Source organism: Chamaea fasciata, unplaced genomic scaffold (genome assembly GCF_029207755.1).
Source record: "Chamaea fasciata isolate MVZ Bird 193981 ecotype frontalis unplaced genomic scaffold, bChaFas1.0.hap1 SCAF_8, whole genome shotgun sequence".
NCBI classification, from domain to species: domain Eukaryota; kingdom Metazoa; phylum Chordata; class Aves; order Passeriformes; family Sylviidae; genus Chamaea; species Chamaea fasciata.
In genome coordinates this window covers 11,608,491-11,876,291 of record NW_027094093.1, presented here as the reverse complement: position 1 = coordinate 11,876,291, position 267,801 = coordinate 11,608,491, and the positions used below count along the sequence as shown (strand labels likewise).

General features: G+C 42.0%; 1 protein-coding gene across 1 annotated transcript; it reads left to right on the top strand.

Annotated features, from left to right (window-relative positions):
* Positions 1–91,859: 91,859 nt before the first annotated feature.
* On the top strand, positions 91,860–222,460 carry SATB2 (SATB homeobox 2). Its single transcript, XM_066189651.1, is given in 12 exon segments — positions 91,860–92,416; positions 92,896–93,014; positions 93,016–93,115; positions 112,641–112,817; positions 148,175–148,301; positions 150,384–150,507; positions 155,230–155,332; positions 167,800–168,272; positions 180,396–180,608; positions 185,195–185,350; positions 197,019–197,216; positions 219,400–222,460. Coding segments are annotated over 11 exon segments (2,196 nt in total). The 5' UTR covers positions 91,860–92,416; positions 92,896–92,945; the 3' UTR covers positions 219,856–222,460.
* Positions 222,461–267,801: the final 45,341 nt, after the last annotated feature.

Below are 267,801 nucleotides of genomic sequence, written 5' to 3'. Positions count from 1 at the left end.
TGTGCAGCGTGTTTGAACATAATAGGCTGAAAATGCAGTGTGGTGGCTCTGCACACTGGGGCTTGCATGAGCTGTCTCTGTCCAGCTCCAGTGCCCAGAAGACACAGTGGGTATAAAGGACTGGAATCATTTAATAGAAAAATTAAGAGAAAAGGGCAGGAGTGGCCCCCAAAAAACATTGGTAGTTCTGCTGTTCATGGAACACATACTTCAATGACAAGTTTCTGTGCTTTGCAGTCTAAGTGTGTGAGAAATTTGGGACTTTAGAAAGCTCTGTGTTGCCTGGTGTAAGTCAATATAAATTAGGAAATCTGTCTGGGATTTAAAAGAATGCACCCAAGGAGTATAATAAAAGGGGATTTTTTTGCTTAAAGAATTGGACAAAACTCAGTCCCCTAATAATTTCTGCAGTCTGAGGTTTGGCAGCGAAATTTTGAAATTTTGGCTTGTGTGTGCTTGTATCCCAATTTCCTCTCTTCTTTTCTTTAGAATATTCTGGCTCTGTGGATGGGTATACTACAATGCGTATTCAGCATAAGACTAACTTCTGCCATTTCTTTTTTTAGCTTGCATTGCCACATGCACAAAAATAAGGTCAGAATTTGGCCACAGAGTTTCTTTGCACCATGGGTTTCTGGAATTTATACCACATCCCCTCTTGGTTTTCCTTCCAAAAGTGGTTTGAGATGCTGCTTGCATGATACATTACAAATAGTAGGAAAGTAGGTCTTCAACTTGAAATTACTTGTTTGTCAGAGAACAGTATTTTCTTAGGAAGAGCACTGCATAAGCTCAGGACTTTGAGCTAGCTTATTTGTTTATGGGATGCTGATCTAAAAAAAATTATTCAAGCAGAATATGTTTATATGAAATAAGGGACAGACTTAGCCATATGATATCCAGTGGATACAGATGCTTCAGCTTCCTGTTATAATCTCCCATATGTAATGACAAGGGAAAGTATGTAACTGGCAATGTTTGTTACTTTGCAGTATCAGGCAATTCTTTGCTCTTAATGCAAATAATCCTGTCACACTCAGTGCTTCATGTGGATGAGGAATATCCCTTTTATTTGCAGATAGACTTGGAAGATTTTAGCACACGTAATGCATATAAAGCTGTAAGTAAAGGTATCTCTAATTAAAATTATTATTAATCAGCACCTGCTTCTGTTCAGCTTTATCAAAAAACTTGTTTTTAAATGCAGGCAGAAAATTATGTATATGCTTGTGCAATATGGAGAATTGAAGTTTTTGCTATTTATTGCACAATAAAAATCTCAAATTTTTATCTTCCTCTAGAGCACAAAAGTAGTCAAGTAGAAGTGGTAAGTACATCTCCAGATGATGCCTATAACAATCTGTTTTAATTAATGAAGCTCCTTTCGATATGTTAAGAAGGTATCTATTTTTTTTATGTTCCAAAAGAATTTTTAACTCTTGTCCCAAAAGGAACTTCCGTGAATTAAAGATGAGGCTCATTTCTCACTTGTCTGATGTACAGGAAGCTATATTTAAATAGCTTCTTTCCTGCAAGGGTGATGAAACACTGGGCCAGGTTTCCATACTTGGAGATATTGAGATGTCCTGAGCCATCTGCCCAAGCTGAACCTGCTATCAGAAGGTGACTTGGTGTAGATGTCTCAGGATGCCCCTTCCAACTTTAGTCATTCTGTGATTCTCTATTTCATCTCAAGCAAGCACATGCGAAACCTAAGACTGAAAAGCATATTGCAGGCTGTGTTGACCTGAAGCTAAACCTACCTGTGGCACAAAACTTCTCTGTTCTTCTTACTTGTTCTAAGGCCTTTGGATGTAGGTGCAGAGTTATGTTTAGTTCTGTTAGGAGGTCCCTGTCCAGACTTCACTCAGCTGCATTTGGAATAAAAGCCCATCTTCAGAATGCCCGGTGACATTCAGTGTTTCTAGCTGGTATAGTATTGCCCTTTTGTGTTTTTCTGAGGAAAAAGGAACCAGCTAAAACCACAAATCAAACGAAGATTAAAAAATCCCATAACACTAAACCAAAAAACTCTCCTTAACTGATTATCAAGATTTATTTGGTGCCACCTTGGGAACTTGTTTTTGTTAAATCTGTCAGTGGAAGCAATGTGACTGATAGCAGTATGAATTGACAAATTTTGGAGGATGCTTCAGCAGAAGTGGCTGCCAAAAACCCCCACACAGTGAGGTGATAACAGGGTGGATATTTTCTGCCTGTTATAAATGATTACAGTTAATTTTTAAAATTAAAGATTTATTTAGCAAATTTGAAAAGCAATTTCGGGAAACGCTACGATAAATTAGGACAACATCGATCGAATGTTGGGTGGACAATTTGGGAGCAGCAAAGGGTGCTTCTTCGGAGTACTGCCCACAAATTCGGGGTCTCAGGGTAGGTGTTTTATACCATTTTTCTACCCTGAGGTGAAAACAAGACGGTAACAAAGAACCCGAAGAACATGATATCATGTACATAACATAATAATTGAAATGTCTGGTGTCCGCAAGGGATATCTGAAAGAGTTTCCTGAGAAATTGAAAAGACGTCTGAATGAAAAGTCTCCGAATCTTCTGTCAGAAGGTTTCTGCCGCCCTCCGCCCAGATTGGTATCGGATCTCCTGATGAACTGTGAAGATGTGGTCAGCCCCTGATTAATGGGCCGTTTCCCGGTTATCTCTCTGGCGGATGTCGAGGTAACACCTTTGGACTGGGAAAAGACTGCGGTATGCAAAGAGATGCCCTGGAACTGTTTCCAGGAATTCAGGGGTTTTTACATTCCGCTGCAAAGTTTTAATACGCACAATTTAAATCCACGAATTTAATACTATGTATTTATTACATGCTTACCTGGATTGTGGTTTTCCAAAGCCTCTAGTTTGGCTGTGTTCAGCCCTGTATGGCCTTAAAATTCAGAACAATAATGACCAGAATATTTCTGTGTTCATATTTGACGAAAAAGACTAAGCTGTGGAACTGGTTTTATACAGCATTAGCAATCACTACAGAAAAGTTCAATAGGAACAGGCGAGAGAACAATTTCATATAGTCCTACTATAGCCACTTGCAACAGACAGCTGAAATCCATGGATCCTCAGTGGAAGGATGCACCTTCAGATGCTGATTTAGAGCCAGAGATCGTTTTGGGAGACTGTCTAGTAAATGGATGCCTCAGTTTGGTGTGAAATGCTTCTTTAAGCTGCAGAGAGTTTTCATTGTGTCCCTTACTGAACTTAGGAAGCCTCAGTTCTGTGATGTATTTTTTTTTAAGTTATAAATTCTTAAACCTGAGTTAATAAATGAAGCCATAAATGCATCTAGATTCCTGGACCATTTAGTACCAATTTATTTAACCTGAAAAATGCTTGAGGAAAATAAGAAAGAAGGGTACTGAACTATATTTCTCCCTTTTAATAAATCAAGGATTCGCATCTACTTTAAAAATATATCCTCTCAGAAATTTAGTTTTTATTGAGAATGGCAGTGTTTGGATCCATTTTAAGAAATGTTATACATAAATAACTTTCTGGGAGGAGAATACATTATTTTCTTCTGTAATCACTGCTTTTAATTTTCTTAATGCACTTTTCACTGTTGCTTTGTCTGAATACATTTTATTTTTGCTTCTCTAGACAGGATTCTGCCACAAGCCTTTTTAAATCAGACATTAATAGCATAGTTCACAGTTGTTACTGCCAGTGCTCAAACACAAATACTGCATTTGTGTTTGGAGGAAAAAGCAAACATCAGATCTTAATTATGTGCATTTGTGCTTCTGTGCTTATCAAGCTGGCATAAGGAGTTTACATCACTATCAGTTAACTGTAGTCTGTAGCTATCAGGATCACCAGCTGGATGGTTTGCAGTGGTGAGGGGGGTTTGTCCTATTTTTTGCCTGTTTTTAAATGGCAGGATTGCCAGGGAAACTTGAAGTTTTGTGTTTACTTTATCCATAAGGAAATCAGTAGGACTTTAGTACTGAATGCCTAACTAAAATAATTTGATCTATTTGCAGACTGTTTTCAAACAGTTTTTGGGTTTCTCTGTGGGATTTATTAGGAGTGAGTAGGCCAAGCATTACAGCAGAGATCTGATTGATTGATTAGAGCAGATTGTGTCAATCTGCAGTATAACCTCTTATGTTTTTGTGAACAGAAAAAGGATGAATGGATCGTCTGCCCTTTGGAGCATGGATTAGGTTTGTCTGTCATAACAGGATTCTCCTCCTGGCATTTTTAGGCACATTTGTAGTGAAAAGCTATAAAACTTGAAAAATGTACATAGGTCATTCAGGCTTTGGATTGTTAGTTATTAAAAACCATTATTGTGATTCATCAGTCTCTGATGGGTCACTAGAATCATATAATCATTATCCCTTCTTCCATCTTGTAAGGTGTGGGAGGTGCTGAATGTCAGCATAAGTAAACTCTCATATAAAGACATTTATTCTTTGCAAAGCGATAGAAACACAAAACCTTTGTATGCTGAAAAAAAACCCAAAAAAAGTTACACAAAAGGTTCTGTTGTAGATCTTGGCCAGATGTCATTTGTAGAAAGAGAATAGAATTGGGCTTAGTAGGAGTTAAGTGCCGGGGGAGTGATCAGAGAACCTCCAACAAAGACCTCTGATCAAACCACTGCTCAGAACAAAAGAAATACCAGCTAAACCTAGGAAGGATTGCATGCCATGCAGGACCACAGGCCTTTATCAATAGAACTGTGGCAAATAAATCAGGAATGCTGTCAGCCAAGGTTCCAAGTATATGCAAATTGTACCACTGAACAAATTAAAAGTTTGGTGTATGCTTTTGGGTCTATATAACTCCACTCTGTTTGTCTCTCATTTTAAAATCTGGTCTTCTAATGTACTAGTTTTTCGTTTTGGATTGAGATTGTAAACAGTTGAAAATATTTTAAATCATTTTTAATATATTTAGCTAAGAATATGAATTTGATGTAGTTGGCAGTGAACAGCAGAATAATTAGAATTGGTTGATTTACCCCACTTTTCATGTAAATGGGAGTTAGCATTTGTTCTTTCAGTTAGAAGCTTGACTATAATCTGGAGACTCTTGTTAAAGTATTTGCTAAAGGGAATGTTACAAGCAAGATGTTTTCATTTTGTGTGCAGCTAGGAAAGTTTTGTTAAATGTGTTGTTGTCCCAAAGCCATAGGAATAGCTGCTTTTTTTTCTGCAGTGTGAAGTTGAGTCCAGCAGACTGAACTTTAACATCTTATTCTTGAGCAACAGTCATTGGTGACTTGGAGAGAGAAGTGCTCATTTCAAAGTTTTGGAGCTAGAATCTTGAGCATGGATTCAGTTTTGATCATTCTAAAACACAATGATACATCAATTTTGTTGCCCTTGCCCAAAGAAAAGTTACTCCAATCGTTACTTGCTGCTGAAAGGAATTTGTGTAGATTTCTCTTAGGTTCCATTTTTGAGTAGTGGAAAGTTTAGTCTTTCTGAAATCAGCTCGGTTTTTTTTTTGCTCTTTTATGCGAAGCACTCAAGAAGGCAGGGAGGCCCATCTTTGGAACATGAATTATTATTTAGGTGTTACTTTGTAACATGGACAATGAATCTGATGTGGGTGGATAGAAGGGGACTAATGAAGGACATCTTGTCTGTTTTCAGTAAAGATCTTTGTGTATGCAAAAGGCCTCCATTTTTAGCACATTTCGATAAAGGAACAGAAAAGATAGCAAAGTAAAAGAAATTAAGCCTGTACATATTGGATATTTGTGATTAAGAAGCCACCTGGAGACAAGGAACTTTGAGGAAGTAATATAAACTGAGCATAAATACTAATGGGGCAAGTGTATGCAGTATCAGCCCAGAAAGTCAGATGGATTCCCAACAGGAAAAGTTTGGAAAAGCTGGAAACTGCTCTTCATTTTTTTTATAAAGATACAAGAAAATGTAGAACTGGTGAGGATTTGTGTTCTGACAAATCTGTTTTTCTAATGATTATAGGTATTGGAGCCATCTCATAGGTATGAGGTGCAAAATGCCTATGGACACTCAGGAACTGGCTCCACAAAGAGGAGACAGCAAGTGCTATCCAAAGCAGCAGGACAGGTGGTGTGAAGGACCTGTGGAAGATCGCTTTTTGCCCACAATGTGAAAATCAAACAAATGTGTGGCATGGAAAGTTTTAAGATTGATGCACTGACTTTACATGAAGACTGAATATTTTTAATACTGTGTTCTTGAAAATACCTCCCATGTGTCTGTCCTCAGTCAGCAGAGGTGTACTTTAAAGAATTGGCCCCTGACCATGGAAAGAAGACTGCTTGGATGGCACTAGCTGGAAACACTCTGAAGGACTGTAAGGTTTGTGTGCCTTAATGAAAGGGAAAGCAACTTCCGTCTCACTTTATAAGATGCATATATGTATAATCATATATCTTAAACATATGGATTTTAAATCCTGGCATTTAAAGCTTTCCTGCATTGAATTGTGAAGGGTATGAACATAAATAGTCCTAAATTGCTGTGTTCGTGGAAGCACAAATGAACTGTGTGAATCTAGAATAATTTCATGTTAATTACTGTGTTTTATTCCAATGGTTTAATTAGAGAATGGTGTCACATTGCCACAGAATATCACAATTTACCTGCTCCATCTGACAGTCTTTTGGCTTTAGTAACAAATGAAAGTATAGTCCATTTTGGAACAGCTTTGAAGATGTGAGATGAAAATCTTATTTAAAGATGGATAAACTTAATATATCCTTTTGGAAATTCACACAATGAAGTTAACTGACCTTCTCAAGATAGATTAGCAAAGTGTGTCAGTAGTCAAGAGCATTTAAATTCCTGACTGTGTCCCTCTTTTTTAATCATTCTTTCCAGATCAGTCTACAGAATGGTGCTCTCACCAGTGACTGAGGCAGTCAACAGAACTGAATTGCTGGGTATGTATTTTTTCCTACAATGAGCTTTCTTCTTGTAAGTAACCTAACTCTTTAGAGTGTTTTTTTTTGTTTGTTTGTTTTTGTTTTTTTTTTTTTTCCTGAGAGGAAGAGGAATGGGGTAGATAAAAAGAGTGGCAAGTTAAATCTGGAAGAAAATTTTTGCATTTCTTATTGATACTCATACTTTGGAAGAAAATGGACATCACTGCAAGTTAACAAAATGGAAATGTATGTATATTAAAAGGATTTTGTTGTTCTTACCAGGAATAGAATGCCTTGACTAACTATAACTAGTTTCATGTCTTGGAATAGGAATCAGTGGCCAGGAAGAGTTCTTATAAGAGATTTGTAAGAAATTTAGTGTTTCTTCTGGGTGTGTAAAGCAGGAGATAATATCTTGCACCTTCTTCAAATAAGCTCCACTGATGATTTACTCTGTGGAATGTAAGGTTGTTAGTTTGCCTTAAATCCATGCCTTTTGGAGATGTTTTTGAACCTTTGTTAGTTATAGTTTATGCAGCAGTGCTGAATTCTCTGTTGCACAGCAAATTCAAGTTGCTGTCTAAAAATTAAGCTCTGAATTCTGGATGAGTATCTGTGAAAGTAGGCCCCGTATGACCTGCAGTTCTTTCCAAAGATCTTATTTGCCTAGAATTACATGCAAGAGTATAGTTTTGCTTTAAAACTCTACACTGTGTTGCTGTCATTTAGCTATTGCAGATGTTCTTGAATGTACTGCTGAAAAAAAGTTATAAATTATCCTGTGTTTAGTAGTCCTCTAAACCAGAAACAGATTACAGTTAGTCAGGTGAACTGGATGCTGTATTAGCAAGGATACAATGACCCAAATAACGTTTTCTATTGAAGTACTGTTAAAGATTACTCTGTTTTCATCCGTACATCAAACTTCAGACTCATTGAATTTGTAGGTACCAATTCCAGTAGTACAAAAACACAATTTGCAGCATGGCTGGGAATTCTGCTGATTTTTCCTTTGAGTACCTGTTCTGCTTTTTAGTACTCCTGCTATTGATTACTTTGGTTTCTTTTCGTTGTAAATGTGAACCTATTTTTGTGTACTTGTTATGTTTATTTTGATGTTAAGCACATCTCTTTGCAGCCACTTCTTAGCAAGTATTCAGAAGACAAATAAACACCTAATGGAGCTCATCCTTGTAACAGTCATGTAGCAAACCTCCCAACATCCCTTGGTATCTGGTAAAGTTAGTGCGCGCCACAGCACGGCACAGAATTCATTGATCCCAGTCATGCTGATTTCTGTGATACTGTACCTCATGTGGGGCACTCCAATTCTTTACCATGTCACAACAGTTGATCTTACCTGTTTCAGTATTGTTTCTGTGCCACAGGTACTAACTCCATTTTTTTTTTTTTTGCTTGTCTGGTTGTTTGAAATAAGAACGCCATAAATGCTTAAAGTAAAAGACATGTTTCCTAACCTGATTTTGGCTTGCAGTTTGCTTTTGTTTTGTCAGATCTGACACAAGTATTTTTCCTGAAGTCCATTCTGTTTAAATGTAGCCATTACTCATATTTTCCACTGTAAACTTGGATGGCCGCTGTGGAACAAGCCACAAAAATGTGAGTTTCATGACAAAATTGTGGCCCAAGAATTTTAAAGTTCAGGAGTCATCTTGAGTGCTAACTAGCATTAATTGAGGAGGCAGATTTCCAAATATTACTCTATTGTCTGGTAACTCAGGCACTTCTCATATAGCATGGTTTGTTTGCTCCAAAACTGATCTGTAAAAAGCATCTGAAAAATTGGAAAGCTAGGGTTGTAAAATTAATCTAAGTTATGGAATCTAAGTTTTACTTCAGAATTCAAAATTCATTGAGGCAAATATAATCTTCTCAGGACAAATAAACCTCTTAGTGAAATCATGCTTTTTAGAAAAGCATTGCTCTGAACAGTATTATGCAGCTTCATGTCCTTCATGGTTTTCATCTCCATGTGTTTAATAGTTAACAAGCTAACACAGATGAACAAAGGCTGATATGTGCTTTTTGACAACTTGGGATGAAGTGAGTGAAAAGCAGCATAATTCATATGAACAGCTTACAGGAAGACTCTGAGTATTGTCATGGTTGTTACCACTTGGCTGATCTCAAGAGTTATATCACCCTAACTTCAAGGGCTGGATGCATTTTGTGTCAGACATTCTTATTCTAGAAGTAACATGAAAGATAGTTGTGTTTTCAGAGGATATGAAATTAAAGTGTGAGGGAAGAGCAGAAGAGCTTTTTGTTTATTAAATTTGAAATACAACTCCTAAATTTCTAATAATACAATTTGTTAAAAGGCTGGTCCCTTCTGGTAATGATACATTTTCTGAATCTATCTCATGCATAAAAGTTATCTTGTTTGAAGGATATGATAATTTCAGTCATCTTTCAGTTTATACTTGGAGCATGGATTGGTTATTGGTTATTAATCTCTTCTAAAACTAACCTGGCCAGAAGCATAATTTGTTGCTATGATCTTCTGAGCACTTAAGCTTTTCTGCTTCTTTAGCAAAGGAAAGCAGAGCCTGGCTTTTACTCTCTTATTCCCTAGCTTAATCAAATATACAAAGAAAAGATAAGGGAGTGGTTACACTCACCCTAAGTGTGTGCTGTTAGCTGCCCCAGTACTTTTCCCAGTATCCTGGCCTGTGTGATTTTCTCTAAAGCTGCACTGTCAGAGTTCAAGTCACTAAAAATTGCTTCTATTTTTGCAGTTTCTACTGCAGGATGCCATTCCTTAGCAATACATAAATTAAAGCTGGTATAGTCCTGTGCTCCCAGTTCCATTATTTTGCCCTTTCCTGCTAGTGCTCCTGGCCTTTGTGTGATTAGGGCCTCATTCTGCTCAAGATTAGTCACTCTTTTGTTGGTTAGTTTTCTCCATCAGAATTGAGTATGTTTCCTGGGATGGAGAAATGTGTGGGGCAGTAGCAGTTGAGATTGAGCTGCTATGGGACCTCTCACTGAGAACACACTGATGTTATAACCATGGGAGGAGCTATTCTGTCTGTTGCAGCATGGCTCAAACTCTATAAGTTTTATAACAGCATCTTTCACTGAAAAGGACTCGATTAAATTTGTACTGAGCAGGTTGGAATTCCCAAATTTTGCTGAAAGAAGACTAAAAAGAATAATAATCAAGATACACAGATGGTGAAGCCGCAATTTGGAGAAAAGAATTTAGCTGTTCCCTCTCTTACCATGTTGTGAGCAATTTACTTTCTATAGCTTAGTATTCAGAACTGTTGATCAAAGAGCTGTGGGCATTTGTTCATGGTAGGTATTTTGCTGCGCATGGGCAATTGCATGCATTTGACAGCTCAGATTCTGAGCTGATATTTTTGATTGGGTGTTTAGGTCACTCAGTGTATTTCCTTTCTCAGACTGAATGACTTTCATTTACTTTGGTTAAAGTTTCCTCAATACATGTTTAGTTCTTAAATGATCTATAAATAATTCCTAATACTTATAAAATTCCCTGTAAATCACTTGCTGACAATTGAAATTACTGCTAAGTATCTATAAACAATGGCCATGACTGACAGTCTGAGACAAATTTGAGCTAATATTTGTGGGTGAAAAAGTAAAACAGATTTTCCCTTGTCTGCACTAGTGTGCTCTAGTGCTACGGTGCATTTTTATGCAAACAATTTGTTTTTCTGTCCTAAACCATTTTCTGCCCATAGAACATCTGTGGATTGTAATAATGTCATCTGAACCTTTCAACTTAGTACTGATTTAAAATATTACTCTTGTGGCATATGGTATAAATCTTGCTGTAATGCAGTCTGTTACATAAATGCCTTGTGCATCTTCACATCTGCCACTGGAGACCTGTCTGATAATACCAAGTTCAGACATGAAAGGTGAGGAATGTCCTCAGTTCCTCCTGACCTCAGCTGAGCTAACAGTACTAGTGCTTCTGTAGACCACTGCAGGATGAGCAGTGCCAAGCAAATCACCATTCTGTGTCTCACTGAAAGTCATCACTGTTTCACTGACTTCAGACTCTTCAAAGTAAATGAGATTTCAGTAAAGTGTGTAGCAATGTACTGACTTAAAAAAGGAAAATCTAAATTTATATACAGCTTGCAAATTGATAGCAGTGGGATAATTTCTAAAAAGGAAGAAGTACCAAAATGCGTACACCATATTCTGCAGAAGGTGTGACTACAAGCCTAAATTTTCACCTGTCTTGCAGAAAGCATTTTGCCCTGTTTAGTCAATGTTTAAAAACCAAATTAGACTAATGTTTCAATTTTACTCAAACAGATGGATACATTCTGACGTGTATGTCCGAGCAGGAGAGAATGAAAAGTCTCCATCTCATGCTGACCTTCCCAATGAGATCTGGTCATACAAGCAATTACTGTGCCTCTTTGTTGCCTGAGAACATGGTAAACTGCTGCAAACTTATTTTCTACCATATGTGGTTGAAAGCGAACACTCAGTTTTGTATGGTATTTGATTTTGCTTGAAATTTTACTGTATTTTGAAATTGTACTCTACCTCTAGCAGTATTTGCAGGGCCAGCATGGCTTAAAGCAGGAAACTTTGCGGTAGAAAAGATCATACTTTCTTCTCCTTCAGGAAAGGTTTTTTTGTTTCTCACTTGTATCTTATCAGCACAGGATCAGATGCACCCAGTTTTACAATTCTACCTATTACTCTGATTACTAAATTTGAGGTTTGTGGAGTAAGGAACAAAGAGATGAAAAGCACTGGGCACAGCCCTGTACTTTATGAAATGATAAGAATATTTCATGTGGATTAGACCAGGAGTTGGAGCAGTTTTGCAGAGGTTAAAGGAAATGTAATGGCAATGTCTGAATTAAACATGGCTCTATTTGCTGTTGTTGCAGCAAATTGTTTACCACATTGTACTGCAAACAATGCTTGAGCATTATGGAAGAAATCAAGGGTTTAAGGAACAAGAGGAATGCCAATCATGTTTGTATTCTATATGCTGGTTACTTTAAGTACCATGGCCTGTGATGGTAGTGCATCTAGTTTGAACTGCAAGAATTAAAAGTTTTTCTAAGAGGAAGAAATGGAAGAAGAATTTATGCCCAGATTAAACATCGTATTTTAATGCTGAATTGTAGTAAGAGGCTTGGTTATAATAAATCTTGTGTATAAGCACTCCTTTTATTGTTATTCTGTTTAAAGGTCCTTCAGGTTTTCTCTGCTGAATCTTTCTTTTCTTTTGTAGATATTTAAGTCTCATCCACACATTACACATTGTTATGCACAATAGCATTGTAGAGCTGTTTCCAAAGTTACAGTAGTGCAACTTGAATGATTTCTGCTTTACAGGTTTGTGCAGTGAGATCAGACCTGGGTCACTACTCAAAGTGTTGTTTCTCACTGTGCTGCCTGACTTATTCAGTACAGAATAAGATACAGCAAGTAGCTCTTTTGCATCTATTTGGAGGGAGGTGCATCAATTAGCGCTCTCTTTGCTCTTCCATTCTATCTTCAGGTAAGATCTGACAAAAGCATCTGAAACCCAATATAATTTACTTTTTGTAAAAGCTTTTTTGGGTTTGTTACCTTGATTAGTTGTACCTTACAGACCAGGGCTGGTAGCAGGGGTCTTGGAATTAGTCTTTTGGTACAGTACACTGTGGTTCTGGGAAGTGGAAGAATAGGTGGGGAGATAGCCCTCTAGAACAGAAACTTTGTATTTTAGAATTTTTTATTGAAATAATTCCCCCCCCCCCCCCCCCAAATGAATATTGGGACAGACTTTGAAATATTTTTGCCTATGTTAGACTTCATTTAACATCCTAAAAATTAGGGTTTGCTTCTTCTCATTTTGGTCATTCATTGTGTCATTTCTGGAGCTGAGTAGCACTGAACACTTAACTGGGTGTGTGGGAAGACGAGTAGCATGCAACTTCAATGACAATGCAGACTGCAGCATGAAACCCTTGCTTTCTTTATCAGTCATTTTATAGATTGGTTTGCAGAGCTATATGCAACTGTAATTACTTTCAGCTTCTCAGCACTTAGTAAATCTAGAAAATGTCATTGTTCTGGGGTGTCAGCATTTACGGAGCTGCACTTCATTTCATCAGAAGGCGGCAGCTAGCTCCTCACGTGTGCATCTCACGGGTTTAGCTATCCTGCCTCTCCCTGTTTCTTTCCTTGCCACCTGCTGGCAAAAGGTGGAAGCCTGCAGCATGTGGAAATCAGACTTCCTGCTTCTAGGGAAAGACTCTTTCCAGCTTATATTTGACAGAGTGGACCGAGTCCTACCTGTTTCCCAGCAAATCTACACTCTTTGTCTCAAAGTAAAATACTAAATTTAAAATCCACAAGGATTTCCAGAGGGATTCAAAGCTGTTAAGCCTTCAACCAGAATGGAAAAAAAAAATAAAAAGAAGGATTTTCCTAGCTCTTTTCTCAATATCAGCTTAAAATGGTTTTGTGTTCTGTGTTTGAGGGGTGAGTCTATTTGCTGAAATAAAATGTAAACTTTAGGGCTTTATGCAATTTGCATATATTAGAAGTAAATATGAAGTTTGCTTCTAAAAACTTCAATGTTGTGCTGTAAAGTGGTCCCATTAAATCTTTTCTGTTAATTTTTTTTAATGTTACCACATGTTGAAAAACATTGAAAGAGTTTCTGTGAATTGAAGCAGACAACAGGGCTGTGTGTAGGATACTGTATGCTGAGTTTGGAGGTGTTTTTTGTTAATGGCAACCACCATAATACTTTAATACTCATAAATAATTTTAAACTGATTTAAATGCAGCCTTCAGTTCACCTTCAGTTCTTTATAGTGTAGTAGTGAATCTGTTCCTTCACACAGTTGGAACAAATTCTGTAAGTGTAGAATAACTGTTCCAGCATCTCTTGTGACATTTAAAAACTTAATATTTGTAAAAAATTGTGCTTTTTTCTTTTTTTTTTCTTTAATTACATGATCCTATTTTCACATAATCTTAACTGCTATTCATACAGGGAAATAAGCTATATTATTTTGATAACCTATTTGCTATACTACATGGCTAACACAAACCTTATCGCTTCCCTAAGGATGCTGTTACTAAGGCAGTTATAGGATATACATTAGTGACTGCCAGTAGTAAATATATACTTCTCTGATGCAATGTAAAAATAAAGCATGCTGCAGCCTCTCAACATTTCCCATAAGCAAGGCTGCATTCTTTGAAATTTTTAATATAATGAAATATATGGTATAATATAAGTACAACTTTGGGGTTTATGTGTATGTATAAATACAAAGCATATGGGTATGCATACAAATATTCGAGCATGCCTCCTTCAGCGAAAACTATTACTTCATCATATGCTCAGAAATGCTGCCTTTAGTTAATGCTGTTTTGCTGTTGGTTCTGTTATGATGCTTAATTTTTAATGAAATTTAAATGTAGGTTTCTTTATTCTTGGACTATTTCACTTTGAATTCCTCAAGGAACTGTGCAAGGGCGACATTAGGTTTGCATTAGTGTTATTTTTCAGATCATGCACATTTTGCAGTCATTGAGGGTTCAAAGCCCATGACACTTTAAATAAGGTGGCCATTTAAATTGTAGACCTGAGAGCCTTTCAATTTTTAATGTTTGGTTTCTGACTAAGAAGATGCTGATATAATTTGAGTTATTGGGTGGAACACAGTGAACTGCTCATGATGAAGTAGGTTTCACTGAGGTAACCTTGGCAGTGGGGCTGATGGGATTCATGCCAGTTAATCAGTCTAAGTATATGAATTGGAATCCCCAGTTTTGTGCTGAAACCTGGACATTGGCTTTGTATAATTGTGTCCAAGGTCAGATAACTGGATAACAATTCTCAGAAAGATAGGTTTTCTAATTAGAAACAATTACTGCCAGATGGACATTCATTCTTCCAAAGCACATAGCCATGCTGTTAATCTGTTACATTTGTTTGAACAAGGCTTTTGTGGCTTCTCAAAGTACTAAACACATCTTCAGCTTGCAAAGTAATTTTGTAATTCCACAAACTGCTTAAGCTGACAAGGAGCAATGCTGCTGCTTGGAGGTAATTATACTCTCATTCCAACCATCTGATCATTCCAATAATTTCTCTCTCCCTTGCTCTATTTCTAACCAACTGTTTATGTGCATAGTTCTCTCTGAACTGACTTACTATCTTTGGAAAGAGTGAACTGGCTGATCCTGGTGTAAAAGGAGCTGGAGAAATTAGAGATTGTAGCATGAATGAGGAGTTGCTTTCATCATGTGAAACTAGTGATTTGGCCAATTTTTGAGTCATTTGTGTAATCAACAACCACCTGAGAAGATGGTATGATGACAAAAGAGTATTCATGCTGCTCTTAAGGAGACACATATTAGATAAACCACCCCAAAATGAGTTTTCAGTAAATGCACACAATAACTGACAGTTCAGTTTAGTGCTGCAAGTACTTCATTTTGATATAGGAGGTCAGAGCCCATTGAAGGCATGTGTTACACTCTGTCACCTTAATAATCTAATTACTCCTCACTAGCAAAATTAAATTTTTCTTGACCTCTGAAAAAGAAATAGCAGTTCTGGGTTTTAATTTGTATTTGCTGAGGGTGGCATGAAAACAAACATACATGGTCTACTACGAGCATTGTGCACTGTATTTTCATTGGCCATATTGTTCCAATATCCTTCTAAGTAATTAAAAGTGGTGTAACACCAATCAAATGACAAAACTGTCTAGTTCACTGGAGCCCACTGAATTGAATACCTGCTAGTTAAGAAAATAGCTCTGCTGTCCATTTTCACAGTGATTGGTTGGAGAATGTTGACTATTTTCATGCCAATATCAGCTCCTCATTGTGCTTTTTATGGGCGACAATGCAGTAAACCCCATCTTTAACTATGTCTGAAACACTCTTGCAAGTCACTCCAGTTGCAACCTAGAGTAAATTTGAAAAGTGAGATAAAACCTTGCTCATTGTTGAGCTGTATTCCACAGAATAAATAAAATGTTACATTGCACAGAGAAGAACAGTATGTAAAGGTTAAAATGACTTTGTAGAAAACTAAGAATTGCATTTATTTGAATTGCTGTGCATTATTTTACAAGAGGAAATTAGTGGGTTTGGAGACAAAACAGTTAAAATCCACCAAGTTTTTCACAGGAGACTGGAAAATGATGAAAATACTGTGTTTAGTTTCAAATGTGGATGAATGAGAAAGTATGTGGTAGTCTGAAAAGAAATAGCTGTCATAGATTGAGAAGGTAGAATCTTGTTTCCCGTTTCTCATATTGGGAGGAATCCACCTAGTGTTTAAGCGATGCCCTTAAAATGTGTAAGAGCAATTTTCTAATTAAATCTTGGACTTCTGTTACACGGTACTGAAAAACTTGAGTCTTGAAATTTACATCTGTTCTGTGGCCACAAGAATTACTGTTCCATTGTAATGGGCAGGGGTACAAAGAAGAAATCCCTAGTTTTCAGGACATTAACTGGATTTAAAATTTTACTGCAACCACCTTTTCCTGAAGTACTTTGAGTTCCAGCTACTACTAAACATAATTGCCTGTCCCTAATATGTTTGAATTATTCCTATGACAGTTATACCTATAAGTATCTCATTTTATGGCTATGTGCCATTTCATTCCAATTGATTTTTATCTCAACCCAGACAAAAACTGTATTTTTTGTATTTGAAAATTCATATTTTTCTTTATTTATATGATCTGATCTGACCCAATCCCATTCCTTCAGACTTATGTACATGTGTGTGAATATACATTTATATTTGTTACATATTTTTTGTGTGTATGTAGTGTATCTTTATTTTCTTACAAGTTATTAATGGCTTGTTTAGTTCAACAAAGTGAAAATGAAGAGAGAGTGTGATAGCTTTCTATATAGAGAAACTAGAAACTGAATAAATACCAAGGGAGAAAAGTTATTTCAACTAACAGAATGTTGGTAAAGAGCAAAGGGACAATACGGAGAAAAGTAAGTTCTGTCAGGCTCTTTGCAGAAGGCTCAAACTACTATTGGAGTGAGGCTTCAGTGTGGCATTGTTAGAATAGTGGGAGTAAGGAAACCCTGCTAATTTTAATTGAGGACTTGATGAATTCAAGTAGGATAAGATTAAATCAGCCATAGATTGAACCTGTAACTTAAAAGGTTCTCTCCCTAGTCCCATGTCCCTAAATTAATAGCTTCACGTGCTTCAATATGATGTGGATGTAATATTAAATTCACCTTACATATTATACTACTCTTAAATAAATTGATGTAACTTATTGAAATGACAATTTCTCTTTAAATTTTTATTGTTCAGCACATTTTTGCTAGATGAGAGAACTACTAGAACTACTCTGTAAAACTTCTGTGCAAGTTGCCATAGCAATTAAATCAGAGTTCTATGGTATTCCTTTCTCAAGTCTTAATTCTGTTTATGACTTAAAACAACAACCCAGTATTTCATATTTATTCTCATTTTTCTGGCTTGTTAGAGGATCGAGTCAGAAATTCTTGATTACTTGTGTTTCTTGCCCTAAATGTGCTAAACTATAGCAACGATTTAATTTGCACATAGTTTGGAACTTTTCTGTCTGCTTAGGTTGCTGGACAGCACAGAGCAGGGCCAATGATTTCCAAAGATCTCTAATGAGTTGGGGATCTGTTCCTGTACTTTTAACATTGTCCCTCAGTATGGCTCCATTTGTCAGTACTTCTAAGCTGTACTTCTAATTAAAAATAATAATTGACAGGCCTTTCCCCCCCACTTTACTATTGATTGTACCAAGTATGAACTTGGGAACAATTTACTAATAAGGCTCTGCTTAGATCTTTGCTTATTGTAGCTTTTCCCAGAGGCTAAAAATTAGCACAGATTAAAAGATAACTTATCTCCTGGAATGCTTTAAAATCATTTGAGAGACTGAGGAAGGGAGAAAGGAGAGTGATTATGTCTGTATTCAGTATTTCTGCTGCAGTGACCAAGGGGAATATTCCTTTAGTTCAACCTGTTTAGTTCAAGCCATCTCCTATCCCGAGTCATGCACCCTTGTTCATGGAGCCCTCTGTTATGTGGACAGTCACTGTGGTATGCATGGGACACAAGCTACAGCTGAGCATGGCCCAAAGAAAGGAGAGTTAATGGGAATTCAGACTTTTTGTTCTATGGAAAAATCCCCAAGAATTTCAGACAGCTGCAGGAAATTATGGTTTTTGGGAGGGGGAAAAAAAATAAATTATAAAGTTTTGCACAGAGGGAATTCTAAAAATCAATATTCTTGAAAGCCCTGAAAATGCAATTTGTTTTTTTCTTGTTACTGAAGTGGAGCAGACAGCTGTTCCCAACTCCTGTGAGACATCTTGTAAAATCTCCTCCATAAACAGATCCTCATAGCAAAACTGATTCTGAAGATCCCATTCTTGCCAGGTGAGCTGGCAGGAGAGTTGCCAGTGTTACGGCAGAGCTTTGTTGAACATAAAATATGTTTCAGGAAATTGTTTTTATGAATCATATTCTCCAATGAAAATCCATTCAAGGAGAAAATTTCTAGTTATAATTAATTCCCGGTTAAAATTAGAACTTTGCCTAAAGGCCATTCAAGAAACTTCTGTCTAAGTTGAGAACTGAAAGAAAACCTTTTTGGGGTCCTTTACGCATTGGCAAGACAAATTCCAAAATGGAAATGAGAAAATATCTGCTTCTCTTTGTATTCATAAGATGATTAGTGATGACTTTTGCTAGAAAATGTGTTTAATAGGAAACCCTTCCAATCTTGTATGGTAGGAAAACAATATTAGTTTCTTTCAGTAATTTACTTTGTATTCAGTTCTATTTAGCAGTTGGCTACGATGCTCCTGAAAACATGAATGTGTTGTTCAATTTCTCATCCCACAGGTTTTTGGCTTGGAAATTGTATCTTTACAGATAACAGAGTTCTAATCTTGTTTTCTAATAAGCTACTCTGTGTGAATCATAGCCTGGTGTCTTCTGAAAAACAAAAAGTGCTTCATTTGGAATTTTGATTTAGAAATTTTTTTCTCATTGAAGCGAGAGCCTGTCTGGGAAAGAGGCTTCCTTGTCATATCTCTGACATACACCTGTTTTTGGAATGGGTCAGATAGAAGTACCTCTGATTTCCTTAGTCGCTGATAATGGCCTGTGTATCCTGGCATGTCTGTGGACCCTTTCTGGCTGTGGAAAAATGGTTGCACTTTGGTCTTTTCCTGAGCCAGGCAGAAATGACTTTTTTCTTTTTTCTTTTTTTCTTTTTTTTTCTTTTTTTTTTCTTTTTTTTTTCTTTTTTTCTTTTTTTCTTTTTCTCTTTTTTTTCTTTTTTCTTTTTTCTTTTTTTTTTTTTTCCTCTGTTTTGTATCTCAGGAGCTTGACATAAGTGACTTTTGTGGTTTCTGGCTCTAATATTTCCAGGTATGGGCCCTTACTGATCAGTCATGTCAGTTGGGCAATGGAGTAGGAAAGATGTGTTATTCTTGGATGACGTCTTTAGGAGGAAGGATAACTTGTACAAACCTCAAATTCTAAGCAAGAGAGTATCACTTGTCTTCCGCCTCCCCTGCATGAGAAAACAGGCACGGTGTTTTACCTTTTGGAGGGCCTACTTGCAGGGCTTTCAGCTGCAGCTGGGAATCTTGGAACCTAAGCTAAAGAAGCAAAAGTCTGTTGGTGTGGTGTGGTTGACCTTTGTAAGGGTAAAAATAGAAACCATTCGTAAGGTCTGAAATGGAAACCCTGCACACTTGCCTATTTCTAAACTTGTTTGCTGTGGGGATTTTTGGAGTTAATATGCATTTTATCTTTGAAAGTTATCCGCAGTGCACACTCAGTATTTTTCTAGAGGCTTATGGTACAGATGTGTGGTGTAGTAAATATCAGTGATATAAAAATAAAAAATCAAGGAGCAATTTCAAGAGAACCATATGTACATTACTCTAGCAAGAATCACATGTATAGGATGGGTCCTGTTTTTATTGATGGCATTTAGGAGAGAAATGGGATCCAGCTGGAAGCATGCGAGTAGTCATCTCAACAAGTCATGTCTGACAATATTTGCTTTACAAATAAGGCACATGCTTCTTTTCTAGCATTAAGAGTGATGATCAGTTAAAAAAAAAGGGGGGGGGAGGGGTTGCAATTTAACTGCTGATTTTTTTTTAAGAATGAAAGCTGCTCTTTTCTGTCAGAATGAAGAAATTTCCCCATGGCAATGCCAGAGAGAAATTCTTTTCTGAAGCATGGGAAGTGGCAGTCACCAGCTCAAAACTGTGCTTCCATCATGTGGCCCCTGCTTTTGCCATGCATCTCAGAAAGTGCCTCTTGCTGATCTCTTTCAGAGAATGGCTGAGCAGCTTCCCCCATCTCAGCCTAAGTATAGCTGGTACTGCAGACCCGGCCCCTGGCAGGCCTTCAGCCAAGACATGAAACAGCAAAACTGGTCTGTAAAAGTGGAATACCCTGCTAGCAGAAATCAGAATATGTAGTTACAAGACATCTTATCAAAATAACATTGTCTTTGAATTAAATATCTCTACTGAGCACAGAAAAATTCTTTGCATAAGGTTGGTTTTGGGAGGGTCCTAGACAGCTGAAGAGCTCAGATACCTGAGCACTGTATATTGCTCATGTGTACATGATTATACATAGACTTACACATGTGCCTATATACACACATACATACAAAACCAGATATAAATCACCATGTGTATGTACTTAGGCATCATCCCAATCTGTTTTCCCAGACTTCTTCTGGGAAGGAGTGGGAACTAAGTAAGATTCTGATACTGATGGCTTGGAGGAGCCATCTGTTGGCTCCAATCCATTTTGTAAACACTTTTGTATTGTTGCTGTGCCAAATGTAAACCATGTGTTAAGAGAGTGACAATTGATGCATTTGCAGTAAGGGCATTCTTATGCATAAACTCTGCTTACAGTTTAATTTTGAAATGTAAGACAATGTCTCTGCAGTCATCCAGTTTAATTTTCATAATCCAAATGAGAAATCATGTACTCCTCTATTTACACAGACTGTCAAAGGGCAGCTGATGCTGTAGCACAAAGCTGATGGAGATGAGACGTTTTTTACTGGCTGAAGACCTGGTCTTCATTTTAATGTCATGCCAAATGCTTGGGTTGTTGCTCAGAAAATAATTCTTGTGCAGAGATGCAAGTTCCAAGAAATGTCTCATATAATAGTCTTATGTACTAACTTTTGAATTAGTAAAGGAACATTCAGAACTACTCATGAGCTTAAATTGTTTTATTTGTATTCAAGTGATATAGTTTATCTCTGCACTGTAGAGAGAACATCAATAGTCAGTGCATTGGAAGTGACAATGAACACTGAATCAATTCCAAATAACTCTTCAATTAATAGGACAGAGACAAAAGATAGTTTGGAAAATGAACAAAAAAACAAAAAAAATCCTATTGCTATAATATCCTTTCAGAGGTAAGAGCAAGTCCCGCTTTTCAGAACAAAGGAGTAGGCAAACAACAGAAAGTAGCTTCCTTGAGCTATACAAGCCCTCTTTCAGCTACCACCTCAGGAAACATGTTTTTTTCTCTTCAGCATCATGAAGCTAGTGGGTATTGAGACTACACTTGTCTCTAGGGCTCTTCCTTTTTCTCATTTTTCGTGCTTTTCTTGTCCTATGCCCTTGTTCAAAATTCAAATCTTGGATCAATTTTTCGGTTGCTTTTGCTCAATATAGTACCATACACTAAAGTTTGAAACCAATTTTCATTTTGTAAAGAAACATTACAGTTTCATAGCATGAGAGCAGTCTTAACTTCACCACTGTTGCACATCTCCCACAGTGGCAGTGTATTTTTGGAGGAATTTCTTGGTAATGGTGTGACAGTAGAATGGGAGATCTGGTGTTTTTGAGGGGTTTGCCTTGACTCACATTAGACTGCAATGCCCTTCTGTGTATGAAGGCACATCTTCACTTTGTTTTAAGGGAAAGCCTGCTGGGGTCTGCGATTTGAGATGTGATCCAAAGCCACGTAGCTTGAAGAAGTAACACTTGTCTGCAGAGGACTTTGGGTCATGCACTTAAGTATCTTGGAAGGATTAGAATCTTGGTGCAAATTCCTAATTTGGGATGTCTGGTTTTAGTGGATTCTTAAAATCTTCTTGGTCCTTCCTTTGTGGCACTGTAGCTAAGTTGTGCATTTCAGTACGCGTTTTGTATTTATAGCATTATTTTTCCAAATGGAAGCTTAACAGCAAGCAAGTGTTGCATCCTTCAATGCACAATACCATAATTATTATGCATTTTCAAGTTCTTTCTGTATTACTGCGCAGTCCAGTAATGTGAAGCTAGAAATAGTTGTTGCTGGCTGTATAATCAGTGGTGATATGCTACAGAGAGCAGTGCCTTCAACACCATGTGCCTCTGAAGTGCCTTATTGTTAGTCTGAAACAGTCATCTCCATTGAACAGCTATTTAAACAGTGATTAACAGCCACTACTTGAGATTTGTTGTTCAACTATATCCTGTTGGACTTGTGACTGGCACTCTATTTATATGGAAAAAGCAAAGCTATGATGGCAGATTCAGTGATTTTTCTCCCAGTGAAGCTTGTGCTCTTTTCAGTGAGCAGAATCAGGTGTTAATGATGTGAAATGTAGGAATGAGTAATTTGTGAGGCAAGCAACCTTGGAGTGCTAAAATACCATGGGCTCCTTATGCTGTCAAAATACTAGGGAGTTTTGTGGTGGTGTACTCTACGCGGCTGGTTCACATACTTGAAAGTCTTATTAGTATTCTTTATCTCCTCAGCAGAGTGAGGAGAGAACAAAAATGATACACATGATTATGTACTCATAGCTGGTATCAAGAAGGGACTGAAGCAGTATCAATGGCCTGATCTGACCCTAGTTTCAGAAAGAAATAATGTGCTTAGCTGTTCTACTACTTGGGCCTAAGAAATCTTGATTTGTTATTCTGTAGCAACAAAAGTGATCTCCCAGTGACCTGTTTTCAGAGAGTTTCAGTTCAGATTTTTGAAAGCCTATATTTGTAAAATGGATTGTATTATGATAGTTCTGAAATGCTGGGAACTGAAGATAGAAATGAATATTACCTTCTTTTTAAAGGCTGTTGGTTTCGAAACAAAAGATATTATTTCTTCATTCAAGTTGTTCAGAAAAAGGACATGCCTGATCATTTTCCATTACTGTATTTTGTCCCAGTTGGACTTTCAACATAAAGAATTACTGTTTTCTATGAATTCTGAAGAGCAAAAGGCATTGTGGGTCTTACCATCTATGTGAATAAGGGTAATTTTCAAAGTTGGCTGTGAGATGGGAACACTACAGGAAACCTATTCGTGTTGTCTGGTGCATGTAGCTCTTCCTGTCACACAGTCCAACAGGCACTGGCTGCTGGTGGTTTAACCTCAGCTGGCAGCTAAATGCTATGCAAGCACTGGCCACCCGCCACGGAGAGGTGAATCAGGAAAAATGTACAACTTGTGGGTTACATAAAGTTTAATGCCTGAAACAAAACAAAACTTAACTGTTCTAATGATAATAATAATTGCAATGAAAAGGAGAGAGAGAAGAAGAAAACCAAGACAGATTCTTACCACCTGCTACCTGCTAGCTGATGCCCAGGCCATCCCTGAGCAGTGATCAGACCCTCTTGGCCAACCCCCACAGTTTCTATACCAGGCATGGTGTTCTATGATATGGACTATCCCTCTGGCCAGTCAGCTGTCTCAGCCATGCTCTCTCCCAGCTTCTTATGCATCTCCTCAGGCAGAGCATGGGGAACTGGAGTGTCCTTGATTTGGGTAAGCACTACCTGGCAACAATGAAAACATCAGTGTGTTGTGTTATGTTATTGTCATACTTAGTTCAGTACACAGCCCTGTGCTTGCTAAGAAGAAAATTAACTCTCTTGCAACCAAAATCAGGATGCCTGTCCTAGTGGCTAGTCCTTCTAGGGACTGTTTACTTTTTAATTTGAGAACTACAAATTGTAGCCTGCTTCTTCTCTATTCTTTCATACTGCAAGTAGGAAAACTTCAGCAGGCCAGATCCTTGTACAGTATATGCTGTTGAAAACAAGCACTATACTTGTAAATGGATCTATTAACTTGTTGATCATAATCTGTGAATAGTACAGGATTTACCTGTTCTTCTACTTGTGTGTTATATAAGGGTTAACAGTGGTCAAGAGCTGTAGAACTTTTTCCTAAGGGCCAGTAAAGCTTTCAGCATCGAAGCATTGCTTGGATGAAAGTGGCATCAGAACTGTGAGAAAGAAGTCCCTAAATAAATGTCCTTATAAGTCACTTTCATATACGTATATTCACTTTTGAAGCATTTTAAACAGTGAAAATTTAGTGTCCATCTGGACACTAGGCTTTTGCCCACTGCTACCAGACCAACTGCAAAATTCACTGACTACAAGCTTTCCAGCTGCCCTGTGCAGTTGGTGTCAAGAAGGAGCACACTGCAAATTCTCCTTTGAGTGCTTGGACTGGTATGCTGGACTGGAAAACAGGTTAACAAGGAGTGAAACATTTAACAGGGAAAGTAAGGCTTTGCATATGGGCATTCACCTTTGTTTCTAGAAGTCTGCTGGCAGAGAGAAGCCAGCTGAGATCTAATCGCGTTTGTTAGCAGTGGCCTTAGTGATTCTTGTTTACTTGTTTTCTATCGTAATGCATATTATCTGCACTTTATGTGGCATGTTGTAATAATAACAGCTACAGAAATGCAGAGAATCTCTGCATACCTATGATTTTGTTGCCTACATCGGAATGCTTTTGTTTTTCAGGTTTTTTAGTCTTCCCTTACTTGTAGGCTGCTTATCTGAATTAACTGGTAGACATTCTCTCTTAGGGACAGTTTCTTGTCAACATCTTCAGACTGTTTTGGGCTCTATGGTTTTGGATCTACATGGCAGTCTTAAATTTTGAGGAAACCCCCCATTTCCTTAAGCAACTGGTCTGCTTTGTTTGTCACTCAGGTTTTGTTAATTTTGATTTGTTCTTCCAACTGCTCAGTATTTTGGAATGCATGTCCCAGTAGACCTGAAGATGCTGATGAGGAGCCTAGGGCAAATGCTCTGTAAATTGAAACCCAGAGCTCATAGCAAAGGTGATTGAAACTCTGACAACTGGGGAAAATACAAGGTCTAAATTGAAGATGGATCTAAGATTATTGCAAGTTTTTTTCATTAAGAAGGTGTTCTTTACCTTCAGGGAGAGTCCATGCTTTTTGTTCATTGATATTAAGTTGGCTAATATATTTAGATCTCTCCAAACACAAAGCTTATGCTTTGGACAGCCACTGTATATACTGTATATATCAGTTTTATAAAACAGTCTTCAGTTATTCAAGGAATAGAGCTTTCTAGTTAAGAGCTTAGCTGAACAATGGTAGATGCCTTAAATTGGAGGCATCTGATATTCAGCCATGTTCTCAAGTTATTTTAAGGTTCAGAGCAGATTTTTCAGCTGGCAAAAATCAGTGCCAGATTTTTCTATTCTGTTTGTTCTGTGCAGGTTAACATGAGCTGAGTAGCAAAACATTACTTTGTTCTGTTGGTGTGTGTGTGTGTTTGGGTGATTGTACTGCTCTGTTCATGTGGTTCAGCGACCCTAGCACTTCACTTGGGAGTTTTCAAGAGCAGGAGGAGCAAGGATCTTGATTATTTATTTTGTCTTCTTCCAGACCATAGTGCATGGTCTGATGGTCATTAGTCTTCTTTGCTACAAAAAAGAGCATCTCAGAACATCACTGTGGAGGCTCGCATAAATATATATACTTAACTGTGGAATTCATAACTTGCCTCTTCAGCACTAAACTTTTTTAAAAGTCTGGATTCTGGGGAATTGGTATGTTACTGGTGAGTGATTCACAATTTTTCTTAACGTCAGTCACATACTTCATGAAAAGAGGGGTTTAATGAAGGAAACTAGGATAGGTTAGTGTAAAGCTCTGGGTATTTCAGGTTTTGTGTTCATCTCTCAGTTGCAGTGCTCTGGCTTTTCATGCACTGGTTATGGGGACTATCCTGAATCCTAGACTTTAGAAAACACAGATTATTTCCTCATGTTCATGGCTTACCTCATTTCCACATTTTCTTTTTTTCCTTAGAAGGGTATTAATATCATGTAAATACTTTACTGTGCTGCAAAACTATTAATCAAATTATTTGTGGTCTTATCTGGGAAATTTGCCATAAAATGAATCTGGGTTTATTAATTTTAATTTAATAGGTAGAGTTGTATCCTGAGTGTTTATAATTGAATTAGATAAATATTTAATTTCACTCTGATAGCAGATGTCACTTAGAGAGCCCAGGTGTTCATGCAGAGTCAGTTGATAAGCAGAGGTCTAGCAAAAATCTGACTTTACCAATACACAGAGGAAGAGGAAACTATGGGAATAGTTGAGCTGTGTCAGTGTGAGTGCCCTTGGCTTTAAAGTTCAGGATGTGTTTGCCTGCTGTACTGAATGGGAGCCCCAGTTCTGCCATGCAGCTCAGGCTGAAGGATGTTGACCTCCTATTTGTGTAAGTTCAGTGAAAAGAACATATGAAGTATAGTCTGGGTAACACAAAAACAGGCACATCAAATTGAAACCAACAGGCACAAGCAGAAGTGATTTTTTGATACTCCAAGTAGTGCAATATGGAAGAATTAAGAAATAATTTCAGTCAAGGCAAATCTTTCATTAACTCTCTGTAATGTTTATTTATGTGAGCAGAAAAAAAGGAAGGTGGAAAAGTTTTCTTTATGCAAACTATATTAGACTGTTTCAGATGAAAACAAGTCTCCTACAATATATATTATATTTGCCTATTGTTGTAACACAAGTGACTAGAGGGAGAATGTTACTTTCTAATTGAGACATTATAAAGTTTTAGTTCTTCTATTATAGTCAAGTGAAAGCACCATATAGAAAATCAACAGAATTCTTTCAAAACTAAACTCAACCTGGAACCATTTATCCCAAGAGATAGGTGCTGGAACTAACTGCCTTTAAAAATTCAGGACTTCAGCTAGCTCCAGTTTTATGGCATTCATGCTTACCTGTTCAATGTATATGGAGAATGAAACGTACTTTGGGCTGGTCATTCAAGTTGTTTGTTAACTGAAGTTCAGTGGCAAAACCACTAAACCCTGGGATCTGTGCACTCCGAGATTTTATAAAACTTTCCCATATTTATGAGGGACTTGGCCAGCCCTCAGAACTGCACTTCCCCAGATGCATTCAGCTGGGCCCCATTTCTATTAAAATCCATTTTGTGAGAACAGGTGCTAAAATCATCTTGTTACTAGGTAAAGCTAGTTAGTTGGAGACACCCATCATGATGATGGGGTGAGTGTTGAAGTCCAGTCATGTGCATTATGGCCTCTAATACGTGCCCTAGAGGACTTTATTGCAGCTGTAAAAATAGGACTTTAAAAATGTGAAACTTATTTCTAAGAATTTACAATTAGTCAAAGATTGCTTTTGAAGAAAATACTGCAATATAAAATAGCTAATTGAGCAATATAAGCAGTAAACACCTCAGGGAAGCTCTTAAAGCACACTTTTAAAGCTGACTTTAGCAATCTGTTGGGCTTTTTTAAAGTATTCCTGCCTCTAGCAACACTTCTTTGAAAACTTGACAGGCAATGAGGGGACTGGAGACAGAACTTTTTTCCATGAAAGGAAGTGATAAATTCCCTCTGACTCCTACTGCCGGTCTGCTTTCATAAAAACAAGGAGGTAGGGAGAAGGACTGGCAGATACTGGTGGAGTGGGGAATAGCTTCGGGAGCCTCAGGAGGCATCCGTTTTATGACTTGGTAAAGTGACTTTTATATAGTTATTTTCACATGAGTGGGATGGCAAGGACAAAGGATATATTTTTACTGCTCATTTTTGGATCTAGGTCTTTATGGCAATAGGATCAGAGATGATGATGAGATTTATATATTGATTTGAGGAAGTCTTGCCTTCATTGCAGTCATTAATAAAACTGGCTTTTCATCTCTGTAGAGCCAAAGCTTCACCTTCAGAGTTTGTACTTTTTATCAGTTTGCTTAGTGTCTGCCTGCAGCAGGAGCAAAACGGAACAGTATTTATATAGTTCCCATGAACTAGTTTGGCTGGCAACATTCTCTGCAATCAGTAGGTTGAAGGTGTTACATTGTTTACATTGGGGAGTTTTTGCCTAACAGACCATTAATCCAAATCAATGAATTCTAAAGCTGCTCTAGGTTACCTGCTATTTTCCTCAGACTATCTGCTCGACAGAGTATATTGCAAAAATAAATCAAAGTTTTTAACATGTTCTTATTTTTAAAGTCAAAGTTGACTTCACAACTTCTAAAATATGTTTGCTAAAATTTTGCACTGTTTTCACGTTGTGTTTTCATTACTTTAAAGTTTCTTAATTTTATATATTATTCCTGAACTACAGAAGGCTTTTAAAGTACATTTGCAAAGCAGTTTTGAATAAATTTCAGTTTGTGAGTTCTGTTAGCTGTGAATGAACATTTTTGGATCAAATTTATTCCATTTTCATGTAATATATTAAAAAAATAGCACTTTTACATCAAGTAATTTTTATAATACTGAAACATGATGGGCAAAAATGTATTTTGAAAATGTTGACTGACATTGCTCTTTTCATGGAAAATCCTGCTCATTGTAGCGTGCCAAGTGGTTACATTGACCTGACTGCGTTTCAGGTGCTCAGTGTGGCTCTTCACAGGGACTTGCAGGATCATAACATTCCCTGGAGAAGCAATTCTTCCAATGGTGATTGTCACTCTTAAGGCTGAGATGTGCAAATCATAGAACACCCAGTTTGTTTGCATTCTTCCAGCTTTTGCTTAGTACAGGAAGGCAAAGAAGGTCTCTATGGAAATCATTATTCACACTTAACAGCTGCTATGGGTGTATTCAGAACACAAATAGAAGCTACTGAAGCCCCTGTGATGTGCTGGCTCTGATGTGGTGGTTAAATAATTCACTATCGGTTTAAAGACCTGATTGGACGAACTTGAAGAACTACAGGAAACCGGCTGAGAAATTCCTGGTGTAATTTTACCCACGTAGAGGATTAATTATAAATCCCAATCAAGGTCTCTTTAGAGAGGATTCAAGTTTCAAATGGGCCCAAAATGAGGCCAGAGATTTGGGCTGAGATTTCCAGAGCTACTTAAAGTATTCTTGAATTCAAATCCCATTGAGGTGAATAGAAACTGGGCATCAAACCCTGTAGGTGGCTTGCAAATCAGAGTCATGAATATTAACAGTGATCTTTTAGTCTTGTTGAGACTTATAATAGGAGGTATTATAAAGAAAATAAATGGACTCTGACCCAAGTCTGGCATTTTTGTAAAGACAGGCTATATGTGCAAAATTGCAGACACATCCACATACTCTGCCTAATGGGTGAACCTTTTTGACTTACGGTGATGTACTGTCTTTATTACAAAGTTACTGCTTGGGCAAGGAGCTTTAATATATTAATAATCAGTGCCTTAGGCCAGGTATCAGGTGGCTTTTATTATGGCAGTGTGTGTGGTCTCACATTTAACTCCATGGGTAAAGAAGCAGAGAAACCATTCTCACCTTCATTTATTTCTCATATCAGATAACTGAACAATTTCAGATCTCTGCTCAATTTCTTTTGGTAAGCAATTCCCTTCTGTGTTATTTCAACAAATTTCTGGCTGCAGATGGTTAACTATTTGAATTGCTGTTGTTAGCCTCAAAGAATTGTAATTATTCTGGTGGTGTTTTTTTTTTTGTTTTTTTTTTTTTTTTTTTTTTTTTTTTTTTTTTTTTTATTCCCCCAAAGCAACTTTGCACTGTTTGATTTTAGTGCCGGTTAGTATTGGAGAGGACTCCAAGAATTTCTATCACTTATTACTACATATGTCATGATGAATTTATGTCCTGAAGGAAGCAGATCATTCTTCATCCTGAAATAATATTTTCTTAGGAAAAACAGTGAACAAAATTCGAGGTAAAGTTTCATTTTTAAATTAATGCAGAACAGCAGAAAGTGCTGACATACTTGACTGCATTGCTTAAGAACCAATTTTGTGATGTGGTTCAAACAGGATATTAACACATTTAATATGATAACAGCTTAGCTCTAGTAAAATAAGAGCATTTTTAAGCAAGACAATTTCCTTTTTATCTTGACTAGTCTGGGCAGGCATTTGGTTGCATGAACTGTGCTTAGCTGTTTTACTGCCCTAAAAACACAACATTCTGGTGCTGGAAGTGCAGAGGTCTGCTGCTTCAAGTGCTTGCTGTGAAGAAACTGCTCCAAAGAGATCAGTAAGCATTTGGATTATTCTGAGGCCGAGCCCACCAGAATAAAAACATTTGTGTGATTTATGAATAGCTCCAATTTCTGTATAGCCTAAGGCATAAGAACCTTGATGATTTTGGCATATTATCAGTTTGTTTGCATATGAAACCCAAAGCAAACCTTGGAGAGTGTGAACACAGAAATAGGACCTCCATAGTACTTTTTTAGGGAAGAAGGACAGACATTAACAATTACTTCTAAAAATGCAATGGTCTGAAGGAATAGTGTCAATTTGGGGTCAGGAAAGAATCCTCTACAAATTTGAGTAAGACATTCTCAAATTATGATTCACATTCATACAAGTCTATTTCAGTTTAAATTCTTGGCTGAATGAGAAACTCAGATTCTGGATTTTTCAAAGGTTGACTGACACACAAATTCTAACAGCAAATTGGACTAAAATTAGTTTCTTAGCCTAGTCCTTTCTAATAAGCGCTGATTAAATTTGAGTTATGTGAGATTAAAAAGGAAAAGTTTTGGGATTTTTTTATTTGGGGATTGCTGTATAACTACTCACCGTCTTTCTGAGTGTCCTGAAGTTTCTGCGTAGTGCATGTCATCATCTACTATGTTCAGAAGAGGGCAGCATCAACCTAAACAAGTGGGAACACATTTAATTTAAGGATTTCAATACAAATGGGAGAGGCTCCAGAAGGTGACACAAATAGAGCTGATAAGTTTAAAACCAGAATTTTGTTTGTATTTCTGATATTATAACAAATCAAATCCTTATTTCACAGTTATTTGAGCATTATAGTGTCTCTGCAATAACATATTTGTTGTGTTCCAATGGTAACACATTTCTCAGAATATTGGTTACCACAATTTAGTTATTATGACACCTACAGCCTTCTATTTACAGGTATTTTGAAATAGAAAAGGAACAAAATGAAAAAAAGTATCAAAACTCCAAGCATTTTGTGACTGAAGTGCTACTGAAGTCACAGCTTATAAAAGCTAGGTATTGGTACAAGTGATGACACACTGGTCCCAAGGATCTCAGATAAGAGGGAAACTCAAGGACATCAGTTGCTGATGGATCTAGTTGCTTTGGATGTAGGATTGAGTCAGATGCAAGATTTAGACTAAAATGGACAAGTGCTTGTGTAATTATACAAGTGCTTTGGATGTAGGATTGAGTCAGATGCAAGATTTAGACTAAAATGGACAAGTGCTTGTGTAATTATATTATGGCCTAAGGCTTAAGGGAATTTGCTCGAAGTTTTGACTGTCCAAGGACTGCACTGAGTGCAGAATTGTTAGGTTAGCCATTCCTCACCTAGCTGCCCATGACCAAATTCTGTCCCAATGGAATGGGCTCATGTCAGATGTAGTAATTTTGGCACATGATTTTACTTGAACAACATGCTTACAAATTCATGCACAAGTTCCACTGATGTCAGTGTTGCTTCTGTGTATGCTGGAGTGTTTTGCTGAGAGGAGAACTGCAAAAGGAAGTCCAAGTCATCAGGTCATCAGTACAGGCAGGCTGTCAGCCTGCACAGTGGCAATGGATGATCCAGGCAAAACATGTGCAGGGGCTTTTCTTGTAAGAGTTAACAAGATTAATTCTTGTATTCTGAATCAGGGCACCAGGAGATAAAAGTGGTTATTGCAAACACTATTTTTTTCCCGCTGACAACATTTTAAAGTATCTGTGTGATTGCAGCTTTTTTCCCTGGATGTATTTAGAGTTCCTTGGCTAAGGAAGATGCATCATATTTCACTTGATTCCTTTCTTACAGGCTAAAAGATCTGGAACATGTAAGCTCTTCTATTTTGTGAATCTCAAGGTGGATTATTTAACCTTGTATTGTATCAAAATCCTGTTTCAGCATAAAGACTACACGTGCATACTCTTAATGAATAAGACCCTAAAGATTTGTAAAGAGCCTAAGTTTATATACTCCATTAAATATGATCTTCACAGGCTAATTAGTTAGAAATTTTACCCTTGCTTATAGTATACAACATTTTATGGTCAATAACAGTAAAATCTATGTAAACCATGCTCTCTATTAATAAACATTATATGCTTCTGGCTTTCAAATAAGGAAATTGATTACTTGTTTTTCTCTAGTGACTGGACTGCTGGCAGAGTAAAATCCAAGCAATTAACATTATGGATAGATTGCTTCATGTGAGACATGAAGGCATAACAGATAATTTTGCTTTCTATCAAAGTAAGGATACTAGTACTGAGAAGAAAACTTAGATCAGCAATATCAAAACTCAGAAGCTTCAGGGAGGGTCCAAAGTTTTTGGGGGTTGATATTGCATGGTATTTTTTCCCCTGTACGTTACAGGTTTGTATCCAACCAAGATTAGTACTAGCTAGAACTGGTTATTAGCTGCTCGTTTTTGGATAGCTTCTGTCCTGTTTTTAGCAGTAATGTGTATACCCCTAAAACCTCCCCTGTAAATGGCACTTTTGACCTTTTTAAAGGAGGCACTGAAATGGAGCGATCCGGGATATGCACCACCTCCCCATCCCTGCAGGGGCCTCTCTGGGTTAGCATTTGAAATACAGTGATAGAATGAATGATCTCTATGGTGCTGTAAGCTTAGGTGATAAACTGTTGTTCTGCCAACACACAGAGGCATAATCATCTATTCCAGCCCAGGAGCTCCCCAGACAATGTGTTCTTTGGGGATGCGTATAAACGAGCAGCTCATTTTGACTCTTCAGCTAATAGCATTTGCAGGATAAGCCAGGAGAAAATACCTGTGCCCTAACGTTTATACCCCTTACTTTCCCATAGAGGGACATTGCTGAAACACAACGGCCCCTCATCCTAGAGTGACGCCTTTGATATGTGTACTGTTGTATACAGAAGCCAACAAGCCCAGAATAGAGAAAAAATGTCTTGAAGGTCTGCTGTGATAGAGGTTTTCTCTGTGGCCACACTCAATAAACAGATGCTGAAAATATTTTAGTAATTTCATTAGAAAAATCAGGATAATGGGTCTTCTGGTTGTGAATAGAATTTAGATTGCCTTTGTACTTTAAAAATGTAATTGTTTAGCTTCAAAGGGAAACTTTGGACCGGATGAAGAACAATTGCTTTTTTTGCAAAGACCATGTCTTATTGGTCCTGTCTGAAGAAAGCAGAATTTTCAACAGCTTTTGTTTAAAATAGTAAGGTTAGCACACAGTGCAGCTCCCTCCTCCTTCCAAAGGTGTTCCCTGGGCACCAAATATAGTTCATAAATATAAGAAAAATATCTAACCCAATATCCAGCTAAAAACGAATAACTTCAATGCTTAGAAATTGAGCTTTTATTTATGGGAGACTTCCCTCTCTCCTGTGTTTTGTTCTTCACTTTTTTTTTTTTTTAATCAAGCACAACGTATTTTTAGAAGGATTGCAGTTCAGGAAGATCTTCCTAGGTTTTCTTTCCTCTAGCAGTTTCTTCAAAATACTATGCTGAATTTACTTCACAGGTTGCAACTATTATTGAGTTGAAATCTTGAAAGAATGAATTAACTTTTTACATGAGTGCTTTTTTATTTTTTTTTATTTTTTTTTATTTTTTTTTTATTTTTTTATTTTTTTTTACTAGTCTGTGTAGTGGCCAGACCAAGGCAGAGCTGATTCATGCAGAAATGAAGATTTCACTCCTGGGTGCTTAGAGCAGTGCCTAGTCGTGAAACCAGAATCTGATTCTTGTGTGATTTGTTCTCAAATTGGAGTGAGTCATTAACCACGCTGATTTGATGCTCATCAGTTTTAAAGGAAAACTGTTGATTCTGAAAACATGTTTCCATAAGTAAATCACTTTTTTATAGAGAAGTGAAGGGAGGTGTTCAGCTCATGGAGTTGAACTTCGATCTGCAGTGGAAGTTCTCAGTGTGCTAAAACATGAGGGTTGGGAGCTTGAGTGAATGCTTTTGTTGCTGAACATAAAAACATAAAAGTTTTGCTGAAAGCAAAATCCTATTGCTACTGGAATTACAGAGTTCCCTTGGTAGGTGGCCACCATCTTGTTTACAAGGAAATCTCAACCATTAGGGTTTGAGCAAACTGCTTATGGTTGGCTTTTAGCAGGAATGACACTAAGAACAAATGAGGCATATATTGGATTGAGGTAAGCAGTCTCTGTTACCACAACTGTATTACTAACTTATGTTTAATTGCTCAGCATTTATGAGGTTCATAGTTTATTGTCTTTCTTGCCACACAATAGGTTGGGCAAGTCAAAAAAGCTCCAAGTTTCAAAGGCTAGAGTTTTGGGTGCCTGCCAGCACTGATCTGTTTAGCAAACAGGCAGCAGGGTGCTTATTAGTAGGTTGTGGCTGGCAAGCCGTGAAGCCTGTGGAGCCAGATGCACTGATCAAATAGTGAATCTATAGATCAGTAAGCCCATTAGATGAAAAAGGGGAGCACCACTGAGTATAAATACATTTTTCATAGGCTTTAATTAGTTACCATAAATGACTTTTGTAACTTTCTGTTGACCCAGCAGTCTAAATATTAAACATTAGTTTAAGCAGTGTTTGTTCCAAATTGTTCTCTTAGAATTTCCCAATGGCTTATAATTATATACTACTTCATAGGAAAAGTGCCAAATTGCTCTTATTACTTCTATTTATTTCAGTGTAACAAATAGTGCCTACTTGTAACTCAAGGTGCTTATAGATTATTCATAAAAGCACAATAAAAATTGGCAGTGAATCAACTACTGTGTAAGATCAGGTGATTAGCTGGTCTGAATCTGTCTGGTTCTCTGGAAGCCAAGATAAGTCTAGGAACCCTGAAGTCACTGGGGTTATGAAAATTTTCTAAGGATCCTACAAAGACTCTGAAAATGACATCTTACCCTTTGAATTTTTCTGCTTCAGTTGGAACAAATGAAAAATCAGTTGCTGTAACTTCAGCTTGAGGTTTCCAAGAGCAGGCTTTACTTTCAAGTTAATTACTTGAACTTCCCTGATTGATTTTTTTTTTAAATGTGTTTCAGCCTGTGAATCACTTGCTAATTTCCTGGGATGCTACTGTTAAAAGCAGTTAAAATTCTTGGTGTGCCTCATCACGTAAGTCATGTGGCAGGTTTCTCTCTTCCTGACCATTTACCTGCTGTACCCTGGAATGACTTGAGCATTCTTAGTCCTCTTGCTTTCTAGCAATGTTCTTGTGAACACAGTTTAGCTCCTATAAATGTCTGCAAGGAGGAAGTGAAAGATGTTGTAATGCCCCTAAACCATCACTTTTGTCCTGCAAAATTCCGCAAATTCTTTTTGTAGAGAACTGAATTCTGGTTTCAGTTGCCTCCTCCAGGAAAGATCAAGAGGAAAAAATACCTGAAAGAGTATTTTGAAGATCAATCTGAGATTACTTACATAATAAATAGGAAAAAGAAATTAATTTCTACAGCTGAGAATCTTCTGTTGATAATTCTCAGAAGCATAAAACAAAACTGAAGTACTCTTCTCTCAGCCTCTTTCCACACTGTTGTCAGCATCTTCTCTTTGTTTCCTTTCCATTGAGTAACTCAGTGCTGCTCTAAATTTTGAGGAAAAAAAACCACAAAAGAAAACATAATGGCAGTATTTTTTCAGGGATTGTCTCAGGCTTTGCATGGTTGATGTGAATTAAGTTAGTTTGAAGGTACTAGTCACTGGCAAAAAAGTCTTCCTCATCTGTGCTTTCCATGTTGACAAAAGTGATGTGCTGCACCAGTTTCTAAAGGAATTGTTATAAATTATATTATTGGTAAGGTATTTAGTTTCAGATGTTTGCACGCTGCAAGAGAAGCATATCCATGTAATAGAAAAGGCAATCAGAACCCATGAATTGATTTTGCAACTTATCAGGTTGAATCTGTTTAAAAGTCTGCGGTGACCTTAGTGGCATGCAGCTTTATTTTGGGTCTTGCACTGGCAAGATGCTTAAGCACATAGCAAGTGTTATGTATTTCAGTAGTTTCATGATGATATGCTGAAGTAAATGATGTGTATAAAATTCAGTATGTCCTTATATTGCTTAGACTAGTGCAAACTGAGGCTTTGCACTAGTGGAAGTGAGAGCATGTTTAGCCCCAGCTCAGCAAAATTTGGAAGAAAAAGTCAGGTTGGCATTTTCGGAACGTGTGATTTATTTGGATGTTTCTTACCCTTCAGTTACAGGTATACTTTAAGTCATCATCTAAGGGCTACGTTAGCTCTTTTTAGGTGGGAAACTGGAGTCTATTGTTCTGAGACTAAATTAGGACTAGAGGCCAGATTAATAAATAATATGATTCACTTTCTGGAATTCTTAAATGTCATAGGTAAGCATACATCTGTGAGGTTTATTAGCCTCATTATTCCTGTGGAGAACTGACATCTAAGAGCACAGACAAGAACAAAGACTAACTGAAAAAGAGACCAATGCTAATGCAGAAATCTTATATACCATTGAATATAGGGCAATCTAAAACCCAGGAATCTACATTACAAGCATCTTTATTTTTCAAGCAGCAGCATTCCAGGGAAACACAATTACTCTGTGACTCTTACATTAGGTTGGTCCTTAAATTGAGGTATTTTGATACCCATTTTCTCCTTTTGAGGGCCAAAGTCTATAACCCAGCCAAAGCAAGCACTCCCTCATCCACGTGCTTGAACACTGACAACCCTGTTCCACAGTCCAGTTGACAAGAAAACTGCTTTTGAAGCCTGTGAAGTTTCAGATGTATTGAGTGGGAGAAGAGTAAGAGTCAATAGGCCTCACTGTGTTGATATCCTTTCTTACAATATTCCCAGCAAGAACTGGAGGGAACAACATTCTCTTTTGTTTGTATTAGAGAGTATCTGCAGATGGAGAGACTTTCTGCTTGTACCACTGGAGTAATAGGAAAACCTTACAAAATGGCTCTGCAGGAGCTAATGTTTTCCAGTTATTCTGGCCCACTGAAAAGTATCCTAAAGAAAAGGCAGAAGTGGTTTTTCTTTGCTAGAAGGTCTCTTCAAAATGTACAGGAGAACATCAGTCCCCCACCTCTTCATGCTCATCTCTATACCTCTGGCTGTGGCCAGCAGTTAGTCCAGTATGAGAACCTCATGTTCAGTAAGAAAGTGATGCAGAAATCAATCCATAGTCTCTCTCCCACCTCAGGCTTTGTTTGTAAGACCCCACACCAGAAAAGAAACAGAACTATTGTGAGTACTTGGATAGAAAAGTCTAACTCTTGGAAAATTTGCTGTAGCCTATATGCTAACTCAGACTGGCTCAGCCAGGTTAACTACCTTGATTTAAAATGCCAGGGAAAGAAGGCATCTTGGTTTTTATCTCAGGGTAGTGCTTGCTTTGAGCTGCTCAATTATCTGTAATTTAATTGATAACCTCAGCTGAAATCTTAGTTGTCTTATTTTTTTTGCTATTGTAGTCTCAGGTAGGAAGCTATTATAGGCTCAGGCAGGAAGTTCCAGCAACCCCAGATAACAACCTTTTTTATTCCCTGACCCCAAGCTTTTTCTTTTTTTTCTTTCTGGTTAGACAAATCACTTGAACTAAATTTGTGTAAGTGTTTGCAGCTCCCAGGGGTTTTTGCTAGGTTGGAGATGCTCAGGATTTCTGAACTTCAAATCTTTAATGATGCATGCGAAAACCAAGGAAAACATTGACACTCTAAGAATGCCACATGCTGCATGTCTATAGGGAAAGAAAGATGAAAACTCTTCTACTGAAGCAGTGGATTATAGCTAATGCCATGAAACTGGACCAGTGTTTTCATGAAAACAAGTATTCTTTCTTGAATTCATGCCATCTTGCTTTGCCTCAAATGCTCTGTTTGGCTGAAGTTCAGCAGGGGTATTAGGAACTGCTGCAACTGAATGCAGAGCAAACTCTCACAGCCAAAATTAAGAACAGCGCTGTCTTCTGCAGGGTTTTTAAAACCTAATTAAAGTAAATACTTTGGAATGATTAAAAGGCACACACCATTTTTAGATAAAAGTTTATTATAGTTAAAAAAGGAAGCTCTGTAATTTAAAATGGAAAGTTTATGAAGCTTCAGGATAAACCTCAGCTAGGAAAAATAACAGGTTTCAGATGTTCCAAATATCATACGTTAACCCCAAATGATCATTCTATAACACCAGTCTCCTTAGTCCATGCTAGTCGGAATTAGAACACCCACTCTGCTTAAAGGCACAATGCTCACTGCCATCAGCCATTAATCACCCTGTTCCTGCCCCATGTCAAGGCTCCAGGCATGAGGATTTAAAAAATGGGTGATTGTGAATCTATCCCAACTAGATCTGATTTCATCATAATCTAGGCCTGCTTTGAGCAGGAGGTTGGACTAGATACCTCCTGAAGTCCTTTCCAATCCAAATGATCCTAGGGTTCTAATAAAAAAATGGCTGCTAGACCAGTATCTAGTGAGCCCAAACAGCTAGGAAATTATGTGTTTTGCATGGTTGTTAGCATTCCAAGTAGTGCTTATGTATGACAGAGAAAAGGGGGAGAATATTCAAATGTTATTTACTTAAGAGTAGCTGTTACTTAATCTACAGAATCAGATTTATTTGGATAGTTGCTATAATTAAATTCCAAGTGACTACTGGAAACATTGAAAGTTAACAACTATGTAATAAACTTTCTAGGCAACAATTAAGTGTGTTGGGGAGACAAATCTACAGATCTTTTAAACGTACCATGAGGAAGGAGACGGAAAAAATAATACCAGAAAGTAGTATAGTTTAAACTATGAATTAAATTTTAAAAATCAGTCTTTGGTTTGTCCTTATGGGAGCACCTTTCTGATGGTATGCAACAAGAGACAGTGCAGGAGGGTGGTAATGGATGAACCTGCAACCACTGTTTGAAGCATTTGTTGTGCTGTGATTGAAATCTCTTAACACTGGTCACTACTTGCTGTAAACAAAATGGAGTAGTTAACAGCAAATTTCTCTTAGGTAGGCTACTCAAAGTATTTCCTGGCCCAGAATTTACTCCATTGGTTTAGACCACTAGTGCACTAGTCCACTTAAGGTTGCAGGAAAGTAAACACCCCATTTCTCTTCCTTCCCTTCCTCTTCACACTTCTTGAACAAAAACCACCTCTCTGCTTTTAGCATCCTACCTGCTGTTCTGTTAGGCCTGAATTGTTCTGATTCTACGACGACACTCAAAGCTCTAAGGAGATCTTCTTGTGACAGCCATTTGGTTTACCTTGCTTTGAGAAGATCTGGTAAGATATGTAATTTGTTCTTCTTCCCATATACTGCTGGGATAACACTTGGTTGCCTAACTCACTCAGAAATACTTGGTGTTTCTGAATGGTCTTATGATTGCCACAAGTGGGTTTTTTTCTCTACCTTTGAAGTGGAGAAAATTGCCTAGGCTAAGAGAAGCTTTTGCAAGAGTGGGATTTTATGAGTGATGTGCCAATTTTCAGCACTTTTTTGCACTCATTTTTATTGTCCTTCATCACTGGTCCTTCCACTGACTATGCCTAACTTAATCCTGTGACTGCTTGGAGTTGGGCATTGTACCAACTGTTGTGAGGGACATCCTCACAGTCGTGAGGGTTTGTATGAGTTGGCCCTCAAAATGTCATGTCCTTGTGGTTGCAATGTTATCATTCCATCTTTTGCTTCACACTCTGTGCTGGTTTTTTAAAGCAGTAATTCACAGCAACCCTTTGCAGCTACAGAATTTAATAATACATTGTCAGTAATCAATTACAGAAATACAAAATATTCAAACACACTATTTGTGTCACTATTAAAGTACAATAAGCTCTCTTGCTTAGAGGATAGTAATAGTAATAGTAATGGCCTCTTTTTAGTCCAGCCATTGCATTCCTACTGTGTTTCTTCTTTGCTGCAGTCCCTGGAAAATATGCTGCAAATCCATCATCTTGAAGAACAGGTATGCCCTGTGCCAATATGATCTTTATTTCAGGATCAGACCTTAGTCACCTGAAATTTCTCATTCAAACTTTTATTTAAATGACCCCATTTCTGTCCACAGTTTTAAACAATTAGTTAAGATCCTTAAGCCAACATATCCTGATCTATTGTAGCCACCTCCCAACTGAACTTTATGATGAGCTACAATGAGCATTTGTTAAACGTAGGTATCAAAACACTTTCTAGCATGAGGAACTTGTGTGATGAACCCTGGAGATGATATAATCACTTCACAACAGACTCTCTTAACCTGATGAAGTTTCTTATTGAAACAACATTACTGTTTCTTGGCTAAATCTGATAACTAGCTTAAGCTTTTTAAGTATAGGATAGTACAAATAGCTGCTATAAGGGCAATTCTGTGATTATCCAACAAGGCTACTCATCATTTGACACTGAAAATTATCCCTACTCAGAAAAAAAAAATCTTATAAAGCAAAGGAGTAAGCAGGCTATCAGATTTTTTTTTCATACTTTTATCGATGATTTATTTTACAAATAAAATTTTCTTCTATTTTCAAAATATTTAATCATGGGAAGATATGCTGTATCATTGCTAGTATACATAGTGAATGGAATAGTGAAGGCTAGTACTGTGTGAATGAATCTATACAAAATACTGAAAAAAGGATCATCTGCTTTAATATCAAATTAGTTGAGCTCCTTATCAGTCACAGAACCCTGCAAACTTGTCTCATGTACTCTTGTTTCACAACTGGCATATTTATTTATGTTTAAATGTTACACATAGTATAGGAAAAATTTTAATCCTCTGCTTTGCTAAAAAACATGCAATGTTGTGACCTCCTGTTCTCTCTCAGCATAAAGGTTATATTGGTATCACAATTTGGATGTGCCTGTCAGAAAAAATTACACTGAGGGAACTTTTATTATCCTGCTTTTAATTTGATCATTCTCAGTTAAAGTAGGAAATTTTGAAAATTGCCTGCTGGTCACTCAGCTACATTTTTAGAATGCAAAAAGTTAATAATTTCCAAAACTGCTTTGTAAGCTCCAGCTATGAGGCTGTGCATAAGCATGTTTATAGTAAGTGGAAGGTTAGATGAAATTTGGAAGTAGCTTTCCATTTTTCCCGTTCACAACAAAGCAGGAGGAATTAACATGGAAGCACTTTCCAGCTTATGAAATGTAATCAGTTTACTGTTCAGTACCTATCGCTACATATTTCTGTAGGCTGCTGACTTGAATTCTAAAATCAGTCTCTTCTTTTCTTTGTCCTAAAAAAAAGTCAAACTTCTCTGTCTCTTGAAAATCCACTTACAGACAAAAGGCCTCTGGATCTTTCCTTCAAGAGCAGCTGCTTTCTTAAGTACTCAAGGAAATAACTAAAAACTAGAGGGAAAAAAAAATCTAGCTAGCCTACTTTGACCTAACTAGACCCTTCCCACAACTGCTTGCTTAGCACACAGTTTAGCTGTATAGAGTCTAGTTTAATGAAAACATGAGGAATAGAGGTTCCTTACAAATTATTTTAGAAAGCCAGTATTGTTTGATGAAAAGCTGGTTATAACCATTAAAAGTGTCTCCCCTTGTTGTTAGTTTCCTGAAGTGTTTGTCCTGTTAATGGTAACTTCTGTGTTTATAGTTGTTGGGATTAGATTTTTGGCTACAGCATTTCTTTTCAAGCAGATCATCTATCAGCAGATGCTGCATGAGGATATCACCAGTCAGTTACAGTTCTCTTAGGGATCATTAAATATTGGTACTTTGACACTATAATGCATCTTTGGTGAAACAGCTTAACAAATAAGATACGAGCAAATAAATTGGATGTAAAAAGTATCCACATTCATGAAAACAGAACTTTTCTAGGTTTATTCTAATTTTCGCTGAAGATGGGCTGGATTGGCTTTTTGCAGTATGACAACCATAGCATTCTTTAGGAATTATCTTCCTGAGCAGTTTGGTATCATTTATGCTGAATTAACTAATGAAGTATAATTTTCTCTGCATGTAATTTTGTATAATCTGATAATAAGCATGGTTTAAAAAATTGGCACATACATCATGATTTCAGGGGTGCAAGTAGTTTTAACAGCACTTCATGACCTGCTGTGAATTCCTGTGTGTCTGAATGGGACTGAGGACCATTTCATTCACAGGATCTCAAAACACTCTACAGTGCAACTTATTTTTTTAAAGTAACTTGATATGAACTGGGAACAGAATGTTAATCAACAGGCTTCTGAGTGCTCAGCTTTATCCACCTGACTTCTATGCCTCTCATGGCCTTAAGCATAAGGAGGTTTATTGATTTCTTGCTAACAGCTTTGACACAGTTTGTGTTATCAGTAGTGCTCACTGTGTTTGGAGTGGACATCAAAGTATTGACCTGCAGCAGAATGAGTGGAAAAGGACAGCCATTTCCTCAACTCACAGATTCATAAAGAGAGCTTAGGTTAAGGTTAAGGCTTACAAAGTCTTTCTTCCTTTCTTGTTGGAATCCTGGGGTTTATTCTAGTGGCAGAAAAAGAGGTAGTATTTCTGTCTCAGGAAAAGATCCTATGCAAACTGCTTTGAGAAGCAGTGTTGGACTAGGTGATGAAGCTCACCACCCTGAGGTGCCTTCCAACCTCACCCATTCTGTCACTCCTTACCAGGGAGAAGGACTGATCAGTCAAGAAAAAGAGCTTTGAACAAGCAATGATCAGGCTTTTGAGAGATGCAGTCAAAGAGAAGACGTTACTGCCTGCAGCCCTTAGAACTACCAGATAATGCAACTGGAATAATTTCTTCATACAGGAATGCTATTATTCTTCCACTCATTAATTTACCAGTTTTCTGGTGCAAGGTTTCTTAAGATCTTTTAATTCAGTTTATACTAAAAAGTTCCAGAAGTTTGTTTGCGATGTTTCAATTAAACTTGAAGTGGCCTATATCAAGCTGGCTAGAGAAAAGTGAACCCCAAAGGAGCAGTAATCTTATGTTGCTTTGTTTCCTCTGTTGGAAGATAACCCTTGCAAAGGCTGAAATTCACAGCCACATGAACACTAGAAGTGAAAAGCAGAAAGTCTTGTCTGCCACTGCTGAGAAGGAGTATCAGCCATTATTATTTATGATGTCTTGTGTGTTAGAAGCAGTGTAGCAACAGTGAGATGGCCACTTCTGTGCTTTGCTGCCACAGAAAGTTCCATCTAAATACCCATAATTATGTAGACCAGTGTCATGGGAGGCTTGCCATTTTTGTACTAATTTTATGAACTAAATGTATGTCCTTTTATTATAAATCTGTGTTTTAATTTCTACAGTGTATTTATAAAAAAAAAAACCAAACCCAAACCTAAACAAGTACCATAAAATAGGTCAGAGGAGGAAAATGAAGCATTCCTAATCCCAAAAGGAAAATGATTATGGTTTAAGAATGACTAGGTCATAACCTAGTTATTTGTTTGGGGACTTTTTTAGGGACTTCAAAATTTGAGAGAATTCTACTTTGAAAATTTCATGTTCTTCCATAGCAGACTTCAGCATGAATGTGATTGTGGAAAATTTGAAAAAAAACCCACTAAAAAAACCCACATTTTTTTTTTCCACCACTTTTGTGGAGAGAGAGAATGAATATAAATATATTCAATATAAGACAGAAATGACGGGAGTACTCTAACTAATTTACAGAAACATAATGTCCTCTATTATGGGGAAGGGGAATTATGAACTTAATAGTGAGGAGGGCAATCCTAAGTGCTGATAAATCAACAATATTCACAAGTTTCCTTCTGTCTGTAGTCCTTTGATTCCTGTTATATTACGAAGCTAATTCCTTCATAATTATCTATTTTACCCCCAAACACTAACACTAGAGGCACACGATCTATTCCAAACTAACTTCCCTTCTTATTTCCAAATGGGATGACACAGCAGGAGACAGCTGGCAGCAGTGAAAAGGGTATCCAGCTTGGCATATAGAGTTGTGCTGGTGATTTTGATTTAAATAAGAGTTGGTTAGCTGACCTTTAGAAATAGCCACAAGGTTACATCTATGGAAGGTTATGGTTTCTGGCTTAAGTACTGGTTATTACTGTTAGCTTGTCAGTAACTGGTTTTTGTTGTGAACCTGAGAGGCTGTGAAGTTTTGAAAGTGCATGGCTACATCCTTGAAATTCCTTGAAGCAGGTTATTGTTTTCTTCTGTACCAGTTCAAAACCTAACACAACAGTGATCTCATACTTTGAGATCCTTGGTGACATGGCCGTACAAATGAATAGTTGACAACAGCTGGTTTGCTTGCATTTGAAATTAGTAGTTAGGCTTAGTGGCTGGGGAGTTAGTATGTGTGTTTGTATGAAAATACAGGGCAGGCAAGATGGACAGCTGTTCATACTGCATTTGCAAGTATTTTTCAAATGATATTGAAGGCATAAGAAGGCTGAGCAAAGCCATATATTCAAATTTCTGATGCAAGGATGCATGAACCTTGCCTCTATCTTTTGTAACAGCGTTTGGATTTTCCATCTGCTAATGCTCTTAACTCATTTGAAGGAGTAGTTCTTAACTGTGCTGTTGTTGAAAAATGTAGGGTTTTTTAAAGGAAAGGATATAGTTATGAGGCTGTGGTTAAAATCTTACTAAATACTAGCATAGAACTGTTTATCTGGGTGGAAAAAGAACTGAGACTACAGGCTGTTTGTTCTCACTGGAAACCCTCCAAAATCCAGGGTCAACATTTAATGGCCTTGAGCCTATGTGCTGTGGACTTAGGCTAATATGGAGGTCATGTTTTTTGGCAGAATGGTTTGGTACTCCTTCCTTGGTGCCGGGAACCTGTGTAGTTCCTCTCTAACTCAACTTAGCAGAAAGGAGAAAGTCGCTGTGGTTTTAAAATACTTTCCACAGTTAGAGTTTTCTTACTGTATAAAGCGAGTCATTGGTAGCAGTGGCTATCAGCCACCAGTGCAGCTACAAAAGATGTAGCTGCAGTCTTTGGCCAGAATGCACCCAGTTCAGCCTCATTCACTCCTGCTCTTTCGGTCAGTAAGGGGTTTATTCCAGGCTTGTGCTTATGCTTATCAGCCTTTGATATGTGGACCCCTGAGGGGGAGTCTTTAAATATATGGAAAAGACTGCACAGATACTTTTGCTCACAAGCAAAAAAAATGAAATGGGAAAAGAGAAACAAAGCGTGAACTTTTTCAAATTTTTATTGCCTTGTAACCAGGAACAGGGTAACTTTACAGAATAATGCTTGCTATTCCCACACCCCTGCCCCAAGGGTTATAGGACTCCTAAATTTTGAGAAACTGCATACTAGAGTTTGCTGGTATTTAAACAGCCCTTTCCATCTGTGGATACTATGCCAGAGAGATATTTTAAAACAGGTGTGTACGCATGCCAGAAGGCACAGAGATTGATATGACAAAGACCTTGCAGCTCAGTGGCAGAGAGAGGTTTCCTGATGCTAGCCACTAAAATGCCCCATTTTTCCAAAGAGGACGTGTTGATGCCCTGTCTTTTGATTGATCACTCAGTAGATCCTTAATGTCTCTGCAGACTGGGCAGGTGAAGAAAGTGCAGTTCTCTGCCTACCTCAAAAAACTAAAGCATTTCCTTACCTTCAGCATGCCCTTAACCCTGATGTGGAGGGGCCATTAAGGGCAATTCAATCTACATTGTGGATTTGATTTTTGGTTTCTCTGATGAGGCTGCCAAAGCAGGGAACAGTTAATGCCAATTACAGTTAATGCCAATTAGAGTAGTGGCTTTTGTGTGAAGAACATTAATCCAGTAAGAGCTGTCCCAGGACCACCAAGCTGTTTTACAGAAGCCAGCAAACAAGCCACCCAATGGAAACAGCTTTTAGTTTTGGAAGCACAGCATCTTGCCAGAGTCTTTGAAAAAGCTCTCTAAAGCAAGAAATTCCTTGGTAATGTCTCCACCTTGAATTTTTTTCCTCATAATGCACTTCTGTTTTTTTACAAGTAGTTTAACATGATCTTCTAAAATGTGATTAACTTGTGTATGTGCTTGAGGCTTTCAAAAACAAAACATATTTTAAAGTGAGTTTTCCTGTTAACATAAAGTTGCATGTAACCAAGAGACTGCCACAGCGTATTGTGTGTAAGCTTCTGTGCCAGGTATGTTCACATTTCACCAGGGTAGCACTGATTTCTTTTCACTCCTCAGTTTACATTTCCAAACATATCAATACACAAGTACTGGAGGATTAACTTTACATCTTGTAAAGAGGTTGGCATTGTTCATGATAATGTTACAGCCTTTGGTGTAATTACAGCAAGTCATGAGAAGATTCAACTGTTTCATTAGCTGACTGGAAACAATGAAGTGTTGCGTTTCATTAAAATCAGATGTAATACTTGTGTTCCAAGATCAGTTGGAAACTAATAGGAATAATCTATCCCAACTAAGGCTGTGCTGTGCTAATCACATTGGGGATCATACCTCAGTGATTCTGCATTAAAATGTGTCATATCACAAGCCCAGCTTCTGGATGTAATCTGGAGACAAGAAGAGTGAATGCAAGATGATGTGGGTGTTGCTTATGAAAGCATGTATATGGAGCTCTTTCCTGCCTGACAGATTACCTGAAGATGCACCAGTAGTTTGTGGGCTCCTTAGTTTGGAGGCTGCACAGAACTGATACAGGTTTAACCCTACGAGAGAGAGGGAATCCATTCATCAGCTCTTTATGTTTGGAAGTCTGGACCTCAGTAGCAGCTCCTGATGATAGAGGATGAGGGGTGCTGATTACTGTTACCCAAAAAAGACAGGGTCACTTGAACAGCAGCAGTGCTCAGCACTAAGCTTGTAGTTCTCCTTGCTGGACAGGAGTCATACCCTACACACTAGCACAAGGAAGAGGGATGCACAACTGAACAGGTATGATGGCCTCTTCTAGCTGGATTTCTCTTGTCAGTATCTACTAAACTGAGGCAAGACATATGGTTCGGGGTTGAGCCAAAAATTTAAACAGCTAGCTTTAAACTGGTCACTACAGAAGAGCGAGCAAGGTCCAGTTTCCCCATCCCCATAGTCCAAGCAATCTTTATTCTCTCTTATAGAAGGCTTGGCCTGTGAAAAGGCAAGATTTTAAAGTAAAGAAAGCAAAAAGTTGTGGTTTTGTTCCTTATATTTAAAAAAAAAGTCTTACCCAGCCTGAAGGCAAGGCTATAATTGTGAAATGAATAAAATAATTACATATAATCTAAAAGGAAAAAAAGAAAGAACCCTTTAAATGTTTTGCTTGGGGTTTTTTTGAATATTTATTTAGCTTTAGTAGCTAACACAGTGGAGAAAAGAAGCCCTTGTTAGAGAGTGGAGAACCATTCTCTCTTGAGCTAAATTGTGAAAGCTTTCATTTTACATGTTCTGAGGAAATTCAGAGAAGTAAGGAATCCTAGGAAATATGAATTAAACTGTAACATGTTTAAAACTAAAAGTCATTTTGATAGGAAAAGCAACAGCCGTAGCAACAGTGCAATGACATTTGAAACACAAAAAAATCAAGATGCTTATGACCAACTTTTAGCTGATCCTCTCAAAAGGTTTGTATGATTTAAGGGTTGGCCTTGATTATCTGTTTTCTATCAAGAAGTCTCAAATGCTGAAGCAATGGAGGACCAAATAGTCTATTGGTTTTTTCTAGAAATATATTGAGAACTCAGGAAAGTGTCTGAAATCAAGTGAAAACTTTCCGACAAAATGCAGAGGCTTGTATCAGATACAAAATAATTTGGGGTCTTTCTTCCCAAAATGCAGGAGCTGGAATCTTATCTTTTCATTAGCTCCTGCTAGGAAACAGCCTGCAGTGAAGTGCAATGAAACACCATAGAACAAGCTGTGTCTGAACTTCAGCCAGACATCCCCTTTTGGATCCCAAGGGAACTTTGATGTGCTGGTGTAAAACTGATTTTTTAGAAAGTTTGGCTGTGATAAAGGCATTCCCATACTGAAGGAGGCCTGGTTGGGTTAGGAGAGAGCTGAGAATATAAAAGCAATGAAATGTAACCTGTATTTTGATTCAAGAATGCTTACATGGAATGAGTGGAAGAAATTAAATTTCACAAAGTGTTACAGTCTTAGTTGCGTTTTGGTACCTTTCATCACACAAAATGATATTCAGCCCAGAACTAAAACATTAAATAGGGAGATATGAAATGAAAAAATAAGCAGCAGAAAACATGACTTTTGACTAAATGAATTGGCTGTAAAAACAGGGGAGAAAATGTGGTATAAAATTATCAAAGCTCTCTGCAATTTTTGCAGCACTTTCTCAGCCACAAATATGCTTTCCCACATAAGACAGTAACTTGTTTCTTTGTAGAGCTATCATTAAGTACAACAGAATGCCAAGTCAATGTCAAAGCTTTGAAAGCAAAGTATTAGTGTTTTCTTTTGTCCTTCCTTCCTTTGGAAAAAATGAGAGATTTGTTTCAATTATGCATTTTTAACAGATTCAGATTACAAAACAATATATTCTACACACATATTAAAATGAAGATGCCAAGGATTCCTTTCAGTAAGATCTTTCCAAAAGATCTGCTCTTTCCTTCAGAATGCGTATTATGAGACCTTTGGAATGGTGAGGAATATTTTCAGCATACAGATGGCAGTCTGCTTTCTAATTCCAATTTGCCTGACTGGCCTGGCTGAACTTTCTTACTGATCAGTAGTGACTGGATCACGCATGAAAGCATGCTGACTTGTAGTGCTGAAACAATGGTAGCTGACTGAGAACAAGGATTACAACTGTATATCTGAGGTGTGTTTCAGTCTGCAATTTTTGGAGCCTTGTTAGATTTCTTCTTCATAATTAGATTGTTGTGAGCAGCATGATCAATGAAATGTAATCATCATAACTTCATCTAGGTCTGAGGTTGCATTACCAGAAATGTGAGTTATGTCTACATGACACAATGCAGCGTTGTGTAGCTATAGCAAGTTAGCTCTGAGGACCAGAAATATGGCCTTGTGAGCCGCAAATATACCCCTGGTGCTGTGCAGCAGGGGAAGCTCAGGAATGCAGGCTGGTGGCAAGGTAACTCGAGGGAGGCATAGTGGGTACTCTGTGTAGCCATGACGTCCCTCCCTCCTACTGCTCTGTTGACCTGCATGATGATTTACTTTGTTGTTTGCAATCAGAGGCAATGGTAGATACACGTGTGCTCTTCCCACACTAAAGGTAAACCCTAATGCTGGGCATGCACTGAAAGGAGGTCTTCAAAAAAGTTGTATGATATAGTGCTCAAGAAGAGGATTCTCTAAATTCATGGATTCATGGCCTGTGTTCCTCATGGTTACTTTGTGTAGCCCTGGCCTCTAGGAATTGGCTTGGGTGTTCCATTACTGCTTAAGCTCACTGTAAAGTTCAGTAAAATATGATGATTTCAGTTTCTGCTGCTGTCTTATCTGTAGGAAACACATAAGGTAAGATCTTTTATTAATGTGCTGTTCTATTGGAACTGAAAAATCTAGCTGCTTTATTCACTGCTGCATGTACAGTTTCAGCCATTAGACAAGGAATTGCCCTGCTGGAGAGTAACCACTTTGGAACTGGGGTTTTTTTATGTGTCAGGTCTCATCTGGAATATTTTAGAAGAGGATTAATCACTTCCCAGTTTTGTTGAACCTGAAACAAGACTTTCTGACTAAAATTCACATAACTTAATTTTCCTGTGGCTGCCTATAAAAACCACCAAGAAATCATGCCATCCAGCAAGGATACTTTAATTTGGTTTTCAGGAGAAAGAGACTCAGTTTGGCACAGAGTCATGGTGTAGTGGAAATATACAACAATAATAGACCGGCAATTTTTTTCTATACCATATGCCCCTTATGCAGTAAGCTTATTTTCATTAGCATGGCCATTCTCCTTGTTCTGAGGGAAGGTGGAATCAGTTGGCAACAATAAGAATCTTGCTTTTTCAGTTCCATGTTTTTTGCAAACGAAGAAGAACAGCACCGATTCAGTGCTAGAGTGAAGTAAGTAATTTGAATATGAAAATGAGGTATAGAAAAGTGAAAATAATTATCTAAATTTGGGAGTAGAACCTGAGTAACATGACAAAATGCTCTGGGGAAAAGGATGCTTTTCCTCAGATTATTTGCCAGAGCCTGTCCTATTGCATGTTCACTGAGGAAAATGAGGGCCTGCCTAAATATACTATTAGTTGCTGTAGTCCATCTGCAGTGGAACTAATTTATGCTCCACCCCCGCTCCATGGAGATGCACCAGCACACACAATAGATCACAGACACCAAGAGGCACATTAGTAAGGTGACTCTCACCTTATGTTTTTGTGTAGTTACGATTTTGTTTCCTCGGGGGTGCAGTGCAGAGGCGCAGCCTCTTCTAAGGTATGTTCTCATGGGTGGCGCACAATTAGTGCAGGTCACTGAAACCCACTGTCCCATGTGCATTGCCCATGGAGTCACGGTGCAGGAGAGAGCAGCAAAGCTTCCCAATGTCTGAGGCTGGAGCCAAATATCAGACTCCGTACTCAAAAGGTGTTCTCTAGCACTGACTAATACAATGGCCTTTTCTTTGTTACACGAACTAATGTGTCAGGTGCAGTAATTAGTTCAACAAGGATGTGTCACTGCCTTGTGTTGGAAAAGAATTCACCTTCTTTCTAAAGAGGGATTTGAAATCTGCTCTTGTTAAGAGCCATCATAATTTCATCAGGTAAATAGGCTTATCTGTTTATTCCAGTGCACCTCTTGTCCACTACTCTTGGGATGCAAAGAGGAAAAACATATCAGAAGCATCAAAACAATCTCTCACTGCTGAAATACTCAGCCTGAGGCAGAAATTACTGCTGAAGTGTGCTGAGATACTCTTTATGAAATAAGGCACACTACAAATTGCTGGCAGCTCTTAGAAACCAAATTCTTCACAAATAAAGGATCAATAAGCTTCTAGGAGTAGAATTGGCCAACAGTTTCCTGCCAAAAGATTTTTAAACCTAGTAAGGTCTATTTTTTCTTAACAGGAATTTTCAGTTTCTGTTAAATGTCTATTTTTTTACCAAAGAGATGTGGATTTAAGGAAAAAAACATCCTTGTTTTTCTGTAAGTGCAACAAATGCCAAAACCTTTTCAGGGAAAAAAAAAATAAAAAAGGACAAATTGGATACTTTGGTTTCCGCTAAAAAATAGAAACTGAGAAAACTGATTCTTCAAGTAACATGAAAAATATTTTCCATATTTGAACTTTTCCTATTACTCTGTGTTGAGAGCAAGTCTTTATTTCATCATAAAAATCGTCAACAGTCAAATGTATGATAACCAAAGTGCCTTAAAAGCAAATGATAAATGGTTTTTATATCTTGATGATATGTGATCAACAAAACAGTATTTTAAAGATTAATTCTTTTCCAATAGTTTTCTGTAATGTACCTGCTTCCATAAAACCCCAATAACATGTCAGTAACTCAGTTTCCATCTCCTAAACTGCTGGGACATTTGTGGTTTAGTGTTAATAGCTTTATAGACATAGAATTCTGACTCAAGCAAAGTATCATGTTAAAGGATTTGTGCATTTAGTGTACTATCAAGTGCAAATACTGGCATTTAAACATAGCATTTTCCGGACTGCCATCCAAACCTGTGTTTAAGATGTCTGGATATAGTCATGTTGGGGTTTTCCTTCTATTCTGTCACAGGTTGGCTTCTATGACTGATTCTTCAGCTTGGTATGCCAGTATGAACATTGCTCTTTAATTTTGGAATATTTGAAATAATTTTCTTGTTTTAACCAAGTTGGATTTTAGATATCTGAAAGAGAAGGATTCACAGTGTGATCCATCTGGTGTGATTCTGAGCGTCACAACATTTATGCCTAATCAGAAGAAACTTAAAATCTTTCAGATTTGCCACCACAAAACTGAAACACTAAATTCACTTCATACACTTTCCATATAAAACTTTGCCTTGATCTACTATGCCTTGCTTTGGAAAGTCCACCTGGAATGAAAAGATAAAAGTGGAGCTCATTACCCAAGGCAGTAAGTAGTGTGACAGCCAAAGGGTGCATTCCAATCATAAACTGCTGTGGCTCAGGATAATCATGGCTGAAACAGGGACAGTTGAAGAGAGCACTTCATGAGAAGTGAGCCTGAAACACAGACATGTAAAGAATTATATGTATGTAAATGTTATTCCTTGTGTGTATCCCATTGGTAATGAGGGCCTTCCTAGTTGTCATGCCGGTGATCCCTTTCCAGAAGCCCAAAATGTGGAGAGGAGGACTGTCCTGTGGATGTATCTATGTTGATCACTGCATCAGTATCAACTCAAAATTCCTGCTCTTCATATATCTGGTATTTAGGTATATAGGCACCTTTAAACAATGCAAGCAGAACTTGATGCTAAAATAAGATGCATTTCTTGATCTTCTCTCTTTTGCAGAACAATACACTGTATTCTCAGTGGACATGGGTTCTCCATATATAGGGATAGTTCCATCAGACTCCCAGTCCATCAGACTACCCTTTGACTTTGCATAGATTATTTGAGGTACAGATATACATGTGAAAGTAGGGTAAATATTCTTTTTAATTGCATGAAAACTTGTACTTCTGCACAAAAATAAAAATACAAATTTCTGTGGGATGTACCATATGCTTGCTTGTTTCTGCCCAAGACTCTGGACAAGGTTGACTGTATTTAAGAATGCAACAGATGATATCTGGAAAAAAAAGTTACAGCATTTTCAATACCTAAGGATCTCGATATGAATGCAAATACACAGCACTTGGCTTGTTCTCTGCTCTCTTCCCAAAGTTTGTAAGACCAGCTCTTTTAATAAGTATTCTATTAGTGTTGTTGTAGACAGAAACCAGCATTTCAGAAGAGGATTATTTATCTCTTTATACAATATGTAATGAACATGATTCTCATATGTCTTGATGTAGAGCCTTAGTGTGTGGCTTCCTTACTATGTTACAACAAACCCCTTTGCATTTCTAATCCATTGTGAATATGAGCAGGAGCAGGTACTGTGTGACTGCCTAGACGATGATCACAGACACTGTAGGGAGGTAAGAAAGCTCTTCTGCCATGTTGTCAGCTGTAATAGCAGAAGCATGAGTTTGCTCATCAAACTCCTTCTGCAGCTGCTCCCTCAGGGATAAGCGTGGTCCCTTCCAAGTTTGCTAGTACTGACACAACTGCTTTGAAAATGGCAAATTAAAATACCTGCATGGAACAAAGACGGCTGCCGCCAGGGCTCATGGCCTGCATGTTGTGGTAGTCTTGGGACCCCAGAACATTCTTTACAGGGTGGTAGGATGGGCCAGTCCTCTCTAGGGCTGATGCAAGCAAGAGTTTCTAATGCTTGCCAGACAGCTAAAAGGCTACAGAGAAATCAAAAATGTCTGTGGCTTCCTGAAAAGTTTTCTTCATTGCCCCTAGCTGGTCTGACAGACCACCAATTGCTTCCTGGGAGGAATGGCAATGTTCTCCTAGCATCCAGCCTGCTTCTGGGTTTATAAAATTGTGCTAGAGCCATTAGATGAACAGGATGCATCTAGAAAGTGCCAGAACCATGATTTAAAAAAAAAAAAAAAATCCCCTTGGTTGCAGATACTTTTTCCTTCTGTAGGGCATGAGACACTTGTGATACCAATTCAGTGACACAAAAATTCTTTAACACCTAGAAAATATCTCTGTCAATTACTTGCTGGAACTGTGTTTAGTATCAAATTAGCTGTTCAAGACAGTTCACCACAGATGATTACATGCTATTTGCTGCCACTGCTACATTGCAAAAGCCTCACTGGTGGCAGAGTAACATGGATTCATGGCATTTGATACAAAGAATCTTTCAGAAGAAACAAATGCAAAGACTTTTAGCTTTAAATTATTTCATTCCTGTCATTTCTTAAACAGATATGTGAGATTAATTAATCCATCGTTCCTCATCAAATCATTTCTTGCTGTTCAGCTGTGGAATTTTAGGATATTAAGAAGCTTGTGAGACAGGAGTGTTGATTGACAAGCCAGCGGAAACTTTAGAAGTCTATGTCAAAACTAAGCTTGTTTGACATGCAGGACCAAAACATTTGCAGTTGTATAAAGATGAGGAGGCTTTGGCTTTTGTTTTCAGTTTGTTTTTAAGTAGTTCTGGGTAGCAGTTGATGTCCTGTTTTGCAAGGCACTAATACTAGAGGTCTCTTTGATGTGGGGGGGAGACTGCACTATTTCTCCGGCTGAAACACTAGAGGTTGTTGCTTCATGATGATAAACAAAAAGGAATGAAAACTGTAGCAATCAGTGTGCTGGGATGGGGGTCTCAGACATACACAGTTCACACACGAGCATGTGCTGCTTTGAACATTGCTTGTTATTGTATGTGCACTGACTCACACATTCCATGTCTGCATGGCTGACCCCTGGGGGGTGGAAGCTGGCACTAAATGAAGGACATGCCAGTTCCTTGATTAGATTGCCTAGGCTGTAGGTCTTTAGTAAGCAGCCATGAGGTGTTTTTCAGTAAGCTAAGCCATGAGGATTCCTTGTGATTGACGTGTTACCAGGAAGGCTAGCAACTAGTCTGGCAATAGCACAAAAACTCTGGTTTTAGAAATTTTGACCTGTTTTGTTTGATTTAAAAATGAGTGCTTTTTAAAATTGTAAACCGTTACGACATTTTCTATGATAGCAGCTACTCATGAGATGCTACTTGGAATCCTGAATCACAGGAAGGACATCAAACTGTTGGAGTGAGTACAGAGGTGGCCACCAAGATGATTAGAGGAATGGAGCATCACTCCTTTGAGAAAGGCTGAGGGTTTGGTTTGTTCAGCCTGGAGAAGAGAAGGCTTTGGCATGATATAATTGCAGCCTTTCAGTACCTGAAGGGAGTCTACAAGAGAGCTAGAGAGGGACTTTTTTACATGAGCATGTAGTGACAGGACAAGGGGAAATGGCTTCTAACTGAAAGACAGTAGGTTTATATTAGATAATAGGAGGCAATTTTTTACTGCCTGGTGGCGCAGGACTGGCACAGGTTGTCCAGAGAAGTTGTGGATGCCTCACAGGGCTGTCCCTGAAAGTGTTCAAGGCCAAATTGGATGAAGCTTTGGGCAACCTGGACTAGTTGAAAGTGTCCCTGCCCAAGGTGGGGGAGCTGGAACTAGGTGATCTTTAAGGTCCCTTCCAGCCCTGATTCTACTATGGCATGCGTTCCAACACTACCTGTAACAGCAATCAGACCTGACACTTATTCCATGTGACTCATGTATTCCAAGGGGAAGGTGTTCTGGCAAAAGGAAATGAGTAGAGGTGGGTGTTAGCCTGTCTGCTTTCATTGTTTCAAACAATGCTATCTTCACACATATGATTAGTGGGATTGTGCTGCTGTTTTTATCTTTTGCATCACCCTCTCTTCCCTTCCTCCCACCTCCAAAGGAGCCTTCTCTTGGTGAGAGACTTGTATGGGGAAATAGGAAAATCTATACCCGGCATTTGTTCCTCTTGGCAGCTATCAGCTGTCAATCCAAGGAAGCCACAGTCTCCTGCAGGGCTCTGCTTGATGGTGCTAGGAATAGAAAATACTGTCTACAGTCTTTCAAACGTCAGTCACAGATCCTTGAATTCTGGGATTCAGCTCTGTATTGTTCTGGGTAGGGGTAAATCTTACCACGGCTGGCATCAAACTGATTAAAACTCCACAAAACAACATGGCAAAGGGGTCCTCAGAAATGGTAATTCATACACCAGAAAATATATTAGCGCTTATATATTATATAAGCACGTAAGTTAGTTTGTTAAAGGATAAAAAGTCATGCTGGTTCAACTGCTTCTGATTGCTTAAACAGAAGAAAATCTTTGTAGTTAAGTTGCTGAGATAGGATTCAGAAGATCTGTGTCCATTTTGTTCCACTGCAGAATTCCTAGGTGAACTGAAAACATTCTTTAATCTCTGTTCCCGTATAAAAAGATACAGTGATAAGGCTCATTTTGTTTAAATTTTCATGTGTGAGGTTTGGCAGCAGGTATTTGCCTCATCCTATGGGGATACAAGGTACTCTTTCGGAGGGAACCTCATTTCAGCAGAGCATTACAGCTGTCCTTCTTTGTTACACAGCTAACAATGGTACCTGTGAAATACAGCTGTCCTATTATATAAGCTTTGTTTAAAAGGAAAAAGTGACTCCAAGGCTTTTCACGTTGGCAGGGGATTTACTACACAATACAGTAACCTGTATTTTTACAGAACTGGCCAGAGCTGGAGCCTGAGAACCTGGAACTGCCCAACAGGGAAAAGGGGAAAATAGACTTTTGGATTGAAACAAATCCCATCATCTTGTCTGTGGGAGAAGAAGGGAACTGCTGTGCACGCCAGAGCAGGTGGGTTACTGAATTTGGTGCACAAAGAGTGAAGATACTGCTGAAAAACACAAGCTTCCTTTGCTGTTTTAGGTGGTAAATGCAGATGTAATTTGAGAGTCAATGCGTGGCTTTTGATTGAACACAATGGGGCAGACGGTTCCACTTAGCTCTGAAATGAGATGCAATCATATCTGTGGATTGCATGGTGGCAAATCACAGTAATCTGCCTTAGGATGCATCATGCTGCCCACAGTGCAGAGTCTTGCAGCAGCAATCCCTCCTCACTGCCCTGGACTGTGTCTGCCCAAGGCATAGTGCTGTACTGAAGCAGTAACATACAACAAGGAGTGCTGTCTGCCCCAGCAAGGAGTGGTTTTACCAGAGTCAAATCTCACTAATCCAGGACTAGCATTGTTTTAATCAGTTGGTATGGCTGCATTTCTGAATAGTTATTATTATTGCAATTGTTGTTCTAAAAATAACCCAGCATTTCCTAAGTTAGCTGTTTGAACATTAGTGGGATACACTTCCAGAGTGAATTGCACTTCTCCTGTATTAGCTGCCACTTCTGATGTCTGGAGACACTATGAGAACAAATGGTTAATGAATCCTGTGTGATCAAGTAGGAATAGAATCAGAGAATATCCCTGCAATTATATTTTTAGTTCCTTTCTTTTCTCAGAGCATTTATTCTTATTTAAATCATTAAAATAGCAAATTGAAGTCCAGTAAGCAGAATGTAACTAACATGAAAGCCAAGAGACGGCTAATGAAGATCACAGCCCTAAAAATCTGCCCTTCTCACAACTTTCACTAACTCTTTTAAAATAGTACAATGGTATGTAAGTATTAGAGCACTGAAAGGAAGACAACAGACTGGTCACCTGTCTTTTTTAATTTCAAAACCTTGAATTCTTTAAATAAGGAAATTGAGTAGGTAGCAGGTAGAGAGTCAGTCACCTAAATCTAGAAGAAATCTGATCTTTTCTGATTCTTTTAACTCTGATATTTAAGATTATAGATCCTTAGAGGAAAGATATTGGTAGAAGTTGTCTTTTCTGCAGACTGAAGATTGGTTAGAGAATTTTCCTATTGGAAAAGAATTTAAAATTATTCTGCTTGGTGGAGTTTGTTGTAACATAAGGAATTTTTAGTCTCTGGATTTTTGACCAAGTGTTGCTCGGAAAAGTAGCTTTTGTGCAGAAGGATTCTCATTTCAAAAATATCCACATGTAGAAATAGTATGAATGCAAACCTAAATTTTCTTAGTAAAAAAAAGATGTAATTTTTTTTGAGTTTTTGAAGAAAACACTTTATTATGAAGTAGCTACATAAATTTTTGCATTTGGCTTGATAGTGGCTATTTAAGACAAATAAATAGACGGGTTAATGATGTGGAAAGCATTCCTGGGCAAAGAGTACAGAAGATTCGTTTGCCTATGAGTAGTAGCCCTCTCTGGGTCTGTGTGCCTAAATAAATGGCTAACATTTTTAGAAATAGACATTGTATTCACCGATAGTACTGATAATTAGCACTTAATTTCCTGCCCTCACCCACCCCATGTCTACTATTTAAGCAAAAGCAGACATTGCTGTCCAGCCTGGAGGTTTTGTATTTATAGTCTTTAGTCTTCATCCATGATCACATTTCCAAGTCACTCTGTTAGAGAGGAGTGTATTTAGCACAATAAGAAACCAAGGTCTCCTATGTATACATCCTTTTATGTTCTAAGCACAAGCCAAATAATTTAAAACTAGAGATTAGATACCTGGACATTTTATTACCGCATCTTCATTTGTATTAAATAAGATGCAAGTTAGCTATCAGCAAAATATTTAGAGGCTCTAGGATATTAAGATAAAATAGGAAGCAGTTGAAAATCTGCACTTAAGTGTGAGAGAAGGTGTGATGCATTGAAGAGTACATTCATATGTAGTTCTAGATCCATGGCAATTGCCTCAGCCTGTTTGGCTTCACAGTGAGAAAAAGTACTAAAGATCCCATTCCAGCCCAGTCAGAAAGCCTGTTGATCAATCATCTTTGATCAAAGGTCATTGATCAATATCTCCTGCCTGAGAGAGTTGGAGAAGAGAGAGAGCATGGGGCTATGGGTTTGAAAGGAAGTCTGCAGGACTGGCTTCTGACCCCAAGACCAAAATAAAGGTGAATCTTAGGATGCTGAATCTAAGCTTGTGGAGCTTGGTGATTAGTCCACATACCTGCAATGTCCAAGCAAAACCACCTCATTGCTGCCAAACTGACATGCCTGTGCTGCAGCGACAGGAACAGCCTCCCTGGGAGCCACAGATGGCATTTCATGGAGGCCACAGACTGTGTTTGGGCTGAGGCTTGCCTACTTCACAGTGTCGACATCAAAGCAGTAACCTGCAGGTCCTGTTTCTCCAGTGGGAGATGTAAGGGAAGATGTAAAGAATAAGAAGTGACTGAGAAAGTTATATCCTTGACTGGAATCCAGGATGTCAAATGAAGGTCTTTCAAAAAGAAAGTTTTCTGTGGGGTCTAAACAGAAGCACACTCCTCTGGAGTGGATTTTGAAGGCTCTTTCTGACGGTGAAGGAGCCTTTGGCCCTGGGATGCTCACTGACAATCAGACAACCACACTAATTCCCTGGTCAACTGTTTACTTATTTCTAAATTACTGACTGGGATGACTAACAGGCAGAAGCTTCATTACTGCGACTTTCTTTTTGTCCTTCCTTCCTTTCTTGGATGCTGACATGCACTTTTAGTGTGTGCTAGCAGTGCTGCTTTAAGCTGTTGAGATGATGTGAAGTACTTTCTGATCCTGAAAGTAAAAGCAAGGTGTGCCAAGCCAGCTGTGTTGGATGAGCTTTTGACACATGCTCCTCACACAGACCAGAGGAAGAGTTTGTGGCAAAGCCTCCTATAACTCTCTGAAGGTGCAGTGTTGATTGCTGGTAGGAAAGTGGATGGAGAGTGGATGGCATTTACTGCAGCTGATAGGCATTGAGGCTTCATGGCACCTGGAGTGCACTACTGCAACTCTGCAAACTTGTACACAGTTGTGTCAGGCCACTGCAAGGCATGTTCTGTACTGATGGGGAGCATTTGGTGCTGGAGCTGCTGGAGTAGCACCCTGGTGTAGAGATGCTGTCAGCTGGGAGGAGTGCACACTCCCACTGCTGAGAATTTTTCTATAACGAGGCAAGCAACTATTTTATCTGTTTAAGTACACAATGCAAGTGGCCCTTGCCAAGAGCCTGTCTTCTCAGTTTAAAGATGTGTTAATTGAGTAATAGACCATATTTGTCATGAGGGAACTATACGTCTCAGGAATGTCTGCCACTGAAACATGACAAGTTCTGCAAAGCTGTATTTTTTTAAGTAGCACATCCTTGCTGCACTGTGTGGGTTCTGCTGTGGCTATTGTTCCAGACAGGACTGGCCATAACCCCTGGAACAGATCAGCAGTGTGAGCTTTGTTTTGTTATTGTGGTAACCCTTGTAACCTAAGAAGTCAATAGCTGACTTTTTAATTTTAATTTATCTTATTATAAAGAAATGGCAATATGCTTCTGGTAAAGAAACCCAATTGTGTTTATTTCTTCCAGTCCATAAAGAAACATTATTCTTCAATAATTTTGAGCCTACAGTCTTGAGATTATGCCCCTCAAAGATCCTATGAAGGATTGCTCTGTCTTAATTGTCACGGAATCTCAAAGTAATAATTGTATGGTTTTAGTCCCTGTCTCCATCTAGGATATCAATTCACTCATCTTCAAGAACTTTTGGAAATCAGATTGCAAAAGACTGTCTTGAGATGTCTTAAGCAAGTTTGCCTCTCTGATGATAGATACTAAAACAGAATACAATCAGTTTCCTTGCAGATATATCAGATACTTAAAAGGACTAGTCAGTTTTGAAGGCTAGAGACCCTCAGTGAGTGCTTTTCCATGATGTATTATGTTGAAATATTACTACCTAAATCTCATAATAATTTAAGACATCTAGAATTATATGAGCAAATATTTCATAAAGATGTATTTTTAAAAATTGAATTTAAATTAAAATCAGACTACTTTTGTACCTGGTATACATTTTAAAAGCATTATACTGAATTTCTATGAGCAAAAGTCTCAGCTGATTTTGATGTTAACTTCCTATCTGCTGTCTGGAAGCACTGAGGTGTGTCTACTGCTCACCAAAAAACATCTTGATTGGCCCAAGTTGCAAACTATGAACAAGTTAGTAGATTTCTAAACCAAATTGGACACACAGGCACCGTTCTCAGGACCTGTGAGGAGACAGAAACAGAAAGCAGAGTTGGGTTGGCTTTGCCTACAGCAGGAGCGTTTGATCAAACTTAACAGCTGTTGTCACTGCTTCAGTCATGAGGAGCTTGTGGGGCAAAATCCCTGTTACTGACAGTGCCTTAATTTCTGCAGGGATGTGTCACTTGACCTTGGGTAAAGTTTGGTGACAGGGAAGTTAAAGTAGAATCCTGTTGTTGGAAACAATGAAGGCAAACTCAGTTAGAATCCAGATTTGCTTCTACATGGCTGATTGTAGAACTGATCTGTTATTACGTACCTTTGGTTCTACCTTTTGCCTAATGGATATTGTTCTGGAGGATGTAAGATATTCTCATCTCTGTTTTCATGGTGTCTCTAACTGAGGAAAAGTTTTGATGTAGATATTTAAATGTGATTTTATGGAGAAAAAACCCCACAATGCACATCTTTTAAAACACAGGAAAAGGAAATCCCACTGCCATGTAGTTGGGTCAGCCATGATAATGAATCATAAGAACTTCCCAAAATCACAGTCTAAGAGGTTCACTCATCTCTAATATTAAAGCTCTGGTTGGTCCAAGGCTGAATGTGTTTCTGGTTTGTGTCCTGGCTGACAATTTGAGCAAGAGCTTCACAAAGAAACAGCCTTACTAGAAGACAATATACAATGCATTTTAACACTGCATGTTTTATATCTCCTCTTTTTGAGACATACTGTTTTTCTTAAGAGTTCTCTAAAGACCAGAAATATTCAGTCAAAATAATTAAGTCTAGAAGGTGCTGATTATTTCTAGACTGTTCATAGCTGGACCACTCAGTTAAATAATTATAAATTTGAAAGTGTGCAACCTCTCCTATTTGGAATACCTGAAAAGTGTACATATTTAAAACAGCTCTCAAGAGTCCAATCTCTAAGTCAGAAAAAGAGATAACCCAACACCTTTTTATCCACTTTAAACTTTCTTCTGCCTGTGACCAGATGGCTTTTAAAGCGCAACAGAGATTATGAAATAACATCAGGGCAGTATTAAGGAACATTTTGAGGTCCTTTCATTTTTTAATTCATTCTGAAGGTTTCTATCTAGGTGTAGCTGTTTTATCAAAAACTCTTTTGCTTTAATTGAACCAGTTCCTTAATTAATGAAGTATAGGAACAGGCATTTTTCAAGCTACCCTGTAGCAATTTATGCAGAGAAAAGAACTTGGGAAATTTCATTATTGCTGCTTATTATTTTCTTTACTCCTAATTAAGATCTTCACATGAAAATAACTGATATTTTTAATCAGCCTTGTCACTGAGGTGACAAAAAGGTTTCTGTTGCCCAGTAAAATTTTAGTGGTATAATCTATTAAGATCTGCTGTAACAGCACAAGCTTCTTGTCTTTCAAAGGGAATTTCCTGCAAAGGCGAATTCAACGTTCTTTGTGGGAATGCAAGCCATCAGATCTCATGGCAATGAACATAGCATCTCAAGTGAAGGGTTGGATTGTGTGACAATGGTTGGGTATGCATTTTTTGAAAGGGAAAAAACTATAGGGAAATGGTTTTGTGCTGAGTCAGCAAGGTGAATTAGCTCACCAAGGAGTTCACCAAAGGGTCTTTGGCCAAGAAAGAGAAAAGTCTGTGTGGTCAAGAGCGGTGGCAGAAAGAAGCCTGGTGGGTGTAGGATGAACAGTATCCTTCCTATTCAGTGACGCAGAGCAGCTAGAATGGCGCAGCTTTACTGTAGCCCTTTACACTGGTAAAACATAAAGAAAATAATAACTGATGGGAATCAATCCTAATGGAAAAATAATGACTGGAAGTGTTAAGATGCTGGGAAAGCAGTGTTTCCTGAGTGGTCATGGAAGATTCTTCCTGGTTCAGAATGTGTAAGGTCCCTGAAACCAGTGAATTGGAAACTAGATCCACAGCCACTTCTCCCTTGATGGACTTTGCAATTGCCATCTTGATTATAGATATGAAAAATTATGTGGTTACAGATACAAATCTGGCACATGGAGGAAGCAGCTTTAACTCCCTCTTGCCTCACATATTTCCAGTGCTGCCTTGAGGAATTCTTACTTTTTCTTTACTTCTTCCCTTTTCAAAGAGTCACCAGAAACCATAAAAATTTCCCTATTTAGTGGAGTGGTCTGAAAATAAGTGGATGAAAAGTGGAAGATACTCAGACCCTGTGCTAAGAGTGACCATACTAGCACAATAGATAGCTAACATTATGCATAAATTTCTGCTCAGCAATGATGAAGAGGATTTATTTCTCTAATCCTTGTAGTGTTTTACTTAAGTATTTTGTTGTCTCAAAAATATGCATTTCTTTCCATCAAGACTTTCTAAGCTAAACAGTTCATGGAGAAGAGGAACAAAACCCCATATTTTAATATGATTATAGATAATTCAATTTCCATGCTGGTGATCAGCAATTAATTAGTAGCTGAAAACATTAATCCAGTCTGTGAGCCACAAAGCTACAGTCTATCCCAACGGCTCCAAGATAGAGCAAATCTTTGGAGCCAGTTTAGTAATATAAGTAGACCATAAATCTGACCAAAGCGATCTAATGAAAAGTTCAAGCACGACCCAATGGTCTCTAGAAAGTTAGAATTCCAGAATAATTGAATTCAGAGTAATTTTATCCATTTGTGTGGGCTTCTGTGAAGTGGGAGATGGACAAGAGTTTTATTTCGTTCTGGCTCTTCTAAAGAAATCTAAGACGTTTCCTTACTGATCAGATTACTTTTAGTTTTCTGTATGACATTTTATTAGAGTTTGTTGGGGCTGTCTGCTACTGTTCCTCACGTAATCTTATGGAAATTCTGGGCAGCAGTAAGCAAAATGCTTTTACCACCATGATTGGTACACATTTTCCACACATGATAAATGCAAGTGATTTGCTAAATGCCTGCCAATTAAATACTGTAACTTTCCCTTTTTACGCAATTATTCATGTAAGCTAGAGACTTCAATCATCACTAGTTCACAATTCTGCCTTTATAACAATTAAACCAGTTACGGTATTGAAATGGGTTCTTGTATCTTCTACTGGCAGCAACAATCTTGGTTAAAAGGATGGCAAATATAATCTACAACAGTTCGAAAAGCAGGAAATACTTCAAGCAAATTCCAGTGTAGATTTTTGTCTGGTTATTTGTGAAGTTCCCAGCAACTTCCATCTGTCTCCCCTGGCTTCCATGTAATAAGTTAATAGTGCAATAATAGCTGATGAACGAAGAGGGAGCAGAGGAAACAGCAGAGTTGTGCTAAGAAGGGAACGATGTGCCCTTATGATGATAAACTGATCCCATTCCATTAAATCACAAAGCTGTCTCCACTCTTCTCTTCATCCCACATGAGCGGCTGAAGAAAAAATCATGGAATTGCTATCGCTCACTGCAGCTGTCAGGAAACGATACTAATTAGTTTAATTTGCAATAACACAAGCACTTAACTCTCCAAATAATCTAAGTTAGTAAGTCAGTTTTTATATTACGACAATGACATGTTTAAGAGCCTCTGGAGCAGTGATTTCTTTAACCTCTGACTCAAATGTCTTTCAAAGGAACACAACAAAACTCTTTGTCCCATGTTATTCCAGTACCTGCTTGTGAGAGCAATTACTTGATAGGAAATTGTGGCAGCATTGCCTAAAGAGGAGAAAACCTGACAGATGGTATACACCAGTATTTTTCAAGACAATGTAATGAAACATTATTGAAAAAAATTTTAAAAGCCTGTCCTATGGAATTAGTTGCCAGAGGATAATATCAAAAAAAAAAAAAAAAGAAAGAAAGAAAAAAAAAAAAGGTCAAACTGCCTTGGCTTCCTCCTTTCATGGCTTTGTGATGTTCCTTGATTTGGAAATTTCTTCTTTATTTCATTCTCTGGCACTCGCACACTTTCCTGGTATTGTGTATGATTTTCTAATGCTTGAAAATAATGAAATTTTATCCCCCCCCCCAATAAATAAAGTTGGGCTTGCTTGCTTTAGACATCTCATATTTCACTCTGGACAGTCATAGGAGGTTGTTTGACCTCCTGAAATTCTCTGATATAATTAGCAATTTAATGTAATATCAACATGCTAACTTCAAAGTTGTGGAGTAATCAAACACTGGAAATGAATGGGGCATTTGTACCTCTCCAAGCTTATGTTTCAGGCTCTATGCAAACTCAAATACTACATTAAGGCACTGCTTCTGGTTTTGGTGATAATTTCGTATTGGCTTAATATGTTGATGATAATAATGGTGTGGAGAAAGCCATGACAGTGTATGCCCTTTCCTCCTTTATCTTCATTTTTTAATAATGACTTATATTTTGAAGCAGAGCATTTTACAAAGAAAAAAAAATTCAGTGATAATTTCCTCAGTGATGGAATTATGGAAATGGGTGTTTCCTGAAAACAAACACATTAAAAGCTGACTTAGAAGTCTTGACTGGATAGTCTTTTAAAGGTTTCAGACTGCCCTTGGATTTTAAGGCCTTTATGTAATCAGTACAGTTCCATTGTACAGAATCAATCATCTCAGATCTCTTCTGCTTCCTGGACTTTATTTCAAGACAACACCTAGAGACATACTCATCCCAGTCTTTACAGTCCAGTGAGGGTCTGAAAATCCTGAATGCCAGGAACAATCATAACAGTTTAAAAACTCGATCAGTATAACGAAGAGGAAAAAAATTCTTTGTAATCAGGGCTGGGTGGGGGAGAAGCAAGAAAACAAAAGCTTATTTACTTAAAGAAAAAAGTCCTAGAACTCCTTGTTTTTTCAAACCTCATAATAGAGTTTATCAACTGTCAATAACCAAATGCATGTTTCTCTTTTCCCAAGAGCTGATTAAAGCTGTGGTCGCCTCCTGTAATTCAGGGCATTCCATTGTGTTTGTTTCTCCTGGAATTTTCAGGCTGAATTACTGTAACTAATATACCACTAACTCTGTACTGCAAGAGCCCTGACCTTTTAAATCTCTGCTTCTTAGCAGAAAATTGGCATAGAAAATTTCAACACAATAAATGTTTTTAATGTTTTACTTTATTTTGATCCAGAAATACATATACACCGTCTTATTAAGTTAGTTTGCCACCAGTATCAGATTGGGTTGGAGAATTCTAAAGAGGAGGAGATGGGAAAAGACTAACTATTCCATTTGCAGTGGATTAGCAATAACCAGGAAAAGACCAAAAACATAGTGCTTTTGGCCTCACTCTGAAATGGGACCATACTTGTGTACAAGTATCCATATGTACTGATCACAAGTCCTCCCAGGAGTTCCTTCCCTTTGCAAATATTCAAATTTTCATGTATTCTTCAGAAATGGGGAAGAAGCTTAAAAAAATATTACCTGAAATGTGGTTCTGATTATTCCTTGAATTCAAATCATAGCATCAGCTCATTAGACAGACCCTGCACAAATTGAGGAAGTATTCAAATGACAGGTGCTAAATATCTTCGCCAGGCAAACAGATACCATCCTCTTGTGGTCACTGGTACCATGTCCAGACTTCTGCGTACGGCAGAGCCTTAGCAACACGACGCTGCATGATATGAAATTGAGGCACTGGAGGTTGCAGAGAAGAGACTGTGGTAACTGGAGGGTTGTTAAATGACAATCATTTCAGGATGCTCATGTGCTGGCTGAATCAGTTTAGGAAGTCTAGGTTTCTTGAGGCTGCTTTCTTTTTCCCAGGTGTGAGGCCAATATTGGTATTTTTCAAGTAGTTCTGTAGTACATTCCTTTTGCAGACACATCATACACTGAGACAAACACAATAAACTTTTGATAAGGGTGGAAAATAGACAAAGTGAAATTTCCCTTGGCCAGGGATTTCTGTGCTTTTTTTCAGGCACAATGACACATATATTCCTGTCACTTTTGGATAGGCTGCAGGCACGGTGTGTGGAGGAACAGCCAAATGATCTCTGTATGCAAAAGCAATAGCCAGATGACTCTGGCTGTCTGTGGCAGCATGGAACCACAAGATCCCCTTAAAGAGTAAAACCTGGCTCAGTATGTGGCATGGAACCTTCAAACTAAAGGTGAGTTGCCACTGGAGGACCTCACTGCACAGGACCAAGAGTAACAGTATGCTACATTTTTCCTAAAAAAGTAATTTCTGACACTAACCTCTTTAAGCTGAAGCTAGTAATTTCACATAGTCATATGGATAGGATTTGCTAGTTTTCCCTCACATCTCTTCTTATCCATTGTTGCTGATCCTCATCCTCAATATACCTATTTGTCATTGCTGACTTCAATGTTATAAAATATTTAGCTTTTTGATGCTAGATCAAGTAGAACAAATAAAACACAGCTACTTTACAGCTACTACTACTACTACACAACTACTATCCTAACTCTTGGACAGATGGATGTTAAGAAAGTAAGCAGATAAATCACTCGACAAAATTAAAAATAGTAAGACTGTTCATCAACAACAACAAGAACAAAATCATTATTTAAATACAGAATTTTCAAAATTCTACAGTTAGCAGAGTTGGGTATTTCAAGAGAAAAGCTTTTAGTAGCCTTTGCATTGTTTGTACATTTAGTTAGAACCAAAGTGAAAAGCAGATTTTTTTTAATGAGTCTGCTCTCTGAGGACAGCAATGTAGCTGAATTGAAATACCCACATTCTTTCTGCAGTTTTTTTTTTTTTTTAATAGGTTGTTATGTTCTAAAACCACAATGAAAAATATCTTCTTCTAAAGTGTGTAATTACACTCTGTTGCTCTCAAATCTCCTCTGGTTTCTGAGCTCATTTAATAATAGTGAACAGATGAGCAAAAGTTACAAATTAAGGTACTATCAATTTGCTGCTCAGCACATAAATACCTATAATGATAGTGTGCTTGTCAGCATCCATTGTTTCCAGTTCTGCCCATTTTCTATTTCTACAGGGATTTCCATCCTCTTATGGAGATAGTGAGAGATAAACAGGGATTTCAGACTAGGCAAAAAGGGCCCCAAGAATCAGAGAGCATGTATATTAGTCTCTGTATTCCCTGCGGTTTAGATTGCTAAATCAAAAAGTTTTACCTTGGATATTCCCATCTGCACAGACTCAAGTCAGGCAAGTCCAGATTGATTTGCCTGCTAAAAAGAAGCTTGCTGGGTGAATTGGGGCAAAAGGTATGGGCTTACCCCTACTTTGTCAAAAGCACAAGTCCATTTTGCATGTCACATTCTACTTAACCAATTTTGTATCTAAATGGACACACCATGAGGAAATGTTTGTAGAAGTGCAGTGGAAACCTCTGAGAAGATGACTGTGGGGAGATTCATGAACAGCATTATGTTGTATGGGAATGAGGGAGTGAAAAATTTTAAGTCAAAGGGTATAAAACAAATAATCCCTCATTATCTCCCCGACAGATATTTTGACCTATGACTATTGCCTTGTTCCTGCCACCTGTCAAAGCCTCCTGGCAGCCACTATGCAATTGTAGCAAGCAGTCAATTGTAAATATTAGAATAGTGGGTTTGCTCTAGTAGGCTGTTCCTTTGATGTCTGTGGGCAAGTTTGGCTTGTTGTGTTAAGTGCCACTACAAACTCAAAAGTTGCGTGGGCATGAAATTTCTCTGTATGCTCAGTGCAGGGCTGGGATACTCTGTGGTGGAGGGAACCATGCTGCCTTGCAGATTATATGTAGGACTAATGCTTTAGCCAATAGATAGACCTGGCAGGTTTTGTCAGGACAAGGTTTCCCATATCCTATTTCAAGTGTCTTGGTCCAAGAGGGAGGCCTGATGAGGATCTTGGCCTCTCATGTCATCCTGGGAGTGCTGTACAATTTTGAGTTTATTCTCCTTTTCAGACATGCTAAATTTGCATCCATATCCTACAGTATGTTCTAAGAGGAAGGCTTAAGCTGCACTGCAGCGTTTGCTGGAAGTGAAGAGACATCATGGGCCCAAACTTATTTTGGTCTTACACTTTAGATCCAATGGGTTTTGTGACAGAGGGACCATGGGGCACACATATGGGTGTGCCTAGACCCTACCATATCCTAGATCTCTCTTGCTGGAAGGATTTCCTGTGCCAAACCTCAGATCTCCCTACCTCCAGTAAGGAAACAAAGTGGGCCAGGCAGAGAAGAGTTATTGGCTGCAGTTCTAGTAGAAACTGTGTGGTTTGTGTGAGCACACTCATCATTTCTCCTGTCAATTCCCTGTTTTCCTGAACCTTTCCCTTCAAATGAAGACAGGTTCTGAATCTTTGCTGATCTGGCCTTGCTACGTTTTATTGGCAAAACACCACATTGTGCTCTGCTTTTAATATATTCATTTCTTAACATTTTAAGTGGGAAAAAAATTTGCCACTGTTCTGTGTAACGTTTAAACATCACTATTTACAGCACAGGCTTCTCCAAATGGATTGCACTGATGTTGCCCTGAGAAAGCACAGTACAGATGGGACAAGACTAGGCTGTGACATTTTTTATGAGCAGTGGGAAAATCCCCTCAGGGCAATCATTTGCTTTGCTACACACAGGCATTCCAGGGGAGACTCCACAGCAGTCTCAAGAATACCTTCCTCTGGAACACATCCTTGTTATTGGGATATAAAATGGAGGGCTCCATCAGTGCCATATAGGCAGTACTCCCATAAAAATATTTATCTATTATATTTATCCATTGTTTGTTTCTATAGGGAGATACGCCATGCATCTTAATTCTGAAATCCAGATTGTCTTGGGTTGTTTGCCCTATTGTGTTTTCCAGAACAGAAGGTACTTTTTTCTTGCTTTTAGTAGTAACCCCTTAAAATGTTTGCTAGAAAGCCAAAACTCCTGGAAATGAAAAAAAAAAAAAGGGCATCCCTGCCTTCTTCTTGAACCTGATCTTTCCATTGAAACCTGCCCTTATTCCCTACCTCTCCTTTCTTTGGGTACTTCAGAACTTCATGCTTGAGATTTCTATTGCAGGATTAAAGAAGGGTGTCTCAAAGAATGAGGTTTTGAATAAATAGTTGAATTTTACTAAGAGTCAGGACAAGGGTGAACCCTGCCCAGTAACAGCCCTGCTCACAGCCCTTACTTCTCCCCCCTCTCTGTGAGGGTTCATGTGTGTGGGAATGTACACTCTTGCATGTACATTTCTGCACCTTCACAGAGAAGTGAAGCTGTTGTCTTCTTGATTCACTGTATTCTACCGACTTTAATTTAATTTAATTTAATTTCATGAGGTGCACAGAACTGATATGAATAATAAACTAAAAGCTATATTCACAAAAGAGAAGGAGGAATAGCAGCCTTTATTCTGTTTCTCTGTCTTTTATATCTTCTCTCATTTTGTATCTTCATTTTGTTCAGATCAAGTACACTTTGTAAAAGCACCCTCTGCTTTTCTTGTGTGTTAGTTTTGTAAGAGAATAAGCTCTTTGGACACTTAAGTGACTTGGACTGTAGGTTAGAAAAATTAATACTCTGCCTAATTCAATAAAAACTTTTTTCATATCTGTTTGGATTATCATGCATATCTGATTATCCTTCTGGGACTGACTCCAAACTCAAAGCCTTGTCATGCAATCCAAAAGCAACCCAGGCTGTAAATCCTCGTCCCCAGGCCCAAAAGTCACAGATGTTGAGTGCTTGCTGCTATGCAAATACTCCCTACTTGTGTTTGTTGCAAGTTTTGTTGCAAGTTTTGACTAGGAGGAAAATGCTTGTCACAAGCTCTTATCAGATGAATTTCTCATTCAGCATCTGTTCCTGCTGGTTAGCACAGCAGCACCAGTGCCACAGCTCAGGGTGTGGAAAAGGTGGTAGAACCACACTATTCTTTGTGTATTGAGTCATTCCTGCTGCAAACAGCATAAAGTGCACTTTGTTCAGATGTAATGTATGGGACAGCAGACTCTGAGACTAGACGAAATAAAGGAATGGGTTATGTTTTTTTATTGATTGAAGAGGTGTTCAATCAATATAAACCCGAGGCCAGATTTATCTTGTAGCTGAGCCCACTGATAAGTATCACAACTGTGAATGCCACTATCAAATGCTCGCTGATTATAGACAGTCCTTAAAAATAACTTGAGAAACTACAAGGTGATATTAGCTTCCTATAGATCTTTCACCTTATTAGTTTTTAGGTTTAATTATATTCCTACTTGCTCTATATCTCTCCCAGGCCTGCCTCCCCCGTCTCACAAACATGTGTACAAATGATGTACACAGTATATTGAAGACCCAGAGGTGCTTTGCAAGTTGTGAATTTTATTCTCTCTTTTAAGCCATTTCCTTCTCACCTGTGAAGGAATGTGATGAGCCAGCTAAGCCAGTTTTCTGACTGTGTCACATAACTGCAGCAGTTCAAGGCATTTGAAAGCAAGAGAAGGTTTGGTGCTTCAAATCTTGATGTCCTTTTCTCCAACGAAAAGGTCTTTTCCATCCTCATCACAGAAATGTGCCTAAAGAAACAGCTAGAGTTAGCGGCCTTTATATGTATGCACACATGGGAGAACAGATGCCAGGTTAAAAAATAAAAAAGCAACTGTGAAAAAATGATGGGAAAAGTCATCTGTTTCAGTGACCTTCTAATTATGCTGTACTGGTCCTCCGGAGGACATTGCTGTCAGTGGCATTTACATCTCTAAACTGAAGGGGATGTGTGGCCATGAGATAAGAGCATTCATCTCCTGCTTGGAAGTGTTAGTTGACTCAGTTACCCCAGTTCCTGTTTGCAACAGAGGAATATTGGTTTCCCAGAGCATTTGTAAGATCTAGCTTTTGTTTTCTGCAAAATCTAAGTTCATGAGACACAACTGTCAGGCTTCATCGTGGCCTTACAATTAACAATTGACCAGCAGTTCTGGGATGAGCACAAATCAGTTCAAATGAGGGTGGGCAGAGTAGGACAAGACTGTCCTGACTGCGTTTCATGACACAGGAATGTCCCAGGCTGGCCAGTGCTCAGAGAGGACAAAAGCCTCATCATTCCCTTGGTACAGCTGTTGTCAGGTCCTAGCCAAGACAATGTGCAAGTAGATTTTCCATCTTTCAGACAGGAAAAGCAAAAAGTAAAAGTATTTTTTACACGCAATTTCAGCAGTGAAATAAATCTGTTTCTACTGATGTATTTTATTTTTCTTATAATTATTCCACAATTCTAATGTTATGTATCCCTCTCTCCTGTGCCACAACAAATGCCTAATATTCTTTTTTAAGGTAATTTTTTCAGAAATCTTGTTTTTCCATATAAATAAATCAATATAGACATCTTCTGAGGTGGAAAGTACAAACGCACTAAACAACTCCAGGTAGGGTTTGCTTTGTCACAATGACCAGATTTTGCCAACTGTAATTGTGTGTGTTCACATATACCAGTATATCTGAAAAGAACAGTTCTTGCTATTTAGAGTTGATACTTTGACATTCCATTTTATTCCAGAAAGAAAGATAGTTTAAGCTTAATTTGAAAAACTCTTCAAACGTGATTTATCAACCAGGAAAGCAGTCAGTTATCATTTGAGATTATAAGGTTTGCGCAAGTTTGCGTATTAATAAATAATAATACATCTGCCATGCAGGTCTTGTTTCTGGGAGCTGGAGTGGAAGAGCAGATATTGTAACCTCTGCAGTTTTGCTTTTGCCTGAGGCAAGATCTTGGCTCCATGGAAAGCAGTGGCAAATCTTGCATGAGGGACACAGGGTTTCATCTCAGATTTTCAGTATTATAGTGTGCATCATGCACCACAGACCAAAGTCTGTCTCAGCCTCCATAGTATTTACAATTGTTATGTGTTGGGATGAAGTTCCAGTGCTCACATTACCAAAGAAAATCCTTCCGGTAGATTTATTAACACTGAGGCTAAAGATAAATTGTATGGTGCCTTTTGACCCAAGCACAACATGCATGTGCACATGTACTCCACATCTCACCTGGTCTAAGCACTCGATGAATGCAGAAGTACACTTTGCTTCCAGAACACCAAAATCTCTTTCTCAATTTTGCTTTTCAGTTTATTTCCACATTTTAGTGCTAGATCAATAATCGTCAGGGCTCTGAGTACTAGAAGGGTCATGGGACCGTGATCAGCCTCACCTGGGCCTTCCTGTTACCTGCCCTGCCCATAGAGACACAGAACCACAGCATAGGTCAGGGGCTCTACTTAAGCTCAGCCCTTGCTAGTTCAGATTGCTTCTTGAGAATAATTAATTTTTTGTATCAGGAAACAAACACTCCACCCAGGAAAAGAAGCGCTTAAGGTCAGATTAAAAGAGTTTGTGGTGGTTAAAGAAATAGAATAAAACTTTTGGAGGATGTTAGCCTAATGTATTACAAATGAGAAATATACTGAGATGAAAGAGTAAATATTTTTGTGGGTTTTTTGGCTTGGTTTGTTTAGTGGGTTTTTTCTTGTTTGTTTGTTTGTAGTTGTTGACTTCACTTCTAAATAATTTGGATTTTAATTTGGTTACATTTTAACTGAAAAAATCACATCAGCATGAAAAGTGATGCCTGGAATATATTGTGAAGAAACAGTTGTTTCTAGAATGGTATTTGTCTACAAATACATGATCTGGCTGGGGGAATATGGGGAAAAGGCCAGTAGTGCAAAGATCTCTTTACCTTCCCTATTGTTCCTACCTACAGTAGGAGCTGTATGGGAACTTGATGGCTCCTGACATGCACACTGGAGGTAACTATCTTCTCTTTTTCAAGATTTTTTTTTAACTGAAGACTGATTCAGCCCACTTCTTTACAAGTTTAAGAATACAGTATATTATACATTCTGAATAATGGCTTCTCTATGTGTGTTTTAGCTTCTGTTATTCTTCCTATTTCTTCATACTATTGCTTGTAAGAACAATACTTGACTTCCTAATTATTTTTTGTAATCTTTTTGACCCTTTTCACTAGCAACAAAGTATTTGCAAAAGACCCACTGAGAATGGAAAGAAGATGAGAGTATAAATACTTTCTTGAAGTAAGTATATTTCCATTTTTCACATTAAACTGCTTTAGCGGATGCTGTTCTTAGAATATACAACTGACATAAACCCAAAGCAGCTACAAGAAATAAATTTCTCACAAAGAATGCCAGCCTACAGAAATATTACAATGAGCTAGAGCATGTTTTTTTAATCACAAATACCCTAAACAGCATGCAATTGTCTTTTTTATTTTTTTGTACAATGCTTATAACTAATGCACTGTCAGGAAAAAGAACCAAATTCCTTAAAATAATTTTGAATAATTAATTATAGCCACCTGTTTAAATGGAATGTCTCAAACACCTGAGGCAGCAGGATCTGCAAGAGAATAATACAGCAAAACAATAGTATCCTTCTAAAGTCAAGGTGAACACATGCTGGAAACTTGTAAATGCTGGGGAATTTGTCCAAGATTTGCAGCATGGCCCATGGGACAAAAAAGAAATTTGATGATATCTTCAAGCCAGGTACCATGGTGAGACAGTGCTGTCTGAATGGTGGCTGAGTGGCTTCACTTATTACCCTACTGAATAGTCCAGGAGAATAAAACTCTGCATACGTGTGCCAAAGAGCCCCCCCTTTGAAGTCTCGGATCCCAGGCTATGTTCTTCCAGGCTTTCTGAGTTCATTCATAGCTGAACAGTATTCACGTTGCAGTGGAGACTGGTAAACCAATGGGAGTTTCCTCCTGGTGTGGAAGATACCCTCCTCCTGACACTTTGTATCTTTGTCAGGGTTACCTGATTTTTCTTTCTTTCTTATTTTCTTTTGCAGTGATAATCCTTGTTCTGTGTCTTTGTAGTTTATGACCTGAGGGAGGAAAGGATGGACACAGCAGTCAGTGTGCCTGCAAATTTTGCTTAAAACCTCTTCTCTTTGATGGTGGTTACTGCTATTCCCAGTGTAGAAGGGGGTGCAGATGGTGATACCTACAGCTCATTAATTCCTTTGATTTAGTAACAGAAGAACTACTTTTGTGTTAGACAGAAATGACTCATTGAGTGAAGGAGGCCTGATGGAGTAACCCAAAATACAACAGAAGGCAGAAAGCTTGGGCAAAACTTTTTTCATAGTGTTCCTTATTCTAAATTTTGGTTGACTATATCAACAAGTTTATTTTCATTTATTTCAGGCTGCAAAAATTCCAGATTTTGGAAACAGAATAGATGAGAAGGGAATCCTCTGATTGCTTATTCGAAGTATCAATGCTCTCCACAGCAACAATTGTCAATGTAGGAAAGGAAATATGACTATATTTATTGTCAATAAACCTTCAGTAAATTGGTACTTAAATCATTGAAAGGCCAAGTTTAGCTTAGTTACTTGTGTAACAGTGCAGAATCTACTCCTAATGCAACTGTAGGAATGGGACTTTGGGCATTGACACATGCAAGATTCAGCCGTTTTTGGAGCTTCTTTCCCGTGTTGACTTGATCACTGATTCAAACCAGGTGATGGGCCAAGTGAAGTTTTAAAATATTTGAAATGTGTGAAAGAAGAGATAAGAAGCACGTACTATTTTTCCTAGGGAATTTCTGTATGTTGCACATTTTATCAGTCTCTTTTTATAGTAATCTTAATACTTGTGTCCCAAGTAACAGTTGAAAATGATCTTAAATACAGAAAGTTTCCAGATCATTCAAAATGTTCTGAGAGTCTGTATTCTGCCCTAAATTCTGGAAATGTTCTCCTAGACTGGGAGGCAGACTGGTCTGGAAGAATGTACAGAATAGGGAATTAGGAATGACTGAGGAACCTTCCAGTGACCCACTGCATAGCCTTGGGCAATCGCTCGGCTCCTTGCCTCTTTTCCTTCTCACACTAAACGACCCTGTGAGGTGCATGTGAGGGCAGGAAGCTGGGAAGCAGCATGGCAGGATCCTTGGTGTCTTTCTCAAGTCTGCCTTTATGCAGAACAGAAATGTGACCGTTCTGCAGGCACTTTGCTCCTCCTTAGGCAGGGAAAGGGTACGAGCTGCCTTAGCAAGTTCAGTGTTAAGACTTTACAATTTCCAGCAAACAGATTCTCTCTGATTGCTAAGTGGGTCAGATTTGTTTCCTTTTACAGATGTAAAAAACAAGAGGTGATTTGAGGGGTTCTCAGTTGTGCTTTTGTGCCTTAGGAGGATGTGTCTGGTAGACTATTAGTCAGTCTTGTTCTACCAGATCAATAATTCACTTCTAAAACACCACTCAAGAAAATCTCTCTGTAGAAAGAGAACTGGAGTAAAACTATGAATGGATCAGTTTATGAAAAAAGGTCTGATTATGTAAGTGGTTGCCAGTAATTTCTGAAGAGTGAGAGCATTGACAGAGCAGTGAAGACCAATGAAGCCTTTGTCTTGTCTATGTCTGATGGAAAATAGAAGTTTTGGGGTTTTATCTGCGTTCACAAAACTACTGAAGTAGGTGTGTAGTGTGTTTTCTCTAAACATACATAGCTGCTGTACCTGAGAAAGAATAGATATTGTAATGACATGAAGAATTAAATATTGATAGCACAACAAAGCAAAATTCTGGTTTCATCTGTTTTGGTACAGCCATACAGAAGCACATCACAGCAACACTGGGTGGCCCTTTTTGTTCATCTTCAGCCAGTTTATATGCATGGTACCATGCATTTTTTTACACACTGTGCAGGAGCCTGGAGTTCAAAAACCAGCACTGATGTTTGCCTCATGCTACTCCACCTTTCCTATGCAGGACTTGCAGAAGCACTGTCTGCTGGTGTGTCAGAATGGTTCTGCCATTGTGAGGTTCTGTAACTTGCCCACAGCAGCCTCCACTGACACTGCTTTACTGTCTTGTCCACCAAAACAAAATAGGTTCAGGTGAACTGCCTATTGACATTGAAGTCTGGCCTCACACTACTCTGGAGATATGCCCAAGAGCTGTTTCAGACAGTGCTTGTTGGCTTACTCCAAACTCATGCCAAGAAAGAGTTTCAATGTCTGGTGGCACAAGCCATTGTGTTCTGGGGCCTAAGAACATTCCTAAAAATGCAAGTTATTTCCCACATTGATGGATACCAAGCTGAAACAGAATTTGTCTTGATAAAGATGTTTTTAAAGTATTTATAGAGTATTAAAAAGTGTCAAACATGTCAATAAATTTAGTTTTTATTGCAGTGGAGATGGACAAGTGTAGCCAGAAAATTGAAATATGATGGCATCAAGACTATGCAGAAAGTAAAAACAGTAAGAGCTTTCCTGTCACTCTAGAACTCAAATGGGTATTGAAGCTTTCACCACCTGAGCTGATGGTAGGAATAACTAGATGTGCTGCTTTATCATAGCTGTGCAGTGCCTTTGTGGGAGAGGCTTTGTTCTCTTTTCCTAAATTATAGGAAAAATAGAATGGAGAATGAAGGATATGTAATTTGGAAAGGACTGGCAGTGAAAATTACTTTTCCCCTTAAGGTTATGAAATACTCAAAATCTCAACTTTCTGTTGAGATTTGAAATGAAGTTGGGTTTTGTTATCCTAAAATTTTGCTAAACCAGGGAAGCATTTTCTGCCCAACTCTAAGCAAAGCATTGCGACAAACCTTCAAACAGAACATCACCAACAGGCCTAAAGTGATTCTGAACCCCACCAAAAGTCCTAGAGAAAACTTGGTGGTACAGAAATTTGCAAGAAAAGAAAGTCTTCATGACTTTAGAAGTGGTGAAAGATAGCTGAGTAAAGGCTCAAGGAGCTGTGTCTGCAGCAAGGGAAGTGGGTGGACAGATCCCTGTATACAATAGTGCTATGAGATGTGAAATTGCTAAAATAGCCCCTGCCTAATGTAATCACCTTTCAAAGAATATTTGAGAGGCATTTTGTCAGTGAAATATAAACAAAGGCTCTGTTTGAAATTCGAAACTTGTCCAAAGTAATTTTTCTTTCAAAGGCTGTTTCCCTGCTTGTGCTCATTCTAGGGCTTTTGAAAAGGCATCTTTTTAGAGGACAAGCTATTTTTAATTGTTTATGAAAAAAAAAAAAACACAAACAACCAAATAAAAAAATTTTACAAAGCAGTAAGGAACACCAAATCCATCTCTGAACAACTTTACATTTCCAGCACAATAGGAACTGCATAAAAGTAGCCATTACCCAAGAATTTTTAGGCACTTTTTCTAGAGCAGAGAAATCTCATGAGAATATAGAGAGAACAGCAGGCATGGTACCTTTTTTTTTTTTTCTTTCTTTTTTTTTTTTTTTTTTCATTTACAAATAGCCTGTAGCAGGACAATAACTTCAGATGTTAGGATGATTTCTCATTCTAAGACATTCCAGCTTGCATTACAAACTAGTAGCATGATCCCTTAACTGTGCCTGTGTAAGACTCCTGTTGGCTTCAAAGGCAGTGCTGTGTTCAGTCTGACACAGGATCATGACCTTGACCCAGAGACAAATTATTTACTGTGGTCATTTCAACTTGTGCTGAACAGGAACTACTGAAAGAAAAGGGAGAAAACTGCCTGATAGTGTCTGTATTAGCTTAAGGCAGGAAATTAAAAACCATAAACCACAAAAAATCTCACCTCTTTCTGCAACTAAAATTTTGTTGGGTGTTTAATTATTGAGGACATAAGTCAACAGTTGAACTAGGATTCTGTATACACTTAGAGTATCCAATCTAGGATAAATAAATAATAAATATAGGTATCCTAATAAATCTAGGTTATCTCAAGTATCCCGATACCTCTTACAATCACTAATGATCACCTTTGGCATCTTGAACACTGAAGTCCAAGAATACCAGGAATAGTAACACATGGTTTCCCATGGCTTTTGTCTGGTGTTGGACTATGAGTCAAGACAAGTTTTTTGCTGCAGGTGACCCATTTATATCTGCTTTCCTTCTCAGTTGATTCTTGTCTAATGAGACAGTTCATCTTGCAACTTTTCTTATGGCAGGTCACACTGGGGGAGAAATGACAGGACTTCACTCCTATCCTTCTTCTTATCGTTCATTGCTGGCAGGAACACACTGATCCCTTTCACCTATGTACTTCAGGTCTTTCTCGTAAATTTTAAACAATTGCTTGTTTCAATCATCACCCACAACTTTTTAGGGGGAGATGTGAATGTATCATGACTCTGTGTGATTTGATTTACAGGAAACTGAGGGGCCAGAAAAAGTCACTGATGCTATTTGCAGGCATTAGTGGAAATTATCTCAGAAGGAAACCTGTTAATTTGTGGGCACTGACATAGCTTTTCTTTGTTGCAATGGGAATCACCAAAAGGTTTCGACTGTATATTCTACCCTTTTTGTGCTTGGAGAGGTGCTTGGAGAGTAAAAATTGTAAGAGTCTTATTCCCTGTGAGAGGGCACATACCACAGATCACCTCAGACCCTTTACCATCTTCCTAGGAAATCCTTGATTATACAGAACTGGGGGGCAGAGACTGAATTGCAAGCTGCCAGGGGCTCCCACTGCCATCTGCAAGAGAAAAGTCACCCCACTGCCACTTGATGGTTATCTTGCTATATATGCCCGGTCAGATGGCCAGCTGCAGCCTGGAGTAAATCTTTAAGAACTTGTGGAAATGAGTTGTGTGTTATTCATCAGTCATGAATATATGAAAGAGAAATCCAGCCTGGCAGTTGCACAGTTACTTTACATGCCTGGTTTCCCATGAAGCCTACCTCCTATTTTGATTCTTTGTTAGCTATTGTTTCTACTTTTTGTGAAGGCTTCAGGAAGCTTGTTTTAGCAGCAGTGAGTGAATTGTCTTGGCAGAAATGAGGGAAAAGTTAAGAGGAAGGGTCTGCTACATTGTGCAGATGTTGCACATTGACTTAATTGAAAATATATTAATATAAATAGAGTTCAGAATTTCTCTCCTCTCTTTTTCCAAGCTGAAAGCCACCCACAGCCACAGTGATCTGAGGGCTGCTGGGCAGCAGAGGGGAGGTGGCGGGGCTCAGGTGATGCATTGAGAGGCTACCTAGAACAGAGTCTAGACAGTGTGAAAGGAATAAAGTAGGTTTTTAATAAAAGGCCTTCAAAGGATACACCTTGGGCAGTACAAGACCCTGGCCGAAGCTACACCCAAGATGGATGATGGATCACACGTTTTCACACTTTTATAAGTTTTGGTCCGTTTACGTATTGGGGTTTAGTGTCCAGTTACAGTTTCAGGTTATGAAGTCCCATCCTCCCAGTCTGCTCTCCTCAATTCGCTGCTGTTGTACTTTTTGGGCCTGAAGCTGTAACAGTGTCCTTGGTTCTCAGGCTGGAAAAGGATTGTTTTGTCTAACTACACTGTGAAGAGAACTTGCTAGCACTCTATACGAAGTTCAGAGTTATATACTAATGCAGTAAAAAACCTGAAAGATATGAAAGGTAAAACTTAAGGCATCAAGGGTGCAGCCTGCGGGGTCGGGCTGGCCTGGCTCAGCGGTGCACTCCCGTGTTTGCTTTGTGGGAGTGAGCAGGCGCTGGGAACTCGTTGGGATTTTACTGTTGAAGCTTTCTAAAGTGGTGTAAATGTGTGTGCACAAGCTGCTGGGCAGGCCTATAAAAGCAGGACCATATAATCAAGGTGAAAATTGAGAAAGTGATTTATTTGGTTCTCGTCCTCGTCTGTGAGGACAAGAACCCCCTGTCCCGCCCGCCGCTCGGCTTCTCACGGCCTCAGCGGGGCTGAGCGCTGAAGCAGGCGGGGCCCGGGAGCCTCTGTGCCGCTGCGAGCTCGGCCGGGGCACCCGAGCCCCGCGGGGCAGGCGCGCAGCAAACCGGGCTTCTACCGGCGTTCGGGGCCCGCCGGAGATCTGGTTTGGTTCGTGCGTTTCAAAGTAGTCCACAAATATTTGTTTGTCTGTGGGCGCCCCACAGGCAATTGCGCCGGGAGGTGCTCCCAGGGTTCTCGGTTCCCAGCCTTTGGCAGGTCTTGGGAAGCCTGCAAGCTGGAGGGCTCCCGCTCCTCCGGCGCGGAGCTCCGCAGCACACCCGGGACTAGGAAAGTGCAGGGCTGGACCGCCCCGGCCCCATGGCTGCTGACAGGTCCCTGAAACAGGCACAGGCCAGGGCCTGGCGACCTTCGGCGTGGGCAGGGAGAGGACAAACGGGCAACAAACGGTGAGCCCGGGCGGGTTGTGCAGCAGAGACATCCATGCCTCCATCTTGCTTGACGATAGACTGGCAGTGCGATGCCCCTGCGCCCCTCACCGCGTTCTCCAGCTGATACAGCTGCATATCCTGCAGATGGGAGAAAAACACCCGGCGGCGAAAACCTGGGAAAACCTCTTCTAATTTTTGGTATGCAGATGTTGACATAGCCTGCCAGAGGCAGGCTGAGGGCAATTGATGGAGTTAGCAATGCTTCTTGCACTCTCTCATACTCTTATAAGGATCGGCCTTTGCAGGGAAAGTCGACAAGCTGTAATAGTGGCAGCAACTTTGCGGAGGCCGGGAAGAATGCATGCTAGGGAGAGAGTACATGGGGAGAGTGGGAAGGCCCCGTGCCCCGGGCACTTGACAAGGTTGGGCCACCGGCCTGATGGTGCTCAGTACTCGTGACCTGCGGAGTGACAGGGGAGGCTGCCCTGGTGCCCGCGTTCAGCCCTTTGGCCCTAGGCAGACGCGGGTAGTGTCTGCAGGGGCTGGGGGTGGACCCTCTCCCGTGGCCCCGCGTTGTGGCGGCGTGCGAGGGGAAGGGTGCGGAAGGCCCGGCTTGTTCAAGGGAAACGACAGAGGGGACATGCGGTGCTCAGTGGGCCGAGTTCTTTAGCTGTCCGCGCCCCGGCCCACACCCTTGGTCCACGCCAGACCCTCTCCTCCTGTCTAAGAGGTGATGCCAAGTGCAAACGGGGCGGAGGGTCACCGTGGGCACCGAAAGGACAGGAGTCGCCTCCAGCCCCGTGTATCGCCGTGCTGGGCTTTTGGCCGCGCCATGTTCCGCGGCACCTGTCGCCCTGCCCTGGTCCGGTTCCCACGGGCAGTCGGGTCGCGCCGGTGCCGCCGAGAGTCACCGAGGCCAAAAGTATCAAAATCCGGATGCTACTAACTCTTCCCTCCCGGGGTTGCAGGAGCAGGTCCATTGTCTCCCCATATCGTAGGAGTCGAATCCCGGCTCCATCTGCGTGGAGGCTTCCCCATCAGTCCGCTGCCTGACGAAGCTCAGCTCCTTTCTCATTGCGGCAAGCCGCCAGGGCTGTGAGCTCCCGCGAGTAGGAGCAGCAGTGACTGCCTGGGAAGGGATTGCTGCCCGTCTCACCGCCAGGCTATCGAGGACTCGGCTCGGCTTCAGACCGGCCCGAGTGGGTGCCTGGCGTTCTGGGAGCGGATCTGGGCTGGAGCCGCCGGGACGCGAGGTGCCGTAAGCTCGCCCCTCCGAGGCGTGCTCTCATCTCGCGTCTGGGCGCCCACTCGCGGTCCCTCAATCAGATCGAGTCAGTTCTGTGAAATTCTTCGGGGCTGACCGTCACGGTGCTCGGACTCTGTTGAAAGCGACTTAGGAAAAGCACAGGGCTGAAAAACTTTGAGAAAGTTGGGCAAATTCGTCCCTTTTTGTGTGAGGGGAGACTAAAAAGCCGCATGCCATGACCCCCTCTTGAGTGAGAACAGGCACGGGAGCCGCTGCAACTCCACCTTGTCCTGACTGCGGAGGGAGATGCTGCAGCCCGAGAAATCCCGCCGTATCTCGTTCAAAATAGGTTGATACAAAGTCAAGACGCTGACAAACAGGCTTTCCCCAGTAAACGCGTGCAAAGACGCCCCAGAAATCGGGAGGCTGTCGTTGTTTATGTCCGTCTTAGCGAGGAGGGATGTGTAGAACTGTTCCTAGGGACAGAACAAATACCTAAGAACCAAAGGCGCCATAAGTTGTTGCACAAATGAATTGATGCAGTAGTCGCCAGGGCTAAAACACCCTTATTTATGCTAAAGCATGTGACACAATCTTCAAAATGTGATAGCTCCAAGTTACCACCTCTTTATTACTTATACAAGCTAATAGGTGAAGTGACTTTTACCTTCTTTACTTGAAGGAGGCACAAAGAAGCAGAGAGGTAATTCTGCGCTGCTGATTATTGTAATGGGATGGGATGGGATGTGATGTGATGGGTAGGGAAGGGAGAGGTCGTAGTGGAAAATGGGAAGACCGATTGTGAAATCTCGCAGTTTAGCTAGTAGTGACCATCGCAGACCTCATGATTATATTTTCTTAAGCCGCGGATGCCAACATGTTAGAAAATCTGGCACCTTATCTGCCAGCGAATGAACCCGTTTTTTCTGTCCGAAAGGATGATTTGATAACAGGCATCTCTTGCTTTTTTTTTCTTTTTCTTTCTTTTTTTCCCCCCTGTGACTGATTTGAATTCTCGCCTAAATGTTAGCGTTTTAAATCAAGTGTTTAGCTGTTGCGCTTCAGGGTGTGGAGAGAGGGAAGCGGTAGCTCTCTCTCCCGCTCCTGGGTTCTGCGGTACCGAGAAAGATCGCACTCAGTGCCGAGAGCGGAGCGCGGAATTTTGCCGTCTGCCGCGGTGAAGTTGCGGTAGTGTTGCAGTTCCGCTTGTGTGAGGTTTGCCAGGCTTAGGGCAAAAAGTGTCCCGTATACAAAACGATCAGACCATTTACAGGTAATTGTGACTGTCAAATACTCGGTTGCGTTGACAAAACGCAGAGATCGTGGAGCGTTTCGTCTTTCGGGGGTGGGAGGTTGCGGGGGCTTGGGACCCCTGCGAGGGGCAGCGGCGCGGGCCCGTTCGGCCGGGGATCTGAGGGGTTCTGGATCCCAGCGAAACGCAGACAAGGAGGAAATAACAGTGTCACCCCGCAGAGACGGTGTGGCTGAGGGGCTCTTCCTGGGGCAGGACTGCAGCGGTTCGCGGAACAGAGTAAGTGAGAGCTGCTGTCCCCACTGGGGACAAACTCTCTTGTTGGATGCTGATTTAGTTGGAGCGATTCCGTGACGGGGAGCACACGAGCACTGCGTCTGCTCTGGTTTTATAATGGGATTTCAAACGGTGGATAACTCTCACCCGTCCCTTTACAAGCCTGAAATTTGTCACGGGAGCGCGCTGGCTGCGCGCAGGCCGGCGGCCCCTCCGGCGGAGAGGGGCGGGGGGGGGGGGAGGGAGAGGGGGCAGGGCGGCCGGGGGAGACGCAAAGGGCTGGAGGAAGAAGAGACTTTAAGTGGAATTGCTCTCGCTGCGTGACAGCGGTTCTTGGCGACAGTAGTGCCTTGCCTGGGCACGGTGGCTGCGCAGCTACCGAGGCCACGGCGGCTATGCCGGCGGCGGCTGAGGCCGCACTGCGGGGCTGGGAGGTGGCAGCCTCCGCCGGCGGCTGAGCACTTGCGGCAGCAAGCCGTCTCCGCGCCCTGCTCGCTTCTCAGGAACGGGGCAGGGGTGGCACGGAGACAGCGTCGTCAGAGACTCTGGAAGCAGAGGGGGATGAGCTCCGTGGAGCTCAGCGGGCAGACTCAGGGTAGTGTCCCCAGTTCCCAGTTGCCCTGGTGTCTGCCTCATAGGCTTCTGCCTCGTTCCGCTGCATTGAGAAGCCACGTCCAGGTTGAAGGGCGCCGCCTCGGCGAGGCTACCGGGGCTGCCTCGAGCGGCCGCCCACCTTTTGACCACCCTTTAAGGTGCTGGGAGCGGCCAGACAGCCCCGAACCCCGAATGGGGCCCTTTCACGTGCCAAGTACGAACTCAAGCCCCGAAACTCTTTTTAAGTGTTGGTGCATATTGGTTGGCAAAGTTTTTAGGTCACAGAAAAAGACGATAGGATTGTTTGCAGGAGGAAAAGCGATATGATGTGACCCTTTCCTGCCCCTGGGCGCCATGTATGACCCCTCTGCAGACAGCGCCTTGCTGAGCCCCGTAGGTAGCAGTACAGGGCTTGCGAAAGCCTAAAAAGGCTGAGCGTTATCCTGTCAGCTTTTCCATCTGCGGTGATTCCGCCGGGGACAAGCCAGGTTCGTGGCGCGGCCGGGAGGATCTGAGCTACCTTTCTGCAGGAGCCAGGCTACGGGATATTTGCGGCTCGTGTGTATCAGGATGCATTTCCTCGATCTGTTCATCGGCGTTTTCAGCCTTTAAAGTTCAATAAACCCCTATTGTTTATCTTCACTCAAAATCCCTTTCACCGTCTGCCCTTTTTTCCTATTCAGTTCCGCAGCCTTCAGTTACTTGCTCAGAAAACTCTAAGCTTTCAGCCGGGTACCCCAGCTGCCGGCCGGGCTGTTTTGTCACAGGCTGCCCTGCCTTTGGCTTCAGCCTAACGGCGGGGAGCGAGGGAGGGAGTTGGGGGCCGGCACCGGCGGTCCCGCCACAGCTCTGCTCCCTGAGCTCCATTTCGCTTGGCAGGAGCCGGCGGGAGCTGCCGCCTTGTGCCGCAGAGCAGAGGGTTCTCCCTGTGCATTTACTGAAGTTTTAATTAACACGGACGTACGAAGATAAGAGTGTCTGTTGAGCGGAAAAGTTTGGATTTAGGAGGAAAATGGCACCCTGCTCTGTCCAGGACGGTCGCTAATGAGCACCGCGTCCTGAGCGCGGCGGGGCAAGCCTGAGCTCAGCTGGTTGGGAAGCTCACGGGGAGGGGGCTCGGAATCGGCTTTGTCCTCCCGGTTCTGTTGAGGTCTTTACTTGCATCTGGTCTCCGCTGGCCGTAGGAACTCGGAGAGTTCCTTGTGAGGCGACAGTGTCCAACCTGGGCGGGTGATGTTTTGCTTCTAGATCGGAGCTTGGCGAGGCAGCAAGGATGCTATCTTGCTAATTTACGTAAATCGTTGTAATTAAAACGATTCATGCCTCGGGGTACGAGTCCTCAGCTCTGTACGCTCGGCATGTCCTGCAGAGCTCCGCCGTCACTCGTTCTCACCCCGAGCGAGCGCGGTTGGAAGGGAAGAGCGGGCTTCCCCGGCACCCTGGGTCCCGTATGCACATTAGGGGTGTAAAGGCAGGCGCTGGGCTGGCTCCCGGGGCGAGGGTGGCGGCTTTCTGCTGTAGCCCCTTCCCGCATTCGTTCACGCCGCAGTTCGGGCAGTGTGCGGCAGGCGGAACGCTGGTTTCCCGCCCTGGCGCCGCTCGGAGCGGCCACCTCGGGGTGAAGCGGGGGACACCGCCCGGCCCGCGGCAAACGGCGCTGGGGTGGCCTTAGGCTGCGGCGAAGGAGCAGCCGCAGCTGTTGCTCGGGTGGAGGGGCTTGTTAGTTACTTCTCTGTCGGATCTAGGGAACTTTCCTTAATTGCAGCGAAGGTGGCAAAACTATTTTCATTTCCAGCTATAAGCGGCTAATTTGAAGGAAAAGAGCCACAGGGCACAGGCGCTTCGGTCTGTGCTCTCTGCTCCTGACAGTTTACGAATCTAAACAGAACTATTTTAAAGAAGCCATGCAATACTGAAGAGTCTCGCAAGTCTGTTAAGGTGAGGTGGGTCGATGAGCTTGATATCTCACGGAGGAAATCTCTTGCGGTTAGCATTGCAGGGTGTGATTGCGGGAAAACGCAAGCCCGGGGCCAGGGGGAAAGCCAGGACCTGGAGACGTGTGTGAGGAACACGGGGAGCTGCAGATCGTAGTAGGGAGCCGGAGGGCAGGAGAGAGCCTAGCAGGACTGCGGCAGCGGCCAGCTCAACCCCGCACCAGGCGTCCAGCCGGCCCGGCCTGCCGGTGAGCCCCGCTCCCCGCGCCCGCCTCGACCGGGGCTGCGCTGCTTTCTGGGCACCGAAATACGGTGTAATAGCGTATGACGTGCTGCTCGGCTCCGGCCGAGTCGTTGCCTTCCCTGTATACGTCTGGCTGTAGAGATTGCTTCTCTATTGTCCGCAGCTCCTTCTCCGTATGAACCAGAGTTAACAGCAAAAGGCTCGTTAATAAAACCACTGGGGGGAAGGATGGAAGCGCGGGTAGGTCTGCAGAGATACGGCTGTCCCGAAACCCTTTGGTCGGAGCTCGGACGCCCTAAAGACGCTTTGGGTTTGGTTTTCTAAAAAATATTTTTCTTATTCCATTGGCACAGCAGGAACGAGCCGCGTGGATCCCGAAGGGGCTGGAGGCAGCCGGCGGTGCTCAGGGGATGGAGAGCCGGCTCCCGCGGGGCCGAGGCGTTATGCTGCGGAGCCGGGGGACTCGCCAGGCGGCCCGGCGGCCGCCCCAGCAGCCGCCGCGCTCCCCCTCCGAACAGCCGCCGTTTTGGGCTTGGGCTTGGGTTGCTGGGGAAAAGCAGCGCCTTGTGGCTGGGAAAGCACTGTCGACTGGAGCCAGAGCTCTCCCCTCGAAGTGCTGCGGGCAGAGCCGGGCTCCTCCCGCCATTGGGCTCAAGGACATTTTCGTTTCATTTCGGCTTCCCCTCCTGAACCTGCCGCCGAAAGAGGGATCGCGGTAGTGCGGAGGGACGGGAACCCCTCCTACAGCGGCAGGGTTAGATGGCTCGTCCCCTACAGCGAGCGCTCGATGGCGGGGCCACCTCGCAGAGGCGGGCTGGCTCCTCGGCTGCCCAGCGCCTTTCCCGGTCCGCGAGGGGAGCGCGAAGAAGGCTCGGTTGGGCAGGAGGTCGGTCCTTTCGCGCTGCCCATCGCCGGTTTGCCTGTGCCACCGCTCTGCCCGGGCCGGGCCGAGGGAGAGGGTGTCGGAGCCTCGACGGCATGTGGCGCGGCGGGCAAGGTGGTAGGGCGGAGCGGCGCTGCAAGGGCTGAGGGCGCAGCGGAGGGCGGCGGGAGGGGCCCGCTCGGCCCCGCGGCAGGTGCTGCGCCGTTCCCGCACCGCCGGGGCCGCGGGCGGGCGGGAGCAGCGGCCGCCTCGGGCTGCGGCGGCGCCCGTGCCCGCGCGGTGGCGCTGTGCAAAGGCGAAGGCACCGGGACGGGTCGGGAGAGTGGTCCCGGCTGCGGCCCGCAGGAGCGGGCTCGGGTCCCGCCGCGATGGAGCCTGGGCCGAGCGGGGAGACCGGAGCTCTCGCCTGTGGGATCTGCTCTCCTCCTGACCCGGCGTCCTGGCAGTGCGGGCTGCAGCCGCCACCCCGAAGGGACCCGGAGCTGCCTCGCCGGTGCTGGGGGCCACCCCGCTCCGAGCCCGCCGGCCGCTGTGCCCTCGTGGCAGCCGGGACCTCTGCGCTTCGAGGCAGTGCCCGCGGGCGGTGGGCCGGTGTTCCCCGGGACCCCAGCGTGCGGCGCCGGGGACCTCTCCTCGGCCCGGGCCACAGCGCTCGGCCCCGGCCGAGCCTCGCGGTGAGGCTGTCGTCCCGCGGTCGCCGTGGCCCCTGGGAAGTACGGGGTGGAAGGGAGAGAAAGCAGCAGGCGAGGAGAGCGCCCGGCCGATCCTGCCACGGGGAGAGCCACGGGGGCGGCTCTCGGACCGGCTGCGTGGGGCGAGCGCTGCCCCGGGCCGGGACACGGCACCGCGGGCAGCGGAGGCCCAGGAGGTCGCGGCAGCCGCGGCTGCAGCCGCCCGCATCTGATATCTGTGTGGGCACAGAGCCGCGATCGCTTCCATGCGTTTTGGCTTTAAAAGCGGTAGTTAATGAAAACCAAACCTTTCTAAGGAGGTGTTTTTGTTCAAATTTTTTGGCTATCAACGATTTAAGGCGTCCGCAAACTTCAGTAACAAGGAGCGCTGGACACGCGGAGTGCATGCACTCCTGCTCCCATCAGAGTGAGAGAGCAGAAAAATCTCGTTCCAAAGTTCGTGTTAGAGAAAGAAAAATAAGTTATTAATATTATTAATATTTTTTAAAATAGTTGGTTTTTGTAATAGCGACATTGAAGACGGGTGAGGAAAGCAATAGGAAATAAATCGTCTTTTATTTTTTTCCACTGGAAATAAGGACAACATGTGAAAATCATGCAACCGGGGAAAAAAAAAAGCGTTTGTAATTTGAAACAGAGAAAAGTCTTTTATTGGGAAAAAATATGTAAAAGAAAAATAAGCATCATGCTTCATAAAATCCGTATAAATTAAGTGATGTTTACAAAACAGAAGTTACCAAACATTTATACGAACTCGGTTAAGTTTCCCTCAGTTTCATTAACAAGCCCCTTTGCTTCCGCGTCGAAATTTTCAAAATATTATGGGTCCCGATTTCAAAACTGTTTTCTCAGAGTATTTTATGTAAACATTCAGTTTATAAATACGGACTAAACACATATTCGGTAATACTGATATTCCAGTGAATGCGCAAATGAGAAACCAGCTGCCGGTGGAGAAAAAACGAAAGCAAGAGAAAGGTGCAGGGGATTCATTGCAAATGAAGCAAACGCTACATATATATTTAAATGTATTTAATTGTATGCATTATTCAAATGCCCTTCTGACTAGTTTAATAATTTAGAATCGATAGTTTTCCTAAAAACTTTATAAAATATTTACACTTAATAAAATATTAATCGATTAACAAGCCAGTTGTACTCTTATAGGAGCTTTACTAAAGTCCTGTAATCGCGCTGTCGCCACACGTCTCCGCTGTTAAGGAAAGGATCACTGACAAAATGTAAATGAAGATCTTCAGACGCTGGTGTTTATAAAATACCTCATTAATGGGCTTGGATTGAATCTCTCCATCCATCCACATCATCAGATATAATAATAGTAACGAATCAGACAGGGAAGATCCTGGCTAAACCATTGGCATTTTTTTTTCCAGAAGTACTGAAGTCCTAAATCACCAATTCTTCTAACTTTCTGGCCATTGATCCGCGGGCATTCGTAGTTCAACATCAAAGGTAAGAACAAAACATTATTCAATTATTCGATAGCTAGTGGAAAACGTTAACTTCTAGTAAGAACATTAACTTCCATGCTGCTGATCTTTATCAAATTTAGGGGGGGGGGGGGAAAGGAGAAAAGTTAGATCGGGTTATTTAAAAAGAAAACAGAGACTTCTCCAAACTTTGAGGCTCCTTTCTGAGAGGGAAGGCAGGAGAGCTGGCTGGGGGCAGCCGCCGCGCTCTCTCTGCAGCCTCCGCGTTCCCGGCACCGCCGCTCGCTTCTCCGACCGCTCCCGGAGCCCTGGCCCTGGCGGTGCCCCGGGCCCCCCCCGCCCTCGGCCTTCCGCTGTTCCTCGGATCTTCTCTGGCTCTCCCCGACTTCAGCCGGCGATGGAATGCGGCTCCCACCCGCGTTCACGGCTTGCTGTCCCGGGGCAAGGCTGGCACCGCGTCCAGACTTCGGCGGCGGGTCCCCGTGCCCCTGCCGAGACACGAGTGCTTCGGCCGAGGCGGGGAAAGCCGCACTTGGCACTGCTTTTCGGGGCCGGCCCGGAGGTCGGATGTGGAACGAAGGGATGATTTCTCTTACCCTGCCCGGGGATCCGCTGCTTCTGCCGGCACTATTTTCAGGAGCGGCCCGGAGCTCACCGGGACACCCGAGCGCCCGGCGGGCGGGTGGGCTGTCACTGCCACTCGGAGGGAAGGAGGGGCACAGCGGGACCGGCGGCAGCCGATCTCCTCTGGGGACCTGACCCTCCTCCAAACCCCGAGGCAGCACTGGGACGGCTGCATGTGGGCTCGGGGCAACCGCTGCTGCCCATCCTACTGTCCCCAGGCGTTTACAGGACGAACGAAGATCTATCTCCAGGGCTGACCGGTGGCCGTTATGCTCCCGCCGGTCCCCAGTGTCGCCGTGCCCGGGCTGGGGGGGGCTCCGCTCCCCACTACCCCCCCCCCCCCCGTAGCCCCCTTTTTTTTGACCCTCCGGCGCCACCGTAAAAGGCAGAGCTCTTAAGGGAGCACGGCGGGGAGGGCGGCGCCGCGCAGGGAGCCAGCCGCGGACGGGCGGCGGGGGAGGCGGAAGAGGGGGGTGTCGGCCACTTTGGGTGCCTGCCGCCGCCGCCTCCTTCCCCGCCGCCCGGCCGCCGCCCGTCCCCCGCGCCAGAAGGGATTCCCTCGGTCCACCTTAACGCGGGTCTCGTTCCACCGCCGGGCGGGCGGCGAGGGCTCGGCGGCGCGGGGCCGCCGGCTCATTCCCCCGCGCCCCCCGGGCCGGGCAGGGGGCGCTGCGGGTCCTCGGGGCGCCCGCGGGGCATGGCCCCGCCGGGAGAAGCGCCCGCGCCACCGCCGGCCTCAGGGAGCGGCGCGGTGCACCTTGCATCAGAGAGAGAGGGGACTGCCTGCCTGCCGGGTGACCGCTCGCCGCCCCGGGACTGGTGAGGGGGTCGATCCCGCCCCGCTGCGACTTCCCGGCCGGGGCTTTGCCGGCACCACTGGCTGCACTTAGGTAGCGCTGTCATGCCCTACCCAGAGCTCCGCTATTAAATAATTTAGCGGCGGCAGCAGCAGCGCTTCCCTGCCCGCTTGTCACCTTCTCCTGGCCCCCGCGATCAATTATTCAGGACCACCCCGGTAACTGCCTGGAACCGGGCGCGGAGAACAGGGCGACGGCGGGGCCCTACCTGGGGCCGGTCACTGGCTCTTGAGGCCTGAAGGAAGCGCGACCGGCCCTCGGGGCGGCAGCCCCCACCGCACCGCGAAAAGTTACTCGCCCGGGCGGAGAAAGGTTGCGGGAGGATCCCCGCCGTCGGTCGGTTCCCAAGGGGACAGGGGTGGGGAGCGGGTGGCAGGAGGCGGCAAGCCGCACGGGCTGCATCGGACCAACCCGGGCGTCTGGACTGAACGTCGGTGGCAGCTTTCCTCCTCCTCCTCGGTCGGTCCGGTGTCCCCAGCTCCCACTTCCCCACCATCCTCCCCCCCGCCCTTCCCCTTCTCCCGGCTCCTCCTCCTCTCGTTCCCTCTCGGCCCTCCCCCAGCCCAACTGCCCCTGCCCTTGCGCCTTTCTGCCCTGGGTCTCTCCTGTCGCCACCGCCTCGTCCTGCCACGCTTCCCCATCCCCACCCAGCCCGCCCTACGCTCTCCCTTCGCGCGGCATCGCGCTCCTTTTTCGCGTGCGAGATGTATTATTTATTTATTGGTGTTTAATTTCCTGCCAGGTGGGTTTCAGCCTCCCACCCGTGCGCGCAGCGGGGCCGGGGCTCCGCGGGGCGGGCCGGGCCGGGAGGAGGTGGGCTGCTGCGCTGTGCCCGATTCCGAGGTAGCAGCGAGACTTGATTTTTGCGGGGGGGCGGGGAGGGGGAGGGGTGTCAAGGCGAGGAGGGGTGGCGATGTTTGGGATGCACAGCCCTGGGACGGGAACGCCGCGCAGATAGACAGGCAGACACACACACACAGGCGTGCACATACACCAAACCCGAAAGCAAGGACAACCCCAAAAAGGACTCACTTTGCCTCGATGACTCAACGCAACTAATAACCGCTTCTCCGCTCTCTGTGGCGAGTCCCTCCTGCCGCTGCTGTCGCTGGCAGAGGAGGGAGCGATTGAAAGTGACACACGGGGGGCCGCCGCCGCCACTTCCCCGTGCCGCCAGGCACTCGCCGCCGCCGCGGAGCCCGGGAGAGCGGCGCTCCCTCCTCTTCTCCTCCCCCCGTTTCCCCCGGTATTGATTTTCTCTGCTGAAGGTGTGAGAAGTCGGCTCCCTTTCCCTTCTCTTCCGCGCCGCAGCCGACGGCCCCGCGCCTCCCCGCCCCCTCGTCCCGACCTCCCCGCTCCGCTCCGCTCGCCACCCGGGACCCTCCGGGACGGGGCTCTGCCCTTGCCGCCCCGCGGGCAGCCGCCCCGGCCCCGCCGCCCCAGCACCCCCGGAGGAGGGCGAGGAGGGGGCTGGGGGTGGGGGGAAGGAGTAGAAGCGAAGAACGCGGCGTGGGAGAAGGAAACAGGAAAACTTTCCACCCTGGATTCTCTACTTCTGATCCATGGACAGAGCCCAACTCAGCCAACTTACAGACAGGCTATAAGCAGTAAGTACAGCGGCAGCTCCCGGGAGCCACTCGCTAGAGGCTTCCTCGCCAGCAGCCGGCTACTTCGTGGCTGCACAGCTGGCCGGCGCGGGGGGGCCGTGCCAGCGGGGCCGTCTGGACGGGCAGCCTCTTCCCCGCGGCCCCCGGGGGCGGGCCGGGACTGTGGCCGGACCCGGGGCGCAGCACCTGGCTGCGGCAGGCTGGTGGGCTGCTTGCCTGCCGAGCGCGATGGGAACCGGGGCGCAGCACTGCCTGCCCCCGCCCGCGGCAGGTTGGCGCCGGGCGGGTGAGGCGAACCGCTCGCTTCCAGCGGGGCCAGCTCCGGCGGCAGGAGCGGGGCGGCATCGCACCCGGCCGCCGCTCGCCCGGCTTCCCGGAGCTGAACCGCCCTGGAGACGCGCAGCGGGGACCCGGCCGGGTGAGCGGGGCCCGGTACTGGCCGGCGGCCGCTGAAGCGCCCCTTGTTTCTCTCGCCCTAGGTCCGTGCTCTTTCTACTGCGACCTGCCAGCGGGAGCAGCGTCTCCGAGCATGGAGCGGAGGAGCGAGAGCCCCTGCCTGCGGGACAGCCCCGACAGAGGCAGCGGCAGCCCCGATGTCAAAGGGCCCCCCCCCCGGGAAGGTGGCCAGGCTGGAGCAGAACGGCAGCCCCATGGGCACCCGCGGGAGGCCCAACGGCGCCGTCACCAAGCCCGTGGGAGGTAACCGTGCGGCCGCGCTCGCGGCGGCTCCGCCGCCCGGGGTGCGCAGGGCGGCGGGCCCGGGGGAGCGTGTGGCGGGCGGGTCGGCACCGTGCGCGGAGGGGCCGGCCGGTCCGAGTGGCAGCTGGAGGGCCGCTGCCCGCTTTCCCGGGCAAGCATTTGGGTGCTCGGCCCCGCTGCGGTGATGGGGATCCGCGGGAAGACTTTGAGCGGGCGTGCGGCGCGCAGCCCTCCGGCGTTACGAGGCCGCCTGCCGAAAGAGGCTAGCCCGGGCCGGGCTCTGGCCGGGCGGCTCTTAAAAGGCCAGGGCTGATCCTGCCGAAGGGTAACGGGGTGAGAGCGTGTCCTGCGCTCGGCGCTTTCTTGGTGCGGATTGCCTTGGGACATCCTGCTGCCCGCCGGCGCTCCCGCAGGGCACGGCAGCGGCCGGGCGGCGGGCCTGGGCAGCGCCTGCCCGAGAGGGCAGCGACCTCCGGGCTGGGCGCGGGCGGTCGGGCTGCCTTCACGGATGCGGGTGACACCGGTTAGGTGCGTTAACACCCTCCGTCACAGCTTTAAGAATTGGGGTCACCAGGGTGGGGGAAAATGGTAGGGTTTAGGGTTGTATTTTGGGATTTTATTTTTCTTTCGGTAAGTAGCATTTTGTAGCAGTTGTTGTAAAAGAGGATGGGGCATGTGCAAGGTTCAGCTCTTTCAGCGAATATACTGGGCATTAGTTTTGCAGTTCTTTTGAATTCTCTAGAATACTGAATCTTTCTTACTTTGCTATTAAGTTGCTGGTCAGTTTTGTATTAGGAGCATGTTAAGTGCGTGGTTGGTTTTTTCCCCCTTCTTTCTTCCAAGAAGATAAACTTCCCAGTCACTTCTCTTAAATGCCCTCTTTTTTCCTCTTAACTCTGATGCTGTCGTGTTTAAGACAGTGCAGCCTCGTGTTAGGAAAAATATATTCAAAAAGCTTGAAATTAGCCAGATGCTGTGAGTAGAATATTGCAGGAAGGCCATCAATACCTTTCCCTTAAAAAAAAAAGTCTCTGCATTTGTGTTTTAAAATAGGCAGAGTGGTAACACATAATTGTAGTTGTTTATACACAAGGAGTTTGTCTAAATGGCATTTCGAAAGATACATTGAAATGGTCGTCACATGACTCTCTATTACGTGAGGTTTATTTAGCGATTTTACCATTAGATGCTTGTTTTAGACCTCTTTGGCTCAATAGGCTTCCTAATTGCTGAAGTTTGCTAAGAAGCTGCAGATTTTATTTTAAAAGCGTAGGATTCATTTATATACCTAATGAAGGGTAAGAGAGCTCACTAATTTTTTATGCTTCTATATATCTAGTTTTTAATCTTCTATTTGTTCTTCCAGTATATGGAAAAAGAAGAAACAGCTTTGCAGTGAAAGGCTTGTAGTGCTATTCTACTTAGAAATCGGTGAAGAAATAATTTGTTGAGTAATTGTAAAAAGGAACTAGTTAATCATATAAAAAGTAGCATATGTAGTTTTAGATGCCTTTTTTGAGACTTGGGAATTAAAGCTGCTTGATTTTTAAAGGAATGTTAGAATTAGAGGTGAAATCTTTTTCCTTGGGGCATTTATAGAAATATACTTTGAGAGAACTCTTTTAAATGTTTTGGAATATATGTTTGCTTTCTAGTTGCAGCTGTGTTATCCCAGAGAAATTCAGCGGCTTTTATAGTTGTATCGGTGGTTCAGCCTTAATCTGGCCTATTAAGCTATGGAATATTTCTGCCACTTAAGAAAAAGACTTTCATTTCTGAAAGCAAACTTTTAAGAGCTTAAGTCTTCATTCATTACTCTTCATGTCATTTATAAAGGTGTTGTGGAGTGGAGTATAGAAGTGTGGTGGAATAAGAAATGCAGGAGTAATTTCTTTTTCCTTAGCTGATATTCTCTAAGCAGTCTCAGTCTTTTTGAGTTTAGGCTGCTCATAATAAAGTTATTCATTACTCCTTATTGATACTGAAAGCAAGAAGAAAATTATTCTTGTCTCAATACTTACCTAGGTTCTATAATACTCAATACTAAATTAGTTAAGGTAGATTTTTTTTTAATAAGATAATGGTGCTGTTTAAAATTGATTTATTTTTTTTTTCTGCTGGAAATACTCTCACAATAAATCAGCATAGCTAATTTCTAGATATTTTTCCTCTGGTCTTTTTCAAGTTTGATCTTTAGGAACCTGTTATGATCAAGTGATCTTTTCCTGAATGCAGATCACACCTGTTCCGGGTATTTTTGGAAGTTGTATCTTTGCAGTGATTACTGTGGTGTTAGTAATTTTTTCACTGGAGTTGTGAAATGCATCTGTAGACATTTGTGGAAGGGCTTGCTTTTCATTTACTGGCAAATTAGTATAAAAATGATTCGAAATAAATATTGATAGGGATTCTCCTACTATTGTGCCTAGAGTCTGACAAAAAGGAAACTAATGAAAGTCATAGTGAAGTGACATCCAAGGCTTCAGTTGTCAGTGTTTCTGTTTCTTCTTCTTTCTTGGGCTTTAGCAAGTGCTGATACTTACTGAATGTGAATTGCATTTGGGACAGAAGTGGAAGTACTTTACGGAAATCTAGAGATTTTTTTTTTTAGTGTTTTATTTTTAATTCCATAATGTGTATCTAAAAATTTTGAAAGCAAAGCCAAATGCTAGCAATTCTTTTTCTCATCTCATTTTAGGCCTTAGATATGTAAATGCTGAAATTTCTTCATATTTGTCAAGTGGCTTTTAGTTGTAATAATATCAGTTTCTGAAGTTAATTCGTGAGAACAGAGCAATAAGCTCTTAACTACCTGCTGCTATGATGAGCCTGATGACCTTTGGTAACCAGTTTTATAATCGTACTGTTTGCTGTAATTATTTTTCTAGTGACTTCCCTGAGAAATAGAAAAATATAATGCTATCAGTGTTTCTAGCTTTCTCTCCAGTTTTTATGAGCGGAAAAGTGTTTTAAAATAAGCTTTTGTAATGCAGACAGAAATTCAGTTGTTCTCATGAGAAATTTTGCCTTATGACTTTCCTGGTTTTTTATTCCTAACACGAATGTACTTAATTCTGAGGGCCATTACAGCAGCTATAATAATCTAGTGAAGGTCACTAAAAAGATAAACGAGGTCTTAAAGGTTGTGTTTAATAGGGGATTTAAAAGTTTTGGTACTGTTTACAATGTTGTTAGCGTCAGTCCAATGTGTTAGAGTCCAGTTTTGGTTTGCCTGACTAACCCAGTGCTTTCTAAAATGTTTCAACAGTTATCTGACCAGTCTGTTTTCAAACCTGTATGTAATAAAGCACGAGTGCTCAGATTTTAAGGAGAGTAAGGCTCCTTGGAAAAAAAAGGCTAATATCGCTTTAAAAAACATATGAAGCCTGGGAGAGAGTTTAGAGCAAGCAAGAGCACTATGGTGTTGACAGCTTTATATCCCTGTTGGGTAACATTCACTTACTAGAATTGGCGTCTCCTCTCAGTTAGTAATTCACTCCATAAGGATTAAAAAAAAGAGGGATGATTAATGACTAGGAAACTTATATTTACGGAATTGTTGATTGCAGTTCGTGAACCTGTTTGTGTAAGAGTGGATGTGCGCGTATGTATATATGTGTGTGTATGTTGATTTGAAGAGCATAGAAAATAAGCATCAAAAGCCTCTGAAAGCAGCTAAAAATGCCAGTATGCAGAATGAGATGTTCAGAAGTTTTTTTTTGCTGAAAAAGAAACATAGAACCAAGTGATAGCCAAAGGAGCATGTTCAAATTTGGAGCAGGAAATGATTGCAAAACATTCTTTGTTCAGATTAGTTTGATGCAGTCTGAGAATACGTTCATATTCATTTAACTGTTAAAAACTGTGATTCAGTTTACAAAATATTAATGGAGGGAAAAGCTTTCAGGCAATTCAAACCGAAGTGTATGATCAGGATCTTAATCAGTAGCTGTAGTTACGGAGCTTGTACAGAGTGAGATGTAACAGAAATGTGAATGCAGTGACTCTTCGGAGCGCTGCTGCTGATTGCTGTGAGCCCCCTGAAGTTCAGTGTATTGTGGTCGTGTCTGCTTAAGTGTAGTTAGAAATCAGTTTTAATATATCTCTGGGGTGACAGAAACACGGGCTGATAGTTAAAGAGCTATTTGTCAAGGTTCATTCTATGTATTTCTGTAAAAATATTGTAGGGTTTGTACTACTCTATATCTTCACAAGAATGCAAGGTACTTGACTGTAGCGAAAATTGACTTCTGCGCAGACGGAAGAACGCAGCCTGATTAAATTTGCTCCTCTGTTCTACGTGGTTAGTTAACGTGGCGTCCTGAACCCAGTAAGGAAGTATGTTACACTTGTCCTTAGAACTGAGCGAAGTGAAAGGTTACGTTTTAGATTCCTGCCCAGATCCTAGATGAAGAATACCTTCCTGCTGCCTGAAAGAAATATGGAGCTGTTTGAAAGAATTAAGTGCATTGAAATACAGAAGCATGAAAGCTGCAAATCCTTATTAATATCAGGAACCAGCATAGATTTATTTTTATGTTTTATATTTATATTTTATATTTTATTTGTGGCTGCATAGTTGGAAAATGTTGCTTTCTAATTTGATAAAATTCAGTGGAGATTTGGAAGAAATGTAAAATATTGGATTTTGCATGTTTCTGATACATAATGAGGCAGAAACCTCTGATTTAACAGGAACAGTAAGAAAAGGCAGTGATTTCTTTTTCGTGTCTGATTGTTAAAAATGAGTTTCTGGTCTTTTTGCTGATCTTCACCCCTCTCTCCCTTTTCCAATCAAGCTGTGTCATGTAAATAGAACGAACAGAGCAGACTGAAGGGTCATGCAGTGTATCAGCTGTATTTTTGCTGAGGTAGAAAAATAGTCTTTCTTTATGTGTTTTCAGTACTTGGTCTGTTATTAAAATAAAGATACAGTTGGTTGAAGTGCGTGTGCAATCGAACATACACATTAAACAGAATGTAGGGTATCCACCCATTCAGTGACCTAGAGATAATTTTATGTTTAGGGTAATTTTGGAACCCTTAAGTTGCATCTGCAGAAAGACACCAACAATTTTGAATTCAAGATTTAAGATTAGTGGTAGTAAGATTTTTTTCTTTCCCCCGCAACAGTTCCTAAATGTTTCAAGTCATCTCCCTGCTTCCTCTCCACACCCATGCCCGTGTTAGTTAACTGCATGCTGTTATTCTTATCATAAACCAAAGGAAAGAAAAAGCAACCAACGTAATTGAAATAATCCGTATTAATTCTCTGTTTACTCCTCCCTTTTTAAGTTGGGTCCTGCCTTTTCTTGGTTTCACTGGGATAGAACAGTATATTTACTGTCAACTATTTATAGGGCAATTCTTTGACAAACTCACCTTAACAGGAGGTTTCAGTGACTCCCCAGAACTGTTTTTGTGCCTAAAGAAGATGGCAAAATCATATTAAAAACTATAAAGATGCTAATGAGGTAACATATTTTCAAGGGATTAAATAGTGACTTATCTTCCACTCAGAATTTAGAGGAAGAATTCGGCCATTGCAGGAAGGCCGACAGTATTAATATTTTATTGTTATGAATAAACACTTAGAGGTGAAGTTTGAAGACTCCTTTCCCAAATACCTAGCTTTGTGAAATCCTTATATTCTATTTAAATACTCCTACTCTGCTGAATATTTTATCTTGATTTAAAAATAGAAAAAACCTGGCATAATGTAACTGTAATCAACTCGTCATTTCAACAGACAGCCATGTCATATTGAAACTTTCTAGTCTGTAGCACAGACTTTCAGATGGTATCACTTACTTTGAAATTCCTTGAGAAGTATTTGAGTTTAGTACTCTTCATGGAGATGCTAGCCTGAATATTTATTTTTGCAGTTACTTTCTGTTATTGATGTTTTCTTTAGAGCTGTCTGTGTGGAATGGGGAGGAAAAGAGCCACAACGGTGGTCTGGAGCTTAAGTAAAATACTTGAACCAGTAAGATTTTTGTCACTCGCATTGACACAGAACATGGTAATACAATATGGCAACTATGGTGCTGTCAAATGAAGTGTTTTATTGCAGTCATGTATTTATATTCACCAAACATCTGTATGCGCTGTTTAGAAAATCCTTATTTTTGTGATTGTGCAGTTCCCAACCTGCTTTTAAATCTTATTTTTAAACTTTTCAAAATAGCTGAAAATCTGTAAAACTTGGGAAGATCTTCTTTGGAATCCCAAATTGCAAGGCATAGCTAAGTTAGGCCTTTAATTACTGCCCCTCATAATTTAGTTAAATTAGTAACTACTGCTGTGTTTTTAGGATTAAAGGCCCAGTTTTTCAAGGTATGAAGTATTACCAAGTCCCTTTGAATTGATAGCACAGGGGTTTGTTGGGAGATAACCTGTGCCTGATTCATACTCTGTAACTACTGAAGGAGCATGCTGTCCTTTTGAAGCTCGGGGCGTCTTTGAAGCCAGCCCGCCGTGTTGTGCAAGGAGCCAGAGCCCGTTCGAGCTCTGAAAAAATCGCCTTGTGGTAGTTGGTTCCTACTGTCCCGAATGTCTGGGGTCAGCTGGATCTGTCCCTGCGGTGGCACGTGTCACTAATGCAGATGTAAGAAATCGTCACAGCACACAAAAGGCAGCTGAGTATTTGATGGCTTTTGAGAAATGTTTTCTAGCCTCCAGTGATACTAGAAGAAATTGCCCTCCAAGAAGCTTTGTACTTGTTGCAGAATGCTCATCGGCAGCGTCTCTGCTGCGGCGCTGCAGACAAATGAGTTTACATTGATTAGTGGTATGAAAGACAGAAAATACTCTTTGCCATCTCATTTGGGGGCAGTTGTTAGCTCATCTAGTTGAGGTTCTCATGGCCATTGCCAAGTGTTGACTGCTTTATTGTATGATAAGTTCTCAGCCAGCAAGAAATGCTGTCCATATTGTCATTATTCTATAGTTAGGGATATTTTTTAATCCAGTGTTCCTGTGCTTTGTACGAAAGCACGTACTGCAGCTGTCGAGTATATTTTGTCCCCATCTTCATTTGTATTGATCCAAATATTGGTAAGGGGAAAATATTTTATATTTCCAGTGTTATTTTGTCTATTTCAGGGAACTTAAAAAACCCCCATGAAATAGTATTTTTGGTTGTTTGGTTTTTTTTCCTTTTAAAACTTATTTGCTAGCTCGATGAGTGTCCCCTGAAGATATACAAATATGCAAGATTTTGGCATTTGTCTGTTAGCAGTTTAGGGCTGCTGACATTGAAATACTCTTTTAAAAGATGTTTGAAAGGTTTTGTTTGTTTTGTTGGTTGGTTAGCGTTGTGTTTTGCTCTGGGTTTTTTAAGTGTAATTCTTACTCTCAGTTTTAAAGGTGTGAATGTCGATGTTGCTAGTATCTGAGATCTTATGTAAAACCTCTTTCCAGGAGGCACTTCTACTTAGAATAAAACCATGTAAATAATTTACAGATTGTTTAAAAAATGAAGTGTGAGCCCTGCATCGATGTTTTGGTCAGCTGGATGCTAGGGCAGGAGGACTGTGTCTGAACTCGAGATATATTTTCAATTTCTTGTCGAATGCTGAATGATTATTGGTGCTTCATGCAGTGATGTTTGGAAAAAGAGAAGATTGTCATTATTTGTAGAAGCTGTATGAAGGAAACAGAAAGAACTTGAAGAAAAAGGGCAGGTAGCTCTAGATAAGGATCTAAGCATATGACTTGTTTTTCTAAATAGAAAATCATCTGGCTAATTACCTGGCTAAAAATGTTTAGTCGTTGTGCTCTAACTGATGTCCTTGTATCAGATGGACGTGCAATATTAAACAATTTGAGCACAACTGTACCTTGTTACTAGCAATGCCAGCAAGGTAAATAAAGAAGGTCAGAAAAATCTCAATACCTGTCAGACACTATTTTATATAAAGCTGCAAGCATCTCTTGAGATAACCGTATACCCACTGTGTTTTCCGAATGCAGTAGAAATGTCTTCCACTTAAACATGGTCCCTCATTTGTTCCCCAAAGACACACACTGAGATGAAAAGACGTACTATTGACAGCAAAACTTTTCAAAGGGGCTAACCTGGCATGAAATGTCAGGAGGGGAGTTTCTTGTATCAAAAGCATGGTTTATGTGGCTGCACACGGCCACAAGGTTACTTTGTCTCTCTCAGCTGCTCCATTCTATTTGTAATGTTGAGAAGGGGCTGGATTAGTCTGTCTTTACTTGGATATCACCAGCACTTCCCTCTTGAGAAGTTGCTGACTTTGTCAGCATTTGGACGGAATCTTCAGATAAGTGAGGAAACTCACAAAGAAGTATTTACCATCTTGGTAATCTAAACTCATGGAGAATGTTTAGCCATAAATTTAACTGACAGGCATATATTGGAAATGAAGCATGTTATTTTCAAAACTATAACCAGCTTTTTTTTTTTTGAGAGTAATATAAATTCATATTTTGAGCATATTTTGGTTTATGTGCATTTCCATTATTTATATATTAAAATTAGATGTGCACAATTTCCAGCCTTATTATTTTGAATGGTTATTAAGAAATGTAGTTATAAATTATGAGTTATACAATACTTTGGAGTAAAAGGTGATTTTCATAATGTCTTTTCCCAACTTACAAATAACTTCTTTGCCATAATACAAACATGTTAGCGGAGCAACATGATAGATGTCTCTTTAAGTATTGTAGTAAAAGAAAATGACTTGTATTCTGAGGCTGTGGATAGTTTATGTTGTTTTGGACCCATTTCCCAAGCAGTGATCGAAAACAGATTACAATAACAATTATACAGTCAGAAGATGCAATATCCATTTCTGTTTTAATTGAGTGAAAGAATAATAAAAACATCATTAAGAAAAATGAGGTGGACCTGTCATACATGCTACCAATTTTTAGATTTAGAGAAAATGCAGAGTAACAGAAGTGTGAGCTTTTTTTAATTTTCCTTTTTTTTTTTTTTTCTTTAAAGTAGCTTGTTTTTCAAGCTAGAAGTCTGGATAGTAGACTTCATATGGGTGCTCCTGTGAGCAAGTATGCAGAAAGTAGGCGTATTGCCTGACAATAATGCTCAGGTTAGGCATTGCCTGAGTGTCTGGGTCTGCCATAATAATGAATGTATTGAGCCTTTCTGATGGCATTAGTATGATTACAGTGTCATATTGACCTGCTAGCTAGATGAGCTTTGAGAATGCCATGGACAGGTAGAAAGTAGACAAAATTGCTTCCTTCTCTTTCCAAAAGAAAAGCTGTGGTCCTTCATGTAGGAGGAGTGTTTCGGTTTTTTGTGCCCTCTTCAAATCTATGGGCATGAATGCAAAGAAGAGTACTTGGTCTCCTAAACCATCGCTACCTGAGACTGGCTCTTCTATGGCCCTTTAGCTACCTCACCATCACAGGGTTCAGATTAAGACCCAAAAGTTAGAAGGGCCCTGTGCCAAGGGGCTGTGCATCTGTGTGCTTCTTCCAAAGGGACCAAACTAGCTGAAGGCTCGAGGCTGAGGGATCCTGGCTCTCCATTTTCTCGGACTCCCAGAGCTGTAAGCAGAAGTGTCTTTTCTGCTGTACCTTACGTGGGAAGAGAGAGCCTTGCTACAGTAGCCTTGGCTCTAGTCCTGTATCATACAGCTTTATAAATCAACATTTGGAATGGCATCCAAAAGTAAGCTGGGAGCCAGTTCGGCCTTTGGAGCACAGATGTAATCTGCTTTCTTTGGCTAACACCTCTCAGTGAGCACATGCATTTGCACTAGCAGAAGTATCTAATTCTTTAGTGTAGCTCTGTGCACCATAGTAATGCAACGATTCAGCTTGTTGAGCCTCAGAAGCATTGCTGACTCTTCTGAAGTGAATCCACACACAGTAGGTCAGCCTATAGCTAGGTCTTTTCCACCCTTGCCCCGAAATATTCCTAACTGGATGAAGGGTCATGTGCATACCTGAGGAAGAGAATGTATCTGTTATTTTTTGTTCCTTGACCTCATGACTTGTTTGATAAAGATCTGGTTGTTACTAAAACCCATTAGATTACTGTGACCTGCTGGCAGATAAATGTAAATATTCCTGAAGGAGTAATGTTCAGACTGATAGCTGTTAAATGTGTGATCTTGTGTTTGAAGAGTGGTTCCCCCACAACTCTACTGTAAGACAATACAAGAGAAGGCCACTCAGAAGTTGGCCTCTGTCCACAAGGGTGTGAAACGTTGGAGTTGTAAGTAAAGGCCAAGCCCCAGAGGGCAGTTGCTGACCCATAATGGGCTGTAGGTGCAGACTGCCTGAAGACTCCATGTTGATTGGTGAAAAGAGAGGCACAGGGGGAAGTTGGCTGACTTCTGGAGGACAGAATGGCTTCTACATTTTCTCGTTTGTGATTCTCTCCTGCACTTATTTTCCCGCTGAAGATCTGACGAAGATTTTTGTAGTCTCCCTCTACCAGAGAAAGACCATCTAGTAATGATATTGCTGTAGCAATAGCCTTAGCCTTGCTGAAAGTGAAGCAGGATGAAGATCTTCATCCGTTACCATTGAGTTTGACAACATTTGTTCAGAGAGAGTTTAATGTGGCTTGTCCTCTTGCTTGCGTGCTTGTAACTTTTGCCCGTAGCCGGTTCTGCCATATGTGTTGACATTGTCACTTAGACATGAGGTTTTCTAGTGCTGCCAGTATCCATGAGATACGAGGGAAGGAGGCAGTGGTTACAGTGGTTGCGGGTAATTCAGCTTGTTTCACTGTTGGAGCCTGCAAATGGGTTTGAAGGCAGAGGTGTAGGTTGGCAGACATTTATCTTGTAACATGAAGAAGGGGTGATAAGATTTCTTCTCTTCCTTGCCAGGGAGTGGTTCACAGAGGGATGGACATAAAGGAGAAAAGAACTTGCTGGTGGGTCCCAGTGGAGACCCCAAAATAGGCCCGAGTGTGGTGTGCAGCACTTCTCCAGAAATAAAACCTCAAACCAGCTATGAAAGCTTTTCTGTTGCATTCCAGGGGACTTCTCCCAGTACCAGGAGACTAGTTAATAGAACCTTCATTAAAATGCTTTTGCTAGAAGATGTTTTTTTGCTTCAAAAATTACATAATATGGTGGCATCTGCTAGCACCACTGAATTTAAGGGCTTATTAGTGGTTCCAGTTTTCAGGGTTTAAAAATGTTGGTCATTAAAAATAATTTTGGGTGGAACTTGGCACAGAGTCTTAGCCCCTTAGGCGAGTTCTGTTACGTTTTTGAGAGAAAAGTATCAGAAACTAGTCCCCCAAACTAAAACCCCTCACAATCCCTATACCTGTTTTTAAGTTAAAGAAACCAAAACCTAAAACTTATAGGAAATTAATGTCTTGAGATGATTTTTTTTAACAAAAAGTCATGTGATTTTAGAAGTGTTCATTCCGCTGATTTTGAGTGAAAGGAGTATATTTTCCATTTCGTTCATATTATAAAGTATGGCTGTGGAATATTTTTTCTTCTTTTATAACTGGAAACAAGTTGAACCAACTGAGCTGTTTTATTTAGGAAAAATGTAGCTATAGTGTCTTCACTTGAATGGGAATAGTTAGACTCAATTATTTTAAGTTTGCTTTTCCAACCTAACTGATGCTATGATTCTGTTCCATGGATTGGAGGGCCTGTGTGTGATTCTGGTGGCCAGCACGGGGCTGGTGTCCCGCAGGATTCCTGCGTGCTGGGGGTGCTACCGGCATGGGCGGCTGAGCTTTCTGCTGGAGCAACTAGACAGCTGTTTGTGCTGCCTTCTCACTTGGGCTCCCTCAAAGCAGTATTTTGAGCTCTGGGCTATCATTGCTCTCAGTTTTGCTAGTTTAATTGGAGAGGTGGAAGTGCTTTATTCTCCTGTTTAATTGCTCTTGCCTCCTGGCTGCCCTGTGCATGGCTGTCCCTGGGCTAACAGGGTGGCACAAAGCCCCAGTGGGGCTGCTCCTGTTCCTACTCTGTGAACTTAACCAGTGTGACAGATTCAAACTTCAGGTCGAGTTAGTGCAACTGGTTTAGCAAAAGGGGTTTGTTACCATAAACAGCTGATTTGCTTTGACTAAGAAAAGGCCTCATCTCCTGCGAGTAACACTTCTGTCCCAGACACGCCGCGGGAGAGGCTGTGCCAGAGGTAAATGCTTGGTGTTCTGTTTCTCATTTCTTGTTTGTCACAGCACATGCTCTAAATATGGCTTTTCTTTTATACCATTTTTTTTTGGAAATTCAAGTATTATCAAATCAAGTTATGAGTTTCATAATATGTTTCTGTGGTGGCATAGTGGCCTGAAATATTTTGTGTTAAACAGTAAGGCTGTTATTTCAGCTAGGAGAAGGATTCTTTGGGTAGTTAAGCTGTCAGAAGCAGAGGACATCTGCAGAGATGGTAGTGACTTATTTATAAGACTTCCTGAGATCTGGGATAGCTGTGATGGCTGGGAGACTGAAGCCACAGAAGGGACTGGAAGCTGAAGAAAGATGTAAATAATACCTTGTGGTTTGCATTCGCCATTGGCTAAAATATAAAATGTAGAAATGCATTTCCTGCCTACAGATTTATTGAATATGTAAAGCCAGAAAAAATAGCCGAGGAGGAGTAGAAAGACATTGTCCTTAGCTTTACTTCCTCTGGCCCTCCTAAGAAGAAAAATTCTACAATATAATGTTATTTAACATGATTTTGTTTCTTTGGCAAACACTGTATTAAAATCATCTGTGAACTGAGCTCTTCTTTACCAAATTGCATCCTGGAACAAATTATTTGCAGCGGGCTTATAAACCCATGAAGAGTAGGAGTTTAACAGCATCACATTACTGCTTATATGCAAAATCAGATATCTTGCATTTTGTCTAGAACACACTGGAGATCAGAGGATTAGCAGAAACTAGGGTCCTTGTTTTTAAACAAAACCTTTTGCTGTAATGAGGTGCTTGATGCCACATAGGACTGTACAGTTGCAAAGATCTTGGTACAGTCTCCTGTATTTGACATAGCGATTTCCCGCTGGCTGCCTGTCAGTGTGTGCACACAGCTTTCTTCACGTGGTTCCGAGTGGTTAGTGACAAACAACTGCAAAGTCATTCCTTCAGTCCCCATTAAAAAAGATTTACAGTGCAAGAATTCTCAGCTTCATAATGAGACTGTTGTAAGCTGCTGCTTGATAAGTAAAAGGCTGAAACACAGTCCATTTACCCAAACCAAGCATTTATTGTAAATAAGTTAAGTGCCAACAGCTTACATTCTGTCCGATTTAATTGTATTCATGATTTATGGTGTCACTTGCAAGTGAGTCTTAATGGACATGCCTGATGCTTGCTGAAGTGAGGGAACTCTGTCTCTTCCACCTTATCACGGAATTGCACCAGCGTGGGCTGAACCTGGGGTCTGCTTCAAGCCAGATCCTTCTTGAGTGTGAACTGTCGTGCGTGTATGGCCTTGTGGACACGGTGTGATTGTGCTTGTTAAGCCTTTCATTGTATCTCCTGCATCTTGCAGCCCTCAGCTGGACTCCGCAGGATTTTCTGGACATCTCACATCACCATCAGCTACAGCTACGCTATGATTTAAACAAAAATGGTGTTGAGATTAAAAAAAAAAAACAAACCCTTTTTTTTCCAAATACTATCTGATGTCTTTCGTCTTGAAAAAGCCCCAACCAACTGGACAAAATATCCCACATTTTGGAGTGCAGTTGATTTTTCTGGTTATGAATTTGTCTTCTATTGTTGCATGTGATCTTAAATGTCTTTTCCAACCAAAATGATTCTCTGATTCTATGTTTGTTTAGCTAGTCAAGTCCTTAATAGAAATCTCCTGATTATTAGCATGTGAACTAGGTTTTAATTTCTGATCATGTCAGGATTTGCGCTTTACGCTGTTTTGAAGGAGTGGCACGCTGAGGCTTTAAAGCTTCCCTTTCTCTTTCCTTTCCTTTTTTCTTTTTTTAATTGACTTAGTAGTGGGGTGAAGTTTTTCAGAAAGGAAATCATGGATTTGTGTTACGCGTTAGGATGCAGGATGGTATCTTTGCTGCAGAAATTCAGGTATTTCTGTGTAACTGGAAGCTGTCGAATTGGCTTCTGCCTTTTCAATTAGAGCTGCAGCCTGTGAAAAGGAGAACTAGCAAACCTCTCCTTTGCCGATTTCTGCCTTTTAAAGCATTTTTCTCAGTTTAGGTTCATTTTTCAAATTTGTTTAGAAGAAAGGGAAAGACAGTTAAAATAACAAATCTGTATATATAAGGTCAGCTCTACTGCAGTGCAGAGAGAAATAAATAGACTGCTTTCCCTTGACTGCTTTTCCTGGATAAAGGTCTCTCTCTAAAGAGAGGTCTCTCTTTTTTTTCTAAAGAAAAAACAGAAGCAGATTAGGTTTAGGAAATGTTTGTAGTTTGATTGCTTCCTGTGGTTACTGCCAGTTGTGGAAGCATGCTTTATTGTTAAATATACGGAATCTTTATCTAGATAATTTCAAGACAATCCATGCTTTGCTAATTGGGCTTCTTCGTTTCTTTTGTAGGGTAAGGTTCTCATCTTAGAAGTCCAGCCAAAGCTGCTTTTACTTCAGTGGTTTTTAGGTGTGTGTGGAAATAAGCATTTGTGGATTCCGCTCTTGTTATTGCCTAGATTTCTTTTTTTTTCTTTCCCCTCCCTCCCTCCGTGGTGGAAAGGCCAGCTTAGAAAGCGGCCCACGTTGCAGTCTCTGCTAGGGAAAATGTTTTCTACATGAAATAATGAAGAATTTTCAGTAGTTTATGAATCAAGTAGATGTCCTGGTTTCTTAACTCCAAACCATAGAAATTTGCTTTGTCTGTGAGGAAGATTACTCTGCATGTTTGTCTGTGTTCTGTTTAAAATGAAACAAAACAAAAAAATAGCCAATAAACAAAACCTAAAAACCCAAAGCATAGCAGCAACAACAACAACTTTATTTTCCACTTTCTTCACTTGATAAAAATCTCTCCACTGTAGAATGATTTCCTTTGGGTTTGACACCATCATTTGATCTCAGTTTTTAATAATTTTGGTGGCTTTCACTCCCAGAAGAAAACATGCTTGTGCTGTGAAGTATTCCCACTAGAAATCTGGGAAGTCTTAAAACCTCATGTTACTCAGGGCAAAGAACTGGCTTTTTTATTAATTCCCTGCTAGACAACCCCTGTACAGTAAATCTTTCCGTAACACCATGCTGTTGAAATTAATCAACCTGATGTTTGGAAATTGTTCGAATTAGATAAAATTAAATAACACCTTGATGGGACTCAAAACATGACGTGATGGAAAGAGATTTTGATCCAAAAAGACATGAATTTTATTGGTGCTTTTTCTTTCTAGTTGATCTTCATTTTATACTTATTAGGACACACAAGCACTGCTCCCTATTTAATGGCAGGAGAGGTGGGTGGCTGTAAGAGCTCTCAGCTTTCTGCTCTGCCTGTAATGCTTCTGTGCAAGCAGACCATGCATAGAAGTTAAGTGCCAGTAGTATCACATCTGTTACTTAAAAAAGCATGGACTGGACAAAGTATTATTTGCAAATGAACAAATGAAACCGTGCAGGACTTTTTAATAACTGCTTTCTTCTCTTTCTTCTGGTTTGTCATTAGAAATCTGCAACTTTTACTTGGAAGTCTAAGAACTGAAAATGTTTTCTAGGGAGCTGTATGATTGCAGATTGATAATGCTTTTAACTGGCTCCAGGTCTTTTTTTGTAAAAATGAATGCTTTATGCAGCAGAGTGTCTTGGGTTTTTACTTCTCTAATGAAATATCTATTTCTCTTTCCTTCATTTTTAAAGAATTGATTCTTCCCCGTGAAATAAAACTATAGATTAAAATGGGCAAGGAGGTAAAAAGTGCATTTGGTCTCTTTGATACATATTTAATTTCTTCTTAATTTCTCTGCCCCTTAGAAGAGTCTTGGCAAAAAGCGCAAGTGTGTTTACAGAGAGTCTCTTTACATTGCAGCTTTTCAGTGAAAGCAACAGCGGAGCTTAAATCTCCTCTCTGATTTGCTTTAAATGTGTAATATAGAGGGACTGGTTGCTGCTAACCATTCTCTTCTTCTGAGTAATGATGGGGACAGTTTTGTGCTGCTGTCTTTTGTGGGTTAGATGGGATTCATGCTGTGTATGGATGTCCTTATAAAAGCCTTTCTATAGATTTTGGTTTATGCTCCCCTGACATTTTATGCAGATGCCATCTATATGGGGTCAGAGCTCTGCGGGAAGCGTGAAAGAGTTGTTCATGAGTCAGTTACGTTAACCAAAATCAAGGAGAGAAAGCCTTTAGTATAGGGTTTGTGATTCCTGTTAATGTTCTGTGTGCATAACAGCATTGTGTTTGTCCTTGAAGGAAACAAGCCCTTTCCTTTTTAGCCCTCGGATTACTCCTCGTTTCTCTGTGTGTGAAAAGCAGTGCCGTGTGTCATGTACCATGAGCTGTGCAGCATCACTCCCTGCAGCCTCTCTCTAAAGCTGGGAGAGGAGTGCACACGAGTTCAGTGCCGGGGGACCTCAGCCTGCTCCGTGCCTGTGCACAGGCGAGGGTGGATGACAGGGATTCTGCCTGATGGCTCGTTAGGGAAAGAGCTGAGGAGTTCCAGGATTTATGAGTAAGGCTGGCTTGCACTGCAGTAGCACCGCATGTGAGACTATTATGGATGCTTGATCTCCAGTTCTCTTGAGTACTGCTCCAAGTTCTTCAACTGGAATGACAGTGAGTAGTGACTAACTTGTACTGCTCTTCTCTAAGGGCCCTGTTGTGAGCTGGAGGTGTAATATATGCATGCAGGAGCAAGCCATCATGTATATCAGCATGTAAAGAGCATGTTGGCATCTGCAGATGTTTTTCCTTTTGATTTCAGCCTACTGAAAGTATGTTTATTTTCAGATAACATTAGGAAACAGAGAAGTTTGAGGTAGTAAGTTCATTGGAGATATGACAGTTTAATCTCGAATGCGAAATAGAGAGCAAAGCAGTTGAAACTTCCTTGGAGAGAGATCGGCTTGGAATAAGTTTGGTTACTGTTGCTTTTTGTTTTACTTTTAAAATCAGTATTAAGATTCCAGGTGCTATAGTGAGAGGCCTGAGAATAGGTCAGTAATGAAAGATGTAGTAACCCGCCCTTTGCTCTCTGTTTTTAAGGTACTAATAGCAGCTTATCATCAGTTACTCTGGGTCACTGAGTTCAGAGACATTTTTTCAAAAGCTGTTTCTTTAGCAGGGTTCCTGCAAGTGTGGGCAGCAGGAAAGTCATCATGGGCCAGAGTCGTGTGGGGTCCTTTGTGCTATCCATAAAGGGACATAATGACTGGCATCCGTTCTAGCAGTTGAGATCCTGTTTGTACTCGGACAGTAAAGGATGAGTGCAGAGAATAGGTGTGACTTCTGTGCTGAGAAGGAGAGACTATTGTGTGACAAGGAAAGCATCCAGCAGGAGCATAAAAGACAGTGTGACATCCCTCTCATCAGTTTGCTTCACCACTTTTTCTGTCTTGCCAAAATGTAATTTACACAACTGATATTACAGCCTCAGCATTTGGCCAATTATCTTAATCTTTTGCTAAGACATTAATAGCCCCATCAAAAGTGCTGTGACAGCCTGTATGTTCGACAGGACTGGAAGTTTGTCACTTAAAGGCACTTATTTTCATTTTAACTAGTTAAATGATGTATGGACAAATAGAATTCAAATTTTAACCTTTGATAGGAAAAGGAATTTTGTCACTGATTTCAGAGGAACGTGATCACCCGTGTGCCGTCTCTTCAGGAAAGCACCTAGAGATTTTTTTTCACTAAGATTTTTTTTTTTTTTAGCACTATGTGTTAGAATTTGGCTGCCTGAACTTGCAAAATGCATCAGTTTAACCCAGAATCAAGCAGTGAAGAGGAAGCAGTATCAATGTGATGCTGTAACCTTCTTTCATGTTACTTTGAGACGTGTTTTAAAACAAAGAACTGAAACGCATCAAGTGGGTATTGTAGTGTGTAGCTCTTGCAGTTAGAATGTCAAATTGAGAGTCACGCTGTGCTAGATAAGTCACTAACTGAGAATTGTGTATCTAAAATATGTTTTTAAGTAGATCTAGTCTCTCCAAATTCAAGACAAGGAGTATTTAAGTTCCTTGGCAGATGCTGATAGGACTGTATTTATTTCAGGGCGGGGTGACTCTTCTGAAGGGATATATAACTATTGGTTTGTAGATACTAGGTTTTGCAGCTACTGACAGTAGCTCAAAAATATTTACTAGACTTTGTGAAGGAGAACTGAAATGTGGCTTTCTTTTCTTTTTCCCTTAAAGAAGTGTCTGGTCCAGGAATACAGTAATTTATGTCTGACATTCATAAATAAACTCGGATTTTTTTGTATTTACTGTCTACTGGAAATGGTTATATTTCATTCTGAAGAATAAGATTAAGAGATGAACTTGCTGGTGACATTATGAGCCTTAGATGGCACATTTGGAAAACTGCTTTAGGCTGAGATTTTTCTCTGCACCAGTATTTTCTAGTTTACCTGGAGACTAACAAGTTATATTAACCAGTTAAAAAATGTCTGTGACGGTATGTAGACTGGCCTGTAGCAGGTGGTGGAAATGGCCGTGCAGTTCTGTAGGTTTTCCGTCTGTTCCCTCTTCCTTCTGGGAATGTGCTGTAGGGCAGTTTCCTGCAAATTGGCACGATTCTCTACTGCCTGTAGTATTGAATCCCTTAAAGTTCATGCCTCACAATTTATCTGATGCCACAGATCAATTGATCCTGTAACCACAAAAGTAGATTTACAATAAAACCCAACAAAATTGAATCCAGACCACCCCCTGAGTTTTCCACTTTTGTGGTTCCTCCTCATCCTTGATCCTTTTTCCAAAAGAGTTGTTCTCACACTCTTCATGGATGCAGCGGAAAGATAGCCATGGGTCTCTCTGGGTCTGAGTGACCATCAGCTGCCAACACAAGATTATAATTTTCAACAACAACGACAACAGAGCAATGCATTTACAATGCAAAGAAAAAAAGAATCAATGCAAGAGTATTTTCCTTGTACAGTGAGAAGACTGGCCGTGATCTGAAAATGCACAAATGTCCCAGGGTCTCCCAAGGGGACCAGCCTCTGCTGATTTCTCCCTAAGTTAACTGTGGAGAGAGAAGCAGGAATTGCCTTTGTGTGTCAGATTTTTGTGTGGCTGAATGTGTAGAAATGACCTGAAAGAAACGGGGACATTCAAAAACTTCTGCAATATTGAAAAAGTCTTACTAGGAAATCTTGTTCATCTTCATGCTGGCTATGATTCTGTTCCTGAACTGTATTCTCTAGAGCTTTTAGTGTGGTTTTTAAATGAGTCAAGTGATGAGACTTAAGTATTTTTCTTGGAAAGAAAAGTTATCCCGCAAGGAAGAAAGGCAGATTTCCACTTACGCTGAGTCTTCTAGGTGTGTTAATTTACAAATGTAATCAGACATGTATGACACAGTTCTTGTTCCTCTTATTGACGTTTTGTTGGTTTTTTTTTTTTTTTGGTGTTTTTTTCCATGTAGGTTTGATGATTCCAGTCTTTTGTGTGGTGGAGCAGTCAGACGCCTCTCTTGAATACGATAATCGAGAAGAGCATGCTGAGTTCGTTCTGGTTCGCAAAGATGTGCTCTTTAGCCAGCTGGTGGAGACAGCGCTCCTGGCTCTGGGGTATTCCCACAGTTCTGCAGCTCAGGCACAAGGTATTCAATAGTTTTTTCCCATTTTTCTGCACTGCAGAAGACAGCACCTGAGGTTGTTTGATGTAAGGAAAAAGTAAGAAAATTGGTAGCAAATCTTGGAAGTGTTTACATCAGTTGTGTTAATTGCTTAATCCTAAACTAGGTGAACAACACGCCCTACATTTTTAGCCTGCCTAGAAAGCATTAGCTAGATCTTGCTGAAGTGTGAAATCTGGTGATAATGATCAGTCAGGGTGTTCATGACACACTTGTTCTGTACCACAAGGCAGGTTGCTGCTTCGAGGAAGTCAGCACAGAAGATAGAACCTTTAGGTGTACAGCTAGATGATATCCTGTATTCCTCTGTATCAGGGCAGTTTTGAACAGCATATTGTAGTCCTTCATTTTTTAAATTATGCCTTGTAGGGAATGGTTACATATATATGCATGCTGTCTTTTTGGCAAATAGTTGTAGGAGTAAATGTGCAGGCTGATTTCTGTTTTCACTTACCTACTATATTGCTGCAAAACCCTTTGTAAAGCTTCATAGTCCCTTCTACTCAGAGATGATTCTCTGTTAGCAGCGAAATCTTAAAATAAACAAAGCTTTCCTCTCTCTACCCAAAATATCGGCTCAAAAAACCCGAAACCTAAAATCGTAATCTTGAGAGAGATGGGCAGGAGGTGGTGGGTTGGGAAAAATCTTTCCAGAATGAACTTCAAATTTCAAGAGGCTTTTTTATACTAAACAGGTTATTTCAGTGCTTATTCTTTCGGATGAAAAGCCTGTTAGCTTGTCTCCATATCACCAATAAAACCTGTGCACATTTAGAGTAGTTTAATAGCAGTTTGCCTGGGGATTTGAGTTTTGTCTGTTGCTTTGAGTTGTTTTGTATAGGTAGGTATTTGAATGTGGGAACAGAAGGGGCAATGGTGGTGTTGAATCCAGGAGTTCTAGGCAGTGGTTAATTGCATGGGCTCCTTGTGCAAACTTCTTTCCAAGCAGAGTGATAATGATTCATTTCCTCTGTCAGACTCTGCTCTGTGAGAGAGGCTCAGGTTCTTCATACAGACTGAGCTTATGTACTTGTGTTTATTTACACAATATGGTAGTAAAAACCCTGCAAGAAGGTAGGTGTTTTGGTTTTTAACACAAAATGCTTTGTGTCATCTTAGGGACTTTTTTTTCCTGGATGTAAAAGGTCAGCATATCCCACTGTTTCCATCCTGGTGAGCCAGCTTTCTGTTTGACAGCACTATCCATCTCAGTTAACACAGTTGCTCAACATGTTGCGAGCTAACATGTGGAACATGCTGCATTAGGTGGCCAAGATTTGATTCTTGGCACTGCCTAGGGGGAATGGGCTTTGCAGAAAACCTGCTCTAAGGGGGCATGTCATCCAGTGCAGTGACCCACACTGGCTGAGCATCTCACTTGGGGGAGCCTTGCTTTTGTGGCATCGCTCTGTTGTGAGAATAGAGAGGAGGAGACAGATTGACTCATGAAGGAAATTAGTCACTGTGCAAGGAGGAAATGGCTACCGTGTTTTTGAGCTTTAACAAGGAGCAGGTTCAGATACTGATCTGTCACTTGATGTGCTGCTCAAATAACTCCACTAGAAAATACAAGTTGAATCTCTAGTTATTGCAATTAGTCTAAAAGAAAAGGTATTTTCATCTTTAGGGCAGCAATTACATTCCTCTAGGCAACATCACATGGTATAATATTTAGAATGACAGAAAATACCTTAAAAGATTCATCAACTAACAAATCTCTTGGTCAGGTTATTTACCTTCACACTGAAGGGTCAGTCCACCAATGTCTTTTAGACATCTTGAACAAATACTGCGGGCCGTGCTGATCCTGAGGTATGAAGCTGAAGTATGCAGCATGTTCTCTAGTATCTTGCCTCTGTGCTCTCGGTCTGTAAGCTGAGGAGTGAGGTACAGACAGAGACAGCCAATAGATTTCTGAGATTGTTTTGTTTAATGCGAAAATTTGTAGAATATAGGGCCCTAATTTGTTAACTAGGGTTGACAGAAGCATGCTACTAAATTGCTATTATAAGGATTTATTTGGGAACACAACCTTCTGTTAGTAAACAGGTGGGAAAAATAAAACTATTTACTTTATTCATTATGGTTGTAGGACAAGTCTGCTTCTGTTCTAGTGCTTGGAATCGATTTCCATTAGCAAAACATATTAATAAATGGTCAGTTCTTTTTTATGATCAACTGAATTACAGGATCTGCATGAGAAGTTGGAGGTCCTCAGGTGCATTTTTCAAAATGCCCTGAGCATCATGCTCTGCAAAGCAGTCACATGAGTAGGTGTCCCTATGTCCTCCAGGGACAAAGTAAATGAGTTTATCAATGCTTTGGTATTGTAAAAGCTGTCTAAGCTGTAGTTTGGCATGTCCCAAACCTTTTGGGTTGGGAAGGTGTTTCATTTCAGCCCCATCTTTTTTTGGTATGACGCGAGGGGAAAGGCAATTTCACTTCGTCCTGTGAGAAGCATCTTGCCTTTGCCTGTTCTTTTTAGAACAGAGTCTTCTGTAGCAGATAGAAGAGCTAGTTGGGCAGGAAAGAAGAGCTGTGGCAGCAGAGAGAATTGCTGTAGGATTTGACACTGCCTTTGCTGTGGTTCCCCATGGCAGCCCTGCTGAGCTGCTGAGGCTTGAGTTGGTGTGTGCCTTGTGTGCAGGGCCCTGCCTCGTGCTTGCCAGCTGTACAGCAGCGCAGCAGAGCCTGGCTGGCAGAAAGGGAACATGGCACAGAGGGGTAGGTGGTATGTGCTTCCCTGAGGGGGCTGTGTGCCCAGAGGGGCCCTGCTGTAGGGCTGCTGACCTGGAGCTACAGAATTCCCCAAGGAGGTGATGCTGTGTCCAAACGTTCGAGCTGTAACATGCACGTACAACGGTCACCTGGCCTGAGCCTCATGTACTGGCTTGTGGTCATTTGGCTTATTATGGATCATTTTTATTCCTGGTGGCTAGGTAAATTGATAAGTCTTAGCACAAGCAGTGTTGAGACAAAAATGTATTGGGAGGAGTACATGAAGCTAGCCCTGTGCCTCCCTGGAAAAAAGCTCTTTATTCCCACGTAGTCCGGGCAGGACACATTTATTCCACAAACAGCTGGTTGTGATTTTTTGTTGATGGTGGTGGGAGCAGAGACTTTTCCAGCAAGTGCTGCCCTCATGAAACTTCCTTTTTTGACAGGAGCTGTGAAATTTCTTCTGGAACAGCATGGGAATTTGTTAACAGCTTGGCACTGGGGTGTGAAAGTTGGTGGTGGAAATGGCAACAAAGGTTTAATAAACATTTATGTATTTTTCTTTCATCATTTGAGTCTACACCTGACAGTAGGGAACCTGCTACATGTGCCTTTTAGAGAGGAAAAGAGTCATGCTTAAAGGGACACCTGTTCTATATGTAGTTTAATAAAATTTACGTGCCCTGAGGAAATTTTTTTTTGTGGATAAGGTATTCTAACAGGCCTATGCAAGAGAAGGGAACTGGTAGGAGGCACATAGCATACGCAGTGCTGAGTGCTGGGAGCAAAGTAGTATGCAGGTAGCTGCAATCCGGTGTAACTGGTAAGCAGTCCTGTGGCTTTGGGACCTGCTGTGAAAGCTGATTACCCCCCTCAGTGTGGGGTGGAAGAGGAACAGTGTTAGTTTGATGCTTTTAGTATCTACTTTCTTAGAATCCATGTGAGAAAGAAAATAGTGTGATTTCCTGTGGATAAACGTTTTTTTCTTTTGACCAGTTCCTTGTTAGCTGTTGTGAGTGTGTACATAGAACTGATGTGCATTGTCTGCCGAAGTCAGCAGGTCTGAATGGGTCATTGCAATGGAGTTTGCCTTCTCTGGTACTTGAGCTGGGTGTGTTGGCAGGGCAGTGTGGAGTGCGTGACTGCTCCCTGGGGGCAGCTTTAGCCAGGCACTGACGGGATGGTTGCTTGGGTTAGTTGCTGTGTGTGGCCATGACAAGGAAAGGGGTGTACAGGTGTGTGAAATGGTGCTCAGATGTCAAGTTGAACGGCAGGAGTGAGAAAACAACAGAGGAAAGTTAACAAAGAGCGAGAGATCCTTCCCATCCCAGTCACTGTAGAGAATGTCAAGCTCTGGTTCTTAAGCAATGCATTACCTTGAGCAGAGCCATTGCAAGAGGCAGTGCCTTGCATTTATGCCTCCGAGGCCTCTCTTCTTGTGCTCAGTTTCTTCTAATGCTGTCTAAAGACTGGAGACGGGGGAAGACTTGAGCTTGAAGAGAGCTGTGTGTGGGTGGTGGAAGAGGAGGGCTGGAAGGAGCGGTTGGCAGTGGTCAGTGGGTTAGGTGTAGCACAAGAACAAGAAAGGAAAAAGGTTTTAAGTATCTTGCCTTGCCATGTGGAGTTGCAGTAGCTGGACACGGAGGTGAGTGATGCTCTGTGGAGATTGTAGCTTCATAAGCAGAGATCAGACAGCTCAGCCCTGTCAGCCTTGCGTCACTGGAGTGGGAAAGAGGAGAATTCTGTTGTGCTGATGAGTGCCTGGCCAGAGTAGCTGACATCCAGGGGTGCCTCAGGATCTACTCCAGTCCTACTCCAGCTGCCTTGACTGTGAAGCTCTGATGTTGCTTGCAGCCGCGGGACAGCTTGGCTTCCGTGCTTCTACAGAGAACCGTGTTCTGGAGGAGCACTGATGGAGCTGTCTTTGCTGTGAGCTGCAGTTAGAGAGAAAGGTGGCTCCTGACTCTGTAGGAATGGAACCAAGGTACAGGCACGTTAAGAGCTCTCCTCTGGATCAACAGTGCACATGGCTGGGGCTGGAAATAACCCAGACTGCAAGTGTGTTCGTTTTCTCATTTCAAGGGTTTAAGTGCGTGAGCTCAGCCCTGCTCTCTGCTGTTAATTGGAGGCCCCTCGCGCTTGTGGCCTGTGTTTTAGCATTACTTCAAAGCACAGAGCAGATCTCTGTGATACGGTGCTGTTCAGCCAATCAGTCCAGGCCCTGGGCTGCTGTGTGCAAGAATGTGGCAGCCAGAGTGCTGTGCTCCTTCACTCAGACTAGCCTTTGTGAGAGCAGCATGACAATCTTGCCCCTTAGGGGATTATAATCATGTGTACAAATATTTGAAGGGTGTAAATTCCGAAGAGAGAATGGATTTGCCTAAACTGGTACAAGAGGGTAGGGCAATTGGAAGGACCTGAGCAGATGTTTAGTAGGGAAAGATCCTGTGAAATATTCCCATCTGTGCTGTCTCCAGAACCACAATAGCTTCCAACTGAGTGTCAGGTAAAGGGAGAACATACCAGCTGGGAGCTGCACTGAACACACACGCACAAGCTGGTTTTATATTTCTGTATCAAGAAAGGTACAGTAAAAGTGTGGTGAGACCCTGCTGAACTGTGCTTGATGTTTACAGCCAAGTTTGCTGTAGCTGGGAGCACCAGATATGCTATTTTCTACACAAGTGCAAGGTAGCAATACGGGAAAAAATGAGCGGAAACCTGAGTTCAGGTTTCTCATGTGAATAATGTGCAATAAATTACAAGGCTGCTATAATCTGGGATCTTCTGACCCCTCAGCCCACTGTCACTAGTGTCTGAGTCATGGCTCCATGCTCATGTGATCAAAGACCTTCTAGTGAGAAAAGTTTAATAAGTAGGAGAGTCATTGGTGATATAATACCTTAAATAATAAGACAGTACAGCTAAATATTGGGTCACTTTCTGACTGTCACTCTTTATTGCTACTTTTTGCTTTTTCATTTTAATAGAGATAGCGTTTTGGTCTCACCTAAACGAGTTGTCAGTCCATGGAAAGCCATTGTATTTCTCTGAGCTCAAACTCTTTTGACACGGACTATTCTCATCCTGCTAAACTAACACAATTTAAAACAAAACACCCCAAAACAAATGAAAGAAATCCACCCAGCCCTCCTCACATCTCTTTTCATAAGTTTGGTTTTACACCATCTCTAATTAACAGCTCCTTACCTTCAGTAATCCCCTTTATCCCCCTTGCCTCTAATGGGGATATTTATAATGGGTATACTCTTCTTTCTTCTCTCCAGTTTTGCAGGTGGCATTATAAAAGACCCAAATCAAATCATTTAAGTGTAGTGTGTGTAAGGGGTTTGGTTCCTACCGACATCTTGCAGTAAACTCTGCTGTGCAATTCTTTGACAACTTGTCTGCGATTGCCAAATAGGCTGGATTTCTTGCAGTGATACTCAGCCATCCAGATAGAAGTTTTCCTTGTAAAAGCTGCTCCTTCTTGAACTGTTCATTGCTTGAGTTGTACTCTTTGTCTTTCTCCCTGATGTTTGAAGAAAAGGGGCTAAGAACTTCTCAAATATTTATTTCTCTCTATATATACATCATTTACCAGCAAATCACTGTTTTGTCTACCCTACAGAACTTCATGACAACTGTAAGTGAAATTCAATTAGCTGGAACTATGAGAGAAAGTCACATTTTAATGAGAATATTGAAAACCTGTTCGTTCTTTGTGGGTTTTGACAGGCATTTCTTTGCATAATGGACACAGGGGTTGAAAGACACTGTTGTTAAAGGTTCAGCATCTCATGCCATTTCAGTTGAAGGCTTAGAATTCTCTTTAAGAGTTCCTCAGAACTCTTAAGAAAACTTACGTAAAAAAAAGAAGCAACAAAGATTGAGGCTTCTTCGATTTGTAGGCTTTGCTAAAATTAGTGTTGCACTTTTTATGAAAAATGTAACATCTAAAGAAATGTTAGAATGTCATATTTATAGATACATAAATGGAATCTATTTTAAATGTTACTTTGGTTTATATATAAACACATATATGATATATTTATAGTTTAGTATACACACATTTTATTCATATACATGCATGCAAATATATATTTATAATATAAATGTGGAAGCAAAAGCTCAGAATTAAATTAATGAATTAATCTCAGATTACTTGTCATCCTTATTCTCCGTTTGTGCTGTTCTTTTAAATAACTTCATTATCCAAGCAGCATGTACTCAGTGAGTACTTGAGTTTTTGATATGCTCTCTTTGGAAGTTCTTAACTTCTGACTAGTGGTCAGGAAGTGTCTGTCTTTCCTTTTCTTGCCTGCCACCCCCCCAAACTGATGTACAAAAGTTAGTGTGTGATATTGGCGTTCCGATCTCAGTATATTGTTTACAGGATTCTTGTGACGGAACAAAACCTTCTACAAATAATAATCTGTTTTTCTAGATGGCAAACATCTGGGTAGTGTAAGTAAATGGGTAATTTATTAGTGTTTGAACAGCTTAAAGGAGGGTAAGTAAAGGTAGTTGTGAACAGCTCAGCACTTCTGAGGCTGCTTTCTGTCTCATTTGCGGTCTGTGACTGAGCACAGCAGGCTCGAAAGCAGGAGAGGGGGCAGGGGGGAAAGGAGGGAGCAGAGTGGACACAATGGGCTTTGGTTGTTCCAGTGAGAGACCCTTTCATCCTTCTCTCTGTGACACCCCACATACCTGCAAAGAGACTTTGGTGTTGAGTGCTTTGGAGCACATCATGTTTTGGTGACAGCTCCACAGGCTCTGGTGAACCTGTTGCAGTGGTGTATGTGTCGTTTGTTTGTTCCATGGTCATAATGGATCCAACTGGGACTGTGCTCTGGGAAGAAATCATTAAACCTTTTGTTCTTGTCTCCTTTGTTTCTGAGCAATATTGCTCAGGCTATAACAGTGAATCAATACTTTAGTTTGATGCGGGTCACATTCTTTAGTACTTTCCATTCACTTTATGTTGCAGGCTGTGTGCAAAAAGGTAACACTGCTGGACAGAGGTTTCTTTAATCTTTGTACTCTTCAGGGAAAGGTTGCCTGTATTCTGCCAGTGTTACAAACCAGAGAAGAAATGCTGGGGAAATGGAGCCACAGACTTTGTGTCACATCAACCATTACAGTAGTTTAGGGTGAAATAAAAATCAGGTTCACTCTGAAAGGCCAGTGTGTACCCGATTAAAAAGTTAGACCAGTGTATAATAAATTCAGATTTTTCCTGTCTCTCTTCCCAACCTCTCAGCTAAACCCACAAATCCCAGAAACACTGGCAGTTTTGAATAAAACTGAGAAATGGTCTATATTAGTTTTAATTAAAAATAAAATTTTGTTGTCTCATTTTTTTTCCGTCTTCATGAATCTGATAATGAAGCAGTGCTCTATTTAAAAGTGGAAATAAATTAGGTTAGGCTAGGTCTTCCCCTGTCCAGAGAAGCAAAATGAGGTGCAGTTAACAGCCTGTTAACTAACAAGCTGAATATTGAAACATTCAGCAGGATGAGCAGAGTAAAGCTTGGTGCTGGTTAACATGTTAGGGTAGCTTTTTTATTCCTTCTTTCCATTTTTTGTCTCTTTTATTTTATAGATTTTTAAAAATATTCTTACCTGCTGAATCTTTTTTTTTTTTTTCCGTTCTCTCCTCTAGATAAGGGAAGCAGCATTTTAACCCAGTGGTGTGGAGGGCTTGGTTTTTTGTTCCAGCTGCAGATTGCCCTGCCCCATCTGCCTTCCCCACAGGCGCACAAAGCCGAGCCCACCCCCAGCCGCTTCTTTCTTTAACCTAACAGAGGTAGGGCACACCCCCCAGATCGGCTTCTGCTTGTTTAGAAGGAAATCCCACCTTTCAGAATCCCTGGTTTGCCTTGGATGCGGGTTCCCTGTGCAGCATTTGTAACGGTTATGCTGCTGGAGAGAGAGCAGAGGTTTCTCTGCCGGCTGGTCTGTCTGAAGTCCATTTATCATCAATGCCGCGGTCTGGATCTTGCTGCTTGTGTTTGGGGGAATTGGTTTGAGCCTGTGGAGTGCAAAGGTGCCTGGCTCCAGGGCCTCTGGCAAGCTTGTGAGGTAAAGCACTAATTCTCAGTCCCCTTTAACCACGTAGACAAACCGAGCATGAAAACTATTTAGTTTTTAAACTGAAAACCTAACGAAGTAGGCGTAGAAAATGTGAGGGTGCTAAACAGAAAGTGTTTCCTGGTTAAAAAAGCAAACGAGAGGCCAACACAACTGACCCCCTGTTCAGTGTCTTCGGTCTCTTCAGGAGAGATCCTCCTGGCAGTGACAGCAAAGGGTCAGTTCTGATGGTTTCTCACCGCTGTACGTGAGCATTGTAGAAAGGACCTGTCTTGAATCCTCCTGGTCCTTACTGGAATATAAATGAAGCTGTCACTCAGCAATTTGATGTTTGGGTGCTTTCATACCGGTTGAATTTTACAAGGGCAGTCTGCCCTCCTGCATTGTTTGTCATCTGGGGTCTGCAGCAGATTAAATGGCTACATTGAATGGAATGGGAAAGGATGAGCAAAAGACAGTGCTATTAGTGACCTCCTCTTACCTCCTTTCCTGCTCACTGGAAAGCCACTCGGAGAGTACTGATGAAGGTTCAAATTCAAGCTGTGTTTGAGACAAGTGGGTGTGTGTACACTCCTCCCATCCACTGAGCTACCTGGTTATTCAGGTAATAAGAGAAGAGACTGTGTCTCATCCTTGCTTTACTGGTGGAGGGCTTGTGGAGAATTGCTCGTACTCTGTCTTTTGGCCAGTAAAAACGTTTGCTTTATCCAGACAATTTAAAATAATATATGTTTGTACAGGTGTGATTGAAAAAAGGCATTGCGTGAGGTTGGATGAGATGAGGTTGGGGCATTTTTCACTATGTATTTATGAGCAGTTTTACTTTCAACCTTACTCCAAATGAAAAATAATTCTTCTAGAATAAAGTAACTGTCAATAAAGCTAGAATAGCTCTGGGATCTGGGGTCTGTATTTTATTCTGGTTTTACTTCCCATGCTGTTTTGTATGCGTAGCACCTTTGTCTTCACCTGGCTGTTTCCAGGTTACCAACAAAGAGTTAAATTCAAACGAGTAAGCTGGGAGGAGGATGCATGTGCCAGTCAGGATTCGCAGATAAATTGCTTTCATACTTTGTTTTTATAATATATTTGCTGCTTAGCCACATTTTGGCCTTTTTCCTTTTTGTAACAAAAAATTGTTACGTGACTAGCTAGTAGATAGTTCCTGCTTTTGCAGGGACAACACCGTGCTAAAAATGTCCCTTGGCATAGGGATCGTTAACTGATGGCAATTTGTCTGCCTTTCGGAGTAGGTTTTTCTTCGGCACCAGCTATAGAAGCTATGAAATAGTCTGTGGGGGAGAAAAGTGTTTATCTTGTGTTGAAACTGAGGATGGACCAACTGCTTGAGGAAAAAATTCTATCTAATAATGAGCTATAGATGATACTGTATTTTTTCAAGATCCTGGAACGAGATGCTTAGGCAGTATTATGTGGCAGTCAGCATGAGAAAATTGGCATTTTGTGAAATGCTACGATAGAATGTGCTTCAAACGTCACTATTTATATATCCATGTATATAGATAACATCAATTACATATTTTTAAATGTTGGTGATGGGTCTAAAAGCTACATGCATTACAAACATAGAAGTTTCCTTTTCTGTGGCATAACCGTGGCGAACAAGTCTTACTTTTCTCAGTCTGAAAGCTGTATTTGTTTGAATAATAAAATGAAGAGTGGTATTTTGTTAGTAATATTAATAGAGATTTATTAATATTTTATTGTAGCGCTTTCAAAGAAAGGACAACACCTACTAGGGTTCTTTTAAGGGTGGGATTGTTTACTTTTTTGATATATCTATTAAAAGAGCATAGCAACACCATATATTTGCATTTTCTGATCTCTAAAAATCCTCCCTACCATAAATGTGTATGTGAAATTGAGAACCTAATTAAAAGATTAACAGCATGTACAGTAATTTACCCAAAAGGCATGTGTTAATTTGTTAAAACACTAAAGATCTTTATGCTTTTTTTTTGATGCTATCAAAATATTTTCTGTGGAACTGGTTGAACCTGGTCTCTTCATTATAAATTCTTCTGCAGAGTAAGACAACTTAATTTCATATCTAATTGCATAAGGAATTATAAATTATCTGTTCTAAGAGACCTATGACACTAAAACACAGAATGAACGAATAAAATGGATTTGTTCTAGTACAAATGAAGATATATGGCAGTATTTTTATTACAGACACCATTTGTTTGGGCTGAATGTCTGAATATTTTACTATAAGATGCAAAGTGCTATTTGTTGAGCAGTCATTCTAGCAATGCATCTTAAGGTGTTTTGCAAGTAATTGCCGTGAAACAAAGAAACTCAAATCAACAAAACCCAGGCCCACCCATAAAATAAAACCCTATGCAGAATGAGATTAATCTGTTCCAAGGAAAATACATAAAATGTAAAATGTGGGATCTGCTTCTTGGATCAAACATACAACTTTTGTTCACAGAGGGAAATACCTGTTGATTCCAAAAGTGTGCTTTAGCTCAGCAAAAAGGTGACTTGCTGCATGTAAAATGATTTCCAGGTAGGTGAGAGGTGCTGCAGTGTAGACTGGAGCACACAGGTGAAGGATTTCATGTCTGGTTTCTCTCCTGGGGCTGATACGTGGAACAGTTTACTGGATGTGGGGCATTTTTCTGCTGCAAAGGGAAATGTAGGTCCTACCGTGGCTCCACTGATGTCACACGACCTGAGGGGATGCCATTCTACTGCACATTTAAGAATGTCCCTCCCTCTTGGGGACTTCAGTGGAATCCTGAACAACTCTGCCTTCCTGCCTTGAAAACACAGTTGGTTGTCCTTTGGAAACAACGGGGTGTGGAACACTACCAAGTGACGCAGTAATCTGAGAATTGAATACTAACCTTACAGCAGAATTCAGAAGAAACAGGCATTTATTAAATATTTGTCTTTTGTAACTTCTTATAGAATTGTACTCTGGCATTGAAAGTTTAAAATATTTTATAGTACATTTGCCATTTTGTACTGCACTGTGTCAGTGTTGGTGCCAAGGCTGCTTGAATGTTGCTGAATGTCTGTTTAACCAGTTTAGATTAAGCCCTAATACATTATTTAGTGCAAGGAACAAATTAATATTATACTGACCTTTGGAGGGTGGAATTAATAAATTTATCACAAGGATTAGTTTGGAATTGCATAATAGAGACGTTCTTTTATTTATTTATCCAGAAGTACTTTTATTATGAAGTTTGCTAATACAAAGCTGCTTCTGTTAAGCTGATTGTTATTTCTGGATACTAAAAGATCAATGCCAAATTGTCTAAATCCCAATGTATGGATGGATTTGTGTATTTTTCTAGAAGGGCGCCAGAAGGGTAGTATGTCACTTCATAAAGGTGAGTAGGAAAGAAATGTAATAATTTTAGCTAGAGAGCTTCTGTGGTCTGGTTTGAGTGGTATGAGACAAAAAAATTCAGCATTTGTGGTGAAATGTTGATTACCCTTTTAAAAAAAATTGTGCCTAATAATCCAAAGTGATTTCAATAACAAGGTTAAGGAACATTTTTGTAATCATAAAAACATGAGATTTTTTTTCCCTTAGCTTTCTGTGGCTCTGTACTAAAACTTTATTTTGCAAGAACTTTCTACGCTTCACAGTTTTGAGTGTGTGCCAGTGTAGGAAAGTAGGGAGGGACAAAGCAAAACCAGAGAGAGACAGACAAGTTTTTCTACTCTGTGTGTAAGAGCGATGTCGTGATTTTGTGAGGGACAGCAGTGTGATTTTTGGCAGTGTAGTAAGCATTAGCACCAGGCCACTGAGGTCCAGCAAATCCCTGTCCCACTCTTCTCCTTGCTGACCAGAGCTGAGATGGAGTTGCAGGTACAGCCGTAGCACTGGCATGGCACTGTGATGCCCCAGGGTTCCAACTTCAATTTTGTGGGAGGAGGGGCTGTTACGGAACAGAATTGCCATCATACATCTTCAAGGCTTCTCGTGAATCCTTATCTTTTTTTATCTGGGTCTCTTGTGCACAAATTCACATTTTGCATGTAAATGTGAAGGAGATGGAGAAATCTTAGCTGCAGATGGAAAAAAAAAAAAAAAACCCACTCTCCAGTGTCTTCATATTTTAAAAAAATCCAGAATTAGAAGGAGATAAATTTATGTAGCCTTTGCACCATAATAATATGGCAAGACCTGACACAAAGCCATAAGGCTTTTTTCACAGATTCAGTTGTCTGGAAATTGTGCAATGCTGTTTAAATAGAATGTCTTTTAATAGATCACAAGAAATTAAAAAAATACATTAAAAAAGTCATGTTTTCACCAAGGATTACATGATGGCAGTGTTAACTCCAGTGCAATTAATAGACAGTATGTACTTTGTTTTCCTTTGAGTGCTTAGCATTTTCTCTAGATTTTTATCTGGTCACGTATCCAGGAACTGGGTATGGATGCAAGCTGCTGTTAATTGAACTGTGTTTAGGACTATTAAAACCATTGTATGTGCAGTATGGCAAGATGTGGATCTGAATGTGCATTTGCAGCAATGTAACCGTGGCGTGCGTATCCTGTAGTAGGTGAGCAGCCCCTTGTTCCATGTTTTTAGGTACAAAACTAATTGGTTTATGATAAAACAACTTCTTATAATGGCATAACATTTATCTTTTACAAAACCTGCAGTTATTTTCCCGGAACAGTTGAGAGGTGCAGTTTGTCGCTTAAGAGGGAGAAAGTTGGATTACGTTCTAATTTTGTCGTGGAGCGTTGGCCCCATTGAGTCAGGCCTTGTGTTGTAGCAATTTCTCTATGTAAAGGAAGGCTGGTCCTGGTTTCCCTGATCTCATTCACCTACTGAATGTCTTTTTACATCCAACTAGTTGTGTGATGTAGTATTTGGGGGGAAGAAGATGCTGTTTTATGCAGAGTGATCAGTTCAAGTCTGGAAGCAAAAAAAAAATCGCTTTTTTATGTGCTTGATGGATTAAGTCTTTTGTATAGATGCTTTATAGCAAAAGGGCTATGCTTGTACAGAAGGAGGTGCCAGAACGTTAATAGAAGTGTAGTAGCTCATGTGATGGGTGGGACAGATTTCTTCGTGCTGTTTGGAAAAAAAAAAAATTAACCCCGTGTGGGAGTGTAATATCTGGCATTGTTAATTCTTGACATTTTGTTTCCCATACTTCTGGGGCTCTTGATGAGGGAAGCTTCATCTTCTCTGTAAAAATTTAATTTGTAAAGATAAAAAAAAATTCTTAGAGGATTCCATCAGAAGCTTGTTAGCATGATACTGTCTTTGGCATGAGAACATGGAATAGAAAAGAATCCAAGCATTTTAATTTGCTGGGAACAAAAAGAAGCTGGTTGGTAACTTTGGGATGCAGTCTTGCTCTCTGAAGCACATTACTTTGCGGGCGTGCAGGCATGTGACAGTGTGATCCTCCATGGGGCTCGGTTGGTTTCAAACATGCCTGGGGCCTCCTGTGGCCCTTTTGTTATTTCTCAGCCTTTGGCACCGTGTGCCGGTGGGGGATGTGTGGAGATGGGGAAATGAGAGAAATGGATATTAGAATTCAGTAGCAGATTTAAATTAAGCAGAAACCTCAGTATGTTAAAACTTGTAAGGCTATATATACACTATGGTATGTGGCTGGACCATAGTTATGCTCAGCAAACCACTGAATATTATAGGACAGTTCATACATTTTCTATTTCTTCCCAGAAAAAAAGAGGATTTCAGTACTAAGTAATACCTTGTTATCATATTCCTAACTGTTGGCAGCAAAGCAATTTGAACTTTCAAAAATAGCAGATTAGATATTTCCCCAAAACTATACATTCTATTTAGCATCTTACTGATGTTCTGGCAGAACAGCACAGGGATTGATGGAAACTGGGGCTGGAAGTGACTTAACGGAGCTAATGGAGTTTAGAAAATGTTATGGAAAAGTAGTGCTTTCCAGCAGATGTCTTGTGAAGAGAGATGGGAAAGGACCAGAGATGCCAGAGCAGGAACTGCTCATCACAAGCATGACATTTTCAGCCAAGCGAAGTCGAGGCTGACAATATCATTTGGGATTTTGCATCCTTAGTAGGAAGAGTTAAGAACAGGAGTGAAAAAGCTGGTAGTAGTAGACGTAATGTCCTGACCCCCTAAAAAGATAATGTCCTGAAGTCTTAAAATGTAAGCATGAGGTGCCTATCTTAGAGAAGAATATTCCTTGCAATGGTGGAAACTGAAATCAGGGTTCTGCTACTATTGTAGTAAGGCCAGAAATAGAACTAGAAAGTTTTGTCTTGGCATGAGGACAAAGTGAAATCGAAAAATTAAATGGGCATCCAGTGCTGTGATGTAGGGTCCAAAATCAGCTCACACCGTGCTGTTAGTGTTCATAGTTGTTGCTGCTGTAGCTTCAGTAAGGGGTTCTTTACCAGAAAATTAAGCCATGTTTTCAGTTACAGAACTGTAAATAAAGTCAAATGCTTCTGATGTCAGTGGCATTTTTGATTTCCACTGATGCAATTGAGGGCAGAAGTTGAAACATGATTTTTGTTTCCAGATGCATTTCAAGCTGTATTTCAAACTTGTTTCATATGAAGAAGTAACTAATGTGTTGTGTGGCAGGTTGAGATCATACGCAACACAGGTTGACATAATTTTATGTATATGAGTATGTGGTTACTGATCCTATGCTTGATTGTTTGCAAAGAACTTATTTGAGGTGTTCCATCCATGTAATTTTTCAGCTGTGTCCTAATATGGAAAACCAAACTCAATTCTGGAATGAGTTACTTTGCTACAGGAGATACAGGCCAAAGACATTTTACTACAGAACATTTTTGCTTGTATGAAAGCCATCCTTTTTTTGCGGGATACTTTTTGTTTAAAGATGTTCAGAGTAATTTGGTTATTATTTCTAATATATCATCAAAGCTTGGGTTTGAGTTCTTGCTTGCTTATGTGAATATCTGAGACACAGTGACTAAGACTGGGACAACAAAATAGGGATTGCCTGTAGGAATCCTCCTACCACTTCAGTCATGGAGAAAGACTACTTGTGTCCTCAGAGGCCAGAAGCGTAGGAACTCTAAGACTGAAAGTAAGGAGCCATGTGTGTCTTCATATATGTAAGATTTGACTTGGTTTCAAGTACTTTCCTTAAGACTGGAGGAAGGAAAAAGCTGCAGAAAGTAGGGAGACATCTGAAGCCTGGGGTTAAGAGCCCTAAAGTAGGGTAAGGTGTTGCTTTGGTGGTGTGTATGTGTGTCTGTGTTTGATTGAAGGTGGGGATAGCAAATACCTACTGTTTTGGGAGGGACTGAGAAGTTGGTCTTTAACTTGACTAATCCGTATGTGTATGTAGGAAGGTTTTAAAAGAAGGGGAAAATAGTTGTCAATTTGGACTATTTGTGGTTGAAACATAAACACTTGGTTGCATTAAGGAGAAATACAGTAACTTCTTGTTTTCAGAGAACTTTTTAAAAAATATTAATTCAAATTAAGATTCATATATTTTGTGAGGTTTTCACATAGGGTAGAAAGCAAGGGTACCCTGTCTGACTCCATCCATATATCAAGATGCTGCCTTCTTTTCTGTGAAGCTTAAGGTGAAAGAGTTTGGTTTTAAAGCACAAGGGGGTTAGTACTTGTCTGTAGTCTTCTAAATAACGTACAAATGCAAAAGGTTTTTATTTGATTAACTCTTTTTTAAAATTTATTAACAAGGTGCTTATGGAGAAACATTCATCAGAAGCTTTAGAAATTGTGGGAGATTTATGATGTCATATGATGTCATTACAGCAATATGCTGCATTGTAAAACTTCAGAGCAACCACTGCTGTACCACCAGGGTGAATAATGGAGCATTCATTCACCCCTACCAAATCCCAACATCAGATATTCTACAGGCTCTCTTAAAACAGAAATTGTGCCTGTAGGAACATGTACTGAGAAGTAATGTTTCAGAGGGTATAATCAGAGTACTTAAAAAAGAGTGGTAGATATATTTTAATTCCCAGAAGTTGTTGTGTTAAAACTGCTCAAAAGAGATTCTTAGAGGTAAAGGCTCTTCATATAGAAGTGGCTGAAAAAAATCTTTGCTACGTCGTGGGGAACTGGTGAGAAGGAACATTAGAGGCCAAATGCTGCTTGGTTACACCATCCTGTGTTTGGAGTAGTGCCAAAGACAGCGCTTTCCCTGCTGCAACTGGGCTGAGGGGAGTACAGCTCTGAGGGGCCTGAGCAGCCAGTGACTCTACTCTAAACCACACATAAAACGAGTTTAGCAATCTTGGACTGTTGAACAATGATTCATTTTATAATATGACCGCAAAATGTGGCTGTGTTGGTAATGATTGCTTCAAACAGCTCGAGAAGCTGAATGAGCAAGAAGAAGTTGGGATTATCCTTCGCCCTACTAAGTATCCTTGTTGGGCCAGAGGTCAAGGCTTCCCGGTATAGCTTTTGCCCTGAGCTGCACAGGCAGGCAGGGCAGAGCTCTGCTCGCAATAGACAGACAAAGGTCTCATTCTTTAGTGGTAAATGTGCTTTAACAGCCACCCCTGTATACTAATGCCTAAAATGAAAGGAAATGTTAAGTCTGCTGCACGTTACTTGTTCAGGATGTTAACAACTGTATGGCAAATACATCTGTAGTAGAGGAGGGAGAGGAAGATCCAAGCAACTTTCGTAGCCATCCTTTCATAGCTGTAATTATATCTAGGCCTAGCAGCAGTGTCATTTCATTTTGCAGAAGAGTGTGGCAGCCCTTGAAGTGAGATTTGTTGGTGTTCAATCCCACACGGTAGAAAAGGTCCATTGTGCTCTGACCTGCTTTAAAACAAACCACGCTAAACCATGCATGCATACTCAAAGAGTCCCCCCTTTTTATAGACAACTGTCATTTGTTGCAAGGGTTGCTATGGCAAACCAGGGCAGAAAATCCTGTCTTGATGCTAAAGCGAAATACTTAGAAATTGTAAGGAGACAGATTTTGAGAATATAAATTAATTAAATGGCAGTAATTGCATTATTGCACTATCTTGCCAGCGAAATAGCTATTCCTGTGAGAGTCTATTACAGTGTTAGGTCTTGGAGCAGAGTGTAATTTTTTGAATGTGCTCTAGGTTTTCAAAATCTGTCTTTGTGCTTTTATTTAATTCTAACTAGTGATAAATAGCAGCTTAGCCTTGCAAAGGTGGTCATCATTCGGCGTGCTTGAGTTGTTAAATCTGGAAGAAGACTGAATAAGCATTTGCAGTTTGGGCTTTAAACTGACAGAAATAGCTAACTATAACCTCACCAATCTGGCCTTACATTGCTGCTGGATAGTTTGCCGGGTTGGGATCATTGTCTTTGGATTTGGATAGGAAATGTTGTATTTCTTCCAGATAGAAGTCCTGCAGCTGTCTAATGTGCCTTTTGCTTCTTGGCTGCTGGAGGTACAAAGTGTTCGGCAAGAAGGAGGCTTCTCTGGTACATTATTTCATGTGAGAGAAAAAGGAAAAAACCAAGGCTGTTTTATGTTGCTTGTCCTATTCAACCCCCCATGTCCTGGGTACTTAACAAGTTTGACCTTATTGCAGTTGTACCCTTCTTCAAATCAGCAATGAAATGAAGAATAAGCTTCAGAAACAGAACTGATAAAATGGATCCTGCCTAGTGTCTTTTTTTGTGCAATTAGAAAAGCTACTTGGACTACTTTTTTTTTTTTTTCCTTTAAATGCTGAAAACAAAACAGTTTTGTCTCCTTACATCTGTAACAGTTATTCACTGAAGTATTTTCTTACATTGAAAGGGGGGCTGTGTTACTGTCCTTTGATAACATTTGGGGAGAAATGAAGATTAAAATGCTCGTTTCCCACATCTGAAATAGGAGATTCAGATTTAAAAGGAGAAAAAGAACACAGCACTATATAGGAGAAGAAATGAAAAATGTTTTTCGTAAGTGCTTTACCTTGGACCATGAAGAACCTTACTCAAGGTGCCCTGGTGAGTGAAGACCTTTCTGTAGGTGTTCTCCAAGCACCTCTGGTCTTTGCTCAGTTGATGTCAATTGATCAATCAGCCTCTGCTTGGCTGAATGTGGGCACAGGCCGGTGGCTCTGTGTTGGTCGTGCCAATATTGTTGGTCTTACGAATTGACCATCTGCTGTTTGCTTTTGTATGCACTTAAGAATCAGGCAGGAAGAGCACTGGCAGTAGCCTAGGATTAGTACCTACATCAAAGTTCAGGAACTCTAGAATCTTCCCAGTTTTGCCGCTGCCTATTTGTCTTCAAAAAGTCATCTGCAGCTGTCCTACCAGTGTAGCTTGGTGCAGGTCTGCAGGTGGTTGCGTTGGTTAGCAGAGGTGAATACGTGCTTCTGTCGAACTTCCAGAATTGATTTTAGTACACTGAGAGTGTCTTTTTGTACGTTCCCCTTGGGTTCCTCAGTAGGCAGTACACTGGCCAATGCATCCAAGGAGTGGAATGTGACAAGGCTTCTGTGTTGTGGATTGAATTTTATAAGTTTGGAAGAGGGACCAGCAGCCTCCCAAATGGAAGTTTTAAAAAAAGAGGAATGTAAAAATGTTTCTAACTAGTTCATGTCAGCATCTTAATCTGGAACTGGCCGTGTCTAATGCAAGATACTTTTCATGCCATCGTGCTTGCCAGCTACCTCTTAGACTAAGGCATCTGTAGTGATTCAAGAGTTCAACTTTGTGTTAGAAAAAGAAAAGCACTTGTGCAATATCATTAAAAGCTGGGCCAATTTCTTTTTATATTACTTACTTGAATCCACTGTCTTTCCTAGTATTTTGTGAAGCATTTTTCTTTCCTGTTCCATTTATTGTTATTCAGTTGAGAGGTTTTTCACTGCATTACCCACCTTAAAACGATGTCATGTTCAAGGCTAAAATTAAGGAGTTCTGGAAACCTGGATATTGTAATGGTCACTAGTGCGGAGATTAGGTATGACTGAGTCCTTTGAAAAGGAGTTTTCCATCCACTTCCCAGCTTTTCTTAAAAATGACAAAGGACTAATCAATTTTAAAAATACAGAAAAGGTCAATCAAAAACTACTTTTTCATACATGTTGCAGTCACTCCTCATGGGTAAAGCATGCATAAAGCATTGTAGCTACAACCGCAACATTCATGTTTATTAGATGCTTTTTTATACTAGCTCTGTGTTGTAAATGAGTAATATTTGTCTTAAATTCTATATTTGTCCTCTATGGTTACAACCACAATTAAACAGACTCCCTGTGTGGGATTATATCCCCAACTACTTCCCTCCAAGGTATTTTTAAACTTTTTGCCTAAATGATGCGCATTATTTTAATTACAGCACATAATAATTATCTGGAAGGTAGTGGTTATTACGTCAGTTCGAGGTGGCACTTAAGTCCTTTTCTTCTCACAATTAACAGAATAATAATTGTTTCAAAGGCGGGCAGGGATATGAACCCCTGTTAAATCCTAGCAGAGATGTCATTATCATAGCAGGGGAAAGCAAAGGAGCAGGTCCCTCCCTGGGTGAAAGCATCGGGAACAAACGGGTGGCTGTATTTATTTTGGCAGGCTGAAGCTGCTGTGAGCCCAGAGTCCCAGCCAAAATCAAGTGAGCTCGGAGTTGACTTGAGCTGTTTCTCAAAATGTTTTTGTGAACTCTTACTTTTTTTTTTTTTTTAATTCCCCATGTTGTTTTAATTATATTTCTCAGTGCTGGGAACATCACACTGGATCTTCTGTGTTTCAGGATTATTTGTGAAAAGATTTCTCATCAGCTAATAGCAATTGTTTAACAAAAAATCTTCACTGGTTAGGGTAAAATCTGAGCTCAGATGTGTGATCACATAAGGGAAAATTCCATTGAGATTTGGAGTGGAATGAAGCCCCCTCCTTAATACTTTTGTCTAACATATGTCACTGTATTAAAAATAATTACTTTGGTTCCTTGGAGGGGAAGAAGAAGGGTTTTTTTAAAACCTGGAATTCTGTATTGAGTAGGCAAATAAACTCCTGAGATTGCTTTCATTGGAAAAGGATATTTTGAATGGTACCTTTTACTTGAATGTTGGCCAGTTTAATTTAGATTATTGCTTCTGACAATTAACCTCATGTTGGGCTGCGCTTGTCTCATTAGCAATGTGGCAAGTGATGAACTTGGATCCATGAGGGCTCAGCTCTCACCTGGGAAACTTCCCCACCAAGGCTGTGCCACTGCTTATTAACAATATATTAACAATTTATTAACAAATCCACCTAAAAGCCGTCTGTGGATGGCTGGGACTGGGGGATTAAGCAAATATGTTAGTGGTCTTATAAAATTCTTAGAATAGTTTTGCCAAGAGAGAAAGAAAGTTAAACAGCAGAGGAGGCGTGGACGGGAGTTTTAAAAATACGTTGTTTCGAAATGATTTGGTTTTGATGTTTTCCTTTTCAAACTTTTTGTAGTTTGAGACACAATTTCTCCTTCAGAATTTATCTGCTTTAAAAACAAGTTTTTAAATAAAAAGGGAATAGGGTGAGAGAGAGTAAGAATATGGCTAAATAATTAAAGGATAAAATTCTTAAATTCTGTTTGAATGTAGTGCTTCATCTGCCAGGAAATGATCAGTTGATTTGTTTTTCATTTATACAAAACCAGTTACGCAAGTTGTGGTTTTACGAACTGATTCTCTCTCTTTTTCTCCCCTGATTTTTATCCACCAAAGCAAAATCTCTGTTACTTCCACAATCTGCTGCTCTGTGTTTCTCAGGGAATATTCTGAAATAATGTCATCTTTTGGTGGTGGTTTGGCGAACAAAAGGATTGAAGATCATTTTGTGCAGTCGGAATAATGACATTACCAACTTTGTATTGCTTGAAAGCTTCTCATATAATTGTCAGGGAATGACTACTAATGTCCATACCCCAAGATGAAATACAAAGAATTTTCTGGGATTTCTAGGAGAAATAGCTGAAAAAAACTTGTTTGCTTTTCAAATTTTTTTTTTTTTTTTACTTCTCATGTACTTTATTTCTGAGTTATAGCAAGCTGTGTACTTGTGTCTAAATTGACACACATTCATATCAAATGTGTAGTGTCCAGGGTTAACACAGCTAGCTACACATATCTTTATGTGCAGGAAGAGGGAAAAGTGTTAGTTCCTGAAGTAAGGTTTTAATTTTTTTTTAATTTTAATTCACATTTTGTTATATTGTATCAGCTCCCTACAAATACTTTACTAGTTTTACTGTGAAAATCAGTAAAGGAAGCAGCATTTAAACTGACTGCTCTGTTCTCTCCCTTTACTGTGGCTATGCACATAAGACTTGCATTCACTTAAAAGACATCACACCTGCTATTTAGAAATATTTATTCCATTGAATATCTAATAACGCATACGTGAAAGCAGATCCAGAAGGGAATATATCATAAAAGATTTGTTGTGGCAGTAAAGTGGGCCATTTTAGTGGAAAAATGCGATGTGTTTCTCTCCTTGGCTGCAGTGAGGGGGGGTGCGTGCAGCTGGGCAGTTGGCTGTGCAGCCCATATGTGCACAGAGAGGAAGGCTAATGCCGAGGTGCGAATTGACTGGCAGCCATCGCCACACCTGCCAGCCCTGTTCCTTCCCTGTCTAGCCAGGCAGCTTTCCCTGCCCTGGGAACGGCACCTTTGTGTTTTCTGGGCTGCCCTGCTCTGTATGGACATACCCTTGGACATGGCTCTAGTGCAGCGGGCGTCCCTTCGTCCCTCTTATGGCACCTCTCGTGTTCTCTTCCTGTTTATAAATTCGAGTAAAATGCATGGGAAGAGGATGGGAAGGGAAGTCGTGACTCAAGCTAAACAGAGTGTAACTCACTGCCTTGGGGGTAGGAGGAGGAAGGGATATTAGAGCTTTGTGGTCTGGAGATTTATTCCTGTAGAGCTGGGAGGTGCTGGCCGTCATTCAGAGACGGGAGCAGCGAGGCAGCGAGGCGTGGGCAGGAGGAGGAAGGTGACAGTGATGTGGCCCTGGGTGGATGGGTGAGCAGGCGCTGACCAGCAGAGCTGCTTGCCACGGGGGATTCTCACACAGGGTTGAAAGCATCTTACTCACTATGACAAATCCGAGGCCTGTTTTAGCAGGAAAGAAACCCTCTTCATTGATTTGCAAGGTCAGAATTGAAATGGTTTTCTTTGTACACAACAAGGGCCTAAAAGGCTGGTAACAAGGTTGGGACGGTTTTCTGGCAGGGGGCAGTTGCTGGTGGAGGGTTCTGCTGCCTCACTGAGGCTGAGGGAGAGTGCATCATTCTTGCCCATCAACCTTGTCAAACCTTCCTGTCTTTGTGAGACACAGCACTGCAAATTCCCTTTCCTCTACTAGCAGAAAACTCCTCAGCCATAATAATGGCGTAGTTTTGTGGTTTTGCCAAGATTGCTCAGAGGTTTTAGTTGTGATACTTGGTTACATCAGCTAGCATTTCTTTCCAGATAAAAATTACTCAAAAGATGCTTCAGGTATGACATTCCTTTTGTTTGTGTAGGGCATATGGAGGTACTTGCCATAGTTAATGGAATATGAAGCCTTTTGTGTACTACATACCTGGATAAAAGCTGGCTTAAGTCCCTAAGTGCCCCCATTTCATCTGTAAAGAGCTTGTTAGCTTAGCCTTAAATACACAGAGTATTTAGATTTCAAACTCTTATCTTACTTTTCCTAAATTAACAGTGCTCTTTAGACATCTCCAGATGAGGGGCCTCTGTATCTTCAGTTTGCTTCTTTGAACATGTGATGAAAAACATTTCACCTGAAAAGTTAGGTAAAGGAGGTAACAAAGAGGCCGCTGTTTTGGGCCTCCAGCAATAAAAATATTCCCAATTATGAAGATTGGGTAGAACTTAATTTTCAGCATGGCTTGACTGAACAACCTCTTGAATTTCATCAGTGCAACATGTTTAGTCTAGAACAGTTTATCCAGACGAAGCCAATTCTCACAAAATCCTATAGATTAATCTCTAATTTATCAATTTTGTTTAATATTTAATTTTATTCTCCTAGATTGCAATTTTAATGGTGTGGCTTTCGATCTTTTCCGTCTACACTGCAGTGATGACTGGTCAAACTAATTGGGACCCTTACTGCGTGAGCTTTTCGAATGAGTTACTCTGTGATGAACTGTAAACCAGGGTCATCACCTGGGGAACATGAGAGCTGTTTTAGTGCTGATAGGCTCCCCTGATTGGATTTTCATCCGCCATGAACTCAGATGTCAAATAAAGAAAGGAGGGTATTTTTTTTCTGATTAAAAGAAATTCCAAATAGTTTTAAGTCTGAATTACTATAGTGTTTTAGGCATCTCAGATTTTTAGGATAATTCTGTAGTTCCAAAGTTTTTACTTACTCCGAAAGTCTTTATTTCTTTGGTGTGTATACCTGTCTTAAGACCTCCAGTATGAAACAACCAGTAATGCTCCATGCCTCCAAATGAACAATAGGCTTTGGGGGAGTAAAATAGACTTTCATTAAGATGTGGATACCCACAGTGCAACCCACGTCCCACCACCCGAGTGAGTGCCAAGAGCAGGGAACGGATACTGGCTGGCTGTGGGAAACAAGTGTGTCGGCAGGAGCCAGATTGAGGCTTTTCCTCCAGGGTGACCTTTGAAATCAATCAGATTGTGAAAACTATAAACTTCCCAAAGCTGCCTTGGTGTGTTGGGCTAGTAACGCACCCTCATTGCCGAGGTCTGCTCTGGTTCCCTGTGCCACCAAGGAGAAGAGAACATATCTGGATTATACGAGGGCTGTTCAGCCTATTCCTTGAGAAGATGCGTGCAGTGTCTTCATCTTCCTACATAAGACTTTGCGAAGTACTTATTTAAATCTTTTCTCCTTTGGCACCATATTATTAGTTGTAATCCCCAGTCAGATACTCAGTATTTGTGGTACAGAGGAGAATGCTGGCAGCAGTATAGGTTGTGCCTTATGGTGAAATGGTATCTCTGGTAGGTTCCAGGGATTTTCCAGTGTTGCTGCCATGTTCTGAATAAGGCATCATCCCACTGTGTTTTTCTTTAATTGTATTCCCCAGAACTGGGAATGGGCCTCTAGATTCCTTTTTTGCCTTCACACGAAGAAGCTGTGCATATGTGGGCCCATGACACCTGGGGCTTTGGGAGATGATTAGAAATGACAGTCTTTCCTCCCTTTTGTCTTGAAATGTCTCTATGCAGCATTTTTTATCTCTTCGATTTGAATGTGAGATAGAGTTTAGGAAAGAGAAAGAAGTGGTGAGGTACTAGAGCTCTCCACCATCTCACAAGGGTGTTCGCAGTGCCACCAGTGCTTGAGGCTGTTGAGGCTTGGAGTGTCTGTCCATTAAATGCTCACGCTGGTTTTGGCTGGGATAGAGTTACTTTTCTTCATAGCAGCTCCACAATTTCTATATGCTGTGATTACGTGACAATCTTAGCTGCTACTAAAGAAGTGGGGAACTGAAAATGCTTCTGAGCATGACGTGTGTGTGCTGCAACTTCCAGATCCAAAATGTGAATAACTCTTTCCAGTCTTTGCCATGTGCACAGAAATTAATCATTTAAATTAAAAAAAATAGTTATTTCTGTCTTTCTATTTTTTGGTCTCTTCACAAAATGACTAACGTGAAGTTAAAATGCTAACAGGATCCAAAAAGGATCTGGTGGCTTTGTAAGAAAATAGGTTCAATTCTAGGAAGATGTGGGCTAAGAAAACAAATCTAGGTTCATCTCAGCATTAGTGTGGGCTCATCAACGGTACAAGGGAAAACTGTTTTTTCTGAGTCTGGTAACAGTTCCTGCTTGCTCTGAGTCATCTCCTCTAGTGGTGAACTAGTCTTTTTTTTTTCCGCTTTTGTTTTCTGTTGATAGGAAATGTAGCATAGTTCAGTAACCAGCAAAGCTTTATTTAGACTTGTCAGAAATGCAGGATTTTTTTACTCTTCCTGGGAATAAAGGAGAGAGATGGGGAACTTGAGATGAGATTATCAACTGAAATAAGTGTCAGTAAAGGAAAATTTCTTATTTGATTTAATCAAATTCATCTGAATTTGCAGTGCTGCCCAAATTAAGAACTAGGGTTATTAAAATGTGTTTTGAAAAGCAATATTACAACCTTGAAGATACTATTCTTAATCTCTCTCTAGTCGATCAATTTGTAAGGGAAGGGAGGTTTAGTCCCTTAGTTTTTTACCTGTTTGTGCTGTGAGTGAGACCTGAGCCTAAGTATCAACAGTCTCAGGTCTGTTTCCTGTTCTTAACTATAGAGGTGAATGCAGATTTTCATGGCTACGTCTGCTTCCATAAAAACTTTTAATATAAAAATGCTAAAATACAAGTGTTACCTCCCTTGTTCACTGCTTCATGGTGGAATTGCTTCTTAACAGAGTGTCATCAGAGATACTGGGATCAAGCTTGTGGCTATTTTTTGATCCTGTGTGGATCTGGATATACTCTTACAGTAAGGCAGCTACAAAGAGCAGAGGACTTCAAGGTTGAAAGGCAAAAATTACAGCAACTGTGTCTTATTGAATTCATGTTGAATTAGTGGAAGCAGTCATTTGAGATTATCAGTAAAGTCCTCAATCCCTCTATTTCCTCAGCAATACTTGCTTTTCTATCCTGATAGTTATATGCTGTCCTACTAGTTTTTCAGTTGTTCATGTTGTTTTCTTCTCATAGAAGTCAAGAACTGAATGTCTGGTGGGAGGAAAGAAAAGACAGACGGCAAACCAAAAGTAGTAATTCAGTGAAAAAAACATTCTGGTAGTCTTTATACAGCGTAAGGAAAACCCCAAGACACAAATCTTAAACTAAAGAGATTAAGCTGTTGAACTACATAGGCCAGAATATGAAACTGCATTAGTTTAGGGGTTTGTTTGTGCAGCACAGCATGCTGTGTGCCCTTATTTTTCTTTGGACTTGAGACCCATGAATTTTCAAATCTACTTGCAGTTGACTCAACACAAAGATGGTTGGCTACTGTATGTTTGCAGTCTGAGGCAGACTTTCTGTGCTCTCTGTAGCTGTAGCTGTGAGTGGGCAGGATATTCAGATTCATACAAGGCCAAACAATATCTGTAGGCTTAATTCTAAGCTTATTATCCTCTACAACGTCCTTTTAGCAGTGCTCTTTTATAGCCTTTGAAATGTGTTTTATGTATTCAGCTGCAGTGCCGTGTTGTTGTGCTGTTTCTTCTGCTCAGGAGACTGACTTTCCATGTGAGGCTTATAGGCAAGTATTGAGGCTGGGTGGATTGAAGGAGTTTGGGGCACTGGCATCCTTTTAAAAACAGATGTAGGGTTTTCCCCGAAGAGGGAAAATATCTTCTAACTCTCCTCTTCTCTATTGGGAAACATCATATAAAATTCAAGAAAGGCTTCAGGAAGGTAGGGACAAATGGGTGCCTGCCCAGATACCGTTTTTTGCTGAATGCGTCATGAGGCAGGTTGTGTTGGTGGCGATGGGCTGGCAGAAAGCTGACAAAGATGGTTGGACAGCAAATGTTTATGTAAAGCTCTGGTTCTTTTACACATGTGCAGCCCTTTATAGATGGTGAGGTGGCTGTATGGTCACCTGGTCCAAAATTTGTGGTGTGATGATCCAGGCATTGTTATGACTGTTCAGGAACGTGTGCCGTGGAGAAAAGCACCACCTGTTGAGTGCACTCGTGTTCATGTTTCTTAGCAAGTGAGGCAACTACACCAAAACCCCAGTTCTCAGCCTGTAAGGCTGGGCTGGAAGCACGTTGCAGGTCCCCAGTAGCTGTGTCTGCTTATGTTGGCTCTCTGGGAGGCCCTGAATTAGAGACAGGTCCTGGTGCTGCCACACTGGGATGGCAGAGAAGTAGCGCATTTTGCCAGGGACCCTGGGACTCGAGAAGAGATGGTTGATGTGTAAAGCGAGAGGAACAGCTGTGATTTTAAGATGGCAAAGCTAACCTCTACTCATGACAGCAGCTGAAGAAGCTCTTTGTTCGAGGAATAAGCTGAGTTGTGGCACTCTGGATTTCAAGGACGTTCAGCAGGCACTGCTCCCTGGGAGGAGGCACAGCCTGCGCTCCTGTGCAGCTGAGCAAGCTCAGGTGTCCTAGGACTAAGCTGGGCATGACCTTAGCATAAGGGCACAGATTGCCCAAAAGACAGTAATTTCATGCAGAACTGGGGGAGAGTGCCCAGCTCTGGGCATTATGTGGGGATGGTGTTAGCGACATGCAGCGGGTGCTGCAGTCCTGTGGGCATTGGCTCTACTGAGTAATACCACTGTGTGAGGGTGCCTCTCAGGAGAGGACAGCCTGGTGGAGGGTGAAGCTGAGCTCCAGGCTGGCAGGGTTATGAAAGGCTCCTCAATGAAGTAGCCTTTCTGTCATGAGTTGTCATGGTTTAAAAGACTTTGTGTCCTGCCATGGGAGTGATATTTAGAGGAGTGGTTGTCTGTCTCAGATGAGAGAAGTGGACTTTGCTCTCTTTATGCTTATTCTTGCTGTCCAAGGCAGGTACGCACTTACCCATAAAATGACAAAAGAGAGATATTATGCAGGACTGAATGTGGTTTTCCTCAGAGGAGGTGGTAGTTTGCTAGGTAATATAGGAAATGTAAAAAATACTTCAGAATCACAGAATATTCTGGGTTAGAAGGGACCCGCAAGGATCATTGAATCTGCTCTGGAAACTTAAGTGAATGACCTGTTGTCTTGTACTTTTTTAATAGTACTTCCTTTGCTTCCTTGCCCTTCTATTTATTTGTGGTATTCCTGTTCTATCATATAACAGTTTTAAAAATAATCCCCTGAAGTAAATAACATCAATTTTTTTTCCTGTTTCCTTACCAATTATTGACTGTTTTTTCAAACTGAATAGAGGCTGGAAAATTAAATAAAGACTTCCAAAATAACAAGCTCCAGAAAATTTTATTTAATTTGTGGATTCATTCTGTTCACTCTCTTTCCTCCCCCCGATTTTCTTTTTTTTTAAGAAGATCTTTATTAATTTAGTCTAGTAACTTAGTGCCTATATTAAATTAATCTAATAAAAGTCAGGGTCCTCACATAACGTTTCCCAAATGTGGAGCAGCATCTATTACACGAGGCACAATCTTTTCACTGTAAAATGTAAACCCGATATGTAGAATTACAAGCCATTAAACTGTTTAGTGTATGTTATTTAAGTCGAATACTTCAGTACAGTCATGCTGGAGGAAAGGAAGGGGCAGTGCTAGCATTCAAAAAATTCAAAAAGGCAAAACCAAGCTTCATGTATCAAAGTGATTTTCATCTATGAAAGTACTCTGAAGTTTGGCATTAAACCTTGTAACGCTCACAGTCTTTCTATTGATAGTTATACCCATGATTCTATGAAACTTTTAATATATAATCCTGTAAATATCATATGTAATCATGTAAATGCGTAGTCTGTATTAAAGTCTGTGTACTGTTACAGATGTGCAAGCCAGAAAATGTTTAAATTTACTGGCTCATAGATGTGTTGTTTTGTGCTCTGAACTATCACTGGTACATGGAGTTTATAAGAGCATTTTTAAACAGCAAGAGCAAAGACTTCCAGCAGCAGCAGTTCAAGGGGCTTTGTGCTGCCAGAGCTTCGTGTGGCTGGGCTGTGCTTTTCCCCTTGGGTGGAGGTCACCCTTTTGTGCAGAGCCCCGAAGTTCCACAAGTCTCAAGAGCTGGGGTGGAGCATTTGTCATTCGGGGCTTGTGGGTGTTCCTGTTGATTTGTGGATGTGTACATCACAGTATAATCACATAGTTTATTCCTGTTCTCTCACTGAATTATTTATTATGGACTGAAATGACGAAGGAAGGGGATTCTTTTGTATTGGCATAAGTGTAGGATTATGTTCGTTGTGTGCTTTCAATCACTACACCACCAATATGTCAATTGGCAGAATACAGTCTACCTCACATATAGGATGTTGCAAAGTTCAGTTAATTAATGTTTTTCAAGTGCATTGGGACCCTCTGATGAAGGACGCTTTAGAAGTATGGGGGAGGATTCTGCTGGTTATTTTTTCCCGTCTGTTACCCCAATGTGTCATTGATTGAAATTCAATAGAGTAATATAGGCACCCTTATAACAATGAGCAAAGGTAGTATAAAATTTTCTTAGATTTTCCAAAAAGCTAGAAAAGACAGCTCAATAGTATAATACAAAAATTAATATAATCAGTTTAAATTTTTGTAATTTTTCCCATTGCTTTTTCATCCTTTCTGCTTGAAAAGTCATTCACTTTGCTGGATTAACAGTAATAACTACAAATTATGGCTTTATGTTGTTACAGTGTGATGATATACTACAGCCAGTTTAGAGGTAAGAAACACAGGCTGAGTTGTTATGTACTGCAGGGTAGTGATTTTCTGCAAACTGATTTATGAATAAATAATTCTTTGTACTTACTACATGGGACAGGCAGTTTTCAATTTCTGTAACAAAACACAGCTCAATGAAGGAAAATTACATGCTAAAGCATGGGGATAATATGCTTTTGAAGGAGATAAACAAATGCAGTCTCTGTCACAAGAGCCTGCCCATCATGGAGGGAAGTCCTGCAATAGTGGCTGATAGAAAAATGGCTTGGTGGTCCCAAAGTGGGGCTTTTATTTGGTATTTCTTTGAGGTTTTTCTTTTGGAGAGTGGTTAAAGAAATCAGAAGTGTTTGGGTATTAATGTCAATCTACAGTTTCTCCTGAGTATCTGTTTTGATAAGAGCTGCTGTTAAGAAGCACTCTGTTTGACCAAGACTACTGGATTGAATTCACAAGGGACCAGCAAATGTTGGTTGTGTTCTTTGACCAGCCTTGTGCTTGCAGTCTGCCACTCTTGGGCTGTGGTCCTAGGATCCCTGGGATGCAAGGAAAAAAATTCTAAGACACCTGACTAACTTTTAACCCTGGCAGATTAGCATTTAAAATGAATTACATTAATGATGCGTATGCACTTGCGTTAGTACTGCGAGTATCCATTTTAAGTTGTAATTCAGGTATGCTCATAATTTGTGAAAGGTAAAATCAAGAGTATAACCATGGTGGGTGCAGGGGGTAGTTTGGAGGGAGCCAGTGACACGGTGAAGCATGTTCTGGTCTTATCTGCTCTGTTTAGCCACAAAAAGGAATTTGGAAAAGGCCCCATTTTAAGAGTTTGATTTTACAGCAGTGATGTACTGGAGAGTACCTGAGGTGCTCCAGTAATTGTTAGGGGGCTATCCAGATTAAAAGTTACCTGTGCAGGTGAATGGCAGATGCAGGACCTGGTCTTCATTCCAATTAGGACCAAGAAGTGTCGTAGTTAGACTATGATGTATATGTTCTAAACTCCAGATGTGGCATTCTTAGAATGAGTGTACTGTGTGGCTCTTTCCATTTGCAATGACAAATGAGGCTTCTAACCTATATAGATCAATAATTTTCATGGGACAGCGTGAACTACATAATAATGGAAAGGGTTTGCCAGTTTAGCTGGGTTTTTCTAGAAAGCAGCTTTCTGCCTTTTGTCGTTTGATGCTCCTGATCAAAGCAGTTATTCTGGAAGGCTGCTTTAGCTCCAGCCTTGCATCCATTCAATTCACGTCTCAGTAGGGTGATATCCTAGGAATAATCCCATTTTTCAGGTGATGAAATAAAGCTCATGAGGATCCTGTGATGAGTTCTGCTGGATATAGAATGGGTCGGCTGTGATTCAGCAGGGCAAGACTTCTGTTCAGTGTAGTGTTCTGCTCTCACTTGTGTAGTTATCACTTTCTTCTCCAAAGGAGCTGCTTTCTGAATGAAACTCAATTGGAAACATGCTGGCAGGGTGGCACATCACTGGCCTAAGTGGAGCGACAGCAGAAAATTGCAGTGGTTGTTACGTACAAACCTGACACTGGAGCTCGCAGAGGTTTGCCACTGGTGTGTTCTGCTGTTCTTGTGTGCAAAGGGAGTTAACACCTTTTACACAAAGTTACTCTGTCTTTTTTCCCTGTCTGCATTTTGATGAAGCTGAGGCTTAAAGTTAATAAAAGACCTGGCTACAGAAGTACATCCCATTCAAGAACCAACAGCCAGTGTGGATAGAGAATCTCTTCTAAAATACATTTTGAAAAAAATCTTTTGAGAAAACCGGTGTCTTTATTGTCTTCAGTTGCCCAACTGTCCTGGGCTGCGTTCAGTCATTTCTTGGTGAGCTGAGAGCTGTTTTAGTGTATGGCCATTTCTTGAGTGTGTACAAGCATTTGAAGTCTGTTAGCTTTCCCTTCAAAAAACCTTCACTGGAAAAAAGACCCAATAGATACAGGAAAGAGAACCAGATTTGTTAACAGAAGAGTTTTGGGAACTCAAGGAAGATGTGGTTTTGGATTTCCTGAGCTTTCTGATTTGCTGTGCACTATCCACACATAATTTTGAGAAGGTCTGGAGCTGACAGAGAAGTGATACTCCTGGAGAAGTAGCCTATTCATTAATAACACAGTGACCTTTGCTCATTCCTGTTCCCTGTCCCAAGTGTCAGTTGTGATAGGCTAAAAGCTCAGCCAGGCCAGTTAAAGTGATTTCTTTAAGGGCCTGAGCTGTACCATTTGAAGTCAATGAGAGGAATAATAAAAAAATGTGTATGTGGAAGTGACCTCTTGCTACCAGGCTGCTTTCCTCTCGACGTTGCTGTTTTGCTAGAAACACCCAGTCTGGAGAAGAAGGGACCTTTTTAGGGGGAAAATTTTGGCCCACTCAGTTTTTACTGAGTAGTCATTCAGAGATTTCTGAGCATGCAGAGAATACATTTGCTCAACAAGCTGGCATCATGTTCCCAAACACAGCCCAAGAGTTGCCTTAAGTGCGGTGTTGGTGCCATGAAATAAGCACCTGTGAAGTCTGCTGAGGAGCTGAATGGAAACCATGGCTTCTGGCTATCCTTTGGACCAGCTTAATGTGCTCTGGAAAGAAATATTTCACACGTCATATCACGCCGGCTGAAAAAATAGCGTGCATCAGCAGTGCTGTAACACAGAGTAAAGGACTCCCAGCAGGTGTTAACGTGCAGAGGTACTGAGCATTATGGTAACACCTGTGTTTGTTTAAATCCAGCCAAAACAATTTCCTCTCCAGTTGTAGAGGAGGATTAAAAAAAAAAAAAAAAATCTCCCTAACTTCCAGTAGTAGCAGACATTCCTGTAAAACAATTTGCATAGTATTTCCCGTGGTGCACTCTGGCTGCACAGGGGCTTTTTTTCTTTAAACCCTTTTAGTCTGGGGACACCTTTAGTAACTTCAGTGCTTCCTGACCATCTCTTTGTCCTTTGCCAGTGTTGCCAGGCCTGAGCAGTTGCAGATGGTGTGCTCTCTGAGTGCTTTCCTTAATTGAATGAAAAATAAAGCCTCTTGTAAAATATTACCAATTTAGATGTGACTTATGGGGCACATATGATGCTTATTTTTTCAATTACACGAAAACTTGGCGAGGTTAAACATAGGAAGCCAAGTGTTCTGTGAAGCTGGTATAGATTTCTGGATTTTTAGGTGATTTTGTTTTAAATTATTATGTAGCAGGAGGAGGTGAAGGAAGTCACCAGCTAAACTGTGTTTTTCCAGCATGTATTTTACTCAGTGGACCCTTGATGCTCATTTCATGACTAATATATGCTGTGCTATATGCGTTTCTTGTTGTCACCAGAGATAACATTAAGTAAACTATCCCCTTAAGAAAAACAGCTTTTCTTGGCAAGTGGAATATGACTCAAGGAGCCAGCACTGGAGACATACGGTGCTGTGAATGAGAGCTGTGTGTTACTCTACTGGATCTGGGTCCAGGCACTATTTATACTGCAGCATATTCAGCACCAGATTGTTAAATCTTAATACTGAAACAGTGCATCATTGAAATGTTTTTGTTCTGTTTATGTCCCATTTTCAAGCATCGGATATCAAGCAACACTTACTAACTTTTTGTTTCGTTTGGACAGTACCTCTCTTTGCCAAAGAGAGGTAATCTAATCTGCTCTTGAAATATTAGCCTGTATGTGCCAGTATGGTACAGTGAAACTTTGTGCCACTGAGGATGAACTAGGTCACTTCCAGCTTCTTTCAGTATGTGGTGACAGAATGCCTTGCAAAGCAGTACATCGGTGGTAAATGCAAAGATTGAAGTGCTGCAGAAAAGGAGTTGTACTAAAATTGTTTCCTCTTCAATCTGTGTAGGAATGGGGGAAAGTATAGCAGGTACTTCATGGGCTCCTTGTGTTCTTTTATTGTCTCAGCAAGAAGCTTTGTTTCACTGTTTCAGTGTGGTGTTTATTTTATGATCATATTTGGGACATCAGGATAAGAGGTTTTTGTCATTTACAGTTCTCTTAGCTCCAGAGCTGGTGAGGGGCTGGGAGTGGAAAGTGAGGAGACAGCTGAAGTTTCTTGGCTTCACAACATCCTTCCAGATACCCAAGAGGAGTTCTTGGCGTGCCTGTTATCTCAGAAGAAGTAGTCTTCTCATGTATTAGTGTATTACTTTTTTTTCTGGCAGTTGAGTTTATGGATGTCTTTTCAAAGCTCAAACAGTATATAAAGAAACCTCAGAAGGCATCCGTTTGAATGGGAGAATGGTGTCTTGTAGGGCTGAGCTGAGGAAAGCTGAGCAGAGCAGTGGGGCAATGGGTACACAATGGAGGAGGGAATAAAAGCAGTAGTGGCAGAAGTGCAGAACAAAGCTGAACTGCTTTGCTGTCATGTAAGATGGCACTGTGGCTTTCTTTGTTTGGTGTCTTCCTGGAAGTCATTCCTGGGATTAGTCATTGTTTTTGGTGTGGGTGGGCCCTCTGCAATTGTCTAAACAAAAATAATACCTCTGCACCAAATGGTTTACCATCCAAGTTTACAGTCTTTGTGACAAGCTCATCCAGAAGAGGTGATGATCCCTATTAAAGAATGAACAGAAGTAGAAATAGAACTTACAGCATTCTCCCCCACCTCCAAAAAGCTATTTTGGATCTGCGGTCAGCAGCTTGCAGTTGTTTGGTTCTTTTTTTTTTTTTTCCACAAAAAAAAGCAACCGTCTGCATAGTGCAACTTGTATCTGGGAGTGAACTCTTCCTGCTTGGTGGGTTTCCAGTGGCATCCATCCACACTGGGAGTCGTACCATGCTTAGATTGTAACAGTGCTGAAAGCCCACGCATAAGAATTTTCCTGTTCAGGTCAAAAGTAATGCATTTATTTACTGAAAAGTTTTTGTGGGCTGCAAAACCAGGACTACAGAGTACTTAAAGCTTATCCTAACGTAAATGAACTGGGCTTTAGAGCTGTGATGAAAGATGTGAAGGGAGGAAGTCTCCTATGATTCCTTGAAGTAATTTAAAAGTCAGGAACATGTCAGCAACTGTCTGCTAAAAATTTTAAATCTATTCCTGCTCTTTCTCACTCGTTGCCTCAGGAGTCAGTAGAACACGTCTTTCTGGGCAAGACTGCAATAAATCTCAAGGCAGAGCTTGAGTCTTGGGAAAAATCTACCTGGCTGAAGGGTTTAATAAATGGCTGATAATATATAAAGTATGGATTTTTTGTTTCCTTTTCAGGAATAATCAAGCTGGGGAGGTGGAATCCCCTCCCTCTCAGTTATGTGACTGATGCACCAGATGCGACAGTAGCCGACATGCTACAAGATGTCTATCATGTTGTGACATTGAAAATCCAATTACAAAGGTGGGTGTTTCTGAACATCTGGCCTTCCCTATTCTCTGAGCTGCTCTGTTGGTTACAGCGTTACTACAGAGATTAGCACATCCTGTCTTCATTAATTTCTGGGCTTTTGATGAAAGGAAAAGAAAATGGAGAGAAGGATGGGTCACCTGGCAGCTTTTTGGTGCATGTTCCAACTGATACTGTATGTTTTCTGCAGTAGCAATATGGTAATAGAGAGGGGAAGGGTAGAAACCCAATCAAGTAAAGATACGGAGCTTTTAGAGGCAGACCTTTCTACAGTCTATAATTTAATGTCTTCTTAAGTTCTAATTTTATCAAATAATAAACTCCTTCCCGTTTTCTAGGGGCTGCATTGTAAAAATCCAGGTCTCCTGCAGCCAGTTGCTGAGATGTGGAGGAGGGGAGCTTTCTTTACTTTCCTTTTCTTTTCTCCAGTGGTCTTTCCAGCAAACAGAAGACAAGGAAGGAAAGTGTCACTGCAACTCCATTTGGCATTTGGAAAATATTTGCCTTCCCTGAGGGCTAGTTCTGATTAGCAAAGCAAAAGCTCCCAACACGTTTACACTTATTTACCCTCCTTTCTTCCCACTCTTCTTCCTTTTTTCTTCTTTCTCTCTCTTGACTTTCTAAAGCGTCCTCAAATGTAAGGTCCCTGGCAGTGCATGGCATACTCCAGAGCTGCAGATAGGCCTACATTGCACAGCCTCCCATAGCTGTATGGCCAGAACATGACAGAGGAAAGAGTGAAAAATAACAGTCTGGAATAACTTGCCAACAATTCTTTGAAGCTTTGACTTCAACAGAAGAGGGGCCCACAGGGATATGTGCGTGTCCTTTGGTGACAGGTACATACCCTCAAACTGTTCAGTTCAGTTTAGAATTTGGAAGTAGTTGATGCCTCACTGACATTAAGCTCCCAAACAGCAATATTTCTTTCTTATTGAGTCTCTGATAGGGCTTTGGTTTTCTGATTTCCATGAACAGGTCTTTCCTTGGTTTTATATATTGTTAAAATTTTTCAGTGGGGCTGCATCTCTGCAAGGTAGTTGTAAAAGAGTGTCTAGACCCTATAGCTGCTATAAAACAAGTGTAATAACTCATTTCCTCAGAAGTGTGAGCTACCAGGAGTTCATGTAGTCTGTTGTCACATTTTGTATTAGCAAAGGGTAGGAACCTGAGATTAAGATCTCAAATCTTCAAAGTGCCTGTATGCTTGGATGCCATATAAATACAAGATAGTCTATGACTTTTCGGTAAAGATGGTCACTGACTACTTGAACTCCACAACTGAAGGTTCAGCTGTGAGAGGAAAGCCAGGCTCTAAGGGCAGATGGCAGAACCACCTTCTGGGGCTGTGGGAGAGCATGCATTAAGTCTCTGCAGCAGACATGGCAGTGACAAGCTTCTCCCACCTTTTTGATGTGCTTCTTGTGCCTGTCTCCATGCATGTAGACACAAGCCATAAGCTTGTTAAATTAAAAGTGGCACAAAGTCATATGAAGACAAAAGCTTCACTACATACACAGTTCTTGTGGAATGAAAGTGAGAATGAACTGCACGTGACAGATGTTGGGCATATGGCTTAATGTGTTTCTGAAAAGCTCTCAGATACTTCAGTGATAAGGGCAGTACGAGAACCTGCATAAAATTAAACTAATCTTTCAAAGTCTTGCCTCCACACAATGAGGGCCCTCACTGTTCAGAGATTTTGTTAGTGGCAGTGCAGCATATATGTTTATTTTTCTACGCCAGCAGGAGTATCTTTGTCTGGAGAGGATGGCTTTACTCAGCCATTCCTGGGGCTCGCTTTATGCAGTTTCTTTGCTCTCCATCAGGCCCCAGCAGGAATGATTATGCACACATATGCCATAGGAGGATCAGCAGCTGCGTGTTGAACTGCACATCTTCTGGTAATTGTATTTGGTGGGAGAGGGACAGAGGGGAGAAACACCTTGATGGGCTGGCCAAGCAGGAAACTCCAGGGTTGTGCTTGTTGCTTAAAGGTCTATAGCACTTGCGTGCAAAAAATAAGCATCTGTGAAGGAGATGTTTCTATCTGCTTTTTGCTTTCTATTTTAACAGTTGTTCAAAGTTGGAAGACCTGCCAGCAGAGCAGTGGAACCATGCCACAGTTCGCAATGCCTTAAAGGAACTGCTCAAAGAGATGAATCAGAGCACGTTAGCCAAAGAATGCCCTCTCTCACAGGTCAGTGCTTTCAGCAGGCTTAGGGAAAGAAAGATTTGCAAGAACTAAAGCTCATAGTTTTTCTGTAGAGTCTACACTAAACAATTCCTTAAATACCAAATAATTTCCTTGTTTTCTTTAGAAAGGGGAAATTCTAGTTAATATGTTAAATAGTATCTTTACACCATGTTTTCTTAGTGGGTTGCCAGGTAAAAGTTATGACTTAATTGATTTGTTTTCATAGAGATGTAAATCCTTTATTTAGATTTTTATCTGAACCTATTGCAATAGAACTAATGATCCTCAAATGCAAGATTTGAGTGGCTTCTTCCCACTAGCAGAGGCTTGCTTTCCCTCCTAACCCATGGGTAGCTCTCATCAGCCTGCAACCGTGATAAAAAGTGTGCAGTTTTAACAGTTGTGCCCCAATTTCTAGGAAACAGCAACAAAAAATGTATATGTAATTATGTTAAAAAAAAGAACAAAAACTCAACCTCATTCTCCATGACTGCTTTTTAAATGGCAGTGATGTCATGTCTAAGACACAGGTTCCTACAGATGTCACGAGCTCTATTTGTATTTCAGATTGTTATAATGAGACATTCATAAAATTTTTATGACTTACTTCTTCTTGCCTCTCAGAAAAAAACAGAATAACACTTTAGCACCCAGACCAGGTAACTTTGCTAGGCATGAAAAATAGATTGCCTTCTAAACTGTGTGCTAGAATCAGGTTAATCTGTCCACTGTATCTTTTAAGAGTCAGAACATGGTAATTCCAGCTTCCTAAAAACCCATTGCTTTGCTTGTTTATATAGGAAATTTTTTCCTGTGTTTGTCTGTCGTCCATTGCACTGTATGTTCATCCTGCAGCTCATGATCCAAAGCCTCCATGAACCGAGAGAATTCTCTCTATTGACCACAAATTTGCCTCGCTGTGTTACAATTACAGCTCCAGGGAAAGGCACAGAGGTGAAATACGGAGCTGATAGGAATCACATTCTTCATCTTCTGTAGCCATGTGGGATCTGCAGAACTAACAGGAATGCAAGGGTTTTTTAAGGAAAAGGCATGGAACTTGCTGATTTAGTAAAGGAGTAACAGTCACTGTAGATATGCACAGTGTGGAATACGCATTGAATATGAAAGTGTTTTCCTTTTCACACAGTTTAAGTGTAATTTCTTTAAATAGAATTATCTGTGGAATCTGGTCAGCTAATGATGATTGCAGCATATGGTCGTCTCTGCCCAGTCTTCTTCAATATCCAGCATAACTAAACAATGCATCATTTCATAGGCAGAATTCATTTGTTGTCTGAGTCTGTTTACTCCCACTTCAGTTTCAAAGCCTACCAGGTGGAAACGCTGCAGTTGGTTTACTCCTTCTATAGCCTCAGTCTGACATATATTTACAAAATTACTGATGACAGAGGTGTAGCAGCCAAAATCCTTTCCCCACTGTTTATTTAGCAGGCAAAGCTAAGGGGAGATCCTTCTGTACGTATTTGAGCTTGTTTACTTTGAAGCACAGGTATAAATGACCTTGGGTAATGACTAACCCTTGAACTGAGACTACAGAATGCAGCCTGTATCATTATTATTATTGCCATAAAAAGTTTCAGTCTCTTTAGGTTTAGCTCACAAAATGCAGAAGATACAATGGAAGGTTGTATAGAAGCTGTCTATTACCATCATCTGAATATGCCTCTAATACAATTCCTTCTCCCAAATCAGTTTTAAAAAAATATCATGCCAAATGTGAAATGTCATTACAACCCCCTTGTGGTTAATATATTATTGACAGCAGCAAATTGCAGAGTGGTCTCTTAGGAGTCAACTGCAGAGTAAATGCTGCTGTTTATTAATGTGTTCACAGTGCCTCAAGTACAGCAGTGGAGAGGGGCAGCGCGGGGAGCTCCCGCTCCCACCAGTGACGGGGCTCCGTCTCTGGTTCTCAGTGCCCCCGCTCTCCAGGCAGCCCAGATGGGGATTCTGATTGCTGCTAATGGGAAATGTAATCATTCACTTTGATTTAAAATTGTTCTGGTTTTTTTCTGCTAGGTGTATTACATGTCTGCAGCGTAGCTACCCTTAGCATACGGCTCCTGTTCAAACAAATAAATCGCAGTTAACCAAGCTGGGTGGAAGGGGAGGGTAGGTGGGGGGAGTGTGTGTGGCAGAAAGAAATCAAATTATTTCAGCATTTCCATCTTTTTGTAGGCATCTCTGTCTTTCCTGTGTTGTATAACTCATTTCAGCACTGACCACGCATTTTGTCTCTTTGCTGGAGCAAGCTTTCTTGGGACGCGAGTGTGTCCCATGTTTTTCTCCTTGAACTTACTGCACCAGACTTTCTTTGTGTGGGTATTTCTTAGCTCCCAGTCTAACTAGTTTTCATTCCACATGGCTGTCATGGCCACACACATACCAAGCATTTGCTGCTTTATTCCTTTCTTTAAGGATTTTTCCAGAAATATTATGCACTATTTAGAAATTTGCAAGTAGTGAGTGATTTTTTTTTCTGCTCTCTTTTAAATGGGTATTTCCTTTTTGCAGACTTCTCAAGATTCCTAAGAGAAATACCCCTTTACATATAATAGTGAGGATATATGGTTTGAAAATTGTTACAGTTCTTTCCCCTGCAGAAGAGTATCTGTCCTGGGATTTTTTCACCAATGGTTAATTTACTGTTTGATTTTACTAATTAGTTTAAGTTTTGCTTTCTCAAATAAAGGTTAATGGGTTAATATATTCTGTGATATTTAATAGCCCCATGATTTCAGTAATGTTGATTTCTTGTAGAGCTAGATGATTTGGAGAAGGAAACCCCCACCCCCCCCCCCCCCCCCCCAAAAAAAAAAATTCAGAGAACCAAACCGATACGTAGACAGAGCTCAACAGTTTCCCCACCCTTCCTTAGTGAATGGAAATTTAACTGAAGCGATGCAAAAAAACCCCAGATTTGTTCAACTGTGTTCAAAAACCTTCTTCAGCAGAGGCTATTGCCATGTGAGGCTTTCAGAATTCTATTGCTTGTTAAAATGCTGTAGAGCAAGGAAAGATTTATGGGCAGGGACTTGCTGCTGACTGCCACAATGCTAGGTTTATGTCTCAAAATATTGATTTTAATTAGAAAATTGAATCTCAGTTTTAGAAATTGCAGCTGCTACTTAACAAGGCTCTTACTTCATAGCATCCAAACTCTACTGCAGTGCACCATAGCACCCTTTGAGTGGAAAAAGCAGAGTGAAAAGGCAGAAGGGCCTCTTCAGTGAAAGTGAAATTACTTGTTGAAGACTGGAAGTAATCTGTATCACCCAGTTATCTTAAGTTGCTCAGTTTTACTCACATTTTTTAAGTTCCTAAAACTCAAAGAGTTAGGAACAGACAGAGTCCTGAGATACGGCAGTGAACAGGACAGGAGGCTGGTTACATCTGGAAGAGGGCAGGGATGATTTTGTTTTTAAAGCATTGTTAAATTCATTGAGCTAGTGCACAAGCCTTATAGCTTTCCGGGGATGGCCAAGATCCTGCAGGAGCTTGTTGGCCGGAGCTTGAAGCCATGGTTTGAGCTGTGAGATCATCCTTGCTCTCTGCTCTTGGTGCAGAAAGGTCTCACAAGGTGCCACAGCTTTCTCTGAGCTTTGACGTAAGCGCAGAAGGAGGGCGTGAGGAAAATAAAGTACAGTCTGTGGAGAAGGTGCATTGGCTCCTGTGTGTTGGTGCTGTTAGATTGCGTTTCCTTGCTGGTAGTGTACATGTGCCGAGAACGATTTGACCCTGAAAGGGTTCAGAGAGGGGAAAAGGAGAGGAAAATGTTGTTAAAGGATGCCTCTTCTGTATAGCATGGAGGAAAGGAAGGGAAAGATAGAATGGAAGAACTACCAGTAGTGAGGCTGTTTGCCACCCTATGGGCAGAAGCACCCCTGATATAAAATATCCTTTTTATTGGTATCAGGTGCTGGAAAACCAGTCTGCAGCCTCTCTTCAGTCAGCTTGTATGGCGGGGTGCTGGTTAGGCAAGTGATATATCAGTTTTGTTGAGCTTTTTTGTGGGTTTAGACTGCTCTGTGTTGTAGTATGTGTAGTTCCCTGTGCTCTGTATGGCACTGCTAATTTCTCTTCTGGCTGATTTTTCACACAAGGGCTAATCACACGTTTCTGTAAATTGTATTAATTTAACTTATTTGCCTAACTGTTGTTCTGCAGCGAGTAGCACGGATGTTCTCCAGTTCTTGGCTGTGCGGTCTTGCTGCATTTGGAAGCGGAACAGAGACATCTGAAAAGCATTATTTGGATTATGCATGCTGGGGCATCTAATCTTACCTTTAGGATCTGGTTCCTAAATTGTTCTTGGTGCAGTGAGCGTGTGTTCCTCAGCACGGCACTGCCTGCTGTTATGCAACTAAAGTTTAGCTATTGCAATATCACAAGTACAAAGCAAAGTAGAACTTTGCCCCCCAGCCTGAGCTGCAGGTCTCAGTGTAGGTTTGTACTATATTGTTTTTTACATAATTTACATAATTGTGCAAAATAATTATTATTTTGTGATTTTATTCATGGCTGGGCATAGAGACTGGAGAATAAAACCAAGTTTTTGTACTCATCAGAAGGTTCTTTTGGGTTTAAAGTCACAAATGGATGATCATTATGCACTCGCACGTCACTTGCTTTCCCTGGAAAAGATTTCTAATTGTGGAAGATATTTTAAATCACTTTTTGTTTTTCTTTCTATACTTCCAGAGTATGATTTCATCCATTGTAAATAGTACATACTATGCCAATGTGTCAGCAACCAAGTGCCAGGAGTTTGGGAGATGGTACAAAAAGTACAAGAAGATTAAAGGTAAATTGATTTTTTTGTTGTTGTTGCTTTCCAAGTTCTTGAAATTCTGCTGACAGTTTGAGATTGTTCGCTTTAAATAAAAGTAATAACAAGCACTAATATTATTTGTGAATTTGTCTACAAAGAGGACACAGTCACAGCACATTTGAAATTAAATCTGATACTTTTCAAGCAAGGCTGGCATGAAAACACAGGACACAAAACATGCTTTAAATATCCCATTTAGCTGTGCTGAAAGATCAACTGTGTTTTGAATTAAGTGAAAACATTTTGGAAAGAAAATGTTGTAGTATCTCAGGATTTAAAAGTTAAATTGCTATGTAAGTTGCCTTAGTTTCATTTTGCTCCTGAAAGCTGAAAACCTGACTTCTTAAGTTACATGTGCCCCTGTTTGCTGTTTTCAGTAATGCAGAATGTACTGGCATTCCTCCTGTATTTTATGCTGTGGAATCTGGATACAGAAAATTTAGTACTGATTTTTGGGAGACACTTGTAAATAACAAGGTGCTGCACCCACTGAAATTAAGAGAAAAAAAGCCCATTGTTTATATTTTTTCTATAATGAAATTAGATTAGTAGATACCCAGTGCCCGAGGCAGTAAAATTTTTGAAGTTCATCCCATTCTCACCACTGAACTGTCTGATCACCTGTCAGTGGTGCACAAAATGATGTGAAAAGCATCCATCCATAATGTGTGGTTTTTTATTTTATTCTCCCTTTCCTTTGGCAAGGGACTTAGGTGTGCACCAGACTATTAGTTTTAGTAGGTTTTTGGTTTTCTTATTTGTTTTTCGTTTGTTTGTTTGTTTTTGTTTTGTTTTTTAACACTCATGTCCTTTAAATGATCAGGAGTTAGAGGATAGTCAAAAGCTTTTTCATAATTCCACCTGGCTTCTCTCTCCCCAAATATCCACCACCCTTGGAGATTAGCTGTATCCTGGGACAGAGTTTTTCCATAGTTTTTCTCTCTTTTACACCTCTGAAAGGAAGATGCATTGTCTGAAAGAAGGCATGGACTGTTGCTGTTGTTTCTGTCTGTGATTCTTTCCGTAGCCATTCATGTAATTCATGTAATTCACAAACATTATGAAGAAATAGGGTAATGTCCTGTCCTTCCTGAGGAACCATTGTATTTTTAGTTGCGTGAAGATCAGCACCTTTCAAAAAGAGTGTGCCATCTTTTCCTGATAAAAGGCTGGCAAACATAAGCTACAGAAAGGTTGCTTGTTTTGTTTCCTTAGGACAGGCTAGAAATGTGCATAATAATACCATAAAAAGTCTGCTGCTTGAGTTAGGAACACATGAAACAAAATTGCATGGAACATCCGAACAAGTTCTGAGGCATCTGTTTTTTCTCTGCACATCTGGCTTGTGCGGAGCATACCTGTAAGACATTTGTGCCTGGGCTCTGCAATGATTAGATTTTCACTAGGGGAAAAAGGAAAGAATATTCTATGGTGAAATTATTTGTGTCTAGGAGGAAAATTGTCCAGGCAGGATTGAGGTAACAGTGCAGGCAAGGAAATGGAGATGTTGCTTTTAAGCTACTAAAATGGTTTAGGCTAGAAGTAAAAATGTTGATTGGACATTTTAGTATGTGGTTACCCTCATGCCAAATAAACTGGATATTTTATTTTCTCTCTAAATTGCCATTGTGTGAGTCAGAAGTGTTTCTTTTCTCTAAATGGTGTCTCTTAATAACAGAATTTTATTCAAAGTGCTTTAACATATCCTCTTGGTTAAAAAGCAATCAAAGGAATCTAACAGCTTCGAGGTCATCACCATTCGCTTTTACTTGCTGTTCTGGGAGAAGAGAAATAGGCTTTTTTTAAATTTTTCTTTTTCTTTTTTTCAAAACTGGGCAAGGGTGCCGATTGCAGAGGCACTGGAAGCCCTTAACTGTAGTGTTCTTAACTGTAGAGATACTACTACAGCTTTTGAGTATTTCCAGCACGCTGGTTTCTTCCACTTTCTTCCATTCTTAGGGCTTTACACTCTTACTTTTTTTTGCTTAGTAAGTGCACAGTTAAATTGTTAAGTGCAGTAAAAACAGAATGAAACCTCAATCAAAAGGTCAAGGATCCAAACCTGAAGAGTTTGCCAGATAACTCTGTATCTGTGCTATTCAGAGACACAGCCAGTCATTGCTGTTTGGAAATTCGTGTGTGTGTGTTAGTAGGAGGAGAAAAAGGAAGGTTAAGGTATGTGTGAAGTAAACACAAGCTGCTATAAAGCAGTTCAAGTAGTGTTGATTCATCAACCATACGAGTGGGAGAGAAAACAAAGAGTCTGTGCAGGTACAGTGGTGCATGGAGAATAAACAGTCATGCAACTTCAGAGCAGTAATCTTAACCACCTGCAAACAGGAAGACTTCTGCACTTCTTTTGGTGGTTTCAGTTTCTCATCATCTCTCATTTCGTGTTGTTTTGTTTCTTTTCTGTAGCCAGACAGTCCTGCAGGACAGCTCTGTTTGTGTGCAAAGTCAGTGACTCAAGTTACATGCATCAGTCATCATGTACTCCTTTAATAATACTTTTAAAAAGGACTTCCAAGAAGGTGAATGAATGATGCAGGGATTCATTTTTTGGGCTGTAGCTGGACAGATTAGATAAAACTATGATTTAGAGTCTTTGGAACCAGCACCCGTATCCTTGTGTAACTCTAGAGCTGCTTACTAGAAAGTAAAAGCAAAAAAACAATTCACATGAGCTGTGGTAAATAAAATAAAATAGGAAGGGGCTTCAAAATAACTTTATTGACGTTGCAAACTAAATGCAGCCTACAGTGCTAAATGTGTTTCCTATTATCTGCTAATGTCTGTTTTAATAAAACAGTGGGAACTAAATGGTTGCTTCTTAATCAAAACCATGATTTCCTAAACATAAGCTATGTGATTCTGTTACAAATTGCCACAGATAGATCTACTAGGTCAATTTTTTTTCCTTTCTCATAGAAATAAATAAACAGTAAATTAATTATACTCCCTGGAAGATCAAAGTAATTACAACCAAAGACAGACAGAAATAAAAAGTTCTCTGGAAAAAAAAGAAAAAAAGCATCGCATCAGGTTGCTGAGTGCATTGATAATGTTTAAATAATATAAGAAAGGGAACAATCAATAATTTGATATCATTAGCAACAGATGTAAAAGCTGTACACAAATGGAATTGTATCAAATCTCAAGTAAACATTCTCAGTGTGCATTCTGTTGAACTCACCGAAAAGACAGCTAAACCACTTATGCTCATAATTCTTAAAAAAATTTCAGTTAGTTAGCTCAGCTTGGCAATTTTGTCTTGTGTCAGATAATGCTAGAATAAAATTCTGCTTGAATTTTTTTCTACCACCTTGCCCCATCCCCTTAAGGTTTTAAGACATTCACAGTTTACTCAGCAGCGTGAGAGTTAGCATACAGCCAGATTTGGGAATTGGCAGGTGTGGGGATGGAGGCTTTTTGTCTTCTCCTGGCCCTAGGTCTTCCACTTGGGATGTGTGTGAAGACATGAGGGAGATTACAATGGGATGTCCACTCTTTCCAGTCTCTTTGGGGTACACGTAAATATTTGAAGGAGAGCTAATATTGAAACAGTTGTAATGGAATGTGTACAGTGGTTGGGAAACAAAAGGCTTAACAGTTCTACTGTGTCCTTCTTGCCCTCATGGGTGTCTGTAATCACTTGAGGTGGTAATTAAGTTATTTAGTATTTCTTGTAATTTTGTTCAAAATGTGCACCATGAATTAATGTAATATAACTATGTGAAGCCTCTTTTCCCCTTTTCTATTTACTTCTTTCTTTTTCTCTTTGAGGGATGCAAGGCCTTTTAGTGCAAAGTCATGCATACATGACAAGGCTTAATTACGTTTAAACCTGCCTCAATGAAGAGTCAGAGATTCCCCTTTTTTACTAAAGAATACATACTGATCAGTGACAACTGTAGACCAATGGCTTATTCCAGTGGTTCTCAAACTGCCTATCTCCTGCCCAGTCCCACGGGGATGCTTCTCTCAATCTGAGAAATGCTTGATTTCTCTAGAAGCTGAACTTGCTGAGGCTCGGAGAAGGCATTCAGCATTGTTGAAATGCAGGATTTTAATAATCGCTTGAAAGGTTTGCATTGATTTTAAATTTGATTAACAGATAGATACAGGAGTAAAACAGCACTTTGTAAATAACTATATACATGTATAAATATATAGGTATGTATGGAGAGAAGTATTTCAGAACTTAACCATGCAATTCAGGTAATTGTCAAGGGATCAAACTCTTACCAGTTACCTACTTGTGTCCCAGTGTTTTGGGTTCATAGCATTTAAAATATTTTTAGCTCTCTTTCTCAATAGATATTTCACTTCAAAGTGTCATGCTTTCTATTATTATCAGAAGGACTATCACTGTATCAGAATTCTTTCACAACTGAAAAGCTTAACTGGTGTGAATATTTTCTTTTTGCCTGATGACACAACTTAGCTTGGTGGGAGGAAGTTGGGAAGGAAGCGGGAAGAAATAAATACATTGTGGACTTAAAAATAAAGAGACGTACTTTTTTTGTCTGTGTATGAAGAGCGTGTCATCTTTGCTCCTGCCATCAGTGTCTGTCAAAATATAGCTTTCTGTGGATGTGAGTTTTGAGACTGTGGCTGCCTCAAAGTTTTTGTGGAATGATGAGGCTTTTCAGTTTAAAGGAGGAGGCCTCAATTATTTCTGTTTCAACAGATCAAGAATGTAAGAAAAAGCTTTCATAGCTTCCTTAAATTGAGAATCTGCTTTGGCTCCTCTTTGATTTTTCCAGTATTACTGATTTGTTGTTTATGTGCTCCTTTATTCCTGAAAGTTTGTTTGCTTACTTCCAGTAATGGATAGACAGAGCAATCTGTTTCTCTTCTAATGTGTTCCTAGAGGCCAGTGTAGGTTCAGAGAGGTTAGAAACAGGATTCGGAAGGGATCCCAGCTTTCTTACTTCCAGGCTGAAGGAAGTGAGGATTGTGGCACAGTGATAATGCCAGTGCGAACCTGGGGACAGCTGTCATTATCTGCTTTGAGGAAGAGTTTTTAATTGTTCCTCTGAAGCAGATGTTGTGGAAGCCTCATGAAAAGGCACACCACATCTTTCCTGAACAGTGTTTCTGGCTTTTAAAAATACCCTCTTCACTGATACATGCGTGTGTATTTACCCCTCTCTGTGTAAGTAGAGGGGTTTATTTATATTATGTATTTATATGCGTATATCTTGACCTTTTGCAGAAATGTTAAGTTTTTTATGGAAGTACATTTCATATCTTGTCTGGATATTAGCTGTGGCTCTGACACTAAGGCATTTAGTGTCAGCTGTGGGGATCTTGACATTACCGTGACTTCTCTGCTTACTTTTACACTCCTTACTGTGTATTCATTTCACTAACAACAGGACTTTCCTCACTTTCTTAAATAAAAAGGAAGGAAAATAACATCGATCACAGGCAAACTTGTCAGCATCTAGGTAACATACATGACCTGAAGGTCATCTCTTGACTTGGAGACACCCTCTTAGTCAGTGGCCTCCGTATGAGGAGAGCAGTTCATCAGTTGTCACTAATGATGAGGAAAGAGTGGCTTCTCTCTTTAAATATAAGTTAAAAGTGTCAAGATTCATCAAGAATTGTAAACCCTGTGACTGCTGTTTTCCCCACCCACATTAGCATCTTTACCATTTTGCATTTCACCGTTGTCCATGATGCTAACTGCCAGTTTGGGGGGATTTGTGCATGTGTATTGTTAAAAACCAATTTAGCAGCAGCTGTGCATTCCAGGGGTGTAGGAATTGTGGCCCTCTTGGCTATTCCTCTTTGAGAATTAAAACACACCCTTTAGTTTTGTTTTTTTTTAATTAAGAGTAATTTTTATCTAAGGTAAATGCATATATGAATCTCAGCTTTGCAGAATGTCTTCCCTGGCTCATGGCTGTTTCAGAGCAGTGGCTCTCACTGCTCACAGTGCTTGTGCTGTGGCAGAGGATATGTGAGGTTTTCTGAGTGGCATCTCCTGTGCCTCTGTGCGTGGTGGAGCAGCAGCCAGTGCTGCTTTAGCAACATAGGCTATACCGTAAAGATTGGAAAGCCTTCTGTGGAGAAACTGTCCAGTCACTTGTCCCTTGTCTTGCTCAAATGATGTCACTGAACTTTTTTTTTTTATGTCTCCTGTTCCAGTACTGTACTTCTCTCAGTGAGGACCAGTTGTGTGCTGCAGTTGGGACTTCTGCCCTTTTGAATTCCTAGTAAAGAATGGTCATCTCCATTTTCTAAAAAGCAAACACATCTTTGTTTTAACCTTCAGAATCTCAAAATTATTTTTCTTTCATATTTGAAAAAATATTTATGTGCTGAAAAACAGCCACATGTTAGCTCAGAAGAAAAGCTATTTTTACAAAGTAAGTGTTAGTGCAGAGTAGTCTGAAACTGGAAGATAACTTGAAGCTTAGGTGCAGGTATAATCTTTCCTATTTGAAAAGTTGCAAAGTGTCTCTCTGATCCCATGGGTTTCATAGAATATGTAACTCCAAGAGTAGAATGTCATTCTGTTCACTTGAAATATCTGAAGAGTTTGTACCTCTGACTTAATGATGTTTGTGTTCTGTCTCCCTCCCTTCACCATCTCTGGTGTTAGAACCAGGAAGACACACGTGTATCTCCCAGAGGGATTGCACAATTGAGTGGGTCATCTAAGAAGGTTTGTACCTTCCTTTTGGGATGCCCACAAAAGATTCAGTCTACTATTACAGTAGTTTGACAGGAAGGGAGATATTTTTATATCTGATGATAACATCAGTCCATCTAAACCAGTACTAGCTGTGTATCTGTCAGACAGTTCTAACTAATGATTCTGCTGCTTCTTCTTTTCCGTTTCACCTGACTGGTATACCTGGGTTAAAGCAGGTGGTCACTAGAATACCTTCAGTGTAATGGTCTTCTCTGCCAGATGGAGCTGACATTTTGACAAACCATGTTAACATGATTATGAAGAACTTGAGTTCATACTTCTGTGTCCCTCTTGAGCCTATACACAAACGCAAAATTAAATCTAAAAATAAGATGATGATGCTTGTCTTCTGACAAGCATCTTTGGAAGCATTGCAGTCTAGGGACAGCCCATGTGAAGAATATGACTTCCTATGCTTAAGCAGAACTGGCAGAGGACATGTTAGCATCCCTGTGTCCCAAGGGATGACATAGAGCTAGTCTTGAGGATAAGACGTGAGAAGGTCAGCTGCACAGAGACTCAGCAATATTAGTACACTCAGCTCAGTTTACTCAGATTGGTGATTGGTGGTTAAAGGCCCACTTTTAATGATGATTCTAAATAAATAAAAAAAATAGTGATTTGTGCTTTGGTGGGAACTGAATGGTTTGCGATGCAACAAAGAACAGACAATGGCCTTTCCTGTCTGTTTTCCATTAGGCTTGGATAAAGGCCTTTGCTACCCACAGCCGGCGGCCAAGCAATTTCTGTATGTGCTCTGTAGCTATTTTGAGGTTCTGTGCTGTCCTGCAGGGGTAGGGGAAGGTTTCAAAAACTAAAGCTTCTTGTCACATCTGCCTCTCTGGTCAACCTGCTTTTCCTTCAGTTCTGAGTGCAGGAACAAGTGGTCTAGGCAGAGATCAGGCACTGAAGCCAGTGAATGACTGTGGGTAAATAAAAGGTTAGATGCTGAATGAAAATGAGACTCCTCAGACCAGCCCTTTGTACTGAAGTGGTTAAGTGGGCTGTGATTAAAAGAAATAAGTAATTATCCCAATTACAGATAAAAAGATATGGAATTACTGCTTTAAAAGCACCTCCTGTGCTCTGGAGTGGTTCTGTTATTTACCAAGTGGTAGTTCATATGTAGCATAAGCAAGAGGGCACCCTCTGGGTGTAGTACAGCAGCCCTGTCTCTCCAAGGTGGAGCTGGTGCTGTGCTTTGACCCCCAAGCATGGCTCCAAAGTTCAAGTCTTGCTCCAGTGAGCAGGATGGTGCTAAGCCAGGAGAAATTGTGGGAATCTTTTTGTCTCAGGCTTAGTGCAGGGTATACCAGAGTTCACAGAGCTCTCCCGCCTTGGCCATGACCGCTGCTAGAAATGGCTTTTATGATCACCAGGTTTTAAATAATAAATAAAACAAAGAAGCAAACTGTAGCACTGGAGAACAGCCCTGGGTGGTGACATCCTGTCACAATTGAAGCATGGCAATTCTGCCGGCTAGTAACTTATTACAAAACGTTTCTTTACCAGCTTCTTCTTACTCTGGGGCAAAGTGCCTGTATGCCTGTGGGACTGAAAAGTTCCGGACATGCTGGGTCATGGATGCTGGCGGGTCCTCTGTGTCCCCGCTTGCGGTGCAGTGCTGGGAGATGTGTTACACTCTTGCTCTCCCTGCTGCATCCCTTATTGTGCATAGGAATTTGGTTTCCAGTGCTGTCAGTCAATTCAGTGCCACGCATAAGCCCTAAATGCCCCATGGGCTGTTTGTCAGAATGTTCCTATTAACAACTCAGTGCAAATAAAGTGTGAGGGGAAGGGAAGGTGGAGAAATAAATCTTACTTTAAATCTTTTGAGCTGGTTTTATTTTAAATGGAAAGTTGCATGCAGACCACCCCAAGCTATTGTGCTGTGGTCTGCGTCAGCTGCTTGACTGTGCAAGGAAGATTGGGCTAGAGGTTAAGAGCATCACACAGGGGAAGGGTGCACTGAATTCCTTTTGTGCTGTATCCAGGAAGTTTTAACTCAGTATGGAGTTGAAATACATTGAAACACATGGTAATCATTATAGGATGAGAACGGAATATTCAAATACAATTATTTGCTGCTCCCGTTCTGGGGTTTATGTTGGTTTCTGACTCTTGTAGAGGTAGTGACATGTTGTAGGGAGGTATAGAAAAATGAAGGGTAGATGCTATTCTAGAGTTCTCTCAGGGCTAATTGCTGAGCTTAGTACAGTATCTGTTGTCCAGACACAAGTCTCTGCCTACCTAGTGATTGGCTTCAGAAGGGTGGGTGGCTCTGCAATATGACAGTGTTGTTGTTCTTGGTTTAAATGAGCTCTTCAAGCAAAGAGCTGCAGAATTGTGTACCAAGTGAGCGATGCAGAGCTAAAACGAAAACACTGCAATGTCTTTTGCTGTGGTCACACCACAGATGGAGGTAGGTAACAGCCTCCTGAACCAGCTTTTATTTAACTACCACAGGCATTGCTAGCAGAAGTAGTTTATCAGCAGTACTTGAATATAGATGGCACATATCCATAGATCCCCTTCCTTCCCAGTGTAAGGTCCTGCTGCTCTGTCCTCAGATATTTATATTCCAATAGCTACAGCTTTAAATTCCAATCAGTACAAAACTGCAAGAGCTATGAATGTATCCCCCGTTTGAGTAGAACAATAGCGAACAAGGGAAGGGCTGTAATCATGTATGAGCATGGAAAATGGAGAATGCAAAGGTAAAAGCCCTGTCTCAGGAAGATCTGAGGCAGAATGCTGGTGGTACAGTTTTGTGGCTCTTGTATCCCTGTTTTCTTGGAGCATTGCTGGCAAGCTGGCCCATCTCTCAGGACAGTGCCAGTCTCCCTCTCCAGGCTGTCTCATTCTTGCTCCTGTTCAGCCCTGCAGATTTGGTAACCAATCCATAGTTACTAAAGAACAACAGGGGATCAGATATGGGCAATGTGTTAGAGAAGGAAAGAGTCTTGAGGAGTTGAGTAATGCACATTTTTTCCATCCAGCGTAACTGCTAATGGTAACCTTTTATTACTAAAGTGGTCAAAGTGACTAGAATCTGGTTTGTTTATAGGGAATACATGCATGACTGTATAGTCTAATGTGATCAAAAAAGGAAACTGATAATAAGGGGAAAATATACCTATAGAAGTAAGTCAGGTGATGTTTCTATGTAGTTCCAAGTAGCACTGCAGAGATTAACAGCCTGGCAGCCTTTTCATCTTAAACTTTATTTTTATAGGGGTTTATAACTTGGCATTGAAGTCAAGAGTGGGTGGAAACTTGGCAAATGTGGTTCAGCCCAGAAAGTGAATGTTATTTATATTTATTTCTCACCAAGTTTTCAAAAACACTTTGTTACTGTTTTTATGTTCTAACAAGTAATAATTTGTTGGTTTCAGTGACTTATTCTCTGTATGCACCTCAAACTACAAATAGTTCAGAACTTTTTCAGCTCTTCTGAAACTCCTAGCGGAAGGACTCCAGATTTTTAGGGTTGTCAGTGATGTAGCAGGATGCTCCAAGTATTTCACTACACTGAGCAACAGCTTTATTCTACTTACACCTGCCAAGTAGCTATTTTACCTTCGGAATAATTGCATTTGGCTAGCAGCTGTGTGTATTTAATGGCATTGCTCAGGTGCAGGCTCAGTGCAGAGAGGCTGAGGAGGTGATAGTATGGCCATGTTGGCTCTGAATCATGTGTGTTGGAGAACGTGGTCTGAGGGCTGTGACAAAGCAGCCCCTCCTCACTCCCCTGCCCACACCTCTGTATCCGTGATGGGTCCATCCCTGGAATTAGCACTGCTTCTATTGCATATTTCACATTGATTTCATGTCTGTTCCTGAAGTGGTATAGAGCTTTCCATTCCTCATTTCAGGGAGGCCTACTAACGTAATGAGAAGCAGCTTTTGAATAGGGATTGTTGGTATTTTCAGCAAGATGAAATACTGCATTATGTATCTGACAGCCTGTGAGTAACACAGCAAAATGGTCATTTGCTGACAATAATATTTGTGTATCACACATTTTGCATTACCTTTCATAGCTGAAATACAAGTAAGCACTTATTTAGAAATTCAGTTGGCGTTGAAGCATTAGGTTTTGTGGAAAAGTGGAATTCATAGTTTCCTTAGAAATTAATTTTTATTTTGAATTTTTTAAGCAATTATTTAATAGAAGGCTAAAGAGATTATGGGATTTTCCTTTTAAAGAATGGGAAGAGTGAGTTAAAATTTACTAGAAAATCCTGGGTATTAATTCATCTAGTTGTAAAAATTCAGTATTTGTGATGTTTCGGAGCGGCAGTTCTAAAGATAGTTATAGTGTGCTTGTGTGTGTTTAGGGCATGACTCCCTCTCTGTCTTAGATTAACTCTGGAAGGTGGAAAGAGCTGTCTTTCTATTTAGAAGAAAACAGAACAAGTCAGCAGTAAGCTGCCATTCTGGGTATTAACTGTGTAAAGCTTCAAAGCTTTATATAGATCAGGTTTTTAAAAAGAGTTCAAAATCTCATACAACTGTTAATCATTACACAAGTTATAATAGCATTATGACCTTTGTGAAATAAATCCTGTCTTGTTATTTGTGGAGACCAATACAGGGGTGAGGTAGTGGTTTTCTATGATACATGTTTCTAAACACTTTTCTATCAGCTCAATATAAAAATGCCTATTCAATTGCACAGAGGGAGGCTCATGGAATCTGCAATCTACTGTAAAATGACTTCTCATTGCTTAAAAGTATCTAGGTAGGAGTTACATTTATGCACTTGCTAGACTTCATTTCCTATTGCAAACGATACTTTTAGAGAAAATTTAATTTTGTAATGTGTGCATTTAGTTTTGCAGTTACTTGAAAAGGTGCTGTGATATTGCTGACATAAGATATTTGACAGGGACAATGCACATCAGTATATAAAACTACAGTATACACATTTAGTGTGTTTAATTTTTTGTAACGTGATGTTACTTAGAGATCATTGTTGTGCTAAGCAAAGTTTTTTTGAAGAGAGTAAAGGCACTTTCAAGTGGGCCTTTGTGCAGAAGTGCTTAATGTTTCTGCACAGACTCATGGCAAGGAGGCTTTGGCTGTAGGAACCGTTGCTTTAAACTTTTCTCATGTGTGAATGTCAGCGTTTTGTAATATGCTTTCACACAACCAACATGAGTCTGCTGCGGAGCACCTGGGTGGGCTGATGGTACCAGATACCTTTATCCACACACCCTGCGAGCTAGAGTTTATGTGGAAAAGATAACAGTTGCCAAGTTTGTAGTGAGAAGCAGTGCCGTGAGCTGTGCAGGGAATGACCTTGTTTGCGTTTGGTTTGTGTGAGTGGATACCAGTTTGAGTTTCTTTCCTTAACTAGATGCCAGTGATTCTGAAACACTGACCACTTTTAAAGGTTAATCAATTTGCTGTCACAGATTCAAATGTTAGTAACAGTATAAATGGAACTGTCCAAGTTTGTTGATTTAGAAAAGGAGGCCGGAGAGGATACCTGCTGTTGGTTTATAAGGAGTCTTCATGAGCTGGGGATGAAGCCTGGGAAGTCCAGAAGAATGTTAATTATTCTCGTTGCTTTTGTGTTGCTTTTGCTTATGTTTCTATGATACTTCTATGCAAGTGTAGAACTTACAGAATAAAGCAGGTGCTGTTGTGTGCAGTCACCTGCAATATAATCCTTGCCCTAAGTGCAAACTGAAATGACAGCAAGCTGATTTTTCTCTTTTAACAGTGGAAAGAGTGGAAAGAGAAAACCTTTCAGACTATTGTGTTCTTGGTCAACGTCCCATGCACTTACCAAATATCAACCAGCTGGCAACTTTGGGAAAATCTAATGAACAGTCTCCTCATGGCCAAATTCACCACAGTACTCCAATCCGAAACCAAGTGCCAACGATGCAAACAATGATAAACCCTGGGCTCCTGTCTCCTCAGCTCAGTCCACAACTGGTGAGGCAGCAGATAGCGATGGCCCATCTGATAAACCAGCAGATTGCTGTCAGCCGACTGTTGGCTCACCAGCACCCACAGGCTATCAACCAGCAGTTCTTGAATCATCCGCCCATCCCTAGAGCTGTCAAACCAGAGCCATCAAATTCATCGGTGGAAGTCTCTCCAGATATTTACCAGCAAGTCAGAGATGAGCTGAAGAGAGCCAGTGTGTCTCAAGCTGTCTTTGCAAGAGTAGCATTCAACCGCACACAGGTATCAATTTCTGTTCTATAACCAAGAAGGGGCAAAGTTGTGGCTCTTGTGGGGCTGTATGGTTGTTGCAGATCAGGGCAGGGGGTGTGCTTTAGAAAGAGGTCAAACCACTCTCGGTCTTTTTTCCAGTCTCTTTGTCAATTTTGAACAAGGCTGTTTTCTTCCTGGAACAGCTGTTTGTTTGCAGTTGGTCACTCCTGCGCCGTTACCTGAGCTTTGTTCTCTAGCAGGCATTCAGCTCATGAGAATTCTTCTCTGAGCTCCTCTTTGTGGTTATAAACTTCCACATTTGCCCCTGCCTGATTGCCAGGAAGAGGTAATAAGAGACTGAGAGTCAGAGGTGTTTTTGGGCTTCTTTCTGATGCTTCCTCAATTCCTTCCTGTGGTACAACTGATGCCACAACTAGTGCCAGAGGCTGCTCCCACAAGAAATGTGTGAGGCGGGTGTGCTGGGAAAAGTGTCTGCCTTTTGTAGCAGATTGCTTTCATACATCTGACACAGGTTTGCTCACTCATCTAGTGAAATGCAGATCTAGAAATGATTGCATGATAGTGTGGCACCTGGAGTACCCAGGGTGAATGTGTGCTCGGAAAGACAGGCCATTTACACTTATCCTGCAGGATACAACATGTGATGTCTCAGTTCTGATACTCTGTAGCAAGGCCTAAGAAATGGAAAATGGCTTAATATTTAATATTGGTACAAATTCCTTTTGTGTAGCTGGAGTTGTTCGTTGAGGTAAGATTCAGCAGCAAGAAAAGAAAAGGGGGAATGTGTATCTCTAGGAGGTCTGTCCCTTGCCCCATACAGTGCCTTCGTCTGTTCTCCTAGATTAATGATTTTCTTTGGCACTGCCATTTTGGAAATGCCATGTTATGAGGGAACTAATTAAAGTATGGAGCACATTTTATTACTTCCCTTCTTCCATTAAATTCATAAGATGGCCTCACTCAGAAAAAACCACTTGAGTTCTGGGGTTAGCCTTGAGGATATCAAATGAAAACTACGTAGGAATGTATGAGTATTTCCTCTTTAAAATGCTGCTTTTAATTTGGAAAAGCTTTTCATCCCTCTGGGATCATAACGCGTTGTATATAAAGCCTGGTATAATCTAGGTGGATGGTATTGACAGAATGACATATTGTGAACTGGAGCGAGAGGTCGACTATAACATCGCCACTGAGGGTTTTGTCACTGTCACTGAACGTGAAGCTCTCCTTTAGCCTGGGAGACCTGGGCTGGTAATGCCCAAGTCTGCTATTAAGTTAAAGGCTCCTTCCCCAACAATAAAGATACTACCTGCCCTCCATCATAAGTAATACGATGTACCTACTGATTCCAGAACAGGCAATTCTTACAGCATCCATAAAAGATGTGCTCATCTCACAACACTGTTTTGCTAGTCAACAGTGCTCTGATACAGAAGACCAGTGGTCTTACGTACAGTGTGTCATGTCCCCAGGAGCCATCACTGTAGCAAGAGTGTAGATACACACTTAATGTTTCCTTGTCCTCAGCTGTTAATTCCAACTCAAATAAAGCTCCCCTCACATCAGAGACTGTTTCAGGGTATTAAGAAGAGGGTCACAGGCAGTCAGTATTGTCCTGCACAGTAGAAGGTGTGGGATGTTCCCAAACATCTATGGTGGAGAAGCAAACTCAGTAAAAGGCACTTGGAGTGAAATTCGAATCTACTCTCACCTTCTTGCATCCCCCCTGCTGCCTGTGAGGTACAGGGAGGTGTGTGTTTCTCTCTGGAAAGGTTTGGGTTTGTTGCATTTCACAGAAGTACCAGCATTGGAAACAGGAGGTCTGTTTTTTCTCCTGATAGTACCAAATAATAGATGCTGTGTGCCAGCCAGCTAATAATGGTATTAATCACTGCATTATGGGCCACTGCTTAATCTTTCTTCGTGGTAGCTCTGTAGTGCACATTAGCCTATAATTAACTATAGCTTCATGAAATATGTACTGTGAGGCTTCTTTAATAGATAAACTATTCTCTAATTTATTTTAAAGTCCAATGACCTACATACTCAATGCTGAAAAGCCCCTTCTTACTAACATTATTTCTCCCCTGAGACCTTCCATCTGAGCAAATCTGTTAAATGAAGTAGAGGAAGCTTTGATCCAAACTAGGCTAAATCCATCGGAACAAGTGGCTGACACTTGTGCGTGTGCATGAGTGTGTGGGAGGGACAACGTGAGGAGGGTCAGAAGAAGGAGAGATGAAATTGTATGGTTTGTGAAACATCCAAGTCTTCCTCTTGAAGTTGGAAATGTGTAACTGAAGACAATAATATTTGCTTGTACCTGTGGCCACGTTGTCTGCACACATGAAAACAAAGCACTTCAGGCTCTGTGACAAGTTCTGTATGTTTCCTGGAGCACAGTGCTCTCACTGAAGTGGAGACTGGACATCAGGCTGTTGTGTGCGCAGGAGAGCTGCCCAGGCTGTTTGGGGAGGACTGGCCCAGGCTGAGTTAGCCATGAGGAGGGTTTCTTTCAAACAGAAAGTTCCAAAGTGAACATTTTCCTATTCATCTGAAAGTGTGAATGAAGAACCCTCGAAGTGTGTACGCCTGATTTTTAATAACAGTCTTGGGCTAACCTCTGCTTCTTATATTTAGAGACTTAGTGTCATAATTTTAATTCACACTGTTGTGGAATCTAAATACCTATTTATTCACTACCTGGGATAGGTAGAAGCACACCCACAGGGACAATATAATTGTTACTTTTCAGTAAGTAAGAAATTCCTACACAACCTTCAAAATATTTAAAATGGTGGTGCACACTACCGTGTTTGTCTAAGATGGTGTTGCCTACAATCTGCTCAGCAATGATAAGAGTGGTGCCTGTTGGAATGACATCCTACTGGGCTCTGGTAGCCTTCCCTGCGCTTGTGGCATGGAGAGAGCTTGCCATGGCTAAGGCAGTTAGCAATATTATTGGGGCAGGAGGTTCGATTTCTTGCTTGTGTAATTGCCTTGTTTGTGCCCAAGTTTTTTATGGCCAGAGTCCTTGGCCTTGACTCCCTCTTGCCTTGGACCCCTAAGTCAGAAGAATGTGTTGTTTACTGAAATAGTTTGTTCCTTCTGCTCAGACCTCTGCTGTGAACTAAGAGCTCTAGTGGAAAGCTAGGCATCCTTATCTGGACCTTAAAAACTGAATGCAGGAGTGTGAGTGGGTTTGAATTGAAGGCAGACAGCTCTGTGAGGCCCATGAGACGCCTGAGAGTTAGATAGCCATACCTGATACCTTTAAAATGGAAGGCATCTTTGTAAGGCATGGAGACATGAAGCCAAGCTGTAGGCTGAAGTTGTTATTAACACAGTCATTAGTGAAAGGTTTGATTTCTGTAAGACTTTGGCACTTTTTGATTGTGCGAAGTCATTCAATCTTGAGAAACAAGGAAAATACTGATTAATACTGGAAATCTATAGGAGAAGTACAGTTGTCAGAGCAGGTGTACCTCACATTTGGAATTGCCCCGTGCAAATTTTTAAAAGCAGTCAAAGCTCGTGAGTGAAGGAAGTGCCTGCAATATACGGACTGTAGAGGGTGAGGAGGTTGTAGTGCACAGAGGGAGCTGTCGTCTCTTCTTGGTCTCAAACAGTGCAGTGAATCAAAAAGTTGTCAGCACAGTGCAGTACTGCTCCAGTGCAGGCTGGAGTTCTCAAAAAATGCCTTCCTGGCTGCAGCCTGCATTGTCTTTACATCAGGATAACTCCTAGGTGATAGCTGGCCCCTGAAGGTATGAACACCACATCAGGCAGTGGAGATACTCTGAAATGGGAAGCGGGACAAGGAGCCTGATGGCCAAGGCTATGGACTTCTTCCTGGAGGAGAATACACATATGGAGTTTGGCCCATCCTCAAGGCAGAGTCCTTGAACCATCCTGCAGTTTACTGTCTCCTAATAAAGCATTTAGATTGCAGCTAAAAGGTTGTAATAACCAGAACTTGCTTATTGCAGGTTGTAATGTTTTGATAAATTGGCATGTGATGTTGTTTACAGGAAAAAGTAGGACTAAGAGGAATATTTTAAAGGAAATGCATGAAAATGCTCTCTTGGATTTACCTTTACCTTGTGCTTTGCTGGAAAGCTTTTCAGCAAATCTGGAGGGGCTGAAGTGATCCCACTCTTCAAAATACAAACTGGAAAATAGGTAATGGGAATACTGTTCTGCATAAAGAAAATGAACGTATTGTTGTTCTCCTCATTTTCTCAGCATTCCTCTTTGCTACAGGCTCATGGAGTTGTAGTCAGGACAGTGTATTGGGCTCTTTGTAAGAGTCCAGACAGTTTAAGTCACTTGATCAGTGCACTGCTGCTCTCCTTGGGAGTGCCCAGTGGCCTGCAGAGCCTGCAAAACTGAAGGAGTTTCAGTTTGTATCTTTCTCTTTTTTCAAGCATCTTGTTTTTTGCCAGTGTTGTGACATAATAGCCAAAACTAGTATAACGTTTGGGCGAGTGGCCAGTGCTTGTTTAACTGAACAGCCTCCTAAACTGGAAATTTGCTTGAATCTGAGGCTTTTTTTAATCAAGTAGTTGCGGGGCCAGAGACAAAGAGAGCTGGGTAAAAACACCAGCATGTTCAGGCTGCTTGTAACTTTCTTCCCTAAGAGCACAGCTCCCTCCTTCCTGTCCTGAGTAGCTCCACGCGGGAACATTGGCTTCTCAGCCTGCAGATGGGAAAGCAGCACACACCCAGCTCAGCTCCTGCCTGGGTAGCTGATGCCAACCAAGTCTCTTTGGATTAAAGGAAGTAACAGCCTGAGGAGGAGGAAACTCCACCAGCTTCAGATGCTGTGAAGTTTATGATGAAATAAGCTGCACTGATGCTCCTTGTTCAAGGGATTTGGTCACACCTTGGGCTGCAGGTGTGGGTTGAGGCATAGGGGAACACAGGATAGATGCTGGGTGTTGTCCCAACTTCTGGTGCAACTGCAGGCGAGTCAAGGGTTCTGCAGGAGGAGGAGGGAAATAACATTTGTTGGCATACAAAGGTGTCACTGGTCACCTGTAGAGGGTTTGGGGCCTCTGACAGCAGGAGTGTGGTTTGCTAAGGATTTAGGGCTGTGGGTTGTGAGTCCTTGTTTTAATTCTGCTTTCTTTGGCAAAATTACCCCAAATGGAAGTGGGTTCAGAAAAGAGTCCCCTATGAGGCATTAAGATCAGAAATATGGTTTGTTGAAATAACTGACTCTTCCACCTCTATTTGCTTGTCAGCCAAATCCTAGACAGAATTCTTTTCGCAAATAATTTCCCCTTTAACTCAAATGAGAGGAACACAAGGAGCTTTAATTCTCTGCCTGGTATCTAGTGAGACAGTCATGCTGCATTCGTCGCTATGGTGTCTGCCCCACTGTGCACAGACTTTCAATTAAGCAAGGCTTCTGGTTTGGGTTTTTGGGGGGAATCTTTTGGTTGGTTTTTACCCTCATAGAAAACTGTCTTACAGCATGAAACTCTTTCATGCTGCCTGCTTGTTTTATTCTTGGGTGTAATGTGGCACAAGGAGCGTTCTGTTACACTCACAGGAAAGAAGGCAGTCTGTAAGGGAAGTGCTTACTTTAATAAATTGCAGATTTTTGGTACATGGGATATTTGCTCCAATAGTGGGTTTCGCACTGCCCAAAATTTCAGTTTCAATTAGCTTAATTGTATTCAATAGGCTGAATGAAAAGATCTTAAGTAGCATGTGAGTCAGGCTTTCAGAATGTGTGCTTGTAGGAGGTGGCTGCTGCCTGCTCAGCTGATGCACAGGAGTCCTGAGCCTTGGAAGCAAAGGCACAGATCTGCAGTGTGCACAAGCTGTGTGTCTTTGCTCATTTTCCAGCATAAATCAGGGTGAAGGTCTGACACGCATGTCATGTAAATGGTGGCACTTGGTGGCTGCAGGTGGTTGGTCTTTCTCTGCCTCCTTTTCTGCATGCATCCACATTCAGATCCACATGCACATCCTGTCTTCCCTCATAAAAACAGATACCATAATAAAAAAGAGTCTTTATTAAACTAATGCAATAAAGCCGTTTTCTTTGAGGATTTAAACACTTCATTTTTAATAATAAAAATCAAATTGTCATTGTTGCACCCTGTATAAGTTTTATTCAAATCAGCCTCTAAATGCTTTGTGCCTAAGCAGCTCTCTCCTGAGATGTATGTATTTTAGCATTAGTTAAATGAGTTTAAGGACAAGGCTCGTACTCTGGCTGTAGGCACTGAATCTGGAGATCAGAAGATTTCTTCGAAATGAAGGACTGATGTGATGTGTACACTGACGTGTACTGGGAGACTGTTGGTCTCCCATTCACAGAGAGTTAGCCTCAGTCAGAGTCCTTCAAGTTCTGAGGTTTGTAAAACTGATGCAAATATAGCACCACACATTTTGACTATTGAGAGAGAAGAGCTGGTCAGCGAACAGGGTACAAAAACACTTTTGCCTGATGGAAACTGTGACAGAATGGATATGAAGGTGCTTGGTTTGGCTAACCACTCAAAATTTTCCACTGATTATCTAAAGCAATTTTGTTCAGCAAAATTGGACTGGACACGTTGCCAGGATAAGCATTTCTGATAGACTTCCAGCACTTCTGCTTCATATCCTAGCTGGAATTAGGAAGAGATGCAAGGGAATGGAAACAAAGCAGTGAGCATTTGAAAATGAGCATGCATCCCAAGAAGCCCACAAGTACTTCATGTAGAGGTTCTTGGCGAGTGCTGCATACTTAGAGGCAAAGAGAGGTATTTCAGAATTGTTGAATGTATCTTGTTCAGCCCAGAAGACAATACTGATGGTGAGACCTGGAGTAAGTGCAGGTAGGCAGAGAGATGTCCTGGTAAAATCCTGCTTTTACGTGAGAAAAACACAGTGGGTGGAAACGCTTTAGTCCATGAAGGGTTGTGAGAAGTCAGTGCTTCTGCTGCAGAGCTCCTGGACTGACCTGCTGCCTCCAGCTTGCAGCTGCAAGTGGTGGACAACTGTAAATATTAAAAAACTGTAAATCATTTTAGCCTGGCAAAATCAGGTTTGTCGTACGCTGAAGGTACAATTACGATGTAGTTCAGTAGAAATACGTAGCTAACCAGGAGTTCCCTGGGTGCTGCCCTCTGTGCTGGAAACAGGCCTTGTGTGCTGAGAGGGGACAGGTTGACATCACTGACCTTTAGGATCCAGATGTTGAAACTTAATAAATCTCTACATTTTCTCATCCTGCTCAGGGTCACATCTATCATTGATGGAAAGCAGAGTAGCTTTTCTGTTGAGACTTGTCAGTACAAGTGCAGGGCTTAAAAGTACTTGGAACTTTAAACACTGCAGAAGCAATATTTTTCTAGTATTTCAGCATTTTCTCTGTTGCTTTTGGCCATAGCTGAAGTATGGAGAGGCACAAATAGACTGAAAGTCTGAAAAAGTGTTTATGCTTTTTCAGTCCTTCATATATATAATTTCCTTATACAGAACATATAAACTGAGGTTTAGCACATTAGTTGGGTTTATTTAAATTTTTTGTCTTGGCCAGTGTTTTGATTGTCCAGAGCATATTCTGAACCTCTTTAACATTAGTGCCTGGTTTTGTAGTCAAATGACTTAGGTCTGTAAGAGGGAGAGCGTGACTTCTATCCAAGTCATGGAACGTGATGTGGTGAGGCCCTGTCCAGTGCTTGGGAGTCTCCTGCTGCCTGATGGGCCTCATCCTCCTCTGTCCCCAGGACACGAGTGCCTGGGCTGCACTCCAGCAGCACTGCCTCGCCCCCGTCCAGATTTGCTTTTCAAAAGTTCCGGTTGCAAAATTGTCCTGCCTTTGGTCACTGGTAGTGCAGTGTGCTGTCCCACTGAGGTCTCAGTGACACCCTTTCCAGGCCTGAGCAGCAGCCCTTTGGGAAGAGGGCACAGAGGCTTTGCTCACCTCGTGCTTTGGTCAAGCCTGTGTTTCCCTCCAAGGCTGGTCAGTTGGTCCGCTGGATGTCACAGTCAGTAGAATAACATTTGCTCAGTTGTAAGAAGCTGCTTAAAAAAAGATTAGGTGCCAGTGAGGTTTGGGTTGTTTGTCCTGGAAATCCTGTAATAAAAGAAGTTCACAAATGGGGTTTCATAGAATAGATGCAAAGCAAACCCCTGTGACAGTGACTTTGCTGGCCTGAAGGGAATGCATTTCAGCTAGTTTAAAAAAACATGGTCAAAATTACTCCTGCCTTAAATAGATTCAGTGACTTTTTTGTTTTGATTGGACATGTGCTTTTTTTCTCCACCACAGGTATTATTTTCTTAAAGTCAGTTACGGATCCAGTGTGTAATTTTAAAAATAGTGCAAGTTCCAAGGGTAAACCAGGCTGTGCAGAGCCCTTGTCTCAGGGTGATCACACCCCTCGTTTGCAAGCGCAGCCTGTGTGAACATTAAACTTCATCAGTTGCCTCTTCAGCAGCCGGTTTAAAAATGATGCAGAGGAGTGGAAAAGCAAAGATATTATCAAGCTGCGTGTCCTAAAATGTATCCTGGGAGCTGTGTTCTGTGTAGAAGATCTGTTTGGCTATTTAAAGTCATACTGAGACTTCCTAGTCCCTGAAGATGATCTTTTAGGTTCGCAGAATTGGTTACTCTGCAAACTGCCAATTTTTTTATTTTTATTTTTTAATATGTCAGATGTAAGTAAGTTGAAATGAGCTAATTTAGCCAATGGAATTTTATAAGAAATCTGTGAATGCTGTGGGTTTCCCTCCCTCACCCCCTCCAGCAGAAACACAATTTGCAGAAATGAAAACAGTCTCTGGCTGCCTTTAGGGTTTTCTCAAAAATAGAAACAGTAGGGTTTGTCTGGCTGGGCCAGTTTCCTCACCACACACCTGGTGTATATCACTTTAAAAAATACATTATGCCTCATTAAATTACAATTAAACGAAATCATGATCATTTGTTTTTCTGGAAGGAAGATGTTTTGCATATTGAAAGCCTAATTTGTTGCAGGTGACAAAAAGGCTGAACAGATTATTTAATATCACTTTATTTTTTATAATGTTGCTCACTGGTTAGTTTGCGTCTACTTCAGTAGCTCAGAATTATATTATTGTAAACGTTATTGCTCTCGAGACACTTTGTTTTATTGTCCTCCCCTATCAGTCAGCTATCTGCTGCTGTTTACCGGCATTGTTGTTTATCTTCAGTTGCAGGAGGACCCGAGATTTGTCCCTCATGAGTCAGTTTTCTTATTAGCTCTCCTGCTGTTTACATGGTTCCTAAGCTGCCAAATCACTTAGAGGAGCTGCAGAAAAACCCTCTTGGCAGCCGGATTTCCTACCTGTGGGCCTGGAGCAGGGCTCGTCCCTGCCAGCACCTGCTGTGTCGCAGTGTTGGGGAAGCAGCGATTTCCCCCTGGAGAAGGTGTCAGCCCGAGGAGGAGAGGCTCCCAGCCTGCCGGTGCAACAGGATACTGCTGTGTCCCTGTAGCAGGTCAGGATGAGACCCTCATGGAAGCAGGAGCATGGGCACCAAATCTACCGCCTGATAAGGTGTTTCTGGCGATAAATCAGAGCCTTGGAGCACAAGGGTCGGTATGTCAGGCAGTGAGATACCTCTTAGTGCCATGACCAAGCCACTCGTACCTGTGAGTCTGATTTACATGCGGAGTCAATGACTGCACAGAAAAGTAATTGCTGGCATGCTTTCACGTATGTTTCTGCTCTCCATTTTTGAAATTGGACCATAAATTTAGTGAGGCTAAAATGGGAGGGAGAAAATGCTGTCTTAGAGTCAGCTCCAGTGGCTTTCAGGTCCCTTTCTTTCATACTAAACTCATTAATTTTTGAAGTTGTGTTTTTCTTTAAAAAAGAAGTTTTACATATATATCCTTTCAAAGACCCAGGGAGTTAGAAATTTAGAGAATTGGTGGAACCAATATTTCCTGTATTTACTGCATTTGAAGAATTTTTCACTGACTTTAGGGGAAAATTTTAATAAGGACTTGCATTGGTCTTGGAATCTTGCAAGTTGTGGCTTCAAGCCCCTCTATGTCCTCTTTTGGTTAATCTCCCCCAGCCTATAAGCCTGTCAAACTTCAGAAAACTTTTCAAAATGTCCTTAGCTTCTCCGAGAGATGGCAAACCCCGAAGAAGAAGCCAGGTATGAGCATTCAGTTGTGTTGAGGTCACACAAAATACCACAGGACAGCCCAGCATTGCAACTTCTTCAAATTTTTTTTCCCAGAGAGCAGACCTTTTTCACCAGCCAGGTTCTCCCTCGCATCCCACTTCTGAGTAGTGCTAACCATGATTCCATTCCCACTCCAGTCCTTCTGGTGGCCACACTGATCCCTGCAGAAAAATATAATTGGGAGTTTCTCAGCTTGATTATGTAGATGAGGAGCTGAAAAGAGGGAGCCTACCCTCAGGCTGTGTGTGGGGCTTGCTTAGAGCACTTGAGGTATTGAGCTCTGCTGAAGTAAAGGTTTCACGTGTGTGTTTTAGTGTGGGTGTTTAATAGCAGCTGAATGCAGATACAGGTATGTCATTTGTTGGTCAGTTTTGTTCGGAAGACTGGTAAATAAGGTCAATATATACAAAAAATGTTGGCATTTGCTTAATTGGCCAACTGTAGTGACAGTGTTTTTAGGAAGGCTTTTTGAAGGAGGCTTTCTGATATGGAAGAAAAGAAATGAGAACTAAATATTACAGGGCTTGAGGTATGTGGTTGCTTTCTAGTAACATTTTTGTGACAAGAAAGGAGTAAGCCTTGCCTGTCCTCGGGAAGCAGCTTGCCTGGGTCCTGGCTGTGAAGTAACTGCAAAACACTGGTGTCAACAGCCACAGCGGGGCCGTGTTGAGGGCTGCAGGGTCCCTGTGCACGCTCCTACTGAACTGCTCCTCTCCCAGAGCAGGCCAGGGTGAGCCATCCCAGCTCCAACTGGGATTTCCCACTGGCTGGCATTCCTGGGAGCAGTGGTGCAGACAGCCTCCGGGTTGTGACAGGAGGGAAGCGGGAACGGTGTCAGATGGCTCAGGGAAGCATATTGGCAGAATAGCCTTTTGAAATAATGAGCTCATAGAATTGCGTGTTAACGGAAGACATCGTTTTGGTATCATAACGATACGTTAAGTTAAGATATAAGTAGTCTTGATGGGCAGAAATGCTCCCTCTCTGCTTCCTTGCACACCAGTAGACTAAAACAGGTAGAGTTCGGGAATTTGCTCTTGCTGCTATTTGGAATGAAGTCCCTGTTTGTGAAGTGTCTGATACGAGGGGGGACCTGGGAGAAGCTGGTGGCACACACTGTGTCCTTGGTAGTTTCTTTAGGCCTTGATCCAGACTTGTGTGCTGTGCCTTTAACTATTGAGTTCGAGTGCATATTCTTGAGCATAAATTTAATCCCATCATTAGATTTAAGCCTCTTTTAATGACATTTTCATCTCTCCAATTCTTTTAATTTTTTTTTTTACTCTTTATTTTTTGGAAATGCTGTGTAATGGCTTTTGCAAAAACTGGATTAATATGGTGTTCATTCACAGTTGCAATATGAAGCCTGTGGTATTTTAAAATGAGGCATGAAAGAATGGGTTAAATCCCTAAAGCTAGATTCTAAGGTTTTATTATTGCTTCATTTCTCTCCTTACAGAAATGGCTGTCCAAACTGAAATGAGCGGACTGGAACATCAAAACCCAGCCAAACATTTTTCTTTATAAACCTCCTGCACTGTTTAAATGTCGAAACTAAATTTACCAACCTTGGCAGATTTGTCAAAGATGAACAGGATTGCCAAGTGTTCCCAGATTCAAGTAAAAAGAGAAAGAGAGAGAGAGATCTAACAGCTCCTAAAATATTTGCAGCAAGCACCTGGTGATAACTGCAATTTCTTCTAACCAGTGCACCTACCTTCCTATCCAGCATCTCCATACTCAGAAGCTTATTACTGTGCCAGAATAGGACAGTCCCAAAATAAACCCCAGCCCCCAGAAGACAAACACTTTCCTACAAAATATCCCCTCAGGGAGAGCCCATGAGATTCTGATGTAGATTCTCAGTATTGCAACCCAGCTGGTTACACTAAACAAATTTTTAAAAACCAAAGAAACCCATCAACGCATGACTGGCTTTTTTTTTTTTTTTTTTTTTTTTAAACCAGGGTTTGTTGTCAGAGATCCTGCGTAAAGAAGAGGACCCTAGGACAGCTTCCCAGTCCCTGTTGGTAAACTTACGGGCAATGCAGAATTTCCTCAACTTGCCTGACTCGGAGCGGGATCGTATCTATCAGGATGAGAGAGAGAGAAGTATGAACCCAAACGTGAGCATGGTGTCTTCAGCTGCCAGCAGCCCAAGCTCCTCCAGAACACCCCAGGTAAGATGCAATCCCTTGTTACCCATTCGTTGTCGGGATAATTCCCAGGAAAGGAGTTTCTTCTCACCCTTCCCCTGTCTGTTGCTCCCCTTGCCCAGATGAGTTGTGGAAAATCTTTTGTAAGGTTTTGGAGTGGCTGTTAAGAGACATTTAGTGGATGTCAGCAAGAGGCTGTGATGTTTATTCTGTCTTTATTAAATGCCACAAATGCAGAAGAATATGTAACATTAGTGCCTGAAAGAGTTTATGTGGGCATTACATTCAGGCTGTTGATATTTGTCCATTACGTGGCTATTATAGAAGATATTACGGAAAGACAGTGCATGTAACTTTTTACCTGTGACCATTACCTTCTTGAGAACGCAGGAAATTTCTGGGCTTTTGGTTCATATATGTTGCCATAAAAAGTGTCTAGTGAACAGAGGTTGATAGTGCATTAGATAGATGTTGTTAGAAAATACTGTGCTCCATATTCTGTATAGGAAATCATAGTCCTTGAGTTAGGGCTTTTTACAAGTAAATGTTTGAGGTACAGAGAATGGGGATGGACAGCGTGCTGAGAAGGAAGATGATGCTTAGAGCTCCCAAGCGGTTGTTATCTCATTGACTTAACTGCATGTGTTTATTAACGTGCTGCTGCTGCCCACTCGTCCTTGAGTAGGTTGTTCCTTTGCACTAAAAAAGAGCATCCACAAACTACACTGTAATAGTCATCCCCCCTTGTACCAGGCTGATGCAGTCCCACATGTGTACTCTGCAAAGTGAGGGTGCTTGCACAGGGCTGCTGATGAACTCCTGTCTTGATATTTACCTGACTTGAGTCTGAACTTTCTAACAGTACAGACATGATGTGTCAGTCCTAACACTTTACTGATCTCTAGTAATTGGGCCCGTGTAACCCTTCCAATAATATCAATGATCACTTCTCATTGAATTCTGTAATCACAGCTGCTAAAAGTAAGCAAGCAAGCAAGCACTGCTGAGGGGAGCTAAGTTTTACATTCAAACTGACCATCCTTAGGGAAGGTGTGTTGGTTTTGTAGAAACTGTTGATGTTGTTCAGTTTAACCCAGACGTGTGGGTGCACTTAACTGAACAAATGATGTAAAGAACTGTTTTCATTGAAAGCAAGCTTACCTGCCAACCCAAATTAGACACTGAATTTTCATTACATGGAAAACTCATTGTATGCTCCTTATCTTCTTTAGTTACCTTTAAGTGAAAGTAAAAATATATAGAGATTTTAATAGTGGGTACACTATTTTCCTATTTAAACAGTGTAACCACTTTCTACATTGGTATTGATTCATTAAAGAATTAGCTACTCCTGCTGATATTTGTTGCAGTAGGTTTTGTCCCAGAATCAAGCACTGAAAGGAAATACAGAGTTTAGATGCAAGCTGCTGAGAATAAAAACTGGATCTCTTGTCCCATTTCATTCCTGTGTTGAAATATGCCATTTTCCCGTGTTCTAGTCACAGCTAGAACATAATTTAAAATAATGGAATTTTTGCCTGCCTTTGTAAGAGCTAAATGTTGCTAGAAAACCGTACTCTAGAAGTATAAACCAGCACATACTTGCCTTATTTTGGCTTGAAGAATCCAATAGAATATTGTGAGGTTTTTGATCAGCAAAGGCATCACACAAAGGTTTGTGTACCCAATGCTCGCCTTGTGCCCGCTGTGTAACATTTCCCCAGCCCTCAGAGGGCCAGCACCAGTCAGCACAGGTGCTGTTTTGACAACTTGGACACCTCTGCAAATGAGGCTCTTCCCAGCTCCTGGGCAGGCAGCACGGCTACTGCGCTTCCCCATATGCCTGGTATTAGTTCTGACGAGACAAATGCCATCCTCGCAGGCGGCGCGGCGATTCCGGCAGCGTCAGCTCCCCAGGCAGCCCTCATACCTACCCTGCAACGGGGTGCTTTGGGGCACCAGTGGTAGGAGCTGTACCAGCCTTGCAGGAACTGTGTCAGTGTGCCAGAGAAGGTGATGGAATGGCAATTGGAAACATGGTTTCCATAGATACCGATATCTGCGGCAATGCTTTTGGGATTGATTGTGCTGGGTAGGAGAGGAATGGCAGATACCTGTGGAAATGCTCATGCTGGGACTGTCATGCAGGCAGGTGTAGGGGCGTGCAGACTAACCCAGCTCAGCTCTCTGCCTGAGCCAGCCCCAAGCCACCCTCTTGTGATATCCCTGGCTCAGGACCTGCCTCGTGGTGAGAACGAGAGATTGATCCAGAAAATGGGGTACAGTTGCTGTGGGGAAGATGCTCTGAGCTGTTGGGCGTTGTTGTGTGCACACAGAACCCCAGCAGTAAGGGGCTGGGTTGCAGTGCTCTGGCACTACGGTTGCAAACAGTTTTTCTTTTTTTCCCCACTGTTTGCAATACGATGTTTCAGTAGTGGAAAATTCCTTAATATCAAGACCAGCTTTGAATCTAGACCTTTAACATTAAATACTTCATTTTAGTGACTTTTGCTTGGTATTTGCCCTTCCTGTTTTGGTGATTAAATAAAAAATAGTGCAGCTTTCAGGGTATGCAGGACAGGCTTTTTCCTGACACGTGGCTGTGGACCTAGAAGTGTAGGAGACCCATGCAGGATGGAGTTATATTTTAAATCTTTCTTTTACATGCTAATTTTGTTCTTCTCAGGATCTCAGACATCCATAACAGCCTTTGGGGCCATGGTGACCTCAGCTGCTGTGCTAGCCAAAGGCTCCAGTCCTTGGGAAGACTTTTCTATACCCGACAAATCTCCGTTAAATCAGTCCTGACAGTCCTTTTCCTTTCCATGAACTCTTTGTTGTTTTCTTACATTTCCCACAATTGCCCTCACTCTCATCTATCTGTAAACACTGCTTTTCAGAGCGGGGTGTGCCTGTCGGTCCCAGTGTTGCACTGTACCCAGCTCACGGCCCGTGGATGGCAGTGGTTCAGCCTTGGCCTCCTGGGGCATGGTGGCCGTGCTCTGCCCCAGCTGCTGTCCAGCTTCCTCTGCCTGCACGCGGGGCTGGCCCTGGGGAACAGGAAAATCTCACACCCTTACTGCGTGTGTCCTGCCTAAGACAGGCAGGGAACATGCCCAGAGCAGTGCCTGCTGTGCCTGGAAAGGGAGAAGATACAGGTTGGTTAAGGCTTTATCTGGAAGTCATAAGGAAGAGTGATCAGTCTATTGTCTTGGTTGGATTTTGGCTCCATTATTAATGTGGCCTCAGTACAGAAAAGATGTCAGGAAGAGGAAGATTTGGAGGACAGCAAAACAGAAGAAGTTCAGAAGGTTTGGTTTTGCCTAGTTAACCTTCCTATTAACAAATAAACATTTGGGCATGTCTGCCTAGTTAAAAATTAACATTAGACGTACTCTAGCAGACTTCAGCTCTGATACAAAAATGGGATCCACCTGAAAAGGTCCATAATTGGGTCAAATATGAGTGTCACTGGGGTGTATGGGTGGTTTGGGTCTATTGGGAAGTGTGGGCTTTGCTGTTTAGGTTGTGTTCTTTCCTAAGACCTTTACGTCTCAAGACAAAAAAAGAGATTTTTATATCAGAAATCCACATTTCCCTTAAAAAGTGTAAAGGGTGCAGTGATCAGCCCTGATATCTCTATTTGAGCCTAGGAAAGTAAATGAGATCTGTCTCCAAGGGGCAGCTGGCGCTGGGAGCACTCAGTGAACATCACACCGCCCTCACTCCCTCTCCTGCCAGTGCATTCTGGGGACCCCCAGTCCAAGGGGCTTTAAAATCCACATCCTGTAGCACTCTACTGAACTGTATTGATAGAAGCCTTGCAGGGTTAGTCCAGCCCAGGGAAAGTACTGGCAGCCTCCGTTATTGTCCTTCATTTGTCACAGAAGCTGATGGGAAATCATTCAATTAAAAGGAGTGCAGTGGAATACACAGAATCTCAATATGAGTTTAGGAGAATGAGGGCAGCACATCAAAGGCATGCCAAAGCCCAGCTTTATAAAATGACTTTTTTTTTTTTTCATTTCCACTGATTTCCTAGGTGAAATTAGGTGACTGTCTGGCTAGCATAATGATGATAAGGCTGGGAAACCATACATACTCAAGTGACATACGTATAGTTTTAATAAAGGATGAGGAAGACTTGAGGGAGTGCATTAAATTGAGTAATAATTTATTATTTAGAGACCTCTACCCATTTACTCATTTTTTCTGGGAGAATTGGCTCTTCCTCCAAGGTGCAGGCCACTTTTAGAGAGGGGGGAGAAGGTAGAGCCTGGTGGCTGTGCTGCAGTAGCTGGCTGGCAAAGCCAATGTCAGCGTGTGCCTGCAGCCCAGTGCCCCAGCTACCTATCCTGTTGTTGAGCTGCTCAGTAAACATGCTGGGAGAGGGAGAGGGGGAGACTTGACAGGGCCTTGCATGTCCTATAGGAATGCACTGCAATTATTTCCAATCACAATTAACCTGATTAGAATAATGGACAGGAAGTGTCCCTCTGTAGCTAATGCAGTTTGGCATCAGCTGACTGAAATCCTTTGATAATTTCTGCACAGATGGCTGGGCTGAAAGCAGCACTTTTTTAATTATTATTTTCATGGTCTCTTGGTAGGCCAAAACCTCGACACCAACAACAGACCTCCCCATTAAGGCGGACAGCGCCAACGTCAACATCACAGCTGCCATTTATGATGAGATCCAACAGGAGATGAAAAGGGCCAAGGTATCTCAAGCTCTGTTTGCCAAAGTGGCTGCCAATAAAAGTCAGGTGAGTGGTATAGGGGATTTCATTGTTGTGGGGCTTTCTGGGGTTTTGTTTTTAAAGCAAACTCTGGGGTTGAGACTAGATCCATCTCTTCCTCCCACCAATAAAATTACATCTGTTCCTACAATAATAAAAATAATACTAATAATTTTCATCTCTGGGGAGCCTGTCATTTTGACTTTTGCCTGCTTAAGTGGTTTCCTTTTCCCTTTTAAAAGAGGCTGAGGAAAGGGTCAGTTCACAGCCAAGCTTTTTCTCCCCTTTTGTACAAACATGTCTGTCTTTTCCCTCGTGTGGTATATAACTTACACCTCTGCTAGTAGGACAAGGAACTTTCAAAATGATGGTATTCTACTCATTCAGCAGTTAATGAAATTGCTTTCTCAAGTGGTTTACTGAGGGAAGGCAACGGGAAACAGCATATTAGGCAGGTGTTTCCTTTTTAGCGTGTTGTATGTGCTGCATAGGGTATTGCCATGTGAATAATTCACATTGGATCCAATCATTTTTACAAAAAGGCATGAGAAGGCACTGCAGTGAGTTCTGCTGGATTCCTTTCTACCTTGGATGTAAAAAATATATGTGGGCAAACCTAGGTCGGGGTGAAATTCTTGAGGAAAATCCATTAATTTAAAAATTTCATCCAACTCTTTAAAAAAATATAATGCACCAGAAGGGATTTTGTGGAAAGGAGGACAGACAGATTTTTTTTTGAAGGGCAGCAAGTGGATTGGAGATTGTTGGAAGGAATTGTTTACTCAGTGAAAAGAGCTGCTTCTGATCCTGGATGGAATTATTCAGTTCAGCTAGGAGAGGGCATCAATATGCACACAAAAAAGCACAAATGGGCACGTGACAATGAGAGAGTGGGATAGAAGTATCTAGGTGCATGCACCCTGAAAAACACACACTCCCCTCTGTGCAGGGAAACAACATGATAGTCATTAAAGTAAATGTAAAATAAGCAGTTGAAAGGAAGATAAAGAAAGCATCAAAGGCTATCAAAGCACACAGAAAAGCCTTGTCCTTGTTACAGGTTTTTGTGTCCTGACACATGGAGATCTGAATAATTTTTCCTTCTTCATGTAATCATTAATTTTCTTTGCCTTTTGCTTTCTCTTGTCAAGGTACAGGGGTTACAGTTCCTCTACCCCCCCAAACCAAATCCCAGACTCAGTATGAAATACATAAAAGGAAAATACCATGGAACCCTCTTAAACTGTTAAATGCATAAAAATCTCATGTACCACATGGCAAAATATAATGAGAACTGGAGCTGTTAAACGAATAAAGCTGTTAAAAGCATAATGCCACTTGGCACAACTACTGTGCATTTAACGGTTTTCCACTGTGTAATAAATGACATATGTGGTAAACGTGCAGTAAATATAAAAACTGCACAATTGATTTTGCAAACGTGCCCCTTATTCTTTACTCCATGCAGATATCAAAGTTCCACCCAGAATCCGGACTGGACAGCTTTTAATAAGGAGTGTTTAACACAGACCGAATGCCAGCCTCTCTGAGGTTTGGCTTAAAATTGCCTGCAAGCTTCCTGTCATTATACCCAGAGGCTTCTTGAAATAGAGAGGGACTGAACCACCCAACAATAATTTGGGTGGCTCACCAGCTTTGGTCTGTGCCAGCCTGAGTGCACTTCTCTGGCAGCATAGCACACCAGCGCCAAAACAAAAATAAGATCTGTAGTCTTTCACGTGGAAAAAAAACAGGGCAGATTTTGAACACCAGATGCAAAAGGTTAAGAACAGGATCCACAAATGTTGCTGTTTAAAGCAAAGTTACTGCACTTAAAGGTTTTGTTTCTTCAGCAGCAGCGAATAAAGAAGTGTTTCTGAGGCTGATGTTTCTTTTGTTTCGCAGCCTTGCCAAAGCAGTGCTGGCTCCCTGGGATGGCCCAGCATTCGCCATGCTGAGATGTCATAGCGCTCTGCTGGAGCATGAAAGTGGTTTATGGGGACACTGGAGGGCAGGGACGCAGGAAGCCACAGCCAAGAACCCCAGCGGTACGGGGCCTCCCCCTGCCACAAAGCCACCTATGTGCCTGCCCCTGGCCTGGCTCGGTGTGCCTGTGGTGTCCCTCCTCTGGCTGGGGAGCTCTGTGGCCCGGAGGAGTGCCGAAAGCAGGGGCACAGCTGCTTGCATGGGGGAGAGCCACGGTGTCATGGTCAGCCTTAGGTCTAGCTTGTCTGAAAACTAGCAGTAGGGTGTTCCCAGTGCTTTGCACAGGCCAGCTGTGCCAGTTTTGGGCATTTCTGGTGAAAATGCTGCTGATTTCAGCAGTTGAGTTACATGGTGGGAGGCGCTCATTGAAAAGTGCCCATGTTTGCAGAAGAGAGGGTTTGAAAGGGGGAGAAAAGAACTAGTCGGAGGCTTTGCTTGGACTCTCCGCCAAGGTTCGTTCACTTGCTATTCTCCACAGGCCTGGCTTGTGTTGCATTGGCTTCCTCTATTATTCCCTCACCCCAGACTACTGAGAGGCTTCCAGTTTGCTAACAAGGCATGTGTTATGTTGGGCGCTGCTGTTCTGTCAACAGCAATCCATGGTGCTGTGAGATCTTCACAGTTTTAGCAGGCAGTGAATCTCTGACAGGGATGTTTTGACATTTTATACACAGGGCTGTATGTCATGTACCCGAGAGAATATCCAGAGGCAACGGAGGCTTCCTTTCCTCTTCTGTCTCTGTACAGGAGAAATGGTACCCACTGAGAACAGTTACTGCAAGTGGCATCATCTACTGGTGGAGTTAATTGACCTCTAATTTAACAAGTAACCATCTTCATTCTTAAGTCATGGCAGAGTCTCAGCAGCTGAAGAGAAGGGCAGTTTCTAGAAATTGAGGTTGCAAATCACAGAGCTCACAGGTCAACATAAAGGCAAGTTTCAGGGCCTCCTGGAGGTACCAAGGTAGTACGGTGAGAATTCTCTAAGGGAATCCACCTTGAAAAAGATTTCAAGCCATTCATTTTAGCATTGACTTACTCGTCACTTACTTACCTTAATATGCTTTTTATTCCTTGCGATTTATATCTAGATATTTTTAGCCTTTGTGAAGTGCTGTGCATCTCTTTGTATTTTTGAAGCCAACAGGAGCTGAGAGCTCAGTGCCCTCACGACACAGCCTCCAAAGCTGCCCTCCTATTTTAGTTGCTAGCTGTTAGGGGTGTACCCCATGGAAAGCAGGATTGTCTGGAGGTGCTGCGTGCTGGTGCCCTTTTAGTGACTAAACCTGGGACCTGTATTAGCACATTGGGAATGTTTCTGAGTGTGGCTGGAGCACCAGGGTTTGGTTTCCGGTCTATAACTTGGGTTCCCCTGGTTAAATTTGATTCACAAGAAAACAGATTTCTGGTGGGCTGTTTCAGAGAGGTTTGGGTGGCCTGTGTGTGTGCAGAGCTGGGCAGTGGGACAGGCAGAGACTTTGGCCTTGGATTACTGCAAGTTTGGATTGTTGGTTTTACAGCTGGCTTCTGCATTCAGTTCTGCAACTACTTTACAGTACAACTTGAGGAAAACCATTTCCACCATGACCATGTGCCTCTAATGCTGTGCAGCAGCATCATCCCTTTGACCTCTGCTAGTGAGAGTCCTGTCAGAGGCTGTGCTGTGCTCAGCAGACATTTTTTTCTTAGTCTTTGCAAAATGGGTTTAGGAATGTAGTTCTGTTCATAGTAAACATGAAGATCAAGATTAATAGTGGGCACAGCTGGACAGAGCCCTTGTTCACAGTCTGAGGGAGTTTGTATGAACATGGAGATCAAACTTCCCGCAGTTCTCCCAGGGCAAGAGACTCTTCTTAATCAGCTTGGGGTGGCATGGGGAAGCACCTTGCTGGGGATCAGCCTTGGGAAGGCAAATGGAACCTTCACTGGTCCAGTGAAAACAGAACATGCAGCCTTGAAATTGAAGTTATTTTCAAGAGACTGGAGTTTGTTCCAGTTGCACCACAGTAAAGCAAGAGAGACCCCTTGGAGCAACATTTGAACAAATACTAAGCTACCAAAGATCAGTCTCTGGGTTGTATTTTTATCCTGTTGAAAAGTAAGCAAACAAGCAGTAAACTGGAGGGTTTGAGTTTGGGGGCAGAAAAGCCCTTCATTCAGGTTAAAAAAAACAACCCAGGCCTATGGATGGAAATCACTATGACAGTTCCTTGCCTTTCCTCTTTCCTTTTTCGTGTCAAGTTCCCTGCCTCATTGCCAGCTCTCTGGCCGAGGAGGGTGTTAGCCCATAGTAGGATCCCAGGCTAGATAGGACTCAACACCATGGCCACCTTCCCATGCCCTCCCCTCCTGCTCGTCCTCCAAGAAGGAAGAACAGGCACTGTGAGAGGAATGACCAATGTCACTATGAGGAAGGATTAGCTTTAGAAACCCTTAATTTCATCCTTTCCTCTCTTTTCTGTCCAACTTACATTCCCTTGTATTCATTTGATAGGATGGGATGACTTCTCTCTCCCTTTTAGCTTGTAATAGGTGTTTTCTGTGGCCTTAAACTGATTAGCTTCCAGTGATGATGAACAGCAGCTAGAAAAAGCAGCTGGTGAGGAAGATGTGTAGTGTATATAGTGTGTGCATACAGGGCACTTCTTGCAGCCGTGCCTCGGTGCCTTTATGTTGCTTTGAGTCTCTGCAGCTGGGGCATATCTCTTGTGCTGATATTTCGATGTTCTTGTCACGATTTTCATGTTCTTGTTCACGGAGAAAATGCAGAAAGACATTCCTCTCCTTGACTGAACTTAGGATTTCTTTGAAGTACCTTTGGACTAGAGCTTCTTTTTTACAGACTTGTATATGCAGTCACAGTGTGACCACATCCAGGACAAGAGAAGTGGGCCCATACAAACCTCATGGGGTTTGACAAGGCCGAGTAGAGTGTCCTGCACCTGGGTTGGGGCAGCCCCAGTATCAGCATAGGCTGAGGGATTGAGGGATTGAGAACAGCCCTTCCAAGAAGGACTTGGGGGTGCTGGTGGGTGAAAAACTGGACAAGAGCTGCCGAAGTGCACTCTTAGCCTAAGAGGCCAACTCTGTCCTGAGCTGTGGCCAAAGCAGTGTGACCGGCAGGTTAAGAAAGGTGATTCTGACCCCCTGCTCTGTTCTGGTGAGACCCCACCTGGAGCACTGCATCCAGCTCTGGGGTCCCCAGCCCAGGAAGGGCTTTGACTTGTTGGGGAAGTCCAGAGGGGGCCACAAAAATGTTCAAATGGCTGAAGCACCTCTCCTGTGAAGTCAGGCAGAGAGAGTTGGGGCTGTTAAGCCTGGACAGGAGAAGGGTCCAGGGAGCCTTCATTGCAGCCTTTCAAGGGTTTATTGGGGCTTAAATGGGGCTTATTTAGCAGGACTGTCGTGGCAGGGTAAGGGGTAATGGTTTCAAACTAAAATAGGGTATATTCAGACTGATAGATAAGGAAGAAAGTTTTTACAATGAGGGTGGTGAAACATTGCAACAGGCTGCCCACAGAAGTGGCAGATGCCAACCCATCCCTTGAAACATTCAGGTTGCTCAGAGTCCAGCCTGATCTATTGAAGATGTCCTGGCTCATTCCACAGGAGTTGGACTAGAGACCTTTAAAGGTCCCTTCCAACCTAAACTGTTCTGTGATTCTATGACAGCATCTGCAGCAGTGCATTGGCCTCTCTCAGCAGCTGAACGAATAAGGGACAGTTGTGGAGCTGGGGCTTTGTTCAGAGTCCATGGCAGACCCAGGAGCTGATGGTGGGCTGCTTGCCCTAACCACAAGCCCACACTTCCTCTCTAGTGTGGGGAGACGCTAGTTTGAACTTGGAATACTGGAAGCATCCTTGGTGCACAGCATCCTTCCCTCTGAGGCCAAGAGATGCAAGCAGACTTGGTGTTCCCATGAATCTAAGGGTACTTCAGGGCTCATGTATCTCTTTTTTTTTTTAAATATAATTTCATGCTTTCTGAGGCTAGTGAAAAAACTGGCCCTCATGAAAGTGCTTTGCTTTTTCTGGGGAAAAAAAGTACCAAGCATTTCAGAAAATCCAGACTGTTGAGTGATTAACCTTGAACTGTATCAAAATTCTCTGAGTAAAGCTTCTCAGGTTCAGTCCCCCTCCCCCAGCCCTCATCAAGAATTCACTGAAGCCATGACAGAGCTCTCCATTACAGTTAGTCTTTTATCCATTTCAGCTTTCTTGATTAGGTTATCTTGAATCATTAGGGGGTTTATTTATTTTAATAGACACTTATTGGATTCATGGTAAGAGAGTTTGGCGACTAAGGAGCAAGAGCTGAATATTATCTAGCTCATTTTGCACTGTGGTGTCCCAAACTAAGCAGAGAGAAGAGATGCTGAGGAAGTTTGTCCAGAGGACTCCTCTGATCCCACGTGGGAAGGGAGCCTTCTCTGAGGAGTGCATTTTTTTACTAATCTTTCAAGACTTGCGTCAATCATTGCTGCTTTTTTTTCCTTTTTGTCACATATGTTGACATTTTCTGCACTGATGATGTGGGTGAGGAAACGGCCTTTTACATTTATTTTGAGATTTATTCCTGAATCACTCTTACTAAAATCTCTTCATTTGCCTACTCATGCTTTCACTGGAGACCTTAGAAAATGTCAGCGCAGAAAGCTGGCTGTATTGTTGTTATTATTATTGTTGTTATTACTATTGTGATTGATTTTAATGTAAGTGCAGGGAAACACAAGGTCAGTTAAGCTGCAGGTTTATCCATGCTCAAAGCAGAACAGCTGCCTGTGACTAAGTCACCGTGGACACCCAACTGCCACCTCCTGCAGTGGCTTTGGCAAAGTGTAAACATGGGCCTGTACCCCAGCATGACTGTGAGCCTGAACTCTTCCCATGTGCCTTCTTTGTCCTTGGTCAGAAATTTGGTCCTTGGCAGACTGCAGGGCAGCAGATCTGCAGGAAGCAGTTCTTGGGTCAGTGTGTTTGTGCACACCTTTACTGTGTGCTGGAAAAACTGACTTTGCTGTAGTCTGGTACATCTGGCTGCCCTGCTCCAGGGTCAGCCCAGCAAAAGTGAAAGGGTCAAGCTGCTAAACAGGCCTCTGGGATAAGTGACAGAGGATGTGGCTCAGGATTGCTGCACCAGCTCGCTGTCCTTCAGGGCGTTTGAGGGTGCCAAGCCTCACGCTTTGGTGTTCTAAGCATGCTGTTTCTTTAACAGCATAAAAGCACAGTGGGAACGGCTGGCTTTCTGCAGATTTTTGTTGTTGTTTGCTTAGCTATGTGGAAATGTATTTGATTAGAAGACAGAGAGAGGTTAAAAATAGGATATTAATATGATACTATTTTTTTATCAAACAAAATGTTTAGAAAATGTTTATCTTGTCTCATGAGAACAACAAAAATAGAGGCCAGCACTGCAGCTCTCTTTAATGAGCTAAATTGGGCTGCATTCTCGATGCCTCTAGAAGATTTGGGGTGAAATGGAGGAAGTTCTGAGCAGAATTCCTTGTAACCACAAGCACTGGGTGTGCCTGAATGTAGAGCCAAAAGCATCCTTTAATTGAGCTGCTTTTCCTCCTCTTACTTTTAATGGAAGACATTCCCATTTGAGAACCTTAGAAGCCAACATTAAGGGCTGGATTCTGCCACCCATATTGACGCTGGTATCTCTGGCAGCCATGGGGGCTGTTTGTGTGGTGGAATGAGACCTGTGATGTGCAGGGGAGGCAGGACCAGAAACACGGCGTATTACATGTCTGGGGAGGGGTGTGTTATTAGATTTTTCAGAATATGTTCACAGAAGTTGTATTTACTTGTGATGCAATGAGCTCAGATGCTAACAGAGTGGGGGAAAAGGTGGTGAGCTAGTGTCTCCTTCACTTTTCCGTCTTCATGCCAATAAGTGTAGCTATAGATGAAAATTCACTGTGAATGGCTGTAGCACCAAAATTTTCTGTATGTTAGCATTTCTTAAATGAAGTAATTCTCCCAGAAAACTCTGTGTAACATACACAGACCCCAAAGAAATAAATAAAAGAAAATAAAAAAATTGTAACCAAAAAATGCCAAGTTGAGATTTTTAACAGTAAAAGGAGATTTTGTGTATTAATAATTCATGAGTTCTCATTGAACATGCACGAAGAAACGGTGCTATTCAATAGAGAATACTGTCATCTGTCACTGTTTTATTTGACATTTACACTTTTTTTTTTTTTTTTTTTTGCCTGGTACTGCAAAACTTTCTTGGATGGCGTGCTAAGATTATTTAAATAAATAATTAAAAAAAGCCGATGCAGACTTTTCATCTGTGCATGGGGAAGGCAGTTTCTTGCAGCCATAAAGAACGTGTGAGTAAGCTGCGGCACGCTGTGTTTTCTCACATATTTGTCAAAGCTATTGCCTAATAAACAGCCCCATAGATGGATAGAGAGGGTCTTGAATGAATGCTTGAATAAAGAGAGGGAAGGATAGAAAGAGAGTAGTGAAAGGACAGATTTGATGCAGCTAAGTGTACACATGCATGCAGTGGGTATGTGTGTGTACATGTGGGGGTGAGCGAATAATGGCTCTTGTGAAGAAAGCTGACACAAATACATTGCAAAAATAAATATTTATAAATGGCATTGGGGGAGATCCAGTCCCGCACAATGTGAGAGAAGACAGGGCATTTAGCACCGTGACAATTCAGTTAGGCGCACCTTGCAATTTCTTGCTAATATTAGGCTCGTGGAAATCTTTCTGCTCTGTAGGTTAGTTATTATTTATAAAAATCACAGAACCAGCTGATACATTCATAAGCTAATTATTGTAGCAGCTGGGTACACATGGTGCAATATGTCTGAGGCTGTGAAGTATCACAGATTTCTTGGGGCCTGCTGTGGTGGGGGTGTGCTGTTGAAGGCTAGATCCCTTAATCTGATCAGCCAAGCAAATACTTTGTGGGGAAACTGGATTAATATCTCTCTAAATACCACGGATGTGCTTCACCTTCAGAACCAGGCTCCTTTAAACGTGCCATTAGCTTATCTCCTTTGGGGAATGGAGAAGTTCTCAGGTGTCCTCAGGATGGCGGGGTCCTTGCCTGGTGCCTCCCTTTGCCAGAAATTAATTTGGTTTGCTCATGTCTGCACACATGGTCACACTGCAGTCTAATCTTTTCCCTAATAGCTCCAAGGTCAGGACCTCGCATGTTGCCAGGCAAATTGAGCGCTATCCTTCTTAAAGACTAATGGCAGCGAGTGCCTAGTCCGTAATGAGGCCTGTAGTGTTGCTCTAAGTGATTGTAATGAGCGCTGATTATAACGGGACAGATAAATCACAGCGCGGCAGTCGCCATCGGGCTGCGCGGTCCGGCCCTGGGAAGGGGAGGTGGCCCTGCCAAGCTGTGCCTGGCTTCTGCCAGAGCCGGGCACCTCATCCTCCCACAGGCCTGCCCGGCAGTGGGCTCCAGCTCCACCAGGTGCAGGGCTTATCCTGTATTTTCTGTTACACGATGGCTCTTCAATGCTGCAGCATCTGCCAGGAGGTGTTAAACATACCTGCTTCTTGAAAGAGTTCATTGGAGACTTACTCAGATCACTGAAAACAGGGAGCAACAGGAGCTGATTTTTTCTACAGATGGTTTATTTTCTGTTTCAAAAATTATTTCCTCTGTATGGAGAAACCCCTGAGAAAACATTGAGGAGCTGTGAGATTCTGTTCTCTGAAAGAGACGAAGTTTTGGGGGATTTCTGAGCAGTGGAAGGAGGAGAATAGAGGGTAAGGGATGTGGCCAAGCCACATTAAAATGCAGACTTCACCTGGCTGAGAGATTACCCAAATAGTGATCAAAAAACTTTGAAAATACAACACAGGGGGTTTTTCTTCCCCTATGTAAATTATTATATATCTTGTTTTCATCCTTGCTCCCCCCACCCCCCAGCCCTCCAAGTTTATTGCAAGAAAAGATCAGGTCTGCACAAATGTGGCCTCTCACTTGTAAAAACAAGGCAGTGTTGTGTTACAGATTAGTTTATAAATCCCTGGTGGCTTCACAGTTCAGTGCCTACAGCTGCTGCAGATGGGCCTGGGTTTTTGTCTCTTTGCTGTGCTGCAGCCGGCAGTTGAAGGAGAAAATGGAATGATCAGGTTATTAACATGTAGGCCGTGAGGAAGAGGCTGCACAATGAGAACAGCTGGTGTTGCTGTCTTGGCTGATGCAGCGGAGATAATCAAATCTTGCCTTTTTTGGGGGGGTGAAGGCAGAAGACACAGTGGAGAGTAAGACAAACAACGGCTTATGATATTATACACGGGGTTTAGAGTGCACGGTAGAAGTTGTCAATGGCTTACAAGTTGTTACACAAAAAAGCAATACCAAAAAGCCCCCCTGTGGGCTGGTAATGAACCCGGCTGTTCAGCTTGCTCTGGTCACTGCTCAGAAAAACACAATTTTGGCTACTTCTTGTACCAAACATTTTTAACATTGATCAAGCTATCTTTTAGGTATTGTAAGGTGCCTGTCAAAATGGTGTCAGAATGCTGAGCTGTAGCTTGAAAATGATGGGTTATAAAGCTACTAGGTAAAATATTTTGACAGGAGTCAGTAAGGCGCGTTGACAGCATCCTCGGCATTATCTTCTCATCTTCTGTCATTTGCATTGCGTCTCCTGTGCAGGCACAGGAGGGGAGCCACTGTCCCCAGCCCCAAGTGGGCTGGCTGCTGGCAGGCAGGACAGGGCTGGCTGTGCCCCCACGCCCAGCAGGAGCAGCAGCAGCCACGATCCCTGGCCCACCTGCTGGGGACTCCGGGTCACGCTCTGCACGTGCGGGGCTCTCCTCACCCAAACAGCTCCTGCCCTTGGGCTCTCCTTGGCCTTGAGGTTCAGGGTCGTTTCCTCTTCCTGGAGCGCTGATGCTTTCACTTCAGAGGTCTGAGCAGTCAGTCCCTGTGGAGAGGTCCTATGGCTCCTTATATACAGCAGAAACCTTTTAAAGGCGTTTCAAACTAACCTTCAACAAGACAGCGGGAATAAAATCTGCTTTTATTACAATCTGTAGTTGGGTTTAGAATTACCTCTGCCTAGTATCTTGGTATCTCTAATCACTTCTGCAGGACCCTGTTTCTGCTTTTGTGCTAGATGCTAGAGAATTTCCTTTCTGTTAGGCTGCATCTTCTCTTAGATTTTATTATTTAAAAATGTAAAGTTTTAGTGGGGTTCAGAGCTGGGGGAGTCAGTGCAACATACTGTCAGCAAATCAGAAGTCTTGATAGTATATTCTACTAGACATTTGAACTGGTGTTGAATTTCTGGTTCTGCAGGTTGAGTGAGGGTAGTTAGCAAGTCTCAGAACTTATATCTTCTTTTCTCTTGCTTGGATGAAGAAATGAAGGGGCTCTGAAATGGAAGTGAAGATGCATCTCTGTATCATCTTTGCTTTTCTGTAGCAAAAATATTTATATCTGAGCATTTTGAACATGGTGTGAATATGATAGGGAAAAAGCACTGTTCTTTGCTGAGCGCTGCTGCTTGTTTCAGTTTCTCCAACTTGCAGGAAATAGAATATATCACGGATTTGTTGAGACCATAAGGCAGCTTGGGGTGGTGGGGGTTTATGTGTGAGATGAGACCAGCAAAACTTCCAGCACAGAGCTTTAAGTCTAGCTGACCTTCCAGTCATATCTGGTTCCTTGGTGCTCGGTGAATTGACTGTGCTGACGCTACTGTTGCAGGGCTGGCTGTGTGAGCTGCTGCGCTGGAAAGAAAACCCAAGCCCGGAAAACCGCACCCTTTGGGAGAACCTGTGCACCATTCGCCGCTTCCTGAACCTTCCCCAGCACGAGAGGGATGTGATCTATGAGGAAGAGTCCAGACACCACCACAGCGAGCGTATGCAGCACGTGGTCCAGCTCACACCTGAGCCTGTGCAGGTCAGAGCGCCTTCTCAGGGTGTCTGTGTGGGAGGACTGGGGTAACACAGGGGCTTTCAAGAGTGTAACATGGTGATAGGCTTTTTACGTATTGACTGAAACTTAAAAGTACTTCTGAAATGACCATGGTGAGCATTTTGTGAGGATTGGGCCTTCCTTTCACGGTCTCGTTGGCATTATTTTGCTCCTCTATAGATTTCTGACTAGTATGAATTTTTGGTTGGTGCACCCTCATTCCAATCTTGTCTCAGGTATTAATAGAATGAGAAATAAATAAATACAAATATATGCACAGAAAACAAAGTGAAAATACTACAGACTCTCTTTGCAGTTCCAGCTTCAGTCAGAAGAGAAAATCAGCCTAACGTGTACTCATAATAACTAGTAATGCGTGTCACAAACTCAAACATCTACAGATGGTCAAGAGAGACTCAGGAAATTTCTTCAATCTAAAAAGCTGAGGCAACACCTTTCACAGAAGCCCTTCTTCTCTTTCGCCCTCCAATTCAGCCCCTGGCACTCAGTACCATTCACTTGGTGCCACATTTTGTAACTCATGCTTTGAGAGGTTACCTAGAACAGAGCTAGACAGTGTTAAAGGAATAAAATAGGTATTTATTGAAAAAGTCTTCAAAGAATACACCTTGGGCAGTACAAGAGCCTGGCTGAGGCTTCACCCAAGGGGGACGGTGTGTCATGAGTTTTCACAGTTTTATAAGTTTTGGTCCGTTTACGTATTGGGGTTAATTGTCCAGTTACAGTTTCAGGTTATGAAGTCCCATCCTCCCAGTCTGCTCTCCTCAATTCACTGTTGTTTGTACTTTTTGGGCCTGAAGCTGCAAGAGTGTCCTTGGTTCTGGGGCTGAAAAAGGATTGTTTTGTCTAACTAAACTGTGAAGAGAACTTGCTAGCACTCTATATGAAGTTCAGAGTTATATTCTAATGCAGTACGGAGTCTGGAAAATATGAAAGCTTAAACTTAAGGCATCATGACCAGTATGGGGGTTGTTTGTACTGTGCATTTCTCTGATAATCTTGCAGTTCCTCCTCCACCTTCACTCTCCCCATTGTTTGATGGTGGATTGCACTGCTTTGCTACTCTTGCTGTGAACCTTGGCATTCAGCCTCTATTCTGTGATGCTGTTCTTGTGCTGCTACCACTGCTGACAGCTATCTAGTCACCTTTTTCTAAAGGCGAGAGGTTTCTCTGTCTTGTTGTCCTGCCCGTCTGAAACATGTAGGTCTCACTCAGATTAATCATTGCCTAGTTCAGTCCCTTTTGTCTCTTCTGCTGACTTCTTCCTCCTTGCTTTCCTTTGTGTCTTTGCCTGAGAGAAAAAAACCTGTTTCCTGGGGTTCAGGTTCTCAGGGCTATGAAGAAGGTGAAGCGCTCTAAGTAATTAATTTAGCAGGTTTTGACTTCCACGTCCCAAAAAGTTTATGGGATCTTGGAAGCAAGAAGTTACAAACAGGTAAAGAAAGGGCCAAGCTAACATGTGGGAAAGATAACTTGGCCTCTGTAGACTTGAACGTATTACTCCACTTCTGATGCCCACGGCAAGTGGGAATATTTTCTAAGGGACAGAAAAAGTTTTCCTCGGATCTTGTGAGTGACCTTGATGATTAGCCTACTTTCCAAAGCCTTCTGCACATCATTTTTCTGCATCATGCAGGTTGGCTCTTGTGAGTGACACGTTACACTGTGTTGGAATGCTGTGCATTTGTATTTGTCAGCAAGTTACAAAGCCATGGATTAATTATTTATTACAGTCAAAATATGAAAAATGAAGAAAAATAAATGGAACCAGCTGGCAACTACATACAACAAAACTCTGGAGACCGGTATGCAGTTGATACAGTAGGCTTGTGTTTTGGGGGTGCTGCATTTTAAAGCTGTGCTTGCCCATCCAAAAACCCCAGTAGGTTTCTGAGTGACATGCTACCAGTGCCATACACAGGAGCTCTGCTGTCCACCTGCTCCCTACTGTCAAAAGATACCCAACACCAAGTAATTTTTGCGTAGTTTTCAGTCTCTGGGACTTGAATTGTTTAGAGAAGCAAGGTTTGTTTTTTAGCTTTGCTGCAAGGGTCACTATTAGGTAATTAGCCATGAAGAACCAATGACAGCAGCCAGAGATGTAAAGCTGAAGTTCTCACACTTGCAGTCATTGGAGATTTTGTGACACTTTACATAAGGGTAAGGGTCTTGGGCCCTGCTCCTGGCTGAACTCCAGGCCAAGTAATTACATTCTGCCTATCTGAAATTCCCCCTGTAGTGTAAAGTGGGAAAGCAACTCTCATTTCCTTCTCAAAGCAGTGGCGGGTGCAGAATGTCTGCCATGGTGCCTGGCTGCATTTTAGCAGGGGGTGGAAACATCCAAGAGCTGCAGTCACCGACCTACTTTGCTTTGCAGGTTTGCTGGTGAGAAGTGTGCTGTAAGTCAAGCCCTTAGCTGCAGCCTTGATAGCAAAATGACAGTCCTTTGAAGAAGATACAAGCAGCAGTGCTGTGAATAACAGCGGGTGCAGAACCATCACATAGAAGCAGGCAGGATCTTACCTCTGTTCTCTCTCTCTCTGCCCAGCCCATCTTTCTCTTTCCTCTGATGGCTTAGGTGTGTGTATGGTAACTTCTGTCTGATGCTTGAGTCTCCAGCTCCTTCAACTGAGAGACTGGGGGAGCCTGAAAACAGGCTGTCCGCACTGCTGCCAGAGTTCCCAGCCACCATGACTTAACCCTGTCTGGGCTGGAGATGTCCCCCCGTCAGACTTGGAAGAATATCTTAGCTATCATCACAAGTGTCATGACCAGTCAAAAGATGTGACTATATTGCAGCCTTTTCCTCAGTATGACTGCTTGGAAATGGCAAAGATATCATTGTGATGTGTTCTGTGTAGTTCACTTGCTGCTTACAGGCTTGGTGGCACTTCAGTGAGGGAATGACCCCAAGGCTGGGTATGGTTTCTGTCTTCTAAAAGGCAGGGTTTGCTCAGTGGGGCAGTTGTGCTGTAGGAGATCAGCTGGACCCAGGCTGGTTCTTCGTGTTTAAGGGATTGTTGTTTCCTTTGTGAGAGGTTCTTGTCCTTACTGGTTTGGTATAACTACCTTGCACCTCACTGTTAAGCTTTAGGTTCAGGGCTTTAAAAACAAACATTTTCATTTTTCTCTCTTCCATTAGATTTTTCCTATCAGCCATATATTAATCAATTTAATCAATTATTTTACTGTTTCTGAAATGAAAAATATCTAGTGGAAGCTGAGTGTTTAAAAAAATTCCTTCCTGCACACTTGATTTGTTTATTATTGTGCTGAAGAGTCATAAAATGTGACCCCTGTGGAGCTCTGTGACATGGCTGTGTTCTTTGGCAGCGCTGGGTGTGACCATATGGATGTGCTGGAGTGTGCTGGGGTTTCCTTCACACGCTGGTTATGGACCATCCATGCTACTCCTACATGTTGCTGAGCATGCAGGCTGAGCTTGTCACAGCCTCTCATTCAGTTTTTAAGGAAATTGAGGTGTCCATTAAGAGGCTTCTCCCTCCGTTCCATGCAATGTGGTGTAATAGCAAAGTGCTGCTAAGAGGAGCAGTGAGGTTGTTGCTAGCAGGGGTACCATAAGGACATCACCTCTGAGCCACAGGGGGGTGGGAGGGTATCCTGGAAAGCATTATTCATTTTTGCTGTATTCTCATCCTCTTCCACCACCCCCAGCAGGAGTGGGATCCTATCTGGCCTGGCCTGGCCCTTAACGGTGTGCAAAGTAGTCCCTTTGCAGCAAGCAGTCCTTGTGCTTCTGTGTTTAGCTCCCTGCTCTGCAGAGGTGAGCCTTCCCTGTCTGACTTTCCATCCCTTGGTGAATCCACCATTCCCTGGCTGTCTGCTGGCGTTGGACCTTTCTGGAGTGTTAATGCTCACAAGTGCCTACAGCTGCATCCCATTGCCAGCCAGGGATTCTGTGTTTGTTACAGACATGCTGGGACACAGTAAATCTAATTTCTCTCCTTTCTCCCACTATTTGTCTGCTGTGTCCAAGGTGACCACTCCAGAGAGTAACCATCTTGCCTGGCACTTTAATATAGTGCTAATTCATTGTTAATTGCTGGGGCAGAGAAACCTGACTCCATTGGGAAGGCCATGAATCAGCTGTTGTCTCTGGAGTGTCCGGGTGGATAAGACCTTCTCTGGAGTAATGAGCCACCACTGCAGCAAAGTACCTTCTGTTCAGAGAACGTGGAAACCTTGCCTCTCATTTTCTCTAAGTTGACAGGTAGATCTGCTGGTGCTAGTAGGTACATACTTATTTAAGAGCAATCAAATGTTGCTTTCTGATACACTGTTACTTTTGTCACTTTTTAAAAATGACATCCCTCCACCCTTTTATTGTTCAGAAGCTTTGATTTAGACAAATCTGGCAATATATAATAGTTCAGATCATAAATCATGGAGGAACATTAGTAAATAAAAAAAGGCACAGTAAAAAGCTCTAGGAAAGCTCTTCTGTATTGTGTGCTCGCTGCAAACATTGTGATCCCTCTTTAAATATGCAGAAAATAACATACCACAGAAGTAAATGAAATACTAATTTTATAATATTGTGAGGGAGAGGAGGGAACAAGTATTTTAGAAATGACAAAGAAATGCAAAAGAGCAGAACATGGAGCCCCCGTAAAAATGGGTCAAGGCAAGTGGTGATGGCAGCCCAATGAAACTAATTTCATATTCTCTTTCTAGAAGTAATAAAGAGGGGGATGAACACCACAGTAGTGCTTCCTAATGAAATATCTGTTTCTAAATAATGTCTTGGAGTTCATGGGTCACATAATGCATAGCACACAGATGGAAAAACCAGTGAGACTTAAAATTTCTTAAAAATAATATTAATTAATAATACTTAGGCAATCATAGATGATGAGTGAAGCAAAGCTGTGTTATTCCATAGGGGAACATGGTGTGCTTAATGATCTATAGGATGATGTGCACAGTGAGGTTTTGCTGTGTTTGTGTGAGTTACACCAGGGGATTTTGCATACTGGAAATTAGGACTGAGTTGTCTGTGAGACTTGGACAAAAATTTCTTTCCCAAACCGTGCTAGCTCTCTGAGTCTGGTCTTTACTGTTTTGAGATGAATTTTTTGTGGGGATGCTGTGCCTTGTGATTCATTCTTAATGGCTGCACCATGATAGTTTTGCTTTTTGATCATTTCTCTGCACCCAAAAGACAGACCATAGATTGATACCCACTGCTTTTTGACTCCCCAGTTGTTTAATCCACAGCTGGATGTGATGCCTGCTCAGACAGGGGTGGTCAAGACTGCTGACACAACTTGTACACAGCAAACCCAGATGGACTTTAAGAGAAACTTGTATTGTTGGTTATTCATTACACTCAGAATGCTCAGAGCTTTGGTTTGGGAGGGTTGCGCTTGGGTTATTATTTTTTTTTCTTTGATTTAGAACTACAGAGGGAAATGTGTGTCAGAATGAGGTCTCTGAATTTTGTGAGTGGAGAATATCTGTCTTAGTTGTTAGTTACCTGGAGTTTCATTCTTTCTCTTATCAAAATTAGACAACAGTCAATTTCAGTATCTCCTTTCAGTTTAAACTATTAGAAACCACTGAAAATGTCTAAAACTGTGTGACTTAAATTTCTATGCAGTGTTAAAGCTGAAAGCAGTATTTCTTGCAAATGCCACTCACATTGCATTTATCTCTATTGTGTGTGTGACTGCTTTTGGGTCAGGGTAAAGGAACTGTCTTTAAAGCATGTGGTACATGCAAAAAAAAAAAAAAAAATCTCAGGCATCTTCCACTTCTGAGCTGCTTTCTCAAGCTTCTCCAGTATCTGTGCCCCATAGCCAGAGATGGTGCATTTTGAAACACTAACTGTGGCTGCATGCTCTGGTTCTCCATCCTCTTGCTGCACACCATTTTTCTGGTGGTCACATTAGTTCAGGAGCCTTGCACAAGTTCGATAAAGGCAACAGAGGCACAAATCAGACAACCCCCTTATATTTGACTCTGAATTATCCAGTAGATCTTCTTGTGATTGGTAGTTACCACAATTGCAGGGAAAGGCGCTGAGCTGTGACTGCTGCAGCCAAACCTGCCTACTGTGCCATCTCAGCTGTTTCTATTTAGTGTGGATATCTAATGTGGCTGAAAATGCTGCTGATTTTTATTAATGTTAGGCCTGTTATTCCTCTTGAATGATAGTGGGAAGTGTACTTGCAATTAAAGCCAAACTGCCTCTGTTCTGGAATTAGTTTAGGTTTAGTACTGTTCCATTTAACCCTAGAAATGGGAGATCAAGTAAACTGCAGAGTTTCAAATTTTTCTGTGATGGCAAGTGTAGTCTTGTCAGAAGAGTACATCTTTTTCACATTTAGACAGAATCCGAAATCGTGAGGCCACTTCAGTGACACCTGTGTCTGGACAGCTTTCGTTTGGTCCAGGATCAACTGAGGACAGGGCAGGAATGAGGTGGGACTCTTCAAGTGGAGAAGCCCTGAGAATATGACTAGTGCTCTTCTTCAGCAGCATCTTACGATAAAGAGGACTCTGAGGGTAGATCTTCTGTGAGGCTGCCCCAGAGCAGCTCTGCTTGGGCTGCCCTGGCCCCCATGGCAAAATGCTCCAGGCAGAAACTTCCCTTAAAATCTGAATGTGCAGATTTAGCACTGCTGAGACTTGGCAGTAAGCAGCAGGGTGGTGGTTTGTGTTGGTGTGGCTCTGACAAGTTGTCGTTTTAGCAAATGACATCATGGTAGCTATGGCCTCTGTTGTCTCACCCTTTTGCCTTTCACACACAATTTGACCAGATTTAGCCCTCATTTCTTACAATCCTGGCCCCGTTGTAAATGCTAAGCTGCTAGTGTTGTAAGGAGCCATAGTAGGTTGAGGATGAGCAAACATACAGGGTGAGATCACTAAATAAAGCTCTTTAAATTCGCATAACCTTTGAAGCTTGCCAGCAGCAAGCAAACCTTGAAGGCTGAAAAGCTACTAGATGAGCCTCTGTTCAATTTACAGTTGAATTTTTTTGCAGTTAAAAATATTGCTCTTTTTAATGCTCCCTAATTACTCTGTGTCCCCCACACTTGTTCATAAATTATAGTATCAGGCTTCAGAGATGTGTAAATGTTTATAGGCTATTGGCTGTATGCAACATTTTATTCTCACACTCTCTACAGAAATCTTGAGATAAAGTTAGAGCCCTGGATCATTGCAGCTGGTCTTTTTCTGCAGATAAGCAATTATAAAAATTACATGGGGAGGAAAACCATTGAGAATAGTGTTACGAGAGCACTTTGCACTGCTTGACCCTCAAAGAGCAAGGAGCTATTCTTTCTTCCGTGTTGCACAGTATCCTCCAGGGAAATGGTGCAGCTTCTGGGCAGTGCTGGGAGTTAGGCTGTGACAGAGCAAGAGCAAGACATAGATGACCAGTCTCCTTCCCCAGGGCCAGTCTTTTTTTGGAAGTTCTTTGGTGTGGGTTTTTTTTTCTGGGTTGTTTTGTTGTTGTTGTTTGTTTGGTGTGGGGTTTTTTTGTTTGTTTATTTTTTTGTTTGTTTGGGTTTTTTTGTCCCCTGAATGGTTGAAAATACCCAGAGACTGTAATGTGTGCAGAGTTGTGGACTTTTTTTCAAGGTCCATATATTGTGTATGTTATTCCATGTTTATATGGAGTTTTACGGGAATTGCAAATTGAAAGAAGTGTTTTTGTGTGCGCGCACTATTCTCACGCATCAAGTATCCAGAAGTACAGTAGCACATATTTTTTCTCACAGTCATCTATGCTTACAGTGTTTCAAAGAATATTCCAAAATATCTTGGCACAGAAAAAGCGAAGCTGTTTGCAAGATCCCTAGCTGTGGAACAACAAAGGCTACATTCTCAACACACATCACACATGATTTTAATAAAAGTCTTAAACAAAAATCAGATAATGTATTTAGAAAATTAAACTTCACCATTTATGATGCTACTCACATTGTGAAAGGAAGCTGGTATCCCCTTGTGCATCCTTTCCAATGACTTCCCTCGCAGTTCTACTTACTTCTTCATGTTGCAAATGAGAAGATGAAAATCTTAACTACAAATAAGTACATTTAAAACCCAGTAATTTGGGACTAACTCCCATTGTGGTACCTAACTTCCAAAGGATTTGGTGTTCAGAAACAAAGGAATACAAGCACGTATAAGGTGCCTCTGGTAGAATGTTTGGAAGTTTGAATCATCTAAAATCATTATTAACCTTTTACCATTACATATGGCAAAAAGGACGTGGTAAATCACAGAACACATCCTGGATATTACATACCCAGCCATCTCATTAAATTTGTGTTAAAAAACATTCCTCTATTTCCAGTTGGGGCTAAATTTAGTTTTACGCTACTGTGCCATTATAGTCCAAAATAATGTTGACACCCTTGAATTTTCTAGTTGCTTTTTCCTCAGATTTATTGTTTGAAGCTCTACATTTTGCACTTATTAGGCCATGCCCATTTGATGTGCCACACTTGAATCCAAGGCACGTGGGCAGAGAGAGTTGTGACGGGCCCCTTCCTTCCTGCTACAAGTCCTGTCATGTGGATGTTGAGGAGGGTGAGCACATTGTTCACAAAGTCTTAATGCAGAGCCATAATTGTTCTGGGTTTTTGTGAGCGATATGTGGCTAAGTCTCATGGTTAGTCCAAAAAACCTTGGTACTCTCAGTCTTGCTTGCAAAAGCTTGGCAGCCAGGATTCCTTTTGTTGGGGTTTTGGTAGTTCTTAGAGTTGAACCATGCAGGGTATCACGGAAGTCCCTTGTACCCACAAGAAGTAAGAGCTGTCTCCTCTTTCAATGCTGTGTTGAGGGAAGCTGTGGTAACAACTGCAAATCCATCCAGTTGTAGCAGAAAGAAAGAGACACACTAAAATTTCAGGACTCAACAAGCCCCATAAAAAGATCCGTCTGGACAGCACTTTACTAGTTAAGTGCTAAGTTATTATTATTATTTATTATTTATTTCCTCTCCTATTTTTCCTCTTACCAAACAGGAAGGAAATATCTTTGTTCTTTCATTTGAGACGTGAAATAAATGTATTCCCTGCAGCATTTGAAATTTTAATAATCCATAATAAATAAAATCATATCTAATAACATAACTGCTTTCAATTGGCAACACGATCTCCTAGATGCATTGCAATGGCAGAAACATAAATAGTTGCAGCCTCTGAAAGCCTACTTCCTATTTGCTAAATATACTTGGCTTGCTTTAAATTCCTTTGTGTGCAGTCATTAATACAATCCTCTTTGACAGCATTTAATTAAAGTGCTTTTCTCTATTAAATTCATTAAAACTTTTTTTTTATATACAACTGTTTCCCAGACACTGAATGTTAAGGACCTGTAGGCCTGTCTTTAAATAACTTCTCTCTCCTTGTTGTAAATTGTTAATTAAATTTAACTTAGACTGTTTAAAGATGGCTTGGAAAAGAAAGCCAGATTTCAGGATATGGTCTCAATCACGGCTGATTTTTTTTAACACAATTTTTTCCATGTTGTTATAGACTGCGTGTTATATTGTTTATAGATGTTGCTGTACTTTCAGCTGGAACCAAGCAAAGAAATACCCTAAAAAGCTCATTTCCATCTCACTTCAAAAATTTCCATCTTTTTAGTGCAGTTTCGTAGCCTAAGAGGATTTGCACGGGGGGAGTAAGGAGGGAGGAGCTGTTTAGTATTAATAGATTATTGACAGCTTAATGTCTTGGCACCTAGACAGCCCATAAGGTATAATAAACAGGAAGCTGTCTGATGTGAGCGCAGTCAATAGCGTATTCAATCAGAACCTTTCAGTTAATTGCTGGTTGACCTCAGACATTTCCTTTAAGTGAAACTGTCCTTCGCTCAGATCTCATCTGGGTTTCAGGGTTTAATTTGAGAATGCCCTTTCCATATGGCAGCTTGTGCATACATTCCTGGTGGAGTTTTGCTTCGCTCCCATGCACAGCGTTACGAGATGCAGTGTGTGCCCGGAGCTTTGCAAATTTCGAAGCCGTGCGCTGGGCTGCCGGCAGGGCTGGGAATCCGCCATGGAGCTGGGCTGGGAATCCGCCATGGAGCTGGGCTGCCGCCGGGCACCGGCACCACGGTTAAAGCAGGCAGGGTTGTAAACTGACGTCAGGGGTATTTTCAAAGCAGCTGGGCTGTTGCCGAGGGTGTTTTGGATGGAGTCAGGCACGGCTTTGGTGCCTGGCGAGGCACCGCGGCATTAACGAGACCTGACCCGGCCCCTGCAGATGTGCAGCGCTGCAGCCCAGCGTGGCTGCCCCGATCCCACCCGCGGGCACGGATTCCCCTGCTCCTCTGCACAAGTGCAGACCAGAGCTCATTTGTATTTAGTTTCCCTAATTCCTGTACTTAGCCATTCTAATTTTTTCGGACTGTATATCTTGATGAGGCCCAGATAAGCTACAAAGGCAAGCAGGCAGGAAACCACACGGGCAGTCCCTGACCCTGACTAACTGGAAACCATCTGCTTATTTGGGGAGGAAACCTCCATAGAAATCTCTTCTAGTAAGTCTGCTCCATTTGGGTTTTTCTGCCTTTCCCTCCAACTGTTGACTCTGAGTGTGTGTTTTCCACAGGCGAGATCAGGGAGTGTCAGCTGTGGCAGCTCTCGTTTGCAGCAGACGGGTCTGGATTTCCCGACGGCAGGGAGTTAGTGCCATGTGAAGGAAATGCTTCTGTATCAGAGCAAGTTACGTTTCATGCAGTTAGAAGACTTTTTTTGTCTCTAGATCTGCAGTGATTGTGTCTTTTAGCCACTTATCATGCATTCAGACTGTGGTTTGCTGGAAGGAGTATTATTACTTTTAATCTCTAGTTTTTTCCCTGGTTTTGATTAATTTCCGTGGTTCTTTGTCCCTCTGTGTTAAACTGCTTATGCCTTTTTAATGGCCTGATTAGCACCAGGGAAGCACTGCTGACTTGGAGTAATGCTATTCCTGGTGTTCCCTTGTTTAAATGAGATGAGGAGTAAGAATGCTGCCTTGCTGTGTTTGGGATCTGTTGAAGTCCGGTCTGGGTCCCTGCCTGAAGCAGGTTGTAAATCTTTTGTCTTCATTCATGCATGTTGGAAAGATGAGGGGGGATAGTTTAGAGAGGATGCTCCCTTTTCAGGAAGATTAAAGGATAAGAGAGGTTTGGAATAGTTATTTCTGGAGAGAATGGAACCATGGCCAGACAGAACAGAACCAGTGAAGAAACCTCAAGGTACATGTGTGCCCTGGGGCCATCAGCTGCAGCACTCACACTTTGCTCCCAGGTGTCTCTGGCCGGAATATATTTAGAAGTACTTTCTGGTTTTATCAGACTTACTGGCCAAGCTGCTAATCAGCGTTACATTGACCAAAGGACTCCCACATGCAATAAAAATCATAAGCTTTATTGGATTTTGAGATAGAAAAGATTCGCATCCATCTCCTTTTATAAACTGCATTACATTTTGTTCTTTGAGAGCTCCCATCAGTACAACCCTTAGTAAATACAATGGTGAAGGAGGTAGGTGGGTAGATAGATGACTGTGAGCTGCTCTTTCTTGGGTGGTACAGCCTAGAGCTATAGAACTGCTTGAGCTGAGTTAAAGGGGTTGCTGACATTTTTGAAATGCTGAAGGAAAAAAATACGTCGATCCTTTCTAAATTATTATTTTCAGTTCAAATAATAATAAAAAAAAGGTTTGTGGCAGTTTAGAGCAACAAGCAACATAAGGCTTTGAAGGAAAATAGGAAGGATTTGAAGAGCAAAAGTTGTTCCGAATAAAAGCAACCAGAATATGCTGTTTCATGAAAAATGCCTAAACAGCTGCTTGAACTTTGTCAGAGTATTCACCCCTCTGCTGCCCCAGGCAGACAGTTTGGCAGAGTAGACTTTACTTAGTCAATACTTTGATGTCACTCAGTCGGCATTTTTGACCAAAAGATTTTTTGACTGAAAAACGCCACACAATCCCAATGTTATTGAAGCAAAGAATGGTGTTATGCATTTCTAGCAACAGCCTGGGGCTCCTTGCACAAAGACCTACAGTAGCTGCAGGCATGTGCTAAATCTGAGCTTTACCCCTGCGATTACATGTGTGCATGTGTGTAGCCAGCTGTGGGCAGAACAGTCCATGGCGTTCCCCACAGCAGCCAGCAGCAAAGCTGGATGAGTCCCAGGGCCATAACAATGTCATCTTCTGCTTTGTCCTAATACTGCCTCTCTGGCCTTACATTAAACTGTTTTATTAAAAATTAACTAAAAAACTGAATATAAACTGCATGTGCTGTGGACTTTCCATAAAGTCATTTTCTACCAGCATCCCCAGCATCCAGAGTCTGTAAAATAGGTACAGGTCAGAGTAGTGAGACATGGAGCTCAACAGCATTAGAGTGAGATGCCAGGGTAGCGTCTTCTGTCTTCTGCAAGTGCCCACCTTTTCTAGAGCTTAATCAGCTTAATCAGAAGGATTTCGGATGTAATTCTCTGAGGCGTCCTGTCTTCAGTGACCTAATCTGTGCAGGAGACTGTACTTTGGTCATTTGATTTTTATTTACCCAGTTTCAAGCTAAGGGTATAATAAAGCACATTATGCCAGTTGCGTGTGTGGTAATACTGGATATTTTGCTTTTACCATGGTAGTTGATTATAATGCACTTTTTAAGACTTGCTTTCTAAAAAAAGAAATATTTATACTTTTATGTGTTTGATTCACACAGTATAGTTTGCACAAGTCCTGTTATTAAGTGCATTGGTGGTTACATCTCAAAAGCCAAAAAACATGCTGAGTAGTGTTTTATCAGCACAAATCTGCTATTTTCACTAACCATAACAGTCAGGTTCTCCTGGCTTTTAACTGCTCCCATTGTAAGAATTAGCAGTACAGTTGGATATTCTTGAAACCCCAAATAGCCATCTGTAAGGACCTAAAACAGTTTGATGGGACAAATAATTACCCCCCCACCAGAATCCAGTGTCTAATCCAAACATATCCTTCCTGAAATAATGCAGTGCCTACTCCTGGTCTGAGTAACTGGAAAACAACATGATTACAGTGGCGCCATTCGTGCCACCATAGTTAGGGGTTTAGAGCATGACCTTAAGCGTGGCTCTAGGTTGGGGCTTGTCAGGAAAGATCTTGCTCACACTGTCCACAGATACTCTTCTGACTTTCAGAAGAAAATGAGAACATGTGTAGTGTTAATTAAACAAGAAAGCATAGAGGACACCCAGAGTGTCTTATCTGCAGCAAACCAAACCAAAAACCCTTTTGTGGCCTCCCTAGTTCCTGTAGTGTTCTGACAGCTTCTTATTAGGATTATCAGGGTTGGGATGGGGAAACACAGAATTGACCTGAAATCTTTGGCAGGCTCTCCCTTCAGCCACAACCAAGCTCAGGCTGTATGTGGAAAGTGCTAAGGAAAGCTCTGTGCACCAAAGCACCCCAGAGAGCCTTGCTAGGGCTGTGAGAGAAAGCACAGAAGAGGCAAGTGAGAGGCCCACAAAGCTCATGGTATTGTTCTGGAGAAGGTGAGTGTTAACTGGAAGGTTTGTGGCCCTCAAGATGCACACAGATGTTCAAAGTCTCGCTTGAGGCGACTCTACTTAGCATCACCATGAAGGAGGGCGATGTTTCTGAGGCTGTTGCTGTTGCTTTTTCCCTCGTGGATGAGGCTGCCTTGCTACCACAGGTTAGAGGCAAGAAAGACTCCTGTGGCTTCTCCAAGGCCGGCAGAGTGCTGCCCGCCTGCCAGGGGTGCAGCAAACTGGCCCCTGTGCCAGCTGTGCTGGCTGTGCCCCATCCCCAGACAATGGAGCCATCCATCACCGATGCCTTCAGGAGAGAGTCTGCAGCGGGGTTGTGCAACACTTCCTGGCCGCATCGGCCGCTGTGTCACCAGCGCCTGGTTTGTGCCAGCAGCAGCCGGAACGGATCAGGGCGGACACGGGAGGTGCGTGCCGGCTCCACCTGAGGGCTGGGCAGGGGCTGCTGGCAGCTCTCCCAGGCTGCAGCCAGGTATTGGAGAAAGAGGTACCCGGTGCTGGTTGCAGCTGCTCTGCAGTGAACCCAAGGATCTGGCTTGAACCAGCCCAAGATGGGAAATTCAGAGCTAATGCATGAATGTTCATCAGCATGAGCTCATTTATGCTGCCCCATAAAATCAGCCAGTTCTCAGGCACAGCAATGAAAGTTGTGCCTGTGCTTTTGTGGGAAGAGTTGAGTTAGCATTCGAGGGAGAGCAGTTACCCCAGGAAACACCGGGACACTGTTCTGCATTGTCAGAGTTTTCTGATTTATTTTTTTAACGTTATACAGACAAAATAGTGGCTATTGTGTAGGCACGTGCTGTCTATTAACAGAGATCAGGAAAGGGAAATAAACCACGCATTACTGAAGAATAAGATCATGATTGTGGTCAAGTGGTGGCAGAAGTTTTTTTTCTCTTTGTCAAGCTGATTTGTAAACATTCTTCAAACAACTGTGCAGACAGCAGTGCCACAGCTTCTTGAAAGGGAAGCAAAGACAAGGAAAGATTCCTCTGCACAGATGTTTTACAGTAACCTCTTAGACCTGTCCCAAAGTTATCTGGTCATCTGAAGTTGTCATTGCAAGCTATGCTGCACATGTGGCCTCTTAGCAGCGCAGTGTAATCAGGCTGTAATTTATATTTTATCTCCAGTGATGATAGCACTTAAAAATGTTTTGTGGTGGATTTGCTCTTTGATGCCTGGTAAGCTCCTGTTAGCATTAATGGGAGCAGTGTGTGCTGGGGAGGGGGAGAGACACCTTCCCCCTGCCTTCAAGTCAAGATTAATTATGTTTTGCTTATGCGTATCGCTGTGTGGATGCCAAAATCAATGTACAACTGAAAATTCCATGGGTTTTCTTTCTTTTTTAATTCCTGTTGTCTTTTTTGTCACTTTTATGACCATTTTTGATAATTTGGTCCTGGAGAATTGCAGGATGGGGCTGCTGTTTCTGAGGCTGGGTGTTCAGTGTCTTGCCATGCTTTCAAATCCCTGCCTATTTCCTGCCCTTGAGCAAGGCAGCCGCCGTAAAGCAAAGGGGGAAGCATGTGGTGAGTGTGTTCCAAAGATGTTGAAATGAATCACTTCAACCAGCTTACATTCCAGCCTGGAAACCAAACTTGCCTTTGACTTCGGGTTCCCTGTGGAACTCATTTCTCTCCTCAAGAGTCCTCTCTTAGTCCCTTTTTATGTAGCTTGGAGTATGACATGTACCTCGCAGCCAATAGGTTTAGGACACAGAGTTGGTCTGATCCGATATTCTGGCTCCACTGGTGGTCAGGAGCAGATGAAGGGGGATAGGGAAGGCCTGAATATTTGGGGTTTTTTTTTAGTGGGCGACTGCTTTGTCTGCAGACAAAATGGATGGGACCCAGGGCTGCTGGCTTATGAGGTGGTGTAGCCACCAGTTCTCGTTGGCTGGTTTGGTCTGGTGTTCACGAGACGGGGTACATCATATCACAGACAAGTATTGCAACTGTCTCTAATGAGGGTGTTTACTCTTGTGAAGCAATTAGTGAGCTGCATTGCACAGGATGTGTGGCCAGCATTTGAGCTACAAAATTAAAAGAAGCTCAGACTGAAGTTGGATGAAAGTGAACATATTTATCCATGTCAGACTTCCTACCATTTTGCACGCTCATATTGATTTCTTTTGACACGGTCTTCTTTTATTGAGTACCATATATATTTTTTTAAATCCCTTACCGATAACAGTACCTGCTAAGGGCAATTGTAAGAGGAAACTAAAGTATATTAAACCTGCCTGGAGTCAAAATGTAATCTAACACCTGTAGTCTGCAATTTGTCATCACTTCATAGATACTTTTTCTTTTTTAATAACAGTTTTGGATTTCCCTGAGTTTTGACCTTAGGATACTGTATAATCCAAGAAAAGCAAGGAAACTAAACCACAGTCTTTAACGCAGCTTTATGGTGTCAAGGTGTGAAATCACTTTGAGAATGAGCCCAAAGAAAATACTTCCTTTGGTGCTGCAACTAGTGCTGCAGTGTTTACCCTAAAGAATGTAATTTTTTTTTGCAAGGGAAGAAAAAAAGACTAGTCTTAAGAACTACATTTTTAATAGCAAAGAAATTAACACAGGTGCAAATTGTAACTTCTGCTACAGTTTCTTGTACAGACATTCCTAGAAACCTGTAAAGAGTCTTGGCACAGTGATTGTGTGTAATTAACGTGCTTACCCCTGCAAGCCCCAGCCTGGGAGGCTGTCAGGGTGGAGGCCTGGTTATTGCAGCTGCTGCCTCTCTTCTCTTCTTGCACATTTCTACATGTGAGGAGAGACCAAGGCTAGGGAGGGTAAGGCTGTTTATTTGAATAGATGATCTCCTGCGGATCATTCCTGTAAACTCTGGTAAGAGGGACAGTGTCTCCTTGATACAAGATTTTGTTGCAACAAAAGTGAGTTTGTCTTTTCAGGAAGCTCTTACCAGGATAGCTGAGCACTGCCTGAGGGCTCTCAGCTTACAGAGGTGAGGTGTTGCTCAGTAAAATGCAGCTGAAGACCTTGTTTAGGCCCGTCTTCAGCCCTGCCTTTGAGTTCAGCAGGCCATGGGAAGGAGCTTTTCCAGTGGCTTGCTGGCAGGAGGGGTGTGGTGAATTGTTTTTGTGTGGAGTCAAACTGGTGGGACTCCTACTGATGAGTTGCAAATTCTTTCAGTAAGGGCAGTAATAGATGACTGGTGTTTGGTGTATGAAATGAAAGTTCTGGACCTACATTTTGTAGTATGTGTCTGTTCTCTCTGACTTTATTTTGGGATCCTTAAGCAGGCTAAAATCTTGCTGTCTTTGGCATAGAAGTCCTTGATGTGATACACCGTTATGGCTGGTTATGAGAACAGTGTACAGGTGAAGAAAAGCTGAAAGGTGAGAGGGACCCCTTCCCACCACTGAGGACAGATTGGTAGAATTATTTGATGTGGAAAAGACCTGTAAGATTATTGAGTCCAACCATTAACCCATCAGTGCCAAGTCCACCACTAAACCATGTCTCTAAGTGCCGCATCTACACATATTGTAAGTACCTCTAGGGATGGTGACTCCACCACTTCCCTGGGTAGCTTGTTTCAATGCTTTCCCACCCTTTCATTAATATCCAGTCTAAACCTTCTCTGGCAAAGAGAAGGCCAATCCATTAAACTTTGCTCCTTGTGGGTTCAGATTATCAAAATTGATACTGACTTCCACATGCCATCAAGGTACCTGCCAGTGCTCACACTGTGTGTGCACAGAGGCAGGCGATGTCTGTTCACCACAGGGCAGTCTCTGTTGCAAATGCATAGTCTTTCAAGAATGTGACTTTTTAGGTGCTGCTCTTAGCAAGGGGCACGTACCTCATCATCTCAGCAAATCCCAGCATAAGGGAGCTCACATGGCTGAGCCTCTCTGCAAGGGGAAGGGCAGAACCACACTACGAAATAAAAGAGCTTGGGGTTTTCACATAGAAATGCAGTTCCTGATTCCAGTGTGCTGCAAAGGCTGTCCAGGCAGTGGAGGGTGACATGTCACAGAGCCGGTGTTGTCAGCTGGTGCCTCGCTGCTGGTGGTGCCTGGGCGTGTGTGTGTTCCCTGCTTGAGCATCCTGCTTGGCTCCCTTAGCCACTCACCAATGTCACGTGTGTAGTTCTAGCTAGAAAGTGGGTGGAAATGGAAACAAACATCAGTGGCATAGTGAATCCAGCCAAAATTAAATACAGTACAGGCACAGACTGCAATTGCATGACGTTCATCTTTCAGTTTGGGTTCGCTCACCTCTCTTTACTGTAAGAACTCCAGTCAGGTTTCTCCTGTGGGAGCACATGGAGACATGGGGAGTGGATACGTGTGTAACAGTGCAACAGTCCCTTCCCCTGAAAATTCTTGGCTTTGGATTTTAGATAGACCACAAACCCTTAGCTTATTACAAATAATCCTGATCACTCCCGTAATGATACACTACATTATATACTCTCCTAAATTTAATCATTCAATATCTCACTTCCTTCCCTGTAGGCATGTACTATTATATTTTACACATGGCTTCCAGCTGCTTTTCATTGTGGCCTTCAAATCATATTTCAGTACAGTGCGATCTAAGACCAGTCACTTTATCATTTAAAGTCAACTTCCATCACAGTCATTTTCTTTCAAGCTTTCTACCAGGGCTGGTGAATTTGTTTCAAAAAGATAAGTTTGTCTGTGAGGAGAAAGTCTCAAAGTCTCAACCTGAATGAACCTTCATGAAGAAGCATCTTCCAGAGATGGTCTGTTTTCAAATGTTGAAAGGCAGCCCATGCCTATAGAGTTTAAAAATTAAATCTGTTGAAGGAATGAAAAGAATAAGTCCTCTGGGCATGGAAGGAAATCTGTATCTTCCCATTTGATTTGAAAGTAGATCAGAAGTCAGGAAGGAGAAGGGAAGTCAGCTCCAGATGGTGCTGGTTGTGGAGGAGGAGGAGGCTGCCCCACCTGTGGCTGGGGAGCAGTGGGGAAGGGCATGGGGGATGGAAATGGGAATGAGGAAGGGGGGCGTGGGGCATCTGTGCCAAAGTGCACCCTTCTGAGCCCAGAACCAGCTTTCCTGGTAAAAGGAAGGCTGAGTGTGGCCATTGTTGTCATCCTTTCCCTCAGAAGCCCATCCCCATGATGGTTTGTGGTCGGTGCAGCCACCACTGAGGGTTCACCTCTGCTGGGAAATGCACTGCACCCTGTACACGGAAGATCAGTGCCATTTCCTTCTTGGCAGTGCAGATGCAGAGCAGCACTGACCCAACACCCAAAGCGATATGGCAGAGTGTGCACAGTAGTGTGTGAAGCTGCTGGAAATTATACCTGCAGATGTAGGAGCCTAATAATGACCCAAGATCTGAAAATCTGGAACTCTGAAAGTGGTCCATTTCCTCTGTGCGGCTGTGGCATGCAGAGCCACATAGGAAATTAGCCAATCACTCAAATTGGCCAGCATGCTCGTCAATCAAGTGTAGTTTAAAGCAAATATTTAACATAAAGGTAATTTAGATTTCATATTGTACCAGATGCTCAGCAGTTGATCTGGTTTGCATAGAAAAGTGTTCTCTGTTGTGCTAAATAGTCTGTCTTGTCAGAAGGAGCTGCAAAACTGACCACAGCCCAGATCTGAAGGACATTCAGTGCATTTATCTATCTCTCTCTATATGGCTAAAGTTCTGTTGCTGAAAAATATAGTGTGGCTGAAATCCTTTGTTAATCCCACTGGCAATCCAGAGGAAACCCCCAGAAGTTAATAAAATAATGAGATTTACCTGTTAGAAGAGCAGCTTTGGTGTGGGTTTTGTTTTTTTTTTTTCATTACCTAGGATAACAGGAGATGAAATAAAATACATCATTTTTCTAGTATGTTACACTGGTAACCCACAGGTTTTGCATTTTTCTCTTCCAGAGGAGGTGGAGAGGTCACTCTGGAAAAGGAAGGGTTAATTGAAATTACTCTTCCCTCCCGCACTCAGCCCTCTCTTTGGCTGATTGCTTTATAGATGCTGTAGGCATCTCTTCATCTCCTTCAAATTAAACATTTTACTGCTGCTGATCCCATATTGTTGGATTTTTTTCATCATTGTATTTGATTGGAAGTCTTGTAACATTTTTCAAGCTGGATCATTTCTCATGCTATTTGTCAACTGAAAAGGAAAAAAAAACCCCTCTTCCAACTCTAGCGAGAATGAACTGAGTAATTCACACCCTTTCTGGACGTGTTTCTATCTCTGTTAGATGCTACTTGAATCCAGCTTCTGATTAGCAATGCTACTTGTGGCTTTTGTGTGACGCGGTCTGTAAGTTCCCTGGCAGTTTATTTGTGGTGTTAAATCCTTTTGATTTTTGCTGCTCTGGGCCTTACTTTGTCAGGGGGACAGGACCAGAAGCCACAACAGGGGAGATTAGGTAGGCTCTGTGTGACAAATTTGTGGGGCTTGGTCCCTGGCTAGAGCCAGCGATCCTGGGCTCTGCTGCTTTCAGTACTCCCTGCTGACGTAGGTACAGATCCCACCCTCATCTGTAACCCTCTATTTGGAAACGTCAGCTCTTCTCTTTGAAAGCAATCCATGGACAAAAAAGAAATCCTCAAAGAGCAGCTGAGCGATTCCATTCATTGGAACATTATGCTCTTTTATTGCAAGAGATGCAATAAAACATAAACCAGAGTATCTGTCATTTCCTTTGAGCTCCCCCTTTTCCCCCGCTCCTTGGTTAGCCATTTCTGTGGCACCCTCAGTATTTACGTGCTTGGGAGGAAAATGTACGTATTGGCACTGAAACAAGTTCGTGGTGTTTCTGCCCAGCCTCAGCTTTGCCCGCGGGGTGGCGAGTCCTGTGTTGGCACCTGCTCTTGGCCGTCCGTGTGGAGCTGCTCCTTGTTGGGCTGTTCCTGCCGCTGTCCTGGCATGGCTGTGCCCGTGGGGACAGCGGGCAGCGCTGCCAGCAGCAGCATGTGCAGCTGTGTCCCTGCACTGCCCGCCCTCGCTCAGCCCCGCTGCTCGCCGAGGCGCCGGGACGTGGTGCCGGGTCCTGCCCCCGTTCCCCCGGGACGGCAGAGCCCTGGCCAGGTGCAGCCCCGGCAGGCTCAGCTCCTCGGCCGCGCTGCGGTGGGCAGTGCCTGGGGACTGCGGTCTGCTTCCCAGAAGCTGTGACTGGGGATCGCTGATGTTACATACACAGTGTTACGGCAGGAACGTTTGATGAAGGAAATGAATAAAGGGCTCTTCGGCACAGAGCCTTTTCATTTATTTGCAGAACAGGCTGATGCTCCACAGCGAACTTCCCTCTTGCCATAATAACTTGACTAGTGTAGCATTTTACTGGGGGCTCAGTGTGTGTGTAAAATTGAGTGCAAGTTCTCAGCACATTTCCGTTGTTTATCCTTGGGTTTGTTTTTTTGTTTTTTTGGTTTTTTTCATTAGAGAGCTTTAATGTAGGGTTGATTCTCTGGATGTTACTGTTTGCAACAAAGGCATTTTCTTCTTGGTTAAAGAGTCAGAATTCGCTCTTACTCGTGGAAGAAAATAGTTATTCATATTGATTTTGTTAGCTTTGAGTGTCAAGCTCTAATAATTATTTCCCTGCATCTGAGGAAACCTCTGGGCAAATACAGCCCTCAGTCCTGTGGGGGATTTTTTTCTGTTAATCTCTCTTGTATAGATTTGGTTTTAAAGAAAGCATATGGAGCTCCTCTGTGTTTTGAACAATTCAGAACAGGTATTTTTTCCCCTGGAATAAGGGCTGCACGAGGCCCTTTCTTAGTCATTTTAAGTAGCTGTTAGGAAGATTAAGAGCTACATATGCTTTCCTGAAACTTGCCAAAAAGGAGATACTGTGGGTGAAAATCTGTTACAAGACTGCAAAGTGTGTTTGCCCACAGGGTGTCTCAGAATGGAGGGCTATAATTATTTGAACTCAGAACTTCTCAACTAGTGAAATTACTACAGATGTAATACAGAGAAATCTGTTCGGGAGACACATTAAAGCCACCTCTGTGAAGCAACTGAATTGACTATGCTGTCTCTCTTGAGAGAAGGGAAATCTTAACAAATCTCTGCACTTCTACTATTTTTTTTTCTTCCATAAAGTAGCTATGATGGATTTTAATGCAGAATCATTATTCATAAAGTAGCACCTGACAATCCCACATGTGCCAAGGCCTTTGTGGTACTTGAAATCTTGAAGAAATGGTCCAAGTGTCTAGTCTGAAAAGATGGGAGGAAACAAGGATGGGGAGAAGAGGAGCAAAGCAGGAGAATGACTTTTCTGGGATGGGGCAACTGGCCAGTCATTGTGACCATGAGACTGTAATACCTTTAGACTTAATTTTTCTTTCGACTATTTTGTATTTCTTTTTACTACTTACATTTTGTATTTCTTATTTATTTTGTGGGTATACATTTATTTTATATCGTTTGCCTTTTATATCACTTCCTCCTTTCAGTCTGTAGTGACTGGTGTTGCTGTGTTAAAGGTGAGAAGGGCAGTGGACAATGCATATTAATTGTACTTTTCTTGACCAAAACAAAGTAGGTCCTGTGTACAGACCTGTACAAGTGCCCTTATGTCAAGCACTGAGGGGGTCAGCATGTGAAGTGTGTGTCTGTTTGATCTTATAGGTGCTGCACAGACAGCAGTCCCAGCCTGCCAAGGAGAATTCCCCACCCAGAGAAGAGGCTCCTCCTCCACCTGCTGAGGACAGTTGTGCCAAAAAGCCAAGATCCCGTACCAAGATCTCCTTGGAAGCTCTAGGTATCCTGCAAAGCTTTATTCATGACGTGGGTCTCTATCCCGATCAGGAAGCCATCCACACCCTCTCTGCTCAGCTGGATCTCCCCAAGCACACCATCATCAAATTCTTCCAGAACCAGCGTTACCACGTAAAGCACCACGGGAAGCTAAAAGAGCACTTGGGAACGGTGGTTGATGTGGCAGAGTACAAGGATGAGGAGCTGCTGACAGAGTCGGAGGAGAACGACAGTGAGGAAGGCTCTGAGGAGATGTACAAAGTAGAGGCTGAGGAGGAGAATCCCGACAAAAGCAAGGTGGCTCCAGCAGACATCGACCAGAGATAATGTGATATGGGAGTGCAGAAAGCAATACATCGATCCAAGGATTTTCTGGTTTTATTTTTGATTTTTTTCCTTGTTTTACTTTTTGTTTGTCTGTTTCCGTTGCGCATGATCCATGTGCAAACTGAATGAATTCAGCATTGCCCGATCAGACATCGCCTTGACACAGACACTCGAGTGTTACACTTCCTACATCTGACTGAAGCAATTGTTGTAGTCACATAGGATTATGCCTTCATCAATCTTGCACTTATGAAAGGGACAGCTAGCAAGTAAATGGGAAGAAAAGGTCCTATGAAATCAGTGAAGGGAAATTTACAACTTTGTGTGTGTATATATATATTTACATAAAATATATATATATTAAATTGCATGGGACAGAACTTTACAACCTGAAAGTATAGACTGTGAAATGAATTCTGTAAAGATGAGACTTGTTTATGTATTAAAAACCACTTCACAATGAGTTGCTTTGGCTTTTTGATAAACTGCCGCCTGCTCTCAGGGTGTGGTGACTATTTTTGAATTCCTATTTATTTTCTATGTTTATCCCTGATTTTTTTTTTTCATTATTATATGGCTTCCTATCTGGCAACTTGATGGGTAATTTTTGAGGTATTTAAAGACATAAATCGACACTGCCAAAAAAAGAAAAGAGGAAAAAAAGAGAGAAAATGGAAAAACAAATCAGGGCACCTTAAAAAAAACCTAGTAAGTTAAAAGTACTTTGAACACAATGCACACTTAAAAGGATGCAGCATGTTCCACTCTCCAGATAGTCCTTTCCGTAGTGAACAGATGAGTTTTCATGGGATTCAGAATGACTAAAACTGAAATGCAGTGCATAGAAGACTTGTCCATTAACAAGGTCTTTATAGAAAGAGAAAAAAGATCAATGTGTTGAGATTTGATGTATGGAATTCATACTATCAGCCACATTTTGCCGTGGATTTTATTTACCTGTTCTCTGTTTCAGATCTTAAAATTTGTAAGCTTCCTTCTTGTTGTTGCTTTTTGTTTATTCTGAAGTGAAACACACACACACACACACACACACAAACACACACGTGTGTAAAGTTACATTGCGACACAAAATGCCACAATCCCGAGAACCCTGTCCAGGTAAATTGCTGACAGCCCGAGGGTTTGCGTTGCTGACTTCCCGCTCGCCCTCCTCGCAGCCTCCCCCGTGTTTCTGTTGTCGCTGGGCTTCCTCGTGTCCCGCGTTCTGTGCCAGTGCAATGAAGTGTTTGCAGCCGCAGGTCCCCGGTCCCTGCGGGCCCCGGCGCTGCACTCCAGCCAGGCCCTGCACTCCCACCCCTCCTGGGCCAACGCTCGGCGGCACCCAGGTAGCAGCTACGATCCATAGAGCAGAGCCAACCCCGACTGACTCCTCGATGGCCTGAGCACAGAGCTGCAGTCTGCCATAGCATCCACCCGCTCTGAGACGCCCTGTCGAGAGAGACGCCAAGTAGCATTTACTTTTCACTTCCGTGCAATGATTTCTGAGACAAAGACCTCACCTTGCAGCTGGATTGATTTCAGACACCTGTAAACTGCAGCCATAATGGTACCAACAAGGCTTCTGGCTTTTTTCTTCCTTTTTTCACATGGGCTTTTCGTGTAATCTTGACAAAGACCTCATGCAATATCACTTTGAAAGTTACTTTCTGTTTACTACACCAGGCAATGTAATATAACTGTTAATACTATTTATATATTTGAAAGGTATAAAAGGTAGGAGTTAAAAACGAAAAACAAACCTCTACGTGTAGATATTTACTCAGAACAGACAATATACAGGGAGAAGACGTTGCAATACAAGCTAATTCTAGCTGCTCAGTAACCTCTGGAGTTTTTATGAGATTTTTTCAGAGCTAATGTTTGAAACAGGAGTATCTCTGCATAAATTTCATATACCTTTGCAAAATTATGGTGGGTTGCTTACTTAATGCCCCTTTTGCTCTTCATCCTTTAGTTCTGTAGTTTGCTGCAGCTTTAATCAGAATTTCGATGGTTGCTGCTTTATGTTTCTCTCAGAGCTACGCTTTCAAAACTGTCTTCTTATCCTGTAGCTAAAATCACTCCATACATTCGAAAGGAAACTGAATTTTGCCAAGCTATGTAAGTTGTTCATCTGATGATGGCATCAACATTTGGTATCTTTTACACTTCAACCAAAAATTTTATTAGGTATTTTTTCAATGCTGAGTCTTGCCTTTTTATTTTTAATTTCACTGCCAATTTTGCAGTGGTTCTAAGTGAATCTGTGGGCATTTTAGCCTGTGGTCTTGCCAGAACTTTGCGAATTACAATGCATATATGTCTATTTATTCAATATCCATCATATAATATCTATTTGGAGAAAGAAACTTTTCTTGTAGTGCCTCTTAACAAAGCACAATTTTCCGCCTTTTTTGTGAAATAAAAAAAATAAAAAAACAAATTGTGTTTTATTGCGGTATCAACAATGTGAATAAGGATTAACATATTGTAAATGTTCATTTTTCCATGTAAATCAACTTTATCTTCGTTATCACTAAGTGATAAATAATTTTTAACTTATGTGCATTGTTAGGCTGTTAGAATTTTTTGGTTGTTGAAATAAAACGCATTCAATAAATATGACTTAATTTGTCAAGTAATTTACTGGGCCTTTTTTCTTTTCTCCTGAGCTCAAGTGGAACAAGGTCTGCAAGACGGAGGGGGCGTATTTGCCTGTTGAAAAAAGGTTTGATTGGTGTTACTGGGTCTTGAAAACCCGCATAAATCCCCTGGAGCTGGCACAGGTGACAGATGTGTATCACCAGGACTAGCCTGTTGTGTTAGTGGCTTTCTTGTGCACCCGTAGGAGCCCGCACAGGGTGTTTCTGGTGGGCGGGGGTGCCTTCAGCCTGTCAGAGAATATACTCAAAACACACACATAAAGATCCACTTCCAGTCTGCTGTCTTCTTTTGCTGGTAGATTTTTTTTCTGTTTATAATTAAAAAGCCACAAATGACTGCGTGTCAGGAAACTTTTGGAGCACACATGTCCATGGTTAATGGACATAATAAAAGGCTTTATTATATTTATAGCAGGGCATCCTACTGAGTGCATAGAGGAATGCCGGAAGGATTGATGTATCTGAGAAATGTGTGAAATGTTTTTGGGGAGAATACAGATAAATGGAAAAAATTGCTCAAAATTCTTAAGCTAACAAAGTGGTAAGTGCCTGGATTCAGTCCTAGCAGACAAATCATATACTGCACGTCAGACTTGAATTGTCTAGGAATTGAGGTAGAGCAATTTTTAAAAGCACTTATTTTTCATGTAGTTCCAATACAATAGTTTTCCCTTTTTTTTGTGGCTTATTTATATCTTATATAAAATATCTGTGTGCTCTCTTGAGAAAAAAAATAAGGGGAGGTGAAGGGATAACCACATCTCTGGGTTCCCAGTCACCTGCATGCCACCTGTATTTCATCAGAGACCAGATAAAACCAAGCATCTTTCTGTGTGCTCGGGGAATGTCCGGGCACCTGGAGCTGTGCACAGCAGCATTTGTGGAGCGCTGTTCACTGGGGTGCACAGCTGCTGTCCCTGCACTCAGCTCGGAGGGGTCCTGGACTACCTGTGCCCTTCCCCTGGGAGCGCTCGGCTGACGCGGCAGATCCGGTGCCTGTCTCTGCTGCCTCTACTCTGAACTCTGGGCAGTCTTTTGCTGGTACATGGCCCAAGGCTGGGGCTCCACTGGCCTTCACAGGCATGGGAGGTGGCAGAGGGCATAAACTGGGCTTGAAACTGCACCTGCAGATGCTGTGAAGGTGCTGATGGTGTTGGGTTGGGTGTCCTTTCTGCCTGCCAGTAGGACAAGAAACTAAAGGAAAAGTAGCTCTCATTTCACCGGTAGAGAGTTTTATACATGAGCCCTGTGTGTGTGTGTGTAGATAAATAATTTTTAGAGAAAGACACACTCACACACACATATTTTAATTGGGGGGAAAAATCCTATAAACATATGGGTTCTTCTTCCAAACCGTAAAAAAAATCATTTAATAGCTGCTATAGCAGAAATATTTCTATTAATGCTTCTCCATCTCTATACTTTACATGCTGCTGCTCCTATTTGTTGTTCATGTTTTAGTCATCCAGACATATGTATTTCCAATTTCAAACCTGTGTCAGTGAAAAATAAACATGATAAGATTAGTTTAAAATGTTTTAAGATGATGAACATACTGACTAGTGTCTCAAGTTCATTGCTGCTTAGATAAAAGTTTCCACTCGATCTCTTTCCACTTACTTAATAACCAATTATTTGCTCCAGACTAAGTGGATTAAAATCCCTCCTGGATAAAATTTTATTTCTATCCTGAACCTGTTAAACATAGAGGGATAAAAGTTGGATACACTTGACAGTGAGCAAATGGCATCTTAAAATCATAAACGAATCATTACAAAAAATCTTCACTTACAATATGAAGTGCAGTGATTAATTAAAGATGCAGTTTTAACTTATTCATAGCCATTAAAAAAACATACAGGTTTTAACACAAAATAACACAAGCCAAGTCATCCAGGGGAGAGACACTGGCAGCCTGAGACTTGGGGCAGCAGGCAATGTGACAAAGCCAACAGGGAACAGCTAATGCAGACCACCCTTGAAACCTTTGGAAAAGTTCACACAAGCAAAGATGGAAAGAGGTGGCATCCCTGCCAAAGACCCCCTAGTGTTTTTTGCTCCCATACAGACAGTGCAGGCGTGTGAAAGCCCCATCTCTGGGATGGCAGGGAACCTGTGTGCTCACTCCGTGGCGGTGCGGTGGGCGGTGGGGAGCTTGCCAACTGCAGAGCATGCTCTGGGTGAGTCAGCCCTACCTCAGGCAGAGAGAGGATTCGGGTGAGGGAGAGATGGCAGCAGTTCAAGTGCAGATTTCTACAGGCTTTCCCCTCCTTCCAAAACTTTGGTTGTTGAGAGGTGAATGCTGGTCCTGCTTGACTGGCAGGTGTGGCTCACTAGAGCCAGGGAGAACGAAGGTGGTGGGAGGCAAAGTGAGGCTCAGCTGCTGAGCTGTGAGTTGTGGCTGCTGCTCCCTGGCAGGTCTGTCTTCGGAAGGCTCTCCTGAGTGCTCCCCTCTGCAGGGTCAGGGACACACACCAGGCACACCACGCTCCAGCCATGCAGCTGCTGGCTCTGTCTGCGAGGCAGCGCTGGCTCAAGGCGAAAGTCATGCCCTCTGTCCCGTGGTAGAGTTTCAAGAGCTACAGCTGGTTCCTCCTAAGAGGAGTGGTGTAATTTACCCTGCAGAAGGGGTCTGGTCTTGATTTGAAGACCTCAGGAGCTGGAAAATCAGTTGCCCTCAGTAGTTAGTTTGAATGGTGGTTTCTCTCCCTACTAAATCTGTACCATATTCTAAGGGGAATTTGGCTTTCCCTTCCTGGTTCTGTCTTTTGTTAGGCTCTTCTTTTCTGGGTGAAAGTTCCAGGTAATGAAGGATATTTTTTTTCCCTCAGAAGTTGCTGTCCTGATCAAATTAATCTTCCTGAATTGAGGCCTTACTGTTCAGCTGAGGCTGTTTCAAGGAAAAACAGCTTAGTCTGGTGATGGAATTCCCCCTTGTACTCCTTTTGAGAGTCCATCAAGATAATGAGAGAAAGTAAAGGCTGTTTGCTGCTAGTGAGCCTGGAATGCTCACAGATAGTATCTGTCACAGCTAAGATATCCATAATTCTATTCTGCATAAATGCTACATAATTGTAGATTTTCATCTCATAACCATGAGGAATGACATTCCTTGGCATAGGGTGAAGATCTCCAATGAAATGTTCTCAGAAAAGAGACTTTATTTTTATGACCAATCTTAACAGTTTTGATTTGCAAGAGCAGAAATGCAGGTGGTGTTCACTCCTCCTGTTACAGCACCAGCCTAAACGTGCCACCAGCCAATGTCTCCTTGCTGAGTGACTCTGGGCATGACTTTCAGCCTGGGGCTTACTGAGGAACTGACTCCCTGCAGGGTGGGAAGGGCCAGCCAAACACAAACTAAGCGCACATGCATGGACCACAATCCTTCTGAGAGAGAAAGTTAATGTTCCCTGTGTGGACCCCTCCAGAGGCTGACACCAGTCTGAGCCCTATTTGAGGTGTTGTCAGCAGGCCTGTGCCTGCCTGTTTCTTATCCCGTGTGCTGCAGATCTGGGATCTCATGTTTAAATGGACGTGCTTCATGCCACAATGGGAATGCGAAGTACAAAGTTAAATGCTGGCATTGCCCCAAAGGACAGCCACTCACACAAAAGCTGCTTTCTATTGCAGTGTCCATCCGTTTCCTGTCACACTTCTCTGTGCACTGCAGAACTGTTGAGGTAGCAGGATGGTGCTGGAGGTTATGCTGCACCTTCCTTAGACACCCAGAAGTCAGCTGAGCTATTTTGCCCAGTCACAGGGATACGGCAGGCTCTCTGTCCTACTTTGATGCTAAGCTTTTCTTTACAAGGGTGGGAGTGGGAAAAAGTGGAAGGGCCCCACAGAAGCTTGCATGAGCTGGAAGGATGCTGAGAGCAAGAGAGCTCCTCTGTCATGGCCTCCGGACATCTGCTCCTGGGATGAAACAATTGAGTAGCCTGAGTAACAGCCATGGTGCCTGAGTAGCAAGAACCACCATGATGTCCCCTAACACCTTCCTTAGAATTACACGTAAGAGGTGACCTCTCCATGGGCCCAAGTTTGACCAGGTCAATGGGACCACATCTCCTTGGCTTTGAGAGGAGAGAGAGCACTTTTTCATGCCTTAACAGACTGTTCCCTGTTTGTCCAGCCTTGGTCCCTCTTTACCATATGATGAAGCACATACTACACTCATCACAGTCTCAGCTATTTATGACCAGAGATGACCAGATAAGTGTTTGGAATGTGTTAGCCCTTGAGAGAAAAAATGCAGCAGATTGGTCACACTGACATGAAGGAGACTCTTGCAAGGGAAGTGAAGTAGGAGATGACCAGCAAATGCAATCCTTCACCACAGGGTTCAGCCTTTGGTTTCTCAAACCGACCAAGTCTCCTCTGTTTGTACTTAAAGGCTGTTGCAGAATATCATTCTCTTAATGGATCTATTTTCACAAGCCATTTAGCATCATTTGTTCTGTGTCAACATTGTCCTTTCATTTAATTTCCCCCACCCAGCGTCCCTTCCTGACCTCTGGCCACCCACCACCCAATATATTCATAGACAGCAACTGTACCCCCTGCAAGCTGGGTGTCCCTGCGCCGAGCCAGCCCAGCCCTGTCCCAGCAGGGACATCTTCGGCTGCCTGGGTCCACAGTGACAGCACGGCTGCTGCTCCCAGCGCTGCCCCTCGGCGGCTGCTCCCGGCCGGGCGAGGCACCCCGAGCTGTGGGGGGCTGCCTGCGGGCAGGAGGCTGCCGGGCCTCGGGGGTGGCGCAGGCGCTACCCCAGCCCACCGAGAGTCCTGACGAGCACTGACAGAGCCCTTCGGAGGAGATGCTCAGCCCCGGGAGAAAGAGAAGTGCTTACAGCTGCCCCCGTAATGAATGGCTGGGACGCAGTCCAGGCAAGCCCTTATTCCAGCAACCCCCTCAGGACACAAGGAAAAAACCAGAAGTGCCCCATGCAAGAGAGGTAATGAAAGACCACAGCGAGTAGCTACCAAGAGAGGGACACGGATTGATCACAACGGGCTGGAAAGTTAGCTGGGGCCATCAGCTTCTCTCTACATGCAGGGAGATGACAAAACATGGGCTATGAGCGTACAGGACACAGACCATGGCACAATTCCCCAGTGGAAGCCAGCTGCTCTGGGAGCAAATGCACACCAGTGTAATGCAGGCAGATGAACAGCATCGCTGAGCCCTGCATGACCGCGGGTGCCGGGTGCCCTGCCCAGACAGTTGTGGTTCCCACACCAGTGAGCCTGGAGCTAAGGAGTTTCCATGCTGGAGAGTGAGAAGGACTGTGGGGCTGAGAGAAGTAATTGGGATATTTTCCTCTTTCTTCTTGTCTTTCAAAATACTTGCACGGCAGCTGGGTGAATGCTGGTTTCATAACTGATGGACATGGTCTTGGCAATCTCCTTTTTAAGAGCCATTCCTTGTCATATAAATATCATCTATCAGTGCCCATTGTCTTTATAGTGATCTTGAGCAAACAGTTTTATTTCCAATCAGGACATCACACATTGATCTAAACACTCATCTGTAATGGATCAATTTACATTAGGAGAGCAGTATTGTAGCATTGTTGTTCATTATATTGAAAGAAGTATATGTTTAGTTACAGGCTAAAATCAATTAAACAGCCCTGTGCCTTTTGCTGTGAGAAAGTCAACAAGCCAGTCTATCTTGGACAATTATCCAGCTACAGCTCCTCTAAAAGAGGGCTTCAGCATCATCCCCTTTCTCCTGAGTTCTCAGTTTCTCCTTCAGAGACTTATTTTGCAATGTTTTTCTTCTTGTGCAGTATACTAAAAGACTCTCAGCTAAAATGCACATGAGAGAAATGAAAGCAGTCTTGCTCTGCTGTTGTGGAGGGGACTTCCCCAGAGCCATGCAAAGCCATGCATCCAAAAGGGAAACTTGCACTCACCAGAGGCTGCCTGATAACGCACAGTGGAATATGTTGGAGATGCTGAAAAATGTAGATGATGCTGTTTGTATCTTCATAGGTGAGATCATTATCTCCAAGAGTCCCTGTTTTCACCAGAGGAGAAAAGGAGGGAGTGGGAGGCAGGGAGGAATTTGTACATTGGGCTGCTGTTTCTTGCCTTACTGCAAGAGATAAAACTGCAAGGAGTGCTGGAGACTTTCTGACAAAGGGAACATGATTTGAGCTGGTAGTGTAGCTGCAGAGAGAACTGGAACCTGCAATTCCAAAAGCAAAACACATAGGGGAACTGCAGGGCAATGCAATGATGGGATTTGAGGAGTACATCTCTTGGGGCTCTGGTGGCTGTGAGGGAGGCGGAGGAAGGTTTTACCTGCCCTGTCAGAGGCCTGTGGCAGAAGAGAGCATGTCCTCGTGGCCTGTCTGCTGTGCCCTGTCACCTCCACAAGGCCTGGAGCAGCTGGACTCTGGGCTGCCATGCAATTCCCAACTGGCTCCCACTGCTTTCTGCCTGCTGGCAGCAATGGACCAAGCCCACAGGACAAAGCAGAAGTGCTGGGAGGGCCAGGCTAAACCATGACACTGCAACACTTGATGAATGTAATCAATTTTTCTACCTTTCCTTGTGCAAAACCTGATGAACTGGCACAAGTTATGGGCAGGGGTAGATTCTTATTTTGTGGTCAGAATCCCCTCATGACCTGGCCTGCGCTATGAAGGGCTTGTACAACATTCATAGTTTATATTTATGTCTGCGGATGTGTATATGGTTTTTTTAGCTTGAGACATTGCCCACTCCTTTCCTACCACTGAGGCCACTCCAACTCATCTTACTCTTCCATTATATGGACGAAACGCTGCTGCAATGCTAATAATATTAATGAGAAGGAATAGCAGATATTACAAAGCTTATTAGGAAATTGATCTTTGATTTGCTCCTGAATAAAAAGGAAGACCTCAAAACTCCTGGAGCCATTCAGTTAATTGGTTATTGGCTCTCTTGAGTGATTATATCCACCCTGGTACCACCAAGTTCAGCAGGTCTCATGCTGGCCAATTAGCCTTTGGCATCCATGAAGGGAAATGCTTCATTCAGGTTTTCTTAGAGACTGTGTAGCATAAGGTGGACTGAGCAGGAGAGGTTCCCCACGGTCTGAATCCTGCTCTTGAACTGGCACCAAAAGGATATTTTTGTTGTACCCCAGCCCTCCAAAAAGGTGGATGTTGTTAAGTGAGAGACTGCCCCAGGGACTGCCCTGCAGGAGGACAGCAAAAGCCAGAGGTTTTTGGGAGGAGCACCACAGTTTCCTCCAGGATGACCTTCACCCAGCGTGCCCAGGGTCCAGCTCTCCCACCGGATGAGCAGTGCCGGTGTATCAGCGCTTTCGCCAGCTGGATGCCCTGTTGCTTGGTCACAGTGGGTTTGCAAACTCACTAATCAGTGCTGCTCTGATTCTTTCAGCATTTCCAGGGCTGTGCAGAGCTACGCAGCTGACGCCATTTAGTGGCTTTTCCTCCAGAGTGCTCCGTCCTGCCCTCACCGCTATGGCTTGCCAAAGGGCTCCAACACTTGCATTGCTATGATGCAGACCCTGTAATAATAGCTGGTTACATCCAGAGAATTCAGTTCAGATTTTAAAACCTCATCAAATAGTTAATGACTGACTATTTCAACATAGCAGTTCCTGCAAGTCTTGGGAGAGAAGAGAGAGAGGGAGATGGAAAAGTTATTCATGTCCCATCTGTCTGGAATGCTTGTCCCCTCCCTCCCACCCACTGAGTCACTTCCTCCCTTTATATATCACTTAAAATTTTTCCTTTCCCCTTTAGCTTATGATTAACAGGCATTTACCCTCTGCAAATCGTTCTTTTTTTATGATGCATGATCAATGTTAGTTAAGGCTGTATGGATAAAAAGAACGTATTGTCTTGCAAATGCACATATGTGGTTAAATGCAGCATATAGTGCATGTATGGCCATGTAAAGGAACACATCAACCACTGCAATATCCAGCTGCTGATCCAGCCTTCCCAGCTGAGCTACAGAACTTGCAGTGTAGTGCCCTGGCTATTTTGTCCCCCAGCCCAAAGAACAGCTGTGTGTAGGGAGAGGTACATTGCTCAAATTGTGAGGTGGAGGTGTTTCAAAGCAGCAGCTCAGCCCAGGGAGGGGTTCATTCAGCTCTAGGACCTGACCCAGGTGGGTGTGTGGGATGGGGTCACTCACTTAAATGCCTCAAGGTGTATCAGTGAGGAGGTTTGGCTAGCTCAGCCCACTGCCTCGCTGCCAGGGCTTGAGGCAGCTCTCTTTTCCTTAGCAGGTGGTGAAGGGCTCAGAGGAGAGTAGCAGGCAAGAGAGAGAGGTGGTCTCCTGGGATCTCTGCAGCCTGTTGACCTGCCACCGCAAGCAGGGGAGACTGAGCTACCTACAGCATTCTGATGGAGGAGCAGGAAGGGCTACAGAGGGTGAGAATGCTGGCGGGTTCATCCTGGAAGCAAACAGGATAAAGAGGAGGAGCCTGGATGCCTTCTGAGCGTGGATGTGAGATGGTGGGGGTGAGTCTCTAAGCTGTAAAATAGATGAAGGCTAGAAAAGGGAAACTTGAACCTCTTTGGACAGGTTATTTGAGTTACTTGATGTTTCCCAGTGAAGAGAGAGAACATGTTATGCAGTGCAGAAACCTTGCATGTGTTCACTTGATTCAACCTTTTTGCACGTGACTCAAAGGGAGGGTGTTTATCTACCTAGCACCTTGTTATTCTGATGATGCAGGAAAGTTTTGTTCTTCAGGGATGTCAGGTTGACACCTCTCATTGAAAAAAAAAAAAAGTTTCAAAGGCAAACACTAGAGCAACTATCTGTGGCTGGGGGGAATACCCATCCCAGAGAGATGCCAGCATCACTGTGTCCAGCTGTCAGTTGCTGTTCTCTTTTTATGATCATCTGCAATAAGGTTCCACCATCCTTTCTGGTTCCCGTCAACTATCCATAAGCTGATGGCTGATGCAATGACCTAGGTAGTACATCCACTCTGGGATGCACTGAAGGATGGGACACAGATGTGTCACAGAGCCTCTGTAAAGAGCCAGCTTGGCTCCTGCTGGAGGCTTTAGCTGTGTGTGGGTCCTGCTGGTTCTGTGCCCACCTCCCACTTCAAGAAGCTCCCTGCAGGGGTGCCTCTATGCTGGGCTGGCACTGATCCTTCAGTGCCTTTTTGTTTTTTTTTTTGGCTGTGACTCAGTGTCATGTGAAAGTAGCTGTCCTGGCCCCAGACCTGTGTGTTCTGTGGTGCTGGGACTGGGCTCATGAGCTACGACCAGGCCTCTGAATATTTGGTGTCTGAGAAGTTACTTCATTTTATACAAGTGGGCAATGCTGCAGGTGGGCTGAGGCAGGTCCAGGAGCTGAGGGTGGACCTGCATTTGCTGTAATCTCACAAATAATGAGCTGAGTACACTGAAACCCCAGCGGCTTCCCTTGAAGAGCAGGATGGGAGAGGAATACATGGGTCTTGTAGGTTTTATGACACCTAATAGATTGTAAAATGGCCATTGAATTTTATTGCATTTGTGGGAGACTTGATGAGTCCAAGGATGATGTGCTGTGTTACTGGAAGTCAAATAACCTCTGATGCTCCTCTTGCTGAGTGACTTTTTGAAAGGGAAGTTTGTTAATCTCCCATGCCTTTGCTCCGATGGGTAGCTATACATTCTTCAGAAATTTTGTCTTCCATTTTATCTATTATTTTTCTACTTTTGGAAACAATTTTACATATATGAATGTGGGGACAGCATAGCTACCCTTGCATTATGTGGCAAATTAATTATTTCATTAGCCCCAGGGAAACCTTTGGAAACAAGACAATAACCTCAGTTGTTCATTTCCCTGAGAGATGTTAATGATTAACTCTGAAAAGAAAAGTAATTCTTCTATCTGGCCTACATAAACTTTCATAGTTTTGTGCAACAGTAAGATATCTTTAGGTAGTGTATGGCATGCAAAAAGCTAAGCTCTGTAATGTTACTGTGCAGATAGATTTGGCTCCTGGAGAACAACTTTAGCCTAAGATTTTAGTGCTGCCAGCTGGCAGAAGTGATCATATATGTGAAACTTTAAGCTGAGCCAGAAAAACCTGAGTTCAAGTCTCTTGCCAGGGATTGTAGGATAGAATGATTAACCTGATTTTATATTTTTGGATAACTATCAAGTGCCCGAATATTTATAGTAATAAATGTCTTCCATATGTGCTGATACTGCATCTGTGGAGTGCAATAGCATGATACAGTTATTGTCTGATTTGAAGACGCTAATTATAACTAATCCTATAGGCATGTGAATCATGAAACACTGGCCCAATTTCTGCCAGCTTCTGTGAGATGCATCTGACTTTGTTCATGTGAGCAATGCAGGTCAGCAGAGAGCTCAAGGCAAAATTCCAAGAGTGCTGGGGATCCTCAGGTCTCTTTTCAGACAAAATACTCGCACTTGATATTTAAGCACTTAAAGCTGCAGTTGGGCACTTTACCATCTTATACCTTCTGAGACTTCCTTGTAGGTGTCATACAGTCTCAAGATGCCACTGAAAATAAAAGCCTCATCCTACAAGCCACTGTTACGTAACCCTGTGATCTGCCAAGCCAAAATTGGCAAGGGGAGGGTCTCAGGTTCCTGAATTTGTTTGGTGCCTGCTAGACTGGCACGATAACCAGGCTTGGATCACTGATGGTGCCCACTGGGTTTTGTAGCACTGAGGATGCTCAGCTACTGCAGGGACAGTGCTGCTCCGGGGAGGCAATGTCTTCTCAGGTCAAACTCTGAAACACACCTTAATGGAAAAAACTCTCCAGTGAATGACTGTAGAGCTACTTTCTGGTTGGTAAGAAAAAGCAACAGAGGAACTGTATGAAGGATTTAATGTTGTAATATGAAGGCTATAAAAACAGAGAAAGACAGACTAGACCAGCGTTCCAGTAGTTTTTCCCTGAAAGAGGTAAGCCCGCCCAGACGTCTTGCTTTTAAATACTGACTACTGCATATGTTTTAAACCAAAAATAATACCTTTTGATTGGAAATGTTTCAATAACATCATTTGTGCATTTTATTGAGGCGGAGGTTACAATTATTAGAGTCACCAGGAATTTCAGACATTTAAACACAGCCTCTGTTTCTCCGGAGTAAACCACATCCCTGCACGATTATTCTTCTATCTGAATGCCTTCAAACCAAGTCTTAAACCAGATCTGACATTTGTTGCTGGTGGTCCCTTGTACAACTTGGCCCTTGAAATGAACATATGGGGTTAAACGAACGCCAAGGAGAAGGGACTGGATGCTGAGGGATCCCTGTGGGTGCTGAGGGAGGCAGAGCCTGTGCAGGATGCAGCAGGCAGCCTGATGAGGCTCTGAGCAAGCAGCTGCCAGTCAGGTCAGGTACTGTAGTCTGACCCCTGCAGATTTTGAGAGAATAAGGAGTAGGGTTTGTCTGGTCATGGAAACTGCTCCTTCAGCCGTGCAATCTCTTTAAGGCTTTTCTTTCAGCTGGCTTCTCCCCAGGAAGCCAGAAACTGCATCTGTGGCAGAGAAGGGACTTGGCTCAACAACCAGAATGTCCCACCCAGCATGCTCTGTATTTCCTCCTAATCTTTTCAGCAAACGTTTTTGGAACTTCAATTAAAAAACTGAGACGCTTAAGGGGCCTCTAGGGCCAGAATCCCCTTTGTTTTCTGGCCTTTCTACATCCTCTATTGGCAGCAGAAAGGCAAGCATTTAAGCACTTTCAGTTTCAATTTTTTGATGCTTGCAGGAGAGCACAAGTAAGAATTTGGGTCTAAAAGACCATTAAAATTCTGATATCAATGACAACAACAAACTTTGAAGCCAAAGGAGGTGTCCAGCTTACAACATAGGTTGGAACATGAGGAGATGAGAGTTTGTTCAGGAGGTGACTTGAGACAGTAGTAATAAGAGGAATCCTCTTCACCTGGCTATGGAAGTTTCAGTACCTGACTATTTAAATCTCTAGCAAATGCTTGCTGATTTGGAGGGAGCAGAATTATGCTCGTGGTGGAGTGCAAGGATGACAACTATATCTTCTGTCTGCATTGTCTGGATGTGTTTTTTCTCTGTGTACTCTATAAGAAAGGATGCTGAGAAACCTGAATTGGGATGTTGGTATCCCCAGAGAGAGAGGGGGTTGCCATCTCACCCCAAGGATCTTGTCCTATAGCACTTTGATGCTGCTCCATCCCTACTCTCCTCTTCCTCCATAAACCCCCAAAAATTTTTAGGAGAAACATTGTTCTTGCGTATTCTTGTGGTGCTGATGAGCCTGAAATAATGAAGGAGCAGAGTCAAGTACAGAGCTCTTGCTCTAGTGAAAAAGGTGAGTCTGTAGCCATTGCTCATCTGAGGGCAAGCAGGTTCCTGGCAAGACCGTGTGTGTACTAATACTTAGAGTTTTGTCTACATAGTGGGCCAGGTCTTGAGTGCACTGTCAATTAAGGGCAGCAATTCAAAGTGATTCACAGCAGATTACACCAGCCTGTCTCTTGATGGAGCACACTCTGGTCCTGCGCCTGCAGGTGCTGCACAGACGGCCAAGCCTGGAGCTAGCCTGCAGTTATGCTGTCAGCCCTGCTTAGATCTAATGCTTTATGACAACTGTCTACCTGTAATGTGATAATGGGCTGAAAACCTCTGCAAAATTGATAGGGTCTCTTGCAAAGAAGGAGAAACTTATAATGTGGCAGGCCTGATCCCTTTCTTAAGGTCCACAAAAACTGTAAAGATTTCTTTGCAGCTGGCAAGTCTGATTGCACTCCTGCTCCTGACAGAGGATGACTGTGTTGCTGTCCATGAAGCTGCTGACCTCCTACTTACTCCCAGCCTAGGGGGAATTGACCTGTTGCATTTTCAGGTGCTTTAAATCTGGTTTTTTAACTTGAATCCTAAAATATTGTTGGTGTCTGCCTGCTAGGGCTTCATCCACTCTGTACCTGTACTTTTCATATTCTAGATAACATCATTTCTGCCTGCAAAATGTTTCCAGGGTTTATACAATGAGTTCATTATGTTTAATCCCTAAAATACAAGCCATTATCCAGAACAATTAACAAGTGGTGTTCCGAAAGGAGCTGTGCATAACATGGTGTACCATGGTGTTATAGAAGAGGCCGGATTCCTACCTACCTTTTTCTGGTGTGATCCAGGAATTGCAGCCGTGACTTTGTGCTAGATGAGTGCTAAGTGAGAGTTGGGCCTAAAACATCCTGATGCAGTTTCAAACACTCCCAACTTGCCATCCAGGTAAAAGCACTGCAGCTGGGAAGTTGCAGCCATGGGAGAGGTCATCCTCCTGGCTGTGGAGAGGCCCAGGTATGTTCCCTGTGAGCTGTGCAGCTGATGCCAAAGATAGTGACAACACGGCCTAGTTCCTTGCGCAGGGCAACCAAAAGCTCTTTATGCAGCCACAGTGTTGTCATTTTTTCTGGTGTAGGTGGCTGCAGCCGGTCCCGTTCCAGCTGCCCAGCTTCCACCCCGGCTCAAACGGGCCCAGGGCTGCCATGAGGTGCTGGCAAGGCAGGCGCTTGCGTGAGGGGAGCAGAGCAGCTGTGGTCTCCTGAGGCGCTGTGGTGGTGTGGGGGACTGGCCAGCACAGGTGGGGGTGTCTGCCAGGATAAATGCCGGGGTTTAGGGTGGGAACAGGGAGATGGGGCCCTCAGGGCCGGCTCCCCGCACCAGCGCTCGGGCCCTATCCTTGGGTGTGCTGCCGCAAAGGCAGGAAGCGGCTCTCGAGCCTGTGGACTGTGCTCTCCAGATCAGAGTCCCCTCCAGAGAAAACAGGGATGTTTACACAGAACACAGCTATCCTAACGGCCATGTGATAATTGAGAGGCCGGAGGCTGCTGGATAAAGCCTTCCCTATGACCTCCCCATCCTCCAGAGTGTAGGCCCCCACAGTGGCTCTGACCCCCGTGCCATGCCCTGCCACATCTGTGGGCTTATCATGCTTCTTAAAGAGCCCGTAAACCCATTAGCTCTGGGTAAATGATCCCTGGGCTGTCTTTAGAATAATTAAAACCACAAGGCAAACAGTTACTCTGGACTATCAGCAGCATATCAACAAAACTTGCGTCTTGAAATGTGTGTTCAATTTCTGTTATTAAAAGGCACAGAGCCATATGTGAAACATTATCATACATCTTTGTGAAATTAGCAGAAGTATTTGAACAACCATTTTGTCTCTATCAAAACAGTGCCTTATTATTTTTTCATACTGTGTAGGAAGGTGAGAGAGCCTTATGAAGGCAGGAGGGCTCAGGCAGGCAATCCAGCTTCTGTAGCGCCTGACCACGTCTGTTTGCTGCACAGAGACACAGGCTGCCTGAGGAGCCCAGATGTGCTGGCCATCAGTGGGGAAGAGGAACATCATGAAGAGTCCTGTGCTGCCTTTAATCCCGAAACCCAGGACTGCAGGTTTTATCAAACTCCTTAATTGCTTTACTTTGAGTGAGGCTTTTACAGTATTTGCTGAATTTAGTTGCCATTAGGGTCAGTAGAAGTTTGTCTATTGATTCAGTTGGAAAAGAAAAAAGACTATTGCTGGATGTGCTTTGAAATTCCCACCACTTGTGTTTAAGAACATATGTTAGAAAAGTGATGTCACTTCTTACTACTTATAAACTTTCAAAATAGCATTAGACCTTTAAAAAAACAGAAGTCATTCTAGTCCTTAGTTTTTTGAAGTGCCTCTCTGAAAATGGCACCAAAACCACTTAAGAGCAAGGCTTCCTGAAAGAAGGGGAAGAGGAGCTGTTTCTGATTAATAGTGACCAATAACTGTGGGCAAGGTCAACATGTGTCATACAGCCATGCTTGAAGAAAAACATAGTGTGAAGTGTTTTGGCATTTAATGAACACTTCAAAAAATGCTTCTGAAACAGAACGCCCCCAAATTATTGATCTGTTTGGCAGTGCATTTCACAACTCACACTAGCATTAAAAATCCTTCCTGTGGACCAAGTGTCTTTAGTTCTGGTTTTATGTGCCATAAAGAGGACATAGTTGGAGTCTTTCTTTCATGTGTCTGGTTTCAAGGGTGGTGAAGACAAGCAAGATTGCATTTGGAGAAGATGATCTTTAAAGAAAATACTGATGCTTCTTGTCAGGCCTTGTTATCAGCTAAATGGATTGAGATAAGGCAAACAAAACTGTCTGCTTAGTCAAATTGAGCAACAATTTGACTAAGCATCCCTGGATTGTCAGAGCTGAATCAGCAAATATAAAAAAGCTAAATACGGCCAACCCTACACTTACAACCCACTTGTGGTTTTCACGCTGACAACCTAGTCACTAAGTATAAATGGTCCTCCCACTACTGGTTTGTCTGCGTCTCAGGTTATATTCAGGCTTATGACTGCATCTCTAGCCTTACAATCTTAACTTGTTTTGTTTTTTTTTTTTTTTTTTTTTTTTAACTGAAGAAGTACATTGGAGCTTTCTAACAGTGCCAAGTATTTTTGCTAGAACATATTCTGGAGGATTCATGTAATAATAAACACATGAACGATTTCTGATATGAAAGACTCCTGCCTATAATAATTTTTTACCTCCAGAGTGGGAGTAGTTTTGTTCTATAAATGCTTAAAATCTAAACCTGTATATCTCCAAACATTCAGTGGCCAGAACTACAGGCTCTTGATACAGCTATATTATAGACAGTAGGTTTAAGATACATAGTAATATGTGATATGAGTCCTGATTACACAGACTCAACTCTCTTCTTTATTAAAGTCGAGCTGTGGCTTTTCTCCTTTCTCTGCACAGCTGTGGATCCTGGCTGAAATTTGACACTGCTTTTCTGAGAGAACCTTTTGGGGATCCTTACTGAGCAGCTCACAAATGCATAGGGTTTAGTGGACCAAAGTGAACCAAGAGAGCATAGATAAGCTTCAAAATTAGCAATTTAGCTACATTTGTGTGTTAACAGCTGGTAAAATGTAATTTCCACTGGTAAATGAATGAATAGTCATTGTTTTGTGCATTAGGATTCAGTCTCTTTTACACATTATGCAGCACCAAATGCAGAGAATTTAGGATTTCTGCTATTTGGAAAGACAACTGAACAAAAATGTTTTCAGAGACACTTTTGGAGTCCACCACAAATAGCACCCAAAGCTTATATGAAATGATACAATCAACTGCCTAAATATCACTGTTAGCAAAACGTAGACATGTTTTAGGGTGTAGAGAGAAAACTTATACTTTGTATAAGTACTAGGGACTCAACAGCCATTAGAAAAGACTCCTGTGTATTCCCTTATGTGACATCAGGATAACTTGCAAAATGCAGCAACATTTCTGCTCTCACAGAAAGACCTTTTTATCTCGCGCTGTCACCATAGAACTGAGGAAAGGCAAACACAAACACAATCCAGGGCTTTTGCAGATGTCCACCAACCTGAAGATGCCATGGAAATGAAACATGTTTTGGTTTTTACCAAACCAGGCTCAGCTCAAACAGTGTGCCTTGTCCAATGTCCTTGTGTGCTGCTTACCATGAGTGCTGTATTGCAACCCATGCTTTCTCCAGCCCAGCCATGAGAAATCCCTCCTTGTCATCCAACCTGTAATGTGACTGACTGGTAATTAATTTGCAGGGGTTGTACAGAAAAGCTGACTGAACAGCAGCTCAGGGACAGAGCCTAGGCATAACACTGTGTTTCCAGCCTTGGGAAAATATGGGAAGAAGAATCAGGGGAGAGAAAGGGAAAAATCCACTGAAGTCCTATAGGGTAAATCTCTACCTTCCTTTTCTACTGGGTACCTAGGCAATGGAACAGTAAATAGTTGCAGAAGAACAAATTAGTTGGGAGAAACAACATGTATGCAAGGTGTGTGTTTCAAGCAGCTGATGCTGCATTTGGCAGTGAGCTCTTTCATGGGCACCACCAAGCAGGAAGGGGGCAGAGCTCAGGCCTAAAGAAACAACTCATGTTTTCCACCTACATCAGGGAATGATCCCATCACCAGTCTCTGCAGCTGTTCTGTCTTCTTCTCCCTTTTGAATGCTTCTCCACAGATCTTTCGCATGCCAAGAGTTGGCAGCGGCAAATTGTCTGAATGCCCCTGCAGCTGGGAGATGGCCCACCTGGGTTTTATCTTCCCTTGCCCCAAATGGAGGCACTCTGAACAACACAATCACCTCTGCTGTATTGGCACTACTGATGTGGCTTCTGTTGCTCATTTAACCTCTCCAAGATAAGTTTTGCTCTGGTGAGAATCCAGGAGGAGCAATAAATTCATCAGTTTATCCATTATAGAACTTAAATGCCCAAAGTATAAAGTAATTCCCCAGAACTGAAGCTGAGGTGTCAAAACATCTCCAGCTGGGACAAAGTGAACAGAGTCTGATAAGCTGCAGTTTGGCTCTGTTTGCAGTGGAGATACCAGTCTGGAAACCTGCCCAGTGTGCTGTTGTAAGAGACCTGTATTTAGTATGTGACTGCCACTCTTAACGTATCTGAGGGTAAAAAGAAAACAACAAACCTCATCTCTCTTCAGTTTTTGCAGGCTCTTGATCTTTAGCTCTTTATCAAGTTGTGGGTAGTTTTTTAATTAAAACTCCCAATTATGCATTTGACAGAGATTCTCAAGGCCAGCAAGCTGTAATGTTGGATGCCAATTGATTATGGAATGCCTCTGCAAATTTACAGCCCTGTGATCCACCCTGTATCAATATTATAGTTGGATGCCTTCTGCAGCTGTGTATAATCAGCATCTTAGGAAATCCACAGCAACCCTACATGCTGTGCGTAACAGTTTCTACAGAGCTGGATCACAGTGTAAGTGCTGCATGTATGGGGGAGTGGAGGTGACTTTTTCTCGTGCCACCTACAAAGGGGGTTAAGCCTCACTATGGGACATCAGGGAACCTTTCAGGCAAACAAATCCTTTGAGATGCTCTAGCTGGAACAGCTCTTCTACAGCAGGCCTATATTTAGTAGGAGTGAGTAACCAGGGATGTCAGGGGTGCAGTGAAAACACTGTTTTCAACACAAATCAAAAACATAGCATGATAAAACTATGATAGAGGAAATTAACCCTATCCCAGCCAAATCTAGTCTGGAATTCTGAAGGCAGAACTTGCAGTTGTTGCCTCTATGTTTTGCTCTGTGCATGCTGTAGTTACAGCCCAACAGACCTGCAGGCTGGCTGGGGTTTGAACAGATGCACAGAGCAACTTGCTGGAGCAAGGTGGGAGTGGGACGTGGCTGAGCTGCCTCAGTCCTCTGCAGACCAAATAATAAGCCTGGGCAGAGCACCCTGCTGGACTTCAGGTCCCTGGTGTTCCTGGGTGTCTGCCCTGAACTGAGTTGCATCATTCAGACATTCACCACCTTTGCCAAGTGTAGCTCACTGATGGAGAATCAAAGCTAGAAATGTTCTGTTTCTCTGTTTGGGGTAGCTGTAGATTCTGCTTTGCATTTACAAAATAGCCACCTGGAAGTAAAGGGCATAGATGCTTTCTCTGCTCTTCCTAACAAAGGGGAGTTTCAGTTTCTACCAGCCAAACCATATTATCAGGCAGGAGAGTCCTGGCGACGTTGCAGCTGTATCAATTTGCCTCATTTACAGCATATCACAAAAAAGTTTCGTGTTTAGAAAGAAAGATGTGTCTAGAAATTATCTCTTCATTTGTGTTTGTTATAATATTGTGTAAAGTGCATGCTCAATTGCTGCTGAATTGTTATAATTAATTACATTATACCTTGAACAACTGGTAAAAATGTATACATTAGAGCTGGACCTGGAACTTCATGTCTGAGGGTGCTTGTGTTGCCTGGGAATTCAGGCAAGGCTTTGAGGCACTAAGTGCTTTGCAGTAAAATATCCTTTGAAAGAATTTGTACTCCAGCAAAGGAGCTAATACACACCACCACCGCCCTCAAAAACACCCAAACCCCACATTGAGTGTCAGTCAGTGCTGTCAGGAATGTACTGGCAGCAGCTCTGCTTTTTTGTTGCTACTCAAACCCAGACATATTTGTAGCTTTGTTTATAGTTCTTTCATATATTTGAAGGTCTTCCACCAGCTATCAACAAGGGAACCCTATCTCTTGTTGAAGAGATATCCTGAAGTCCTAGCCAGAATGTGTTTTCTCCTCTTACACCTGTTTCTTTGGGGATTTGGCTTGTGCCAGCCTGCACAGTGATATTCCTCTGGAAGCCGAGGCTTGCAGGTAGTGTCACAGCCAGCCTGGCTCCCAGTTGGGCTCTCAGGCTTCAGGAGAGACGGGAAATGGCAACTTATGCCCTCTTCTCTGCTTCATGCTCCAGTGGGCCTCGGCTCTCCCATTTAGCAGAATAGGTACTTTTAATGTGGTTTCAAATTGAGGGTCACAAATTACTTGTCAAGCGATTTGCCCATATTATGTTGCACTTTGGACTTTCAGTCTCAAAGGTGAACATTGGTATATTTATGATGTTCTGAGGGAGAAAACCAGAATTTAATAGGACTTGCTAAATAGAGCAAATGAGGCTGCAGTGCACTTTCCCTCTGTTATATATTAAGCTGGTGTTATTAAGTGTTAACTTAACAACGTATTGTATGGACAGCTAAAAGAGGCCAGGAAAAGTCTTTGTGTAAAACATGTAAACATCTAGGGTTGTGGGGTTTTTCTTTTTGGTGTTTTTGTTTTTTTTTTTTTTTTTAATCATTAACTGCACTGTAGTTAAATCCTTTGTTTTCATGGCTGGTTTAAATTAAATTAGCAACATTGTGCTTTTTTTTCTAATATGGCGGCTTTTAATGCATATCAAAAGATTTAACAGAATAATTTAACTATGTATATTTTAAAGGGTTTTTTTTCAAAAAAAAAGAATTACTAAAATTTTCTCTGGTAAAAAGCTAGGATTGTCTAAGGCCAGTTCAGGAAAAGCATGTTTAATATGTGAATTTCTGTGACACTCATAATACAATCCAGTGGTATTCGCTCATTTTGAGTACACGTATAAAGGTGGAGATGCATAGGAATTGAGAATAAGCTCTTGAGACAAGGCCTGTGGGACTTAAGGACCAATGTCCATTAAATTTCAACTATTTGGATGTGTAATGCCACAGGTTTTCCAAGGGAATGCTCAGTTAGTCTGCGCCTTAGCATCTGTACCTAAGCAAAAAGCAGATTTAACAATGCAAGGGTATGTATGTATCTTTAAAGTATAGAGCATTACATTTAGTCCTGAGGGCATTCCCTGTGGTTTTTATTCAGACCAGACTCTAGGCAGTGAGTACTTATGGATTCTGTCTCAGTGCAGCTTTCCTTTTCAAGAGGAGGGGTTTTCTGCTCTGGTGTAGCCTGCTGCCCTTGAGCACCTGTCATCTTGGCTTCCTGGTCAGAGCTGAGGCTGTCACCTTGGAAGTTCTAACTTTTTACTTCAGCTTTAGCATGTTTCAAAAAAACTCTTTCAAACTGAAATGTCATATCTGAGTCAAACTCATGAAGTAATGCTGGGGACTGTCTCTCAGTTGGTGATCCCAGAGAAGTTTGAGGTCTGGCCAACCTCAGGCTACTATAAATCTTTCTCTGGACAGGCCACTTGCATGTCAGCAGATGGCAGGGAGGTGTACCAGGATTTTTGGATTGGTTTCTTTGATCTTATTCTTCTTTTTTCACTCTTTCAGATCCCTGTTTATTCCCCGTGAAATGCTATGGCCATCACAGCATAGGAAGCCCACAGGGCTGCCAGACACACTCAGGTGGATGCCAGGCTTGCCAAGGCTCAGCATCTTGCAGAAAGCTCTTGAAGAGTGAAGCTTGATGGTGGTGGGCTTGCAGGATCCCCACCCACAGCCCTGCAATTGCCTTTCCAATCCACACCAGCTTTAGCAGCGGTGACACAGGTCATCCCCATCTGTGGCTAAGACACAAGAGGCTCTGTCTTCTTTCCTTCTCTGTACATCCTCATGTTGCATTCAGCTCTTGTTCCTGGATTGGTTTTTTTTTTCCCCTCCTTTCTTCATCCTTCCTTTCTCCTATGTGTGCACCTGGCTGTTGCTGCCTTTCCCGTGTGCAGATGGGGCTGCTCAATAGCCTGTGTTTGTGGAATGAGCTAATTTAAACACACACATTTGTCTCTTATATAAATGTGTTTATATTGTTTTTATGTGCTTTTGCATAAAAGCTGGATCAAATAAACCTGAGCCCTGGGAAGGGTAGTAGCATCTGCTGGATAGGACAGGCTGCTGGGATCCAGTTGCTGGGGTTAGAGTAGAAGCTCCTCACCTGAACAGTTGTTGATCATGCAGTAAAGTACCTGCACAACCTCGTCAAAATGTTCTTAAATGTAGGTTGACCTGGTGAAACTTCTTCTGGGATTGGTTAAACACTGGAGGCTGTGTTGTTCAGGCAGCTGGGGGAACTCAGAGCAGTTTTGTGGCAAGAGTTTTAAATGGCTGATGACGTAAGAGGCGGCTTGTGGCCCCTTTAGAAGCATTGGTGTGAGTTACCTCTGCCAGAGGTCATCACTCCTCTGTGCATTCCTACAGCAGCTTCTCCTGCACCTCCATTTAAAGCAGCCATCAGGGAGCAGTAAAGGCAGTGGTGGGCAGCAAGAAGCCAGTCAGTGAGTGAGCGAACATCCTCTTTCACTTGGAGAGGATATTTGAACACCTAAGAACAAATATTGTAATGGTGCAAGTGGAGGAAAAACAATATAGGAAATGTCCCTGTCCTTTCCCTGCCTTTCTGGAAACACTGCAAAAGGAATGAAATGGGCAATCAGTAAATGATTCTGCAAAATACATTCCTGATCTATTAGCAAAGTCAAATGAAATTACCGAAACAATTTAGGAATTAGGAACATTGCAGAGCTCCAACCATTCCTTGAAGGGAGTTCACCCACAGTTTGTATTCACTGGAGCATGAAAATATGACTTATTTCAGTAGGAGACACTAGGACTTTCCAGGTAAGGCAGGGTTCCTGTTCAGGAGGGTCTGAGATTTCTACAGAAGGTGTTTGGTGGGTGAGGTCAGTGTTTCCAAGGTTGTGCTAAAGAAGGAGCCAGGACAATGGCAGTAACTGGTACCTCAGACAATTTTAGGGACTCACTGCAGAAGTATCTCCCCACAGAGCTGTTTGCTGGGTTCCCTAGACTTAAAACAGACTTAATTTCATGCTAGAAACAGCAGAATTCTTTGTCTTCTGTGTTTCTTTGTTGCTGGGATCATCTTTCTAGCGCGTAGTTTGAGGTTCAGAAATTTACCTAAGGCTACTCTCTTCCCATGCAGTAATTAATCATGAAGAAGCTGCTTAAGTAACACACCCCTCAATGCCTTCCTTTGGTACTGGAGAATGTGGAAGCCTAACTTGGAGCTCAGGCAGGCCCTGATCCCTGCAGCAGCAGGGCATTGCAGGCAAAGTATTCATGCATACCCTCACTATCAAGAAGGAGCTGTCCTTGAGCAAAGCTGCTCTTTGTCTTGGTGTGCAGAGCCTTCAATGAGCTTCCTTTGCTCCTGCCTCAGACAGAGCAAGTAAAAATAAAACTCTCTGGTAAGCAGGAGAGGCATTCTAGAGACTCTCTGGGCACTTGCAAAGCCTGAAAGAGTAAAAAGTTCAAATATTAGTGATTGGCTGGGGAGTACTCCTATTACCTGATGCACCACTGTGCCTTTAATTGTTGTTTTGTTTTCTAAAGTTGGTTCTTAAACTGGTGAGAGAAAATATCTGAAGGTATCAGTAAATATGGTGGTAGCAATGTTCTGCTTTTTAAATTATTTTCAGAGTAGCATCGAGGTACTTCAGATATACTGAGTGAATGGTGCTGCTCTGGTCAAGAACCTGAGTATTTTAAATGTTTCTTCCCTTACAGTGTGTGCAAAAGCCTTTGTTGGCCTGTGCAGGGGGGATAATTGAAACAAATATTTCCCTGTTTATATTCCCCAATACTTTTCCCACACAGAGGAAATTTCCTGCCCTCCTCTGGTCTCTTCAAGGGCTATCCAGAAAAGTTTTACTGAGAGATGCTTGATGAGAAACACAGAATTCAGAACATTCTGTACTTCGTAGATATTCCAGACTGATTCAGGTTTACCTTCTAGCTTTTTTTTTCCTTTTTCTTTTTCTTTTTTTTTTTTTTGGGGGGGGGGGGAAGGGGTGCTGGGGGGTGGGAATTGTGAGTTTATTTTTCCCACTGCATTTAGTATTTTGTAGCATGTCTTGGAGAGTGGAACTTCTTGCCTAGAGGAAGTGTCCTTTTTTTGATGGACATGATGTATACTGATACAAAACCATTATTTTCTGATTTAAATTGAGGTGCTTTTTATACCCCCCTAAAGATATTCAGATACTTTTATCAGATACATGAGAAAAGTGAATCAAAGCAATGGGTTCCAGCAAATCCTGGCTGCTGTGCTTTTCCTGTCACTTCTTGTCTCTTGACCACAGTGAGTGTTGGGTCTTTTCAGGAGGGGTCCTGAGCAGCCCAGCGAGGTGATGTGGGCCCCTGTGCTGCATTTCCCTTCCCTGCTTGTTGGCCATGAGTGTGGGCTGAGGCCAGTTGGTAGACAAGGATTTGGCAGCTGGTTCCATCCAGCTAAGGGCTGGAAGGTTGGGGTGGATTTTTCATGGAATTGCAATTCTCTTGCACCATGCAAGGCCAAATTCTCCTCTTGTGCACTCAATATCTGTGGAGTTAATCCCAGCCTACAGTGATGCTGGAAAACTCTGACCTCTACAGCTAATTTCCAATTGTAATCCTAAAAGAAGAATGGTTGGCTAGTTTTGTTTTTCTGCCCGTGCTTAAGTGCAGTTTGCTTTCATTACGGGGTGTCAAGTTGTTAATATTTATGGTGGACACAAAAGAATGAAAATTCTGTTTCGTGTTCAATCTGACATCTTTTGGCACCAAAATCCTCTAGTCATGGTAGTAGTTCAGTTTCAATTCGGCAGAGCTCTTTCGAGATGAAGTGCTTTAAAGTGTGGTTTGGCTCTGAGGAGGGATTCTATGCAAATAGTATTCAGGAGGTCTGCCTTTATTGTCTCAAATATTAATAATTTCCAGATCAAATGCAGTTTGCCTCGAGTTTGGTTTTTTGTTCTTTCTTCCTGTCCTGTCAGCTTGGTTAAATGCATCGTGATGCTTTTAAAGTCAACCTGCTTCTTTCCTTGGCATGTGTCCCCCTGTGCAGTGAGGTTCTGCAGGCCTCCTCCAGCTCAGTCACCCCTTTCATTCTGCAAAAGGCAGAAGCAGCAAGAAGTGGCTCCTGTGAGCTGTGGCAGAGGAATGAGCTTGCCCAAGTGGGTACACTGGGACTCCAGGCCCATGCCATGCTCTGTGAGCCTGCAGTGGGACAATATTCTGCCTTGCTCCTGGAAAGCTCTGCCTGACCACACACCAGCACCTGTCCAGATCTGCTCAGCCCAATCCAAACTTCTGAGGTTCTTCCAAGGGTTCACTGAGAGATGATGTCATTGCTGGCATCATGCTGAAATGCCAAGCCCTGGAGGCCTTCTCTGCAGCTCCAGCAGCACAGCCATGCATACTAACACGAGTGAAGTGACACTGCCTTGGAGGTTCTTGGGTCAATGAAGCTTGTTCTTGTGGAAGACAAAAGCTACCTTGTACAGCTCTGGGTGCATTTGGCAGCAAAAATAATCAAAAAACAACAACAAAATCCTCCAGAAGGCTCTGGGGAAGGAGAGATTATTACTGAAAAGGGTATTTAATTCTCTTGTTAAACAGCCCACAGATTCTCAGGAAGTTAAGGAACATTGAAATGCTGCAAACTGTGCCTGCAAGCACAGGTACAGTACACGTGTTCAGAGAATGTATGTTTGCAGATAAGCTGCTTGCTCATGAGCAGGCATCATTTGTGATGCATGCTGTACATGCAGGGCTGAATCTGTGAAGTATAGCAAGCATGAACTATGAAGAAATGTTGAGTTTCGAAGTATTTTATAATTCTAATGTTGAAATCACAGTTGTCTGGAAAAACCTTCTTCCAGTAAGTGCCCTATGTTTTCTGTTAAGACTTCATTCATTATTTGCTATACTAGCTTACGTATACATTGCATATCCAGAAGCCACTACATGTGGAATACTCATTTATACCAGACTTCTCCTGGAATAAAACACTTTAGGACAGCATGGTAGCTCTCTGAGTACATGCTAGATAGTTTCAAATTCTCATAAATACTTTTTATGGTTTATGACTGCACCATATTCTACTATTGATCAGAGAGTCTAGTTTAAATAGGTTTCTTACTGAGGATTTGTGTATGAGGAAAGAAACATGTGGTAGTAGTAGGACGTAAACATAGATACAAATGAAATAGCAACCTTTGAGCTGGAGGCTTGGTTTGCCAGTCACTTAGATAACCACTGCTATTGCCGGTGACCCTGTAAGTACAGATGTTCACATTAAATGTTCTCCGTCCAGTACCCTCTCTGACACACTCCATGGCAGCATTTAATACACTTCACACCAGCCGAATGTGGTGGAACATAAAAGTTAATTTGCAAACTTTCACGTTTTCTGCCATATTTCAAAGTCCATCCAGACACTTTAGTTGGGGTTATTGTGCCAATGGATGGTGCCCTTTGATCCAGAGGAAACCAGGCTTAGCTTCTGCCACACTCTCCTCCTGCTGCAGTCTATGTGAGCTGCCGAGGGCTGTGCCTATTGTCCAAGAAAAGAGAAACTGTCTTGATTTAGGTCAGTATTAGAATCCTGGTATAATGCTTGTGCTGGAGTGTCATGGGATGATTACACAGTAAAGTTGTCTCTCCGTACTTTAGTGACCAAATGAAATGGCAGCCTGGAGGGGTCTGTCCCCCAGCTTGTGGGCAGGATGCCAGTCTTCCCACCCCTCAACTAAAAGTATCAAGAATTTAATGGATCTTAGCACCATCTTCTGCTTTCTGACATTTGATATGGAAAATGCTTTTAAGTGTGTGATGATCAGTGCTTGGTTTGCTGCATGGGAATGGTTGCAGTTTGAGGGTAGTCTAGGGGATACTTTATGAGCTATTAAGTAACTCATTAACTGGCAGGTTGTGTACTTGACACCAGAAACCCAGGTAGGCTAAGGTGTCTTCTGATACAGTGTGCCAGAGTTTAAAAATGCAGTAAATAAGTGTTCATCTAATAGTTCTCATCTCTTCTCCTGCAGACAGCATGTCATTTTCAATGGCAGAGACACAAATTGCCTTTGCTGCTGGACCTCTCCTAGAAAGAACACCAGTTTCCTGTATCACTGACATGAACATTAGATAAAACTTTCTGTGGAAGTGGAAAATGCATTAGAAGATGGTGTTGTTCTATCAGCATTAACAACTTTCTATTTTTTCTTCTTGTTATTTTTTTTAGTCTAAAGCAATAGATCTGATATAAGGTACTTCTTTCAATCAGTGGTGGTTCACACCTTTACCTGGAGTTCCTGAGCCAGCTGTGGAACACTTCACTGCTGTACTCCTACACCCCCCATTTTCTACTATCTCAGCACCTTTCAGATGTAAATAAGGTATAGGGAAATACTACTAGACAGGGTATATTTACAGATAAACTGAGGCACTTTCTATGCTGCAGCTGAAGGAAGAGCATGAGTGTACATACCCCCATTATCAGCACCTTCTTAGGACCCTTAACATAGTGGTAGCACATAGGAGCACAGACAGCAGGTTAACCTGAATACAGCAATTGCCAGTTTTCTCTTGTGAAAAGTTGTGCCCCCTGGACTGGAGCTCCCAGAAGGAAGTCCATGAAAAACCCCTTGATTGCATGCCCTGCTGTCATCAATCCAGAGCTGTCAGATGTATCAGTAGCACTTCATTTAAGTCTCCCCTTTTTCATTTGCCAGATTAAGGAATTCTTTCTGTTCCTCTGCTTAGGCCAAGCCACCCCAATGGCACAGGAATAACTGTCAGGTCAAGGTCTTAGAGGACCAGTCACAACAGAGGTGTGGAGTTCATAACTGTGTCAGGCCAGGGTGAGCTGCCTGAACAGGGATGCAAAAGCCTTTGCTCCATCCCACACAAACAGTGGCATGCGTCTTCCTGGGGGAAAACAAGATGTAAGCATTGCTTCACAGGGTGAGCAGGGACAAGAAAAGCACAGTGCAGCTCAATTCACTAAGTGAGTTCTGGATGACACCATGTCAGTGTCTGAGATGCTGCCTGTGGCAACTCACTGCCTCAGATTCCTGTCATCACATCCCGTGACTGCCCATGGATGCTGGCATGGAGCAGAGCAGAATGGGCAGCTCTGTGCCAGCAGGGAGAGTGGACTGGAGGGCACTAGGTGGGAAGTACAAACCATATTCAAGCAACAGAGCTGTCAGGCAAAGATGCATTGGGAGTATTAAGCCCTGCTTTCTTGTATATTGTTGTGGTTTGTGGGAAGTGCAGATAGAAAGAAAAATAATGTGCAGTATGATTTCATGGTCAGTGTAGGGTGTTGCAGACAAATTCTCTTGATAAACTGACAACCTGACTGAACCCACAAGCAGCAGGGATGCCAAGGAGGGCATCTATACTGCCTGTAAGAGACTTGTCATTTTCAGAAGTGTCTAAGGTGGCATGGAGGTATTTGCAGAGTAAAACAGATAAACCAAAAGGTATTTTCATTCCTTTTCATTCCTCCCCTGAAAAAATATCAGTAGAGACAAACAAACCAGCATTTGGAAAAATCTGAATGTTGTTAATCTTCACCATGGCCCAAGCAGAACTAGGATTATATGAATGCAGTTTGGTCAGAAATTGCCCTAAGGTACTAGAATTGTGGGATCACATAGTCACAGTCCTTTGGTGAAGCAAGAGAAGAGAGAAAAGAAGCTGCTCGAATTACTCTGTAAATACCAGGAAATCACCTACATCTTATTCAGCCTCCTTTGAGTCTTAAATTTCCTAATCCAGTTGGAAGATTTTATAATGTGTACTGCATGCAAGTCACAAAAATGACAGTTATAAGGCAAAGCTATTTATTTTACATTATAGTGTTCAAAAACATTCTCAATTGATAATATCAATATTCTCAAGCCCAGCTATTGGTAAACTCGGGCACACTAAATAGAACAGTAAAAACTATGAGAGTTTAAAGACCCTCAACTGCTTCCCAGTTTCTGGTTGGTTTTTTTTTTCAAGTGTACTGGGCTTCTGTTTAAAGCATGCACAACCCGCTCTAGTAAGTGCAACAGCTTTCCAATGTGTGGTTTAAACAAATGCAATTTGAAATTCTCCCAGATTCACCTGACTCACAGTTGATGCTTTAAGATGCTTGACAAATATTGCAAGACACCTGTTAAATATTTTGGCTAGATTCCCAGTTGCATCCAACTGATAGCTAATGCATCAGGTTTCAACTGTATGAAGTATTAGAAGGTATTGTGGAAAGGGCTGCAGCAGCAGGTTGTGAATGAAGTAGAAAGAGCAGTTTTTTCCTTTGGAAATAACAATGTTTTATTGTTCAGATTTTTCTCCCACTTTGGTTTGGTTTTGTTGTGAAGGAAAGCAGGTGAGGCTGGAAGGGCCCTCTTGAGATCATCTAGTGTAAGCTCCATGTGCAAAGCAGAATCAGTTAGAGCATTTCTGATGAGAAATGAGGCTGGTTATACCAGGCAGTGCACTTGGCATTTCAGAAAATTGCCAGAGGGCAAGGAAGAGGAAGAAAGGGTGATGGGCTTGGAGAAAAGAAAATGTGGCTGGCTTCAAAGACTACTCTAAACGTACTTTAAAGGCTTCTGATTAAGCACCTTTCCATACCCACCATTAAGGGAAGAAATAGATACTTCTGGGATTTTGTATTTTGCTAGGCTGAGAGATGACAATGGAAACACATGTATATATAGTTGCATAGACTTTATATAGCTAGAGATAAGCTTCAGTGAATGCTGTATTTAACAAAGGTAGATGGCAGCTCTGCAAAACATTTTGAAACCTTTTCTTCAGGCAAACTTTTCTAATGACACATGGGTACAACCGTGGTGCATAGAAGCAAGCTCCCTATCTGGGGAGCTCAGTTTGCAAGAACTTCAGCTGCAGAGCGATCACAACAAATGAGCAGCAGATGAAGCAGGTATCACACATGGTGGGTGTAGCACACTGAGAGGTGGTGGCTGCCACCGTGCTCTTGGCCTGTGCTGCTGAAGCTGGGACCTAACATGGTGCTTTGAATGATGGATCTCCCAGTGCATTTGGCTGTTTTTAATAATATGTGTGGCTTATGCAAGATAGAGATTGCTGGCTGTTCAGCAGTTAGAAGGAAATACTAATATCTTCGGGGACAGACTGACAAGCTGGGACAAGAGATGAAAAGAATTGTGGTGGTCAAACACATGTCTCCAGTTGTCTCTACGTGATGAGAATGTAGAGGAGAATTTGGCAGACCATTGGGGAGAGTGTTCTAGGAGCAGGCTCTGGCCAGTTGTGCTGGTTTTGCCTCTTCACTTGTGCTGAGCATGTCAGCTGTGTGTTGTAGCAGCTTTACCCTGTGACAACCTGTTTGGTGCACCACCTCCCAGTGGCTCCTGGAGGAGCAAGAGGCTGGAGGTGTACCAGCAATTCAAATGAACTACTCTGACCTTGGACTGTTGGTGGTAAGGAGCCAAAGCTCCTATCTGGCAGGAAGTCTAGGTGTTTAAAAATTAAAATTCACTTGTAATTGAAGTGAAAAATTAGAATCTCGGCATCTAGTGTTAAGCAAATTCAGGGAAATGTTGATTATTTCCCCAGAAATTGTTCTATTAGTTTTAATGTTTTAGTGTAATAGTCATACTAAATATCAAATGCATGGCTACAAAGGGTCAATGTAAATATTTACTGTTGCATTAACTATATGATACGATTGCAGTGGAATGTTTGGACTCTTTTCCCCATTACAGTTTTATCATAATCGACATGTTTCCCCAAACATTTTGGTTTGAACAAAATGATATTGATCTTTTTCAAGAAAAACTGTTTTAGTCAGCGTTTTTCTAGGCAGCTGTGGCCCACAGAGTAGAAGTCAGGCTGACCTTGTCCCTTCCAACATCCTGCAAACAGCTCTTCTGTTGGGTTGCTCTTCCAGAGTAGAGATTTTGATAAGGCTGAGGAGACGACATGCACCAGAGGTGCTTGGATTGATTCAAGCGGTGCTGTGAAAGGAGTCTGGGGCTGCTTAGGAGGAGAAAGGAGAGCAAAATGCTCTTGCTAATGGGCATATTAATAACAGAAAGGGGAGATGTTAGAGCCAGCTATGCACAGTTATTCACACTGTGGTTTTGCAGCTAAATCAATGGGAGTAAGGCCCCAGGTGCCTTTAGGAATCCATCCCTCAATGTGTTTCAGTCCTGGCTGTGTCAGGACTAGCCCAACCAGACGTGCTGGAGTAGGGTTGTAAACCATGCTGGAAAATCCTGGACAGTCACTCAAAAATGCTGAAGTGTCAGTTTGCCTTAAGCTCAGGCTGCTGGATACAAATTGCCCTGATGGGGTGAGCTGGTCATGCCCCAGAAATCACTGAGCACCTTTACTGCCAGGGCACCATGATGGGCTTGCTGGAGTCTTGCAGGAATGCTGGAGCCCTATTGTACCTTCCTCTTCCCTGTGCACTTCAAGGCTGCTCTCCTTCCCGTCCCTGGATATTGGCACCTTCCCATAGGTGCGGGTGTCCCTCTCTTGTCCCCTCTGTGAGCCTTGCCCACCTCACAGGCAGCCTGTGGGCTAGCTCGCATCTGGGCTTATCCTGTCAAGGGATGAGCAGCTCTCTGGCTGAAGCAGCTGCCAGAGGAGGAGATATAAGCAAAGCTGCTTTGTACCAGTTTAGGGTGGGCTTAATAATTTTCCACTTCTCAAAGAGACAAAGTTTTCCTAATGCTCCTGCTGTCTGTGTGTGGTGAAATAAACATCTGTTGGGCAGTTCTAGTTTGCAAGTGAGGGCAATTACCCATGGCACAGGTGTGTTATCCTCTGAAAGCTTTCATTTCTCTCAAATACATGGACATGTCTGCAAATAATTTGAGGCATTGCTTTTATATGGCCTTACACGCCATGGAGGATAATTACTGAGCTTTTTTTTCCTTCACCTTACTGTATCTTTGTTTTATTCACCAGGGGAAAACTCCCACTTATGCCCCTCCCAGTTGCCACATAAAAACTCTCTTTGAAGTGGGAATACAAGTCACAATAAGTTTATTGTTAAAGTAAATTAGCACTGAATGAGAACACAGTGTATCTTTATAAGCCAATACGGTTTTTGGAGAATGAGCCATTAAATTCCAGTAGTTTGGCTCCTGTTTGTGGTTCACTGCCGGCTTGTGTGAGTGCCTGATAAGAATCAGTGGAGGAATGAACTGACCATCTCCTGCAAACAAAACACTTTTTTTTTTACCTCTCTGTCTGCAAAATGCAGAACCTTTAGTGTTCTGTTTCCTTTCATTGCAGGCTGCATCTGCAGATGATTGGAAACATACCTGTAAGTCCCAGGATGTTCAGATAGAGAGCCTTGGAAGTTCAGTTCTACATCAAACCCTTTGAAGTTCATTCCCATCTCTGCAAATGACTGATGGAAATGCCTGATCATCTGAAACTTGTTAAGAATGTAATCCATTAACTCCCTAGTGGCTTTTGGATCAGGTCCTTGCAGTGGGCTCTCCTGAAATCAGGGACATTCATTTTCCATCTCCATTTTGCTGCATTATTGATTGGTAGGAATCTGAAATGGGACAAAATCTAATTTGAATTTTCTTTTCCTACAGTAATTTAAATAGCCTTTAAATGACAGCCTGGCACCAAGGGATGCCTAAAATAGGGCAAAAATAACAAAACAAATGTGTGGGTTTGAAAATTCCAAAGGAAATTGACATCTTTGAAACATGGTCTGGACTGCAGTGCTAGTTTATTCATCTGGTTATTTTCTGGATCCTGGAGCTCATCGTATTCTTGAATGTGCTAGCAAGTTTTCCAGAACAGGGGACAGAGGGAGAATGGAATGCAATTGCTAGGTCCATGCTTACTTGCTGAGGCTCCACTTGTTTAGGCATGTCTTTAGATTGTGTTTGCAGAGCACTCAGCAGAGCTGGATAGGATAATCTCCTTACCACAGGGCATTCCTGTTTTTCCCAACTTCCCCATGATCTTTGCAGGAGACTTGAACAAATTTTCACTGCCTGCTGTCCCTGGCTCAGGAGTGAGCAGTGGAGGGAGTTTGCTGACCTGGTTTAACATACTGGTATGCAAAAAGCCATGCCAGGATCTGGTGAGCATGGCAGCATCTTAAAATGGCCCTGTGTGCCTCTGCAGTGAAAGCTTAGGAAGAAAATTACAACTTTACTACTTCGCTTTAAGACTGTTTAAAGCTGGCACAGGAAAAACTGGAGAGTTTGTCTTTTTATTGGTTTGGACTCTGAACTCTTTACATGTGCACATATGTCTCTTGGTAGGACTGTTACACACAGGGTGGAAGGGACCTGGCTTTGGCTATCAGACCTCTGATTGCTGTGGAAGAACAGCTTTCCAATTTTTTTACAGTTTTCCCTGAGGTGGCACATTGAAAATGGTATGATCACAGAGTCCTCTTAAAATCATTTTGTAAATTCACAGTGTAGACTGGGATACATTGATCTTGATGGATGAAAAAAAAATCCATCAGACTATTTATGTCTTAAGAAAAAAAAAAACAAACTTCTGAAGTGAAATATTGACTCTCTGTGGGCAGTGTTGAAGCCAATGCCTAGAGATGATAATGTGAGCCTTCCTCTGGGCTAGGAAAGTATCAGCCCATTTGGTGTGTTGGACCAAGGGTCCAGTACTGCAGCTCTGGGGACACTGTGGAGGCCATAAGCCCAAGGCTTGGAATGCAGGACTGGACAGTGTGAACTGGATTTTCTTGGACTGTGACAGTTTCTTAGGGCTGCAGTAGCCCACAGCAGCTGGCAGACATTGCTGCAGCCTTGAGGTTGCTCTAGTTAGCACTGGGAAATATATGCAGTGAAATATTTCATGCTGTAGGAACTGAAGTGCTAAATGCAATCCACTTGGGAGCACAAGGCCAAGTAAAGCATTAACACCAGAGTTAAGACAAACTAATTCAGGAATAACTAATACTGTTGACTTTGCTGGCACAAAACATCACTTTCTTTGAGCTTTTATTTTCTCTCCCAAGAGCAGGTTTAAGGACAAACACAAATATTAGTCATCTTTCTCCTATTAATTATTGTTAAAGATTTAAAGGGTCATAGACTTTGAAGTTAATGCCCCATTCAATGTGGGAAAAGGCAAAACTGTACATCCCCAGTGGTGGTGTTCTTTCTGGCTGGCTGGTTGATCACTGACTGTCCTGCCTTGTGACATCAGCAGCACATGGTGTTACTTAGGGGCAGTAATTGTGAGAAGAGGGTTTCAGATGAACAGAGCAAGGGAGCGAGCACGGCTGCAGGTGTGCAGCACACGTGCATGTGTATGCAGTCCTGCACGCATAGGGGAATGAATGCCACACAGCCCTGCTCCTAAATCCTGATGTGCCAAGGCCTGCTTTCCTGCCCTTGTGCAAGATTTTATCTTTGCTTATCCTGTACAGTGATCTCTTTCATGTCATGTATATGAAAGGACTTCTGAAATCCTGGATTACAACTTTATTCCAAAGTTGATTTCCTTCAAATGTGGGTGGTTTCCATGGCCCACTCCACTCTCAAAGTCCAAATGGCATTGCAGGACTCCTGGATTCACATTTGTTGGTTCCAGGTCAGATTTCTTAGTTTCATAAAAGTGAAAATGTTTTGTAACCCTCTGCCCGCTTCCTTGGATAAAGATGAGCAGAGTTATTCCTTTCTCTGAAATCTCCTCTCTTGCCTGTGTGATTGCCTTTTATCAGCCCCACACAGATATTACGAAGGATGGAGTTTGGACTCATGGTTAGAGCTGTTAATGGGGATGTGTGTAGGAAAAAAGGACCCAACCCTGCTGAAAAGATTTTAGGAAGATTTGAAGAACAGAACAGCTTTTATGAACTTAGTATGTTTGTAACACAACGTTGAATGCAATATTGAATTTAAACCTATGAAAAGACCAACAACTTGGCTAAAAAATTGATTATTTTTACCTAATCACTTTCATTTGCCACAAATACAATTTTGAAGCAAAGACAGCTATTACTTTGGATCAAATTCAATTAATAGTTTTGGCTAGAAGTGTTGAAATATTTTGTATTATATCCATATAGCTATACCTGTATAAAAAAAACCTGCTCTGCACTTCTCAAAGTATTTCAGTTTGGGGCATTTGTAAAGTAGAGATGGACTTTTATTTCTGCAGTGACAATTCAAGCTTAAAAACTCAGATTCATAAAAGGATGTATTTTTTCCTGCTGTCTAAAGAAAAAGGGTAGAATTTTTTGAAAGTAGGTGTTTTTTTCTTTTAGATCTAGATGATTTTTCTGGAAGGTTTAAAAAAGGAAACATTTCATCAAGAGCAGATCTTTTTAAGAGTCCTCCTGTTCATTTAAAATTTATTTTTTAAATATTGCTGCTGAGCCACTGAACACAGCTCTGTCCGTAGTAAAAGCCAGGGAAATTGCTGCTTAGAAGGGGGATTTGCTCCCACGTTGCCTCCCTGCTGTGATTACCTCTCTCCAGGGCCTTCTAGGGTGTCTGATGCTCTATCTGCCTGGACTTGATTGAACATTATAAGAAAGAAAAGTAAAGACTCACTCCGTAGCATGGCCTTCCTTTCCAGTACATGAGTCCAGTCCATAATGCAAGTCCTTCCCTGCACTGAAAAGGTCTGTAAAAAAACCCCCAAAATCAAAACAAACAAAAAAACCCAGCCTCAACTTTGTGCAGTTTGAATGGGTATCCACGACTCTGTTGTGTGCAGCAATATTTGTAAAAATGGAACGCCACTTCTCATTCATTTCTGAACTCATCTGCCTCTTCTGTGACAGTGACAGGCTCAGAAATGACTGCTGACTACAATAGGTAGAAATCATGAATACAGAGGGACTGGGAGGAAAATTGCATTGCAATCTGCCATCTACCCTGGAAAGCAGAAGGGCAATGGTGCTGTGCCAGCATGTCCTCTGTACATGCTGTTTAAGGGCAAAAGGGGAGCTGGACTCTCCCAGGGGTCGATGCTGAGCTTTAGCACCTTTCAGAAATCAGGTCTTGAAGCAAACACGGGAACACGGTGAAGGCAGCTCTGGTTCCACAGCAGGGCTCAGGCAGCAGGATACCATCACCTGGCAGTCAGCAGGTTGAAGCAGCACTAGAGAGAACCACTTGGCACAGGGCAGGTGGACCAGACAGCAGGAGTGCAGCACCATGTGCTCCACAACTTGGCATTAATGAGACACCTATTGGAATTCTGCTCGCTCTTTAAAGACCTTCTGTGCGGAAAATTGTTACGTTTACCCTAATCCTTTGCAAGTGAAAAAACAAACTGGAACCTTCCCAGCTGTACTTATTCGTGGAATTCCTAAGAACCTTTTGGAGCTGTGCAAGTCACTTTGTGTTCTGGAAAGAGGTGCTGAGAGGTAGACAGCTGCTGCAAACGGTGCGCTAACTGGAGAGTCTGGTGCACAAGGTGGGGAGGGTTCAGCATTAAGGTCTGTTATTTGACTTGACAGAGTTCAGTTTTTCCAAGCATTTTCCCTCTGTGTGTGCACACTCTGAAAAGCACTGTTGCTGCACATGCAGAAGAGAGCTAACACACCACGGATGGAAGCATGCAGTGGAGAGCAGCACTTAGAAGTGCAGGCACCCAAGATTTGGGCTCTGTTTTAAAGGATCTTAAATATCTGGCATGCTGAGCTCTACCCAAAAGATTTGGTATAGGATTAACAGTGGAGAAGTAGACTGAGCCATTCCAGGCTGTGTTTAGAAGTGCTTTTTCCTAGATCAGCTTAAAAGCTGTTGGCTTCCTCAGTGGCAGTAACATGCAGTCTGTGGAAGAAGGAACACAGTATTAGGAGCACAGTGCTCTCTGGCTTATAGTGCATCTGGACTGGTGGGAAGGGTTCACTTACGGGGCCCTATTGTCTTCTTCCCAAGGAGACATCCACTGCACATATGCTTTTGAAGTAAACGGTTGTTCTCCTGCCGCAATCCTTTGCCTGCACTGCCATTTTATAATCGTAGCCCTGATCTACAAATCCTGATGGTTCAAATTTGAAACTCTGTCTCAGCAGCTGGGGAATTTAAGTGTTGCTTCTGGAGCCCTGGCCCAGAGAGCTGACCTTTGCTGAGGCAGAACTAGGAGCTCTTTCCTGACTTAATGTGAGCTTCACTGGTTTGCAACGCCACAGGAGGTGACCCTGCACCCTCAGCCTTGGCACCTCTTTCTTTGACCTGCCCAGAGAGAAGGATGGGGAAGAGAGCAAAATCAGAAAGGCAGAGGAACTATTCTTTTGTTGGGGGCTGGGATGCCCTACTACTTACTGCAGCTGAGAACAAGCATAACATCCTCTGTAGTACCAGAGCCAGGAGGCTGCAAGAGAAATGTATAATCTTGTGCCTGGTGTGGTAGGGGGAGGGAAAAATGTCTTTAAAAGTGTAATAACACCTAGGTTTTATAATCCTGCCCAGCTCAGGCTTGACAATTCTTCCGATAGCCCAAATACTATAAATTTAGTTGAAGATAACAGAACAGATGGGCAAAACATATGGTTTGTAGGTAGTGTGTGGTGGTTGATATTTGTGGTACATTAGGGGAATTTATTTTATTCTCTCTCTTTCCTTGTATAACTTTTTTGATACTTTCTTGAGTTCTTTGTGCCTTTAGGTGAGCTTGGGGCTTTGCAAATGTCTTATAACTTAGCTTTGTTCTACCAAATTATCTGTTGCTTTGTAAATCTTCTTTAGAGAGTTTATTGCCCGTACATGTTAACTTCAAGCTTCAGTTTGAGCCAGTAGAAGCTGGATCCCTTAGAGACCAATCACTTATTCCATCTGTCCCATTAATATTTGTGGAGAACTTGAATGGATGAATGATACAGTATTGAGACTGCCCTTAGCTTGGCTGCTTCCTCAGCCCTCACTATGTGCACTGGACACTGAGTTTGTCACGGGTGCAGAGTGTGACTGCATGGGCTACCTGGGAGCAGCATGTGACCAGCTGGGCACATTCCCACCTGTGCTGGCCTTTCTCTGCTGGGACACAGCTCCCCACCAGCTCTGTCTGCAGCATGGGACACCTCAAGCAGTGTGTGTTGCTGCCAGCAGCATGGATGGCCTCCCTTCTGGTTTTGTTTAGAGAAAGCTTGCCTGTTCTGCAGGGGACTGCTGGAAAAACACCAGAATATTAACCCCCTAATTCACCTGCCAATCTCCTCCCCAGCAAATCTGAGTGTTATGCTAGAGCTAGATCTAGTATCGAGTTTTTCACATGATATTAGACCTAGGCAAGTCAGGTTATGTTCAGTGCACAAATATACAAGTGCTTTAAGTGTTTGCTTATGGAAATCTGAGAAAAGCTGAGTAAGAGTGAGTCATGGTTACAGCACAGATTTATGTTTAAGGAAAAGGAACGTCAGAGAAATCTAGAGGACACATTACATTTGCCCATAACTTTGCAATGGTTGAGAAGAGCCCTTTTCTGTCTTGCAAAGGACATTTGAAATCTGTTCTTTCTATGTGGTCATAGTTTGAAAGAAAGGTGCATGTTTTTTGCCATACTGAATGAACAGGACGAAGCCCAGCTTCTGATGAAGGATAGGATCAGGCTTGAACCAAACTCAGCTTCAACTGTCAGAATTTTCTGTCTCTGAATTTCATCTAAGTGCTGTGAGTTTTGAGACAGGGTGCTGACCTACTTATGTTTCTGCCTTGTTTTTTGAGTGTACTCTTGTGATGTAGGGACAGTGTCTTGGACCAGAGCTTCTGGATATGTTTAAGCCTTTGTTTCTAATCCACTGATCCACCTTGCTGCATCACCTGCACGTCTGCCTTTCTGCAAGTCCAGAAACTGCAGGTATCTGTACTCCCTCTCACATTCAGTAACAATACCCCTTGCAGTGTATTCTTGATGTACTGCTGACCTAATGCATCCCACTCTGGTGAGTCTATCTGAAAAACATCTATTGGTTTTTGGCCTCAGTTTAAGCCAAGGTTCTTCCCTATTATCTCAGACTCCTTAAAGCAGCCTGGTGGTACATGATCTCTCATTAGAGATGTGGTGTCTGTGGGCGTCCTGATCAAAATAATAAGGTAAATATTTTCTGTTTTGCAAACACTGGAAATATGCTGCCCCGTGCCACAGATGACATGAATTGCATGGCATCAAGTTTATCCTGATGAGAAAGCCATGGGGAACCAGATGAAGCTGAAAGTTTATATCAATTAAACTGAGCCAGGCTTGGATTGATGTCTATACTGCTGAGAACAGGACACTGAATAGCTGTGTTTTTATTCAAACTGGAAAACTGAGCAGAAGTTTACTACTTTTGCTGTCTGGAAAGATGCACTGCAAATTAATGGAAACTGAGGATGTAATCCTGCAACACATTTGGCATTCCTAAAATCAGTGGATGCTTGATGCATAAATCTGCTCCAGCCAATGGGGCCAGTTCTGGGCTCCCATTGACAAGGATGGATTTCAGGATTGGCTTGTGGAATCGACTCACTGATGTGGATCTGTGTTTCGGGAGCAGTGGTCAGGTTCCAGCTGGCAGAAGGTCAGTGTGAGTTGTCACTGAAAGCACAGCTCAAAGGCTAAGGGAAATTGTAGGAGAAGGATTATCTTGGCAACCCAATTTGGGCCTTCCTGAATTTTAGGATTATTGCAATATGCACATGCTGATCAATGAAGATCCTTAACTCTGGCATCTCCCTCTTGAGGTCGGACTTTAAAATTACAAAATTCTGAGAATCAAAGGAAATTCAGAACCACACTGAAGACCCAAAGCTGCAGTTCCTTGTGCAGGCTTGTTACTCCCATGTTAGCTGGGTGCATTATGGCTGCCTGGGCAACCTAGCAAATGAGGGAGTAAAGTAGTGGAGAAGGAGCTTTGCATTAGTATCTGTTGATACCAGAGTGAGCAGAACTGGGATCCAGAGCTTGGAAAGGTGAAGGCTAAATAATGGGCCTGATATCAGTGGGGGGATGAATGTTGGGCCATGTTGCTTAGGCCATTTCTGAAGGTCTATGGAGAGATGCTGTGGCTGGGGACAGGATGACTGTGCCTGGGGAGCTCTACAGATTGGTCTTGTTCTTTTGCTTGACTGGAGAACACTTCTGCTCCAACACACAGCCTTTGTAAAATCATAATGTGTTTACAAAGTCACTTTTCAAATCTAGAGTGCATCCTTAGGAAGGGATGCCTGCATGAGTCAGAAGTTTTAAAAGAACTGTTACTGAGTTTCTGATGGTATTTTATGCATATATGTATTGGAAATGTTTCTTTTGGAAGGTTGCAGGAAGCATAACTATTCTCTTGGTCTTTAAGTGAGGTGTTTTTTCAGCTGCTATTGTGTCTTTTCTTCTTAAACTTACCCTTATAATTAAAAGGGCATGACAAACTTCTGCATTCCTAAATGCTGACCCATTTAAGATGATTGGTTCTTCTTGATGTATTTTTTCCACTTTTCTCTTCCCTGAGTTCCTAGTTCCAGGTAGCCAAAATTATCTGTTTGCTACTAATAGCTTTTCCACCCACTTGCCCCACCTAGTTAGAGGTTCAGCAATGCAGCACTTTAAAATTAGCCAGAACCTGATTTTGCTTGGGCTTACACTCACTGTGTGGCTGTAGCTCCAGCAGGGAGGATGGAATCAGACTCAATCTATAAACATTAGTTCTCTGAAATATTTGGCAGTGACTTGTTTTAATCTTATTGCAGAAATTCCCTTTGCAGGACCATGAAAAATGTATTTTACATCTGATAGGGCAGTTAATGAATCCTTGGTATACTCGGTTTCAGTAAATGTGTCTTGCTGAAAACTTTATAGACAGGCCCTTTGGCATGGGATTGGACCAGAGCAGGAGCTGCAGCCTTTAAAGGCCTGAGCTGGAATTACCATTGCACCACATCTGGCTGAAGGTGGGTGGATGTCTGCAGGGCAGCAAGGTAGCAAATGCCATCCTGATCCTGAAGCAATTTTCATCTGCTGTGCCCTGGTATAAGTGACTGCACATAGCCTATGCACACTTTTCTGGGTGGCAGAGAAAATCATGAATGAGAAGAGAGGTATCAGCACCAAAGAATACAAAGAGAAAGAAGAATGAATTGGCATTGCTGTGGAGAAAACAATAAAATCATTAGTTACAAAAACTGCAGTGAAAAAGGATTTAGCTATTGGCTTCACACATGGCTGTGGCTCTCAGAGCCCTTTACTCTGGTGAGTGTTCAGTAGCAGAAATACCAGGGCTGCAGCTGTCCCCAGTGTGCCTCTGCTGAGTTCACCTCTCCTTGAAATCTTTCATGCAACTGCTACCTCACAGAGCTGAAGACTTGTAGGCCAGTTTGCTTCTTCCTTTCCTTGGATGTGGTGACTGTGATTAGCTAATAATGAAACTCATTGTGAGAGAAATGTGAGCTAGTGAATGGAAGGAACATGTTGACTTTCAATTCCATAGCACTTATAATCTGTTCAAGACAAAAAGTGTCATTTGTTACTAAAGGCTTGTGATTTTGCTGTTCTTGGTATTGTTGCAAAGGCAGTCTAATTATGTCTCTATTTGGACTTATTTATATTGCTTGTACACAGGCCTCTCTTTCCTGTCTTTTTAAACAGGAAAGGCCAGGAGAATCTGGTAGCAGTGAGGCTGTCTCTGCAGAGACAGCACATGGGGCAGCCTGTGCTCCTCACACATATCTGCCAGCAAATGCCATTCCCTCCATATTAGCAGGAATGTGTGGCTGGCCCAAGGCAAGGATGGACCTTGTTTGCTGTCAGACCTGTCTTGGCTTATTTTGGCCCACAAGGTATTTTCCTCTTCTCATAAATTTATCCTATAGCTTGAATTTAGTCAACAAAAAGTGAACGGGATAAGGGGATTCAAGAAAGGGAGGAGAAAGGACAAGCTTATAGAGGTGTGGGGGAAACGGTGTTGATGGCTGGCACCCAGAGTAAATGGAAATTAGAGGACCAAAGCAAATCATCAGTATCTGGCTGATGCAGAATTTAGGGCATTTAATTTAATGTTTGGAGAAGGATCCCAGGTTGGGCTGATGCACAGGGTAAACTCATTGAGGCCGTCTTTGGGTTCTCATTGTATTGGCACAAGGAACCATAGTTTTCCTGCTGTTACTGGATTTCTGTATAAAAGTGAATCTAAACTGGGTGCTTCTGCCCACCCTGAGCAAAATGAAGGCATAATAAATAAGTCAATAAAATCTGTCTTTGTGAGGAAGTAAAGCAGCTCCTTTGTGTATGTACGTGCCAACGCCCCGAGCACCCTCGTAAAACAGAAGCGGCAGCTCTTCCCCCAGTCCCTTCCTGGTGCGAATGTGACAGTGGGTGCAATCTGCACCAGGCCTTTCTGCTCCTGCAGAGCACCAGGAGAGTTAAAACAAAGAGCCAAACACTCTTGAAAATGAAGAGGCAGCAGGAGCTTGGCATCTGTTTTGAGAAAGAAGGAAGTATGAGTAAATATTTGAAGGGAACAACCGTTTTAGTCTTTTTAGGGGCCCGGTCTATTGGGTTTTGCTGAGGCCAGAAGGATGAAGCCCTGTGTTTGTCATTAGGACTAGGTACACACGGTTCCATGGATTTTGTACTTTTACAGCTGCTCCAGGATAACTTAAGAGAAAAAAAATAATGCTTTATGGTCCTTGATTATCAGGTTACAGTTTATTAGAGATATAAATGCCAGCAATTTAAATGACTCCGTATTAGATTGTCCTTGAAAAAAAAGATTCGTAACTAAAAGGACAGTTCAATGAACTTTTTATGAAATAATAATGCCATTTTAGATGGAACAAGTATTTTTCACAGTTTAAATCATTGAATACTTATAAGCAAAGTATCTGTGCATTGTTTATCTTCCTTCTGTATGAACAAAAATATTTTATTGCTAGCCATTATGGACTCAACAATCTCTGTGCAGAGATTATAATGAACTAGATACAAGGCACTATCAATAATCTTAGTTAAGGTTTCAGTTCTATTAGCTTACTACACTGATAACATTCACTGTGGATTAAATGACAGTCAAAAGCCTACCACAAGAATAACCGGACAACATTTACCTATGTGAAGAATTATTCTTCACATAGGTAAATGTTATATACATTTATATTTATATACAGGGCTGTATATCACACTGATTTCTGAAAGTATGGCTGCTCTTTATATTGCAGTTTGCTGCTGCCATTTCACTGTGAAAATGATTGTAAAGCTGGAGGGTTACAGAACCACGCTTGTGTGAAGCTGTATTGAGTGCTGGCTCCAGTGGCTTGTCTGTACTTGATTGTCTTCCAGATCTCTGGGGTTGTGCTCCACCTGTGCCAAAGAGTGTGTCGTCTAGTGGTTCCCATCCTTGCTGGAGCCAAGCCTCATGTTCGAACCCTGGCAGTGTCCCATGCTTCCTTGGATCGAGCTCCAACTGGATCATGGCTTGGAGTCCTGATTTGCTGCTTGCGCATGTACGTGTGCACCTGCTTTGTGATGTGAGGTGTTAGCAAGTACAGTTTGGTGTGTTAATGCAAAATCTGTTGGAGCAGGTTGCCCACCTGAAGTCAGTTTCTTAAATGTACGGCAACCGCATTTCTGCTGTGATTTCTGGAAACCCTGCTGCAGTTTACAAGGGAGAAATAGTACTGTTTCCAGCTCCTTAGACTCATTACTGGATTGCTTTTTGAGCTAGTATTTTCCCTTTAGACTGGTAATTGGACTGCTTTGTGAACTGCACCTTCTCTACCATGACGGCATTCATGAATATATGGGGTGTACTTTAGAGTACTCTGGGGCTTCTGTGCTCTTACTACTGTACTCAGAGGTGTTCTGGTCAAAACCTCTGTCCCTCAGACCCCTGAGTGGGGAGAAAGGTTTATCTTGTCAGCAGCTGCAGCATGAGGTGTTAGTTGAAGGCCTGCCTCTGGAAAGCAAGGTTGAACTCTGGGTTCTGGATAGTACTGAGAGGGAAGCTGTGATGTGTTGCTGGGCTTCTAGCAGAATATTAAAAGTCTGAGGTCCCACTTTTATTCTAATGTCCAAAGGAGTGTAGAAGATATTGCCATGCAAATCACGAATATCTGGATTTCCTTCACGCTCACTTTATTAGCGTTGTTTTTCTGTGCCAAATTCTAGCTTGAGTTGAAACCACACTGCAGAAAGGCAAATTATCTTGTGTTTGCTTTAGCCCCAAAGAGTACACAAAGCACTGGAGCTCTCCAAACCCACATCAAAGATGAACTTACCCTCCATTGCTCCCGACACATCTATCAAAAAGGGTAAGCATTTGCCACTGCATGCAGAGATACTTTACTTCCTGCTAATGTAGCAAATTACTTTTTCCCTTCTTGCTTGGAAAAGACACTTAAAAATTAAACCTGTGTGGTCTGGGCAAAATGCAGAACAAACCTGGGTGGCAAAGAGCTCCGTGGAGAATATCAGCACAACAGGATGTAAGAGAGACAATGAACGTTCGGAAGTTACTAGTTGCTGGCAGTGTCTTTAAATCTGCAATGCAAGAGGATCAGCTCAACAGGGAATTTTCTCTGCTCCTGCTTACTGTACCTGTGAAGGAACGAAGTGTGAAGGCTTTCTAAGTAGTGCACAAAGCAGGAATTTGTGTTACCTAAAATCTGTCCCACTCAATTACCGTCGGGCTGAGAACTGGACTTTGCTCAGTTTGTACAGCCCTAGCCTCAGGCTCCTGTAAATCACTTTGATCTATATGGATCCCTGGGGATCTCTTAACCTTTCAGTTGGGCTCCTCAGCCTGTTCCATGAGATGGGATATCATGCCTTACTGGCAGGAGTCTTGCTGCCCCTTCTGATAGCAGCAGCCTGGTTCACACTCATAATCCTAACTCCTGGTGCTTCTCTGAGAAGTGGCTTTCCAACAAGATAACTACAATTAACTATGCACTGTAAATGCTATAGATGAAGCCAAATAATCTATTTAAATTAAACATTTATATTATTACTTTAAAAAATATATATTTTCTTTCTAAAATCATCACCCCAGCTAAGGTCTATGGCATTTCTGCAGACGATGACCAGCTGGGGTTAATAGCCATTCATTGTAACAGAGGTTATAATTTCTCAGCAGGATTTTAATTTTTTTTTTTTCTCTCAGAAGTTTCCTGTCTTTAGGTCTGTATTACCTAAATAATGCTGATCCTCAAATGCCAGTTGGCATACAGGAGTGCTCCTCTGGCTTATTCAGTTTGGTCTGCCAGGGTGGGAAGCTTTCTGTCAGTTTTGTTTCTCACAGAAAATACACTTTTCACTACATATACTAGCCTCTGTCTGGGAAATGTTGACTTCAGGGGGTTTTGGTTTAAAGCTTGTTGGCGTTTTTTGTTTATTTTTAGTTAGCTTGAAGCTTAGAGCCAAAAGTTTATATTTGTTTTCTGTGTGGGAAATACCAACTATTTTGCAGGTTCCCTACCTCACATTTTTTCGCCAGGAAAATATTATATTGTAAAACTGGGTGGGGAAAAGGGAGATTAGCAAACCCCAGTGTTTTCTGCAGAAATATAGTCAATTTTTCTTTAGTTGAAATGTGTATTTTCTATGGCCGGACTATTTTTTTCTGGTGGAACTTCCTTTGAGGGATGTGAAGTTTCCTTGGGCCCAAGTGATCCCTTGGTGTCCCCTGGACTTCAGGTCTTCAGTCCATGTATCCAAGGCCAGTGCTAACCTTGGGTTTGTCCTGCCTTCACAAACAGCTTCCACAAGCAGCAGCTTTCCTCCACTATTGATGTGCTACAGGGTTTTATGGGAAACTCAGGTGAGCCAAGCAGGCAAATGAGTTCTTTGGCTCCTGAAGCAGCTCATAGCTTGAACTGTTTTAACTGTTTTGTAATGATACAGTTTTGCTTTTCTGAATAGAGGAATTTTGATGCCAGTTATTCCACAGGTGTTTTCTGTAGGCCAACTTGCAGAAAAAAAAGAGTGATTTCTGTATGCCAATTTAGCAACACACATTATGAATACTGTCATTTTTCTTAGGATTAAGACTGTGCTTTTCAGCTAAGGGAAGAGCCCAGGTTTACATGATGGAGTATTTGTGGTTTAGCTTCCTGGTTCCACTGCTGAGAATTTACAGAACTGTAAATCTAGACTAACATCATGTAAATCCATAGTAATGTAACTATATATAATTTCCCTCCATGGAGCTGTCCAGGTTTATATACCAGTGAGAATAAGAACAGTATTTGGCCCTTTAATATCTATCTCCAGATAATAAAGATCATATGAGGGTTTCA